Source organism: Aegilops tauschii, chromosome 3, assembly GCF_002575655.3.
Source record: "Aegilops tauschii subsp. strangulata cultivar AL8/78 chromosome 3, Aet v6.0, whole genome shotgun sequence".
Classification (NCBI taxonomy): domain Eukaryota; kingdom Viridiplantae; phylum Streptophyta; class Magnoliopsida; order Poales; family Poaceae; genus Aegilops; species Aegilops tauschii.
In genome coordinates this window covers 606338752-606627109 of record NC_053037.3, presented here as the reverse complement: position 1 = coordinate 606627109, position 288358 = coordinate 606338752, and the positions used below count along the sequence as shown (strand labels likewise).

The following is a 288358-nucleotide window of genomic DNA, read 5'->3' as shown; positions in this document are numbered from 1 at the left end:
CCGTTTGCAATAGCAAAATCCAATTACCAGGCTAATTCATCATTAGCAGGCTAATTTCCCTATTATCAATAATCCATTTTAATCTAATTGAAATTCATATTAAGCACATAATATATTTCATTTCCATATTAAGGAAGCAGAATTTAATAATTGAAATACATCAGAGTACAACATGATATAGCTTCAGCACTCAGCTACCCCATTACACAACTGCACCAGCAGCAAGTTTCACATGCAACATGTAGAACCTTTCGAAATTAGCATCATAGACGGTATATAGACAGATGCATCTCATCTGGAAAACTGCTGAAGCGGAAGGCGAATATTGAGGCTTCATTCATGTTGAAGGTCTTTGCAACTTTAGGCCAGTGCCTGTGGATGATTGACCGTCCGTCCTTCATCCTCTTCAGGAACACTTCAATATTGAACCGTGGGTGTTGTATGAAAACCTTCCTCGCCTCCTGACCATAGAGGTGGTTTGAGAGGTAATCATCAGTGAACTGCTTTGGAAAGGCCTGAAAATAAGGGTGTGCATAAATATCTTCTCTATATTGAAAATGGGGCAAAGGAATAAAAAAAGAAAAAGTATAATAGTTAGTACCATCTTGTAGTGAACTGATGTCTTCTTCATTATGCAGACAAAGATCTTGTTGTTTTTTGTCGCTAATTTCTTTATCCTGACAACCTTTCTGAGTTTCTTGATTTGATTGATATCCATGGACAACTCATTTTCCCATATGCAAAAATGGTCGAACAGTGGGTCAAAACCTCTGACAGCAGGACCTACATGTGCAAGACCAAATTGTTAAAAACCTAAATATTAGAATGGTTTCTGCAATTGCACAATAATGTGCTATTAGAGAACGGATCATGCACGTGCTAACCTTGATTGTAAACCCCAGTGCTTCCCATTGTTTCCCTGCAACACATAGACGGTAGTTAGTCATGAGGTTAAGTAAGTGTTCGCATGCTATCAGTAAAATATGTTGATGAAAAAATAAGCACATTGCAGATTCATCAGATTAATTCAAGCCATATGGAAAACTCATTTATCCAAACCAAGCATGATTAAGAACTAGGAAATATAACACTTGTATATGTTTCTCATGTATTAAGTGCAGCCAAATTCGATTTATTCCTCACATGCACAACTTACAAAATTCTACCAATGACAATTGGACATCGCATTGGAGAATTGAACCAAGCAGTTAACTAAACACCACAACAAATGAACCAAACATTAACTGAGCACCACATTGCACAATATAACATACTCCTAATAGAAGATCAGACAGTTAACCAAACAGTTAACTACAGCCAATTGTAGCAATTGTATTTGTTTCTCATGTATTTACTATAGCTAAATTCAATTTATTCCTCACATGGTATACAATAACAGAATGCACCCACAACTATTGAACATCGCATTGCAGAATTGAACCAACCATTTAACTAAACACCACAACACAAATGAACCAAACGTTAACTGAGCACCACATTGCACAATGTATAACCAAACCAAGCATGCTTGACAACTTGGAAATATAGCAATTGTTTTCGTTTCTCATGTATTTTGTAAAGATAACTTCGATTTATTTCTCACATGGAAGACAATACAAAATTGCAGCCTGAAGAATTGAACATCATATTTGCAGAATTGAACCAAACAGTTAACTGAAGACAACAACTAATTAACAAAACAGTTAATAAGTGAGCACCACACTTCACGACATATAGAACATACACTAGAGCAACAGATTGCATGGTAAAATTAGATAGCATAATTCACTAGAATTTGTGAAGAAAAGGCAGGAGCAGCACACGCAACGGGTAAACCGAGCATGCTTAACCGGCGTAGCTAGCAAATGGCAATGTGCTCCTCCAAGATCTGGGGGTCGGCACGAATGGCAGCCATCGGGACCTCATCCGCGCGTGCGGCCGCGATTTGCTTCTCCGCTGCCAAATGCTCCTTCAGATCCTGGCTATACTGCGTGCACCATGACTTAGGGCGGCGCTTATTTGGTGGAGGGGTCGGTGATTTGGGTGGAAGGTGCCGCGCTCGCGCCAACAGTCGGGGCATGTGGGATGTGGAAGGAGGAGGAGGATGGGGGTCGGGTGTGAATTACCTGCCTGGATAGACGAGGCCGAGCAGCGTGAAGGAGGGTCATCGACGAGGAGGCAGCGCTGCAAGTAAGGAGTGAAGGTTTCAACTTGCAAAGGAAGGCGGAAACAGGGGAAATGTGGCTTTTGGTAAGGGGGAGGGGCGGGGAGGTAGATATTTCCACGGAAGCCAAAAATTTGGAATCGCTTCAGCAAAAAAACTGGCGCACAAAGTGTCATCAGACACGGTCCATTATTCATAACTGTGTATGATATGTGAACATCACAAACGATTTAGATAGCTTAACCCGTGTGTGATGAGTTTGAACGTCAAAAATTTTGGTTTGAATTTCCATAGGCGTACTATACACCGACGGTGCTTCAGGATATTTTGTGTTGCATGTCACACGGTTGGTGATAATAAACTGTGTGTGATCTACTTGATTTTTCATCTTGATTTGATTTACATAATGGGATCACAGCGGCAACAGACGGTGTTTGAATTGCTAGACCTTTTATCTGGAGTGAACATGCAACTATATGTGTGTCGTAAAAGAATTGGAATTGTTCAGGGTTCGTTTGAACATTTTACACATTAAATTGGTTTTGTAGCCATTTTAGGTGCACAATTCAAAATTAAACTACATGCACATGCTCCGATGCACCAACATGGGTTGTAAAATCATATATGTGTCCATAGGTTTATGCTTATGTCCATGCAAGAAATGAGGATGAAATTCGAACACCACGGCACCGTGGCTCTCCGGCAAACGTCGACGTACTTGCTTTTTTAATTCTAGTAAATCCAAAATTCATGAAACTTGGCATGCTATCATGGAGGATATCAACATGCCGTGGTAAAAACTTTGTCTCATTTGGGGCAGGTTTGGGTATAATCTTCTCATAAACCAGAGCTTCTCACAACAAGTGTGATGGTTTCGGTAGGGAACATTTCACCTTTCTGGACGAAACGATATCCGTTGCCTCCTCTCGATTTCAAATTTTTTCCTAGTGTCAACATAGAACAACAGGAGTGTTCTGTCAATTTTTGGGAATTTCCGGGGTTCGCTTGGACATTTTTATACATTAACTGAGTTTTCTATGCATTCATGTGCATAATTCAAATTTGAACTACAAGCACATGCTCTAATGCATATAAATTAGTTAAAAATTAAAATTTGTGTCCTTGGTTGCCTGCTTAGGTCCCATGCAAGAAACGGGAATGAATGTCAACCTGCCACCGTCCCTCGGCCGCAAACATTGAGATACCTCGTTTTTAAATTTTAGTAAATCCAAAACACGTCTAAAATTCATGAAACTTGGCATGCTATCATGGAGCGACATCAACATGCCGTGGTAATTTTTTTGTCCCATTTGGGGCTGGTTTGGTTATATGCTTCTCACAAACCAGAGCTTCTCACAACAATCATGATGGTTTCGGTAGGGAACATCCCACCTTTGGGGACGAAACGATATCCATTGCCTCTTATTGCTTTCAAAATTTTTCTCGTGTCAACATAGAATAACAGGAGTGTTGTGTCAATTTTTGTGATTTTTCGGGGTTTGTTTGGAAATTTTTATGCATTAACTGAGTTTTCAATGCATTTATGTGCATAATTCAAATTTGAACTACATGCACATGCTCTAATGCATATAAATTGGTTGAAAAATCAAATCTGTGTCCTTGGGTGCATGCTTAGTTCCCATGCAAGAAATGGGAATGAATTTCAAACACCAGGGCACCGTTGATTGCCGGCAAAACGTTGAGATACTTTGTTTTTAAATTCTAGTAAATCCAAAACTCGTCTGAAATTCATGATACTTGGCATGCTATCATGGAATGGCACCTGACATGCTGTGATATTTTTCGTGTCCATTTTGAGAGAAGGTGCCATCAAATAATGACAGCCAACAAAGGCATTTTGAAAAAATAGCTGCCACTTTAATATCTCAAACGTTTGTATAATTCAAACCATGTGTGTTCTGTTAACCATTCACATGGCGTCATGTGTCTTGGTTTTAATGGCTGTAGGAGGTGACATGCGGACAGCTGCTTGACCTTGACTGAACGGGAGGCGTGAGAGCGTAGTCCGGTGTGCAGGCTGACCGAGAGGCGTGCAAGCTGTCCTCGAATGTGCAGGCTCACCGGGAAGCGTGCGAGCTGTATGCTGCGCAGGCTCACTGGGAAGCGAGCCTTTGACTTCCATGGCCGCCCGCCTTCCTCTCCGTGCGTGCGCCCCCCTCAGCGGCATGGGACGCCGCCGTCGAACGCTACCTCTCAGCGTCGCCAGCTGCCGTCCTCCCGCGCCCCGCCCGTCGACCCCGGGACGACATGATGCAAAGTGAGAGCAGGATTTATGCATCTCTCCAGCGCAGACGGTTCTTTTGGATGACCCGTATGCAACCACTTACAAACAATTTGGTGCGATTTGCATCTGTCATATTGGGTATGTTGCCATTTGTCAAACTGGAAAGATCGACATTTGTTTATCTAGTAACATTGCCATTTGTCAACCTTGTAACACTGCGTTTTGTCAAAATATGAAGCTAAAAATAACTAGCAGTATCTAATTTTTGCAACTAAAATTCAGTAATTAAGCATAGATTTCATTCATAGATTAAGCAGTCATTCTTAATTTATACAAATAGTTAAACTCGACAGCTGAACCGACCAAACTTTTCCCCAATTGTTGCCAACCACATACTGAAATGGCTAGTTCAACTATATATACTAGCTAATTTTAAGTATGTTGTACAGTTCCACCACATCTATAATCTGATGAACTGAACAAAATAGCCCCTAAATACTACTACTACTACTACGGAGGGGCTTTGTACTACTTCCGGCTGCCTCTTCTCTGCCGAGCGCGCTCAGTAAGAGGCGGAGGAGGAGCCTACCGACGAGCTGGACAACTGCAATACGGTGCCTGCCGCTGCTGTAGCTTCAGCGACGCTCACCTCGAACGCCCTCTGCCGCTCCAGACGACCCCTCTCGAAGCGGTGGTTCTTCTCGTAGATTTCCTAATTCCTCGCCTCTGAGGCGGCGTGTGCTGCAGCCATGGCGGCGGTAAGGCTCTTTGCGTGCTCGACGAGGCGCTCCTCCTCCCGCAGGAACTCGGTGTAGCGCGCAAGGTCGCTGACGCACGTGCGGGCATCCACCTCCGCCTCCCGCCTTTGGGCCGCGGTGGGCTGGCGGCCACGATGGCAGATGATGGGGTGGCGGCCACGACCACCACCTCCCGCCTTCGGGCCGCGGTGGTGGAGCGGGTGATGGCCACGGTGGCCGGTAGTGGGGTGGCGACCACGACGGCCACCTCCCGCCTTCGGGCCGCAGCGGCAGAGCGGGAGATGGCCTTGGCTTTCGACGGTGGTGTGGCGGTAACGGCGGCCGGCAACAGCTGCCGACGGGCATCGGCGGTGGAGCGTGTGGTGGGTGTTCCGCACACACCCAACAGGGACGCCAGGCGCACTACACTATGCCGGGGACTGCGCCGCCGCAGCGGTGTAGCCTCCCAGCTAGAGCTGTCTGATAACCCACAAGCATAGGGGATCGCAACAGTTTTCAAGGGTAGAGTATTCAACACAAATCTATTGATTCGACACAAGGGGAGCCAAAGAATATTCTCAAGTATTAGCAGTTGAGTTGTCAATTCAACCACACCTGGATAACTTAATATCTGCAGCAAAGTATTTAGTAGCAAAGTAATATGGAAGTAACGGTAACGGTAGCAAAAGTAATATTTTTGGGTTTTGTAGTGATTGTAACAGTAGCAACGGAAAAGTAAATAAGCGAAGAACAATATGTGAAAAGCTCGTAGGCATTGGATCGGTGATGGAGAATTATGCCGGATGCGGTTCATCATGTAACAATCATAACATAGGGTGACACAGAACTAGCTCCAATTCATCAATGTAATGTAGGCATGTATTCCGAATATAGTCATACGTGCTAATGGAAAAGAACTTGCATGACATCTTTTGTCCTACCCTCCCGTGGCAGCGGGGTCCTAATGGAAACTAAGGGATATTAAGGCCTCCTTTTAATAGAGTACCGGACCAAAGCATTAACACATAGTGAATACATGAACTCCTCAAACTACGGTCATCACCGGGAGTGGTCCCGATTATTGTCACTTCGGGGTTGCCGGATCATAACACATAGTAGGTGACTATGGACTTGCAAGATAGGATCAAGAACTCACATATATTCATGAAAACATAATAGGTTCAGATCTGAAATCATGGTACTCGGGCCCTAGTGACAAGCATTAAGCATAGCAAAGTCATAGCAACATCAATCTTAGAACATAGTGGATACTAGGGATCAAACCCTAACAAAACTAACTCGATTACATGATAGATCTCATCCAACCCATCACCGTCCAGCAAGCCTACGATGGAATTACTCACGCACGGCGGTGAGCATCATGAAATTGGTGATGGAGGATGGTTGATGATGACGACGGCGATGGATTCCCCTCTCCGGAGCCCTGAACGGACTCCAGATCAGCCCTCCCGAGAGGTTTTAGGGCTTGGCGGCGGCTCCGTATCGTAAAACGCGATGAATCCTTCTCCTTGATTTTTTCTCCCCGAAAGTGAATATATGGAGTTGGAGTTGAGGTCGGTGGAGCGTCAGGGGGCCCACGAGGTAGGGGGGCGTGCCCAGGGGGCATGCGCGACCCCATCCTCGTGGACAGGGTGTGGGCCCCTGACGTGGATTTTTCTTCCAGTATTTTTAATATTTTCAAAAAAGATGTTCCGTGGAGTTTCAGGTCATTCCGAGAACTTTTGTTTGTGCACATAAATAACACCATGGAAAGTCTGCTGAAAACAGTGTCAGTCCGGGTTAGTTCCATTCAAATCATTCAAGTTAGAGTCCAAAACAAGGGCAAAAGTGTTTGGAAAAGTAGATACGACGGAGACGTATCAACTCCCCCAAGCTTAAACCTTTGCTTGTCCTCAAGCAATTTAGTTGATAAACTGAAAGTGATAAAGAAAAACTTTTACAAACTTTGTTTGCTCTTGTTGTTGTAAATATGTAAAGCCAACATTCAAGTTTTCAGCAAAGATTATGACTAACCACATTCACAATAACCCTTAGGTCTCATGTTTACTCATATCAATGGCATAATCAACTAGCGAGCAATAATAATAAATCTCGGATGACAACACTTTCTCAAAACAATCATGATATGATATAATAGGATGGTATCTCGCTAGCCCTTTCTGAGACCGCAAAACATAAATGCAGAGCACCTTTAAAGATCAAGGACTGACTAGACATTGTAATTCATGGTAAAAGAGATCCAGTCATAGTCATACCCAATATAAATTAATAGTAATGAATGCAAATGACAGCTGCGCTCTCCAGCTAGTGCTCTTTAATAAGAGGGTAATGACTCAACATGAAAGTAAATAGATAGGCCCTTCGCAGAGGGAAGCAGGGATTTGTAGAGGTGCCAGAGCTCGATTTTAAAGCAGAGATAAATAATATTTTGCGCGGCATACTTTCACTGTCAACATAACAACCAAGAGATGGCGATATCTTCCATGCTACACACATTATAGGCGGTTCCCAAACAGAATGGTAAAGTTTATACTCCTCCTCCACCAACAAGCATCAATCCATGGCTTGCTCGAAACAACGAGTGCCTCCAACTAGCAACAGTCCTAGGGGGAGTTTTGTTTGCAATTATTTTGATTTAGTTTGCATAAAGCATGGGACTGGGCATCCCGGTGACCAGCCATTTTCTTGTGAATGAGGAACGGAGTCCACTCCTCTTGAGAATAACCCGCCTAGCATGGAAGATACGGACAATCCTAGTTGATACATGAGCTATTCGAGCAAACAAAACAGAATTTCATTTGAAAGTTTAGAGTTTGGCACATACAAATTTACTTGGAACGGTAGGTAGATACCGCATATAGGAAGGTATAGTGGACTCATATGGAATAACTTTGGGGTTTAAGGAATTGGATGCACAAGCAGTATTCCCGCTTAGTACAAGTGAAGGCTAGCAAAAGACTGGGAAGCGACCAACTAGAGAGCGACAACAGTCATGAACATGCATTAAAATTAATGAACATTGAGTACAAGCATGAGTAGGATATAATCCACCATGAACATAAATATCGTGAAGGCTATGTTGATTTGTTTCAACTACATGTGTGAACATGTGCCAAGTCGAGTCACTTAAATCATTCAAAGGAGGATACCACCCCACTATACCACATCACAACCATTTTAATAGCATGTTGGCACTCAAGGTAAACCATTATAACTCATAGCTAATCAAGCATGGTACGAGCAACTATGATCTCTAATTGTCATTGCAAACATGTTTATTCATAATAGGCTAAATCAGGAACGATGAACTAATCATATTTACAAAAACAAGAGAGGTCGAGTTCATACCAGCTTTTCTCATCTCAGTCAGTCCATCATATATTGTCATAATTGCCTTTCACTTGAACGACCGAACGATGTGAATAATAATAAGAGTGCACGTGCATTGGACTAAGCTGGAATCTGCGAGCATTCAATAAACAGGAGAAGACAAGGCAATATGGGCTCTTGGTTAAATCAACAACAAAGCATATAAGAGCCACTTCAACAATTTAACTATGGTCTTCTCCTATCGACCCCCAAAGAAAAGAACAGAAGTAAAACTATTTACACGGAAAAGCTCCCAACAAGAAAAAGAAGTACACGAAATCTTTTTGGGTTTTCTTTTTAATTATTACTACTACAGCAAGAAAGTAAACTAACTAAAAGCTATTACTATTTTTTTGGTTTTTCTTAAGGTTTATCAAACACACAAGAAAAAAGCAAGAAAAAGAAAATAAACTAGCATGGATATTACAGTGAAAAAGTATGAGCACCGACATCTAGCAATGAGTGTGTGTGAACATAAATGTAATGTCGGTGGGAAATACGTACTCCCCCAAGCTTAGGCTTTTGGCCTAAGTTGGTTTATTGCCACGGGTGGCCTGGCGGATATCCATAGTTGTAGCCGGGGTCGTACTGAGATGCAGCGGCTATCGCCTCCTGAGCTGCAGCATGGCGGCGAGCTGCCTCCACCCTCCTCTCGTACTCATCTGCCTCCTCTCTGGTAATAACATATCTTCCTTGATTCCCGCTCGATCCATAAAGTTTTCTGAAGGCCATTCACAGGGCCGCACTGGAGCATCCCTTGGTGGCTCATCGTCAGCATCACGCATTGCAAGCCTGGGTCCTTGCTTCCTTGAAGAACCACCTTGGTACATTTTCCTAAGCATATTTCTTCCTCTGAAAAATTTCTGAAATTTTTAGTAACTTCAAACAAAAGTGACCCAAGCTCAATAAAATTGATAGCAACTACTCCTACAAGTGCCTAGAGACTATATGATGCATTAGAACTACTTGGAACCATATAAATTTGACATGCAAGCTCAAGAACATGGTCACCTAGGCAGCAGAAATTTGCAATGAATAGAGCACTAGAATAAAAACTAATTGGACCAATCGAGGAGTCACATACCAAGGAACAATCCCCCAAGCAGTTTTGTGAGAGGTGCTTTAAGCAAGGAGATCGAAAATCGCAGCAAAATGAGCTAGAACTCGTGCTTGAGCTGGATGGTGATTTTTTTGGGAGGAAGAAGAAGTGTGTGGGTGCAGGAATAAGTGGAGGGGGGCCACCATGGGCCCACGAGGCAGGGGGCGCGCCCTGGACCCTCGTGGCCAGGTGTTTGCTCCCCCTGCCGTGTTCTCAGTTCCAGATGTTCTCAAATATTCCAGAAAAAATCATATTCCATTTTCAGAGCATTTGGAGAACTTTTATTTTCGGGGTATTTTTATATTGCACGGGTAAATCAGAAAACAGACAGAAAAATACTATTTTTACTTTATTTCAATTAAATAACAGAAAGTAGAGAGGGGGTACAGAAGGTTATGCTTTCTAGTTTCATCCATCTCATGCTCATCAAAAGGAATCCACTAACAAGGTTGATCAGGTCTTGTTAACAAACTCATTTCGAATAACATGGAACCGGAGAAATTTCGAATAACACTATGTTACCTCAACGGGGATATGCACATCCCCAATAATAAGAATATCATATTTCTTCTTGATAGTAGGAAGAGCAAATTCAAAACCTCCAAAAATAATCGATGGAATTTTTCCAATAGAATTGATACTGTGGACCTGAGGTTGTTTCCTCGGAAAGTGTACCGTATGCTCATTACCATTAACATGAAAAGTGACGTTGCGTTTGTTGCAATCAATAACAGCCCCTGCAGTATTCAAAAAGGGTCTTGCAAGAATAATAGACATACTATCGTCCTCGGGAATATCAAGAATAACAAAGTCCGTTAAAATAGTAACGTTTGCAGCCACAACAGGCACATCCTCACAAATACCGACAGGTATAGCAGTTGATTTATCAGCCATTTGCAAAGATATTTCTGTAGGTGTCAACTTATTCAAATCAAGTCTACGATATAAAGAGAGAGGCATAACACTAACACCGGCTCCAAGATCACATAAAGCAGTTTTAACATAGTTTCTTTTAATGGAGCATGGTATAGTGGGTACTCCTGGATCTCCAAGTTTCTTTGGTATTCCACCCTTAAAAGTATAATTAGCAAGCATGGTGGAAATTTCAGCTTCCTGTATCTTTCTTTTATTAGTAACAATATCTTTCATATACTTAGCATAAGGATTCATTTTGAGCATATCAGTTAATCGCATATGCAAAAATATAGGTCTAATCATTTCAGCAAAGCGCTCAAAATCCTCATCATCCTTTTTCTTGGATGGTTTGGGAGGAAAAGGCATGGGTTTCTGAACCCATGGTTCTCTTTCTTTACCATGTTTCCTAGCAACAAAGTCTCTCTTATCATAACGTTGATTCTTTGATTGTGGGTTATCAAGATCAACAACAGGTTCAATTTTCACATCATTATCATTACTAGGTTGAGCATCATCATGAACATCATCATTAACATTATCACTAGGTTCATGTTCATTACCAGATTGTGTTTCAGCATCAGAAATAGATATATCATTTGTATTCTCAGGTGGTTCAGCAATAGGTTCACTAGAAGCATGCAAAGTCCTATCATTTTTCTTTTTCTTCTTTTTAGAAGGACTAGGTGCATCAATATTATTTCTCTGAGAATCTTGCTCAATTCTCTTAGGGTGGCCTTCAGGATACAAAGGTTCCTGAGTCATTTTACCAGTTCTAGTAGCCACTCTAACAGCATAATCATTATTCTTACTATTCAATTTATTGAGCAAATCATTTTGAGCTTTAAGTACTTGTTCTACTTGAGTGGTAACCATAGAAGCATGTTTACTAATAAGTTTAAGTTCACCCTTAACATTAGCCATATAATCACCCAAGTGTTCAATCATATAAGCATTTTGTTTTAATTGTCTACCAAAATAAGCATTGAAATCTTCTTGCTTAACCCTAAAGTTATCAAACTCATCCAAGCATTGGCTAGCAATTTTAGTAGGAGAGATTTCAGCTTTATCATATCTATAGAGAGAATTTACCTTTACTACCTTTGTCGGGTTATCAAGACCATGAGTTTCTTCAATAGGTGATGGACTAAAATCATATGTTTCTTCAACAATCGGTAAATTTAGACCATGTATTTCTTCAATAGGAGGTAAATTCTTAACATCTTCAGCTTTTATACCTTTTTCTTTCATAGATTTCTTTGCCTCTTGCATATCTTCAGGACTGAGAAATAGAACACCCCTCTTTTTCGGAGTTGGTTTAGGAATAGGCTCAGGAGTTGGCTCAGGAACTGGCTCAGGAACTGGCTCAGGAAATGTCCAATTATTTTCATTTGTCAACATATTATTCAATAGAATTTTAGCTTCGTCTGGTGTTCTTTCCCTGAAAACAGAACCGGCACAACTATCCAGGTAATCTCTGGAAGCATCGGTTAGTCCATTATAAAAGATATCAAGTATTTCATTTTTCTTGAGAGGATGATCAGGCAAAGCATTTATTAATTGGAGAAGCCTCCCCCAAGCTTGTGGGAGACTCTCTTCTTCAATTTGCACAAAATTATATATTTCCCTTAAAGCAGCTTGTTTCTTATGAGCAGGGAAATATTTAGCAGAGAAGTAATAAATCATATCCTGGGGACTACACACACAACCAGGATCAAGAGCATTAAACCATATCTTAGCATCACCCTTTAATGAGAACGGAAATATTTTAAGGATATAAAGGTAGCGAGATTTCTCATCATTAGTGAACAGGGTGGCTATATCATTTAATTTAGTAAGATGTGCCACAACAGTTTCAGATTCATAGCCATGAAAAGGATCAGATTCAACCAAAGTAATTACATCAGGATCAATAGAGAATTCATAATCCTTATCAGTAACACAGATAGGTGAAGTAGCAAAAGCAGGGCCAGGTTTCATTCTAGCATTAAGAGATTGCTGCTTCCACTTAGCTAATAACCTCTTGAGCTCGTATCTATCTTTGCAAGCTAAAATAGCTATAGCAGCTTCTTTTTCCAAAACATAACCCTCAGGAACAACAGGCGATTCATATTTATTAGGGGGAGAGTCTTCATCATCACTTTCATCAATATTATCAGTTTCAATAATTTCATTCTCTCTAACCCTAGCAAGTTGTTCATCAAGAAATTCACCAAGTGGCACAGTAGTATCAAGCATAGAAGTAGTTTCATCATAAGTATCATGCATAGCAGAAGTGGCATCATCAATAACAGGCGACATATCAAAACGAATAGCAGAAGAAGGTTTAGGTGTCGCAAGCTTACTCAAAACAGAAGGTGAATCAAGTGCAGAGCTAGATGGCAGTTCCTTACCTCCCCTCGTAGTTGAGAGATAAATTTTTGTTTTCTCGTCTTTCAAGTTCTTCATAGTGACCAGCAGATATAAATCCCAAGTGACTCAAAGAATAGAGCTATGCTCCCCAGCAACGGCGCCAGAAAATAGTCTTGATAACCCACAAGTATAGGGGATCGCAACAGTTTTCGAGGGTAGAGTATTCAACCCAAATTTATTGATTCGACACAAGGGGAGCCAAAGAATATTCTCAAGTATTAGCAGTTGAGTTGTCAATTCAACCACACCTGGATAACTTAGTATCTGCAGCAAAGTATTTAGTAGCAAAATAATATGGAAGTAATGGTAACGGTAGAAAAAGTAATATTTTTGGGTTTTGTAGTGATTGTAACAGTAGCAACGGAAAAGTAAATAAGTGAAGAACAATATGTGAAAAGCTCGTAGGCATTGGATCGGTGATGGAGAATTATGCCGGATGCGGTTCATCATGTAACAATCATAACATAGGGTGACACAGAACTAGCTCCAATTCATCAATGTAATGTAGGCATGTATTCCGAATATAGTCATATGTGCTTATGGAAAAGAACTTGCATGACATCTTTTGTCCTACCCTCCCATGGCAGCGGGGTCCTAATGGAAACTAAGGGATATTAAGGCCTCCTTTTAATAGAGTACCGGACCAAAGCATTAACACATAGTGAATACATGAACTCCTCAAACTACGGTCATCACCGGGAGTGGTCCTGATTATTGTCACTTCGGGGTTGCCGGATCATAACACATAGTAGGTGACTATAGACTTGCAAGGTAGGATCAAGAACTCACATATATTCATGAAAACATAATAGGTTCAGATCTGAAATCATGGCACTCGGGCCCTAGTGACAAGCATTAAGCATAGCAAAGTCATAGCAACATCAATCTTAGAACATAGTGGATACTAGGGATCAAACCCTAACAAAACTAACTCGATTACATGATAGATCTCATCCAACCCATCACCGTCCAGCTAGCCTACGATGGAATTACTCACGCACGGCGGTGAGCATCATGAAATTGGTGATGGAGGATGGTTGATGATGACGACGGCGACAGATTCCCCACTCCGGAGCCCCGAACGGACTCCAGATCAGCCCTCCCGAGAGGTTTTAGGGCTTGGCGGCGGCTCCGTATCGTAAAACGCGATGAATCCTTCTCCTTGATTTCTTTCTCCCTGAAAGTGAATATATGGAGTTGGAGTTGAGGTCGGTGGAGCGTCAGGGGGCCCACGAGGTAGGGGGGCGCGCCCAGGGGGGCAGGCGCGCCTCCCACCCTCGTGGACAGGGTGTGGGCCCCCTGACATGGATTTTTCTTCCAGTATTTTTAATATTTTCCAAAAAGATGTTCCGTGGAGTTTCAGGTCATTCTGAGAACTTTTGTTTCTGCACATAAATAATACCATGGAAAGTCTGCCAAAAACAGCGTCAGTCCGGGTTAGTTCCATTCAAATCATGCAAGTTAGAGTCCAAAACAAGGGCAAAAGTGTTTGGAGAAGTAGATACGACGGAGACGTATCACTGTCCTCTGATGACGGCGGAGTGGCTGAGCGACGATGACGGACCGGTGCCATTGGCGATTGTGGGAGAAGCAGACGAGATAAGCTACATGGAGGGAGGGGAAAATGCGACGCAGGACTCGCCGGCCGTGAGGGTATTTATAGCAGGCACTACTGGAATCAGCTAATTTGCCATCTGCCAGCTCTTTGCCGTCTGCTAGCTTACGGCAAAGAAGCTCTTTGCCATCAGCTACACATAAGCAGATGGCAAAGAAAAGGCTGACGGCAAAGAAGCTCTTTGCCATCTGCCAGCTCTTTGCCGTCTGCCAGCAGACGGCAAAGAATCTTTGCCGTCCGCTGGCAGACGGCAAAGAGTGTGGTGGCCCCTACCCCCCGCTCGTTTGAACAAATCTTAACGGCCCACCTCTTTGCCGTCCGCTAGCAGACGGCAAAGAGGCAAAAAGGCGGACGGCAAAGGCTGGCTGACGGCAAAGAGGGCACTTGCCTAACGGCAGGTACCCCCCGCCCGTTACTCACTTCGTCCTCGCCCTTCTCCTCCCACCCCGCCGCCGCCGCCGCCGCCCGCCGCCCCGTCGCCCCCCGCCGCCCCGTCGCCCCGCCGCCCCGGCTCCCCGCCGCCCCACCGCCCCGTCGCCCCCCCGCCCCGGCTCCCCGCCGCCCCGCGCCCCACCGCCGCCCCGGCCCCCCGCCGCCCCGCGCCCCCCGCCGCCTCCTCCACCGCCCCGCCCCGGCCCCCCGCCGCCCGTCCCCCCCTCCACCCCGGCCCCCCGCCGCCCCGCCTCCTCCACCGCCCCGCCCCGGCCCCCCGCCGGCCGGGCCCCCGCCGCCCCGCCTCCTCCACCGCCCCGCCCCGGCCCCCCGTCGCCGGCCCCTCCCCGACCCGTCGCCGCCCCCCACAGTGAGCCCCTCCCTTTTTTTCTTCTGTTTTTTTGTTTTTTTTGTTTAAGTTTTTTCATTTTAGAATTAATTAGTTTAGGTTTAATTAGTTTAAATAGTTTAGTTTTAATTAGTTTAGGTTAAGTAGAAGGGGGAAGAAGAAGAATAAGAAGAAGAAGAGGAGGAGGAGGAGGAGGAGGAGGAGAAGAAGAAGAAGAAGAAGAAGAAGAAGAAGAAGAAGAAGAAGAAGAAGAAGAAGAAGAAGAAGAAGAAGAAGAAGAAGAAGAAGAAGAAGAGGAGGAGGAGGAGGAGGAGGAGAAAGAAGAAGAAGAAGAAGAAGAAGAAGAAGAAGAAGAAGAAGAAGAAGAGGAGGAGGAGGAGGAGGAGGAGGAGAAAGAAGAAGAAGAAGAAGACGGGGGATGAGAAGAAGTAGAAGAATGAGAAGAAGTAGAAGTAGTAGAAGAATGAGAAGACCCCCTGACCCCCTGACCCCCCAACCCCGACACCACACCCTGACACCACACCCCGACACCCGACCCCGACTCCACCCCGACACCCGACCCCCGAACCCCCTGACCCCGACACGACACCCCGACCCCCTAACCCCCTGACCCCGACACGACACCCCGACCCCCCGACCCCGAAACAGCACCCCGACCCCGACACGGCACCCCAACACCGACACGGCACCCCGACACCGACACGACACCCCGACCCCCGACACGACACCCCCGACACCCCGACCCCGAGACCCCGACCCCGACCCCGACCGCGACACCCCGACCCCGAGCCTGACCCGACACCCCGACCCCGACACCGACACGGCACCCCGACCCCGACCCGGCACCCCGACCCGACACCCCGACCCCGACACGGCACCCCGACCCCCGACACCTCCCGAAAAGGTGTTCTTTGGCCTTCCAGAAGCCGACGGGGTCATATATTTGTGAATTATTAGTTAGGTCATATATCTTTCGATTTTGTTATGAAAAACATCATATATAATTGTGTTGATCGGGTAGTTTTAAATGTGCAGTTGTTTCATCGCTGCGAGGTTTGGTGTTCGACGACCTCGCCGTGCGTTTGACGAGCTCTGCCCCTTCGTTCGTGGGTGAGCACAAATGACATGTCCTCCTCCCCCATTAATTATTTGATCTATTCCGATGAAACTTGATAGCTAGATATATATGTGTCTTGAATCATCAGTATGCGTAACCAATATGTGTCTCCCGTTCGAAAGCGTCATAGTTATAAATATGCATGCATTTGCATATTTATAACCTTGATTCTTTCGAATTGTCCAACGCTATCCATGGACAGCCCGAGTATGTTTAGATTGGGTTCGTTTTCCCATATGCTTTGCTCCGGATCCGACGCATAAATTTCGTCAGTGCCTCCCCTGTTGTTCTCCGGGTACACATCCTCTCTGTTTATTGCAGAGACGTGTATCAGGAGAACAGCGGGGAGGTGCTGCCAAAATTTTGCGTAGGATCCGGGGCATAGCATGGGAAAATGAACCCAATCTAAACATACTCGGGTGGGATTAGGACCTATCATTACCTATTAGAGTGTAGGTTGCATGGACGTAATAAAATTGACAAAGTAGATCAACTGATGAATACATACATGGTGAATTATATATATATATATTTGTTGTGTGTCTAGTAGCTCTGAAAGTCAAGATGAGTGATCGTGCGTGGATGTACACCGGTCACACTGGTCAGAACAAATGGAGCACTGAATGGTTCACAAAAACCAAGGGGTTTGTGCGAGCCGCATTTGCAAATGGCCAGAGGAAAACCTGGTGCCCCTGTTTACGGTGCGGCAATTGGGAAAAGAGGACAGAGGCTGAAATGGGCAAACACCTGCAGAAGAGTGGTTTTACGCCCGATTATACAGTGTGGACATTTCATGGTGAGTCTGCCCAACGTGACCGAGCTGAGGTGGATCGTCGTCGCACCGACGAGCATGGTACCGGGATGGAAAACATGGTGCAAGACTTTGATGATGCTCGGGATTCGGACGAGGAGATGGAGGAATCTGCAAAGGCCTTCAATGAAATGTTGGAGTCTTCAAAACGTCCGCTCCATGAGCACATTGAGCTTTGTCAGTTGGATGCCATCTCACAAGTAATGGCTCTGAAGGCTCAGTTCAACTTGGGCAGAGAATGCTACGATGCAATGATGACAGTATTTGGACGCTTTCTACCCAAAGGCCATGTAATGCCTGCAAACCTGTACCAGTCGGACAAAATCCTCCGTGCACTGAAGATGCCCTATGATAAGATACATGCCTGTGAGAAAGGATGTGTCTTGTTTAGGCTTGACTATGCGGACTTGAACTATTGTCCCATTTGCAAGTCTTCCAGGTATGTTGTGGTAGACAACGGTATGGGTGAGAAGACACAGACCAAAATCCCCGTTAGTGTTCTTCGGTATATGCCAATCGTACCAAGACTTGAACGTCTTTTCATGGTCGAAGAGACGGCCAGACAGATGACATGGCACAAAACGGGCAAAAGAACCGAACTAGATGCAGATGGGAATCTGATGATTGTACACACATCGGATGGTGTTGCGTGGAAAAAGTTTGATGAATTACATGGTGACAAAGCGGCAGATCCGAGGCATCCTCGAGTCGGCATCAGCACGGATGGGTTCAGTGTGTTTGGTATGACGGCAGCCCAATACAGTTGTTGGCCCGTATTTGTCTTTCCACTCAATCTCCCCCCCGGACAGATTATGCAAAGAAAGAACATTTTCCTGACGTTGATAATTCCAGGGCCCAACTATCCGGGGAAAATATGAATGTGTACATGCAACCGCTTAAGGACGAATTGCAAGAAGCCTGGGATAATGGGTTCAAGACATACGATGCCTATAGCAAACGGAACTTCATAATGCGTGTCTGGTACATGTACTCGACGCATGACTTGCCGGCGTATGCGCTATTCGTTGGCTGGTGTGTGCATGGAAGGTTCCCGTGCCCCACATGCAAGGGAGCTCTTGAGTTTCGTTGGCTTTAGGCCGGTCGCAAGTTTTCTTGCTTCGACATGCATAGACAGTTCCTGAATCCTCGCCATAAGTTCAGGAAAGACAAGAAGAACTTCATCGGAGGTAGAGTTGTCAAAAACTCTGCACCACATGCATTGACAGGCCAACAGACCCTGGATCAGTTAAACGCTCTCGAGCCAGATCCAGAGCGTCCAGGGTACTTCAAGGGGTATAATTCTAAGCACGCCTGGGCTCACAAAACATGCTTATGGGATCTGCCTTACTTCAAAGACCTCCTTTGCCCACACAACATCGACGTGATGCACACTGAGAAGAATATCGCCGAGGCACTTTTTGGTACATTGTTCGGCATAGATGGGAAGTCAAAGGATAATACTAAGGCTAGAGTCGATCTGGAGGCGCTATGTGATAGGCCGTTACAAAACATGAAAGAACCGAAAGGAAAGCAGAACTGGACGAAGCCAAAGGCATGGTTCAATCTTGGAAGGCCAGCTATGAGGGAAATTATCTTGTGGGTGAAAATGCAGTTGATGTTCCCCGATGGGTATGCAGCGAATCTACAAAGGGGAGCCAGTCTTGATAAATTGAAGATATTTGGTCTCAAGAGTCATGATTGGCACATATGGATTGAGCGGGTAATGCCGGTGATGTTGCGTGGCTTCATCCCTGAGGATGAATGGCTAGTACTGGCAGAACTCAGCTATTTCTTCCGTGTTCTTTGTGCGAAAGAACTATCGCCTGGCGTGCTAGAAGAAATGGAAGAGTTGGCGCCGGAGTTGATCTGCAAGTTAGAGAATATCTTTCCACCGGGCTTCTTTAATCCAATGCAACATTTGATTTTGCATCTCCCGACCGAGGCAAGATTGGGGGGGCTCGTGCAAAATTGTTGGTGCTACCCAACTGAGAGGATGCAGAAGACGCTTCGACAAAAATGTAAAAATAAACGTAGATTGAAGCATCGATGGCTGAGGCATTCATCACTGAGGAGGCGGCAAACTTCGTGACAGCACACTACGAAGCCAAAAATCGTCATTTGCATAATCCGAAGCCTCGGTACAATGCTGACGACCCTAAAAAGGGTGGATCCAACCTCAGCCTATTCAAAGGGAATCTCGCACCAGCCAGTGTTTCAAATCCAGTATCTTTGGATAACGAACAACGGCGGACCATTTCGTTGTATATCTTCAACAACCTGATAGAAGTGCGGCCGTACATCGAGTAAGTTCTCGGTACATAGTTTCGCAACTTCTATTTCCTTTGAACTGCTCTTATTCCTGGATATTTCATACAGTCGATACGTCGCCTTATTCTCGTATGGAGCGGTGATCCAAAAGGATTCTGTCGAAGAGTATGAGCTTCTCGCAAAGCAAGGAGGCGGCTATCCCGGTTTCATCTCTTGGTTCAAACAAACGGTAATTTCTATTAGACTTGTAGGCTAATTTGTAGGCGGCTATCCCGGTTTCATTCGCTAATTTGTGCGTAATGCAACAATCCTTTCATATTAAACTTGTAGGCTAATTCAGAGTCTATGGACGCCGAATTGAGACAAGTCGCTAATGGTTTTGACTATAAGGTCCGTTCATTTGACAAATACGACATCAACGGGTATCGCTTTCGTACCTATGGCAAAGAGCTATCTATGGCCGACCGAAAGTCTACAAATTGTTGTGTATCTGCTATCGACGAAGGAGGTACCGAGTATTATGGGAGAGTTGAAGCAATTTATGAACTTCTATTCTATGGTGAAAACCTACCGAATGTCGTAGTCTTCAAATGTTATTGGTTTCAGCCGAAGGAGACTAGAAGGACTCATGAACATATAGGGCTAGTTGAAATCAACCAAAGCACCCATTTAGATGTTCCTGATGTCTATATTACGGCTCAACAGGCGACCCAAGTATTCTATCTACCGTGGGCCTGCCAAACTAATCCAAATCTGAAAGGTTGGGATGTCGTTTATGAAGTGCCGCCACGTGCTAGACTATCTCCCCCAAAGGAAGAGGATTATGAACCTCACATTAACCCAGACACATATGAAGGAGAATTCTTCCAAGAGACACGTCTTTCCAAAAAGCGTTTCAAGAACCGCTATACTTCACCCCAAAACATTGAAGTAGACAGCGACAGTGAATCCGACATCACCCCAGAGGAGGAACAAGAAGAGTCGGAACAAGAAGAGGTTACTGCTGCGGATGACCTGTCATTGCTTGACCGATTACGTCAAGGTGGCCTTGCACATGTTGATGCCACTGAACCCTATGAGCCCGTCATTGATTATAGTGATGATGATGATTATGCATTTATTGATGATACTGATCGAGATTATTAGTAGTGTCAGGTATTAAATTTTTTAATGTTGTACTTGATGATGATACACTTAAGTGATACACATATTATTATTCATGTCGGTCTTTTTTTTATGTTGTACTAATTTCGTTTACAGTTTGTCATGGCAGGTGTTGAAAGATGGTGGGCGCTGGTAGGGAGCGCGCCAAAGCCCCTTCTTCGTCGGCGCGTGGTCTGAGGTCTTCGATTCCAGACGTACCTCTCCGCCGAGCGTTGCTGGACAGTATGTCCACACCGCCGGGCCCTTCTTCGTCGACCGCGGTGCCCAGCAGGGGACGAGGTAGGAAGAGAGGAGGTGGGGCACGTGGTCGCGGGAGAGGAGGTAGGGTGACTGCTAGGGCGCCTTCCTCGCCGCCACCCCCAGCTGTTTCACCCGAGCACGTGACTGCTAGGGTGGACTCGTCCGAGGAGGAGGCTACACGGACTCCGGTCCACGAGCCTCCGGTCCACGGGTCTTGGGCCCACGAGCCTCTGATCGACTGGCCTTCGGCCCACGAGAGTTCGGCCCACGAGACCCCGGAGGAGCACACGTCCGGATGGGGTACCTGGCCGGATCAGCCCGAGGAGCCGAGTGGCCATGCTAATGATGGCTGGGAGCCGACTGATCTTGAGGAGGAGGGTGGCACCGTCTACCAGCGTGGTGCTACACGGCTCCCGTCCGTGCCGGCGACCCGCGAGCAGAGGTGGTTGATCTTCCCTGATGGGGAGAGGTACGTAAGTGCATTTAATATTTTTGTACCTTCTGCATTCATGTTTCTTCAAATAACTAATGCGTTGGCCTTGTCATGCTGCAGGGGTTGGGACCACCATCATAGTGTCCGCCGGCCCAACTCCGTCCTTGGAGTTCTTTGCCGGCAAAACTTCCCGGGGTTTGTCACGTTGCCTGGTGAGGGTCGGCTTCCAGAGCTTGGGTTGAGCTGGGAGCACTACGTGGCTGCCCCGGCCCCGCCGGATGTCATTATCGACGGTGTCGTGTGCGACACGAGGGCAGGCATGGTGATCAGGACGTTCTGGGTAATTTCTCCTTTACACATTTCAAAATCTTCAACTAGCTAGTTATTAATTGTACTAATCAATATTGTCTCATTTGATTGCAGACATTCTACAGGTGTGAGGAGGGATACGAGGAGGACAGCGCAAATGTTATCCAGAACGTCTGCAAGCGCCTACTCCAGAACTTACGGCACGAGGCTCGGGTGCAGGCTGTTCGAGACTACTACGCCTTGCGTGGTATCAAGAAGACCAAGCCGGCGTGCCGCGATAAGTTCCTGAGTAAGGAGCAGTACATGAAGGTAATTCTTAAGGCCTTCTACTTAAGTTCCTTCATTTAGTAATTCTTAGCCGTAGCGCTCAAGTTTCTATTTGCTAACTTAGGCGCCTCCGAGATGGTGTGCGTTTCGGATGGATTGTTGGGAGGTGTTGGTCGATGAGTGGTGCTCACAAGAATGGCTAGCCCTCCACAACCAAGCCAAGGACAAACGTGCCCAAATGGAAGGTGTGCCACACCATCAAGGCAGCTCCAACTTATATCAGTTCGGGCGCAACTGGGTATGTGGTTTGCTTAATGATTCATGCAATTCATTCATCATGCTAGCTTGAGCCCTTTAATTACTAATTTTCATTGTTTCTCTCTTTCAGGCACGCTATAATAAGGCGGATAAGGTGCCAGAGGTGTACGACCTGTATGCCATGGCCCACACTTGCTCTTTCAAGAAAGTCAAGGCTTTCTCTCAGTCTGACCTCGATGATGCAAACAACTTCACCAACATCTCCTCCCACAACAAGCTCGTGAGATATAGAGATGAGGGGAAGGCGAGGAAAGGGGATGACTTTAACCCGAGCCAGGGTCCCATTGATCCAGAGCTGGTGATGATATCTGGTGGCGGGAGGTCCCATGGCTCCATAGCAATTGGAGATGGACTTATCCGTTGTCCTAGCACTCTCCCGGAGATCAAGGCGCGCCAGTCGAGCTCCGCTCCTGAGATAAGGCCTCGTGAACGGCCAGTGCAACTCGCCATCAAGGTTAGTGATACGTACTCAGTTATCTTTCTCCATTACATTGTGTGCGCTTCCATCAATGATTACAAATGGTCATGTGAGTGGTGTTGCAGGCTGCTATACAGACTGAGAGAGATAGAACGGAGAAACTTCTGGCGGAGGCGGCGGAGAGGCAGCGGGAGATGGAGGAGAGGACGAGAAAGATGATGGAGGAGGAGAGGGCGCGGAATGACATGCAGGCAAGGGCCATGTACGAGCTCCTTGTGGTAAGTTTCTTCTTCAGATTACTTGCTAGTCTTAACATTTGAGTCTCATTACTAACTAGTATGACTCTGTTCTGAAAACCAAATGTGCAGTCTGTGTGCGAGAAGTCCGGTCAGCCCGCTCCGCCGATGCCAGTGATTGCTCCTGGGAGCACGGTGAGTTTAGTTTGAATGGACATTACTTGGTAGTCTTAACATTTGAGTGTCGTAATGCTAACGAGACATTGGAAATGATCTTTGGTGCAGCTTAACTCCAGAAACGCATCGCACGATCCTTCTCCAGGTAGCGGCACTAGCCACCCCGCTCCTACACCTCCCTGATCACGGTAAGTTTCTCTAGTGTTTTGCTTAACAAATGCATAAAGACCTAGACTTAGCTTTATTTCCTCCAATATGCTTACCATAATGACCTAGAGTTAGCTTATTTTCCTCCAAAATGACCCATTTTACCTAGGTTAGCTTATAAATGATGCAGTTCATCCAAGTTAGCTAAAAAATGACCCATTTTACCTACATTAGCTCCTAAATGATCCTTTTTACCTACGTTAGCTTTAAAATGGCCCATTTCACCTAGGTTAACTCCAAAATGACCCATCTTACCTAGGTTATCTCATAAACGATCCATTTCAACTAATTTAGCTCATAAAACGATCCATTTGACCTAAGTGAGCTAAAAAACGATCCATTTCACCTAAATTAGCTCTTAAATGATCCATTTCACCTAAGTTAGCTCAAAAAGATCCATTTCAACTAAATTAGCTCTAAAATGACCCATTTTACGTAGATGAGCTCCTAAATGATCCATTTTACCTACGTTAGCTTTAAAATGACCCATTTCACCTAGGTTAGCTCCAAAATGACCCATTTCACCTAGGTTAGCTCCAAAATGACCCATTTCACCTTACTTAGCTCAAAAACGATGCCCTTCACCTTAGTTAGCTCATAAACGACCCATTTCAACTAAGTTAGCTCATAAATGATCCATTTCAACTAAGTTAGCTCATAAACAACCCATTTCAACTTAGTTAGCTCATATATGATCCATTTCACCTAAGTTAGCTCATAAATGACATATACTTCTTGTTCTAGTCTTCTTCTTGTTCTAGTCACCTATTTCTAACTTTCTTATTTACCATTTTGCAGATTTCATTCACTTCATGGAAGCTAGCTTGCTATGATGGAGTGCTTGCTTTTCCTTTGATGAAACTTTGCATTGTATCTAGCTTGCTATGATGGAACTTGCTATCTTCATGAAACATTGCATTGTAATATATATATGGATGGAACAATGTGTATGGATGGAACTTGCTTATGTATGAACAATGTGTATGGATGAAACTGATGTGATATGTGATATGAAACTTATGTGCTGGATATGTGCTGGATATGTGATATGAAACTTATATATTTTCTGTGCAAATTGTGGGATTTAATAAAAAACAGAAAAAACAGACAATATGCAGGCTCTTTGCCGTCTGCCACCGACGGCAAAGAGCTCTTTGCCGTCTGCCGCGGACGGCAAAGAAGCCACGTGGCAGCCAACTGTGCTTCCTGGGAGCTGACCCATTTGGTCAGTTTGCCTACAGTGGCAGACGGCAAAGACTTTGCCGTCCGTGGCAGACGGCAAAGAACCTGCACTTTGCCATCAGTGGCAGACGGCAAAGAACCTGCCATCTAGTGACGTGTAGATGACATCATAAGGCGGACGGCAAAGACCAGAGAAATTTTGCCGTCTGCGGCGGACGGCAAAGGTCTGCCGTTAGCCACTTAACGGACTGACAGCGCAATTATTGCCGCCCGCCCTCTTTGCCGTCCGCCGCAGACGGCAAAGAGCCTTTGCCGTCCGCCGCCAGGAAGCAGACGGCAAAGCAGCTGTTTACCGTAGCCTTCTTTGCCGGAGCCTTTTGCCGTCCGCGGCTGACGGCAAAGGTCTTTGCCGTCCGCCTTTCGAGCCTTTGCCGTCCGCCGTGGCAGACGGCAAAGTAGCTGTTTCCTGTAGTGAGGCCGGTAAGCATTGGGATTTTGGGGGATTTCACCGAGTCGGGCGGGAAGCTTGCGCGGGAACTTGCGATGTTGCACGGGAACGGGCTCACCGACGATTCATTGGCGCCACCGTTTGGCCAAAAGAACACCCCCGCGCGCTGCGCAAACTTGCGCTGTAAGCCGTCTGCGGCAGCGGGGTGACAAGACGTGCGAGAGAAGGACGAAAGGCCACGTACACACACGGTTAATAAAAAAACATTTGCGATTTAATTACGTACTATACCCCCGTCCTGGTTTATAAGTATGATTTCACTAATAAAAAATGAATGCATGTCGCCGAAGATTATATAGTTGGATTCGTATTTGAACACAGTTTCAAATTATATAATTTTTATAACATGCATTAACATTTTGTGGATTATATTTGAGGGCAAAGCATGGAACATAATATAAAGGGACCATTGAGTAGACGGAGGTGGTAGCACACGGCCGCTCTCTACGCAGCGACGCAACTGTCGGCCGGCTTGTAGGCGACCATTTCCTGCGTGTTCAACTGCTCTATGCGTGTGGTTGCTTGCGGTTTAGGCGGCCGCGGAGCGCTCTGCTTGCGTCCCGCCGCGCGCGCTCTGCTCTCGCGTCCCTCCGGGTGCTCTGCCCTCGTTCCTCCACGCGCGCTGCTAGTGTTTTGGGCCGGTGCACGATCACGCATGTTCGTGTGCATGCGGTTGCGCCGGGCGCGGCGCAACGATGCAGTTAGCCGCTGCAAAAACTGCATGCGGACGCGCAGAGAATTCAGGCCGCCTGGCTGCCATTTATTCCTGTGGCCATTTACCTTATATCTGTCGCGTCACACGACACAATAAGCACACCCACGACGACACATACAGAGAGGACATCCAGCGGTTCCAATGGCGCTCCCCGTGGCTCCAATGGCGCTCCCAGCGGCCGACGACGACAACGGCGGGCAGTTCACCACGCATCACGTAGTGGACACCCACGTGAGGGGGAACGCCCTCTCGGTTGTGTACACGAACGATCCGGTCTCGGTGGAGAGCTCCATCCAAACTATGGAGCAGTTCCTTGCCGAGGACAAGTACCGAGTGGTTGGGTTCGACCTCGAGTACACCATGGGTCGTGCCGAGCACGATCAGAAGGTTGTCGTCGCCCAGTTGTGCGTGCGACATGACGTCCTCGTCTACCACTACCACCTTGCCACTAGGCCTTGCGAGCGTTTCTCCAGGTTTATCAATAGCTCCGACTACAGTTTCGCTAGTGTGGACACCACCAACAATCTAAAAGCGCTCAAGGTTTCGGGCTTGAAATGCTCGAATCTTGTCAACATCCAGTACCACTACAAGGCCTGGGGAGCGACAACAATAAACTGAACTCCCTGGTTGACCTCGCCTCGGCCATCATCGACCCATACTACGCGAAGACGAAGGAAGAGAGCAAGAAGGACAAGAACGCCTGGCACAGTGTTTGCCATGAGAGACTGGATGAAGAACACGTCAAGTACGCGGCCAAGGACGCGTACACAAGCCACGAGATGTATAGGCGGATCGTTGACATGAGGAACTGTCTTCTTCCTGCCCTAGACGAGGGATCGAGCCACATAGCAGTGGCGGGAGCGTCATAAGAAGTAGATGACTAGACGATCGTTTCTCCTACTTTAGAATGCATGCAATTGTTGATTGAGGTGTGTGCGAATGATCGGTATAGTCACTTATGTAATTGAATGTTTATTTCAGTTACATATATATACATGTTATTCTACTGTTGACAGAGCAAATCACACGGCTTATTAGTAGCAATCGTTTGTATTATTATTGGTCTTCGCACACATTTCTGATTACGGACCCGTTTGCCGCGTATCACACACATCTTGTTCAGTTAAACCGTTTGCATTGTGTTGCCTAATCACGCACAGTTCATCATAGTGAACCGTATGTTGTATATCACACACGCCTTCATCTGGCTGCCCGTTTATTTTGTTCCTTCTCATCCCAAATAGTTAATTGAACTGAATCGTATGCCCTGCATCGCACACACAACTAAAATCTGAACCATCTTTGATACATCCGTCGTCGCAAACGTTTTGCACCTTTTTTGACGGTTTTTTTACACCACCGTTTGCGATTATGGCATCGCACACAGTTTCGTCGAAGGGTCTCTGATCGTAGTGCCGCGTTTGGACCATCCTGCAGTAGTGCGTACTATCTCACCGAATGCGAGATATAGTCACGACGATAAATCTCAGCCTATCCCACCTCGGACCAAATCCTAGCCTCACTTCACTCGACCACTCTACTTCTCGTCCTCTCTCCTCCCTAGCATCTTCCCTCGCAACCATGGCAGGATCAGGCAGCGGCTCCTCCTTTAAAGCTGACCCTGATGATGGGGACACCCTCAACGTGGAGTCGAACGAGGAGTTGGCCATCCATGTGGCCCTCCGCGAGTCCTGGATAGATAGGGGCGGAATCTCTAGCTACGCCCTCCCCGGTGGCCCACCGGGACTCCTCCAACTCCGTGCCTGATGGCGCCGGTTTGTCGCGGTCCACACCTGTCCCAGTTGCTCGGTGGGGCTCTTGAAGCTCCGGGATGTGACCTTCAACCCTTGCTCCTCTCGGCTGGCGTTGAGTGTTGGTCTCGGCACCTCCAAGCCCACGATTGTGACTCCCCAGATCAAAGGCGCGGGCAGATTATGCCGTGAGGTAGGCGACTCTGGTTGGATCTAGCCGCTCTATTTGCGGCTCTTGCAGATCCGCACTGGTCCCTGCGCCGTTCCTTGACCACGACCGAGATGGATGCCTGCCGCCACCGCCACAAAAATGTGAAAGCATTGGGGCTCGCCCTCCAGGAGTCTGAGTGCCTCGTGAAGGAGAAAGCGGCGGTCACTGCCAAAGGCCAAAGAAAGTTACCTCGCCAAGGAGCAGGCATGCGTCGCCTGACGTCTGGCCAAGCTCAACTCCTCACCTGGCACCTTCGCAACTTCGATGGACCTCTAGATGCCAACGCATATGGCGACTTCGACGCATACTATCGTTGCTTCGTCGACGACAAGTGGAAGAGCAAGCGAGGAAGTGGTGCAATTTATCCTTGTCTACTTGTATCTTGCATGTCCTAGTCGTAAATTATCTATGTTTTGAACTTGCTTGCTCGGTTGTATGATGAACTTGCTAAGTCCGGTCGCTATGTTATGTGAAATTTATATACGTTATGTTGATCTACGTTGCATGGGATTGTATGAAAGTTTGGGGGTCGGATATGAAAGGACAACTACGAACATGCACGAATAAGAGGCAAGCTGACGCGATATATCCATGGACGCACCTGCAAACACATAGGATGTCAGGTTTGCTCAGTCCCGTTGGAGATGCTCTACAAGCAACTCTAGGAGTCACAGTATTGACAGCCTTCATAATGTGTATGGAGCGTGTTCCATAAATATTATGGAGGCTGCCGAGGCTACGCGCAAGTACAGAATTCAATTTCCTTTGTTTGGAAGTGACCCCGCAGGAGGGGATGCTTTGGCTGCTTCCACTACTGTGATCATGCGTTACCGGATGTGTTGTGCACCCTTGATGCCGGAGAAGGCCACAACTTTGTAGCCCTCCGTGAGTGCGCCATCCTTTTTGGCCAAGGCGGTCCTCGTCATGCGGGGCAAGGTAGCAGTGCGTGATCGCTAGGCGCTCCGAGTGGACGCTAATTCATCCTTATGGATTGTGTCCTCCTCGGCCCACTTGGAGTAGCCACACGCCCTCTCCCAGAGCATTCTCTTGGTGTGGCCATCGTAGGTAACGTCGGGAAAGGGTTTGTGAGGAGGGCTAGGCTGCTGCGACATGGCCGATGAGAGGTGAGTGTGGCAGTGGCAGGGAAGGAAGAAGATAGGCGAGGAGTGGCGCCGACGAAGCGGGAAGGAATATGCGCGAGGAGTGGCTCTGTCGAGGGGGTTGGCTCGGTTTATATAATATGAATGGGCATACTCTGACGGGAAATGAGACTGGATTTTGTGCAAGCGAGTGTGAAATGGGTGTGAAACGCGGTAGGGACCATTAATGGGCGCTCTTCCCAATGGAAAACTGGTTGCGCCATTGGTAGGAGTGGAAGCGGCAGTCATATGAACGGCTGCGCCGTTGCAAGGCTAGGCATGGGAGGAAGAGACGGGCTGGAATTTCCTCCTGCACAAACGGTTGGGTTTGGAGGCCACCCCATATCAACACCCCTAGCCTCCAAACATGGAGGACCGCGAACTCGATTTGGAGTGTCCTCCAAAAATTATGCAGACCGAGGACGATATGGTGACTCTGCTAGACAACCCTTTTCTGGTCGTGATCGTCATACTCTTACGGGGACTATTATGACGATCCAGATGATATGGAGCATCTGCTAGAGTTGCTCTAAGCGTAGTGAAGAGGGATATGAGGAATAAAGTGAGTGGCTCAAGAGAGAGTGGTTGGGGTGGGACTAGAGGTGGGAAGGGGACGTGAGCAAAAACAAACCGGTAAGCTTGTTGTCCTAAACACCCTTCATTCACTTACAAGAAGAAAAAGGCAAGTTAATCAATATTTTAAAATGTTAATAGGGCATGCATAGTTGAAAAAAAATCTATTCATGTCTAAGAAAAGAAAGTCCACATTCATTATTGTCATCATTGAGTGAAGTTTTCTATTGTCTCATTTTATGCAAGGACTGGCAAAAATCTATTTTAGGCCCATAATAGCCAAGTGCCGAAGATTATGAGTACCCTATGTGTTTGTCATCCAATTTTATGGTCTTTATGAGCCTGAACATCATAGCGATGATATAAGACTGAAGATAATCAAGCACTAACACTAATTATAACCATGAGTAGGGTTTTGGTGTGTTTGTGTTTTGACAAATTTGGAAAGGATTCCTCATCAAGAAGGTCAAACAAAAAATTCAAGCATCATAGATGAAATGTGAAATGTATACACCAAAGGGCGGCAAGTTTGGCTTAGAGGCAGCTGTTTGGAAACATTCATCGAGAGGAAGAGTAACGGGAGGCATGGGGTAAGAACTAGAACACTAGTAGAAAACTGGGCTTTGGTCACAGGGCAATATTCACATTAGTCCCGGTTCAGTCACGAACCGGGACTAATGTGAGCATTGGTCCCGGTTCATGCCCAGGGGCCTGCCGGGCCTCGTGGGGGCATTGGTCCCGGTTTGTCCGGCCCCTTTGGTCCCGGTTGGTGGGACAAACCGGGACCAATGGGCCACGCTCCTGGCCCACCACCCTTTAGTCCTGGTTCGTACCACAAACCGGGACTAAAGGGCTGGTCCTAGTTGCGGCCAGTGTTTAGTCCCACCTCGCCAACCGAAGGGTGCTCACACCAGTTTATAAGCCCCTCCCTCTCTTCTTTGTTGAGCTCCTCTTAAAGTGAAAATAGATGCCCTTATACAGGAAATTTGACCTAAATTCACAGTAAATTTCATAGAAATTTATTATGAATTTAGGTTGAATTTCCTCTATAAGCGCATCTGTGTTCATTTTTTATAGTAAATAAAATAAATAAACCTTAATAAAATAAATAAAAATAAATAAACCTTAATAAATTAAATAAAAAAAGCAGCAGTAAAATAAATAAAAATAGCAGCAGTAAAGTAAATAAAAATAAAATAATTAAAGTAAAATACATAAGTAATTAGAAATAAAATAAATAAGTTTTTTGTTGTAAGTAGAAACAAAACAAAACAAATAAAGCAAAAGAGAAAACAAAAAACAGAGAAAAAAATTATGCCACCTACTGGGCCTCCACGGCGTGAATACGACTTGAAACCCGTCCGTGGGCCAGGATTCAGGCCCGCAGAAGGAGGCCCCACAGGCAAAGAGAACGGTTAGGCCCGAAAGCCTGCAGTTGAGAGGAGCTAGAGAGGGTGGGCGCAGCAGCGCTTATAAACCACTCTCGAGCCCTCTCAACTAGCGAGGTGGGACTAAACTTTTGACGCGGGGCAGCACAAGGCCTTTGGTCCCGGTTGGTGCCACCAACCGGTACTAAAGGGGCATTGGTCCCGGTTCGTGGCACCAACCGGGACCAAAGGCCTTTAGTCCCGGTTGGTGCCACGAACCGGGACCAAAGAGTTCCCTATATATACCCCATCGCCACAGCAGAGCCTCTCCACAGTGCTCTATTTTTTCTGGCCGGCGAGGGGAGGGCATTTGGGTGCTCTAGCTCACCTCCTATGCACATGAGGTGTTCGATGAAATGTCTGAGCCACACTAGTTAATCTTTCTCCTCTCGAAACTAGACCTCCGAGCTCCATTTTCCCGGAGATTTGTCTAGGTTTAGCGGTCCGTCACGTCCCGTCCCCGTCTTCACCGCCGTCGATCGCCCGCGCCGATCTCGTCGCCAGCACCACCGTGGTGAGCCTCTTGTTCTTATCTTCTTTCTGAAAGGAAAACAATTCTTACTTTAGATAGTTACTTGTCTAATTTTGTTACTTTTATTATTCCTTCTTATTACATAGTGCGATGGTTTTGGTATCTGCCCCCGTCGGCCCTCATCCTGTCTATGATTCGGATGTGGTATATATTATGTTTTTATAAATATTTGGTTCATTTATTGTTTATGACAAATATACCGACCAACGTGACATAGATTTTATTTATCTAGGAGGTGGTTGAACCGGAAATTCTAACCGACCCTATTGTCGAGAGGTTAAATTTAGTTGAAGAAGAAAACAATTACTTGAAGGAAAAAAAATTGAGGAGGAGAAGATGATATTGGAGTTGCATGTTGCGGATGTCGTCGATGATCACAAGATCAAGATGGATGCAATGCGAAAGTCAAAAGGAGAAGCTGAAGTTCGATCGCATGTTAGAGGATCACAAAAAAGGGTTGTACCCCAATTGCGAAGATGGCAACACAAAGCTCGGTACCGTACTGGAATTGCTGCAGTGGAAGGCAGAGAATGCTGTGCCTGACAAAGGATTTGAGAAGCTATTGAAAATATTGAAGAAGAAGCTTCCAAAGGATAACGAATTGCCCGACAGTACATACGCAGCAAAGAAGGTCGTATGCCCTCTAGGATTGGAGGTGCAGAAGATACATGCATGCCCTAATGACTGCATCCTCTACCGCGGTGCGTACAAGGATCTGAACGCATGCCCGGTATGCGGTGCATTGCGGTATAAGATCAGGCGAGATGACCCTGGTGATGTTGACAGCGAGCCCCCCAGGAAGAGGGTTCCTACGAAGGTGATGTGGTATGCTCCTATAATACCACGGTTGAAACATCTGTTCAGAAACGAAGAGCATGCCAAGTTGATGCGATGGCACAGTGAGGACCGTAAGAAAGACGGGAAGTTGAGAGCACCCGCTGACGGGTCGCAGTGGAGAAAAGTCGAGAGAAAGTACTGGGCTGAGTTTGCAGCTGACCCAAGGAATGTATGGTTTGGTTTAAGCGCGGATGGCATTAATCCTTTCTGGGAGCAGAGCAGCAATCACAGCACCTGGCCCGTGACTCTATGTATGTATAACCTTCCTCCTTGGATGTGCATGAAGCGGAAGTTCATTATGATGCCAGTTCACATCCAAGGCCCTAAGCAACCCGGCAACGACATTGATGTGTACCTAAGGCCATTAGTTGAAGAACTTTTATAGCTGTGGAATGGAAATGGTGTACGTACGTGGGATGAGCACAAACAGGAGGAATTTAACCTACACGCGTTGCTGTTTGTAACCATCAACGATTGGCCCGCTCTCAGTAACCTTTCAGGACAGACAAACAAGGGATACCACGCATGCACGCACTGTTTAGATGACACTGAAAGTATATACTTGGACAAATGCAGGAAGAATGTGTACCTGGGCCATCGTCGATTTCTTCCGACCAACCATCAATGTCGAAAGAAAGGCAAGCATTTCAAAGGCGAGGCAGATCACCGGAAGAAGCCCGCCATGCGTACCGGTGATCACGTACTTGCTATGGTCAATGATTTACACGTAATCTTTGGAAAGGGTCCCGGTGGACTAGCTGTTCCGAATGACGCTGAGGGACACGCACCCATGTGGAAGAAGAAATCTATATTTTGGGACCTACCCTACTGGAAAGAGCTAGAGGTCCGCTCTTCAATCGATGTGATGCACGTGACGAAGAACCTTTGCGTGAACCTGCTAGGCTTCTTGGGCGTGTATGGGAAGACAAAAGATACACCTGAGGCACGGGAGGACCTGCAACGTTTGCACGAAAAAGACGGCATGCCTCCGAAGCAGTATGAAGGTCGTGCCAGCTACGCTCTTACGGAAGAAGAGAAAGAAATCTTCTTTGAATGCCTGCTCAGTATGAAGGTCCCGACTAGCTTCTCGTCGAATATAAAGGGAATAATAAATATGCCAGAGAAAAAGTTCTAGAACCTAAAGTCTCATGACCGCCACATGATTATGACGCAACTGCTTCCGGTTGCATTGAGGGGGCTTCTACCGGAAAACGTCCGATTAGCCATTGTGAAGCTATGTGCATTCCTCAATGCAATCTCTCAAAAGGTGATCGATCCAGAAATCATACCAAGGCTAAGGAGTGATGTGGCGCAATGTCTTGTCAGTTTCGAGCTGGTGTTCCCACCATCCTTCTTCAATATCATGACGCACGTCCTAGTTCATCTAGTCGACGAGATTGTCATTCTGGGGCCCGTATTTCTACACAATATGTTCCCCTTTGAGAGGTTCATGGGAGTCCTAAAGAAATATGTCCGTAACCGCGCTAGGCCAGAAGGAAGCATCTCCATGGGCCATCAAACAGAGGATGTCATTGGGTTTTGTGTTGACTTCATTCCTGGCCTTAAGAAGATAGGTCTCCCTAAATCGCGGTATGAGGGGAGACTGACTGGAAAAGGCACGCTTGGAGGGGACTCAATAATATGCAGGGACGGATATTCTTGGTCTCAAGCACACTACACAGTTCTACAGAACTCTACCTTGGTGACCCCGTATGTCGATGAGCACAAGAACAGTCTGCGCTCCAAACACCCGGAGCAGTGTGACGACTGGATTACATGTGAACACATCAGGACTTTCAGCAGTTGGTTGGAAACACGTCTCAGATGTGACACCACTGTTTGTGATGAGTTGTACTCGTTGTCCAGGGGACCATCTTCGACTGTATTGACTTACAAAGGATACGAGATAAATGGGAATACATTTTACACGATCGCCCAAGATCAAAAGAGCACCAACCAAAACAGCGGTGTCCGCTTTGATGCAGCAACCGAGAGGGGAAAGGACACATATTATGGTTACATAATAGACATATGGAAACTTGACTACGGACATGATTTTAAGGTCCCTTTGTTTAAGTGCAAACGGGTCAATCTGTCAGGAGGTAGGGTACAGGTAGACCCACAGTACGGAATGACAACAGTGGATCTGAACAATCTTGGGTACACTGATGAACCGTTCGTCCTAGCCAATGATGTGGCACAGGTTATCTATGTGAAGGACATGTCTACCAGACCGAGAAAAAGAAAAGATAAGGAAGCGAATACATCATACGATGAGCCAAAGCGCCGCATAGTTCTTTCAGGAAAAAGGGACATTGTGGGAGTGGAGGGCAAGACAGACATGTCTGAAGATTATGAAAAGTTTCATGAAATTCCTCCCTTCAAAGTCAAGGCTGACCCAAGCATCCTGATAAACGATGAAGATTATCCATGGTTACGGCGCAATAAGCAAATGACACAAGCGAAGAAAAAGTGAAGACTTTCTCCCGCAACTATTATGATGATACCATGCCAACTTTGTAACAGACGAGTATGATACCATTGTCCGTTTTGTACATGAAGTGCATCTAGTTTTTGCCGTAACCCTCTCAACTTTCTTGCACATGCTATGTGGATGAAATGATGATACCATGCCAACTTTCAACCTTTTCAGAGTTCATTTGAAATGCTTTTCAATTTTAGGATCTTATAGCTCAAAATAATTAGTAAATGCATGAAAAATAACAGGCCAAAAATTAAAAATTATGCCACCTACTGGGCCACCACGGCCTGAATACGATTAGAAACCCATCCATGGGCCAGGATTCAGGCCTGCAGAAGGCCCAGTAGGCCCACAGGCATGTACAGAGAGGTTAGGCCCGTAAGCCTGCTTTAGAGAGGAGCTCGACAGCTCAGGCGCACCGCACCTTATAAACAGGTGCGGCTCTCTCTCAGCTAGCGAGGTGGGACTAAACTCACCACCACGCCGCTGTGCAAGGCCATTGGTCCCGGTTGGTGGCACGAACCGGGACCAATTCCACCCTTTGGTCCCGGTTGGTGCCACGAACCGGTACTAATGAGGTTGTGGCCCCACGAGCACCTTTAGTACCGGTTCGTGGCACGAACCGGTACTACAGTTTCTTACTAAGCAGTTTTTTAGTCCCACCTCGCTAGCTGAGAGGCACTAGGAGCGGTTTATAAGCCCTGAGTGCAGAGACGATGAAGAAGAGGCGCAATGCTCACGTTGCTTAGCTTCAAGCCTTGAGGAATATGGTAGACTGCATGGAGCTATGTGCAGTGCAGTCTACACTATTCCGAAAGGCTTGAAGCAAATTAACGAGCATTGCGCCTCTTTTTTATTTTTAATAACTTATTACAACTCCGGACTTCTTGTGTTCCGACAAAATAAAATAAACTTTAATAAAATTTATGAAACTAAAATTAACAAAGTATTTTCTGTTCAAAACATTATAAGAAACCTCTAGTATTATTGAAAATAAAATCATATAAAATTGGTGCAACTAAAATTATCGAAGTATTTTCTGTTCAAAATCATTAAAAGCAAAAAGAATTTTCATAAGGAACTTTTTTTGATAGAAACTTTAATAGCAAAAAGAATTATCATAAAGTAAAATAAATAAGTAATTAGAAACAAAATAAAATAAAATAAATAAGTTTTTTGTTGTAAGTAGAAACAAAACAAAATAAATAAAGCAAAAAAGAAAACAAAAAAACTAAATACAGCAAAAAGAATTTTCATAAAGAACTTTTTTTGATAGAAACTTTAATAGCAAAAAGAATTATCATAAAGTAAAATAAATAAGTAATTAGAAACAAAATAAAATAAAATAAATAAGTTTTTTGTTGTAAGTAGAAACAAAACAAAATAAATAAAGCAAAAAAGAAAACTAAAAAACTAAAAACAGCAAAAAAATTGTTGGGGCGTTGTCCGATGGGCCCTCCAACCCTCGGGTTTGCAAATACAGGCCCAGAAGGGCTAGAGGGCTCAACGTGCAGCGCGCCAAAGTTAGGCCCAGAAGCCTGCTATAGAGAGGAGTTCGAGACAGCAGCCGCAGCGGGGCTTATAAACCACTCCGAGCCCTTCTCAACTAGCGAGGTGGGACTAAACTTTTGGCCGCGACGCGGGCAGCAAGAGGCCTTTGGTCCCGGTTGGTGGCACCAACCGGGACTAAAGGGGTGCATTGGTACCGGTTCGTGGCACCAACCGGGACCAAAGGCCGCCGCTTCCCACCCTTTAGTCCCGATTGGTGCCACGAACCGGGACTAAAGTCTTTGCTATATAAGTTCACACTTAGGAAATTTTCAGAGTTACCTAGCAGTTGCCGCCCCGACGACGCCGACGCCGCCCGCCGCCCCGACGCCGCCCCCGCCGTCGCCGTCGCCGTCGCCCGTGCCCGTCGTCGCTGTCGCCATTGCCCGCGCCCTCGCCGTCAGCCGCGCCCCTGCCCTGACGCGCGCCGCCCCGGCCCGTCCCCGTCGTCGCCGTCGCCCTGCCCCGCCCTTCACCGCCGACGCCTCTGCCCCTACCCCGACCACGCCGCCGTCGCCTCTGCCCCTTCCCCGACGTGCCGCCGTCGCCTTGGTCAGGGCCGGCACTGCCCCCTAATTCCTTCATGTTTTTTCTGCACATTTATATGCTTAATTATATGTATATGTATGAGTATATGTATGTGTGTATATATGTTTATATGCCCTTTTTTTAGATCTTTTTTTTTGCATTTTCTTTGTGTATATGTATGTATATATGTTCTCTGTGTATATATATGTTCATGTATATATGCAAAAGATAGATTTTTAGAAAAGTTAGGATTTTTTTCTGTTCATAGATTTTTTTGTGATAGTAATTATTGTAGAATATGCAAATGTTTGTATATTCATATGAACAATGCATTAGGCAAAACCTTTACTTTTTTCGAAATTTCTATTTGAACATTTTTTTATGAATGAGAGGAAAAAGGAAAATAAGAAGAGGAAGAAAGGAGAAGAAGAGGAGAAATAAATAAGAAGAGGAAAAAAGAAGAAAAAGAAGAGGAGAAGAAGAAAGGAATAGAAGAGAAGAAGAAAAAATAGAAAAAAATTCTATTTTTTCTTATTCTCTCCTCTATTCCTTTCTTCTTCTCCTCTTTTTTTTTCTTCTTTTTTTTCTTCAATCTTCTCCTCTATTCCTTTTCTTCTTCTCCTCTTTTTCTTTCTTCTTCGTTTTCTTATGTTTTATCGGGTCTGTCGTCGTCGATATACCCCTCTCCCGATAACTTCAACACGAGGGGGGGTCGATATACCCCCTCCCCGATAATATTATTTTCCCGTGTACGTTCATTGTCGTTGTCGATATAACCCCCTCCTGATAACTTCAACACGTGGGGGGGGGGGTCGATATACCCCCTCCCCGATAACATTATTTTCCCATGTATGTATGTTGTCGTTGTCGATATATATAACTCCCTCCCAGATAACTTTGACATGATGGACGGTCGATATTTATACCCCCTCTCGACCGTGATAACTTATACCACGGGAGCACCCCCCCGGCCCTCTCGCTCGACCAAAACTCTCGATCACACCCAAACCGTAGAAAAAATGATGTCGGTCTCCTACCCCCTCCCGCCGCGCCCCTACCCTTGAAGCGTTGCTGAGGCCACCCCAAACCCGGAATAAGCTAGGTCTACGTTTGCACTAACCACCTGCTGTCATGTTTGTGTAATAATTGCCATGTTGTAATATTTGCAGAAACAATGGAGCACGGACGAGACGAGCAAGCAGAAGAGGTGTAGGGGGACATAATCTTAGCCGGAGGTGATATCTTGTCATATCTTAACGACAATGATGGTCTGGAAGAACATGGTGAAGAAGCAGGCTACGGTGATCGAAGAGTGGAGGAGGAAAGACATGATTATGATGGCTCCGGTGACCCAATGCTGGTGCAAGAAGGAGCCCGTGGTGACGGCTCCGGTGACCGAACAGAGTCCGGCCAGGTATATATATTAGTTAAGCCTTTGCTGACTAGCTAATTGATGCATTCATTGTTTTGGTATGTACACATATTAATTAACACTCGTCTTTCTTCCTTTTTCTAGCCCTCCGGATCGAGCACAACTGCGGTAAAGAGACGAGCCCGAAGAGAAAGTTGCGCTCGGATGAAAGGTTTGAGATCACAGCAATCGCGTGCGACGGCCAACCGATTGAACCCATCCGGACAAAGGATGCATTTGCTGCTCAGTGCGGGGTTCTAGTTAGGGACAAGATCCCGATCAGCATCCACCAATGGTATAAGCCTAAGAAGGAAGACCCTGAGGTGTCTTATGTCAATGATATGCAGAAAGATGATCTTTGGACTGAGCTGAAGTCAAATTTCACCCTACCGCCAGAGGAGGATCCGGAGAAGCCAGTTAAAGAGCAATTAATCAAGTCTCATGCTCTTAAGAAGATGGCAGACCTATTCAGGAGGTGGAGAATGAGCTGAAAACGTTTGTTGACAAAGAAGAGACACCCGAATTCATCGGCCGGTATGAGAAGATCAGAGATCACTGGCCCGCATTTGTGGCCCACAAGACATCGGAAAAGAGTAAGAAGATGTCAGCGACAAACAAGAAGAATACTGCGAAGAAGAAGCTTCACCATCGCACGGGGTCAGGTGGCTACCTCAAAGCCCGGCCTAAGTGGGCCAAGGCTGAGAATGATCTGCTTGAAAGAGGGATCGAACAATAGACAATGAACTGGACAGACCGTTGCCGGACTTGGTTCTTCGGGGCTGGCGGAACCTTGGACCCTGTATCAGGGAGGTGCGTTTGGACGAACGAGCTTTTGAGAATACCAGTCAAGAAGATTCAGCAATATATCGATGCAGCGCAGGAAGGGACGTTCGTTCCAGACACAGAGAACGACGAGCTCACAATGGCCCTCGGGAATCCTGAGCACCCTGGACGGACACGAGGCACGCCAGGCTCCGTTCCGTGGAAGACTGGTTTTCCAGACGCAGGCGGTTACAAAAGCCAGGAGAGGAGGAAAAAAATGGAGCAGACCCAAATTCAGAAGCTGCACGAAAGGGTTCAAGCGCTAGAGGAACGAGACAGCAATCGACATGCCGAAACAACCCCCGAAGCTACCCTGCCATCTCAGCGGAGAAGCAGCGTGGCTTCCACCGAGCTGCTTCAGCTGGAGCATGTCTTGACGGCTCCTGCTAGCTACCCCGTGGATGCTATCACGGAGTCTCAACATTGCCACCTTATGGCGCAATGGCAGAACTTCAAAGTCAAGGCGGCTGTTGGCTCTGTTTTACCTCCTGAACCCGGCGCAACCTACCATTGCCGGCAGATTCCAGAAGGATATGCTAGGGTGATGGTGGATGAAATAACGGAGGGATTTGAGGACCTCCAGCTTGACCACCCTACCGGTGAAGGGGAGACTCGGCTGGGTTTAGCTCTGAAGACTCCGTGCCTATGGCAGAAGGAGCTCATCAACCTTCCGAAATGGACGGCTCCGGCGAGTAAGGGCAGTCCGCCTCCTCCTCCGCCTCCTCCTCTGGCGAGTGATCAGGGCACTCAGCCTCCTTCTCCGGCGCGTGGCGGCACTCCGCCTCCTCCTCCGCCTCCTCCTCCGGCAAGTGATCAGGGCACTGAGCCTCCTTCTCCGGTGCGTGGCGGCACTCCGCCTCCTTCTCCGCCTGCGCCGGCGTGCCAGAGCAGCCAGCCTCCTCCTTCTCCGCCTCATCAGCAAGGGCGGAAGAGACCCGCCGCCGCTGCGGCTGCTCCGGCGCGTCGTAGTCCTTCTCCTCCGCCTCGTAAGCAAGGAAAGAAGACAGCCGCAGCCGCTCCGTCTGCTCTGCCGGCGTCTAGCAGTACAGCTGCCAGAGGCGGGAGGCAATACAGATTCGGTCCTTCTCTGAAGACTCCAGAGAAGTTACCATACGAGAGGACCGAGGAGGAAACCAGGAAGATCGTGCGAGCCGAAGTGACAAACTTCTTTGATGGGGTTAAAGCAAAGAAACATCCACCTCCGGAGGAGAAGGTAAATCTGGTGAAAGCAAAGCGCACTTTGGCTGCCCTGACAAAACCACCAAAGTCTCCGCCGAGAGGCAACTATGAGCGCATTCTTGCAAAGACATATGCCGAAGCAGAGCGGTCGGGAAGTACTGTCAGTGATCAAAGGATTGCCCAGCTCGGCGAACAAGCGAACCAATCGTGCCCCCCGCTCAAGGTGTCAAAAGACATCGTCGCTAATGATCCGAGGATGGTGCCCGGTTATAGCAATCTTGGAGGTTACCTGCCCGACGATGTACATTATGAAATCATGGAGGTGGACGAACACAAATACCATTACGGGAAGCCTCTCGTCAAAGATGAAAGATCTCTAACAACGATGATGCGAAGATTACATGATTGGTACATGAAAACCTGCAGAGAGTCTGATGGGACGAGTACTTTGACGCTGAGAGTTAAACCGGAGCATGACCTCGTTGGAATTGAACTGCTAAATGTTCCATTTGAGGATTTCTTCTAGTTTTACAATCAAAAGGCCCTCAATAAAACAACGATCACTTGCTACTGCCTGTAAGTAGTACTACTTCTGTCATTAAGTCTCTCTATATAGGTCAGCTCTTTCATTGCATGTATTTATAATTATCCTCACTATATTATGCAGATTGAAGATCGCCGAATTGAAGAAAAGACAAATCGGTGATATTGGGTTCATTAACACAAATCTCATAGATGCATATACGGTTGAAAAACATCCCAAAGAAGCCGAGGCCAACTTGCTACAATCGTTGGTATTAAATCAAAACAAAGATATAATACTCTTTCCTTACAACTTCGAGTGAGTGTTACTGTCTTGTGCATATTTGGTTTCCCTTATTAGTCCAGGTTATGGTAATGTAATTGATGACTTATGCATGCATGCGCAGCTTCCACTATATTCTCCTAGAGATTAAGCTTGAGCAGGGAGTAGTGACCGTCTTAGACTCGAGACGAAAAGATCCCCAGGACTATGCGAACATGACTCAAATGCTCGAGTACTAAGTTAAATCGATCATTATCCACCATATCAGCAACTTTGTTCATTTCCTGATATCAAGTAATTGTTTTCTTTGTCTGGCAGGGTTTGGAGAAAATTCACCACAAAAGCTCCGGGACTGCCGAAGAAGCTGCAATTTAAACACCCGAAAGTAAGTACTATAGTAGCATGTTCCGCGCATCTCCTAGTGATTCAAGCGCTAGTTTCATCAATACCATTTAGCATGCTTGCTTATCAGTTTGATTGACCTCTATTTCTTGTAAAGTGGTTGTGGCAGGAACCCGGGAATAATTACTGTGGATACTACGTTTGCGAGTCCATCCGCTACACGACCTGTGAGCGGGGCTACACTTAAGAACAATATGAAGTGCGTAAGCAATAATATTCACAATTTTATTTTATTACCATCATTTGTGTTGAGTTTCATTTATTCATATATATATATATATATATATATATATATATATATATATATATGTATTGACCCCCTTCTTCAAATTAGATGTTTCGGAAGCGGGATGAACTCCTAGCACCAGATCGTATGCGAGGAATTCAAGAAGAATTGGCGGCATTCTTCCTTGACCACGTGATCGCTGAAAACGGAGAATACTATGTGGACCCTGTGTTCTTACAATTTAATTAGGAGATTGTATTGTAAGAGATAATTATTGTATATATGTAGCCGATAGTGTCGGATAGATATACGAGAACTTGTTGTTCGACCAATCTCTCGGAGAAGGAGAGGTGGTCGATATCACTTCTCTCTATATGCATATGTTCATGACGATCTTCTGTTTCCTTCATTTGATTACTAGCTAGCGTGTCTAGTCCTCTCCATACATATATAGTACGTAGCGTCGACCAAGCACGGAGATAAGAGAGGACACTTCTCTCTATTAATTAGCTAGCTAACACAATATATGAAACACCTAAATTAACCCCCAACCCCCCCCCCCTTCAAAAAAAAACCCAGCCCTTAAAATGCTGACGCGTGGATGCCTATTGGTCCCGGTTGGTGACACCAACCGGGACAAAAGGCCCTGCCTATTGGTCCCGGTTGGTGGCACCAACCGGGACCAAAGGCCGCCCTGCCTGGGCTGGCAGCAGCGGCCACGTGGAGGACCTTCTGTCCCGGTTCGTGTAAGAACCGGGACTAAAGGGTTAGGGCTTTAGTAACGACCCTTTAGTCCCGGTTCGAAAAAGGGACAAAAGGCCCTTACCAACCGGGGTAAAAGCCCCTTTTTCTACTGGTGGAAGGATGAAGAGGAGGGGGGGGGGGGTTGCAGGGAGATGAAGGGTGCAAACGGGACATTGGTGAGAAGGGAAACTACCAGAAAAACAAGCCCTTGCATCACTTCCAAGATGAAAACCAAGTTAAATAAAAGTTTCATCTCAATAAAAATAAAAATAAAAGTTTCAAATACTAAGAAGAAATATAGTTGAAAAAGGTTGGACAAAGAAAGTCCATACTCATTATCCTCGTTGAGTGGAGTTTTCATACTATCTTTGCTTATGCGTGTAGTGTCATGAATGTAATTTCAAGGCTCATAATGGCAAAAAAAAAGATCATCCTAGTATGTGTTTATTGCCTTACCATTTTTATGTGTTTAAACATCACTCCATGCTCCAATACTAAATATAGTCAAGCTCTAGAATCATGGCTGAATAAAGCTTTTGATGATTATAAAGAAAAGAGACAGGTGTGCTCAACGTGTGATTTCTTTAACGAAATCAAGGCTTGGGTACACCCTCACTTAATTTTAGATATTTCTTTTGTACAAAAAATCCATTGTAACAATTAAGTTGTTTCGGCTTGCCAAGAGATAGAACATTTAGGTTCATGAAGAAATATGTATTTGTTACCATCCTAGTTTTAATGAGATTGTGTAGTTTTTGCACCACATTGAAATGATTTTCCAAGAATATTTCAAGTATAATGCCACTAAAACCATGTCCAGAAATGGCGCTTTCTGACAACTTTCCCCTGCTAAGAAAAACTATTCTGAGCATTTGACAACTTAGATATGCTGGCAAGAAGCATGCAAACTGAACGTATCCCCAATTAGTCTGACTCTGAAGAACCGACAGCAAACACTCCGTTCGGTAGACAGAGTGAAGCTGAGCCTTTGCATCGGGGACGACAACGCAGTAGTTGAGCAGCGCCTGAACCAAGCCAAACGGCCGAGCATCAAAGCCCGAGATCATCGTCTCGCCGCCGTCTCGGAGATCGTACCTCCAAGCAACATTGCCGTTCTCCGAGGCGAGGTACACGCAGTCGCCGTCGACGGAAGGAAGCTCACCGGCGTTGACAGACATGCACCTGCGGCCAAGGAAGAGCGCGCGGCGGCCGATGCTCCTCACGCGCTCCAGCGGCGCCTTCTGCTCCACGTCGACCCTGAAGACCTCCACCGCCCGCCGTCGCCGGAGGTGATACAGACGGATGAAGGTACGGCCGAGACTATGAGTTTGGCGTGGCAGTGCTGGTGGTGCTGCGCCGACGGGACGACGAACCTGACAATCAGCCCGTCGCGGTCGGCCACGTAGACCATGTTCTCTTGCTTCAAGCTGTGGAAGGGGCCGGCACCGACGTAGTATGGGAGCTGCACCGGCGAGAGTCGGGCGGCTGTCGGGTGCGCGCACGTGATAGCGTCGCTGTAGGAGTCGTGGTAGAAGGAGAAGACAAGCGAGAGGGACCGATCGTCCTCGGAGCCGGTCACCGCTGCTCGCACCCGGTTCACGCGGGGTATGGCGGCGGCGAAGCGGGCCAAGGAGCCCGTCAAAGGGTTGAGGACGCTGGCTCGGTGCGGGAACTTCTTGTCGCCGAGGACGAGGAGGCCGTCGGAGGCGGCGCCGAGGACGTGGTCCCGGAGCAGCGGGACGCGCCGGCGGAGCACGCGGCCGGTGGCCACGTTGAGGAAGAGGCGGACACCGCCCTCGTCATGGACCGGCTGCTCCACCTCGCCGTCGTCCAGCATGATCCAGTGCCGGGGACGGAAACGGAGGAGGCCAGCACCGCCGCATGGATCGGCCGTGGCCAGGCGCCAGCCGTGGCAGACGGCGCGCATGTGCATGTAGTAGTCGACGTCGCTCGCCGCGGCGAGCAGGCGGTCGGCGACGCTGCGGACGAGGTCCGACGGAAGAGCCGACCAGTCCGCCATGACCGACCAACCGTGCGTGCGCCGATGCTCGTGTGTGGCTTGTGGCGTTTGGATAAGCACTGCCCATTTTATTCGGAGCGCGCGCACGCATGCATACACGGAAGGCGAACTGCACGAGGCGCTTCGATTGCCGGTGCGTGCCCTCGTTAATGGAGACTCTCAGAAGACGAGAAGACGGCGGTCGATGGGTTGCAGCAGTTAATGGACTCGGAAGACGAGCGGCCGGGAAGGTGTAGCTAGGTCGAACGATCGGTACCGTCTCGCAGACAGCAAAAGAGGGGCCGGTCGCCGAACACGATTCCCGGCCGCATGCATGGTGTTTGGGAGTATGATCTCGGGGACGGCGGCTTGAAGATGCATGGTGTCAGTGGCAAGGCCATCTGGCGAGGTTTAGGATGACCATATGTAACCACTTTAGCTACATGTAACTCGTCTGATTTTTCAATTTGGATAAGTCCATTTTCAAACAGTTGGCTTTTTTTATCAAGATTAGTGCTTTTGACTTGCCTCTGTTTGGGGTAACTCAATTTTCTTCTTAGGCTGGATTTTTGACTTGCCCCTGTTTGGCAAGTCAACTTTTTTAGGTTGAATTTTTTTACTTGTCTTTGTTTGGGTAAGCCAATGTGTCTATTGGACTTGAAGTATGTTACACATTGCCTGTTTTTTTATGCGTTTTGCTTTTGCTTTTGCTTTTCTTTATATTTTTTGTGGGTATTTCTTTTTTACATATTTTTTCATTACTTTAGCTATATATGTAAGTTGTCTGAAATTTGATTTTGAGTCAGTCGATTTTATTCCTGTCAATTTCTGCTTTGAGATTTGTGCTCCTTTTTTTCCTGTTATGTTGTGAGGTAATTTTGGTTTTTTTACTGATCACATATTTGCTTTAGTCAATTCCTTAACAGGTAGAAACCAATTACCTGTGCGACCCAACCCTTCCCTCTATCCCTTGGTTATTTCTGTTTTTTTTCTTATATTACTCATTTTTTTTTCCTTTTGTGGATATTTTTGGATGTTGGAGAACTGAACTGGAGATGGAGGGATGGGAACAGCAGCCGGCGTGCGGTTTTGGGGTCATATGCCGCGGTGGCGGTGGCATACAGGGCAACAGAGGCGATGGTGTGGAGCCTAGAGGGATTCATTTGGGTGGAGTGCTTCGTTCGGGAACCCAAAAATCCAAAAAATCCGGAAACGAGAGGAGGTGGTATCGGTTTGGAAAAAGCCATGCATGGAGGGGTGGTGGTGGGAACCGAGGCAAAAATAAACTGTGTGTACCAGACTAGCAACTCCACTTCTCATGGAGGCACATATTTGCTTCCTCGAGAGGCACAGTTGTGCCTCTCGAAAAGAAAAAATATTGTGTTTTTTTTCTTCTATGAGAGGCACAGATTTGCTTCCGCGCCGTGTCTCACGCAAAAAGAAAAAAAATGTTTTTTTTGCTTTCATAGGAGACACAGATCTGCTTCTCATGGAGGCACATATTTACTTTCGCGAGAGGCTGTGTCTCTTTGAAAGGAAAAAAGAAAAGAAAAAAGTGCTTCCAGCTAGAGTTTTTTTCTTCTATTTTTTAAAAGAAATTTCACCAAAACCTATTAACATGGGATCTAGTTTTATAGTTCTAGCGCGAGAAATCCAATGATGAAAACAGCTCGTGATTTTGATGCTTGATTTAAGAGATAAAATATTTTTCAATAAACGAATCTATGAAAAAATGGAAATCTCGTAGGTTGCGACAAGTGACACATATACAGTGCGCCCCTTATCAACCTCTGAGAAGGTGAAAGTGATCTTTGTATGGGGTACCCCTTACTGATCTCGGACGACTCGTATACTCGCTTGTGAATTGTGATAGTGCTTAGTAGGCCCAATCTTATTTAGCGAGCTTATAGACCGCACGTGCACCCCCCGACTCCACGCACGTACATTTTTGGGCCTTCCCAACTAGGGTTTTTCTCGGAAGGTTCTGGAACCTTCCCATAGCAGTTTTCCCCCCTTTTATGTGCTTTTTGTTTCATTTTTTTTTTCATTTTTTGGTACTTTCCTTTATTTTTTAATATTCGTGTATCTTTTCTTTTTATCATGTTCTTTTTTCTTTTTCTAGACATCTTTCTTAAATTTTGTGAACATTCTTTGAAATCATGAATATTTTTCGAATTTGTGAACACTTTCTATCCAATCGTGATTTATTTAAAAATTCATGAACATTTCGTACAAAGTTGTGAACATTTTTAATTTTTTTAAAATTTATCAATTTGCCAAGGAAAACTCATAAGTATACAACTTGTCACAAATTATTGTGAACTTAAGAGTTGAACCACAATAATTTGCCAAGGAAAACTCATAAGTATACACGGGGGTAATTTGTGAAACGGGGTTTATGTTGAAACCGGAGTTTGGTCCGCCACGATGCATATCAATTCAGGTTACTCGTACCAGAAAAGCATGTACATTCCCTTTGTAACTAAATATAAGACGTTCTTGCAGTTCAATTTATATACAACTTGTGAAAAGGGTTGTCTATCTCATGCCTTGTGTTGTTGTATCAACCATCTTGTATGTACAACTCTTTTACAAGTCTTCATGAAAATGACAGGCAATTATTGTGGCTTGCTCTTTAGAATGTATCTTCTAGTCCTAAATAGCTACAACTCATTGCCTATTTTTCCTAGCCATGCAACTGCCACCTAATCAAGTCATATATGCAATTACATTTTTTGCATTATTCTATGCAGGCAAAGCTGCCACATCATCAATTCATGCATGTTAGTCATAAGTAATTTTTGCATTAGAGTTCATCCTTCACATTATGCTAGAAATGATATTCTTTTAATTGCAATTTATTTTCTCTTTTTAGACGCTTCATTTTATTTATTTATTTTTAAGCTTACATTTGCTTTCCATTAGTTTTAGATGCTTTTGTGGCAACTATTTATGCATTTTTTTACCAAGGTTCGCGTAGAAATGCACGACGCATCATCTACTTATAGTAATTTTTGGACCGCAAACACTAGGAGCTCTGTTGTTCAATTAAGTAGGGGGAACTATACATTCGACTTGTGCTTATCATCAAGGAGGATGCCAGACGAAGACTTCCCGGCTGTCAACAACAAGTTCTTGCCAACTCCGATATGGGAGCGATGATAACGACGCGTCGGTGGTTTGTTCTGGCAGTGGTAGCGTTTGTTCGGTGATTCATTGACCTCGTTGTAATTTTTTTTATGTTTGTGGTGCTTTGTACTTATGATAAATCTTTGCAAGAGATCTATGTCCTTTTCGCAAAAAAGGAGGATGTTTGGCTTTGGGCACGTGCGGGTGCTGCTGGATTAAGCCAACATTCTGCGACGGGTTAGCGTGTGGATGACTCGGTGCTAAGTATCCCCATTCTATCTCTGCTCGCGCTGTCCGCGTCTATGCGATCTTGCGGATCACTTTTCCTTGTAATGGTACTACCCTATTCCTCCTGACAGTGAAAAGCGCAAACTTTGCGTATCCACAAAATTATTTTTGTACTTCCAGCTGATAAGATTTAGTTTATAGGAAGGGATCAGAACCTATGCAAAGAACATGAAACATGTTCACACTATTTACATCACATCCTCCTGCGAAATCACAGAAAGAGGTACTCTCTCAAGGCATCTTGCTGGAGGCTTATATTACCTAGAAGTTCGCCATTGGGTTGCAGGCTTTGGTTTCCAAAGTCCTTTGATTTCATTCCTGGAAAGTTTCTTCCAGATGTACCATATTGTGTAGGAGGCAACCATCCAAGCCTCCTTTCACTCTTGCTCGGACACCATGCAGTGTATTTTTCACCACAAGCCATTGATTGCTATCACACTCATGCAGATGTTCAACAAGGTCCTTATGCTCGAGTTTGAAAATTCTTGGATTTGACGGGGAAAGCTGTTTGGTTGGATTTTTTGGGGTGCAAGTTTATTTTGGGGGTGACCTAGTTTGCTTATTCGAAAGTTGCAAACATTTTTTAGCAAACCAACCTTCAATTTGCGTAAGATAGTAGAGGCTCCGCCTAAAAGCCAGGGCAAATGGGCCGGCCCACGCCATGTTTTAATTTATTTGTGGTTTAGCTTGTTTTCTAAAAACAAATGACTGCTGTTTTTTCTGGAGCTATATATATTTAAAAACCTATTAAAAATAAGTAATAAATTTTAGAAAATTGTTTAGTGTCTTTTCTTCAAAAAGTTTATTTTATATTAAGAAAACATTCATCGTATATTTTTAAAAGTTCATCGCATATTTAAAAATGTCTGTCGTATAAAGTAAAACATTTTATCATATAAAAAAGTTTTCTATGTATATTAAAAAATTAGTGTATATTCAAAAAATATTCACTATATATTTTAAAATCACCCTACATTAAATAATTATTCACCAAGTATTAAAATGTAGTAACAAAATAAAAATAAAAAGAGCAAACCAGAAAAAAAAACCATAACTGAAAACCAACAAAAATTTGCAGCAAAATCAATGAATAGGGAAACAAGGAGAAAAGGCCTGAACTGAGCGAGAAAAGCCGTGAACAGGAAAACAACAGCAAAATCAGTGAAACAGATCCCAAAGCGAACTGTGTCTTAGTGCGATGGTATCCGCCCATTTAGTGGCAGCACGTAGCATGTAAAAATCAGGTGTTTCATGTAAAAAGCAACCATGCTAGGATCACATAGGAAGTACACACAACAAAAGATAAAATGGGCACATTTAAAGGTGATTCCCATAGTAATAAAAATATATTTTGTAGATCAAATCTTTTGTTTCATTTGCAATTTATTTTCACAGTTGGCTTAGTATTTATGTGGGCCATATAGTTTCCAGTATTTATATATCGTATCTCAGAATATTTGACCCATACAACTAATTATGTGCTGGCTCGATGATCCAGCCAAGCCATTCATCTTCCTGCAGAAATTCTCATTGATTTTTCATGACCTAAAGTAAGTACTCATGCTCTGCCATTATGCTCGGTGACTACCCTTTTGGCATTTGTGTCATGGAAATAATGAATATTTAATCGTCCTCATTAAAGATTTTTTTTGTGTGCACCTGAAATGTATTCCTAGATGTACTAAGAAGAATGGAGAACCATCCATTGAAATGGAGAGACGCCAAATGCTTGGTTGCCCCTAACCTAAGCACCCATTAATTTACAAAAGATATGTGGGCCTGCCTTTCTGGACTAGATGTCAGTTTTTAGCCCCACAAATTCCGCAACAAACTATGTGCGCCGTTTGTTTTACTGCCAAGATCACACTATAAAGGCGACCCATACCGTCCCTTACTAAGCACAACACATAGTAGTCCAAGTGCAAAGCATCTTTGTTTTTGCAATGAAGGGGGGGACGGTGCCTACATGGCTAGAGCTACTGCTCACAACACAGTTCTTTGCAATATGCACCAACCATCTCTTCTCTAATCGCAATGAGTGTAACCTGTTTTGCATAGATTGCGAGGAATCAAAGGGCGCCTTCTGCTATTATTGTCGTTCAGACCATCATTCCACCCATCGAGTAATCCAGGTATGGTGTACAACGTTATGATTTAGTAATAGAGATTATGCACAGTGGCGGAGCCAGGAATGTTGAATAAGGGGGCCAAGTGTTGTTTAGCTTTGTTGGGGAGGGCCGGCCCGTCAAATTACTCCATTTTAGCAGGAATTAAACACCTACTGACATGCATATTAGCTTGAATTCAAGGATGTTAGGGGGGGGGGGGGGGGGCAGGGCCCCTGCTGGCACCCCTGTCTCCGCCGCTGATTATGCAAGAGTATTTTTACATCATATTTATCTAACATATGTCAAAAAGTACTTAGTGTAAGTGATCATCTAAAAATCTATTTATCATCACACATGTATTATCTTTAGTGAAAGAGTGGATCGATATACCTTTGTGTCATGACCAACACAAATTAACTTATGAAATCTTGTAGATAAGGCGGTCGTCATACCATGATGTGGTCAGGGTTGCCGAGTTAAAAGATGTACTTGATATCAGTGATGTACAAACATATGTGATCAACAGTGCAACAGTTGTATTTCTTAATGAGCGCCCACAACAACGTGGTTGTGGTGTTTCTGCGGTCAAGGCATCATCATCATCATACAATTGTGAGAGTTGCAATCGTGCTCTTCTTGACCCATTCCGCTTCTGCTCCCTGGGTTGCAACGTAAGCTACTAAACTAATATGTAACTATTGAAAAGTTACCCCATGTAATTGGTTCCTTTAATGTTTACTTATTTTTGACTGGACATTTTCTTGTCAGCTTAAAGGAATCAAAGAGGATATGAGGACAAGCATTCCAACTAGAGATTTTATTGACTATACAAGAAAGGATGATGACACAGATTGCAGTAACACAAGTGGAAATACTGGAAACAATGAAGAGAGTTGCAGCGATGCGGATTATTGCAAGGAAAAACCATCTCCACCAAGGGTTATTCGTCACCGCCGAAAGGGGATCCCTCAGCGTGCACCTTTTTATTGAGAGAAAGCTGTTATGAATAATTTGCTGGCACCATAGCAAATGAATTGGAATAAATACTTTTATTGAAGATCATATATATGTAATGTGTCAAATATATTAATAAATTACAGCTTGTTATCTGCATGAGTGCTTGTTTGATGTGTCTTCATTTGTATGCATTAATTGAATTTATGGTTTGAATCTTCATTGATAAAAAGAATGCATGAACTGAAGTTTTCACAATATTAGAATTTTGTTTTGACGATATAACATCGATGCATAGTAGAGGCGATGGGCAAATTTTCTAACTCATATCATACTAGAGCACATAATGCTCGGCTATGTTGCTAGAACATACATAGAATTCTTTCAGCAACTTCATGAGGGGAGGCCCCTACCTTTTCATTACAAACGGATGGCATGCATGGAGAACCTTGTCCAACACAATTTTTTACACGCACGATGGGAAGAGTATAGAACTACAAAGACGGAGGCAGGGTAGGAGACAAAAGAATAAGAAAGAGGAAAGAAACACCAAAAGAAACTGCCCCACGAGTTCTATGCATCTATACTTGAACATTATCTGTAATTGTTTTGGCAGCCATGATAGGTGGAATAAACTTTTTCGGAGCCATAGAGTCCAGGAAATAGCTGTAGCCACCAAAGTCCAAGATCTTCGCTTCATATGTGCAAATTGCATGCCACACAAATGGAAGGCACCAACCAGCTCCCCATCGCTACTTAGCTGCTGGACGCCTAGTGAATTACAAATATCCCTCGTCCTATTGCATTGCGACACAAAGTGTGTGGCTGTTTCACTTGCAGAGCAGCCAAGAGGAGACATGTCAGGATCGATGATGTTTTGTTTCTTTAGCAGGTATCCCACTCCCTTTTATCTTTGCTTGACACTCATAGTACGCCCATCAATAGAAACTGGATGTGATTTGTAAATATTTAGCCTGGGTATCTATACATATACTACTAAGTAAGGTGTGTTTCTCTTAATTTGTGGTCCATTCACCATAGGTGGTACTAGTTTTTGTTTGTCCATCTGGCTGGGCTACATGGGCTTCTAACGGGAATTTTGTCCGTCCCACGTCGCACCACTGGGCCTCCATGTTAGGCCTGCTACACGAGCGAACAATATTACTAAAATCAACCAAATTTTTTTGCAAAACCAAGGATTCAAACTAAACAAGGTGGAGAAGAGAGACTCGAACTTAAGAAGTCCCGCGTACATTAATTGGGCATCACGATGACCAATTGAGACAGCAATTCTTGTGAACAAAAATAAGTTCTAAAATATTTCTATGTTCCGAAACGGGTAATTAAACGGTATTGGGCCTTGGCCTGCGCTCTAGTTATTGGGCCTGTTCCACCGACGTATTAGTGCCTATGGATATTTTGTGTTAAATAATCCCAGATTGCTTCCTTATACTGATTCTCACCAATTTAAAGATGTTCAACAATGTTTTTTTGTCTAATTAAAAGAGATCCTTCACATGCAAGGTGAAGGAGCTTTGCATGCTGCGAAACATGACGCTTGGATTGTGGGCTGGATATACTGCGAAGAAGCTAAGAAGTAGTGGCGCTACCTCGGAATGGAATGGAAGGGCTGTGTGATTGCATGTGTGCATGAAGAACTTGGCTCGCATTTGAATTGTGGGTTGAATATAAGCCAAAGAGGCTAAGGAGTCTTGGCGGTGCTTGGGAATGGAATGGGTGCGTAACTGGAAACAAGTTTACGAATTTTAGGAAAAAGTTCACGAATTTAAGAAAAATGTTCATGATATTTTTAGAAGTTCTTGAATTTGGGAAAAGTTCATGAATTTGTATAAAGAAAAACAAATCATCTAAATGAAAATAGAAAATGAAAAAGAAAAAGAAAAAAAAGAATACCCAAAACCATGTTAAAAACATAAGTAAAATAGATATAGGCCAGAAAAAAGAAGAGAAGAAACAGAATACCGCTACCGTGGTAAATAGGCCTGCCCGTTACTACCAAAAAAGGTTTACAATTAAAAAAATATATTCATACATTACAAAAAAAGTCGGGCAAAAACAAACATATTCATTGACTCGAAAAATTGTTCCCAAACATATTTTTTGATTAAAAAAATGTTCACTCATTAAAAAAACAACTTCCAAAAAAATGTTGTCAATGTAGAGAAAATATTCACGAATTTCAGAAAAATAGCAAATTACAAAAATTCTAACAATTTTAATTATGCTTACGACTTTACATAAAATATTCGTGAATTTCAAAAACATTCACGATTACATAGAAAATGTTCCTGATTTTTAAAAATGTCAAAAATATTAAAAAAGATCTTCAAAATAAAAAATAAAAATAAAAGATAGATGAACATGAAAAGAATGAATATGAAAAAAGAAAGGAAATAAAAAAATAAAAAAGCCGAAGAAACATAAAAAATGGTTCCATTTATTTTCAGAACATTAATGGGAATGTTCCAGAACCATCCCAAAATCGGGGAAGCCCTATTTTGGCCCTAATTGGGCGGGCCCAAAAATGTTCGTACGATGAGCGCGCCAAATAGGATTGGCCCTGATACGCACGAACATAATTCACAAGCGACTATATGAGTTGTCGGAGATCTATGATTAAGGGATACTCCTTGCCAAGGTCACTCCCGCTTTCTCATGGGTTGGCAAGTGGTGCATAGCATGTGCGCCACTTGTCATAGCCTATGAGTTTTCACATTTTTTGTAGATTCGCTTATTCAACACATTTTATTTCTTAAACCGAGCGTCCAAATTCGAACCGTTTTCACCGTTGGATTTCTCGCATCGAGATCTCGAAACTAGAGCCCCATGTTAATAGGTTTTGGTGAACTTTTTTTCACGAAAAAACTGAAGGATAAAACAATGAGCTGGAAGCACGATTCTTTCTAACTTTCTTTTCTTTTCCGAGAGGCTGCCGAATTGTACCTCCATGAGAAGTACGTTTGTGCTTCTGACGGAAGCAAAAAACATGTTTATTTTATTTTCGAGAGGCATAGTTGCGCCTCTCGCGGAAGTAAATATTTGCCTCCACGAGAAGCAAATATGCCTCCTATGAAAGCAAAAATAATAATATTTTTTCCTTTTCCGGGAGGTGTCTCTCACGTAAGCAAATCTTTGTCTTTCTGAGAGGCACTGCCAGGGGCGGACCTATGACAAAAATGTCCCCATGTCCACGTGTACACCACATACATACGGTTATCAAAGAATAATATACATAAGAATAACACACTCGACAACCAAAAATATCAAATATCAATTTTTTTGCGGGTGATTAAATATCAAATTGTACTTACCAAAATGAAACGTTTCACATGAAATACTAGTTAAATATAATAAAACTGAACAATGTAAAAAAATGATCCGCAAAACTGAAAAAACACCTCAAATTTTAGAAAATAGCATTAATCAAATTCTCAAACAGAAAATTATATTAATCTAATAATCAATTGTAACAATCTTAAAATTCAAAACCCTACTTATATAGTTTGGGAGTTTGTAATGAGGATTAGAGCAAATAGAAGCGCACACTTGGGTGAGATTAGTTAGTTGCCTTGCGTATGTTTTTCTCCAGCGATCTAGTGAGTGGGCTAAGGCGATGTCTAGCACGCAATGATGGGGAGCCCAATGTCATGTTTGGTAGCCCACATTACCTCCAACCAGGCCGAGTTGGGCCAAGAAAACCGCGTTTGATTGCAAATGGGATGGGCTGACTCGCATCAGCACGAACCTTAAAGCAGCCCAGAGCTTGACTCGCTGGAAATCCTCAAATCGGCAGTTCCAGTGAGCCACGCAGAGTGCGGTGCAAATGGTATATGCAGCTCGCATGCGATGGAGCAACGCAGGTGGAGATGGCGGGAGATGAAAATCGGGTGCGGCGGGATGGTGCCAAATCAAGCCTCATCCCCATTTATGCAATAGATAATTCTTTTTTTTCTCTAAGAAAATGCGCGTCCCATATGTACTTTTTGTTAGACTTTGGCATGTGCATCCTGGTCGTCGGATGACACCAGTCGAGTGCTGCAGTGTTGGACGTCTTTGTCGAACTGGTCAATCCTGGATCATATCAACTGATATAAGAATTGATACACTACCAGATTTTTTTTTCTCATCTCCCGTTGCGACGAACGGGCATATTTGCTAGTCTATGCTTAAAAATAGAACACACTATATTGGTCAATGCTTGCAAAGTCATCTTACCAACACATGGATGCCTCTCATTTCAAATCAGCTGCTTGAATTGATGCTCGATTGGTTCACATCTGAATATTTTCACCTAAGCAGGTGCTTTTTGTTTTGTTTTTTGTGGGTTCATTTGTTATTAGTTCATGTCAGTATATTAGCAACTACTACCTCCGTCCCGATTTATTGATCCCCATTGTATTTTGTGTCACATTTTGACCATAGATTGAACTAACAAAATGTTCATGCATGTCACAAAAAATTATATCATTGAAAATTATGTTCAAATACAAATCCAACAATATAATTTTTGTTGACATGCATTAACATTTTGTTAGTTAAATCTTTGGTCAAAATTTGACACAAACTACAAAGAAGACCTATAAACCAGGACGGAGGTAGTACTGATAATGGTCGAATGTCAGTTCTTCATTCCCATGCATTACATAATGGTGGCATAAACATGCATCGACTAAGACGTGCATAATAGGTTTTGGCTAACGAAGTGTTTAGATCCCATCTACTTCCCAGCGGCTATGGGTCTTGATCCAACCAGCGGATTCATCCCGGTGTAATTCCTTGATCGCCAATTCGGAGCATGGTTGCCTGCCCTGGGCATGCCTGCCTAGCTACACAGTCCGCCAGGATGGATATGATTTGGCAAATGCCAGAAATATGAAGCTTGCGCTATGCCTATTCGAACAGTTGTCGGGATTGAAGATTAATTTTAACAAAAGCAAATTGTTTCATTTTGGGAGAGCCAAAGATGAACAAGATGAAGGAAATATGCCCTAGAGGCAATAATAAAGTTATTATTATTTCCTCATATCATGATAAATGTTTATTATTCATGCTAGAATTGTATTAACCGGAAACATAATACATGTGTGAATACATAGACAAACATAGTGTCACTAGTATGCCTCTACTTGACAAGCTCGTTAATTAAAGATGGTTAAGTTTTCTAACCATAGATATGAGTTGTCATTTGATTAACGGGATCACATCATTAGGAGAATGATGTGATTGACTTGACCCATTCTGTTAGCTTAGCACTTGATCGTTTAGTTTACTGCTATTGCTTTCTTCATGACTTATACATGTTCCTATGACTATGAGATTATGCAACTCCCGATTACCGGAGAAACACTTTGTGTGCTACAAAACGTCACAATGTAACTGGGTGATTATAAAGGTGCTCTACAGGTGTCTCTGATGGTACTTGTTGAGTTGGCATAGATCGAGATTAGGATTTGTCACTCCGATTGTCGGAGATGTATCTCTGGGCCCTCTCGGTAATGCACATCACAATAAGCTTTGCAAGCAATGTGACTAATGAGTTAGTTGCAGGATGATGCATTACGTAACGAGTAAAGAGACTTGCCGGTAACGAGATTGAGCTAGGTATTGAGATACCGACGATTGAATCTCGGGCAAGTAACATACCGATGACAAAGGGAACAACGTATGTTGTTATGCGGTTTGACCGATAAAGATCTTCGTAGAATATGTGGGAGCCAATATGAGCATCCAGGTTCCGCTATTGGTTATTGACCGGAGACGTGCCTCGGTCATGTCTACATAGTTCTCGAACCCGTAGGGTCCGCGCGCTTAAAGTTCCGTGACGATCGGTATTATGAGTTTTTGTGTTTTGATGTACCGAAAGTAGTTCGGAGTCCCGGATATGATCACGGACATGACGAGGAGTCTCGAAATGGTCGAGACGTAAAGATTGATATATTGGACAACTATATTCGGACACTGGAAGTGTTCCGGGTGGTTTCGGAGAAAACCGAAGTGCCGCAGGGTTACCGGAACCCCCCGGGAGAAATAGTGGGCCTTATGGGACTTAGTGGAGAGAGAGAGGGCTGGCCTAGGGCAGGCCGCGCGCCCCTCCCCCTCTGGTCCGAATTGGACTAGGAGAGGGGGGGGGGGGCGCCCCCCTTTCCTTCTCCCTCTCCCCCTTCCTTTCCCCCTCCTAGTAGGAGTAGGAAAGAGGGGAGTCCTACTCATACTAGGAGGAGGACTCCTCCTCCTGGCGCGCCTACAGGGGCCGGCCGGCCTCCCCCTTGCTCCTTTATATACGGGGGCAGGGGGGCACCTCTAGACACACAAGTTGATCTGTTGATCTCTCCCATCCGTGTGCGGTGCCCCCTCCACCATAATCCACCTCGATCATATCGTAGAGGTGCTTAGGCGAAGCCCTGCGTCGGTAGCATCATCATCACCGTCATCACGCCGTCGTGCTGACGAAACTCTCCGGTGAAGCTTTGCTGGATCGGAGCTCGCGGGACGTCATCGAGCTGAACGTGTGCTGAACTCGGAGGTGCCGTGCGTTCGGTACTTGGATCGGTCAGATCATGAAGACGTACGACTACATCAACCGCGTTGTGCTAACGCTTCCGTTTTCGGTCTACGAGGGTACGTGGACACACTCTCCACTCTCGTTGCTATGCATCACCATGATCCTATGTGTGCGTAGGAAATTTTTGAAATTACTACGTTCCCCAATAGTGGCATCCGAGCCAGGTTTATGCGTAGATGTTATATGCACGAGTAGAACACAAGTGAGTTATGGGCGATACAAGTCATACTGCCTACCAGCATGTCATACTTTGGTTCAGCGATATTGTTGGATGAAGCGGCCCGGACCGACATTACGCGTACGCTTACGCGAGACTGGTTCTACCGACGTGCTTTGCATATAGGTGGCTGACGGGTGTCAGTTTCTTCAACTTCAGTTGAACCGAGTATGGCTACGCCCGGTCCTTGAGAAGATTAAAATAGTACTAACTTGACGAACTATCGTTGTGGTTTTGATGCGTAGGTAAGAACAGTTCTTGCTCAGCCCGTAACAACCACGCAAAATTTGCAACAACAAAGTAGAGGACGTCTAACTTGTTTTTGCAAGGCATGTTGTGATGTGATATGGTCAAGACATGATGCTATATTTATTGTATGAGATGATCATGTTTTGTAACGGAGTTATCGGCAACTGGCAGGAGCCATATGGTTGTCGCTTTATTGTATGCAATGCAATCGCCATGTAATTGCTTTACTGGCATGAGCCGTATGGTTATGGCACATTATACTTTTTATTTTATTTTTCTTCAACTTTGAGCGAGCTTGTTCTCGATCACAGACTTTTGGATACTTTGCTTAATAAAGGGGCTGCATGCATCACTGTGATGCAGAGGCCGGGGGTAATCCTCCTTTTCTAAAAAAAGTTCGCCAGGATGGATGGATATTCAAGGTCGTTGGCAGTGTCAAAATATTTTCTTCATCACTGTTTTCTCCTGACATGAAGGGATTGTACGCCGCGCGCGCACGCGTGCACCGGCTCCCTTCCCCACCTCCCAGAGGAGAAAAAAAAAATCAAAGAACGATTCCACCATAATGAACCTAATCATTTGATGGAGCTCAGTTCTTTGTATGGAGCAGTAGTTGAGAGAGGCCCATATTACTTTTTTTGGCCCGTTTTGATCATCCAATAGAGATCCAGTATCCCACGCGTCTTCTGCTGCTTTGAAAATTCCAGTCCACTGATGCCTACTTGCAGAAATAGCAAGATCCACGTAATCACGAGAGTATATTCTTGGCAGTGCAATACTAAAAGTTGATCCGGCCATTTTCCATCCTACCGAAATAGGAAGAGAACGTAGCACTTAGATGCTGTTTCAGAATCACCAACACATGGGAACAACGAACTTCTGGATACCGTCTCAGCTTCTTTTTGTCCTGTCTGAAATGATGCAGTACAATGCACCGAAATAGGTAGGAAGTCAAGCAATATAAAAACAGCATACTCTTCCCTATGGATCTCCATTGCCTAATCTATTCTTCTATTGTTTAGCTCTTGTCGCTATGTAGCTGCATCATATGTTAGATCAAGCTCACCAGCAATGACAGCCAGTCAGCCACGGTCGTCTCTTCCCTATGGATCTCCATTGCTTGTGCTTTATCGATTCTTGCATTGTTTAGCTCTTGTCCCCATGTAGCCGCATCATATGCCAGCCAGTCCGCCACGGTCGTCTCTTCCCTATGGACATCCATTGCTTGCACTCAATGGACTCTTGCGTTGTTTACTCCTTGTCGTCCTATATAAACGCATCTTGAATCTTCAGTTCATACGACCACGATCAAGGTAGCTCCAATGGCGGAAACCCAACACACCCAGCTCGTGTGCTACACTTTGCTCTGCATCCTTCTCGTGGCCATAGTCGTCAAGCTCAAGCTGAAGCTCAGACGCGGCGCTGGCCGGTTGAACCAGCTGCCTCCGGGGCCATGGGCGCTGCCCGTGATCGGCCACATGCACCTCCTGCTCGGCGCCATTCCACACCAGGCCATGCACAGGCTCGCCCGTCGGCACGGCCCTGTCATGCTGCTCCGCCTCGGCCACGTCCCGACGCTCGTGCTCTCCTCCGCGGAGGCGGCCAGGGAGGTCATGAAGGTCCACGACGCCGCCTTCGCGGACCGCCCCGTGTACGCCACGGCGAACATCTTCACCTACGGCGGCGAGGACATCTCCTTCGCGCGCCACGACAGCCGGCACTGGAAGGCCCTCCGGAAGCTCTGCGCCGTGGAGCTGCTGAGCCCAAGGCGCGTCCGGTCGTTCCGCCGTGTCCGGGAGGAGGAGGCGGCGAGGCTCGTGCGGTCCGTTGCTGACGCCGGCCCCGTCGTCAATGTTGGTGACATGCTAAAGGTGATGATGAACGACGTGGTCATGAGGGCGTCCGTGGGCGACAGGTGCGCCCAGCGGGACGCGTACCTGGAGGAGCTGGACAGGGTGTTGGACCTCATGTCCGGGTTTAACTTCATCGACCTGTTCCCGGCGTCGCGCCTTGCCCGGGCGATCGGTGGCCGGGCTCTCGGGGCGACGTGGGAGGTGCACCGGAGGATCCACTCCATCATGGACGCCATGATCAGCGATCACAGAACAGCTATGGAGGGCGAGGATGACAATGATGCCGGACGTGAGCAGAGGGGGGACGTACTCACCACTCTGCTCCGGTTCCAGAGGGACGGCGGGATTGGCGGCGTCGCCCTCACCAATGAAAACATCAGCGGCGTCCTCTTTGTGAGTCACCAGTCACCACTAGCCACCATGGTTTAAAATTGGACCCCCTTATCTGGCGGCCGTCCACTCGGAGGGGTGGCATTTGCAAACATTTTGATGGCAGTTTTAGTTGGTCGGGGTGGCAGAGAAGAGGATGACATTTTCTGGAGTGAAGGCTTAAACTGCTATCCTCCTAGAAAATGTCATGTTGTTCTGAAGAAACTATCACCCACCGATACAACTAAAACTGCTATCCTCCCAGAAAATGCCACGCTCTCCCGTTGAACGGTCACCCATTAGCTTTTCCGTTAAAATTTCAGTAGGAGATTTTTTTGGCAACAGTTGATATGACAAAAAAAATTGGTGCTAGATTATTTTGGATCTTACAGGAATTTCGCAAAATCTTTTGGATTTTGATGAAATATAATTGATTCAGATGAATTTGCCTAATGTAAACTTTGGCTTAAATTTTGTTTAATATTGTGCAAAATTTCAATGTTACAAATATTCCATTACCCACCATAACTACCAGAAATTTGGAAATTTTACTGAAATTTTAAATCTGCTAGCTACCACCTTTTGCTTGCTACATGATATTTTAGTCTCACATATGTTCGTGTGTGTCACCAGGATCTTTTTGCTGCGGGATCGGAGACGACAGCCACGACAACAATTTGGGCAATGTCCGAGCTGATGAGGAGCCCACACATAATGGCCGCCGAACAATCCGAAGTCCGGCAAGTCCTCCACGGCAAGACCGAGGTGACTGAGGCCGACATCGACGGCCGGCTCCACTACCTACATATGGTCATCAAGGAGACCTTCAGGTTGCATCCACCGGTGCCGTTGCTCATGCCGAGGCTTTGCACTGAGCAAACAAAGGTCATGGGCTATGATATTCCAGAGGGCACCACTGTATTCGTGAATGTGTCGGCAATCGGTAGGGATGAGAAGAGCTGGACTGACGCGAATGAGTTCACGCCCAAGAGGTTTGACGGTGAAAAGGTTGATTATGGTGGTACGGACTTTAGGTTCCTCCCAGGTGGCGCTGGACGGAGAATGTGCCCCGGTATGATGTTTGGAGTGTCAAACATTGAAATGGCTCTTGCGAGCCTTCTCCATCACTTCGACTGGAAGCTTCCCGATGGTGGGAACCCAGAGAAGCTTGATATGAGTGAAGCGTATGGGATCACAGCTCGTCGTCGGACCGAGCTTGTGTTGGAAGCTACTGTTTTTGTGCCTTAATTTGTTTGTTCTATGTGGCCATGTCAATTTAATCAATGGGTGCATCCGATAGCGGAGGTCGAGAGAGTATACTATTACATATCTTACATGTCTATATTGTAACGTGTGTTAATGCTTGATTGTCACTTTGTATTTAGCAATTAAGTTATGTTTATTATGTCCCTATACGTCCAAAGAATATCCCACGTTTATATTCATGGATCCGTTTAAGAGATACAAAATGGGTTAAAAAACAAATAAACCCACCCCCCAAAATTTGCATGCATTCCCGATTTGTTTCTATTTGAGTTTGGTATTAATTTCTCGATTGTTGAACTTAGGTAGATATGTGCAAGGGCCTTTTTTCATTCATGTCTTTTTTATGACCCATTGAACCACTTCTACTTTATCAGTGAATTAGATCATTTCACCTCGATCTCTGCATCAGTTGACCCATGTACACTATTTGTTTATTTATTATATGAAATGTTGCTCATTCACCTAGTGTGCATGGGGAGGGAACATGTCGTTGCTCGAGTACGGTAGCATGAGATGTTTCCCAGAATCACAATGGACCAAGAAAATCACGTGTCATTAGTATTGCATTGCAGATCAAGACTTCAATATTGCATACCTACATAGCTGAAGGCTTTGCACAGAGTAAACAAAAGACATGGGGTATGATGGCATGCACAAATGCGAAATGGTAGCAACCCATTCTGAAGCAATAAATTTCTCTATGCCCGGATGCTTCCTACTTCCATGATTGGATGCTCTTAGCTTAGGGAGCTAGCTTCCCCCACGATGCCAAACTACCCCGTCTGAAAAACCAAGCCCCGATATGATGTTTGGATTGTCAAACATTGAGATTGCTCTTCCGAGCTGACGGTGTCCCGGATCAGGGGTCGCTCACCATGTCCTCTCCCGACCAGGTCAGTCGGGCTGAGGACCCCCATATCGGTTCACCAGTGGACCATGTTGAGGCAGCCCATGACATATAAAAGGAAGGCTCCCAAAGACTTGACGCATACTCCAAGATATTAAAAGTAGTTGAGAACACATTCTTCTTGTACGTAACCGACTAGCTTGTAACCCTAGACCAAGCCTATATAAACCGAGGGGTAGGGCTAGTAGATGACACACAACGATCTTGTGGTAAAATCATCTATACTTTGTGCTCCATCCCAAATCAATACAAACACAAGCAAGGTGTAAGGTTTATCTCGAAGGAGAGTCCGAACCTGGGTAGAAACGCATGCCCCGATTACCATCATAAGACTTCTAGCTTGGGACCCTACTCGAGGTCTGCCGGATTCAACTCCGTCATTTGTGGCCATACAGGTCGCACTATGTAGGCGCAATGATCCGATGGAGATCAAGATCTGCAACAAATCGCCATTGACGTGACTTTCACGCGAGGCTATACATTTCTCAGGACGACCCGGCATCCCCACCTCGCAGCCGGTACTGGCGCATTGACGTGCCCTCGTCGCCGCCACCGCCTCGCCGTCAAGGAGGAGCTGACGCCCGCGATCAAGAAGGCGTGGGGTCGCCTCCTGCACTACCTCGGAGGAGGCGCTTAAGGCGGTGCCTCGGGCTCGAGGGCCGTCATATCTGTGGTGGAGCGCATGGCAAGGCAGAAGGCGAGGTACGACCAACACAATGTCGCTCGCCACTCGGCGTTCGCCAAGAGCGACATGGCGTTGGATTGAGTCCGCAACAACCCTGAACTCGCCGCCGCATGGGCGCTTGACCACTCCATGAGCACCGCGGAGACGACCGCCAGGCGCCACCACCGCCTTGATAGCGAGGAGTGGTCGCTTAATGACTGCTCCGCCAACGCCGATCATGGCAAGGCCGCTGTCAGGGCTCCGAAGGCAACGCTGGCAGTGGACGCGGCGTTACTCAACACCGTGCAGCAGGAGGTGGAGCGGCTTCTCCGCGAGCGCCAGGCAGCCATCGGACAATGCTACCGCGGCCCTTTGGCGCCACGACGACGACGACAACACCGACGGCAATGCGGCAGGGCAGGGCGGCCACGAGTACAAGGTGGTCGTCCGGTTTAGGGTTTAGGCTGTTTTCCTAATTTTTTGTTAAGCGGTCGAAATATCAACCTTTTTATGTAAATTATAACCAAACTTGAATGAATTTCGCCGGGTTTGAACGAATTTTGTCCTGCTAGTTTGAATTATTGTTGAAATGTATGCGTGCAATGTTGGATGGCGGCCTCCGGCATCAGTGTCCGCGGACTAGTCGCACCCCTCCTCCCCCCCCCCCCCCCCCCCCCCCCCCCCCCTCACCCCCGCGGACGGATTCCGGAGGAAATTTGCGGGCTGACGTTGGAGATGGCCTTAAGCCCCTGGGAAGTCAAGATTACGCGTTAGCTTTGTAAGCTCATGTTTCTCTCTTCTAGCGATTATTTCTCTTATATCGAGTGTCAAACTTCAATCAATTTTGCATCGTTGTATTCTACATGATGAACTCTATAAACAGACAGACAAACTCCTACGGGAGCATATAATTAACATCCATGTACTTGAAATATGTAGGATGATGAATAAAATACTAAGTTCTCAAAATTATTTCTTTGTTTATCATTGTATTTTGTTTTCGAAACACTGAACATCTGTGTTCGATAGAAAAAGAACAACAAGTTGTACGGATAAAGAAAATACTTGTGGCGCGTCTCACACGCTCATGGCCGCATTAACCGTAGCCTGCTGTTTAAGGATAAGTGTATGCGTCAAATTAAGAACCAGTCCATGGACATAGCCACGTATAGCGATGTAGCCACTGAGCTTACAGTTGGACTGCTGCTTCTCTATGCTGATGTTCACCAAAGCATGCTCGCCAAACACACTCCGCGTAGAGATTGGCAGCAACAAACCCACAGTCCCCATCAAGCGCAGACAACGGTGTTAGGCAGTTCATGTTTGTTGACTTGATTATAAAATTCACAAATGCCTTCTCATCCTGAAGCAAGGTATTGACCTTCATCTTAACTTTCCACGGACACTCAGCCCACATCCTCCGGAAAGCTACATCATTGCATGTAGCAGGTGTCATGTAATCCGCAATGCTAATGTTCATATCTTTTAGGATCACCTCTGAAGTCCCCATTTCATCTGAAGTCTCATAAACGATGCGAGTCATTATAATTCCAACATTTGATGAAGAAACCTTGATGTTGGCCTGGATTTGCTCGCTTGCGTTAGGAGCCACGGTGTATTTCGGAGAGCGTTCAAGTACTGCATTTTTACATGCTGTTGCAAACTCCAAACACAAGTTGTGCATTGTTCCTTGTGTCCGGTTCATCACTGTAATATCAAGTACAGTATCATAGTACTGATTAACGGTAACAAATCCTTCAGCATACAAAGGATCACTGAACCCTGTCAATTGAATAGGGCGGTTCAATTTATTTGCATCATCTGCATCCTTGAATTCACCTGTTACAGCCTTTAAATCATCTTGGAACTCATCTTCCAACTCAATAAGTTGGCCCATTCCGCTCCTGCTGACCAGGTGGTAGAAATCAATGGAATCATCAGTATGTGCATGGGCATTCTGTGCCTCGACCTTCATCTTGTCATTCTTCTTCCTGGATTGCTTCTCAGCAAGCATCTTTGTGAAGCTCTGGCGGCATGGCAGCAACCAAACCTTCCTTGCATGATCATAATCAGTGCTATAAAGCAACCTAACGCAGAAAACAATTCTGTCATATGAGTCATTGTCAATAGGGTGGGGAAGGTAAGAGGACTTCCCCAGCTGCAGCATGGACACCATGATCAGCAAAGACTCTGCTGATGCCTTGTTTGCTTCAACCTCCTCCAGCCTCAGCACAAGCTTGGTCAACGTACACGCAACAACGGCGGCCAAGTGAAAATCACCTGACATAATGAGAAATCTGAGACTATGCGTGCAATCCAACAACCCACTAGTAGGAGTGCAATCAAAAATAGATTCATCGCTTTTCTCAGAGACATCATTGAAGGGCTGATCTCCAAGTGTGCGCATAATGGTAGAGATGGCTCTCCGGACCTCAGATAGCGAAAACGAGTACTCCCCAAGGATCCAGAGAGCACATGAACAGATGAAGGAATCCTGGATAAAACTTAACAAATCAACCAGCCTCACTATCACGGACACACGCAGCAAAGGGTCGGTACCAATGACGTCACGCACAAACATAATGACATCCGAAGCTGAAGCAATGTCACCACCATACACAAGGAAATCCAAGAGGATGTGCATCACCAATCCAGCCACACTTGGGTACTCTACGGCACAGGCATGGATCGTCTCCACCAGCACCAGGTAGTATTCATAGGCCATCTCGTGCACACTGTCCATTGTCTCCGAAACCTCGTTCTTGAGGTATAAAACGGCCTTCTCCACATTCTGCGTGGTGAGCAAACCAATCACCAAATCCAGAACCTTGCTTCTGACATCCAGATCAGCATCGGCGCTGGCAAGCGAGTGCAGGATGTCCATGACAAAAGAGACCATCATATGACGTTGTGAGGCGCACAGCTCGTGCAGGCGGTCCAAGATAATGAGCCTCACCTTGTTGTCACTCTGTGAGCTGAGCAGCCGGAAGTAGGCTTCTGCAGCAGCGTGGATCAACGTCGGTTCATGGGACACGGACAAGAGCGTGCGTGCGCAATCATACACTACAACAACATCAGTTGTGGCAGTGGAGATGAGGGACATGATGATCTCAATGTACGTAAAAACTGGGCTTTGGTCACAGGGCAATATTCACGTTAGTCCCGGTTCAGTCACGAACCGGGACTAATGTGAGCAAGCATCTCGTGGGGGCATTGGTCCCGGTTCGTCCGGCCCCTTTGGTCCCAGTTGGTGGGACAAACCGGGACCAATGGGCCTCGCTTCTGGCCCACCACCATTGGTCCTGGGACCAGAGGCACACCCTTTAGTCCCGGTTCATACCACAAACCGGGACTAAAGGGTTGGTCCTAGTAGCGGTCAGAGTTTAGTCCCACCTCGCCAACCGAAGGGCGCTCACACCGGTTTATAAGCCCGTCCCTCTCTGCCTTGTTGAGCTCCTCTCAAAGTGAAAATAGATGCCCTTATACAGGGAATTTGACCTAAATTCACAGTAAATTTCTTTGAATTTCATAGAAATTTATTATGAATTTAGGTTGAATTTTCTCTATAGGCACATCTATGTTCATTTTTTTATAGTAAATAAAATAAATAAACCTTAATAAAATAAATAAAAATAAATAAATCTTAATAAAATAAAATAAAATCAACTATAGTAAATAAAATAAAAAAACCTTAATAAATTAAATAAAAATAGCAGCAGTAAAATAAATAAAAATAAAATAAATAAAGTAAAATACATAAGTAATTAGAAACAAAATGGAATAAAATAAATAAGTTTTTTGTTCTAAGTAGAAACAAAACAAAATAAATAAAGCAAAAGAGAAAACAGAAAATAGGGGAAAAAAATATGCCACCTATTAGGCCACCACGGCCTGAATACGACTTGAAACCCATCCATGGGCCAGGATTCAGGCCCGCAGAAGGCCCAGTTGGCCCCACAGACAAAGAGAACGGTTAGGCCCGAAAGCCTGCAGTTGAGAGGAGCTCGAGAGGGTGGGCACAGCAGCGCTTATAAACCACTCTCGAGCTCTCTCAACTAGCGAGGTGGGACTAAACTTTTGACGCGGGGCAGCACAAGGCCTTTAATCCTTTCGGGGAGCAGAGCAGCAATCACAGCACCTGGCCCGTGACTCTATGTATGTATAACCTTCCTCCTTGGATGTGCATGAAGCGGAAGTTCATTATGATGCCAGTTCTCATCCAAGGCCCTAAGGAACCTGGCAACGACATTGATGTGTATCTAAGGCCATTAGTTGAAGAACTTTTACAGCTGTGGAATGGAAATGGTGTACGTACGTGGGATGAGCTAGCAAAGGAAGAAGAAGAAAAAGAAGGAGAGGAAAAAGGAAAATAAGAAGAGGAAGAAAGGAGAAGAAGAGGAGAAATAAATAAGAAGAGGAAAAAAGAAGAAAAAGAAGAGGAGAAGAAGAAAGGAATAGAAGAGAAGAAGAAAAAATAGAAAAAATTCTATTTTTTCTTCTTCTCTCCTCTATTCCTTTCTTCTTCTTCTCTTTTTTCTTCTTCTTTTTTTCTTCGATCTTCTCCTCTATTCCTTTCTTCTTCTCCTCTTTTTATTTCTTCTTCGTTTTCTTATGTTTTATCGGGTCTGTCGTCGTCGATATACCCCTCTCCCCGATAATATTATTTTCCCATGTACGTATGTCGTCGTTGTCGATATAACCCCCTCCCGATAACTTCAACACGTGGGGGGGGTCGATATACCCCCTCCCCGATAACATTATTTTCCCATGTATGTATGTCGTCGTTGTCGATATATATAACTCCCTCCCAGATAACTTCGACATGATGGACGGTCGATATTTATACCCCCTGTCGACCGTGATAACTTATACCACGGGAGCACCCCCCGGCCCTGTCGCTCGACCAAAACTCTCGAGGATACCCAAACCCTAAAAAAACGATGTCGGTCTCCTACCCCCTCCCGCCGCGCCCCTACCCTTGAAGCGTTGCCGAGGCCACCCCAAACCCGAAATAAGCTAGGTCTACGTTTGCACTAATATATCCACCTGCTGTCATGTTTGTGTAATAATTGCTATGTTGTAATATTTGCAGAAACAATGGAGCACGGACGAGACGAGCAAGCAGAAGAGGTGTTGGGGGACATAATCTTAGCCAGAGGTGATATCTTGTCGTATCTTAACGACAATGATGGTCTGGAAGAACAGGGTGAAGAAGCAGGCTACGGTGATCGAAGAGTGGAGGAGGAAAGACATGATTATGATGGCTCCGGTGACCCAATGCTGGTGCAAGAAGGAGCCCGTGGTGACGGCTCCGGTGACCGAACAGAGTCCGGCCAGGTAAATATATTAGTTAAGCCTGTGCTGACTAGCTAATTGATGCATTCATTGTTTTGGTATGTACACATATTAATTAACAATCGTCTTTCTTCTTTTTTCTAGCCCTCCGGATCGAGCACAACTTCGGTAAAGAGACGAGGGCCGAAGAGAAAGTTGCGCTCGGATGAAAGGTTTGAGATCACAGCAATCACGCGCGACGGCCAACCGATTGAACCCATCCGGACAAAGGATGCATTTGCTGCTCAGTGCAGGGTTCTAATTAGGGAAAAGATCCCGATCAGCATCCAGCAATGGTATAAGCCTAAGAAGGAAGACCCTGAGGTGTGTTATGTCAATGATATGCAGAAAGATGATCTTTGGACTGAGCTGAAGGCAAATTTCACCCTACCGCCAGAGGAGGATCCGGAGAAGCCAGTTAAAGAGCAATTAATCAAGTCTCATGCTCTTAAGAAGATAGCAGACCTATTCAGGAGGTGGAAGAATGAGCTGAAAACGTTTGTCGACAAAGAAGAGACACCAGAATTCATCGGCCGGTATGAGAAGATCAGAGATCACTGGTCCGCATTTGTGGCCCACAAGACATCGGAAAAGAGTAAGAAGATGTCAGCGACAAACAAGAAGAATGCTGCGAAGAAGAAGTTTCACCATCGCACGGGGTCAGGTGGCTACCTCAAAGCCCGGCCTAAGTGGGCCAAGGCTGAGAATGATCTGCTTGAAAAAGGGATCGAAGCACAGACAATGAACTGCACAGACCGTTGCCGGACTTAGTTCTTCGGGGCTGGCGGAACCTTGGACCCTGTATCAGGGAGGTGCGTTTGGACGAACGAGCTTTTGAGAATACCATTCAAGAAGATTCAGCAATATATCGATGCAGCGCAGGAAGGGACGTTCGTACCAGACAGAGAGAACGATGAGCTCACAATGGCCCTCGGGAATCCTGAGCACCCTGGACGGACACGAGGCACGCCAGGCTCCGTTTCGTGGAAGGCTGGTTTTCCGGACGCAGGCGGTTACAAAAGCCAGGAGAGGAGGAAAAAATGGAGCAGACCCAAATTCAGAAGCTGCACGAAAGGGTTCAAGCGCTAGAGGAACGAGACGGCAATCGACATGCCGAAACTACCCCCGAAGCTACCCCGCCATCTCAGCGGAGAAGCAGCGTGGCTTCCACCGAGCTGCTTCAGCCGGAGCATGTCTTGACGGCTCCTGCTAGCTACCCCGTGGATGCTATCACGGAGTCTCAACATTGCCACCTTATGGCGGAATGACAGAACTTCAAAGTCAAGGTGGCTGTTGGCTCTGTTTTACCTCCTAAACCCGGCGCAACCTACCACTGCCGGCCGATTCCAGAAGGATATGCTAGGGTGATGGTGGATGAAATAACGGAGGGATTTGAGGACCTCCAGCTTGACACCCTACCGGTGAAGGGGAGACTCGGCTGGGTTTAGCTTTGAAGACTCCGTGCCTATGGCGGAAGGAGCTCATTAACCTTCCGAACTGGACGCCTCCGGCGAGTAAGGGCACTCCGCCGCCGCCTCCTCCGGCGAGTGATCAGGGCACTCCGCCTCCTTCTCCGGCTTGTGGCGGCACTCCGCCTCCTCCTCCGCCTCCTCCTCCGGCGAGTGATCAGGGCACTCAGCCTCCTTCTCCGGCGCGTGGCGGCACTCCGCCTCCTTCTCCGCCTGCGCCGGCGTGCCAGAGCAGCCAACCTCCTCCTTCTCCGCCTCGTCAGCAAGGGCGGAAGAGACCCGCCGCCGCTCCGGCTGCTCTGCCGGCGTCTAGCAGTACAGCTGCCAGAGGCGGGAGGCAATATAGATTCGGTCCTTCTCTGAAGACTCCAGAGAAGTTACCATACGAGAGGACCGAGGAGGAGAACGCGAAGATCGTGCGAGCCGAAGTGAAGAACTTCTTTGAAGGGGTGAAAGCAAAGAAACATCCACCTCCAGAGGAGTAGGTAGATCCGGTGAAAGCGAAGCGCACTCTGGATGCCCTGACAAAACCACCAAAGTCTCCGCCGAAAGGCAACTATGAGCGCATTATTGCAAAGACATTTGTCGAAGCGGAGCGGTCGGGAAGTATTGTCAGTGATCAAAGGTTAAAAGAACGACGACCTGGGAAAAAAATTGCCCAGCTCGGCGAACAAGCGAACCAATCGTGCCCCCCGCTCAAGGTGTCTAAAGACATCGTCGCTAATGATCCGAGGATGGTGGCCGGTTACAGCAATCTTGGAGATTACCTACCCGACGATGTACATTATGAAATCATGGAGGTGGACGAACACAAATACCATTACGGGAAGCCTCTCGTCAAAGATGAAAGATCTCTAACAACGATGATGCGAAGATTACATGATTGGTACATGAAAACCTGCAGAGAGTCTGATGGGATGAATACTTTGATGCTGAGAGTTAAACCGGAGCATGACCTCGTTGGAATTGAACCGCTGAATGTTCCATTTGAGGAGTTCTTCCAGTTTTTCAATCAAAAGGCCCTCGATAAATCAACGATCACTTGCTACTGTCTGTAAGTAGTACTACTTCTGTCATTAAGTCTCTCTATATAGGTCAGCTCTTTCATTGCATGTATTTATAATTATCCTCACTATATTATGCAGATTGAAGATCGCCGAATTGAAGAAAAGACAAATCGGTGATATTGGGTTCATTAACACAAATCTCATAGATGCATATACGGTTGAAAAACATGCCAAAGAAGCCGAGGCCAACCTGCTACGATCGTTGGTATTAAATCAAAACAAAGATATAATACTCTTTCCTTACAACTTCAAGTGAGTGTTACTGTCTTGTGCATATTCGGTTTCCCTTATTAGTCCAGGTTATGGTAATGTAATTGATGTCTTATGCATGCATGCGCAACTTTCGCTATATTCTCCTAGAGATTAAGCTTGAGCAGGGAGTAGTAACCGTCTTAGACTCGAGACGAAAAGATTCCCAGGACTATGCGGACATGACTCAAATGCTCGAGAAGTAAGTTAAATCGATCATTATCCACCATATCAGCAACTTTGTTCATTTCCTGATATCAAGTAATTGTTTTCTTTGTCTGGCAGGGTTTGGAGAAAATTCATCACAAAAGCTCCGGGACTACCGAAGAAGCTGCAATTTAGACACCCGAAAGTAAGTACTATAGTAGCATGTTCCGCACATCTCCTAGTGATTCAAGCGCTAGTTTCATCAATACCATTTAGCATGCTTGCTTATCAATTAGATTGACCTCTATTTCTTGTAAAGTGGTTGTGGCAGGAACAAGGGAATGATTTCTGTGGATACTACATTTGCGAGTCTATCCGCCACACGACCTGTGAGCGGGGCTACTCTGACGAACAATATGAAGTGCGTAAGCAATAATATTCACAATTTTATTTTATTACCATCATTTGTGTCGAGTTTCATTTATTCATATATATATATATATATATATATATATATATATATATATATATATATATATATATATATATATATATATATATATATATATATGTATTGACCCCCTTCTTCAAATTAGATGTTTCGGATGCGGGATGAACTCCTAGCAGAAGATCGTATGCGAGCAATTCAAGAGGAATTGGCGGCATTCTTCCTTGACCACGTGATCGCTGAAAACGGAGAATACTATGTGGACCCTGTGTTCTTACAATTTAATTAGGAGATTATATTGTAAGAGATAATTATTGTATATATGTAGCCGGTAGTGTCAGATAGATATACGAGAACTTGTTGTTCGACCAATCTCTCGGAGAAGGAGAGGTGGTCGATATCACTTCTCTCTGTATGCATATGTTCATGACGATCTTCTGTTTCCTTCATTTGCTTACTAGCTAGCGTGTCTAGTCCTCTCCATACGTATATAGTACGTAGCGTCGACCAAGCACGGAGATAAGAGAGGACACTTCTCTCTATTAATTAGCTAGCTAACACAATATATGAAACACCTAAATTAACCCCCAAAACCCCCCAACCCCCCCCCCCCCCCCCCCCCCCAAAAAAAACAAAAACCCCAGCCCCTGAAATGCTGACGCGTGGATGCCTATTGGTCCCAGTTGGTGACACCAATCGGGACAAAAGGCCCTGCCTATTGGTCCCGGTTGGTGGCACCAACGGGACCAAAGGCCCCCCTGCCTGGGCTGGCAGCAGCGGCCACGTGGAGGACCTTCTGTCCCGGTTCTTACACTTAGTAGGAAAAGAGGCTCCCCTTACTAAAGGGTTAGGGCTTTAGTAACGATCCTTTAGTCCCGGTTCAAAAACCGGGACAAAAGGCTCTTATCAACCGGGGTAAAAGCCCCTTTTCCCATTAATGAAACGAAATCGAGGGCGGCCATCTGGAGGGCGATGGGCCACTCGGCGACGCGGGCAGCATTGCCGAGCAGGTAAGCATTGGCATGATCCGGCGAGCAGTTGCAGAGCATGAGGAACGCGTTCCTCAGTGCGCTTGGGTCCTGCTCGATGGCGAGAGCACGCTCCACAAGGTAAGGCGCGTTTGGAATGAGCTGCTCGCCACAAGGCAGGCGGAAGATGACAGAGATTGCGGAGAGCGTGTGTCGGCGGACGAAAGGGTGCGGGTGCTTGAGATTGGCGATAATGGCGGGCACAATCGGCTGCAGCAGCTCCGGCTCGCGCAGCCGACAGAGGAACCGCAGCGTGACGCGGCGGATGTATTCGTTGGGGTGCTGGAGGTTGTTGCAGAGGTGGTGGGAGACGAGGATCATCTCCGGGATAATCTTGCCGGAGGCTTTGTCCCGTTTGTCCACGACCTCGAGGTAGACGAGGAGGAGCCTCTGGATGATGTGTTCCTTGGATTGGAGGGGAGGACGGAGCGGACGACGGTGATGAGGAGGTCGGGCACCGTGTCGCCGTTGAGGTGGAGCATGATGGCGCGCTTCAGAGCGCCGACCTTTGCGCCGACGTCGCTCCCCTCGAGGCCAGCCTTGATCTCCTCGGCCGTCCAGTGGCGGCTCTTGCCCAAGAAAGGCAGCAGGAGGGTGCACGGCGACTCCTCGCTCATGGTCGGTGGTCGCTCCGCCAGATCCCGATCTGATCTGCCGTACCCGATATCTGCGACGCTGGATCCGGCCTGTGGAGGAGGACGGCGAGGGCACGAGTGAAGAACGGATCGCTGCCGGTGTTGCGACTGAACGCCGACGAAGGTAATTAATCTGCCAGATTTTTTTGCTCATACGGACCTTGAAACGCTATCACCGGACTTGCCATCTTTCTTTCGTTTTACCATAATAATGGCCAGACTTACCATCTCTCGGGAGTCAAAACAATAGCCAGCTCCTCCATCCAGGCCGCCTACTTCGCATGCATCCTTGCCGCATGCGCCGCTGCTGGCGTAGCCGCCCTCTCCATCTCGTACTTCCTACGGTCATTGATCTTTTTTTTCTCCATAAGCCACTTCTTTGCATGCTCATTTAAGATGATTTCGTCCGCCAATCAACGTTTTGGCTATCGAATCCCAAGAAAATTCCGAGGGCGGGCGAGAAACGCGGATACCGCGGTTACCATGAAATTCCGAGAAAATACCGCTCGAATTTTTTAAATGCAATTTGAATTCAAAATTTTCTTAGCTAGGAATATATTAGTACTGAGCTCAAGTTAATCACTGAGTTGCTGTTGGTGCGGTGGTAGGTTCTCCCCGTCCCTCGTTACCGTGTACGAGGTCGTGGGATCGATTCTCCTAGTTTGCTTTTGAATTTTTATTTAAGAGTTGGTAAGCAAAAATAAACTGCAAAGATGGGAGTACCAGGACTCGACCTAGGGACATACAGGTTGCGCGGCGATTGGAGGGCTATGTTTACTACCAGACCACAGCAGCTCACATGTTTTAGAACAGTTTCTGCCACTACTAGACCAGATTATCGCAGTTGAAATTCAAAAATTTCAAAAAATTCGATTTTTTTTGCTCGGTACGCTGCTTTCTCGTGGGGTAGCGAAAAACGCGGGTACCGGGCGGTAACCGAATTTTCCGCCCGGTACCCAAAACCATGCCGCCAATATTATTTTCGCATCTTCCACATTCCGTGCGATTTGCAACTTCTTATTCTCGAGCTCAATCTCTGCAAATGTCTTAGTCTTCTCGAGCTCCCATTTGATCGCAACCTCGTGCTTCTCCAACTTGATCTTCTCCCTCTCAATTTCCAACTTCTTCTCCATCCTCTTCCGGTCCCAATCCATCATCTCCTTTCGCGCATTCAACATGAAATTGTACCTCTCCTCTTTCTTGTTCTCCCTCACCGAAAAAATGCCCATCCATGTGGAGGACATTTTTGTAGCCGTGGCGAGAGGCCCTTGCCTTCTCCATGTGGAGGACTTTTTCCAACTTGCTGCACCACCGCATCAGAAACTGTCACAGACGATCCTGAAGACTGGTCCGCTATAGGAGTTCCTAGCGATCCTGGAGCAGATTCGCTGTTGGTGGCAGGTGCGAGATCTTCTATGGCCAGGCCAAAGGCATGACGTTATGGCGGGCGGCACAGAAGATCCGGGCACTCTATCTGCTGGGCTCAGCCCACGCGCCTCCGCATACACCTGAGGATCGGCGCCCGCGCGGGATTGGTGGCTCGCGCGCCTGGTGTAGACAAGCGGGGTCGCACCAAACCGGCCGGTTGGCTTGTCCCCGCAAGGCGGCGTGTGCCTGTGGCGAGGCGGGTCCAGGCCCCAACGCGTGTTGGGCGCAGATGGAAGGAGCGGCGCTTCCGTGCTGACGCCGTCAGCGCGCGCCTGCGGCCGAGGCACTGATCCCAGGGCTGATGATGTCAAATCTGCAGCTGTCGATCCCGAGGGAGATCTAGCTGCAGGGTTGGCACGTAGTGGACACATGAAATTTAGGCCGTTTATACTGTTTTCTTCACCGTTTTTCCTCAAAAAAATCTCCTGCTTCCTGATTTGACCCTGCATCACCACAATCCTCCTTTTCATGGTTAGAAGCATTAGTCATATAATCACTACAATTGCCATCCCCATGCTTAAAACCTGTTAAATGAGAGGATAAAAGGAGGATTTATTTTCGAAGCAAGGCACCGGCATTAGGATGTAAATGAGCGAAAGGGAAAACGGTTTCATCAAAGACGACGTCACGAGAAATATATACTCGACCAGTAGGAACATCTAAGCATTTAACGCCCTTGTGTTTAGCACTATAGCTAAGAAAAACGCACTGTTTGGAACGGAACATGAGTTTGCGGTTGTTGTAGGGACGCAAGTTGGGCCAACAAGCACATCTAAACACGCGAAGAGAGTGGTAATCTGGTCGAGTATTGAGTAGTCTATGCATGGGTGTATCATTTTGAAGAACACGACTAGGAAGCATGTTAATGAGATGGACCGCAGTAACAAAGGCCTCATCCCAAAACTTGAGAGGCATGGAAGCACCAGCAAGGAGGGCTAGACCTACTTCAACTATGTGCCTATGTTTGCGCTCAGCGGAGCCATTTTGCTGATGCGCATGGGGACATGACACATTATGAGAAATACCCAAGGTTTGACAAAACAAATCTAGTTTCTCATACTCACCGCCCCAATCAGATTGGACCGCAAGAATTTTGCTATCGAATTGACGTTCAACCAGTGCTTGCAAATGTTGGAAAACTAGGAAAACGTCAAAACCTTTTTTAAGAAGATAAATCCAAGTATACTTACTAAAATCATCTACGAAGCTAACATAGTAAGTATGACGTCCAACAGACATAGGGGCAGAACCCCAAACATCAGTAAAAACAAGTTGCAAAGGCCTAGTAGAAACACTAGTAGATATTGGATACGGCAATTGATGAGATTTTGCTTTCTGACAAGAATCACATATGGTTTCAAGACTACGCTCACCAACACATGGGAGCTGATTATTTCTAAGCACTTCTTGAACAATAACAAAAGATGGATGTCCTAATCTTGCATGCCATCGCTCTGAAGAGAGTTTGACGACACCAAAAGATGGATAGAGCCCATGCACGCATCTACCTCTTTAGAGAATGTTCCTCGTGACTTGATCTTGAATCAAAAAGAAATATGGGTGAAATTCTAGAAACACTTTATTGTCAATGGCAATACGATGAACAGAAAGGAGATTTTTGGATGTTTCAGGAACATGCAAGATATTTCTAGGGTGTATATTACGACTAGTGGTTTTGACAATTGCACAACCAATATGATCAATCCTCATACCTTCACCATGTTGGAAATATGCCCTAGAGGCAATAATAAATGGTTATTATTATATTTCTTTGTTCATGATAATAGTCTATTGTTCATGCTATAATTGTGTTATCCGGAAATCGTAATAAATGTGTGAATACATAGACCACAACGTGTCCCTAGTAAGCCTCTAGTTGACTAGCTCGTTGATCAACAGATAGTCATGGTTTCCTGACTATGGACATTGGATGTCATTGATAACGGGTTCACATAATTAGGAGAATGATGTGATGGACAAGACCCAATCCTAAGCATAGCTCAAAGATCGTGTAGTTCGTTTGCTAGAGCTTTTCCAATGTCAAGTATCTTTTCCATAGACCATGAGATCGTGTAACTCCCGGATGCCGTAGGAGTGCTTTGGGTGTGCCAAACGTCACAACGTAACTGGGTGACTATAAAGGTACACTACGGGTATCTCTGAAAGTGTCTGTTGGGTTGACACGGATCGAGACTGGGATTTGTCACTCCATATGACGGAGAGGTATCTCTGGGCCCACTCGGTAATGCATCATCATATTGAGCTCAATGTGACTAAGGAGTTAGCCACGGGATCATGCATTACGGTACGAGTAAAGTGACTTGCCGGTAACGAGATTGAACAAGGTATTGGGATACCGACGATCGAATCTCGGGCAAGTAACGTACCGATTGACAAAGGGAATTGTACACGGGATTGATTGAATCCTCGACACCGTGGTTCATCCGATGAGATCATCGTGGAACATGTGGGAGCCAACATGGGTATCCAGATCCCGCTGTTGGTTATTGACCGGAGAGGCGTCTCGGTCATGTCTGCATGTCTCTCGAACCCGTAGGGTCTACACACTTAAGGTTCGATGACGCTAGGGTTGTAGAGATATTAGTATGCGGAAACCCGAAAGTTGTTCGGAGTCCCGGATAAGATTCCGGACGTCACAAGGAGTTCCAGAATGGTCCGGAGGTGACGAATTATATATAGGAAGTCCAGTTTCAGCCACCGGGAAAGTTTCGGGGGTTATCGGTAATGTACCGAGACCACCGGAAGGGTCCCGGGGGTCCACCGGGTGGGGCCACCTATCCCGGAGGGCCCCATGGGCTGAAGTGGGAAGGGAACCAGCCTTTAGTGGGCTGGGGCGCCCCCCCTTGGGCCTCCCCCTGCGCCTAGGGTTGGAAACCCTGGGGGTGGGGGGCGCCCCACTTGGCTTGGGGGGGAAGCCACCCCCTTCCCCCTTGGCCGCCGACCCCCTTGGAGATCTGATCTCCCAGGGCCGGCGCCCCCAGGGGTCCTATAAATAGTGGGGGGGGGGGAGGGAGGGCAGCAACACGACAGCCCCTGGCACCTCCCTCTCCCCCTGCAACACCTCTCCTTCCCGCTTGCGCTTGGCGAAGCCCTGCCGGGATCCCGCTACTTCCACCACCACGCCGTCGTGCTGCTGGATCTCCATCAACCTCTCCTTCCCCCTTGCTGGATCAACAAGGAGGAGACGTCGCTGCTCCGTACGTGTGTTGAACGCGGAGGTGCCGTCCGTTCGGCACTCGGTCATCGGTGATTTGGATCACGGCGAGTATGACTCCATCAACCCCGTTCATTGGAACGCTTCCGCTCGCGATCTACAAGGGTATGTAGATGCACTCCTTTCCCCTCGTTGCTAGTATACTCCATAGATGGATCTTGGTGATGCGTAGGAAATTTTAAAATTCTGCTACGATCCCCAACACACCATTGGCATTGTGACCTTGATCATGGCCATGATATTTCTCGCTCATTATCACCTTCTCGAGCTCGTTGGTGATGTGGTTGGTGTCTCCAGAGTCGACATACCAGTTTGTGTCAACTCCGTATGACGTGTCTGTGGCTGCTGCAACTTTTTTTTTCTGGAGTTGTTCTCGTCATAGCGCCAATCACAATCCTTGACGATATGGTTATTTTTCTTGCAAATTTTACACTTATTTTCATACTCCTCATACCCTTGGAAGGGACGCCCCTGTTGTTGTTGTAGTAGGGACGTCTGTTGTTGCCGCCGCCGTTCTGGTAGTGGCCGCCACCATAGCCGCCGCGGGTGTTCTGGTAGTGGCCGCTGCCACCCGCCGCCGCCAGCGTTCTGGTAGTGGCCGCCGCCACCACCGCCGCCACTGATGTAGTTTTCGTAGCCGCCACCGCCGCCACCGGCGTTGGAGTTGTTGTAGTGTCCGCTTCCGCCGCCGCTCTTGTTGCCGCCGCCATTCTGGTAGTGGCCGCCGCCACCACCGCGAGATCCACCACCACCACTCCTGTTGGAGTTTCGATAACGGCTGGAGTTGTTGTTGCCACGGCCTCGGGATGCAGCATTAGCTGAGGATTTTAAAGCACCTCCTCCTGTCCCGTGGAACATCTCAATACGCTGATCGAAATTCGCGACCATGCCAAAGATATCATCCACTGAGAGGGGTGCAGTGCGGACGTCCAGCGCCGAGATCAAGGGTTGGTAATCCAGCAGTGCAATGATGAAAGAAAGAAGATCTCCTTCCGTTATGGGACTCCCGGCGGCAGCTAGCTCATCCGAGAGCGCTCTCATCTGCCCAAAGTATGTGGAGGCGCTCAGGGAGCCTTTCTGTGCATTGGAGAGAGAGAGATGCGGTAGTTGTTCACACGAGAACGAGATCGGGAAGCGAACATGTTCGCTAGGGCTGACCATATGGCGTGCGAGGTTTCTAGTCAGGCAACTTGGATGAGAACCTCCTTCGAGAGATTGGAAGGAGAAATGCTAATCTGCTGATCTTGAATCAGCCATGGGTTATAGGTAGGGTTAGGAGCAATTTGCTCCTTTCCTCCTAAGTTCTTGGTAACTATAGTTTTGTTTGGCTCAGGTGCAGTTTGATCTATGTACCCATATAGCCCGGCACCCATGATCTGGCAGCGAGCTTGGGCTCTCCCATAGGATGTAGTTGGTCCTTGTGAGGGGCTTGGGTGTGGTGCTGGTAAGACCAATGGATGGAACTTGGTTGGAGGTAGACATGGATCAGTTTGGTGGAGAGGAATGTGGGAGCTAGGGTTTTGTGATGGGAGAAAGGTGGGTGCTAGAGTTTTGCGACGGGAGAAAGGTGGGTGCTGGATCCTAGACGTGGCGGAAGAGGGAGGCTCTGATTACCATGTGAGATTGTATCGAAGCGTCTCAATGCCCATACACAGGCACCCGCGGTATATATATTGATAGATGTCTTGGGTTACAAGCTTAGGTTGTTGGAGATCAACCGTGAGAGATTACAGGGAGGTTGAGAAAGAGATTACAGAAGCCTGACTAGGCAGGCACACCCAACCAACCTGACACAATATATTTAACAACCCCGACCAGGGGAATTAGGCAGGGTGACCCCATCTCCCCTTACCTTTTTCTTCTGGCTGGTGAAGGTCTTTCCTGTCTGCTGAAACATAGGCGAGTGAGGAACAGATCGAGGGTGTCCAGGTAGCAGCGACAGCCCCCAAGGTATACCACTTATGGTTCGCTGATGACTGCATTTTGTTCTAATGATTGCATTTTGTTCAGTAAAGCTACAGGGCAGAATGTCACAAGGCTGAATCTGATTCTGGACACTAATTGCAATGCTTCTGGCCAAAGAATCCATTTAGACAAATATTCAGTTTGCTTTGGTAGGAGATGTTCTGGGGAAACTAGAGCTTCGATTAAGGGTATTCTTCACATCCCTAATGAAACTTTGGCTGAACGTTATCTTGGCTTGCCCTCTGATGTTGGAAGATCAATCAATGGTGCTTTTAGCTATCTCAAGGATAGGGTGTGGAAAAATGTTCAGGGCTGGATGGAAAAATGTTTGGCGGGCAGCGGAAATATGGTTGGTAGTTCGTTTATTCCCCAGAAAATTCATAAAGCTCAAATAGGATCCCGGATTTCCTAGCAAGATATAGCCTCTCCGAGTGTTGCACTGCTTTGTGGATGAACAGAGGACCCCAGTGTATCGGGGATCTCTTGCCTCTGGATTGTGTAATCCTGTTATAATGGAATAAACACCTATTTGATCTGCAAAAAAGGAAGATATTTCAAAGTACACACAGGAAAAGACAAAAGGAGCACATCTAAAGACGATTCTCATAATAAAAATATATGTTTGTAGATCAAATCTTTTGTTTGATTTGCAATTTATTTTCACAATTGTCTTAGTATTGATGTGGGCCATATAATTTCCAGTATTTATATATCATATCATAGAATATTTGAGTCATAGAACTAATTATGTGTTGGCTTGGCAGTCCAGCTAAGCCATTAATCTTAATGCACACATTCTTATTGTTTTTTCATGGCCTAAGTAAGTACTCATCCTTTCCCATTATGTTTGGTGACAACCCTTTTTGGCATTTGTGTCACTAAAGAAAAAATTTTGTTCACGCGAAATGTATTCCTAGATGTACTAAGAAGAATGGATAACCATCCACTGAAAAGGAGAAATGCCAAATGCTTGGTTGTACCTAACCTAAGCACCTAATAATTACAAAAGATATGCGGGCCTGTCTTTCTCGACTACTTGTCAGTTTCAGCCCCACAAATTCCGCAACAAACTATGTGCGCCAGCTTACTGCCTAGATCACACTATAAAGGTACCGCATACCGTCCCTTACTAAACACAACACATAGTAGTACAAGTGCAAAGCATCTTTGTTTTCGCCATGAAGGGGGGGATGGTGCCTACATGGCTAGAGCTATTGCTTGCAACACAGTTCTTCGCAATTTGCACCAACCATCTCTCCTCTACTCGTAATGAGTGTAACCTATTCTGCATAGACTGCGAGGAATCAAAGGGTGCCTTCTGCTATTATTGTCGTTCGCGCCATCATTCCACCCATCAAGTAATCCAGGTATGGTGAACAACGTTATGATTTGGTACTAGAGATTATGCAAGAGAATTTTACATCATTTTATATTATCTATGAACTTGGGGATCTTGATATATAAATATGGTTGGTATTAACACCTACGTCATATTTATAGAACATGTGTCAAAAGTTACCAAATCTAATACAACCCATCATATAAGAATATCAAACATGTATTACCTTTCATGAAAAAGTGGATCGATCTACCTTTGTGTCCTGACCAACATGAATTAACTTATGGAATCTTGTAGATAAGGCGGTCATCATACCATGATGTGGTCAGGGTTGCCGAGTTAAAAGATATACTTGATATTAGTGATGTACAAACGTATGTCATCAATAGTGCAACGGTTGTATTTCTTAATGAGCGCCCACAACATCGTGGTTGTGGTGTTTCTGCGATCAAGGCATCATCATCATCATACAATTGTGAGATTTGCAATCGTGCTCTTCTTGACCCATTCCGCTTCTGCTCTCTGGGTTGCAACGTAAGCTACTAAACTATTGTGTAACTATTGAAACTTACCCCGTGTTATTAGTTCATTCAACGTTTTCATTTTTTGACTATTTTTTGGCAGCTTAAAGGAATCAAAGAGGATATGAGGACAACTGTTCCGATTGGAGATATTATTGACTATACAAGGAAGGATGATGATACAGATTCCAGTAACACAAGTGGAAATTCTGGTAACAATGAAGAGAGTTGCAGTGATGCAGATTATTGCAAGGATAATCCATCTCCACCAAGGGTTATTCGTCACCGCCGAAAGGGGATCCCTCGGCGTGCACCTTTTTTTTGAGAGAAAGCTGTTATGAATAATTTGCTGGCACAGTAGCAAATGAATTGGAATAAATAGTTTTATTGAAGGTTGTGTGTAAGGTTTTGAACAAAATAAGAAATTACAGCTTTTTTATCTGCATGTACTTCTTTGATGTGCCTTCATTGGCAATGCATTAATTGAATTTATGTTCTGAATCTTCATTGATAAAAAATATGTATAACTGAAGGTTTAACAATACTAGAATTTTGTTTTGATGATATAAAAACGACGTATAGCAGAGGTGATGGGCAAATCTTCTACTTATATCATACTAGAGCACATAATGGTAAGCTATGTTGCTAGAACATACATAGTATTCTTTCACCAACTTCACGAGGGGACGCACATTCCTTTTTATTAGAAACGGATGACATGCATGGAGAAACTTGTCCAACACATTTTTTACATGCACAATAGGAAGAGTAGAACTACAAAGACGGAGGCGAGGTAGGAGACAAAAGAAAGAAACAACAAAACAAACTGCCCCATGAGTTCTATTCGCTTATAACTTGAACGTTGTCTGCACATTTTTTGGCAGCCATCACAGGTGGAATAAAGCTTTTCGGGACCATATAGTCCAGAAAATGGCTGTAGCCACCAAAGTCGAAGATCTTGGCTTCCTTTGCCCAAATTGCGCACCACACAATCTGAAGACTCCAACCAGCTCCTCGTCACTACTTAGCTGGAGGCCAAGTAAATTCCGAATACCCGTCGTCATGTTGCATTTGCAACACAAAGCGTGTGGCTGTTTCACTTGCAGCAGATGCCAAAAGGGGACAGGTCGTGATTGATGAGGTTTTGTTTCTTTAGCAGGTATCTCACTCACTTTGATCCTTTCCCTGACCTACATAGTATGCCCATCAATAGACTGAATGTGATTCTAAAATGGTTAACCTGCTTAGTATCTGTAAAGAAAAATGGAACACATGCACTATATTGGTAAACGCTTACCAAGTCATCACACCAACACATGGAAGCCTCTCTTTCAAAACCAGCTACATCAGTTGATGCTTAGTTAGTCGATCTATCGGGTCCACATGTGAATATTTTCACTTAGCATGGTGTTTTCTTTGTTTTCCATAGGCTGATCTTTTGTTAGATGCTGTGTTCGGGTTTGAGAAGAGTTTATTTATAGACGGGCTAGCACATATGACGCTGGGGAGAGGTGAAAGAGATGATGATTGGGTAAAGGCCCATGATGTAAAATGTTGGGCCAAGATGGGATATACTCCCTTTGTAAAAAAATATAAGAGCAAAGTAGTGATCTAAACGCTCTTATATTTCTTTACAGAGTGAGTATTTTTTTACTTTCTCTGACACTCTTGTTCACTCCCTCAAACTGATCGCCAAAATGTTCGATGTGAAGCTCTTTATTCATCATTGTTTTCTCCTAGAGTCCGCTGGAGAACTGATGACCATCGTGTCATCTCCAAGGAGCCATGCAATGCAAGTTTCCAAGGTTCACGGCGAGCGGAAGTTGCTCGAGCCCGTCAAGACCATCCGCAGCCGCGCCTTTTTCTGCGGCTACGACGGTGTGGCGGTGTCAACCGGCACCACACAGCTAAGCTTACGTTTGTTCACGCTGACTGCATATATCACACATATGGTAGCTCTTGTGCAGGTATGACCTCAAAACCGGCACGGAAGAGGTTATCAGCGATTTCGAATATGTCAGTTTTTTTATGCAGCGCAAGAGATATGTTCGTCCTAGTAGCTGCTTTGTTCAGGCCCTCCTTCATTTCTGTAATGGAACTCCTATTTATCTCAATAAGTAATGTTTGTAAACGTAGAAATTGAATAAAAGGAAAAAAAGAACGCTAAAGCAAAAGTTCATGAAAGATGGGAAAAGGAACTCAAAGATTTAAGAAAAAAATGGAATAATGTTATTTAAGAATCTTTAGATTTATTGATATGCTACTTTTTGGAATGAAGATTTACTAGCAATAAATAAGAAAAATAAACCGAATGAAAAACTATCGAAGTAATATATTCCGCAAAAGTCATTCTAAAGGAAAAAATTAGGTAAACAAAAAGGTTGAACTTTCTGGAATATCCGTGACATTAATCTACATATTGAAGGGTTTATTGTCTCCAAACAGGTTTTGTCTCCACTTTATATCCGAGTGTAGCAACGAAAAGAAAAGAAAATAAGAGGTCCACTGGGGCCACAAGCCCACAACACTGACAAGCCCAAAGAAAGAAGGGGGGGGGGGGGGGGGGGGGGGGAGCGGGGACTGGGATAAACACTGAGCCGACGAGGCAATGGGCAAGTGGCTACGGAAGACGGCAGGGCCGTAACTCTACAAAAACTTTACTGAAACACTACAACTATTTATATATTTTCCCTTTTCCCCATTTGATATTCCAAATCTTTTTACTTGTTTCAAGAAATTGAGTTCATGTCTAGCAAGTTTGAAAAGAATTTCATTACAATTTCAATAAGAACTTTAGGGTTGTTGGCAAAACAGTTGGACACAACTATTAACTGCAAGTTTGGCAAAAGTGCCAGATCGACATGGCATGACGGCTGGGACGCGACCCTGCATTCTGTCGGGTTTATGATGAAGGGAAGAATACCTCAGTATTCTTGATCTTCTTGGTATGAATTAAATCAAGGGATAGATGAAGGGAAGATTACACATTTGATCTTCTTGGTACTCGGAAAGCCAATTTTAAACTAACAGAATTGTAACTTATTCGCATTGTAGATCGACCATATGGTCTACCTGAACCATCTATTTCTTTTATCATGTTTGCGATGCTAGATTTTTTTTTTGCTTGTTGTGTCTTGCCCCCCCCCCCCCCCCCCCCCCCCCCAACCTCAAATCCTGGCTCTGCCCCTGCAAAGAAGCCTACCCTCAATCGACCCATTGATTTCACCGGCAGCGACGCTCGTCCCGTGACCCATTCCGCGACCCGTTTGACCCGGATTTTTGGCAACGTGATCTGGACCTCGTGCTTCTGTACTTGGGCTGCCATTGCCATGGTCGCGTCCTGCTGCTCCGGATGCGTTGCTTTGTGCATCGTCCGCGGCCACCGCCGTCTCCGAGACCTAGGGCAGAGAAGCCAACATCTCACATCCTTTTAACACGCACGCTTTCTTGTTTTGTCCTCTCTTTTCTTGCTTTTCTCTAGAGGAATATGACTCCTTCTTTGCAGGAGTCGTCTGTTGTCTGCAGGCGACCGCTTTTGCGCCACGATGGCATCGGAGCCTAGTTGGCTTGTGGCGCAGCACCTTCGGGGCTAACCATTGCCCATGCCCTAACCGGTGCTTCATCCCGACAGTTTGTACTAATAGTGGGTTCGTACTAATAAACAGGCACTTGCAACACATCGAAAATTGTGTACACAATCTATATAATGTGCTAGAAAATTGTCTATACTATCTTTTGTAGTATTGTGTACACTATCTATTAGGGTTCGGGCCAAGTACCCTTAGCCGAGCATCTGGAAGGCGCGTGCTGGCACACGCGCCTGTGGTCGGCAGCTTCGTGGTACACGATGCGGCCGGCATCGCAGCTGTACTTCTCGAAGTCACACGTCACCGTGGCGGCTGCTGCAAAGGCATCAAGAATGGCGCAGTGGACAACCGTGAGGCCGCATGATTCTCCATGGACTCCGCGACAGGACGAGCACATCAGATGGTTGGCGACACACTGGCGGCAAGGTTCAGTTCAGGAAGCAGGATCTAGATAATGATATGCAAAGACTATTAATTGACCAAAGAAACTGTGGATCCATTTTTGATACCTTGAAGATGGGGGGTTTGAGGGGGAGGTGGCAGGTATGGCAGTCCAGCAATGCCACGGGCAGGTATGCCATGCTAACGCTGTGAGCGTGCTCCGGTCCCATCTCCGTTGCGGTGGCTACCACTGCAAGAGCTCGCTCTCCTCCTCCATGGCCCATGCTTTTTTTCTTTGACAATGGCGGCGCGGGGGAGTGGTGGTGGATGGGTAGTGGCTGATTCTAGCGCAGAAAGCATCGGCGATATATAGTGTCATACATTTTCCTCTAGGGTGGAGGTGGAGGTGGTGGCGTGGGTTGGTGGGAGGAGGTCCCGCAGAGCAGCTCTGCCTCGTCGGCGGCTAGGGTTCCCATCGATTGCCAGCACGCTCGGGAGTACGAGCAGGGGAATGGATTTGGATGGGATCATACCAAATTGGAAAGAAGTAAAATGATGGCTGAATTGGAAAGAATTACATTTCCGCGTATCTCAAAATTGAATGTCTTGCCAATTGACCAAATATTTTTTTTTGCTTCTGTCACCTCTAGAAACTCACGGGAGGCGCATTTTGTTTCTTGGCTCGCACCTGCATCGCACCCACCATGCAATTTTCTCCAGGCTACACGTGTCACTGGGACAGGCCCGGAAGATGCAAAATCGGGCTCCTAGCCAGGCTGAGCGGAAATGCAGGGATCGGCCGCTTCCACGAGCCAGGCACGCGCCTGCACCCGCTCGTGTCAGCCCGCATCTCCCCCCCCCCCCCCCCCCCCCCATCTCCCCGCCGCTCTCTCCTCTAGTGTGACGCCGCATCTCCTCATCGGTGCCATGGTAAAGCATCTATCGTATTGTTTGGCCTTATGGAGCCTACCAAACAACGTCTGAGGTGAGCGTGGCCCATATCATGCAAGTACACCAAACACACATATCAACTCCTTGCATGAGCTCAACCAGGTCAGCCCCAGCCAAGCTCCTTCATGCGATGCAGGTTGGATATGCCCATGGAACTAAACACGCCGAATATGCTTCTGGATTTCTTAATTTCGACATTTGATCATATATTGATTTTTTTTTTGTGGGTGACCGTAGACTGTTTGATACTGAACAAATATATTCTCACTGGAACTATACCACTCGCAGATATACATATATACATTCCTTTGCTAAATTTTCAGTTTAAAAAATAGGCCCTGTTATACCAATTTTAAACACAAGATAAAGAATAAATCTAACTTCTGCAACAACAAAAAAAGAGTGTGACCTGTAAATATTTACAGAAAATTTGAAAACCAAGACATGAACGAACCAGCAAGGCATGCTGCTCTTTGCTGGTGCGACCATGTCTTATCTTCTACATATTGCATAGATTCATAAAGATTTTCTTCCTTTTTTTAGTTTTTTTTAGTTATTTCATTTTTTATTTCTTGTTGAAATGTTGTTTTGTCTCCGTTCCTGAGTGGGAATGTTTGCTTATTTGTGTAATGAAATTTCCTATGCAACTTTATAAATTTTTCTAGAACACTATCTATAAATGTCAATTTTGTTTTTCTATCTTTTGTAGTACTTTGTTATCTGCATTGGGAAAACAGTGATTTGGGCGAGTTTGGCATTGCAAGATAGATAGTAATATCACAGAAAGAAGTTTGGTATTAGACGGCATCTGCTAGAAGATTTCATAACATGATGTGACACTACTAGGGAAACCTTATCCACAGAAGCTTACCAGTAGCGTTGGTTAAAAAAAAAGCGCTACTGCTACCTACGAGTAGCGCGGTGTATAAAATAATGCTACTACTATATAAGTAGCAGTAGCGCGGCCCAGGTAAAAAGCACTACTACTATAACTGCCACACCGTTGCCGGTAGGCTAGGTTTAGTAGTAGCGCCGGTCTACATTCAGCGTTACTGCTATTGGTCTTAGCAGTAGCACTCTTCGACGCCCCGCGCTATTGCTATGGGTGCCTTATCCACTCATTTTTTTCCTTCCTCGCTCGCGTCCTCACTCTCCCCCTCACACTCTCACTCGCCTCCGCCGCCGTCCCTCGCGCCGGTCCTCCCCCGCCGGCCGCCATCGTCCGCGCCGGCCCTCCTCCCCCACCGGCCATCCTCCCCCGCCAGACCCCCCCCCCCCCCCCCCCCCCCCCGCGACGGCCTTCCTCCACCGAGAGGTACTCTCCTCCTCCCTCCTTGCTCCCCCTCCCTAGTTTATTTTGAACCCTAGCTAGTTGAAAAATGTAGGTTAAATCTTAGAATAATGTACTAGGTTATGATCTTAGGTGTTTAATCTTTAGTGTTTAATCTTAGAATAATGTAGTATGAACCCTAGCTAGTTATGATCGAACCATGTTCAAAATGTATGTTTTAATTAGGTGTAGTTAATATAATTTAGGTATTTTAGGTGTTTAATCTTAGAATAATGTAGTATGAACCATAGTTATGATCGAACCATGTTCAAAATGTAGGTTTTTAATTAGGTGTAGTTAATAGAATTTAGGTATTTTAGGTGTATTTAACAGAATTCTAGGTTGATTCGTTTTAAAGTGGACATGTCATATTTTGAACATGTCACATTTGTTGTTATTTTTTTAGTTAAAGCAATTATTTCCGCATCGACGTCGACGATGCCTATCCCACATCCTCGTCGTAGACTCGGCGAAGGAGGCCTGCTTGATCAAAGCGGCCATGTCCGGGACTGGGCTCCGCCGGGCTGGTACTGGGAGGTGCTACCTTCCGGGGGGCGCAGCTTGGTGAGGAGCCAGCCCGTTGTTGACCCAAACCTTCTTTGGTGGCGGTCACGTGGGCCAGTGACGGTGCGGAGGCTTTCATCCCCGCAGAGGTGGTACGTCACTGTGTCAGTGAGGAGGACGAGCACGTCTGTCGCTACATGGTTGCGCTGGAGGGCAGATTCGACAATACCCGACAGGTTCTGGAGCTATGATCCTGTGATGGTTCCTTCTCTTTGGGTCTCCACTGCTCGCGCCGATACCCGTCGTTCGCTAGGGTTTTAGCTATATTAGTGATGTTATATGTATGATACTATTCGAGATGTATTAGTGATAATATTCGACAATGTACGGACGCAAGAGATGATTTAGTTTTGCTTATTGAATCTTATCTTATCTTATATTTACTAATTGGAGGCACCATAAGAACTCCCATGTTAATCCACAACATTAAAAATAATATTTTAGCAGTAAACTAGGGGATGCCCCGCGCGTTGCTGCGGGACAATAGCGGGACAAATAATAGAGGTTAACATTGGATAAAATATAACACCCTGGATATGCACGACAATTATACATCAACATTGTCGTAATCTCCTTGAGCTGCTGCAAGTCTCATTTTCAGCACACTAAATTGCAAACAAATAGGATGCAAGAATCGTTTTGATACACGTAAGTCTACAAATAATTGAATATTCATCATTGCAAGAATATTTTAGAAGTACATATTGTAAGGTTGTCGCCCGGCCTAGATGCTAATCTAGTGGGGCAAACAATGTGATCTTGTGGAATGTCAGGAATGAATTGGACGGAATTAGTTTATGATAAGTTAAGAGAGAGTACCTAAGAGAGCACAAGAGTTAACTCTTGAATTAAATAACTTCTTATCCAAACACATGGTCGTTTCCCATTGATCTCTTGCTAAAACAACTATGCAAAACACGACAAATGAAAAATTATGAGGTAGCATTTGAAGACACATATCACCTTTGGAGCCCGTCAAATCCACTAGACTGAATGGGACCGCAGCAGGGTGAGAATAATAAGCTAGGTAATTGACTGCAATTGCAGTACTTGATGTTCTCATTCTAGCCGCAGACGCCCACGCAGACACATGCAGCAGAGAGAGTTGGCGTCGTATGACCGTTCGATGGACGATAGCACTTCGCCGCCTCCCTTTGCTCACAAGAAAAAACCTTCGTCGCCTCCCTGGTTGTCACGCATCCCAGCAGCCCAACTTAGATGCAATAATTTCTCAAATAGAGGCGATTGGTGACATCTAAAACTTCATAAAGGAAGTAAATAGCACTCATGAATATAATTTGAACGCCGTGATTTATATACCAACAATTGCAAGATGTATATGTAAATGTAATGCTCATGGTTGGTAGTAGATGAAAAATAGTAGCCAGGCTTCAAAAAATGTCAAGAAAAAAATATGGCAAAAGTTGTACCTTGTTATTTCATTATAGATGCCGGCCAGTATCCATGGACCGAGGACTTAAGCTTGCATGCCGTACTAACTATTTTTCTAGATTATAATTTCCTAAGATATTGAAATCACCATCTGTACTAAGGAGCACATAATACATACGGAAGATACATCACACAAAACAGGTTCAGAATTAACAAATCGATTTGGTCTCTTTGGGAGAAGTGCATGGATGAACCCGGGTACATATGAACCCACTTTGGAGAACACATTTTGCAATGTCAAAAAATTCTGAAAAAATATGCGCGCGGACATCTCCATATTCTATGTGTGTGCAAAAAGTTTCACTGAAAAATAACTTTTTTTGTAGCCTGTGCAAAAAAGACAAAATTTTGTGGTGTGAAACGCTATTTATAAGCAGTAAAATTTATCTTTTTTACTGAGACAAAAAAAAAATACTTTTTTAAACAAAACTTTGTGCCGTGGACATACCTTTGCCAACATGTATGCATAATTTTTTTTTGAATTTTTTAACATTACAAAGCGCGTAAAAGTACATTTTCGAAAAGCGAGTGCAGATGCCCCCGTGTGCAGATCGTCCACTCTCCTCGATTTGGATGCTACACTGGATGGGAAAGAAATCCAAGCAAAACCACGGCATCTGCTTATACCCCAAAAGTATAATACATGACCCTGAGCCACATACCGATCGCTAGAAAAATGAGACAATAATCTGCATATATACAGTATAATACACATCAAGCCCGCACATTACATATGCATCTCTTCCACTACAAAAACACATATGCGTTGAGGGGAGCAACTCAGGCATGTGCGTGGAGATCTGGACAAATACATAACTGGAACAATCTCATCTTTCTGCTCGAACGTACCTTGTGTGACATAGGCACTATTTTGTTTGGGATCAGGCAGACTTGTCCATGCTTAGTATCGGTTTGGCCCAACAAAAAAATTCAGATGGAATTTTGTGGAGGGGAAAGGCGAGAAGCAGAATAGGGAGGTCCTCACCAGAGTTCTAGTAGTGGCCGCTTCAGCTCCTGCGAGGTCGCGACGCGAGCGGGGGCTGGGATGAGCTAAACCGAGCCAAATCCAGTGGTGGCCGAGCAGCGGCAGCCACCCGGTGGCAGGGCGCAGCTACATGTTGCGGTTTCGGCGTACATCCATATGAATATGGCGCTAGCGTGCAGGTTCTTCAGGTCCCCATGGAGCACGACCTCAAGGTCTGTGTCTGTAGGTTGCCTGTTTTGTGGAGAATGAAGATGGTCAGGCGTGGAAGGTAAACAGGGGCATCCAAAATCAATTGATGGGGAAATTAATGAGGGCAGTAGAAACGTCAAACTTAATTGGGGAAATCAATTCGTCCGTTCTCGGAAGGAAGGAACCGAGGAAGTAGGAGCCAACTGGGGGCGTGCTGTTCTTAAAAAAAAGTGGGAGCATGGAGCACGGACTGCAAATCTGAGCCACTTGTGGTCAATCAAACGGCTGACAGAATTTAAGATGACGTGGATGCATGAGAAGGCAGGAAATTCAGGTAATGGGGGGCTTCTATTTAGATATAGTAGATGGGGGGCTTCAATCTACACGTACATAATTCTATCCTGATTGCAATCTTTTTTTACGTACAGAGTCCATATCATCTTCCTCTTTCCAGCTTCAACCTACACGTACATAATTGAAGAAAAAAACACATAGAGTCCATATCATCTTCCTCTTCCGATGTCCTATGCTATTGATCAATCGATCGACTGCCTGATCCTTCGCCACAACCGTAGGAACACAAGCATCGTTTTTTTCAGGTAACTGCTCCTCTTCAGTTTGGATGTGCAGATTTGTCTTCTTTAGTGGTCTATGGACAAAATTTGGAATCAACACACATGCATGCCGCAACCCTCCTACCCTCGATTGGTCTTCTCAGCAACATATCCCAGACTCGCCGCTGTACAGTCAAGCATTGATGTGCCTATGTTGGTGTCATCTCATGTCCAGGCCGATTGTTTCCTCCTAGACTTACACTTGATCTTGGAATGATAAGCTCCATGATCTAGAACGTGTTGTGGTGATCCATGTTGCCACCAGTCCAAGGTGACATGCCGCCGCCTCAGCTTATGTTTCTGTTAGTGGACGCATTAATTTTTTTGTATTCAGATCTTCGAATATGTAATAATAATAGCATATACATCAGGTCACTGAGGTGTCTTAATTCGTTGTTTCACAGATATCCCTATTGCAGGATTGGTGGATTTCCATCTTGCAGCATTCAAGCTTTTAGATAATCTTGCATCTTTATAAGTTCTGTGTACAACATTTTGAAGATATTTTTTTTCCACAAGTTGCCCGATGAAATCCCTGCCAGAGCAAACATTTTTTTTACTACCAGAGATACGAGTTAAAGTCCAGGGTCACGATCATCAAGTCGGGAAGATTGCAATGTATATGGTACATACTGATCTACAAACAACAATAAAATACATTGACTATTTCTATGAAACATGAAAAATACTTGGGAAGGATTATAATATGTACTTACATTTCTGGGGTCATGGTTGACATTAATTTACTGTTGTTCTAATAGAGGGGTTGGTTTCAAACCACTACAGAACAGGGAGCAAATGATTGGAGGTAATGCCATATTCTTATGTATGCCTGTACGTGTTCCAACTACTTATAATTATACTTGATTAATTAGCACAACATAAAGTAAAATGCGTACTATTACCATATATTTAGGGATTCCGCCCATGTACTAGCCTGTTCTACTGCTATGGAGTACTACTACCATATATTATCTTACATTGAAAAGATGTCCTACAGGGGAAAGCATTTCTGATATGATACTGATCTGCTATATTTCTAGGCTTATGCATTTCTTGAAATTCATCTACCTAAGGTTACAATATTCTGATTTTTAACTATATATAACCAACTTTCTTCTGCGTATTTTCGTTAATATCAATAAGATTGATCACGCAAATGATGCTCGATGGATAGAGATATCCACTTTGTGCAAACGTGTGGTAATTGTTTTTTATTATTCTACTTAATAATTTGGGTCAACCTATTAGTTGTCCGTGCTTCATCTGTATAATTAATTTTGTATATCATATGATTGTCCGTGTTTTTTCACATCAAATCGAATTTGATGAAGTTCAATTTCGTTTTACTTTTTTGCCAGCAAAGTAATTTTACCAAAAATTTAGAGACTCGCATTTCTAAGATGGACATTGAAATTCTACGAAAAATACATTACACAGTATTTTGCAGTAAGTAAGAAAATCATGGACTAGCCCGTGAGAACCCACGGGTTATCGACTAGTATATCCTAATTTGAATACTAATTTATTTTATGATTCAGTTTTGCTTATTGAATGCTCAAATTGGAGAACTACTCCTATTTTGAATGCTCAAATTGGAGAGCACTATGCAAGGCGTATGCATTTGATTAGTTGATAGCTTATAGGGTTTCACTGATACCTAAGAAGAGGATAATAATGTTTTTGTTTATATTTCGTTTTTGCGGAAATCAAGGAGCCCCTCCATCATCCCCGCCGTCGTCCCCGTCACCCTCCGACCTCGAGGTGAGACCAGCTCAATTTCCATGTCAATATGAGTCCTATAAGATATTTTGAAATGTTTTTGTTCATATTTTCAACCATTGAAATGCAATGACCATCAAGTTTGAATGCTCATATGATGTAGATATAAACATGTATATCTTGTGTTGCTCAGATAGGATATGTGCTTGCCCAAGTGGCCGGCCATGTTTGCAGGTAACACCTCCGAGTGGCCTATGTTTTACCGGAGTGTTGATTAATTTCCGTTCCAGCAAATTTCAGGCGCTCGATATGTCCTTTTTTTAGCAAAGGTCATGCCGGATTTTTCCTTGAATATTGGCATGACTTGTGCTAGAATATGTAGGAAATATCGAGTGGCCTGGATTTTCTAGAAAGATAATTAAAGATATTTCGGGTTGACTTTAAGTCTGTCGAGGCTCCATACATGACCGTCAACAAATGAGTGAGGGAGAAAGTCTGCACCATATATGAGAGAAGAAGAATACCGACTGTTGTCGTGGGGGTCGTTTTTCCTTCTTCTCTTTGTCCTAGACCTTTGTTATGCACTAGGGGAAGAAGGAATAATGACCATCACCGACGGTTGAAAAATCAGTGAGGGGGTGTGTCCACCATATATGAGAGAGGATGAAGAATCCCGACTGTTGTCGTGGGGATCGTTTCTCCTTCTCCTTGTCCTAGACCTTTGTTATGCACTAGGGAAAGGAGGAGTAACGACCATCACCGACGTTCATAAATGTCAGAGAGGAATCAGTGAGGGAGAGTCTCCACCATATATGAGAGGACGAAGAATCCCGAATGTTGTCGTGGGGGTCGCTTCTCCTTCGTTCCCGTGTGCTAGACATTTTAGTGCAATGCACTTGGGAACGAAAGGAGGAGGGACCATCACCAACGATCAAATGTATACACCACGTGAGCTGAGAGTATTCAAGAAAAGACTCGACAGACCGATAGTCAAACCGTGATGAATAATAATGATCTAATTTAGTTTTTTTAGTACATATATTTAATTGTACAAGTTTAATCTTTGAATTATGGACCTACGAAATGTCGTCGTCGGACGAGGAAAGTCTCCCGGTGGAGTTCGATTGGTGCGGTGACGACCGAGGTCTATGCGACATGCCTCACCTGGTTGAAGGTCGGCGCTTCAACATTAAGCTCCAGGAGACCTTCGATGTTGAAACGATACGCAACGACAAGTGTTTTTTCATAATTAAGCACGACTTCTGCTTCTTCAACGTGTAATTTTCGTCTTTTACAATTCAACTAGCTTATCCCAAGCCATGCAAGACGCTATGTCTCGGAGAGGATGGATTTTGAAGATCATGAAAGTATGGAAACAAAGATAATTCACGTAAGGACCCATCATGGTATGGATTTTGATGTAAATCTATACAATTCTGAGAGTGTAACCCGTTTTGGTTGTATGAATTGGGAAGCACTTTGCAAGACGTATGCTTTTTATGAGGGTATGCTCACTAGTAGAAAAAGGGCCTATTGTCCCGGTTCGTAAGGCCCATTTGTCCCGGTTTTCGAACCGAGACTAAAGGGTCGTTACTAAAGCCCTAGGCCTTTAGTCCCGGTTCTTACACGAACCGGGACAGATGGGCCTCCACGTGGCCGGTGCTGCGAGCCCAGGCAGGAGGGCCTTTAGTCCCAGTTGGTGGCACCAACCGGGACCAATAGGCATCCACGCGTCAGCTGTTCAGGGGCTAGGGTTTTTGTTTTTTTTCTGAAGGGGGGGGGGGGTTGGGGGGTTTGTATGATTAATTAAGGTGTTTCATATATTGTGTTAGGTAGCTAATTAATTAATAGAGAGAAGTGTCCTCTCTTATCTCCGTGCTTGGTCGACGCTACGTACTATACGTATAGAGGCCCTCGACACGCTAGGTAGTAAGAAAATGAAGGAAACCATTAAGTACAGAAGTTCCTCATGCATACCGATAGAAGTGGTATCGACCTCTCCTTCTCCAAGAGATTGCGCGAACAACAAGTTTTCGTATATCTATCTGTCGTGGAATTGTCACGGCAGATGTCCTAGTGTGAGGACTTAGTCGCGAGGCCAGAGAGGGGTTGAGCGGAATCGAGAGACGCAACACAAGACAAGGATTTAGACAGCTTCGGGCCCCGGGAAACATCATCCGGTAACAACCCTACATGCTGTTTGAGGCTAGGTCTCATTATGATCACGGGAGAGTCACCGGGAACCGGCTCTCAGTGTCTAGCCCTAGAGATTGTTTCTTGTTCCTTCTCCCTCTTGGGGTGCCCCGCCCCTCCTTATATAAGCTGAAGGGGCGGGTTACATGTAGAGTCCAACTCGGACTTAAGATTTAACCTTATTTTGACGTCTCACCATGGGCTTCTCACCATGGGCTTCTTAACGTCTTGGGCTTCTTACAATCTAGCTTACGATCTGACTTACCATCTGGCTTACCGTCTGGCTTACGATCTGGCTTACCATCTGGCTTACCATCTGGCTTACGATCTGGCTTACCACCTGGCTTAACATGTGCCGGGTTACATGACTGTGTCTACCGGGTTACAATGCTTAACTGTTCCCGCCAGCTTAACCTGCTTAACTGTTCCCGCCGGCTTATAGTCTGTCGGGTCATCAATGAAACATCCAATCCCAGCCAGTTCATATCTCCGGCCGGGTCATACCGCGGGGTATATCCCCGACATTAGCCCCCAGTTTAATTTGGATTCATCCATGTTAAACTGATCGTGTAAAACAACACAAGAACAATTTTGACAGATTATGCTCCGGGTTAAAAAGCTCTTGTAAGCCGGCACCTGATCATCCTTAATTCCTTGGTATTCCCTTCTTCTAGAAAATCCGGGTCAATAAGCCAACTTCATAATCAATTTGCTGACGTTGGTTTCTCACAGAGAAAGACTGAAGAATAATTCATTTAACTCAGCTCCCAATGTTTTAAAAATATAGGTCTTGAAATACTCGTGTGACCTTCAACCGGCTTAAAGATGTAGAACTCCATTATATTCATATCACTTGTAGCCCCCAAGTGTCGGGTCAATATGATATAATGAGCAGGGACTTTGTAAATATGATCATGTAAACTTGAGCAGCAACGTGTAGCACCCAAGGGCCGGCTCAGTAAGATAATACTGAGCTGGGACTTTGTATATAATTCATTAATAATAACATCATATGATGTAATCTCCACCATGGGGCTTGAACCCACGTCCATAAGGTTAAGAGCTTTGTACTCTACCAACTGAGTAGTGGACCTTTCAATATAATGAACTGAGGCTTGTGTACCTTGAATTTTTGACATGAGCAACTGGTAGCCCCCAAGGGCCGTCTCATTACAATGGGATGAGTCGGGTCTTCAATAAGTTGGTCAAAAAATGACTTTACATTAGCCCCCAAGTGCCATGGTGCATGCTGGCAGTGACATGGGACTTGCATATTTGATGTGATCTCAATTTGAATAATGTAGCCCCCAAGTGCCGGGTCGTAAGCCTGCAGCGACTCGGGACTATTCCCTCCATTGTGAAAATAAATCATGTCCATTAATAAAATAATAATCATTGCACTAAAGCGACTTTGAAGACCTCCATCAAAATATTGACTATTGATAACCATAATCGAAATCCAGCCATGTTGGCTATTAAAGATTTGAATAATAGTATAATCCGGTTTGGAAAACCAGTTCCTGTGATATTGAATCATACTGCCGGTTTAAGATACCTGTGCAGTAAGGGTGATAACCCAATCCTTAGAAGCCAATGCTTCCACATAGATGATGATTGTCATAAGCCGGTGACTTATCATCCAAAATCAAGCCGGATTTAAATAGAAACCACTCATATACACTTTAGATGTGTTCAAAAGAGCTTCAAATAAAATCTCAAAAATTGTTTGCAAAAAGAGACTTCAACAATTTTGAGGCTTCTGATTCGAATACGATCAGAAAACCGTCCCAAAGGGGTTAACCTCAGATTCGAATACGATCATATAGCCCCCAGTGGCTTTGGCGTTGCCGATCAAGAGGGTACCGACAGCTATGTTCTCTTTGGTTCGAATACGACCTATGTTTGAACAGGAAGCCCCCAAATGACCTTGAGAGTTGTTTAACGACGCTGATTCGAATACGATCCACGCCGGTTCCCAAAAAGGGTTTGAGCTATGATTCGAATACGATCAAGAAGCCCCCTAGTGAGCTCGGCAGTGTGCCGATCAAGAGGGTACCGACAGCTATGTTCTCTTTGGTTCGAATACGACCTATGTTTGAACAGGAAGCCCCCAAATGACCTTGAGAGTTGTTTAACGACGCTGATTCGAATACGATCCACGTCGGTTCCCAAAAAGGGGTTGAGCTATGATTCGAATACGATCAAGAAGCCCCCTAGTGAGCTCGGCAGTGTGCCGATCAAGAGGGTACCGACAGCTATGTCCTCTTTGGTTCGAATACGACCTATGTTTGAACAGGAAGCCCCCTAGTGATCATGAGAATATTTAACGACTCTGATTCGAATACGATCAGGATCACACCCAAAGGGTTAAGCTAAATTCGAATACGATCAGCTCCCAATGGTCATTAAAGCAGGGTATCTATATTTGAGTTGTGCTTTGTAACAGACTCTCTTTGGTCCCTTTAATTTTTCCTGAGAACTCGAACTTTGCGAGAGACAACTTCTTTTTGAACCGGAAATTTGTAAACCGGATATTGAGAGCTTCAAAGCTTTGTAAGATATAAATTTACCTTGAGCCGGATGTTTGAACCGGATTTGAGAGCTTCAAAACTTTTGCGGGAGAGAGATATCTCTTGAACCGGATTTTAAACCGGAATCTTTATTTTGAACTGGCAAATTTCTGACGGCCTTTAAATTTTCATCAATATGGTAGTAGCCTCCGGAACCGGGTTATCATTCCCTCCAATGACTCGGAATTCCTGAGTCATGCCATTGTAGCCCCCGAGTCTTAAGACGACTCAAGGAGTTGGCTTAAGATTCTCCGTAGTTGACCGTGATATAGACCGGTTTGAGTCCTGCATGGGAGAACTTGCAAGCCAAAGTAATTGCTCTTTTACAGAAAATAATATACAATATAAAATACACTGGATGGATTCCACCTGATATGCCATGCTAGTGATTATCCACCGCAGAGTTGATGATCACCATGGTGAAGCTGAAATCAATCACGGGTGAGCCATCCGTGGCAGTGTGAGCCAGTGCGGACGGGCGAGTCAACCATGTCATGTTGATGTAGCTGGGGCAGCGATTTGCACACATATTCATCGAGCAGCACGGCATGGATAAATGCTAGTGCAAAGATAATGTTTGGCACACACCCCTTTGCGACTCCTTTGTAATGAATAATGGTCCTACGAGAGAAATACCACGAACCCAAAGCAATTTCTCTTCAAAGAATAAAAACATGTATTAATAAAATTCATAAGAAAAATAGCACCTGGTATTTTTTGTTGGATGACCGTGCTGGATAATGCATAACACCGCTTTGGCTTGTGATAGAAGAATTGCTCTGATGTGAGTAAAGACAGTGATTGGAGAGTGAAATCTGCCAACACGCCTCATTTGGTTCCTTGGAAACCGTGCCATGTTGAGAGGAGCAATAATATTGATTCTCCTGTCTTCAGATGCCCAGGATGATTGAGGTCTCTTTATATAGCTTCTTTTGACCGCAACTTACTTGATCGTGAAATCACAGTGGTAGGAGTGACTGATGGAACTTTGCTTCTGCCCCACTGTTGCTTTTATCCTCACGTGCATGTGTAGCAGACTTCTATTTGTTTTCCTCATCCTCAGGATATCCACGCAGATTGATAAACTAGTCTTTCCAGCATCAAGCAATATACAAGTGCCGAAAATTATGACTGAAACAAAAACCAGCGAGCTTCAGAAAACAAACGTAATGGTTTGAAACGGCGACGAGTGACATGGCAGGAGGCAGTAGCTGCTTGAGTTTATGTTGCAGACAGTCCATGGCAGTTCGACCACAGTGCAGTAACGGGCGGCTCATGGCTGTGAAGACGACGACTGTGAGGTGGCATCGGAGTTGACTTGGAAACGAGGCGGGACTGTCCGCGACCTGGATCCAGACCCGTGGCCATCTTTTCGCCGAAGGGGCCGGCGACGGCGACTCGGACGACAGCGGCTCTGCCGCGGGCGATTCGTGAGCCGGCGGCGACTCGGGCAACGGCGGCTCTGCCGCGGGTGACTCGGGCGACGGCGACGGTGACTGGATGACGGCGGCTCTGCCGCGGGCGTCTCAGGCGACGGTGACTCGGATGACGGCTGCTCTGCTGCGGGCGACTCGTGAGCCGGCAGCGACTCGAGCAACGGCGGCTCTGCCGCGGGCGACTCGGGCGACGGCGACGGTGACTCGGATGACGGCGGCTCTGCCGCGGGCGTCTCGTGAGCCGGCGGCGACTCGCAGGCGCTCAGCGACTGGCGGCTTACAGCACGGCTGCGCCCACGAGAAGTGGACCGGCGAGGCGCGGTGAGGAGAGCCGCGGCCGCTCGGTGAAACGACGGCGGAGGCGGTCCGCAAAGGAGGCCGGCCGGCTTGGTGCGGGTGGTCCGGGTCGAATCCATGGCCACAACGGCGGTGGCTGGGTAGTTGCTCGGGCTGCTCGAGACGCAGCAGCGGGGAACGAGTTGATGCCCACGATCCCATCGTCTCTGGGTCGTGGTTGTTTTCCTCTCCGGGTCATGGTCCCCTTCGCGAGGCGAAATTGTGGAACCAGCGGGCAGGTCGCAACTCGAGCGGCATGAAGCAGGGGATTAATCCGGCAGCGGCTCAGAGCAAAAAGGTGAAGCTGGCCTGGCATGGGCGGGTCGCAGCCATGCCGCGTGGTGAAGGTAGCAAGCCTCTCCTAAGTAACAGCTTGAGGAGGCCTTGGGGAAGCAGAACGAGGCGGCCACAACGGCAGCTCCGCGCAGAGGTGATCTGGCGACACAACGCAACAGAAAACGGCGCTGGCGGATCGCGCGGCACGGTAGAACCAGCCCGAGCCGGTCACGCTGAAAGGACAGAGCCGGACGGGGAATCAGCTGTGACGCGGCGGGTGACTCAAACTTCACTCCGACAGCGAGGCGGCAGGGCACGGTGGATGCAAGGCGCCCGAACACGAATCGAGGCTCGGTGACCCGATGTGGCTTGTGATGGTGAAGGCGTTTCTGAAGGACGGCGGCTTGAATAGGCCGTGTAGCTGGTGACTCGTAGCGGGGATGGGTCCACACGGCGGCTCTGGGCACGGCCGGTGGAGGCCGACGGCTTGACGCACCAGTGAGGAGAGGCCAGCCGAACGAGGCCTGTTATAGCCCGACGAACGCCAGTGGTTTGGAATAGCGCGGCGACTCTGCACGGAGTGAGGCACCGTGGTAGAGACGGCCGGGGACGGTGAACCAAGAAACAGCAGGCGGCTCTTACACATGCCCGGCGACTCATCTTGAACCCTTCCTTAGAATCCATATATATTGTTTATACTAGTGGGGAGCTCGTGAAGGAGCTACAAAACCCATCAGGCTTTTCAAACCTGTACTAGATCAATCCGAGACCTGACGAGGCCGCAAGCATCTGCTGTGCCTGACACGTGATTGTTGTCTTCAATCACATCATGCGGGTTGCCCCCTTTTTTTTTAAATCGACTCGGATGAGGATTACTCTGATACGCCTGCTTCGGTCGATGGAAACTGCTAATCCTGACAGATCACGTGAGGAGGCGCCTTGTCTTGGCGAGACTGACCTCTTGACGATCTCGGCGGCTTGGATAAGCGATTGTTCTCGGCAGGTTATAGGACGTAACGACGTATAGCCGTGGCGATGGTACAACTGAACACTTCTTTAATCTTGACTGATAACCTACTGGTATCGGCGGTTTACCGATGGAGACTTGACCCGCCGGAGCGAAATAGGCCATAGAGGACGATGGTGTTGGTCGAGTTGTGTCTTCCTTTCTTGGCGACTTGCAGCAGCAAGCAGATCACAACCTTAATTTTCTTGAACTTTAAATCTCACAGACTATGAATCCGGCCTGATGAACTCAAAGCTGACGCAGATCTTTTCCGACCGGCTCTTCTTCATCCGGCAGATTGCAAACTTCTCGACCCATGGGAGAAATCCCTCCAAGAACTCAACACCACTATGCGCTAGCCCCACGGTGGGCACCAACTGTCGTGGAATTGTCACGGCAGATGTCCTAGTGTTGAGGACTTAGTCGCGAGGCCAACGCATCTATGTGGTAGCTTGAGAGGGGTTGAGCGGAATCGAGAGACGCAACACAAGTCAAGGATTTAGATAGCTTCGGGCCCCGGGAAACATCATCCGGTAACAACCCTACATGCTGTTTGAGGCTAGGTCTCATTATGATCGCGGGAGAGTCGCCGGGAACCAGCTCTCGGTGTCTAGCCCTAGAGATTGTTTCTTGTTCCTTCTCCCTCTTGGGGTGCCCCGCCCCTCCTTATATAAGCTGAAGGGGCGGGTTACATGTAGAGTCCAACTCGGACTTAAGATTTAACCTTATTTTGACGTCTCACCATGGGCTTCTTAACGTCTTGGGCTTCTTACAATCTAGCTTACGATCTGACTTACCATCTGGCTTACCATCTGGCTTACCGTCTGGCTTACGATCTGGCTTACCATCTGGCTTACCATCTGGCTTACCGTCGGGCTTACGATCTGGCTTACCACCTGGCTTACCGTCTGGCTTAACATGTGCCGGGTTACATGACTGTGTCTGCCGGGTTACAATGCTTAACTGTTCCCGCCAGCTTAACCTGCTTAACTGTTCCCGCTGGCTTATAGTCTGTCGGGTCATCAATGAAACATCCAATCCCAGCCAGTCCATATCTCCGGCCGGGTCATACCGCGGGGTATATCCCCGACATATCCGACGCTACTGGATACATATATACAATATTAAGATCTCTTAAAATATAATCTCCCCTAATTATATATGAACTCAACATCAACATGGTATTCTCTGGCTTTATTGATGACGTGGTCAAGAAAGAATCCCGCCAATTCCTCTTGAATTGCTTTCATGAGATCTTGTGGTAGGAGTTCATTCCGCATCTGCCACGTCTAATTTGAAGAAGGGGGTTAATACATATATATGAATGAAACTCAACAGAAATGCTGGTGTAATAAAATGAAATTGTGAATATTATTGCTTACGCACTTCATATTGTCTTTTAGAGTAGCCCCGCTTATCTTTGCAAGTCGCGTTGTAGATGAACTCGCACACGTAGTATCCACAGTAATCATTCCCTTATTCCTTCCACAAGCACTTTACGAGAAATAGAGGTCAATCAAACTGATAATGAAGCATTATAAATGGCATTGATGAAAGTAGCTAGAATCAACGGGAGATGCGCGGAACTAGCTAGCTAGTAGTACTTACTTTCGGGTATGTATATCGCAGCTCCTTCGGCAGTCCCGGAGCTTCTGCAGTGAACTTTTTCTAAACCCTGCTAGACAAAGAAAATAATTATTACTTGAGATATTAGGAAATGAACAAAAAGTTGCCGATATGGTGCGATAATGATCGATTGAACTTACTTGTTCAGAATTTTAGTCATGTCCGCATAGGTCTCGGGATCTTTTCGTCTCGAGTCTAAGACGGTTACTAGTCCCTGCGCAAGCTTAATCTCCAGGAGAATATAGTGGAAGCTGCGCACGCATGCATAACTCATCAATTACATTACTATAACCTCGCTCGAGTAATAAGGGAAACCGAATATGCACAAGACAGTAACACTCACTTGAAGTTGTAAGGAAAGAGTATTTCATCTTTGTTTTGATTATTATCAATGATTTGAGCAAGTTGGCATCGGCATCATTGGTGCTATTTTTAACCTGAAATTCATCTATGAGATTTGGGTTAATGAACCCAATATCATACATTTCTGCTTTTCTACACTCGATGATCTTCAATCTGCATAATATAGTGAGGGTAATTATAAATACATGCAATGAAAGAGCTGAGCTATATATAAAGACTTAATGACAGAAGTAGTACTTACAGACAGTAGCAAGTGACCGTTAATTTATCGAGGGCCTTTTGATTGAAAAACTGAAAGGACTCCTCAAATGGAACAGACAACACATCAATTCCAACGAGGTCGTGCTCCTCTTTAACTCTCAGATAGAAAGTATTCGTCCCCCCAGACTCTCTGCAGGTTCTCATGTACCAATCATGGAATCTGCGCATCATCGTTGTTAGAGATTTTTCATCTTTGACGAGAGGCTTCCTGTAATGGTATTTGTGTTCGTCCACCTCCAAGAAATCATAATGTACATCGTCGGGCGGGTAATCTCCAAGATTGCTATAACCGGGCACCATCCTCGGATCATTAGCGACGATATCGCTAGACACCTTGAGCGGGGGGCACGATTGGTCCGCTTGTTCTCCGAGCTGGGCAATTTTTTTCCCAGCTCGTCGTTCTGCCAACCTTCGATCACTGGCAGTACTTCCTGACCGCTCCGCTTCGAGATATACCTTTTCAGTAATGCGCTCATAGTTGGTTTGCGGTGGAGACTTTGGTGGTTTTCTCAGGGCATCCAAAGTGCGCTTTGCTTTCACCGGATCTATCTTCTCCTCTGGAGGTGGATGTTTCTTTGCTTTCACCCCTTCAAAGAAGTCCTTCACTTCGGTCCGCACGATCTTCGCGTTTTCCTCCTCGGTCCTCTCGTATGGTAACTTCTTTGGAGTCTTCAGAGAAGGACCGAATCTGTATTGCCTCCCGCCTCTGGCTGTACTGCTAGACGCCGGAGTAGACGGAGCGGCTGCGGCTGTCTTCTTTCGTGCTTGCTTACAAGGCGGAGGAGAAGGACTACGACGCGCCGGAGCAGCCGGAGCGGCGGCGGGTCTCTTCCGCCCTTGCTGGTGAGGCGGAGAAGGAGGAGGCTGCTGGCTGCTCGGGCGCGCCGGCGCAGCCGGAGAAGGAGGCGGAGTGCCGCCACACGTCGGAGAAGGAGGCTGAGTGCCCTGATCACTCGCCGGAGGAGGAGGCGGAGGAGGAGGCGGAGTGCCCTGACTAGCCAGAGGAGGAGGCGGAGGCATCCAGTTCGGAAGGTTGATGAGCTCCTTCCGCCATAGGCATGGAGTCTTCAGAGAAGAACCCAGCCGAGTCTCCCTTCACCGGTAGGGTGGTCAAGCTCGAGGTCCTCAAATCCGTCCGTTATTTCATCCGCCATCACCCTAGCATATCCTTCTGGAATCGGCCGGCAGTGGTAGGTTGCGCCAGGTTCAGTAGGTAAAACAGAGCCAACAACCGCCTTGACTTTGAATTTCATCCATTGCGTCATAAGGTGGCAATGTTGAGACTCCGTGATAGCATCCACGGGGTAGCTAGCAAGAGCCGTGAAGACAGGCTCCTGCTGAAGCAGCTCGGTGGAAGCCACGCTGCTTCTCCGCTGAGATGGCGGGGTAGCTTCGGGGGAAGCTTCGACAGGTCGTTTGCTGCGATTTGCTTCTCGTTCCCCTATATCGATAGTACCCTTGCGTGCAGCGCCTGTAGTTGGGTATGCTCCACTTTCTTCCTCCTCTCCTGGCATTTGTAACCGCCTGCGTCTGGAAACCCAGCCTTCCACGGAACGGAGCCTGGCGTGCCTCGTGTCCGTCCAGGGTGCTCAGGATTCCCGAGGGCCATTGTGAGCTCGTCGTTCTCTCTGTCTGGAACGAACGTCCCTTGCTGGGCTGCATCGGTATACTCCTGAAGCCTCGTGACTGGTATTCTCATTTGCTCGTCCGTCCAAACACACTTCCCTGATATGGGCACTACTAGGAAAAGGCCTGTTAGTGGCGCACCTGTTTTGGCCATTAATGGCGCACTACAGGTGCGCCACTATCATCACGCCATTAGTAACTAATACTAATGGCGCACCCCTGGTGCGCCATTAGTACACCAGACAGTAGTGGCACACCAGGCAGTGCGCCATTAGTATGTCACTTGGTGCGCCATTAGTATGCCTCCCAGGGGGCCATATTTACCTTGTGCTCTGGGTTAGTAATTGCGCACTAACAGATAATGCGCTACTAGTATTTTTTATAGCAGTGCGCCACTAATGTGCTGTATGGTGCGCCACTAGTATGAATATTAGGAATTTTTTTTCTTTTCTGATATTTCACAGGTTACAAATTATATTACTGCACAGAATATAGACAGCAAAACATATAAACAACAGATTCATCGAATACAATAGAAGATTAGTCTCCGAATACAATTCGTCATATTAGCTAGTCTCCGACTTCAAAATACCGAACAAAGTTAGAATATTACAAGTCTCGAGACCGCGAGTAGCGAGTTTGTCTTCACATTACAAGTCGATATCGATCATCTAAACTACCATCACATAGAAGAGAGCTACGGTCATCACGATGAGCATCATCGCGATGAAACTGGTCTTCATCCGGTTCCTCCTCCGCTCCCTCCTCTCTCCCGCTAGATAGCGCGCGTATCTAGCTTCCGCCTCCGCCCTAGTGGTGTACCCTTTGTAACTGTTACCGCTGAAACGGTGAACCTGTCTCCGACACTCCTCCCAGTCGTCGTAGACTCCGGGAACCTTAACCTTGTACACGACATACGACGGCATCTCTATGCACTAGCCAAACAAAACGTTAGTAGCAATTCACAGACAATACACAAGCAATATATAAGTATGCAACAAAAGGATCGAAAGAGAAAAGCAAGACATTAATAGCACAATTCATGGTCCTACTAATAAATAGCATCGATTACATATAAGTTGAGCGACTGTCCAAACCAAAGAGACATACAAGTTCATTAAAGTTTAATTACAACATGAGCTAATCGAAATTTCAGAACTACACAACATCACTACTTTCGACTCGACTCAGGGACCGGAGCGTGGATGAAGCCGCCGTCTGTCGTGATGGTCATGAAATCGCGGGCGTTGTCAGCCTGCATTTGTAGCGTTGTTTCTATCTCACTGTTGGACGGTTGATATCTGAGGTAGAATTGCCCCGAGGTACGAAGGACATCTTGATGGATGATTTCCGCAAACTCCGACTGAATGCGAAAGAATTCTTGTCTGATGTCCGCGTCCTGGATTGCCGACAAGCTTGCGGCCCAATCTTTGAGATTATTTGGTAGCAGAAGGTGATTATGGTCCCGTACGATCGCCCGCATGTGATGGAGGGCGTAGTAGGCATCCTTCTGACCGCCAGACGACTGCTTGACACAGGGGAACGTCGTATTGTGGGTGAACACGTGCTTGCCGTACCTACGAACTGGCCTGCTGAAGGTGCCTCCAGATCTGGCGTAGCCGGGGAGAACATCACCAAGAACTTTCTTGATATTTGTGTAGTCTTTCTTCGACTGACGGTCCGAGTCGAAATACGTGCCCATGGAATATTTCGGGCTTAAGAGGATGAGTGTGCAATGTGTGTCACTGCACAAAACACGGAATGTTAGAAAAAAAGAACGATCAAAATATAAGAAATCATATGTAACGGGGCGGTGAGGGGATGACTTACTCGGGAAAGTAAGGCACGAGGAAGTTATCCTTATCTGGGTTTGCCAGAATGACGCCTTCGAGGTATGAACTCGCGACTTGCCGGTCCCCAGCGCTGCCCAAGATCTTGGCACGCATGTAGAAGGGGTCGACTATCACGATGTCCGGGGTCTTGTCTCTAATGATCCGCATCTCCATACTCAGCGAAAATAGCCGAAAGAAGGTGTAGTGCAGCGGATGAAGGTTAAACATAGCGAAGATGTCATCAAACCGCAGGACGATCGTACCCCCGATGGCGCTATCCACAAAGCCCTTGCCCTCTGGCACCTTGGCCACGAAAACCGGCTATGCCACATTATTCTCGGAGAGACGCCGCTTCTCCAAAGAAAGAACACTGTCATGCAGACTCCGCATAGCACCGGTTGCAGCATTGAGCATATTAGTCAGTAGCATCGGCCTACCCGCCACATGTACCCTCCTTGAGATATCCTTAGGTGAAGGTGGACCGTCCTGAGCACGGATCGTACTCGGTGCCGGCTGGCTCGCACCCTTGTTAGTCTTTCTTTTCCGTCCCTTCTTCTTCTGCTATAATGGGATCGAGTTCTGCTCAGAGACCACCTTTTGGAGTGTGTTGGGGCTGATAATATTTCGCACCTCGGCTATCCGAGGCTCGGAGAAGGCGGCAGCTGGAGGCGTCTCCTGAGAACTGAATGCCAGACGATGCCTGTTGCAATTGGGTTTCTCCGCGGTACCAGCTAGATCGTCTTTTGGAGGGTTGGGTTTTTGAGAAGGAGGCCCCAAGAATTCGTCACCGTACCCATTTTCGTTGAAGTACTTATCGACGTTGGTAAATGTACCGTCGTCGTCGTCGTCGTCCGGATCCTGTGCCATATGCATGTCCGACATGTCCGGTAGCGTTGCGGGGGTCTTGCCATGGCTTGGCGCCGGCACGACTGGCGGTGTTGTCTGTGGGGTGGTGTCCTCCGCCCCCAAACGAATCTGGCTCTTCGGCCAAAGCATGGGCCATCTTATGCAGGCGCTGAGGGTCATCACATCATCTTCGTCGGCCCCATCGGGTCGATACGGAGGTAACATGTCGTCGAAGCCCGGCAGCACCCGAACCAGTTGAACCCTATAAACGGTGGGTGGCATCGGATTACCGTGGAACACGCGGCTGCCCGGTTGAACGATTCTGCCCTTGGCGACATCGACCAACTCGTCGTTCATGAAGTGCAGGAGAGTGCACGGAACGTCGGCGGCGCCCTGCGAAACATGTAGGGCGTCAGGGATGCCCAGTCAAAGGCAAGGAGATGAAGTCATCGGCCGAGAGGCTTAATTAGTTACTGTGATGGAGTCGAGCTTGGCTAATGTCGAGGCACCGCCAACGGCGGGCGTGCAATTGACTGAGGGGCCGCTTGCTGCCGAGGTGCCGGCCGGCGTATTCTTCCCACACCCGGGTGCATTAAGCTGCAATGCCGGCGCCGCCGCGGGAGACACCTATGCCGCCTCCGCCGGAGACACCAATGGCGCCGCCGGCGCGTTGCGCGGGTTGCTGCCCGTGAAGCTGGGAATCGGGGGCGGCCCCTGTTGGCCGCCCGCCACCCACGCCTGCAGCCCAGAAACAAAGGTAGGTATAATGGCGGTGATCGTTGCTCCCAGTTGGTCCCGCACTTGCTCTTTGACCATCTCCGGAATCCGCGCCACTTGTGCCTTGAGTTGTTCAACCTCGCGCTGCTGGCTATCCGAGCTGGTCTTTCTCTCCTTTCGCCCGGCGGTATAGTATTCCGACCATTTCGTGGACAAGCCTTTGCCGGCCACACGACCAGCTGACGACGGCTTACTGAGCTTATCCTTGTTTTCATTATGTTCAACGCCCTATTTAAAGGGGTGTCGAAAGGGGAGCTCTGAGACGACCCCACGCTACTGCTTTCAGTTTCCTGTGGAAGGAACATGAACCATTTAGAAATTTGGCTTCATTAACTAGAATGCAACCATATGGAGCTAATTACGCGGGGGTGCATTCCTTACCAGAACATGCTCAAGCGCCTTGGTCTTTGGATCCGTGGTAAGCTCCTTGGTTACCGGGTCAATCTTGTACCGGGCCCTGACATAATTCCTGGTCTGCTTGTCACGGTATTTCTCGAAGCGGGGCGGTAGGCCTTGCTCGGCACGCTCCGCGTCCTCCTTGTCCCATATAGGTTCCGCCACTCTGTAACCGCCGGGACCGAGTTTGTGGACCCCTAAGTTCAAGTCCCGCATCTCTTTCCCCCACTGACTTGATTCCTCGGATGCACCGCTCTCGCACTTGATCTTGAACTCCCGGTAGTCAGCTTCGCTGATCGAAGGATTTTTCTCCTTGATCTTCTCATAACTATCACCTTTTTCAATCATGCTCTTCACCACGCCTCTCCAAGTAGCCAGGGCCTTGCTCATCTTCGTGAGGGCGGTACTGTTCACTTTATTCCCTGAGAGGCGTGTGTTTGCGAAGTCACCGGGGAACTTGTATCGTTCGTGCAGCTTCGTGAAGAGGAGGTTGCGCAAATTCCCTCGGTCACGATTCCTTAGGTTCTCGGTGTTGATCGAGACGGTGCTCCGGAGAATGCACCCGAGCTGTCTCGCGTACCCCGTGACTATTTCTTTGGGCGCCGTTGGATGCCCCTCCGAGGAAACTTCAGTAAATTCCTCCTTGACCGTGCCGACCACGTTCGGGCGCCGGTCCTTCCGTTGCCTCTTCGGTTGGCTGCCATCTGTGCGTGCGCCGCCATCATCAGTGGTGGCATCCTCGGCGGCACCATCAGTGGTGTCATCCCCGACGCCACTAGGGGTTGCGTAGTCAGGATCGGTGTCTTCCGCGGCGTCCTCATAGCGCTGAGGTTCTTCCTCCATCTCCTGGGACAGCTCCCAGAATGCCTTGCCACCTGAACCGCCGGCCTCATCGTTGTGGGCCATGTTTCACTCTAAATAGGAAAAAAGTTTGGTCAAAAAGTTGGTTATTGTCAAGGAACAAGATCTCATCATTTAGGGTTTGGGAGGAATTATCATGGTCTCATCATTTAGGGTTTGTCGACACCGAGGCATCCTAAAAGCTAAGCTTTTATCATTTAGGGTTTGTCGACGCCGAGGCACCCTAAAAGCCTAAGCTTTCATCATTTAGGTTTTTATCGACACCGAGGCACCCTAATAAAAGCCAAGGTTTTATCATTTAGGGTTTGTCGACGCTGAGGCACCCTAAATGCTAAGTTAAGTTTTCATCATTTAGGGTTTATCGATGCCGAGGCACCCTAGGTTGACTGATATATATGGGTACTCTAAATGGCAGATCGCATCGGCAGCACCGCCTACTCGAGTGCCTAGGAAAAGAGCGCTGGTGCTTCCGATCATGCTACCCCCTCACAGCCAGAGAAACAGAGAAGGCAACTTGCAGGTTAAACTAGCCCAAACAGAGTATTATATCATAGGCACACACATATATGGTGACAGATAGAGTAATAACTATGAGTTGATATCACACTTCTATATGTATAACACAAGAGGCAGTTGATCCTACTTAATTAAGTACTAAGATACCCCGGCCCATGCATTAGTCGCAAGTACCCCATATGTCCTATTTTTAGCAAAGTCATGCTAAAATTCACGGAAAATTTCAGCATGACCTTTGCTGAAAATAGGACATATGGAGTACCCGAATTAGCCGGAACGGAAGTTAATCGACATTCCGGCAAACTCAAGGGCCTCTCGGGGTACCTGCAAAATCATCACGACATGATGGTCGGAGACAAAACCCAGCAAACTACTTCCCTTCACTCGGGGTACAACAATATATCTTCTAGCCATGAAACCGGACCCTGATTCTCCTTTCTTCCTCTTGCCGAAGAGAAGTTGGCTGCAGAGGATGGTCCAACTCAGATCAGCCTGCAGAAGTTCATTGTATAATTCTGTTTAGTTCCAAGGATATACGAATACTCTTCAGAGTGAGCACAAAGATGGAAGCAAACTAATAGCACAAAGTGAATAGCAAATCGGCTACTGAAACTATACTGAAACCATGCTGAAACTTTACTGAAACTACTCCTTGCAACCAAACTGAAACTATTCCTTGGAAGCAAATTGTCTTGGAAGGAGTATTGTGTGCACAAATCTACTCCAGCTAGTTGCTTTCACTTAGAGATTGTGAGGTAGCCGATAGCACAAACAACATGAGTCATTCTTCAGACAGTTACAAATAGAAACAATGGCTACCAAGGTTAAAAACCAACAATCCTATATATTATTCTGAAACTCTTGCTTGGTGTTCCAAATCATTTCATTTATATTTTAAATAACAGTAGGAATTATTTCATAATAGAATTTACCCCAAAAACAAATTCATTTAATGCCATTTTCAAACTTTGAGTTGCCTCTGTTGCACAAAAACTAATTCAAATAATTTTTATAAAATTGCCACAAAATTTTTGGGAGACCCTATAATTCCTATAAATCATTTTTGAACAAAGACCCATCCTACTCTTTTGAAATTTTTGAGAGAAACACCCACTTTTCCATTCTGATCCATTTTTAGTTTAGAACTACAACCCTATTTCCCCTAGCTCCTAAAAATCTACAAAATTATCCCAACACAAGAACAGTACCTACACTCCTTTTTCCCAAACATCTCCTGATCACAAGTTCTAAATTTTCAATAGGCCACATGGATTTGCTGAATCAACATAAACCTTTCAAGTACCAAAAATGCAGCATTTTCTTGGCACAACCAAGCTACTTCACGGTAATTCATCTTTTAAGAATTCTCACATTTCATATATCATCTTTTTCAAAACAAAAAAAAGTATCTATGGGGGCTGCAGCTGCATGTTGTGTATCAATGTACCACGACCAAAACCTTGCTGGCCATGGTTATTCACTTCTGGCCTGTTGTCCTCGTCAATATGCCAGCAGCAGCAGCAGCATGCTGCACGCACAAGGGGAGGCAGTAGGCGATGGGGCAGCAGGGTGGACGGTGCGCCGGCTTGCAGAGGCGGGCGCCGGCGTGGCGCGAGGCCAGGACGCGCGGGACGCGGGCGGCTGTACGTGGACAGGCAGCAGCGTAGCAGAGCAAGCAGCGTCAGCAGTGGCGGCAAAACAACAGAGCAGCGGCAGTAGTACCATCAGCGATGGGAGCAACAAGGGGAAGGGGCGGCCGACGGGGGCGACGGGCGCACGTGACAGAGGGGGGAACGGGGGGGGGGGGGGGGGTGGAGGAGGCTCACCACGGGGAGGGCCGGAGGAGAGCTCGACGAGGCCGGGGACGGGCAAGAGCAGCGGTTGGGGCGACGAGATGTGGGCGGCCGAACGAAGAAGGCGGCGATGGCGGTGGCTACGCGAGACCCCGGCTCGAGCTGGTTCCCTAAACGGAAGAAGCCAAACGCGGCGATCCTCCTGGATGTCTTCCCGCGCGACGACGACGACGTTGGTCGCGGCAACGACGAGGGGGCCGCGGTCACCACGCGATCTGATGAGTTCAAATCGAACTAGAGGGATGCTCGGGGGTGGCGGCGACTTGCAGTGGTGAGGGGTGGAAGAGCTGCGGTGGTGATGGGTGGAGGAGCGCTGGAGGTGGGGGCGGGGCGCGCTGGAAAGGGGTCGTCGGCAGCGAGGGGGAAAGGGATCTGGCGCGGGGGGCGAGGGGGCTAGGGATTTGATCTGGCGCGGGGGGCGAGGGGGAAAGGGATAGCAATGGCGCACCACCCAGGGGTGCGCCATTAGTAACTTTTTTTTATTGATAACAATGGCGCACCCTCTCCTGGTACGCCATTAGTAACTTTTTTTATTTTTTTATTGATAAAAATTATTACACTATATAGAGGAGATGAGTAGAGGAGGGAGGGAGGGAGGGAGCATTTACATTCGTTGATGGGTGCGGGGGGTCGTGAAAAAATATTTAGTTTCATCTAAATTTTTTTTAGAAAATGACAAATCAAATTTGAAAACATTTATGAATGTGAAAAAATATCATCAAATTTCTTATTTGAAAATATTTATGAATATGAACAAATATCATCAAATTTGTTATTTGAAAATATCATCAAATTTGTTATTTGAAAATATTTGAAAAAATATCATAAAAATTTAAAAATATTCATGAGTTCACAAAATATTAACAAATTCAATACTTTTTGTGAGTTAGAAATTCAATACCATAATAAAAATAATTCAATATTCATGAGGACTAGAACAGAAGAAATATCATTTCAAAATGTCGAAATACAATTGAGAAATAAAGACTACGATTTAAATACAATCGATCTTAGCTAGCTATCTTTTCACAATCTTCTTGCCCTTCTTTTTCGCAAATGGAGTTCTTTTGTTGAACGGACGTCCTTTAGGTAGGGTGGTCCTGAAGGAAATATGCCCTAGAGGCAATAATAAAGTTATTATTTATTTCCTTATATCATGATAAATGTTTATTATTCATGCTAGAATTGTATTAATCGGAAACATAATACATGTGTGAATATATAGACAAACAGAGTGTCACTAGTATGCCTCTACTTGACTAGCTCGTTAATCAAAGATGGTTATGTTTCCTAGCCATAGACATAAGTTGTCATTTGATTAACGAGATCACCTCATTAGGAGAATGACGTGATTGACTTGACCCATTCCGTTAGCTTAGCACTCGATCGTTTAGTATGTTGCTATTGCTTTCTTCATGACTTATACATGTTCCTATGACTATGAGATTATGCAACTCCCGTTTACCGGAGGAACACTTTGTGTGCTACCAAACGTCACAACGTAAATGGGTGATTATAAAGGTGCTCTACAGGTGTCTCCAAAGGTACTTGTTGGGTTGGCGTATTTCGAGATTAGGATTTGTCACTCCAATTGTCGGAGAGGTATCTCTGGGCCCACTCGGTAATGCATATCACTATAAGCCTTGCAAGCATTGTGACTAATGAGTTAGTTGCGAGATGATGTGTTACGGAACGAGTAAAGAGACATGCCGGTAACAAGATTGAACTAGGTATCGAGATACCGACGATCAAATCTCGGGCAAGTAACATACCGGTGACAAAGGGAACAACGTATGTTGTTATGCGGTCTAACCAATAAAGATCTTCGTAGAATATGTGGGAGCCAATATGGGCATCCAGGTCCCGCTATTGGCTATTGACCGGAGACGTGTCTCGGTGATGTCTACATAGTTCTCGAACCCGTAGGGTCCGCACGCTTAACGTTACGATGACAGTTTTATTGAGTTTTGATGTACCGAAGGAGTTCGGAGTCCCGGATGAGATCGGGGATATGACGAGGAGTCTCGAAATGGTCGAGACGTAAAGATCGATATATTGGACGACTATATTCGGACTTCGGAAAGGTTCCGAGTGATTCGGGTATTTTTCGAAGTACCGGAGAGTTACGGGAATACGTATTGGGCCTTATTGGGCCATACGGGAAAGAAGGAAAAGGGCCTCAAGGGTGGCCGCACCCCTCCCCTTGGTCTGGTCCGAATTGGACTAGGGAAGGGGGGCGCCCCCTTCCTTCCTTGTCTTTTTCCCTTCCTCTTTTCCTATTCCTTATGGGAGGTGGAACCCCATGGACACAACAATTGATCCTTGAGATCTCTTAGCCGTGTGCGGTGCCCCCCTCCACCATATTACACCTCGATAATACCGTTGCGGAGCTTAGGCGAAGCCTTGCGTCGGTGGAACATCATCATCGTCACCACGCCGTCGTGCTGACGAAACTCTCCCTCAACACTCGGCTGGATTGGAGTTCGAGGGACGTCATCGAGCTGAACGTGTGCAGAACTCGGAGGTGCCGTGCGTTCGGTACTTGATCGGTCAGATCGTGAAGACGTACGACTACATCAACCGCGTTGTGATAACGCTTCCGCTATCGGTCTACGAGGGTACGTGTACAACACTCTCCCCTCTCGTTGCTATGCATAACCATGATCTTGCGTGTGCGTAGGAATTTTTTTGAAATTACTACGTTCCCCAACAGTGGCATCCGAGCCAGGTGTTATGCGTTGATGCTATGCACGAGTAGAACACAAGTGAGTTGTGGGCGATATAAGTCATACTGCTTACCAGCATGTCATACTTTGGTTCAGCGGTATTGTGAGATGAAGCGGCCCGGACCGACATTACGCGTACGCTTATGCGAGACTGGTTTCACCGTTGCGAGCACTCGTTGCTTAAAGGTGACCGGCGGGTGTCTGTCTCTCTCACTTTAGTTGAACCGAGTGTGGCTACGCCCGGTCCTTGCAAAGGTTAAAACAACACCAACTTGACAAACTATCGTTGTGGTTTTGATGCGTAGGTAAGAACGGTTCTTGCTAAGCCCGTAGCAGCCACGTAAAATATGCAACAACAAAGTAGAGGACGTCTAAGTTGTTTTTGCAGGGCATGTTGTGATGTGATATGGTCAAGACATGATGTGATATAATGTGTTGTATGAGATGATCATGTTTTGTAACCGAGTTATCAGCAACTGGCAGGAGCCATATGGTTGTCGCTTTATTGTATGAGATGCAATCGCCATGTAATAGTTTTACTTTATCACTAAGCGGTAGTGATAGTCGTAAAAGCAATAAGTTGGCGAGACGACAACGATGCTACGATGGAGATCAAGGTGTCGCACCGGTGACGATGGTGATCATGACGGTGCTTCGGAGATGGAGATCACAAGCACGGTGCTTCGGAGATGGAGATCACAAGCACAAGATGATGATGGCCATATCATATCACTTATATTGATTGCATGTGATGTTAATCCTTTATGCATCTTATCTTGCTTTGTTTGACGGTAGCATTATAAGATGATCCTTCACTAAATTATCAAAGTATAAGTGTTCTCCCTGAGTATGCACCGTTGCAAAAGTTCTTCGTGCTGAGACACCACGTGATGATCGGGTGTGATAGGCTCTACGTTCAAATACAACGGGTGCAAAACAGTTGCACATGCGGAATACTCAGGTTAAACTTGACGAGCCTAGCATATAACACATATGGCCTCGGAACACGGAGACCGAAAGGTCGAGCGTGAATCATATAGTAGATATGATCAACATAGTGATGTTCACCGTTGAAACTACTCCATCTCACGTGATGATCGGACATGGTTTAGTTGATATGGATCACGTGATCACTTAGAGGATTAGAGGGATGTCTATCTAAGTGGGAGTTCTTAAGTAATATGATTAATTGAACTTAAATTTATCATGAACTTAGTCCTGATAGTATTTTTGCAAATTATGTTGTAGATCAATAGCTCGCGTTGTTGCTTCCCTGTGTTTATTTTTGATATGTTCCTAGAGAAAATTATGTTGAAAGATGTTAGTTGCAAAGATGCGGATTGGATCCGTGATCTGAGGATTATCCTCATTGCTGCACAGAAAAATTATGTCCTTGATGCACCGCTAGGTGACAGACCTATTGCAGGAGCAGATGCAGACGTTATGAACGTTTGGCTAGCTCAATATGATGACTACTTGATAGTTTAGTGCACCATGCTTAACGGCTTAGAATCGGGACTTCAAAGACGTTTTGAACGTCATGGATCATATGAGATGTTCCAGGAGTTGAAGTTAATATTTCAAGCAAATACCCGAGTTGAGAGATATGAAATATCCAACAAGTTCTATAGCTAAAAGATGGAGGAGAATCGCTCAACTAGTGAGCATGTGCTCAGATTGTCTGGGTACTACAATCGCTTGAATCAAGTGGGAGTTTATCTTCCAGATAAAATAGTGATTGACAGAATTCTCTAGTCACCATCACCAAGTTAGTAGAACTTCGTGGTGAACTATAGTATGCAAGGGATGACAAAGTAATTCCCGAGCTCTTCGTGATGCTGAAATCGACGAAGGTAGAAATAAAGAAAAACATCAAGTGTCGATGGTTGACGAGACCACTAGTTTCAAGAAAAGGGCAAAGGGAAGAAGGGGAACTTCAAGAAGAACGGCAAGCAAGTTGCCGCTCAAGTGAAGAAGCCTAAGTCTGTACCTAAGCCTGAGACTAAGTGCTTCTACTGCAAAGGAACTGGCCACTGGAGGCGGAACTGCCCCAAGTATTTGGTGGATAAGAAGGATGGCAAAGTGAACAAAGGTATATTGGATATACATGTTATTGATGTGTACTTACTAGTGTTTATAGCAACCCCTCGGTAATTGGTACTGGTTCAGTTGCTAAGAGTAGTAACTCGAAACGGGAGTTGCAGAATAAACAGAGACTAGTAAAAGTGAACAAAGGTATATTTGATATACAGATTATTGATGTGTACTTTACTAGTGTTTATAGCAACCCCTCGGTAATTGATACTGGTTCAGTTGCTAAAGAGTAGTAACTCGAAAACGGGAGTTGCAGAATAAACAGAGACTAGTAAAAGGCGAGGTGACGATGTGTGTTGGAAGTAGTTCCAAGATTGATATGATCATCATCGCACACTCCCTGTACTTTCGGGATTAGTGTTGAAACTAAATAAGTGTTATTTGGTGTTTGCGTTGAGCATGAATATGATTTGATCATGTTTATGGCAATACGGTTATTCATTTAAGTTAGAGAACAATTGTTGTTCTGTTACATGAATAAAACCTTTATGGTCATACACACCAACGAAAAATGGTTTGTTGGATCTCGATCGTAGTGATACACATATTCATAATATTGAAGCCAAAAGATGCAAAGTTAATAATGATAGTGCAACTTATTTGTGGTACTGCCGTTTAGGTCATATTGGTGTAAAGCGCATGAAGAAACTCCATACTAATGGGATTTTGGAATCACTTGATTATGAATCACTTGATGCTTGCGAACCGTGCCTCATGGGCAAGATGACTGAAACGCCGTTCTCCGGAACTATGGAGAGAGCAACAGATTTTTTGGAAATCATACATACAGATGTATGTGGTCCGATGAATATTGAGGCTCGTAGCAGGTATCATTATTTTCTGACCTTCACAGATGATTTGAGCAGATATGGGTATATCTACTTGATGAAACACAAAGTCTGAAACATTTGAAAAGTTCAAAGAATTTCAGAGTGAAGTGGAGAATCATCGTAACAAGAAAATAAAAGTTTCTACGATATGATCGCAGAGGTAAAATATTTGAGTTACGAGTTTGGCCTTCAGTTAAAACAATGTGAATTAGTTTCACTACTCACGCCACCTGGAACACCACAGTGTAATGGTGTGTCCGAACGTCATAACCATACTTTATTGGATATAGTGCAATCTATGATGTCTCTTACCAATTTACCACTATCGTTTTGGGGTTATGCATTAGAGACAGCTACATTCACGTTAAATAGGGCACCATCAAAATCCGTTGAGACGACGCCTTATGAACTGTGGTTTGGCAAGAAACCAAAGTTGTCGTTTCTTAAAGTTTGGGGTTGCGATGCTTATGTGAAAAAGTTTCATCCTGATAAGCTCAAACCCAAATCGGAGAAATGTGTCTTCATAGGATAGCCAAAGGAGACAGTTGGGTACACCTTATATCACAGATCCGAAGGCAAGACATTCGTTGCTTAGTATGGATCCTTTCTAGAGAAGGAGTTTCTCTCGAAAGAAGTGAGTGGGAGGAAAGTAGAACTTGATGAGGTAATTGTACCTGCTCCCTCATTGGAAAGTAGTTCATCACAGAAATCTGTTCCTGTGACTCCTACACCAATTAGTGAGGAAGTTAATGATAATGATCATGTAAACTTCAGATCAAATTACTACCAAACCTCGTAGGTAAACCAGAGTGAGATCCACACCAGAGTGGTATGGTAATCCTGTTCTGGAGGTCATGTTATTTGACCATGACGAACCTACGAACTATGAAGAAGCGATGGTGAGCCCAGATTCCGCAAAATGGCTTGAGGCCATGAAATCTGAGATGAGATCCATGTATAAGAACAAAGTATGGTCTTTGATTGACTTGCCCAATGATCGGCGAGTCATTGAGAATAAATGGATCTTCAAGAGGAAGACGGACGCTGATAGTAGTGTTACTATCTACAAAGCTAGAATTGTCGCAAAAAGTTTTTTCGACAAGTTCAAGGTGTTGACTACGATGAGAGTTTCTCACTCGTATCTATGCTTAAGTCTGTCTGAATCATGTTAGCAATTGCCGCATTTTATGAAATATGGCAAATGGATAAACAAAACTACATTCCTTAATGGATTTATTAAAAGAAGAGTTGTATATGATGCAACCAGAAGGTTTTGTCAATCCTAAAGGTGCTAACAAAATATGCAAGCTCCAGCGATCCATCTATGGACTGGTGCAAGCATCTCGGAGTTGGAATATACACTTTGATAAGTTGATCAAAGAATATAGTGTTATACAGACTTGCGTGAAGCCTGTATTTACATGAAACTGAGTGGGAGCACTACAACATTTCTGATAAGTATATGTGAATGACATATTGTTGATCGGAAATAATGTAGAATTATTCTGCAAAGCATAAAGGAGTGTCTGAAAGGAGTTTTCCAAAAGAAAGACCTCGGTGAAGCTGCTTACATATTGAGCATCAAGATCTATAGAGATAGATCAAAACGCTTGATAAGTTCTTTCAATGAGGGCATACCTTAACAGGATTTTGAAGTAGTTCAAAATAGAACAGTCAAAGAAAGAGTTCTTGCCTGTGTTACAAGGTGTGAAATTGAGTAAGACTCAAAGCCCGACCACGGCAGAAGATAGAAAGAGAATGAAAGTCATTCCCTATGCCTTGGACATAGGTTCTATAAAGTATGCCATGCTGTGTACCAGATCTATTGTATACCCTACACTAATTTTGGCAAGGGAGTACAATAGTGATCTAGGAGTAGATCACTGGACAGCGGTCAAAATTATCCTTGGTGGAATAAGGATATATTTCTCGATTATGGAAGTGACAAAAAGGTTTGTCGTAAAGGGTTACGTCGATACAAGTTTTGACACTAAATCTAGATGACTCTAAGTCTCGGTCTAGATACATATTGAAAGTGGAAGCAACTAGCTAGAGTAGCGCCGTGCAGAGCATTGTAGACATAGAAATTTGTAAAATACTTACGGATCTGAATGTGGCAGACCCGTTGACTAAAATTATCTCAAAATCAAAACATGATCACACCTTAGTACTCTTTGGGTGTTAATCGCATAGCGATGTGAACTAGAATATTGACTCTAGTAAACCCTTTGAGTGTTGATCACATAGAGATGTGAACTATGGGTGTTAATCACATGGCGATGTGAACTAGATTATTGACTCTAGTGCAAGTGGGAGACTGAAGGAAATATGCCCTAGAGGCAATAATAAAGTTATTATTTATTTCCTTATATCATGATAAATGTTTATTATTCATGCTAGAATTGTATTAACCGGAAACATAATACATGTGTGAATATATAGACAAACAGAGTGTCACTAGTATGCCTCTACTTGACTAGCTCGTTAATCAAAGATGGTTATGTTTCCTAGCCATAGACATAAGTTGTCATTTGATTAACGAGATCACCTCATTAGGAGAATGACGTGATTGACTTGACCCATTCCGTTAGCTTAGCACTCGATCGTTTAGTATGTTGCTATTGCTTTCTTCATGACTTATACATGTTCCTATGACTATGAGATTATGCAACTCCCGTTTACCGGAGGAACACTTTGTGTGCTACCAAACGTCACAACGTAAATGGGTGATTATAAAGGTGCTCTACAGGTGTCTCCAAAGGTACTTGTTGGGTTGGCGTATTTCGAGATTAGGATTTGTCACTCCAATTGTCGGAGAGGTATCTCTGGGCCCACTCGGTAATGCATATCACTATAAGCCTTGCAAGCATTGTGACTAATGAGTTAGTTGCGAGATGATGTGTTACGGAACGAGTAAAGAGACATGCCGGTAACAAGATTGAACTAGGTATCGAGATACCGACGATCAAATCTCGGGCAAGTAACATACCGGTGACAAAGGGAACAACGTATGTTGTTATGCGGTCTGACCAATAAAGATCTTCGTAGAATATGTGGGAGACAATATGGGCATCCAGGTCCCGCTATTGGTTATTGACCGGAGACGTGTCTCGGTGATGTCTACATAGTTCTCGAACCCGTAGGGTCCGCACGCTTAACGTTACGATGACAGTTTTATTGAGTTTTGATGTACCGAAGGAGTTCGGAGTCCCGGATGAGATCGGGGATATGACGAGGAGTCTCGAAATGGTCGAGACGTAAAGATCGATATATTGGACGACTATATTCGGACTTCGGAAAGGTTCCGAGTGATTCGGGTATTTTTCGAAGTACCGGAGAGTTACGGGAATACGTATTGGGCCTTATTGGGCCATACGGGAAAGAAGGAAAAGGGCCTCAAGGGTGGCCGCACCCCTCCCCTTGGTCTGGTCCGAATTGGACTAGGGAAGGGGGGCGCCCCCTTCCTTCCTTCTCTTTTTCCCTTCCTCTTTTCCTATTCCTTATGGGAGGTGGAATCCTACTAGGACTAGGGAGTCCTAGTCGGACTCCACACTTGGTGCGCCCCCTCCTAGGGCCGGCCTCCTCCTCCCTTGCTCCTTTATATACGGGGGCAGAGGGCACCCCATGGACACAACAATTGATCCTTGAGATCTCTTAGCCGTGTGCGGTGCCCCCCTCCACCATATTACACCTCGATAATATCGTTGCGGAGCTTAGGCGAAGCCCTGCGTCAGTGGAACATCATCATCGTCACCACGCCATCGTGCTGACGAAACTATCCCTCAACACTCGGCTGGATCGGAGTTCGAGGGACGTCATCGAGCTGAACGTGTGCAGAACTCAGAGGTGCTGTGCGTTCGGTACTTGATCGGTCGGATCGTGAAGACGTACGACTACATCAACCGCGTTGTGATAACGCTTCCGCTATCGGTCTACGAGGGTACGTGGACAACACTCTCCCCTCTCGTTGCTATGCATCACCATGATCTTGCGTGTGCGTAGGAATTTTTTTGAAATTACTACGTTCCCCAATAGGTCCTGCTTCTTCTTGTGGTGTATGGCACTTCATCGTCGTCGTCATGTTCCATCTTCGGGTCGCCGTACTTGTCGAAGTCTTGCTCATTGGTGACTCCATCCATTCCGATGATCTTCCTTTTGCCTCTCCTCACGACAACACGACTGGGCTTTGACAGGTCGGTAATGAAGAAGCATTGGTCCACTTGGGAAGCCAGTACCCATGGCTCATTTTTCGCGGTGACGTTTGCGCCCGCGGTCTTGGATTTGGCTTCGGGTATAACCATTGTGGTGAAATACCGGTCTTCTTTTATGAAGCTCTTGGCCCATCTGACGCGGAACATCGTGACCTTCTCTCCAACGTAGCTCAGCTGCCAGATCTCCTCGATCCTTCCGTAGTATCTGTCCTTGTCGTTACCGGTGTAGGATTCCATCGTTACCCTGGAGTTCTGATAACTATCGCTCTTCATGTCCTTGTCCTCGGTATAGAATGTGTAGCCATTGATATCGTACGCCTCAAAGGTCATCAGGTTGTGCTCGGCGCCCTGTGACAAGGAGAATATGAGTTTTTCTTCCGCGGAAGAATCCTCATGCAAAGGGTACGACAGAAGCTTCTCCTTGTACCAACGCGTGAAACATGAGTTGTGCTCTTTGATTATATCTCCGTCCGTCCTCTGTTGGCCTAGGTCATTGTATGTCTTCTCAATAAAGTTTTTGTGCTCTACCACCCAAGGATCGACCACGTCTATGTGTTGTAGCGCGACTAGGTTTTCTCTTTCAAAGTCGGCGAGTCGACCCTCGAAGTCGACATGCATTTCACGGCGACCCTCGCGGTGACCCCATCCAGCGAGCCTGCCGAGGTTCCTGTTGACGGGCAGACCAACGGGGTTCTCGATGCCTAGATAATTCGTGCAGTAGGAGATGCACTCTTCGGTCAGAAAGCCCCTGGCTATGCTTCCCTCTGGACGTGACATGTTGCGAACGTATCCTTTGATGACACCATTCATCATTTCAAACGACATCATGCTGTGCAGGAACGTCGGCCCGAGTTGGATTATATCCTCCACGATATGGACCAGCAGATGCACCATAACATCAAAGAATGCGGGCAGGAAGTACATCTCAAGCTCGCATAGTATCACCACGATCTCTTCCTGTAGCCTTCAGAGTTGCCTCACGCCAACCGACTTTCGAGAGATGACGTCGAAAAAGTTGCATAGGCCGAATAGCGTTTCACGGACGTGCGCGTCCATGATCCCACGGATTGCAACTGGAAGTATCTATGTCATCAGCACGTGACAGTCGTGAGACTTCATCCCGCTGAACTTCTGCTTCGCTGAGTCTAGGTATCTGCTTATCTTCCCCGCGTAACCGTAAGGAAGTTTTACTCCAACGAGGCAGGTAGTCATTTTCGGTCTTCTTGGCCTTTTTGCCTTTGCGACGACTTTCCGTGTCCTGCTTCGCCTCATCATCATCATCATCATCATTAGCGTGAAGCTCCTCCCTGATGCCCATTGATTTCAAGTCTGCCCTTGCTTTCGGCCCATCTTTGGTCCTCTCTGGCATGTTGAGCAGGGTACCAAACAGACTCTCGCACACGTTCTTCGTGATATGCATGACATCAAGGCTGTGAGGCACACGGTGGATCTTCCAGTACGGCAAGTCCCAGAAAACAGACCTCGTTTTCCATACCTTCAGCAGCGGCTCTCGCGCCTTTCGCTTCTTTCTCGGCTCTGGCGCCTTTTGCTTCTTTCCCGACAGTGGGCAATCTTTCCAATTTTTCAACAGCTTGTCTATTTCCACGCCGCTCCTCGTACGCGGGCGTCTTCGGGGTTCGGTTTCACCATCGAACAGATCCTTGCGTTTTCTCCATGGGTCATCGTCGCAAAGCCACCTTCGATGTCCCATGAACACGGTTTTCGAAGACCCGGCATCTCTATCTAGCTGGCGAAACGTTGTGTCATCCATGCACCTGACGCATCCAGAAAATCCGTGGACCACCTGCCCCGCGAGATATCCGTAACCGAGATAGTCGTGCACCGTCGTGAGCAGTCCGGCTCTCATAGGGAAATATTCTTTCTCTGCGGCGTCCCACGTATTGGCTGGCGTTTTCCACAGCGTGTCTAGCTCCTCTTTCAGCAGCTCCAGATACAGATTGATGTCGTTCCCTGGTTGTTTCGGCCCTTCAGTTAGCATACTCATGTGAATGTACTTCCTCTTCATGCACAACCAGGGGGGAAGGTTGTACATCCAGACAAACACAGGCCAGGTGCTATGTGTGCTTCTCTGGCTGCCAAACGGATTGACTCCATCGGTGCTCGCGCCCAGCACGATGTTCCTTGGATCGTCCCCAAATTCTAGGTGTTCGAAGTTCAACGCTTGCCGCTGGCTCGCATCCTTAGGGTGACTCTGCATCTTGTCTTTTTTATTTATCTCCGGATCATTTCCGTCATCTTCTCGCTTCTTCTCCTCCCTATCCGCGTGCCAACACAGGAGCTTTGCCAGCTTAGGGTCCGCGAAATACCGCTGTAGACGAGGAGTGATTGGAAAGTACCACACCACTTTTCGAGGAGCTTTCTTCCTCTTCTTGTATCGAGTGACGCCGCACACCGGACATATGGTAGACTCCGCGTGCTCGTCCCGAAAAATGATGCAATTGTTCATGCAAACATGGTATTTCACGTGCGGTAAATCCAGAGGACACACGATTTTCTTCGCCTCCTCGAAACTGGTCGGGCACTTGTTCCCCTTGGGAAGACGTTCGTGCCAGAATGACATGTTCTCGTCGAAGCATGCATCGGTCATTTTGTATTTTACCTTCATCTCCAGAGCCATGACCGTTACTTTCAGGCGTGTATCCTCGGGCCTGCATCCTTCATACAATGGAGTAACCGCGTCTATCTCCAGTTGGTCCATCTTGGCTTTCTCTCGGGCGACAGCTCTTGCGTTATCCGTCTGCTTGAGAAGCAGCTCTTGAATATGAGGGTCCTGCACCCAGCTCATCGATGGTCCATCATCGTCTGCTCTGGCATCTTCATCTTCATGATCATGCCCTTCGTCTTGATCTTCCTCATCATCATGTCCGACATCTTCTACATGATGACTGTGTACAGCATCACCGTCGTGATCATGTCCTGGAGATTCTTCGTCTTCTCGCCCGCCCTCGCGGCGGTGGTTGTCTTGCTGCCCTTCCTCATTTCTTGCCCGGCCCCCATGGACGACTTCATAGTCATCTTCATCACCTTGCCACCGATAGCCATCCATGAAACCACGCAAGAGCAGGTGGTCCCGCACCTGCCCGGAATCCGGGTCCGCAATAAGGCTCTTCAGCTTGCATCTTCGACATGGACATCTTATCTCCGTCTCGTTCTTTTGAAGCATCTCGGCCTTCGCGGAGCTCAAAAACCTATTCACGATGCCTTCGGTCATCATGCGGTCCATGGTCACCTGCGGGGTAGAGCAAAGCGATATTTTAGAACCAAGAAAAAAATTTGGCATGACTTTGCCTAAAAATAGGACCAAAAAGAATGCATAGTGCCAAATTCTCGCCTAAACGAAAATGAATCAACATTTCGGCAAAATATTGGCAACTATCGCATTTCAAATACTGGTACCTGCAAACACAAACATATATGCAACACCACAAACATATGCAACACCACAAGCATACGTAGATCTAGCTAGGCCATAAAAAGTGCATGTGGACGTTGTTGGAGGGAGAAAAAAGTAGATCTACAACATAAAGAAAGCTTTCCCCTTACTTACCTATCAAAAAAGGTAATTTAACCACTTAATTTGGGTGAATCTATGGTGCAAATGAGGTAAGGAGGAGGAGGCAGCCGAGACAAGCTTGGAGGAGGAGGTGGAGAGAATGAAGTGGGGAAAGTGAGTGTGGTAGGTGGCTGTCCAAAATATCTAGCTGGTCTCAGGTTACTAATGGCGCACCACCTAAAACTGTGCCATTAGTAACCCTAGTTACTAATGGCGCACCTGTCAGGGGTGCGCCATTACTAGTTTTGCAAATATATATATATATATATATATATAATTGTCAGTAGTGGCGCACCGTGGGTGTGGTGCGCCATTACTAGTTTGAACTAGTAATGGCGCACTTCACCCAGGTGCGCCATTACTACTTTTGAAAAAAAAGTAAAAAAAAATTGTCAGTAGTGGCGCACCGAGCGTGTGGTGCATCATTACTAGTTAAAACTAGTAATGGCGCACTGTGCCCTGGTGCGCCATTATAGTTTTGGAAAAATAAAAAAATAAAATGTGATAGTAATGGCGCACCGTGTGTCTGGTGCGCCATTAGTAATGAGGACACTAATGGCGCACCTGTATCTGGTGCGCCACTGCTATATAGCAGTGGCGCACCACATACATGGTGCGCCATTAATGTCCATGTCAGCTATAGCCCTTTTCCTAGTAGTGAGGGTCCAAGGTTCCGCCAGCCCCGAAGAACCATGTCCGGCAACGGTCTGGCCACCTCAATATCTCTGGTTCGACCCTTTTATCAATCAGGTCATTCTCAGCCTTGGCCCACAACGACCGGGCTTTGAGGTAGCCACCTGACCCCGTGCGATGGTGAAGCTTCTTCTTCGCAGCATTCTTCTTGTTTGTCACTGACATCTTCTTACTCTTGTCCGATGTCTTGTGGGCCACAAATGTGGGCCAGTGATCTCTGATCTTCTCATATCGGCCGATGAATTCTTGTGTCTCTTCTTTGTCGACAAATTTTTTTAGCTCATTCTTCCACCTCCTGAATAGTTCTGCTATCTTCTTAAGAGCATGTGACTTGATCAATTTCTCTTTAACTGGCTTCTCCGGATCCTCCTCTGGCGGTAGGGTGAAATTTTCCTTCAACGCGGTCGAAAGATCATCTTTCTGCATATCGGAGACACAAGACACCTCAGGGTCTTCTTTTGCCGGCTTTAACCATTGGTGGATGCTGATCGGGATCTTGTCCCTAACAAGAACCCCGCACTGAGCAGCAAATGCTTCCTTTGTCTGGATGGGTTCAATCGGCATGCCATCGCGAGCGATTTCTATGATCTCAAACCTTTCATCCGAGCGCAACTTTTTCTTTGGGCCTCGTCTCTTTACCGAAGTTGTGCTCGATCTGGAGGGCTAGAAAAAAGAAAAAAGACGAGAGTTAATTAATATGTGTACATATACCAAAACAATGAATGCATCAATTAGCTAGTCAGCACAGGCTTAACTAATATATATACCTGGCCAGACTCGGTTCGGTCAACGGAGCAGTCATCACGGTGTCCTTCTTGCGCCGTCATTGGGTCACCGGACCATCATGATCATGTCCTTCCTCCTCCATTGTTCGATCACCGGAGTCTGCTTCTTCACCCTGTTCTTCCAGACCATCGGTGTCGTTGAGAAACGAGAAGACGACATCACTTCCGTGTGCGATTATGTCCCCCAACACCGCTTATGTTGCTTCGTCTCTGGGGTCCATAGTTTTTGCAAATATTTACAACATGGCAATTATTATTCAAACATGACAGATGCATATATTATTGGCAAACATTTGGGGTGGCCTCGAGAGAGTTTGTCGGGTAGGGGCGCGGCGGGAGGGGGTACGAGACCGATATTGTTTTTCTAGGGTTTGAGTGTCCTCGAGAGTTTTGGTCGAACGAGAGGGCCGGGGGGGGGGGTGCTACCGTGGTATAAGTTATCACGGTCGAGAGGGGGTTATATCGACGACGACATACCCGATAAAATATAAGAAAATGAAGAAGAAGAAGAAAAAGAAGAAAAAAAAGGAGAAGAAGAAAGGAATAGAGGAGAAGAAGAAAAAAGAATATTTTGTATTTTTTCTTCTTCTCCTCTATTCCTTTCTTCCTCTCCTCTTTTTTTTCCTTTTTTGCTCTTCTTATTTATTTCTCCTCTTCTTCATCTTTTTCTTTTCCTTCTTCCTAAACTAAAAATAAACTAAAATAATCCTAAAACTAAACGAAACTTCTCCTCCTGCCTTTTTATTTCTTCTTCTTTTTTTCATAGAATTTTTATTTCTTCTTCTTATTTTTTTTCATCCTAAAACTTTATGAACAAAATTACAACAGAAAAAAAATAAAAATTCTATGAACAAAATAAAAATTTTATGAACAAAATTACAACAGAAAAAATCCTATGAACAAAATTACAATAAAAAATCCTATGAACAAAATTACAATAAAAATTCTATGAACAAAAAATAAATAAAAATTCTATGAATAAAATAAAAATTCTGTGCATATGAACGTACAAACATTTGCATATTCTACAATATCATCATATTCTACAATAATATCACCAAAAATCCTAACTTCTGCATATGAACAGGGGGCCTGCTTCGTTGTCGGCGCCGGGGCGGGCGGCGGCGTTGGGGCGGGCACGGGGGGGGGGGGAGGGGGAGAGGAGGGTGAACGGCGCGGGCTCACACTGCAGGCGAGCGGCACCGAGGTCGGGGCAGGGCGCGTCGAGGACGGGGCAGGGTGCGGCGAGGCCGGGGCAGGGGCGACGGCGACGACGGAGACGGTTGACGGGGGCGGCAGCCTGGCGGCGTCGATGTCGTCGGCGTCGGCGGGGCGGCAACTGCGAGATGAGAAGTGACAATTTTCACAAGTCCTGCTTATATACCTAGGGCATTGGTCCCGGTTCGTAGCACCAACCGGTACCAATGCACCCTTTAGTACCGGTTGGTGCCACCAACCGTGACCAAAGGTCAGTTTTTGGCAGCCCAAAGGGCGGGAAGCGGCCTACCCCCTGGGCGCGCCCTCCACCCTCGTGGGCCCCACGTTGCTCCACCGACGTACTCCTTCCTCCTATATCTACCTACGTACCCCCAAACTACCAGATACGGAGCCAAAAACCTAATTCCACCGCCGCAACCTTCTGTACCCGTGAGATCCCATCTTGGGGCCTTTTCTGGAGATCCGCCGTAGGGGGCATCGATCACAGAGGGCTTCTACATCAACACCATGGCCTCTCCGATAATGTGTGAGTAGTTTACCTCAGACCTTCGGGTCCATAGTTATTAGCTAGATGGCTTCTTCTCTCTTTTTGGATCTCAAACAATGTTCTCCCCCTCTCTTGTGGAGATCTATTCGATGTAATCTTCTTTTGCGGTGTGTGTTGAGACCGATGAATTGTGGGTTTATGATCAAGTTTATCTATGAACAATATTTGAATCTTCTCTGAATTCTTTTATGTATGATTGGTTATCTTTGCAAGTCTCTTCGAATTATCAGTTTGGTTTGGCCTACTGGATTGATCTTTCTTGCAATGGGAGAAGTGCTTAGCTTTGGGTTCAATCTTGCGGTGTCCTTTCCCAGTGACAGTAGGGGCAGCAAGCCACATCATCAATTTTCAACACTTTCTGACTTCATTTGTTATTTTTCATGCATTTACTGATTATTTTGAGCTGTAAGACCCTGAAATTGATAAGTTACCAAATTAATAGAAGTTCATCATCACATTAAAACCAAAGTACATACATAGTTCTCATTGAACAACATATAGCTCTCTAGAGCATCAAATTAAACCATACATTGAAATTATGTGAAACATTTCAATGCAACAAGAAATGCGATCATAATCGCAACCAAGGTAACAATTGATCCAACTGCATAATGATACCAAGCCTCGGTATGAATGGCATCCATCTTGATCTTGTGATCATCGACGACATACGCAACATGCAACTCCAATATCATCTTCTCCTCCTCAATTTTTTTTATTTTTTCCTTCAAGTAATTGTTTTCTTCTTCAACTAAATTTAACCTCTCGACAATAGGGTCGGTTGGAATTTCAGGTTCAACCACCTCCTAGATAAGTATAATATATGTCACATTGGTCGGCATAATTGTCATAAACAATAAATGAACCAAATAGTTATAAAAAGATAATATATATACCACACCCGAACCATAGACAGGACGAGGGCCGACTGGGGCGGATACCAAAACCATCGCACTATATAATAACAAGGAATAATAAAAGTAAGAAAATTAGACAAGTATCTATCTGAAGTAAGAATTTTTTACTTTTAGAAAGAAGATAAGAACAAGAGGGTCACCATGGTGGTGCCGGCGAAGAGATCGGCGTGGGCGATCGACGGCGGTGAAGACGGGGACTGATACGTCTCCAACGTATCTATAATTTTTGATTGTTCCATGTTATATTATATTCTATTTTGGACATTATTGGGATTTATTATACACTTTTATATTATTTTTGGGACTAACCTATTAACCGGAGGCCCAACCCAGAATTGTTGTTTTTTTGCCTATTTCAGAGTTTCGCAGAAAAAGAATATCAAACGGAGTCCTAACGGAATGAAACCTTTGGGAACGTGATTTTCGGAACGAACGTGATCCAGAGGACTTGGACTCTACGTCAAGACATCAACCAGGAAGGCACGAGGTAGGGGGCGCGCCTACCCCCCTGGGCGCGCCCTCCACCCTCGTGGGCCCCACGTTGCTCCACCGACGTACTTCTTCCTCCTATATCTACCTACGTACCCCCAAACTACCAGATACGGAGCCAAAAACCTAATTCCACCGCCGCAACCTTCTGTACCCGTGAGATCCCATCTTGGGGCCTTTTCCGGAGCTCCGCCGTAGGGGGGATCGATCACGGAGGGCTTCTACATCAACACCATGGCCTCTCCGATGATGCGTGAGTAGTTTACCACAGACCTTCGGGTCCATAGTTATTAGCTAGATGGCTTCTTCTCTCTTTTTGGATCTCAAACAATGTTCTCCCCCTCTCTTGTGGAGATCTATTCGATGTAATCTTCTTTTGCGGTGTGTTTGTTGAGACCAATGAATTGTCGGTTTATGATCAAGTTTATCTATGAACAATATTTGAATCTTCTCTGAATTCTTTTATGTATGATTGGTTATCTTTGCAAGTCTCTTCGAATTATAATATTGGTTTTGCCTACTAGATTGATCTTTCTTGCAATGGGAGAAGTGCTTAGCTTTGGGTTCGAAGTATCAGAGTTTCATATGGAAACTCGTCTGTTACAAAGGGATTTCATTTTTTTGAACTTATTTGAATTCCAGAGTTTTTCCGTGTTCAAAATGCACCATTCAAAGCCACATCATCAATTTTCAACCCTTTCTGACTTCATTTGTTATTTTTCATGCATTTGTTGATTATTTTGAGCTGTAAGACCCTGAAATTGATAAGTTACCCAATTAATAGAAGTTCATCATCACATTAAAACCAAAGTACATACATAGTTCTCATTGAAAACCATATAGCTCTCCAGAGCATCAAATTAAACCATACATTGAAATTATGTGAAACATTTCAACGCAACAAGAAATGCGAGCATAATCGCAACCAAGGTAACAATTAATCCAAGTGCATAATGATACCAAGCCTCGGTATAAATGGCATCCATCTTGATCTTGTGATCATCGACGACATACGCATCATGCAACTCCAATATCATCTTCTCCTCCTCAATTTTTTTTAATTTTTTCCTTCAAGTAATTGTTTTCTTCTTCAACTAAATTTAACCTCTCGACAATAGGGTCGGTTGGAATTTCAGGTTCAACCACCTCCTAGATAAGTAAAATATATGTCACGTTGGTCGGCATAATTGTCATAAACAATAAATGAACCAAATAGTTATAAAAAGATAATATATATACCACACCCGAACCATAGACAGGACGAGGGCCGACTGGGGCGGATACCAAAACCATCGCACTATATAATAACAAGGAATAATAAAAGTAAGAAAATTAGACAAGTATCTATCTGAAGTAAGAATTTTTTACTTTTAGAAAGAAGATAAGAACAAGAGGGTCACCATGGTGGTGCCGGCGAAGAGATCGGCGTGGGCGATCGACGGCGGTGAAGACGGGGACTGATACGTCTCCAACGTATCTATAATTTTTGATTGTTCCATGTTATATTATATTCTATTTTGGACATTATTGGGATTTATTATACACTTTTATATTATTTTTGGGACTAACCTATTAACCGGAGGCCCAACCCAGAATTGTTGTTTTTTTGCCTATTTCAGAGTTTCGCAGAAAAAGAATATCAAACGGAGTCCTAACGGAATGAAACCTTTGGGAACGTGATTTTCGGAACGAACGTGATCCAGAGGACTTGGACTCTACGTCAAGACATCAACCAGGAAGGCACGAGGTAGGGGGCGCGCCTACCCCCCTGGGCGCGCCCTCCACCCTCGTGGGCCCCACGTTGCTCCACCGACGTACTTCTTCCTCCTATATCTACCTACGTACCCCCAAACTACCAGATACGGAGCCAAAAACCTAATTCCACCGCCGCAACCTTCTGTACCCGTGAGATCCCATCTTGGGGCCTTTTCCGGAGCTCCGCCGTAGGGGGGATCGATCACGGAGGGCTTCTACATCAACACCATGGCCTCTCCGATGATGCGTGAGTAGTTTACCACAGACCTTCGGGTCCATAGTTATTAGCTAGATGGCTTCTTCTCTCTTTTTGGATCTCAAACAATGTTCTCCCCCTCTCTTGTGGAGATCTATTCGATGTAATCTTCTTTTGCGGTGTGTTTGTTGAGACCAATGAATTGTCGGTTTATGATCAAGTTTATCTATGAACAATATTTGAATCTTCTCTGAATTCTTTTATGTATGATTGGTTATCTTTGCAAGTCTCTTCGAATTATAATATTGGTTTTGCCTACTAGATTGATCTTTCTTGCAATGGGAGAAGTGCTTAGCTTTGGGTTCGAAGTATCAGAGTTTCATATGGAAACTCGTCTGTTACAAAGGGATTTCATTTTTTTGAACTTACTTGAATTCCAGAGTTTTTCCGTGTTCAAAATGCACCATTCAAAGCCACATCATCAATTTTCAACCCTTTCTGACTTCATTTGTTATTTTTCATGCATTTGTTGATTATTTTGAGCTGTAAGACCCTGAAATTGATAAGTTACCCAATTAATAGAAGTTCATCATCACATTAAAACCAAAGTACATACATAGTTCTCATTGAAAACCATATAGCTCTCCAGAGCATCAAATTAAACCATACATTGAAATTATGTGAAACATTTCAACGCAACAAGAAATGCGATCATAATCGCAACCAAGGTAACAATTAATCCAATTGCATAATGATACCAAGCCTCGGTATAAATGGCATCCATCTTGATCTTGTGATCATCGACGACATACGCATCATGCAACTCCAATATCATCTTCTCCTCCTCAATTTTTTTTAATTTTTTCCTTCAAGTAATTGTTTTCTTCTTCAACTAAATTTAACCTCTCGACAATAGGGTCGGTTGGAATTTCCGGTTCAACAACCTCCTAGATAAATAAAATATATGTCATGTTGGTCGGCATAATTGTCATAAACAATAAATGAACCAAATATGTATAAAAAGATAATATATATACCACATCCGAATCATAGACAGGTTGAGGGCCGACTGGGGCGGATACCAAAACCATCGCACTATATAATAACAAGGAATAATAAAAGTAAGAAAATTAGACAAGTATCTATCTGAAGTAAGAATTTTTTACTTTTAGAAAGAAGATAAGAACAAGAGGGTCACCATGGTGGTGCCGGCGAAGAGATCGGCGTGGGCGATCGACGGCGGTGAAGACGGGGACTGATACGTCTCCAACGTATCTATAATTTTTGATTGTTCCATGTTATATTATATTCTATTTTGGACATTATTGGGATTTATTATACACTTTTATATTATTTTTGGGACTAACCTATTAACCGGAGGCCCAACCCAGAATTGTTGTTTTTTTGCCTATTTCAGAGTTTCGCAGAAAAAGAATATCAAACGGAGTCCTAACGGAATGAAACCTTTGGGAACGTGATTTTCGGAACGAACGTGATCCAGAGGACTTGGACTCTACGTCAAGACATCAACCAGGAAGGCACGAGGTAGGGGGCGCGCCTACCCCCCTGGGCGCGCCCTCCACCCTCGTGGGCCCCACGTTGCTCCACCGACGTACTTCTTCCTCCTATATCTACCTACGTACCCCCAAACTACCAGATACGGAGCCAAAAACCTAATTCCACCGCCGCAACCTTCTGTACCCATGAGATCCCATCTTGGGGCCTTTTCCGGAGCTCCGCCGTAGGGGGGATCGATCACGGAGGGCTTCTACATCAACACCATGGCCTCTCCGATGATGCGTGAGTAGTTTACCACAGACCTTCGGGTCCATAGTTATTAGCTAGATGGCTTCTTCTCTCTTTTTGGATCTCAAACAATGTTCTCCCCCTCTCTTGTGGAGATCTATTCGATGTAATCTTCTTTTGCGGTGTGTTTGTTGAGACCAATGAATTGTCGGTTTATGATCAAGTTTATCTATGAACAATATTTGAATCTTCTCTGAATTCTTTTATGTATGATTGGTTATCTTTGCAAGTCTCTTCGAATTATAATATTGGTTTTGCCTACTAGATCGATCTTTCTTGCAATGGGAGAAGTGCTTAGCTTTGGGTTCGAAGTATCAGAGTTTCATATGGAAACTCGTCTGTTACAAAGGGATTTCATTTTTTTGAACTTATTTGAATTCCAGAGTTTTTCCGTGTTCAAAATGCACCATTCAAAGCCACATCATCAATTTTCAACCCTTTCTGACTTCATTTGTTATTTTTCATGCATTTGTTGATTATTTTGAGCTGTAAGACCCTGAAATTGATAAGTTACCCAATTAATAGAAGTTCATCATCACATTAAAACCAAAGTACATACATAGTTCTCATTGAACAACATATAGCTCTCCAGAGCATCAAATTAAACCATACATTGAAATTATGTGAAACATTTCAACGCAACAAGAAATGCGATCATAATCGCAACCAAGGTAACAATTAATCCAATTGCATAATGATACCAAGCCTCGGTATAAATGGCATCCATCTTGATCTTGTGATCATCGACGACATACGCATCATGCAACTCCAATATCATCTTCTCCTCCTCAATTTTTTTTATTTTTTCCTTCAAGTAATTGTTTTCTTCTTCAACTAAATTTAACCTCTCGACAATAGGGTCGGTTGGAATTTCCGGTTCAACAACCTCCTAGATAAATAAAATATATGTCATGTTGGTCGGCATAATTGTCATAAACAATAAATGAACCAAATATGTATAAAAAGATAATATATATACCACATCCGAATCATAGACAGGTTGAGGGCCGACTGGGGCGGATACCAAAACCATCGCACTATATAGTAACAAGGAATAATAAAAGTAAGAAAATTAGACAAGTATCTATCTGAAGTAAGATTTTTTTTTCTTTCAGAAAGAAGATAAGAACAAGAGGCTCACCACGGTGGTCCTGGCGAAGAGATCGGTGCGGGCGATCGACGACGGTGAAGACGGGGACTGATACGTCTCCAACGTATCTATAATTTTGATTGTTCCTTGTTATATTATATTCTATTTTGGACATTATTGGGCTTTATTATACACTTTTATATTATTTTTGGGACTAACGTATTAACCGGCGGCCCAGCCCAGAATTGCTGTTTTTTTGCCTATTTCAGAGTTCCGCAGAAAAAGAATATCAAACGGAGTCCAAACGGAATGAAACCTTCGGGAACGTGATTTTCCGAACGAACGTGATCCAGAGGACTTGGACTCTACGTCAAGACATCAACCAGGAAGGCACGAGGTAGGGGGCGCGCCTACCCCCCTGGGCGCGCCCTCCACCCTCGTGGGCCCCATGTTGCTCCACCGACGTACTTCTTCCTCCAATATCTACCTACGTACCCCCAAACTACCAGATACGGAGCCAAAAACCTAATTCCACCGCCGCAACCTTCTGTACCCGTGAGATCCCATCTTGGGGCCTTTTCCAGAGCTCCGCCGTAGGGGGCCTCGATCACGGAGGGCTTCTACATCAACACCATGGCCTCTCCGATGATGTGTGAGTAGTTTACCTCAGACCTTCGGGTCCATAGTTATTAGCTAGATGGCTTCTTCTCTCTTTTTGGATCTCAAACAATGTTCTCCTCCTCTCTTGTGGAGATCTATTCAATGTAATCTTCTTTTGCGGTGTGTTTGTTGAGACCGATGAATTGTGGGTTTATGATCAAGTTTATCTACGAACAATATTTGAATCTTCTCTGAATTCTTTTATGTATGATTGGTTATCTTTGCAAGTCTCTTCGAATTATCAATTTGGTTTGGCCTACAAGATTGATCTTTCTTGCAATGGGAGAAGTGCTTAGCTTTGGGTTCAATCTTGCGGTGTCCTTTCCCAGTGACAGTAGTAGATGCAGGCAGGAGTCGCTCTACTTGTCGCAGACGTGATGCCTATGTACATGATCATACCTAGATATTCTGATAACTATTCTCAATTCTATCAATTGCTCAACAGTAATTTGTTCACCCACCGTAATACTTATGCTCTCGAGAGAAGCGACTAGTGAAACCTATGGCCCCCGGGTCTATCTTCCATCATATTAATCTTCCAACAGTTAGCTATTTTTATTGCCCTTTACTTTACTTTGCATCTTTATCATAAAAATACGAAAAATATTATCTTATCATATCTATCAGATCTCACTCTCGTAAGTGACCGTGAAGGGATTGACAACCCATTTATTGCGTTGGTTGCGAGGATTTATTTGTTTGTGTAGGTGTGAGGGACTCGTGCGTGGCCTCCTACTGGATTGATACCTTGGTTCTCAAAAACTGAGGGAAATACTTACGCTGCTTTACTGCATCACCCTTTCCTCTTCAAGGGAAAACCAACGCAGTGCTCAAGAGGTAGCAGGGACGGGACATGACGGACCGCTAAACCTGGACAAATCTCGGGGAAAATGGAGCTCGGAGGTCGAGTTTTGAGAGGAGAAAGATTAACTAGTGTGGCTTAGACATTTCATCAAACACCTCATGTGCATAGGAGGTGAGCTAGAGCACCCTAATGCCCTCCCCTCGCCGGCCAGAAAAAACAGAGCACTGTGGAGTGCTCTGCCGTGGTGATGGGTATATATAGGCAACTCATTTGTCCCAGTTCGTGACCGAAACCGGTACCAATGGTTGTGGGCCAGGAGCGAGGCACATTGGTCCCGGTTCGTATCTAGAACCGGGACAAATGGGTCCCCATGAACCGGGACCAATGCCCACGAGGCCCTGGCCGGCCCCCTGGGCTAACGAACCGGGACGAATTCCCCCATGGGTCCCGGTTCGTGACTGAACCGGGACTAATGTGCTTGCCCTGCCCGAACCATAGCCCTGTTTTCTACTAGTGGCTTGTCACCATGGATCTTGGTGATCCTAACATCACCGAAGACAATATGGACATTTTGGGTCCTTGTTGATACGCTTCCAATTCTACCGCTATGTGAGTTTCTCAAACATAGTTATTAAGTAATTTATATTATTTATTTAAAAATAGTTTACAACTTATTTCCATTGATAGATTATTTTCATTCATCAAAGAATGTGCAGAAGATGGTAGACAGAACCTACTACACCGATGGCTCATAATTAACTTATCAGGAGAAAAATCATCTGATCTCATTTATTAATGATCTTGATAATTACAAAATCTATTATCAAACTCCTCCACATTATGGTCAATACATGCCACTAGTGCACATCTTGAACTACGGTAACATCCATGGAGATGCAATGGTAAGATTTTTTACTATTACGACATCCATTAATATTTTGCATAAATTCTTCTAAAACTCAACTACATTGCTAACTATGAAGTTATTACTATGTTTTTCAACAGAAAATCCTAAAGGATTGTGTGCCTCATCTGATGTTTCCGAAAGTTCGCCTTGATGTTATGAACTTACGGCCAGGTCATCCTACGCATCACTGCAGTTCATAACGGATTTCTAAAACCGATGAAGACATGACAATCAAAGATTGGAAAAATGTATGGTCAATCATAGGGAGCTACTTGGAAGCAACATTGTGCGAAGCGCAAGAATTGGAGATAGGATAATCTCCATTCTCCATAATAGAGAGTTAGGGCCTATCTTTTTTTATGTTATTTTACCTAAGAGAGGGTAGTAGGTCCTATGAGAGATGAGTAGGTCCTAGGTACAATGTGTTATTATGTGCTACAATGTGTTAGAGTTGATGATGAGGAGGAGTTGTGATTATTACTAGTGACCAACTTGCTATATGATGTCTCATTGATGAAAATGATGATCATGAGGAGGTGTTATATGACTATAATGTATAATGATGATAAGTTGTTAATGATATGATGATGATTTATTATATCATTGGGTGAAAGAATCACGGGTTAGTTTCAAGTGGATGGATCCATTCACTTGAAACTAGTCCACAGTTCTTTCATCCAATGATGTAGTAACTCATTATGATGTAAAAACAATCTCTAAATTGCTACTGTATGAAAACTTCTATGATGGTGTATGAATACGACATAAATTAAAAAGAAATAGAATACGCAATAATAGTAGTAGCACGGGCTTAGAGGCGTGCTGTTAGTACTCACTAGTGCAGAAACGGGCTATAGTACCGGTTCGTGAGGCCCTTTAGTGCCGGTTCTAGAACCGGCACTAAAGGGTGGGGACTAAAGGCCCCCCCTTAATCCCTGTTCAACACGAACCGCCACTAAAGGGCCACCACGTGGCACGAGCCCGCGCTGGGACTGCGAGACCTTTAGTCCTGGTTGGTAGCACTAACCGGGACTAAAAGGTTTAGGGATTTTGGTTTTATGATTTATTTTTCCTTTAATTTTGTGTTTTCCCTTTAATTTTTTTCATTTGCTGGTATTTTATGATACTACATATTGTACACGTTATGCATATATATAAATAGAATTTCTCATAGAACCGTTCATATATATATATATCAAATGTCTCGCACGAACATTCACACATACACATGTATATATAGAATTGGTATGTACAATCTCTCCTACAATTTGCAGATCATTACATGGAGGTATTACTGCGGTAGCGGGTAATGTAATTATCCTTTGGGATCTATGACCTGGTCGAGCAAAAATGCCGCCATTTCCTCTTGAATTGCTTGTACGCGAGCCTCTGGTAGGAGCTGATCCCGCATCTCCTTCATCTTTAAAGAAGAGATCAAAATATGCATGTATTATTAGTTGTGTGTATATATATTAGATAATGATGTAAAAATTGTGAATAGTGTTCTGGCAAACGTACCTATTGGTCTCTATCAGTTCTGCTCCTTTCGGATGTCATCATGCGAATGTTCTTGCAAACGTAGTATGCACATAAATTAGTCCCTGGCGCCTGCTTCAGGGCCTTTGCGAGAATAGAATTCAATGAGATAATAATTAGTCAAGCATGATAATTAATGGTATTAAAACTAGAATTAAAGAGATGGTAGCTAGCTAGTACTAGATACTTTATTAATTACCTTGGGTTGGATCCATTTCAGCTCTTTTTTCCATGGGCATTGAACCTGTTTGATGAAATTTTCCCAAGCCCTGACCGCCGGCAAAGAAAATGAATAAAGGAGTTATTAATTAGTTGATATCAGGAAATGACGAACTAAAGAGGCCGACATATGGCTTGATAATGATTGAAATTACCTGTTGACCATCCCCTTCACGATTTCGTAGTCAGTAACTGGTTTAAGTAGTGAGTCCAGTACATCAACTTTTCCTTCGTCAACTTGAATGATTAACAAGATCCAGTGGAAATTGCATGCGCACACGTTTGCATGTATGAATTAAGCGGGCATGTGCATATAACTCATCAACTACCCTAAACCCTATACACTTATTAAGATCTACTCCCTCCATTCCCAAATATAAGTCTTTTTAGAGATTCCAACGAGTGACTACATACGGAGCAAAGTGAGTGAATCTACACTCTAAAATATGTCTACTTACGTCCGTATGTTGTAGTCCGTTTGAAATTTCTAAGAAGACTTATATTTAGGAACAGAGGGAGTAGCTAGTAAGCAAAAACAGAATTTGTACTACAAGATAGTGTGACTCATCTGAAGTTGTAAGGAAGTAGTATATCTCGATTGGTATTTAGGCGCTTCAAGAACTATAGCAAGCTTTTCTCTGTGTCTGCTCGATTCCATTCACGCGTCCATGTCTTTTGATTAATGGTATTTGGGTCAATGAACCCAATGTCGTAGCGTCCATCTTTTTTCATTTCATAGATCTTCATTCTTCATAATACCACAGAAAAGAATATAGTGAGGATAATTACAGGTAATGATCAATGAGCACTACAGCTAGCTAGAGACTTAATGAAATTGCAGAAAGAAATCACTTACAAACAATCACTAGTAGAAAAAGGGCCATTTGTCCCGGTTCATAAGGCCCATCTATCCCGGTTGTGGAACCGGGACTAAAGGGTCGTTACTAATGCCCTAGCCTTTAGTCCCGGTTCTTATACCAACCGGGATAGATGGGCCTCCACGTGGCCGCTCCGGCGAGCCCAGGCAGGAGGGCCTTTGGTCCCGGTTGGTAGCACCAACCGGGACGAATAAGCTTCCACGCGTCAGCATTTCAGGGGCTGGGTTTTTTTTGAAAGGAGGTGGTTTAGGAGTTTTGGGGGTTAATTTAGGTTGTTATAGGTAGCTAAGAGAGAGATGTGTCCTCTCTTATCTCCGTGCTACTGCTATACTGCTATTTCTAAACATGACTTAGATTGAAGTGAGGCAACATGTGGTGCATGTCGAAAGTAATACTAATCCTAACTTGATCAAGTTTGGATTGTACTACTTTCGACATGCAGCACATGCATGTTGGCTTCACTTCAATACAATCCATGTTCATTTCACCCACAGATATATAATAACTCTTCATGTTCGCATCATGCATCATCATAATAACAAGTCCTACTAATCATCATCATACAACTTCTACTCGTTATTAATAACAAGTCATACGATCATCATCCTGATAGTCATCGAACCAACCCTACTTAATTGTTCTTAGCACATGAATCATCAGTATTATGCAGGACCTAAATACCCTATTTAAGGTAAAATAGCATAAAAAAATATAGACCCTGACTCTCCATTATGGAGAATGGAGATCATCCTGTCTCCAATTCTTGCGAGGCGCTTCCTTTTGCTTCCAAGAACCTCCTTACGACTGTCCATACATTTTTTCCATTCTCTGATTAGCATGTCTCCACTTTTAGAAATCCGGTATGGACAGTTGAGATTCGTAGGATGACCTGGATATATGTTCAAAACGCGAAGGCTGCCATTCTGATACATCAAATGAGGCACACAATCCTCTGGGATTCTCTGTTGAAAAACATAGTAATAACTTCATAGTTAGCAATGATGTACTAGTTTTAGAAGTATGCAAAAGATGCACGGATGTTGTAATAGTAAAAAATCTTACCAGGGTATCTCCATGGTAGTTACCGTAGTTCAACACGTGCACTAGTGGCACGTATTGACCATAATGTTGTGGAGTTTGATTGTAGATATTGTAATTCTCAAGAGCAGTACAAAATCCGGCCGGATGATTTTTCTCCTGATAAGTTAACTCGGAGCCATCGGTGTAGTGGGTTTTGTCTACCATGTTCCGCACATTGTTTGAACAATCAAAATAAGCTGTCAATGGAAATAAGCTGTCAACTATTTTGAAATAAACAATATAAATTAGTTAATAATTAACTATGTTTGAGAAACTCACATAGCGCTAGAACTGGAGGCGTATCAACAAGGACCCAAATGTCCATATTGTCTTGGTCGATGTCAGGATCACCAAGATCCATGGTGACAAGCATACCCTCATCAAAACCATACATCTTGCAAAATGCTTCCCAATTTTTGCAACCAAAATGGGTTACACTCTCGGCATTATACAGATTTACTTCAAAATCCACAGATGGGTCCTTAGGTGAATTTTTTTCGGTTCAAAATTTTCATGGTCTTCAAAAATCCATCCTCTCCAAGACATAACATCTCGCATGGCATGGGATAAGCTATACTCGAATCGTAAAAGATGAAAATTACACGTTGAAATAGTTGAAGTGATGCTTAATTACACAAAAAAAACTTGTCATCGTTGCGTACCGTTTCAACATCGAAGGTCTCCTCGAGCTTAATGCTGAAGCGCCGATCATCGTCCAGGTGAGGCCTGTCGCACAAACCTCGATCGTCATGGCACCAGCCGCACTCCTCCGGGAGACTTTCGTCCTCCGATGAAGACATTTCCTATGTTCATAATTCAAAGATTAAACTTGTACAATTAAATAGATGTACTACAAAAACTAAATTAGATCATTATTATTCATCACGGGTTGACTATCGGTTTGTCGAGTCTTTTCTTGAAAACTCTCAGCTCACGTGGTGTATACATTCAACCGTTGATGATGGTCGCTCCTCCATTTGTCCCCGAGTGCATTACACCAAAATGTCTAGCACACGGGAACGAAGGAGAAGTGACCCCCACGACAACAGTCGGGATTCTTCGTCCTCTCATATATATATGGTGGAACTCTCCCTCACTGATTCCTCTCTGACATTTGCGACCGCCGGTGATGGTAGCTCCTCCTTTCGTTCCCGAGTGCATTACACCAAATTGTCTAGCACACGAGAACGAAGGAGAAGCTACCCCCACGACAACAGTCGGGATTCTTCGTCCTCTCATATATGGTGGAGACTCGACTGACTCAAAGTCAACCCGAAATATCGTTTAATTATCTTTCTAAAAGAGGATTTGGCTGGTCTCACCTCGAGGTCGGAGGGGGTCGGTGACGGGGACGACGGCGGGGATGATGGAGGGGCCAGGGGCTCCTAGATTTCTACGAAAACAAAAACCCTATAAGCTATCAACTAATCATATGCATACGCCTTGCATAGTGCTCTCCAATTTTAACATTCAAAGTAGGAGTAGTTTTCCAATTTGAGCATTCAACAAGCAAAATCAAATCGCAAAATAAAGTAGTATTCAAATTAGGATGCATTCAATTATAAGCAAAACTACATCATCTCCATGCGTCCGTACATCGTCGAATATGATCACTAATACACCTCGAATACTATCATACATATAGCATCGCCAGTACAGCTAGAACCGTAGCGCCCGACGGGTATCCGCGCAGGCGGTGGACACCCAAAGAGAAGGAACCATCATAGGATCGCTCTAGTGAGATCCCTGAAGAACCTGCCAGGTATTGTCGAACCTGCCCTCCAACGCAACCATGTAACGACGGACGTGCTCGTCCTCCTCGCTGACACGGTGACGTACCACCTCCGCAGTGTCCGGAAGCCTCGGCACCGTCACTGGCCCACGCGACCGCCACCAAACAAGGATCAGGTCAACGACGGGCTGGCTCCTCACCAATGTACGCCCCCCGGAAGGTAGCACCTCCCAAAACCAGCCCGACGGAGCCCAGTCCCGGACATGGCCCCTCTGATCAAGCCGGCCTCCTCCGCCGAGTCGACGACGAGGATGCGGGATAGGCATAGTCGACGTTGATGCGGGAATAATTGCTTTAACTAAAAAAATAAACTAGTTATATTAATTTCCTTGCTAAAAATAAACTACTTCTATAGTAAAATAAACTAGTTTTGTTAAATCAACTAGTTCAACTACTAAGAACTTACTATAAATAGAAGAAAGTGGTACTTACAAATTAAAAATAAACTAGGTTAACTAGTTCTATTATTTTTCCAAGTAATTATATTAAACACTTTCTCTTCTTATTGTATGAACAAAATTACAACAGAAAAAATCATAAAAATTCAATGAACAAAATAAAAATTCTATGAACAAAATTACAACAGAAATAAATCATAAAAATTCTATGAAAAAATTAACATATTCTTTGCATATATATGAACACACAAACAGATGCATATTCAACAATAATATCACAAAAAAATCTATGAACAGAAAAAAATTCTAACTTTTGCATATTATTCATTTATGAACAAATTACAACAACTTAATTAACTACACATCTAAACTACGCATCTAAATTAACTACAGATCTAAATTAGGAAATTCATATATGGAGCTCTCACTGCGCAACGGGGCGGCGATTGACGAGGAGGCAGAGCACAGGGGCGACGGTGAGGGGCGCGGCGACGGCGACGTTGAGGGGCACGGCGATGGCGACGGTGAGGGGCGCGGCGACGGGCGATGAGGAGGCAGGGGGCGGTGACGGCGACGGTGAGGGGCGCGGCGACGGGTGGCGAGGAGGCAGGGGGCGCGGGGCGGCGACGGCGTCTGGGCGGCGTGGGACGGCGTCAGAGGCAGGGCGACGACGGCGACGGCGAGGCGCAGAGGGGCAGCCTGGCGGCGTCGTCGGGGCGGGATCGAAGAACTGAATGAAATTTTTCACAAGTGCTGTATATATAGACGGAGCATTGGTACCGGTTCATAGCAGCAACCGGGACCAAAGGCCTCTTTTCAGCAGCCCAAAGGGCGGCGGTGGCCTTTGGTCCCGGTTGGTGGCACTAACCGGGACTAAAGGGGTGCATTGGTACCGGTTGACCAATGCGCCCCTTTAGTCCCGGTTAGTGCCACCAACCGGGACCAAAGGCCTTGTGCTGCTGCGCCCGCGTCGAAAGTTTAGTCCCACCTCGCTAGTTTAGAGGGGCGCGCAGTGGTTTATAAGCCCCACTGCCGCACCCCTCTCGAGCTCCTCTCCATTGCAGGCTTACGGGCCTAATTGAAACTGCTATGCCTGATGGGCCTACTGGGCCTTCTGCTGGCCTGAATCCTGGCCCATTGGTTGGTTTCTAGTCGTATTCAGGCAGTGGTGGCCCAGTAGGTGGCATATTTTTTTATTTTTTCCCTGTTTTTCTGTTTTCTTTTTTGCTTTATTTATTTTGTTTTGTTTCTACTTACAACAAAGAACTTATTTATTTTATTTTATTTTGTTTCTAATTACTTATTTATTTCACTTTATGATAATTCTTTTTGCTTTATGTTATTAATTTTTTTATTTTTTATTTGGTTTGTACTTATATATTTTATTAAAGTTTATCTGTTTTAAATATCTATTTTAATCAAAACAAGATTTTGTTAATTTTTTTGCTATTAAATTCTTTTTTGCTATTAATGTTTTGAACAAAAAATACTTTGTTAATATAAGTTGCATAAATTTTATTTAATTTTAGTTTCAAAAATACTAGAGGTTTATATAAGTTTTTTAGTTGATCATAACAAATATTATAGTTTTATGCATTTTATTATTTTTCATGCATTTACTGCTTTTTTTAGCTATAAGACCCGGAAATTGAAAAGCATTTCAAATGAACTCCGAAAAGGTTGAAAATTGGCATGGTATCATCATTTCACCCACATAGCATGTGCAAGAAAGTTGAGAGGGTTACGGCAAAAACTAGATGCACTTCGTGTACAAAACGGACAATCTGTTTCGAAGTATCAGGATTTCATACGGAAACTTGTCTGTTACAATAGGCATTTCAAATGAACTACGAAAAGGTTGAAAGTTGGCATGGTATCATCATAATAGTTGTGGAGAGAAATTCTTCTCTTTTTTCGCTTGTGTGCTTTGCTTATTGTGCTGTAACCATGGATAATCTTCATCGTTTATCAGGATGCTTGGGTCAGCCTTGACTTTGAAGGGAGGAATTTCATGAAACTTTTCATAATCTTCAGACATGTCTGTCTTGCCCTCCACTCCCACTATGTCCCTTTTTCCTGAAAGAACTATGTGGCGCTTTGGCTCATCATATGATGTATTCGCTTCCTTATCTTTTCTTTTTCTCGGTTTGGTAGACATGTCCTTCACATAGATAACCTGTGCCACATCATTGGCTAGGACGAACGGTTCGTCAGTGTACCCAAGATTGTTCGGATCCACTGTTGTCATTCCGTACTATGGGTATACCTGTACCCCGTCTCCTGACAGATTGACCCATTTGCACTTAAACAAAGGGACCTTAAAATCATGTCCATAGTCAAGTTCCCATATGTCCATAATGTAACCATAATATGTGTCCTTTCCCCTCTCGGTTGCTGCATCAAAGCGGACACCGCTGTTTTGGTTGGTGCTCTTTTGATCTTGGGCGATCGTGTAAAATGTATTCCCATTTATCTCGTATCCTTTGTAAGTCAATACAGTCGAAGATGGTCCCCTATACAACGAGTACAGCTCATCACAAATAGCGGTGTCACCTCTGAGACGTGTTTCCAACCAACTGCTGAAAGTCCTGATGTGTTCACATGTAATCCAGTCGTCACACTGCTCCGGGTGTTTGGAGCGCAGACTGTTCTTGTGTTCATCGACATACGGGGTCACCAAGGTAGAGTTCTGTAGAACTGTGTAGTGTGTTTGAGACCAAGAATGCCCGTCCCTGCATAATATTGAGTGCGCTCCTAGCGTGCCTTTTCCAGTCAGTCTCCCATCATACCGCGATTTAGGGAGACCTATCTCCTTAAGGCCAAGAATGAAGTCAACACGAAACCCAAATCCTCTGTTTGATGGCCCATGGAGATGCTTTCTTATGGCCTAGCACGGTTACGGACATATTTCTTTAGGACTCCCATGAACCTCTCAAAGGGGAACATATTGTGTAGAAATACGGGGCCCAGAATGACAATCTCGTCGACTAGATGAACTAGGACGTGCGTCATGATATTGAAGAAGGATGGTGGGAACACCAGCTCAAAACTGACAAGACATTGCGCCACATCACTCCTTAGCCTTGGTATGATTTCTGGATCGATCACCTTCTGAGAGATTGCATTGAGGAATGCACATAGCTTCACAATGGCTAATCGGACATTTTCCGGTAGAAGCCCCCTCAATGCAACTGGAAGCAGTTGCGTCATAATCACGTGGCAGTCATGAAACTTTAGGTTCTGGAACTTTTTCTCTGGAATATTTATTATTCCCTTTATATTCGACGAGAAGCCAGTCGGGACCTTCATACTGAGCAGGCATTCAAAAAAGATTTCCTTCTCTTCTTTGGTAAGAGCGTAGCTGGCAGGACCTTCGTATTGCTTTGGAGGCATGCCGTCTTTTTCATGCAAACGTTGCAGGTCCTCCCTTGCCTCAGGTGTATCTTTTGTCTTCCCATACACGCCCAAGAAGCCTAACAGGTCATGCAAAGGTTTTCATCACGTGCATCACGTCGATTGAAGAGCGTACCTCTAGCTCTTTCCAGTAGGGTAGGTCCCAAAATATAGATTTCTTCTTCCACATGGGTGCGCGTCCCTCAGCGTCATTCGGAACAGCTAGTCTGTCGGGACCCTTTCCAAATATTACGTGTAAATTAGAGACCATAGAAAGTACGTGATCACCGATACGCATGGCGGGCTTCTTCCGGTGATCTGCCTCGCCTTTGAAATGCTTGCCTTTCTTTCGACATTGATGGTTGGTCAGGACAAATCGACGATGGCCCAGGTACACATTCTTCCTGCATCTGTCCAGGTATATACTTTCGGTGTCAGTTAAACAGTGCGTGCATGCGTGGTATCCCTTGTTTGTCTATCCTAAAAGGTTACTAAGAGCGGGCCAATCATTGATGGTCACGAACAGCAACGCCTTTAGGTCAAATTCTTCCCCCATGTGCTCATCCGACGCACGTACATCTGTTCCATTCCACAGCTATAAGAGTTCTTCAACTAATGGCCTTAGGTACACATCAATGTCGTTGCCGGGTTGATTAGGGCCTTGGATGAGAATTGGCATCATAATGAACTTCCGCTTCATGCACATCCAAGGAGGAAGGTTATACATACATAGAGTCATGGGCCAGGTGTTGTGATTGCACTAAAAAAAAATACACTTCCGTGATGATACGTGTTTGTCACAGTAGGTCGCGTTTTTTGTCATGCATGTACATCCATGAAGATTTTATGACAAAATCAAGATAGTCATACCTGTGCTGTCGTAGAAGTGTTCCATGACATTACCAAAATTATCATCACGGAAGTGTCCACTTCCATGACGATAAATCGCGCGTCACAGAAGTGCTTTCGTCAAGGGTGACCGACACGTGGCATCCACCGTAACGGAACGCCGTTAAGCTATCGGGTCGGGTTTTGGATCCGATAACCCGTTAACAGCCTCGACCAATGGGTAATTTCCACGTGTAAAATTCTTATTGGCCGGACGAAACACGTGTCAGCTCGTCAGTGGGTTAGATAGGCGCCTATGATATGTCGACATGTGCCACGGCCCACCACTGGCCCATTTAGCTTACAAAGCCGGCCCGTTTGACTTGGTCAAAAGTTAACGGGCTAGCCCATGAAAAGCCTGTTAACGGTCTCTTCGCAAATAGCCCATTTTACGGCCCGTTAACTCACGGCCCGTTAGGCCCTAAAGGAAATCGGCCCAACAACGTCATGTGGGCCGTCGAATATAACACCAGCCCATTTCACTTTCGGCCCATGTATGGCCCACGACGTCTTTCGGCCCATATGAAGCCTTCGTATCTTTCGGCCCTTTACAGGCCCACGGTGACTCTAGCCCATAATGAACAGTAATTTTCTTTATACTCGTTAACGGCCCGTGATTTACATGGGCCGTTTCCAGCCCGTGTTAGCTTTCGGCCTATTGACGGCCCATACGTTCTTGGGCTCCACTTCGGCCCTCGATTACTTCCGGCCCGTTACTGGCCTGTTCCCCTAATGGGCCAGATTCGGCCCATGGCAAGAGTCGGCCCGTTACTGGCCTGTTCCCCTAATGGGCCAGATTCGGCCCATGTCAAGAGTCGGCCCGTTGCTGGCCTGTTACCCTAATGGGCCAAATTCGGCCCATGGCAAGAGTCGGCCCGTTTCTGGCCTGTTAACCCGTTGCACCGTTTCCAGCCCATCCTATATTCTGGCCCATTAACGACCCGTTATGCCTGTGACAGAATTAAGCCTATGCTGTCCTACGGCCTGTTAACGGCCTGTTACCGTGCTGGGCCGATACCAATTACGCCCGATTATGGCCCATGTAGACCCATTTATCCGACGACCCGAGGCCCACCGATTACAGGCCCATTTATCGACGGCCCGTAGGAGACCCATGGATCCTACGGCCTGTATATGGCCCATGGTAGTTGCGGCCACTAGCAAACTAGGGAAAAAGAAGACTAGGAAATAAATAAGACCGAAACTAACGCTAGGCTATTAAGGCGATTACACAGATTACATCCACTCGGCATCAAAGATCGCCACCAGTGCAAATATAGGGAACACCCTACACTATACAAAAATGGCTTGTTGTTTTCTTCAGCCGGTGGCTGCACGTTAAGAATAAATTTTGTATCGCACCAAAACAAATTACAACTATATAACAAAAGGAAGGTTGGCATAAAACTTAACAGTCTAGCAGATAAATGCACCACCAGAAGTTCAGAAGCTCAGTTCATTTGATCTGACTGTTACGTTTTCATGATGTATTGTCCGGTGGAGCACCATAACCCTCGCCTTCATTTCCCCTAGGCTCCTGAACAACATAGCAAATGTTTGATAGTCTGGTTTCAAAACCATGCATATCTTGACGACATTGAGCAATGTTTCTCGTTGTTTCACAAAGGGTCTCTGTTAGGGAATGGACCTGTGTCTGGAGCGCAGATACAACATTGCTTTGAGCTTGCATATCTTGATCATGAGGCAGTTTGGACGATATTGCCTTAACAACCAACCCAGTATTACGCAAGAACGTCCTTTTGGCACTGTTAGTGGACAGGTACTGACCCACTACAGCAAGAGCTGACATTGCGGTTATAGTTGCCTCACCACCTTCAGAAGGTGGCGGTTCCACCATTTTTCCATAGCTTGCTGAAAAGTTGAGGTTTTACATTAGTAGTACCAGAACAGAAGATATTAAGGAGGCAGGAAAACCAAACAAAATAGCTTTGGTCTATATACAGAACTTATTCTGGTGAACCCATGTAAAATATTAGTTGTATTTTATTGCAAAGTACATAATAAAACCAGGTTCCAAACATATGACCATGTACCATCGCTAATGTATTGTCTATTTTTTCACATTGTATTGAGGGCTAAGGATAAAGAGACGAAGTTTATAATACGGTAAGCATAGTATGACATCATTCATATCACAAAACAACTGAGAACAAACAAATAGGCAATTGTAACGTTGTGTGGGCAAGTCCAGCACGGAAGTAGATTACGGCTCAAGATCAAAGGAACACCACTCCTCTCTTTTAAACCTTGTAAGGTGCAATGATACGCTAAGACAATTGTGTATAAAATTGAAAAGAGTAATAGACATTGGCTGCAAACCATGCAGTTCAAGGCACAAGTCAGAGTAAGTAGTAGTTAAAAGGCATGAGGATTAAGGACTTACAACAGCGGCTTTGACTGGTGTAGTCATGCCCTTCTTCTTGGTGGTGTGACAGTCCTTGAAGATTTCCATAGCATTTGGTTCAAGTACTTTTTGGTCCTTGCGGGCTATCCTCTGCATTTCGAACAAGTCAATATAGATCTGATAATATGGTACAGCGAAAAGAGTGAAACAACAGCTAATTACAAGAGCCTCGCAGTGTGCAATATAGCTACGAGATCCTGTCGTCTGTTGGAATTTAACTTTCGTACGGTTGGCCTTGTTCTTTGAAGAGTTCACCTACAAGAAGATAGATTTGTGTGGCACATGCGTAAATAGGACTTCAACATGTGATCTGATCACATATATATAATGTACCTGATACTTCGGATCAGACCAGTGTTTAACAAGGCCCCTCCAGTCTTCATCCGATATATTTTCCACTGGAGATGTTTGGGAAAGTTCACTGTTAGCCTTGCCTTCAAAGTGAGTTTTCCTCCAGTTATACCGATACTGTCGCAGAGCAGACTTGAAAACATGGGTGCAAGCTTATCTGGTTGCATCATCTTGGCTATCCAACTTGAACCTCAACTGTTGAAAATTATGGGAGTCTCATTATTAGCAACCTAGAAAGTATGGGACAGAGGAAGACGATATTACTAGTTTCCATACATAACCATACTTACAGATAAATGGTCGAGGAAGGTGTTGAACTGGGTTTCGTCTTTCTCATTCCTGTACTGAATCCTTGTTGGGAGGATACGTAGATGACACCTAACGGCAACCGCTGCCTCTGATACTAACTTGGCTGACTTTGTAGCATCACGTGGCCTTTTTAAACCTGCCTCAAAACAGATCTCCATTCTTCCTCCTCTAGATTTAGTTAACCTATCGAGCATTATCCCTGATGTTTGTTTCCTCTTGCACCTAGGTGCTAGTCCAACAACGAACATAGGAAGTGTTAGTGTACATCAAACTGTGAGACTACATATAAAGAAGCATGCAACTTTAACTTGACTCCAGCAACTACCTTCTTGCTGTTGAAGCTCACAAGGTTCATATGATATTGCCAACTCGTCTTGTGTCAAGAGTGCTTGGGAAGTAGTGTTAGGTGGCAAGGGAGCTTGGGAATGTGCTGCTAGCTCAGTTGACGCACGAGTAAGTCGTGCAGCTGGTAGTACTGTGGTAGGTGTTGCAAGAACTAGGGCTGTCTCTGCTTGTTTGGTGGCAGCTATTTGTTTCTGTTTGGCTTTTTTTGCAACTCGTGTAGCATGGGATGCCGTGTTTGTAGAATTTTCCAATGGACTTTGACCTTCTATTGCACCATCAGTACCAGCAGAATCTGCAGGATTCATCCGCTTCTCATTCCCTGCCATTCTATGTTTCTTCCTCTTTCTCTGTGCCATGTTAAGTCAAGCCGACAAGAAAAACGAATAACAATTTAGTTCTTCAGAACAAATTGATGCGTGATGCAGACGAACTGACCTTTGATGTTAGACAACCACATGATAGGAGGACGTAATATGTATGAAAAACAGGACGGAAGAGATAACCAGAACTATGGTGTAAACTAAGAAGAAGACATTTCACCAAATTAGAAGCAATGCAATGGAAGGTAGACACCATATGAAAGATGCTACAAATATCGCTCTGCCAAGTTAATAGTGTCTCATCATAAATGGCGTTTAAAAAAATGTGAAGCAGTACAAGAAATAAATCATATGCAAGATGCAAACAACATCACACTACCATGTTAGAGGTCTCTCGTCATTAGTGCCATTGCATATTCACAGCATTGCATATTCACAGCTTATGATGTGTAAACTAAGGAGAAGGCATTTCAACAAATTAGAAGCAATGAAAGCTAGACACCATATGAAAGATGCAACGAATATCACTCTACCAAGTTAAAAACTGTCTCGTCATAAGTGCCATTTCAACAAATTAGTAGTACAAGCCAGAAAAGAATGTGAGATGTAACCTATATCACACTCCGAAGTCAAACGTCTCTTATGATAAGTGATTGTTGCAGCTTACACAACAGTAGTAATTTGATGTAAGAACATGGTGTGATACACAGATATTGTATGTTCTAGAAACAGGAACACGTGTCTTATTCAAGTATAATGTGTAAAGTATGCAGATGGAATTCAACAAAATTAGAAATAATACAAGCTAGACATCACACATAACATGCAACCACATATAATAGTGCCAAGTTAGAGGGAGCACCGGTAATGCTGCACTAGGGGAGACGTGCTCATCATAAACACAACTTTGTTGAGTGTCTATGCATGTGTTGTCTTGGAAATCATCTTGGGGGAGTGGAGGAGTAGAAACTGTAGAGGCCCTCCATTCGGAAGGAGCACCTTTATCTGCTGCCTTGCTAACTTCCTTCCGCTTTATTGATTTTGAATTGTCAAGTAAAACCGACAAGAAAAAGCAATAAAATTCTCTCTTCGGAACTCATGCATGATACTGACAATCACTACTTTGATGTAAGGCAAACGCATGATACCAGGATGGAATATGTACAAAAAACAGGACGGCATGGCATGTTCACAACTGTTTGTGTAAACTAAGCAGAAACCATTCCAGCAAATAAGAAGCAATGCAAGCTAGACACCACATGAAAGATGCAACCAATGTTACTCTGCCAAGTTAAAAGCGTCCCATCATAAATGGAATTTCAACAAATTAGAAGCAGCGCATGCTATAAATCATATGAAAGATGCAACTAATATCGCACTGCATATACTAAAGGTGTCTCGTCATGTTGATTGATGCGGGGTACAAAAAAAACAATAGTTTTATGTAAGGACATGCTTAATAGACAGATGTACTATGTACTAAATACAGGAAGGCATGTCACATTAATAGGTATAATGTATAAGCTAAGCAGACTAGGACATGCAGTTTAACCAGATTGGAAGAATTACAATCTAGACACCATATGCAACATGCGACCACATATCACGCTGCCAAGTTAGAGCAAGCACCTGCGATGCTAGTGTAGGGGAAATGCTGTAATCAACTATAGAGCTACGTTCACTATCTTCATCTAGCATTTCTGTTTCTTGAGAATCATGTCGGGAGGCTGACGCTGCATTCTTTAAATGAGGAGTAGTCCCCTTGCCTGCCTGCCTCGTCATAAGTGATTGATGAGGGATACACAAGACCATTAGTTTGATGTAAGAACATGGTTAATACACAGATGTACTAGTATGTACCAAAAACATAAAGGCATGTCATATTCAAAGGTATAATGTGTAAGCTAAGCAGATGCAATTTAACAAAATTGGAAGCAATACAAGCTAGACATCCGGCTGGATTGGTGAGCATGATCATCTAGGACCTGAGAGCCTGGTGGGAGGCGGGCTGCTTCGCCACCATCGCAGCTTTTTAGTTGGCTTCCAGGTGATGCCTATCTTTGCTGGGCTTGTCACTGGCTCGGCCAGTGCCCTGTCTAGCTATTTGTCTTCTGGTGCTCACGGGATGGTGGTTCATGTAAAAAAAAATCTTTCCTTATCTTACCGACTTCGGCCTTTCGAATACAAGCTAGACACCATATGGAACATGCAACCACATATGACGCCGCGAAGTTAAAGCAAGCACCTGGGATGGTGGTTCATTGCGAGCGAGGTCTCCATCTGCTGACACTGCACCCTTTATAGCGCTGTAACGTGTCTTGCCTACCCGCACACCAAGCTGGAGCGACTTCTCTCTTTTCTTTTTGGCTTCTCTCATGGCAGCAGTGTCTGAAATACCCTTGCATAAAAACACAATAGTGAGAGTAAGGGTGAAGTGTGTGCAGAACTAGCGCACTGTAAAAGTAGCAGATAGCAGGTGGCTGAAAAATAAATGGCAGGAGACATATGATAGCTCTACAACATTGCATGACAAACAAGATTAGATTCTACTCCGTATGATTTTGTAATATATGACCATAGGAAATGCAGGTACTCCTCCAGCACACCACCACATGTGGTCATATCTAGGATAACAGTCGACTGAAAATAAATAGGTCAGTCGATTTTTTTAATGAACCGTCCGATCTATAAGGAACGGGCAGATGGCCTTCGTCTACCTCCCGCCAGTCACTGTTGATGATCTTTCTCGAACCGCCAGTGACCACTGGCCCAGACCCCTGCCTCCGCCGCCCCGCCCTCCCATCGACCTCACACCACCGCCATGCTTGGCAGCGCCCCAGGCCATCCCTTTAATTCCGGCCGACCTCCAGATCGGACGCCAGTAGCTCTAGGCTGCACACGCCCCTAAGATAAACACCAAGGCACTGCTTCCCCGGCGTAATAGGCGTACTAGCACCTGTTACGCCGGGGAATGCTTCCGTTAATTGGGAATCAACCTGCCAGAAATTGAAATTCAGGGGGGCAACGGACCTCTAGCTAAGGTGAAATAGTGTATGAGGAGAAACCTTGTGCATCGCGAGTTACTAGGAACATCTAGTATCAAGAAGAAGCGGTCAACTAGTGTCTTCTGTGGGATGAATACCGTGCAAGCAGAGACGTAAGATTTGCACGAATAAGGGAAGAGGAGTACCTTTTTAGGTTGCCGGTGTGGTCACCTCCACATGTCGCGCCGATCTTCTTCTTTTTACCGGGGAAACCGATGTTCTGGAGGGTGCAGGCTTGGAAGAACCCATGGACAAATTGTTGACTGTGTTGCCGTGGCCGTATGTCGGCAGAGGGGAAGCAGATCCGAGGCGGCGAAGGACGGCGTAGCAGGAACAGCTCCGGTGCGGTGGAGGGTGGCGAAGTTGGAGCGGCAGCGGTGAGGCACAGGACGGCGTGGTTGAACTGGCTCGGGTACGGACGGCTCGGCCTCGGCTTCAACTACAAGCCGTGGAGGGCGTTGCGATTGAGGTTGCGGTGGACAAGGACATCGGGGTATCGGCTCCGGCGTGATGGAGGAGGGCGGCGGTTGATGGGTGGGATGGGTTGGCGGACGGAGGACGCCGGGGTTTCGCGGCTGGTGGAGAGGTAGTTTTGGCGCCCACGGAGTACGAATGGGGAATCAGACGGGTGGGGGGGGAACCATGTTTCGGTCTGGGACGCGCTTGTTTTTGGATTTTTTGAACAGAAGATGGGACGCGCTTGTTTGAAATTTGGGGAAAGTACAAACTTTGCCCCCTTTTAAATTTCTGACCTACTGCGGGTCGGGGGTAGGATGGTAATCCCAGGTGTCCCAAATAGTGGGCGGGAGCGATTTCGGCCGCGCGCATGTGTGCTTCGGCTGCCATTGTGTATGAATGTTTTTGGGATGCGGTTGCGTGGCGTCTAGGTGAAGCTACAAACCTACCCCGGTTTAGACCTTTGGACGTCGGGCCGGTAGGTTTCATGGGTCGGAGTTATTAGAAAAGTAATTTCCTTGTACTACCAAGCATTGGTCTCACGCGGTTTCAGGCGAGTAGAGGCTCTTTTGGCGCTTCGTTCGAAATTTTGAAACACAAGCATTCACGTTTAGAGTACTCTTGAACTATGAGGATTGACCTAAATAGACAACATTATATTTGACCTTGTATGTTTGAAAACCTCATTAAATTATCCGCTTCTTTTTGAAATTTTGACACTTGAAAATCCTATAACTACGATTATTTTGGAATGGAGGAGATAAATTTGAATCTATTTTGTACACGACTACATATGCTATTATGTACAAAATCAGAGCAAAGATTGGTGCCCCCATAATTTTGGTATGGTTTACAAATGCCATGATATCAAATTCAAATAATTGAATGGACATCATGTTTAATTCGATTTTTTTAAACCACCTTAAGTTGAATTCGAATGTATGCTAGTTCATAGGTAGCTATTTATAATGTCCATTGTGTAACTTTTGTATGTATAATGTGCTTTACACACACAACATGAACAATACTCACGTTTATATTCGATTGCTAAAGCGATGCATTGTCTGGAGTTCAAAATACTAACTATGCGGATCAATTGTGTCGAATAATAACATAGACATGCTCAAATTCGATAGAATCTAGATGTCTGATGGATCAATGACCGCTCCTTACGCGAATTGCAAATATCATGATCCCATCCTAATATTTGGATACAATTTATATCTTTAATCGATGTGTAGAGTAATCTTTTACGTGTAGTTTCACTCTCCATCGGTGGTATCTCACACATGCTCACACACTCTCTCCCGAGGTGTCTTTCTCGCACACATGCTCTAGATATAACCCTCCCTCCCTCTCGTAACCATTTACAATTGTTTTCACTAACCTTTATCACAAGCACTCTTCCTCTCACAAACATACACACGCACAATCCTCATCGACCCTTTCTATATACATGGACCTGCCTACGTGTCTCATGTACGCACATTATCTTTACGCCTGTCTCTCACGCATTGTCTCACACCTCTCTTCCTAATCGACGAGTATGATTCTAGCAGAGCATTCTGTAGGATGCCCCTTAAAGTTAGGTTGGATGAATAGTAATATCAGAGATAAAGGGGTTACCTTAGTCCGAGAACCTAGGGTTACTGTCCTAGCCGGCTTTGTCAGTGGACATAGAGTCCTTCACAATTCTGGTATCTTTGTCTTGTACGACTAGCCATCCATGGGTCTTCCTAAATGCGTGATGGGCCGACCAATGTAGCGCAGGTCGGAACCGAACGAAGCGCCTCACCTCGACCCACTGGACCTCACGCGGTGACACACCCTCTGCCCCCACGTCTCATTATCTTCTCACACCCACACATACCAACACAAACACCACACACACAGAAAATTTCTCCTGGTGCCTCTATTCCCTCCCCCCTTGCATATACACACTCAAGGGAATGGAATCTCTTGTCGCGACGTCATATTCGTCTCTCTCTCTCTCTCTAGACCACTCTCATTTCTCGTCCTATCTCTCCCACGCCCCCCCCCCGTCGGCCCCTCTATCCATGCCTCTCTCGAATACGTAATACACACACATACCTCTCTAGGCCCCGCCAAATGCATCAACTACACATTCACACATGTTACATCACGTACCCCATTGATCTAAAAAGCCCTCTCTTCACGTTTATTTCGCATACAACATTCCTTTTGAATAAATTGTGGCCAAAAAATTATTTTAGAGTTTCTACATATATACAACATTACAAAGTTATATGGAGGAGTACGAACGCTAATTTGCATTGCATGGTGCCCACAATGATATTTATTCCGCACCGTGAATTTGTATATTTTTATACTATATATATACAAAGTTAGTCATAATAAAGAGAAACGAAGAGCATCTCTCTCTTCATCGCATCCCCCCCTGTACGCCCCTTTCACGTATGCACACAAAACTATCTCCAGGTCCTCTAAAACTAAGCCCCCAGAAAATTCACGCATGTTTCATCTTTCTCTCACGATATATGCAATGACGATCATTGTATTTGAAGCGAAAGCACGATACATACATTGGACTTCAGAATCCACTCACTACGGTCACCATTTATGTTTAGTGGTTATTATACAGTCACGGGCTCACCGTACAACTCTGTATTTGCTCATGACATGACTAGTTGACCAGTTAAATGCTCCACATGGCACCTCTAGTGTTGCATCACATTATCTCACTACCATCGTGCCCACCTGTCGACTTGTATCTACTCTACATCTACACTCTTATAAAATACATAAAATACACTCTTATAAAAAACAGAGTTGGTGATGATGGTGTGCCTGCCATCCTGCAATATAGGCCGTCCGATCTATATCTGACGGATAGGAAAGAAACTATGGCAATTTTGCAAAAAGGTACCCACACACCTCTCCACATTTGCAAATAAGGCCTTCCCTAGTTCATCCTTTTCTCTCACAAGATAAACAAGTCATACAAATGCATCTTGATGTTACGTGCAACGCACGGGCATCTTGCTAGTAAGAATGAAAACAAACGACAAAAAAATATTTGGACGGTGGTTCGAAGTCATGACCGTGGGCACAACGGAGAAGGTGGCCTTGTATTGGTATGCTGAGCCGTCTGTTTTAACACACATGAGCTGTTGTGGTGATTACACACACGCACGCATGCACACGAACTGCATCCACGCAACACTCACACAAACACATGCACCCACGCACGCACGCAACACTCACACGTACACACGCAGCCACGCACGCACGCAACACTCACACGCACACACGCAACACTCACACGCACACACGCACACATGCATGCACACACCAGTACACCACACGACCAACACACACTCTCACGCTCAAGTGCTCAACCTACACGTGCATGCGCACACATCAGGCCCTGACAGACACATACACAACCAGGTGACTCCCGCGCACGGGTTGGAGCCTTGTCGCGCCTACGTAAATTTGTGTTTATCTGACCTTTTGCCTATGCGAACTGACAGGGGGCCCCACAAGGAACGTGGTCAATTTAACTAGTCAACATGGCGCCACGCAGACTATTTGGCCGGTCAACAGAGTGCAATCCGATGCTGAACTGTGAGCAAGTGACCGTATAATCACCGCAAAACGTAAATAGTGACCGTAATCAGCTTAGTCTGAAGTTCGGTGACCGTATTACGCTTTTCTCTCTGTAGGCCCTCCAAAACTACATCTCTACACGTTCTCGCATGTTACATCTAACAACTATGCAATACAGCACTACTACTACACTCTAACACAATAAATCATATGTGTTTTTGGTTTTACTAGATATCATATTGTTACTTATAATTATTCAGTTTGCATACATTAAAATTGCCTTTGAAATGTATGGCCAGTATCATCTACCGCGCGGGAAAAATCCCGCCCTTTCCTGTTTAATCGGGTTTGTATCGATGGATCGTGCGAAACAGCAAAACTATATTACTATACAGTACTACAAGTGACAGTTCACTGGGCCGTCGTGTCGTCTACTCCTCCATCGTATGAGTGGAGCGCTCGCTTTCATAAATCTTCTAGTCCCTTTCGCCGACATGTGGGACATCAAGCTACCGGGTCCACGTGCCATACCGGAATACAGTGCAGAGCAGCCGGGGTGAAGCACCCCAGTCATGGCGCCGGCGTAGTAATGAGCAATGAGGCGTCAAATCACAAGCTGCACCTTTCCCGCAGCTAAGTTGGAGGGACGAAGCAACCATCATTTCACTCGTTGCTGAATCCGCTCCTCCCTCATCTTCTTCAACTTAACCATGTGTTGCTTCTGCCGTTGTTCTGCCTCATGTGGGACGCGGATCGGCTTGGTAAAGCACTGGCACGTGGGACCGCATGTTAGCAAACCGCCAGGACAACGTGTTCCGAAAATAAGAAGCCTAATCCTAGACTGACAAAGGGCTACGTAGCTGCTACATATACTTTCCATCTAATCTATATATGCCCCCCCTGATTTTCAGGTGGGGTGGGCCTAATCCTCTCCTTTAATCCAATCAAATAGTCCCACATTACATCAGTTCGTAACTTTACGTAAACCATTACGTGGATGTAGCATTGCTCAAATAAGAAACCTCCCCCGCCATCCGCGCGGCAAAATCACCTCCTTTTTACTAATCTTGATTCTATAATTTTTTAGATCAATATAAGTGAGATTTGTATAGATAGCACACAGGACCAAAACCAAGTGGTACGGTTAAGGGCATCCACAATGTGTAGCCAAATGTCAAAATAGCTTTTGGCATCGTGGGAACCATTGTGGACGGTGTTGCCAAAGCCAAAAAGATGGAACCGAAGCTCCCTGATTGATTGATTGAAGGAATAGAAAAATGCAACGTCTCTCCTCTTTCTCCCATGCTTGGACGCATGTAGTATAGTATAGAGCACAGAGCCTACTCCCCTGTCCCTTCTATCGCAAATCACAAAGTAGTGAGGCGTCAAATCACAAAAGCACGGATGAAGCAACCATCATTTCACTCTTCGCTGACTCCGCTTCTCCATCGTCTTCTTCGAGAAACCATCTCACCGCACTAGTACTCCTAGTAGTACTAGTAAAGGACTTCCTGGATGCAAATAAGGCGGTTGTCTCGGCTTGCAGGCGGCACTTGCGAATGAATTACCGTGGTCTCCCTCAATGGTGTTCTCCGTCGAACGCACTTCGCCAAACCACCAAAAAAAACATATCGTCGACATCACCACAATGGGGAAGGAAGTCAAATATAGTTACTACCTCCATTTTTTTTACAGAAGGCCAGTATATCAAAATTACAATTTGCAAAGGGCCGCTAACACTAATCGAGGCAAAATTGATGGGGTTAGCAACCAAGGACATTAATATCCCCTGCATGCATGCGGAAGTGATAAGGTTGGTTTGCATGGCGCTGCATTAATCAAGCGATGAGGAGTGAGATGGTTAGCTCTTTGGTCTTTGGAAAAAATATATGCATTAATTGACACGTGAAACGAGGAATTGTATCGATTAAATCCCGCGAAGGAAAACCCCGCCTTTCTTTTTTAACACTAGTACTCCTAGTACGTACGTACTTATCCTGTTTGGGTCTAGGCCTTGCATTGCCAAACTTCCCCACACATTTTTGCCAAGCTTGCCTAAAGTTTTCAAAATGAGAAAAAGGTACACTTGCGCACGGCTGTCGCGGTCGCACCGCACCCTCACACGGTTGCTCCTGCACGCCGCGGTCGCACCGCACCCTCACACAGTCGCTCCTGCACGCCGCAAACCCAACCAAGGGAACGCACCCTCACTGACACGGGCTGTCGCATGTGAACAAACCAAACTCAGCCATCCAATCGCTGACACATAATTTTCGCTCATAGAGTATGTTTATCCAACCGCATGTTGGGGAGTATCCGTACGGCCCGTGCGGTGGTCTGTTGGGGAAGAAGAAGAGGCGAGGAAGAAGGAAAGAAGGGTTAGGAGACGTAGGATATTCATCCAACCGCCTGAAATTGTAGACTGACCCAAGTCAGGCGACTTGCATAACAAATATATGTTTTTACACAGCAAAAGATCCATAAAAACAACATAAAGAAAAACTATCACTGCTCGCGGAAAGAGATGGCCTCGTCGTCTTTGGCTGCCGGCGCGAACCAGCCGTCGCTGCTGACGTGTGTCTCGTGGTTGTCCTCGGCCTCCAGCTACTCGTTCAAGCGGAGCGTGCGGGCGCTCTGCACGGACGAGAGCACAGCCCGGTTCAAGTCGAGGACGCCCGGTTCCGCCTGCAGGAGGGCCTCGATGGCAGCGGCATCCGCGCGCTCCGCGTCGAGTCGAGCTTCTGCCGCGCGGTTCAAGTCCAGGACGTCCGGTTCCGCCTGCAGGAGGGCGTCGATGAGAGCGGCATCCGCGCGCTCTGCGTCGAGTCGAGCCTCTGCCGCCCGGTTCAAGTCCAGGACGTCCCGTTCCGCCTGTAGGAGGCCTCGATGGCAGCGGCATCCGCGCGCTCCGCCTCAAGTTGAGCCTCCGCCGCCCGGTTCACATCCACGACATCCGGTTTCGCCTGCAGGAGAGCCTCGATGGCAGCGGCATGCGCGCGCTCCGCGTCGAGTTGATCGTCTGCCTCCCGGTCCTCCTTTAGTATCGCCATGTTGAACCGCTGGTCCGCCTGCACCATGGGGGACTCGGACGCCGGCACGAAGTCGACGTCCATCGTCTCATACCCATCGGGGGCCTTCTGCGCCGTGACCTCCGCCATGAACATTGGATCGGCTTCCTCCTCCTCGTAGCTTGGCTCCAGAGAACTCGGGGATTGGCCCACCACAAAGCGAGCTTGGGAACGGAGGTCTGTGGCGCCGACCGCCGCCGCGATTTCTGCGCGGCGCTCCGGCGTCAGCTTCTTGTAGTAAATGATCTTGTGGCGCACCATGGCTTTCCGGCGAACTAGGGGACGCTTGATGCGGGCTAGGGGATCAAAAGCTGGGCGAATGGGCTGGAGATTTGGTGTGGTTTTAGGGCAGTGGCTGGCGTAGGCCGAGCAGCGAAGGTTCTGGTGTGAATAGTTGTTCCGGTGACGACCGGTCAATCGGTTTTGACTGTACATCGCTCTTGTCGCGTTCGCGTTGCAGCCCGGCACGTTGGACCCTCCACGTCGCTCACCGAATGGAGCGCGCTTTGTCTTGCATTTTCGCTCGCTTGTGGGACCGCAGTTGAGAGCAAACCGACGCTCCCCCTCCCCCGCCCGCGTCATTTATTATACCACCACTCCCTCCGTTTTATGCGGAGTAAATAAAAACAGAGGGAGTATACTACGGATGGGGATCCCCTGACGTGGCCGAACCCATTGAGTAACTGACATACGGGGCCTAGCAAGCATGGGGTCCGCCAGTAGGTGACCGAAAGGGAGGGTAAGGCAGGGATACCTACGTCAGAGGATCCACTTCCACTATACTACTTTGACCAAATGTTAGAGTAATAATATATGACATGCAACTTACACAAATGTTAGAGTAATAATATATGACATGCAACTTACACAAAGCATACAGGGTCTAATGCATTTTTCAAGGCTAACTTTGACCAATTGTTAGAGTAATAATATATGACATGCAACTTACACAAAGCATACGGTCAAATTCATATGTGAAAGGAGTTTCCAATGATATAATTTTCACTTTATACATTTCATGTACTATTAATCTTGTCAATAGTCAAATTGGAAACCATCTCGAGTACAAATCTAGGAGTACATATGAATCTAACAATATTGATTGGGCGTTGTTGAATGTTGATACCTTTTTGATCAAAGTAGAGATACTTTGACTACACATAAAACTTATATGTAAACTAGAAAGGACAGTGGGAGTATATTGTACGTTCAAAAACGAAATGAACATTGAATACCCTTTATATATGATTTGCGGATGCTATGATCACCGGTTCAAAATTTTGAATCCGCCTTAGGTATCACGTGCCCCCACTCGTTCCCTCTCGATTTCATCTCGGGGTCCGGAGATCTATTGAAAGAGGACTAGGGTGGGTACATGCGAATGATACTCGGCGGAATGTTCAAATGAGGCACGCGGGGGGATGGACTCGACAGGAGGGTGACATGATCGATGGAGAAGAGGGTTGGAGAGGAATGAGAAATAAGCAAACGCCACATGACTATACTTGAACGGCTCAAATAAACAATAAGTTGTCTCGCTTGGCCTACATAGTGAAAGGCCTAATGCGCAACGCGGAGCACTGACGCTCAAATATGGCCGGGAAAACAGGGAAACCGACATGTGGGGCACACCCGTCGGGACGACGTAGCGCAGACTAGTCCAATGGAGGAACTGGCCCACGACCTCCTCGCCACCGACAACCGTTCATGTGGGTCGTTGGGGCCAACAACGGGGCGCAGCTCCAGCACCGCCTCTGGACACGGTGACCGCGGTGAGCGACACACTCATATTGTCCCTAGACACGGTCGGTCTCAGTGTGCCGAGGGTGGCGTTAGTGCTGTGGCACGACCAACGGTATGTTTGGTTTGTGCCCAAGGTTGCCCCATCAAAGCATTGGGTGGCCAAAATTTTGGTTGAGGTATTGGTTGCCCATGATTTGGCCGACATTGGCAAGAAAAATGAACTAGAGTTGGCTAGAGTTCATTGGCATGCCAAAGAAATGGCAACCATCCAAACAAAGACCAATCTTTGGGTCATGACCAAAATTTTGGTTGAGGTATTGGTTGCCCATGATTTGGCCGACATTGGCAAGAAAAATGAACTAGTGTTGGCTAGAGTTCATTGGCATGCCAAAAAAATGGCAACCATCCAAACAAAGACCAATCTTTGGGTCATGACCAAAATTTTGGTAAGGTGCACTTTGGCCACAATCCAAACACACCCCAACACCCGGCTCGTCGAGGATGCACGGGGCGCCGCGACGCGTCCGCGGAGTGGTGTAGCGCGGCCAACTGCATCCTCTAGACCTGAGACCATGCCGGGTCGTCTTGCTTTTTCAATGACATGCGGGGATCGCATGTGAGCAAAGGGCATCTCCAACGTTGCCACGACCGCAGCTGACTACCCTGGCACACCAAAACCCTCGTCCCTCGCGCCGTCGCGCGGTGCGTTCCCAGCCGGCGCCAGCTGCCCGCATTCATGCCGTCCATTCACATGTCGTCGTTAAGAGGCTCGGTGCCCGAGGAACCAACTCCGACGACTTAATGACGCACCCGGATGCTTGGCCTCACCAGAATGCGCTACTTAAAGCGGCAACGCCCAGCTAACCTCCACACCATAGCGCATCATCCTCCTACCTGGCACCACATCCGCCATGACCGCAAGTGCGAACGCTCTGCGGGAGAGCTTGTATTCGGGGATGAAGCTCGAGGTCACCGCCCTCGCTGAAGTCGCCTCTCGCGACGCAATAGCGGCGTAGCCGGACGCGGACGCGACCGCACAAGCGGTGGCCACGCTGGCGGCCGACGACGGGAGCACCGTCAGCCACGCGTCCTACTTGCCGCCATCCAACGTCCGGCACCGCCGAGGTCGGGGACTCCTCCGAGGATGAGTAGGGCATGGGAGGCGGCAGGGCATGGTGTGCCAACTGGCCGATCCGTATCCCGTGTTCTACTCTTCCTCGCCGGAGACCGCACCTTCACTTCACGGGTCTTGAACCCCGCCCCCGTACATAGAGATCACAGATGGAGGACGTCGGTCGCCGCCGTAGAATAGGTTTAGGGTCGGGTTTCTTTTATTTTTCTGTCCTATAAAAGTTCGAAATGTAATGAAAATCTGCCGTGTTTGCATTAATCTCGGCCGGTGTATATGAACTTTCACAATAATATACATATTGTAGGAGTACTAGGAAGATGCCCGTGCGTTGCACGGAAGATCAAGATCTTGTGGGAGAAAAGGATGAACGAGGGAAAGCCTTATCTGCAAATGTGGAGAGGAGTGTGGGTAAATTGTCATAGTTTCCTTCCTATCCGTTAGATATAGATCGGATGGCCTATATTGCAGGATGACAAGCACACCATCATCACCAACTCTGCTTTTTATTGAACCAAGAGAAATCTAACATGCGAAGTAAAGTAAACACATAGGGTCTATACATACACAAATTATCTTAGGCACTCCAATAGTATGTCCACTACACATTCACGCATTTCACATCTTTCTACATCTACGGGAACCTACAAAAGGGTTAACGTAAATTGCCTCTCTCTCTCCTCCCCTGATTTTCATGGTGGTGGGCCCCTCCCTCCCCCAATCTATAATCAACAACTCACACGTTTCACATTACGTTAGTTACGTAACTGGGATTACGTAGGTGTAGCATTACTCGTCCTAAAAAACCCAACTAAGCCAACCTCCCAGCATATCGTGCGGGAAAAGACCCGGCCGCGCCGTTTTAGTCGGGCTTACCGGATTACTAGTAGTAGTATCGATGGATCACGCGAAGCAACACAATTTTTTTTGAGGGGGCGAAGCACCTAGTTTAAAAGGAAAAAAGGCGGTACACTCACAGCAGTCCTGTCGCGGTCACATTGCACCCCACACACGTTCGGTCCTGCACACGGCTCACGCAAACGGAACGCGCTTCGGCTTTCCTCTTCACTGACACGTGGGACTGCACTTGGAGAAACCGACCATGCGCCAAACTCCCCCTGCCCACCGCGCGAAAATCCTCCCCCCACAACCAAAAATTCCCCCCAAATCCGATTCAACCGCCCTTCGGCCAACTAGCCAATAATATTCCCCAAACCCCCCTCCCCCTTGTCCTCCTCCACTCCATTTGCTCCGCCAAAGCCGCCCTCCCCGCCGCGCCGATACGTCGGCGCCGCGGTTCGGCGATCCTCTCGCTCCCACAGTACGCTCTCGTAGACTGCCGTCCTCTAGCCGCGCCGCCACCTCTGGCTACGTTCTTGTGGAGGCGCACGGCGGTCAGCGCCGCCACCGCTGGCGACGTTCGTGTGGAGACGCACGGCGGTTAGCTTCTCCCATGGTATGCGCATTCTAGACTGAGGCCCCGTTCATGTCGGTGTAGCGCTGGATGTTAGCTGATAGACGCTGTTAATCTCACTGTTTGCCGAAGTAGTTTACTGTCAATATGCTCTGCTTAAGAAGCTTCCTTGCCCTATTCTGCACTCAATCTGCTTAGCTGAGATGGCATGCCAAGGCCGCCTAGTTGCTAAAATATCCTGCCATATATTTATTGTGACGTAGATTGCCATGGTCTAGTAGCCAACCTGTTAGGTGAAATAGCTCTACACCGTTTTATACTCGATCTTTGTTGCTGCGATGGCCTTCGATAGTTCGATGGCTGTGTGCTCGGCCTCATTGACTGCTGAAACAGCCTGCCATAATTTGGCACTCAAATCTTTTTGCTGAATTAGCTTTACATATATTTCGTTACTTAGATCTGCTCGTCCAAATATCTTGCCATAGCTTTAGACATCGACCTAGGTATTTTTTTTCTGGACTTCATAAAAAAGCATATATGTTTTTCCTGTAATATCTAGTAGAAGAACTAATTTGTATGTCTAACAGATGGACAGGACTTGGATAACTTCTGCTCGAAGATTCTCCGCTGCATATGTCGAGGGGGTTGAAAACTTCATGCACTTTATCAGAGCTGAGTACGGTGGTCCGAAATCAGATGTGCTCTGCTCGTGTAGCAGTTGTATGAATTCAGTTACAAGACCCCAGTCAACTGTGCAAAATCATCTACACTTGTATGGGATGTCGGTCACATATACTAGGTGGGTTCATCATGGTGAAGCTGTGAACGTCAATGTTATTGACTACGTGGAAGCAGCAGATCACCATCTTGATCTGCCTGATGCTCAGGTGGAAGAGGAGGAGGTGGTGGTGGTGGCAGAGTCAGTGAGTTTGACCAACATTGAAACAATGCTACGAAATGCTTGTGCATTCCGTGAACTTTCACCTGCAGAAGAAAAATGGTGGGCCCGCATGTTGGAACAATGCAACGTTGCTGTCACCCCAGGAAATAAGCTGTCAGTATTCTCAGCTATGGTCACCTTTCTTCAGGTGAAGACATCTGAGCGGATGACCAACAAATCATTCGATGCGATGTTGGCTGCTTTCCGCGAATCTTTCCCAGATGCGTGTGAGCTGCCACACACCTACAGCAAAATGAAGAATTTCCTTCGTGCAGTTGGAATTGGATATGATATGATCCATGTTTGTAAGAATAATTGTGTTCTGTTCTGGAAGGATTATGCGAACTTAAGTGAATGCCCGAAATGCAAATCATCAAGATGGAAAGATGGCGATGCTGTGAAGAGGATTCCTCATAATGTTCTGAGACATTTTCCAATTATACCAAAATTGCAGAGGTTGTTTCATGATGCTGAAACAAGACAGGATGTACTGTGGCATTCTAGGAACCAGGAGTACAGAGATCAGAATGTAATGAGCCATCCATCTCATGGTAGTGAGTGGAAAAGCTTCAATGATAAACACAAAGTGTTTGCTGCTGACCCGAGACACATTAGACTTGGCTTAGCTTCAGATGGATTTAACCCATTTGGCCACCAGAGCGCCACATATAGCATGTGGCCAGTGCTTGTTATCCCTTACAACATGCCTCCAAATGTTTGCACCAAAGAATCAAACTACATGATGGCCTTGCTCATCCCAGGTCCAAAAAGTCCTGGAAAGGATTTTGATTTGTTCATGGAGCCTCTTGTGGAGGAACTTCAACAACTATGGAAGGGTGTTCTCACTCGAGACCTATATAGCAGCCCACCAGCTGAGTTCTTTCTGCGTGCTATTATAATTTGGTGCATCCATGATTATCCGGCTTTGGGCACTATCTCAGGGTGAACGACACATGGTTACAATGCATGTGTTCGCTGTGACAGGAATCCGCTATCATACGCAATACTTAGCAAGATCTATTACATTGGACACCGCCGTTTCCTTGCCAAGGACAAGCCGCATCCTAGAAAATACCGAAGACATGTGTTCAATGCAAAGCATGAAAACCGTGATGCGCCAAAGAGGCTCACCGCCGATGAGTTGCAAGTGGAATTAGAGAAGGTCAGACATATTTCACCAGGAAACCATCCTGGTAATGGTAGCGGGAAAAGGAAGCGCGGCAGGGTAGAAGAGAGATTATTGTTTACTCGCAGGTCCACTTTGTGGGACTTGGAGTATTGGAAAGATTTGGATCTGCGGCATAATCTTGATGTGATGCACATCGAGAAAAATATATGTGACAGCATTATCGGCACACTTCTTAATATTGAAGTCAAGACGAAAGATACCTTAAAAAATCTAGGATTGATTTGACACACCTAGGTATCAGAAAGGATTTGCAGGTGCAAGATGAAGGTAAACCACGGGATATGGCACCAGCTGTGTACGTCTTGGACAAGGTAAAAAGAAAATAATTCTGCGAGGTCCTGTCACGTGTGAGATTCCCACATGGATTTGCTTCCAACCATGAAAGGAGAGTCAGTGCAGATGGAAACAAGGTACAAGGGTTGAAAACTCATGACTGCCACGTCCTACTTCAAAGGGTTTTACCTGTTATCCTTAGAGGATTGGGCCGCCCTGACTTATACAGAGCAGTTGCAGAGTTGGGACAATTCTTCAGGGAACTCTGCAGTAGGAATATCAGGATAGATGCTTTGGAGCGTCTTAGAGACAAGATACCAACTATCATATGCGACCTTGAGAAGATATATCCTCCAGCCTTCTTTGATGTGATGGTGCATTTGGCTGTTCATCTACCTGATGAGGCACTACTTAGAGGTCCAGTACAGTATGGCTGGATGTACCCTATTGAAAGGCGGCTAGGCACTTTCAAGGGCTATGATAGGAACAGAGCTAGACCCGAGGGTTCCATTGCAGAGGCCTACATTGCTACAGAAGCGTTGACATTCTGCTCAAAATACATTGAAACAGCTGATCAGCTTAGCAAAGAGGTGGGTGAAGACAATCCCGGGCTCAATGTTTTCGATTATTCTATTCGAGTTACAGGGAAGAGTCGACAAGAGGACAAACCTAACGATTTGGACAAAATGGTTTGGTATGTGTTGAATAACTGTCCTGAGATACTACCTTATATCAAGTAAGCGCAGTACTGCAGCTTATACATCGTAATCTGCTAAACTTGCAACACATTCTTATATATTTAGATGTTTGACGCGATCACTATGTTGTGCAGCATCTTCAAAGAGGAGTTACTGCCGCAAAATCCAAGAAACATTGACAAACTGGTTATGGCAGGATTTGCGAAATGGTTCAAGAACCATGTAAGCTTTTGAAGTGCACTGTCAGTTTTTTTAATATATTGAGTACATAAGATGATCAGCTTGTCTATTTTCTAACCATAGGTTAAGAAGATGCGGGAGGATGGGCAGGCAGTTGATGATGCCCTTTACTCACTAGCAATGGGTCCTCATACTCGGGTAAGACATTATGAATCTTGTGTTGTTGGAGATGTGCGCTACAACACCCTTGCACGAGACGAAGGCAGGAAGACACAAAACAGTGCCATCATGAGCACGAATACGTATGACAAAGAGACAACTGAAATGTATGCTAACATAACAGACATTGTTCAGTTGCAGTATATCTCCAGTTTCGAGGATCATCGGTGTGTGGTTCTGTTGTGCTGTCGTTGGTATAACCTATTTTCCAGGATCACAAAACCCAAAGCTGATGATTATTTCAAATCCATCAATGTCAAGGCGGCGTACCAGACCAACGAGCCTTTTATTTTGGCAAATCAAGCAACACAGATATTTGTCTTGGAAGACACATTTGCACGTAGCGATGTCTGGAGAGTATTGCAAAGGTTTGAGCAGAGGAATTTGTTTAATGAAGTTGCACAACAAGATGATGCTTACACTGCTCCTGATGTACAAGATAACACAGATGTTCCTAATATCTTTGAGAACCATCACGTCAATGATGCCGGCGAAAAGATTGCCTGTCGTGCTGTGGACATACAAGAGTTGATCAAGAAGAAGCCAACGTTCGAGGACGTTGAGGACGAAGAAGAAGATGACACCATGGGGAATTATGATTCAGACAGATACACATGGCGAAGATGTTGATGCTGCTGCTGTGGATGAGGATTACATTGCTTTTGTTGTATTTGCCTGTCAGAAGACGTTTTTTACCTACTATGTGAAATTGTGTTTGCTATGACAACTGAAACCTGATGAACATGTTGTTTAGTATTTTGCTGTGAGAACATCACTTGTTATGTATGCTGATTTGTGTTTGGTGATTGTATGAAAACTAAGACATGATGACATTGTTGTTTAGTTGTACTCATATTTGGCTGTGAAACTTGAATTTGATGACATAGTTTGTTGTTGGACTGCAATTTGCTCGACGTCTTCGAATGAGAACAAAGCTGACCCGACAGGGCCTCTGCTATTTATTTATTTATATGAGCAAAAGGGGATACCCCCTGATTTCCGTTAATAGAAATCATTAGATGTTCACAACACTACGCCCAGCCTGCTACACAGGTTTCATTCGTTACTAGTTTCGGCAAAGTGCTCATGTCGTAGCCACTGAATACATCACGAGTGCTACATACACTTCAAATAAAGAGACAATTCCTACAGAGCACATCGATTTTGCCCATTATCTTCACAAGCTCTTTCATCTCCTCATTGCTGTCAAGGCTGTTCAGCAGTTGTTGCTTGGCCATGAACAGAGGAACTGCATCTTTAACCTTCTGCTCTGCATCTTCCTCTTCTGCCGTGCCTTCAGTTACTTGTCCAACACCCCAACCTGCTGGTATTGGGATTCCTCGGCTAACCAAATAATCAGCGTAGTTGCATTCCCCCACATCAGCAACTTCCCAGAAATACAAATCACACGAATCTTCCCTTTTCTGCACGAATCAAATTGGAAGATCATCAACCAAACTATTAAAAAAATCAGCAACTGAAAGCAGCAGAAGAACACTTCAACATATTATTACCCCATGATTCGGGCAATTGTAGAAGACTCGGCCAGGGTTGCGGATTGTGGTTGAGACGCGACGGATGACTCTACGTGATTTGCAGCAGTGGCACCACAACAACGGCAGCGGGTTGCGATGAGCAATCGGCTGCGGTGCGCGTGCCGGCGGGGGTGTGATGAGACCCACAGGCGATGGTACGGGTAGTGACTTGGCGCATATCTGGTTGTTGCCTGCTGAAGAGCAGGTGGACGAGCAGCCAACGGACATGGTTGCTGCGGCCAGAGCTTCTGATGCTAGGCAGAGTAAGTAGAGAAGAGGAGAAGCGAACGTTGGATATGTCAGTTTCATTACTTACAGAGTAGCATAGCACCATATATAGTCATAGTCTAGGTTTGGATTCGAACCAGCTACAGGAGGGACCTCCTTGTTTTGTGAAAAAAATTATTTCTCCACCTGACAGCTGAGACCCACCGGCTGTATCTTCGCACGGAAGGAAGTGCCTCCTTGTTTTGCGAAAAAAATTATTCATCCCGTTGACAGCTGGGACCCGTCAGATTTGGTGACTGACTTGTGGGCCTACTAAGCGGACGTGTACGCACGGCTTTGTCAACTTAATCAACAAATGATTCTAGCAGCTGGACCGTTGGATGTTAATCCAACAGCCGTGCTCCTTCTTCAACCTCTGTTCTTGCTCCTGTCTCCCGTGGGCGGCACCGCGGCTGTGCTGGCGCGCACCCGAACCAGTGAAGTTTCCCACTCCTCTCCATCTGCGACTCCACGGCCCCGTCTTCCCCATCTCCGGGTCGTTCCAGTCTGGGTGCGCTCGGCACGGTGTGGTCAATGTGGTTAACAACCGAGAGTCATCGGAAGATGACTGTACGTGAGAGGCTGACAGTGGGGACGCACCACGCCCATGGACGCATGCATGCAACGGAACGCGGCGAGGTCAACGTGGTCAAGGAACGACTTCCATCGGAAGTATACTATACGTGGAGGGTCTCAGCTGGGTCCACGGCCGCAGCAAGTAAGTGCCTCCTTATTACGCGGAAAATAATGATTCCTCCAACTGACAGCAAGGACCCACTGGACGGGCCACCGTATTTTGCGAAAAAAAGTTTGCCCCCTGACTGCTGGGACCCACCTGACGGGCCACCTCGAACCCACCGGAAGTGCCTCCTTATTACGCACAAAAAAAATGAATACTCCCCCGGCTAGCTGGGACCCACCTTGGTGGGAGGCTGACTTGTGGGCCTACTAAGTTGACGGGGACGAAGGGCTTTGTCAACTTAGTCAATATGAACGATTCTAGCTCCAGTGACCGTACGAGATGTCCATCCAACGGCCGTAGTGCTTCTTCAACCTCTGGTCTTCTTGCTCAGGCCGCCCAAAGCAGCGCCGGTCGTGCCGCATGCTCCTGCCTCCCGTGGCCGGCTGTGCTGCCGCGGAGGCCTCACCGCCCCCTACTATTCCCACCGCTGGCCGGGCCGTGCGGCGACGGCAGCCTCACACCGCAGCCGAACCAGTGAACCCTCGTACTCCTCTCCGCGCGGGCTTCCACTGCCGCGTCTTCCACGGCTCCGCGTTGTCCCCTTCCTAGGCCTCGCCGTCGTCCACCGCCGTGGTGCTCTCTGTGCGGCGTGGTCAACGTGGTCAAGGAATGACTTCCATCGGAAGAGTACTGTATGTGGAGAGGCTGACAGCTGGGTCCACGGCCACAGCCCAGTTTTTTTGTGATTTGCCAAGTAAGTCGCTTTGTCAGGCCTGTTGGGCTGCAAATCTTTCAAGACGAGGAGAGCTTTCATTCGGCTGGCTGAGAAAATGGCCCATCAGTAATGAGAAATGGGCTGTACATTTTTAAAACACATCAAACCGGCAATTAGTTTCAAATATCTTTTTTTCCATTTCGAGATTTTAAATTACATTAATTTTTATGCGTGGAGAATTTGTTGGATTTTACATTGATATACATTTATTTTTAAAATCAGTTTGAATGTGAGTCGAAATTTCGGGATTAAAAACTGTTCGGACCGCACCGAAATATGCAAAATTTCGTATAATTTTTTAATCGTGGCCACAATATGGGCTGTAATGCTAACAAAAAGAATATGGGCTCCAAAAAAAACCTTAATAATTAGCAAATGGGGTGTAAATTATTAGAAATAATGGCAGATGGGCTGTGTACTGTTTTCCACAGATTTGAGGCTTTCCTAAAAAAAAGGTTGACGCACAAGCAGTGACTGTTGGATGGCCATCCAACGGCCGTCGTGCTTCTTCAATCTCTGCTCTTCCTCCTCCAGCCACTCAAACAAGTGCCGGCGGGACTGCCTGCTCCCTCCTCCCTGCGGCCGGCTCTGCTGCCGCGCAGGCCTCACCGCCCCACCGTACTCCCATCACTGGCCTAGCCATCCCTCTACTCACCCACACCTGCTGTTATTCTCAGGCGACGGCAGACGAACCAGTAAACCCTTGTACAGTCGTACTCCCCTCTGCGTGGGAAACAACTATCGAGTCTTCCCTGCCTCAGTGTCGTTCCCTTCCTAGGCCTCGCCGTCGTCCACTGCCCTGGTGCTCTCGGCGCGGCCTGGTCAACATGGTCGACGACCGACATGCATCTGAAGTGGACTGTACGTGGAGAGGCCGACAGCTGGGTCCACGGCCGCACGCAAGGAAATGCCTCCTTATTACGCGCAAAATAATGATTCCTCCACCTGACATTAGGGACCCACCGAAAGGGCCTCTGTATTTCGCAAAAAAAAACGTTACCGCCGCTGACAGCTCAGACCCACCAGCTATATCTTCGCACGCAAGGAAGTGCCTCCTTATTACGCACAAAAAAATGAATACTCCCCCTGTTAGCTGGGACCCAGTATGGTGGCAGGCTGACTTGTCGGCCTACTAAGTTGACGGGGATGGAGGGCTTTGTCAACTTAGTCAATATGCACGATTCTAGCTCCAGTGACTGTACGATGTCCATCCAACGGCCGTAGTGCTTCTTCAACCTCTGGTCTTCTTGCTCCAGCTACCCAAACCAGCGCCGGTCGTGCCTCGTGCTCCTGCCTCCCGTGGCCGGCTGCGATGCGGCGGAGGCCTCACCGCCCCTACTACTCCCACCGCTGGCCAGGCCATCCCTCTACTCACCCACACCCCCTGTTATTCTGCGGCGACGGCAGCCTCACACCGCACCGAACCAGTGAACCCTCGTACTCCTCTACGCATGGGCATCCACTGCCGCGTCTTCCCCGGCTCCACGTCGTCCCCTTCCTAGGCCTCGCCGTCGTCCACCGCCCTGGTGCTCTTGGCGCGGCGTGGTCAACGTGGTCAAGGAACGGCTTCCATCGGACGTGGACTGTACGTGGAGAGGCTGACAGCTGGGTCCACGGCCGCAGCAAGGAAGTGCCTCCTTATTACGTGCGAAATAATTATTCCTCCACCTGACTGCGGGGACCCACCGGACGGGCCACCGTATTTCGCGAAAAAAAAACGATTGCCCCTGCCTGCTGGGACCCACCAGCTACATCTTCGCATGCAAGGAAGTGCGTCCGGGCAAAAAAAAAAAGATTCGCCCCCCTGACTGCTGGGACCCACCAGCTACATCTTCGCAGGCAAGGAAGTGCCTGACAGTCGGGACCCACCTGGTCGAAGCGTACGTAGCGTTGTCATTCTGGTCGCAAACGTGTACGTACATATATACTGGTGGATGTAGAGGCGTGCACGTGTCGTAGTAGAGGCGCGCACGTAGCATGTACACGTACGTACAGCGGCCAGGGTGCAAGAAAGAAAATACGGCCACGTATGTGTATGTACGGGCGGGGTCTCGAACGCCTACTCGCGCATATGTACGGCCAAGGATCGTGTACATGGCTGGGTCAGAACGGAGAAACAACGTCGTCGTCGTGTTCATGGGGAGGCAACGGAATGCGTCGTGTTCATGGGGAGGCAACGAAATGCGTCGTGTTCATGGGGAGGGGTGTGGCGTACCACAAAACGGAGGAAACGGACCTCCTACGGTCGAAACGGGGGTCCTGTTGATCGGGAGGGGTGTGGCGTACCGCAAAACGGAGGAAACGGACCTCCGACGGTCGAAACGGGGGTCCTGTTGACCGGGAGGGGTGTGGCGTACCGCAAAACGGAGGAAACGGACCTGCTATGGTCGAAACGGGGGTCCTGTTGATCGGGAGGGGTGTGGCGTACCGGAAAACGGATGAAACGGACCTCCTACGGTCGAAATGGGGGTCCTATTCATCGGTAGGGGTGTGGCGTACCGCAAAACGGGACTCCACGGGATACAGTTCATCTCCACCGTCGACCTCCTCTAGCCACCACGGGCTCCTATTCATCCAGCATCCACCGCGCGCTACTCCACCGGCTACTGTTCAACCACCCCTCCACGGGCACCCCTCCACCGTCTACTCTTCATCCAACCCTCCACACCACGGGGTCCTGTTCAACCACCCCTCCACGGGCACCCCTCGACCGTCTACTGTTCATCCAGCCCTCCACCACACCACGGGGTCCTGTTCATCCAGAGGCAACGCCACCGCTCACTGTTCATCCAAACCCCCCCGCAACACTCACTGTTCCTCCCAGAGGCAGCATCGATCGGCTTCAGTTAGCAGCAGTAGCGAAGGAATCGCTCGATCGGGTTCAGTTAACAGCCATCGATCGATCGCTCGGGTTCAGTAACGCGTAGCCTGCAGTACGATCGCTCGGGTTCAGTTAGAGCCCAACGCCTCGCTCGGGTTCAGTTAGAGACAACGCCTCGCACACACGCGCGTACGTGTACGAGAGAAACGCGCATCGCTCGGCCCCCGACCTCCCACCGTAACCGGGAACTCCCCGAAATTTTCCTCGCCCTCGCTTCTACCACGGTTTTTTTCCGTCATGGACGGCCCAAAGAATGTCATGCAGCTGCGTCTCCGGCCCGCCCAGGACGAAAACCCCATTTTCTATCATGATTTTTTGTCATAGAAGTAGGAGCCCACCACATCTATGATGATACCGGATTTTGTCACAATTATCATCATAGAAGTGTCATATGTATGACAGAATTTTTTTTTCGTCCGGCCCAAAATGTCACGGATGTGTCTTGTTTTTTTGTAGTGAATTGCTGCTCTGTTCCCCGAAAGGATTAATGCCATCCGCGCTTAAAGCAAACCATACGTTCCTTGGGTCACTTGCAAACTCATCCCAGAACTTTCTCTCGATTTTTCTCCACTACGACCCGTCAGCGGGTGCTCTCAACTTCCCGTCTTTCTTACGGTCCTCACTATGCCATCGCATCAACTTGGCATGCTCTTTGTTTCTGAACAGTCGTTTCAACCGTGGTATTATAGGAGCATACCACATCACCTTCACAGGAACCCTCTTCCTGCGGGGCTCGCCCTCAACATCACCAGGGTCATCTCGTCTGATCTTATACCGGAATGCACCGCATACCGGGCATGCGTTCAAATCCTTGTACGCACCGCGGTAGAGGATGCAGTCATTAGGGCATGCATGTATCTTCTCCACCTCCAATCCTAGAGGGCATACGACCTTCTTTGCTGCATACGTACTGACGGGCAATTCGTTATCCTTTGGAAGCTTCTTCTTCAATATTTTCAGTAGCTTCTCAAATCCTTTGTCAGGCACAGCATTCTCTGCCTTCCACTGCAGCAATTCCAGTACGGTACCGAGCTTTGTGTTGCCATCTTCGCAATTGGGGTACAACCCTTTTTTGTGATCCTCTAACATGCGATCGAACTTCAGCTTCTCCTTTTCACTTTCGCACTTTTCCCTAGCATCCACAATGACCCGGCGGAGATCATCATCGGGCACATCGTCTGGTTCCTCTGGATCTTCAGCTTCCTCTTGATCTTCAGTTTCCCCCGTTGCAGCATCACCGTATTCAGGGGGCACATAGTTGTCATCGTCCTCTTCTTCTTCGCTGTCTTCCATCATAACCCCTATTTCTCCGTGCTTCGTCCAAACATTATAGTGTGGCATGAAACCCTTATAAAGTAGGTGGGTGTGAAAGATTTTCTTGTCAGAGTAAGACCTCGTATTCCCACAATTAGGGCATGGCCAACACATAAAACCATTCTGCTTGTTTGCCTCAGCCACTTTGAGAAAATTATGCATGCCCTTAATGTACTCAGAGGTGTGTTTGTCACCGTACATCCATTGTTGATTGATCTGCGTGCATTATATATAATTATGTGTGTCAAAAGTAAGAAAATTAGACAAGTATCTATCTAAAGTAATATTTTTTTCTTTCAGAAAGAAGATAAGAACAAGAGGCTGATAAGCACAAGAGGCTCACCACGGTGGTGCCGGCGATGAGATCGGCGCGGGCGATCGACGGCGGTGAAGATGAGGACGGGGCGTGACGGACCGCTAAACCTAGACAAATCTCGGAAAAAATGGAGCTCCGAGGTTGAGCTTCGAGAGGAGAAAGCTTAACTAGTGTGGCTCGGGCATTTCATCGAACACCTCACATGCATAAGAGGTGAGCTAGAGCACCCAAATGCCCTTCCTCGCCGGCCAGCAAAAAACAGAGCACTGTGGAGTGCTCTACTCGCCGGCGATGGGGTATATATAGGCAACTCATTTGTCCCGGTTCGTGGCTGGAACCGGGACTAAAGGCCATCCTTCTGTCCCGGTTCCTGCCACAAACCGGGACCAATGGTTATTGGCCAGGAGCGAGGCCCATTGGTCCCGGTTCGTGCTAAGAGCCAGGACAAATGGGCCCAGATGAACCGGGACCAATGCCCACGAGGCCCCGGCCGGCCCCCTGGGCTTACGAACCGGGACAAATGCCTCCATTGGTCCCGGTTCGTGGCAGAACCGGGACTAATGGGCTGGCCAGGCCCGAACGAAAGCCCCTTTTTCTACTAGTGAATAGAAACTGACGATAGATTTGTCGAGTGCGTCTTGATTGAAGAACTGAAAAATTTCTGTAACAGAACATACAGAGCATTTTCATGGTAGTAATGCTCAGGCCCGACTTTAATCATGAGGGACTCTCGATCGGTAATCTTGGCTTCTTTCATGTACCATTCATGCAATTCATACATTCTCGTTGAGAGCTTCTTGACCTCCTCGGGCTTGACCATAGGTTTGCGCGGGCATATTTCCGTTTTAGTTCCTCATCTTTAAACGTTTCCATGGGCTCGATCTCTAGGAGTTGTTCTCTAGTGCATCCGATCTCTGCAGCCTGCCTTATATGATCGTTGGTTATTACCAGCTGATTGGCGCCGGTACTCGCATGTGTTCGTACAATGAGCGGGGGGTCGACTGCACCGCCTGTTCTCCCAGCTGGGGAACAATTTTCCCGCTTTTTTGGCAGTTGCTTGGCTTGAGCTCGAGCTCGACTGATTCTGTTGTGGATTATATGACTTCTTGATTTGCCGCTCATAGTCTAAGTCCCTAGGCTTGGGATCTGGTGGTTGAGCCATACGAATGAAGTGGTCAAAGACATGCTCAGGCACTTTCTCCTTTGGCGGCGGTGGCGGTTTCGGTCCAAAATGGGCCTTCACTCGGGCTTGGCATTCGGCTTTGTTTTCCTCCAGAGTCAGGTCGTAAGGCCTCTTCGGAAGAGGCTTGATAGGCTTGGACCAAATTGGAATCTCTTGCCTACTGTACTTGTACCGCTAGCTGCCGGAGCTGCGGAGGCTCTCTTCCACTGTTGCTTAGGCGGCGGAGACGGCTGACGTGGTGCCTGACTTGGAGGTGGAGGATTGGGCTAACGGGGTGCCGACCTTGGAGGAGGAGGAGTGGCCTGACGCGGTGCCGGACTTGGAGGAGGAGGAGTGGCCTGATACCGTGCCGGACTTGGAGGAGGAGTGGCCTGACGTGGTGTCGGTGGCCTCGGAAAGATGATGCAATCCTTTCTCCATAGAATGATATGATGTATGGAATCTACCAGTGTGCGCTCGTCGTCACCTCCAGGAATATCAAGCTCTAGCCCTGATATTGTGCCACCACTTCATCAACCGCGACGCGAGCATAGCCAGCTGGAATCGGATTGCAATGAAAGGTTGCTTCAGGGGGATTTGTATAAGCAACACCGTCCGCCACCTTCATGGATATGTTCTTCATTTTGAAGTGTAGCTCACAATTAGTGTTATCAATGATGTCATCCACAGGGTATCTATCCAGCAGTGCCTCATCGCCCGGGGCGGAACCCACGCTGCTTCTCGGCATGGATGGGATGGTGCTATCCAATGCAGGATCTGCTAGCTGCTGCCGCTGCAGAGACCCCGTTTCCAGGCTAAGTGAGTCGATCTGCTGCTGCTGCCGCTGGAATTGGAGTGCCAACTCCGCGTGCTTTTGATTCTACTATGCGAAGGCGTTCTTCTTCCTACTTCCTCTCCTCCTCCTCCAGCTTCCTCTTCTTCTCCTCCTACATCTTCTTTCTCGCACGGCTTATGTAGTCGGAGTTCGAGTCCGCAAACCCCTAATACCACGGAACAACGCCTTTGCCTCGTGTTCTTCCCCGGTGTTCAGGATTTCCCAGGCCACGCGTAAGCTCGTCGTTCTCTTTTTTGGGTGTGAACACCCCCGTCCGAGCCTCTTCTATTGCAACAAGTAGTTTGACGTCGGCTCCTTTAAGACTTGCCCGCTCCAAAACCTGGCCTGTCTTTGGGTCCAACGTCCCCCATGCGCATAGAACCAAGTCATGGACCTGGGGGCAGCTCAATGTAACTGGAATGACCCCTGCATCCCCCATTTGTTGCTCAGCCTTATCCCACTTAGGTCGGGCCACCGCGTAGCACCTGGCCCCAGCTTATGGTAATGCTCCTTTTTCGCGGCATTGATCTTGTTTATTCTCCACCGTTCTCGAAAGCGTGCCAGTGATCTCTTTGCTTCTCCAGTGTTCCCTTGAATTCTGAAGTCTTCTTTCCTCCTTCGACGTACTTGGCCCATATACTTTTCTTGTGGTTGTTGAATGCTACTGTCATCTTCCTAAGAGCAGCGCCCTTGACTTTCTGCACATCTACATCTGTGAAATGATCTGGTAGGGTGAAATGTGACATGAGAGATTCCCAAAGCAGATCTTTGGCTCTTTGGCCGACAAAAGTAAGATCTGGACGTTACTTTGCTGGCCTTTTCCATTCTTGAATGGAGATCCGGATTTGGTCCTTCAAAAGTGACGGTGTCCTTGACTAGGGGGTACTCACCGCATCGTCTCTCGAATAGCTGGATCGGGCCGAGGACCCCCACTTCGGGCAGCCCATGCCGAATACAAGGAGGATTCCACAAGACATGGCGCACAAGACAACGACTCCTTTAAACCCTAGGCCTCCGCTGTGTTATATAAACCGAGGCCAGGCTAGTCAATAGACAATCTCACGTTCATTACTACAACCTTGTGGTAGTACATGTACTCTGTACTACACCCCATATGAATACAATCAAAAGCAGCATGTAGGGTATTATCTCTTCGAGAGAGCCGGAAGCTGGGTGAAATCCCGTATCCATGTTACCATCGCTCCAAGACGCTTAACTTAGGACCCCTACTACAAGATACGCCGGATATAGAACCGACATTGGTGCTTTCATTGAGAGCTTGCTGTGTGATCGTCACAGATCGATGGATGACCAGGTGATATTTTTTCAGTTAGATCTGTTCCACTTAAACTGTCTATCTTGCAAAACTATGGCCGCTACTTCGTGTTATTTGATCTACAGCCAGACTAAAGTCAGGAAGATTTCAATGCTCGGATCCAGAGTTTGCTGCGGCTACTAGAAGCATAATCAACTCGCGGAGACGCGCCACCCCGTGCACCGTGGAGGTTCGTGAAGAAGCGCGTATGTAGCGGCGGCCTGGAGTTGCAGGTTTGCTGCATGGGTTAACGCGAAAGCTAAAAAAGAACACAGTGTGGCCGGCGGCGATCCAGACGAGAAAACATCAAAGAGTGCACGTGGTCCGAACAGAGTTCGCCTCCGTGGAGCACGCATCAAGGGAATTATTTTTTCCTTCCTTTTTTTAATCCATCTCCTTCTCGGCTGCTGGTCCCGTGCTACTTTTTCTACTTTTTCTAAAAGGTGCATAGACCTATAGAGTACTATTAATAACCTAAATTGCCTACTAGTTTTGCAGCACGGTAATTCCATCGGCTAGCAGGCAGCATCAAGGGAGATTTGTTTCCTTTTTTAACTCGGCTCCATTGGCCGGCCCTCTCCAACCTTTTTGTGTGCAATCCGTGGACCAAAAGTAGTATACCACTCCATGTTTTGTTTTGCAGCATGATCTCCTAAATCTAGCTGACGAATACTAGTAATCCGGCTAGTACTACTATTGACGCTTTGGTAAATCCTGATGTAAAGATCGAAGCTGTCTGATTACGGGAATTAGTCAAAATACGGATCAGTTCTTATTTCTTTTTGCTTCCTTCTGCTGTGGTCGCCGCCGTCGAACAGGTTTTATTTTTCCTAAACTCTTCGTTTAGCACGTAAAATCATTATATGTAGAATATTTTCTGTTGGTTTGTACCGCACTATTTTTGCAGAGATATTCTACCTACGCTTGTGCGTGCTGTCGGTTTGGCCAGCCTTTCATCATGATCTAGGCCGGCTGACCTGTGTCGACATCGCCGTGCCACAACACCGTCACGCCATTAAGCCGACCTCGACGCTCAGGCCATATTTACCGGATTATTCGCTTGGCATAAATTAACTATATGCAGTTTTTCTTCAAAAAAAGTCTGGCTTGCACTCTTTTATATGCACAGGTAATCGACTTCATCTGGCCACGCCCTACCTCGGCCGGTCCATGTCGTCGTCCTGCTAGCGTGGATAAAACTGCTTCGTCAGCTCGGCAAGCCGCCCTAGGCCGGCATTACCACGTCGTCACTTCTTCAAGCTGACGTATACCGCAACAACCTACTCCATCACGTCGGCCACGCCGAGAAGATAGTGCCGAACAGTGTACAGGGGCCGATCACAGGGCCAGTCACACTTTAGCTCGTTGGAGCACATCAAGGAAATTCTCTCCTTTTCTTTTTTTACCTTCTATTTTTTTAGCAAGGATGTTGATGGTCATGCCATCAATTCCCGTTAAAGCATACAGTGACTTTTCGCGGCAGCAGGCGCGGGAGATGCTAAGTCACAAGAGATCTACCAAATGCTAGCACGATTGGTACTAGTACAACAGTACAATTGGCGCTTCCCACGTCAATTATATATACTAGTACTAATGATTGGTTTTGCAGCTTCTACCAGTACAAACAATTAGGTGTTACTTCTCCTGTTAAAATTGTTCATGCAGATTAGTACTATCACAGACCTTTGTACTGGTAATTTGTATAATTTTGCACGCAAGTTAATGGTGCTGCCGATTCATAATTTAATTTTTGCTTTAGCCGTTGACCTTCGACCCGCGTCTATGTCCCCGTGCTGTCGATCTTACTTCGGCATCGATGCCATATTTGTTTTATTATTTTACATAAACTTTGCATGAATTAAATATGCAAATGATTTTTTTTATTTGGCTTGCACTACTTTATGTGTGCAGGTAATCTATTTAGGCTGGACCGTGGTAACACCTCGGCGCACCGAGGCCGTCGTCCTGCCTCCGTCGACAAAATTGTGTCACCATGGCTCGCTACCTAGTGTCGCCATCCGCGCCGTCACTTTATTAAGCTAACGTCTAATACGCCGACCTGCTCTGTCACCCCGGTTAGACTCGGGGCTTCACCTCTCCGTAGCAGCCATGCTGAGTCGCCACTTTGGAGTGCCGAGCTCTTCGCTCGGCCACCCCGGGACCGTCCTGGGGGCTGGGTCCTCGTCCCTCGGCAAACTAAGACCACACCATCAACACCAAGTACATTAACCAGCTAAGTCGCTTTCATACTCAAACTTTTTAAAATTTTGTTCGGTTCGACCAAACATTATATTTATGTTAAAAACTTAGTTTGTCAACAAATATTGTTTGTTTAAAACACTTCCTTTCCCATGATTAACTGGGGGCTCTTAAATTTATATGAGCTGTTTTATAATAAGTGTTCTTCTTGTTAGTCGTTGCAAAGTCTTTTTCTATCACTCCTTTTTTCGACGCGAGTGTGTGGTCAATAGCCAGGGAGCCTAATTTCTCTCTCAAAGCCGTTTGAGTTTAGTTTGCTAAACTGGCCTAACGAGAAGTATTCCACCTTCGGGATAGGAGGTTGGAGCCGTAGGCTGACCCGCTTGCAATATTGAGATAGGATGTGTCATGTTAAAGCATGACACAATCATAGTTTTTTTCTATAAGACCAATTTTCGGATTGGCACCGAACACTTGATCTAGTTCAGACGTTAAGTTTTTACTGCAGTTTTTTTATTCTCCAAGCTTATGGCACTTTTAAACTATTTGTGTGTTTCCAGCATAAGTCTCGCAGTGCAACGCCGGACACCTTTAGAGATTCGGCAAAAACATTCTCGGATATTGCTATATATGCACCGGTTTCGAATTGTGTCTTTGGTAAATAGTTGGGTTGCCCGACTCCTGTGCTTGCCTCCTACGTTCCCTTTGTTCGGCTAGGTGTGCAAATGGAGAACCACTGCGATTGTGCTTCCAGCTCGCATGCTTAAGCACCTCAGTGGAGAAAGCCGAAAGCTGACTATCACAATAAGCGTAAACTGGTCAACGATCCGATGACTGTCTTAAAAGACGGGCCGTTCATAACATTGGCTGAAGTGTTTTCAGCTTGACCTCGGCTATCGCCGAACACTAACCTGGGGCTAGTAGCTGGCCTCCCAACTTTAAGCTCCTATGACTAAGTGAAAGTTATAAAGCCCGCATATCTAATTGCCTCGTTTCTGCTAACACAACCGCCTTCTGGCACCGAGACGTCGGCTAAGGGTTGTTTGTTATTGCGGAAACACCCTGCGTAGCATCTACAAGGGGGTGGAAGCCGACGATGGGCCACTTTCAACTGATAAACGGTCGCAACGGAGTCAAAATAAACATATCATCGGCATTTGTATTCAATATAAAAGGGTCGCCTTCCGTAATCATCATTATAAAGCCATACATATGCATCAATTTGACTTAAGATTTTGGCCAAGCTGGATTGCCCGGCTCCTGTGCTTACCCCTAAATTCCCGATTGTTCGGCTAGGCGGTAAAGGGAGCACCTCTATGATTGTTACTACCGGGTCATCTGGGTTAGTACCTCGGACTGGGTGAAGCCGAAAGCTAGCCATCTTAAAGGATATAATTGGTTGGCAACGACGGAAGTGAAAGTTCAGGTTCGCTAAAGACCACATAGTTCGGGAACTTTCGCCTAACTAAATCCTCAATATTTTGCTCCCACATTGACCGGAGCTGAGGTTTCATGATCATGCTTACCATGACAACCCAAAGAAAGGAACCGATAGCGGGACTATTTTCTTTGAAAGACATTTCTTATGTTAAACAGTAATATAACATATCTCTCTGCGCACCTTTGTTTATAAAACCGTATGGCCGGATTGCCTTGTTTGTCGTAAATCTTTGCCCTCATAAAGGCTTTATGAAGTAGGACAAACACTCCTCGGCTACTGGCCGAGGAGATGGAAGCCGATGGTCGGTCAACAATGTTTTGTACAATGCGGATCTGAGCATTAATGATGTAAAGTCCTTGGATACATAGACTCATTACACATAATTTGTGATTTTACTTCGGATATCGATCCTTAATTTAGCCACCCGTGCCCACATTAAGTTTCGGGGTCTACTGGGCTTCGGGCTTATCATTTGTTAATATTAAAGGGGCACAACGATCTCATGATCTGGTGTTGCCACCCGACTAGTGTCTCGGGGGCTATTGCATTGCCTATTCAATGCAGAAAATTCAATGGGCTCAGTGTTCGGCTTGACCGAACTATGGGCAAACGCGTCTTTGGACAGCAATAGGTACCATCTAGACCTATCCGGCATCAAGCTAATATATTACGGCAACTTCTCAAGACCCTCTCTCAAGGGCCCATTCGCCGATCACTATTTCCTCTAATATATTACACTGCGTTTCTATTCCTAAGTATGCTGCCGAGGTGGGAATTGATCCTCAGTCCGGTCTCAAGAATCGACCAGAGTCTCAGGGGCTATTGAGAAAAGCGGTTTGATTTTATCCTCCAGGTGCATCCCGGATATTAGGCCAACACGCACCTTGAGGACTACTGGCTATACATCTCGGCGGAGAATACATTGCACAAATCGGAATTAAATTCATAAAAATCAGCCCATGGCCGAGGCGGTGCACCACCTCGGATGCAGTCTGGCGTTGTTGCTCGGCTGCAAAAGATACCTTGGAAGCAGTCCGGCATAAAGCTCGGTTGCAAGTGGCTGGCTCCATAGAGGGCATCTCTGGCATTAAGCTCGGTTGAACCCTTTTAATTTTTTTCAAGACCGAGGTAATCTATGTCACCTCGGATACAGTCCGGCGCTGGAGCTCGGATGCAGTCCGGTGTTGGAGTTCGGATGTAAAAGGACTCTTCGGATACAGTCCGGCGTTGGAGCTCGGAAGCGGTCCGGCGTTGGTGCTCGGCTGCAAAACATACCTAAAATGCAGTCCGGCGTTGGAGCTCGGATGCAAGAGGACACCGTCGCACGGGAACAACTTCAAACCCAAGATGTGGCGTAAAAATAACAAGGCATTGTTAAAGGCCAAGAATTTAAAGGGGCTCCTCGGATACCCAACGTGTAAACTCTTCGGATTCACTTCGGCGATCCCTTTGTCTATCATTATGTTACTTGCCCGAGATTCGATCGTCGGTATCCCTATACCTTGTTCAATCTTGTTATCGGCAAGTCTCTTTACTCGTTCCATAACGCATGATCCCGTGACTAACTCCTTAGTCACACTGAGCTCATTATGATGATGCATTACCGAGTGGGCCCATAGATACCTCTCCGTCATACGGAGTGACAAATCCCAGTCTCGATTCGTGCCAACCAACCAGACACTTTCGGAGATACCTATAGTGCACCTTTATAGCCACCCAGTTACGTTGTGACGTTTGGTACACCCAAAGCATTCCTACGGTATCCGGGAGTTGCACAATCTCATGGTCTAAGGAAACGATACTTTGACATTAGAAAAGCTCTAGCAAAATGAACTACACCATCTTGTGCTATGCTTAGGATTGGGTCTTGTCCATCACATCATTCTCCTAATGATGTGATCCCGTTATCAATGACATCCAATGTCCATGGTCAGGAAACCATAACCATGTATTGATCAATGAGCTAGTTAACTAGAGGTTCACTAGGGACATGTTGTGGTCTATGTATTCACACATGTATTACGATTTCCAGTTAATACAATTATAGCATGAACAATAGACAATTATCATGAACAAGGAAATACAATAATAACCATTTTATTATTGGCTCTAGGGCATATTTCCAACAGTCTCCCACTTGCACTAGAGTTAATAATCTAGTTCACATCACTATGTGATTGCAATGAATCCAACTTGGTTTGTTCATATCTCACTTGTGAGAGAGGTTATTAGTCAACAGGTCTGAACCTTTCAGATCCGTGTGTTCTTTACAAATCTCTATGTCATCTTGTAGATGCAGCTACCACGCGCTACTTGGAGCTATTCCAAATAACTGCTCTACTATACGAATCCAGTTTATTACTTAGAGTCATCCGGATTAGTGTCAAAGTTTGCATCGACGTCACCCTTTACGACGAACTCTTTTACCACCTCCATAATCGAGAAAATTCCTTAGTCCACTAGTTACTAAGGATAAGTTCGACCGCTGTCATGTGATCCATTCCTGGATCACTCTTGCACCCCTTGACTAACTCATGGCAAGGCACACTTCAGGTGCGGTACACATCATAGCATACTGTAGAGCCTACGTCTAAAGCATAGGGGATGACCTTCGTCATTTCTCTCTCTTCTGCCGTGGTCAGGTCTTGAGTCTTACTCAATACTCACACCTTGTAACACAGCCAAGAACTCCTTCTTTGCTGATCTATTTTGAAATCGTTCAAAATCTTGTCACGGTATGTATTCATTTGAAAGTACTATTAAGCGTTTTTGATCTATCCTTATAGATCTTTATGCTCAATGTTCAAGTAGCTTAATCCAGGTTTTCCATTGAAAAACACTTTTCAAATAACCATGTATGCTTTCCAGAAATTCTACATCATTTCTGATCAACAATATGTTAACAACATATACTCATCAAAAATTCTATAGTGCTCCCACTCAGTTCTTTGGAAATACAAGTTTCTCATAAACTTTGTATAAACCCAAAATCTTTGATCATCTCATCAAAGCGTACATTCGAACTCCGAGATGTTTACTCCAATCCTTAGAAGGATTGCTGGAGCTTTGCATACTTGTTAGCATATTTCAGGATTGACAAAACCTTCTGGTTGTATCACATACAACCTTTCCTCAAGAAGATCGTCGAGGAAACAATGTTTTGACATCCTATCTGCAAGATTTCATAAATAATGCAGTAACTGCTAATATAATTCCAACAGACTCTTAGCATCGCTACGAGTGAGAGAGTCTCATCGTAGTCAACTCTTTGAACTTGTCGGAAAACATCTTAACGACAAGTCGAGCTTTCCTAATGATGACACTTACCATCATTGTCCGTTTTCCTTTTAAAATCCATCTGCACCCAACAGCCTTACAACCATCAAGTAGTTCTTCCAAAGTCTATACTTTGCTTTTATACATGGATCGTCTCTCGGATTTTTCTGGCCTCGAGCCATTCGTTGGAATCCGGGCCCACCATCGCTTCTTCATAGCTCGTAGGTTCATTGTTGTCTAGCAACATGACTTCCAAGACAGGATTACGTACCACTCTGAAGTATTACGCATCCTTGTCGACCTACGAGGTTTGGTAGTGAATTGATCCGAAGTTTCATGATCACTAACATAAGCTTCCACTTCAATTGGTGTAGGCGCCACAGGAACAACTTCCTGTGCCCTGCTACACACTAGTTGAAGTGATGGTTCAATAACCTCATCAAGTCTCCACCATCCTCCCACTCAATCCTTTCGAGAGAAACTTTTCCTCGAGAAAGGACCTGTTTCTAGAAACAATTACTTTTGCTTCCGGATCTGAAATAGGAGGTATACCCAACTGTTTTGGGTACCCTATGAAGATGCATTTATCCTCTTTGGGTTCGAGCTTATCAGCCTGAAACTTTTTCACATAAGCGTCGCAGCCGCAAACTTTCTAGAAATGACAGCTTAGGTTTGTCTAAACCATAGTTCATACGGTGTCGTCTCAACGGAATTGTGTGGTGCCCTATTTAAAGTGAATGCGGTTGTCTCTAATGCCTAACCCATAAACGATAGTGGTAATTCGATAAGAGACATCATGGTATGCACCATATCCAATAGGGCCATCACACTATGGTGTTCCAGGCGGTATTAGTTGTGAAACAATTTCCACAATGTCTTAATTGTGTGCCAAACTCGTAACTCAGATATTCATCTCTATGATCATATCAGAGACATTTTATCCTCTTGTCACGACAATCTTCAACTTCACTCTGAAATTACTTGAACCTTCAATAATTCAGACTTGTGTTTCACCAAGTAAATATACTCAGCATCTACTCAAATTATCTATGAAGTAAGAACACAACAATATCCACTGCGTGCCTCAGCACCAATTGGACTGCACACATCAAAATGTATTACTTCCAACTAGTTGCTTTCTTGTTCCATCTTACTGAAAACGAGGCCTTTCAGTCATCTTGCCCATGTGGTATGATTTGCATGTCTCAAGTGATTCAAAATTAAGTGAGTCCAAACGATCCATCTGTATGGACTTTCTTCATGCATATATACCAATAGACATGGTTCGCATGTATCAATCTTTTCAAAAACGAGTGAGTCCAAAGATCCATCAACATGGAGCTTCTTCATGCGTTTTATACCAATATGACTCAAATGGCAGTGCCACAAGTATGTGGTACTATCATTACTATCTTATATCTTTTAGCATGAACATGTGTATCACTACGATCGAGATTCAATAAACCATTCATTTTACGTGCAAGACCATTGAAGGTATTATTCAAATAAACAGAGTAACCATTATTCTCCTTAAATGAATAACCGTACTGCGATAAACATAATCCAATCATGTCTATGCTCAACGCAAACACCAAATAACAATCATTTAGGTTTAACACCAATCTCGATGGTAGAGGGAGTGTGCGATGTTTGATCACATCAACCTTGGAAACACTTCCAACATATCGTCATCTCACCTTTAGCTAGTCTCCGTAGCCTTTTATTTCGAGTTACTAACACTTAGCGACCGAACCGGTATTTATTACCCTGGTGCTACTAGGAGTACTAGTAAAGTACACATTAATATAACGTATATCCAAAATACTTCTGTCGACCTTGCCAGCCTTCTCATCTACCAAGTATCTAGGGTAGTTCTGCTTCAGTGACCATTCCCCTCATTACAGAAGCACTTAGTCTCGGGTTTGGGTTCAACCTTGGGTTTCTTCACTAGAGCAGCAACTTATTTGTCGTTTCATGAAGTATCCCTTCTTGAAACTTGTGGTTTTACTAACCATCAACAATTGATGCTCCTACTTGATTTCTACTTTCGCGATGTCAAACATCGCGAATTGCTCAAGGATCATCATGTCTATCCCTGATATGTTATAGTTCATCACGAAGTTCTAATAGCTTGGTGGCAGTGACTATGGACAACCATCACTATCTCATCTAGAAGATTAACTGCCACTCGATTCAAGCGATTGTAGTACTCAGACAATCTGAGCACATGCTCAACGATTGAGATTTTCTCCCTTAGTTTGCAGGCTTAAGAAACTTGTCAGAGGTCTCATACCTCTTGACGTGGGCACTAGTCTGGAATCCCAATTTCAGTCTTTGGAACATCTCATATGTTCTGCGACGTTTCAAAAACGTCTTTGGCGCCTCAATTCTAAACCGTTAGCATTACGCACTGAACTATCACGTAGTCATCAAAACGTGTATGTCAGATGTTCGCAACATCCACAGACGATGCTCGAGGTTCAGCACACCGAGCGGTGCATTAAGGACATAAGCCTTCTGCGCAACAACGAGGATAATCCTCAGTTTACGGACCCAGTCCGCATAATTTCTACTATCAACTTTCAACTAAATTTTCTCTAGGAACATATCTTAAACAGTAGAACCAAAGCGTAAGCTACGACATAATTTGCAAAGACTTTTTGACTATGTTCATGATAATTAAGTTCATCTGATTATTTAATGAACTCCCACTTAGATAGACATCCCTCTAGTCATCTAAGTGATACATGATCCGAGTCAACTAGGCCGTGTCCGATCATCACGTGAGACGGACTAGTCATCATCGGTGAACATCTTCATGTTGATCGTATCTACTATACGACTCATGTTCGACCTTTTGGTCTCTTGTGTTCCGAGGCCATGTCTGTACATGCTAGGCTAGTCAAGTCAACCTAAGTGTTTTGCATGTGTAAATCTGGCTTACGCCCGTTGTATGCGAATGTTAGAATCTATCACACACGATCATCACGTGGTGCTTCGAAACAACGAACCTTCGCAACGGTGGACAGTTAGGGGGAACACATCTCTTGAAATTTTTGTGAGGGATCATCTTATTTATGCTACCGTCGTTCTAAGCAAATAAGATGTAAACATGATAAACATCACATGCAAATAATAAAGTGACATGATATGGACAATATCATCTTGCGCCTTTGATCTCCATCTTCGAGGCGCGGCATGATCACCTTCGTCACCGGCATGACACCATGATCTCCATCATCGTGTCTTCATGAAGTTATCTCGCCAACTATTACATCTACTACTATGGCTAACGGTTAGCAATAAAATAAAGTAATTACATGGCGTTTTTCATTGACACGCAGGTCATACAATAAATTAAGACAACTCCTATGGCTCCTGCCGGTTGTCATACTCATCGACATGCAAAGTCGTGATTCCTATTACAACAACATGATCGATCTCATACATCACATATATATTTAATTCATCACATCCTTTTGGCCATATCACATCACATAGCATACCCTTCAAAAACAAGTTAGACGTCCTCTAATTGTTGTTGCATGTTTTACGTGGCTGCTATGGGTTTCTAGCAAGAACGTTTCTTACCTACGCAAAAGCCACAACAGTGATATGCCAATTGCTATTTACCCTTCATAAGGACCCTCTTTATCGAATCCGATCCGACTAAAGTGGGGGAGAAAGACACCCACTAGCCACCTTATGCATCAAGTGCATGTCAGTCGGTGGAACCTGTCTCACGTAAGTGTACGTGTAAGGTCGGTCCGGGCCGCTTCATCCCACAATGTCGCCGAATCAAGATAAGACTAGTAACGGTTAGCAAATTGAACAAGTCATCGCCCACAACTACTTTGTGTTCTACTCGTGCATAGAATCTACGCATAGACCTAGCTCAGGATGCCACTATTGGGGAACGTAGCAATAATTCAATCTAGGATATGCTAGCAACGAGAGAGAGGGAGTGCATCTTCATACCCTTGAAGATCGCTAAGCGGAAGCGTTACAAGCACGCGGTTGATGGAGTCGTACTCGCGGCGATTCAAATCGCGGAAGATCCGATCTAGCGCCGAACGGACGGCGCCTCCGCGTTCAACACACGTACAACCCGGAGACGTCTCCTCCTTCTTGATCCAGCAAGGGGAGAGGAGAAGTTGTGGGAGAACTCCAGCAGCACGACAGCGTGGTGGCGATGGCGCTCGTGGTTCTCCGACAGAGCTTCGCTAAGCACTACGGAGGAGGAGGAGGAGTTGGAGGAGGAGAGGGCTGCGCCAGGGGAAGGGTGTGGCTGCCTCTCTCCCTCACTATATATAGGGGGAAGGGGGTGGAGGAAGCGCCCTAGGGTTCCCTAGGGGAGGGGCGGCGGCCACAGGGGAAACCCTAGATGGGTTTGGGCTCCCCCACCCCTAGGAAGCTTGCCCCCCACACTACTAGGAAAAGGCTAATTAGTGGCACACCTGTTTTTACCATTAATGGCGCACTACAGGTGCGCCACTATTATCACGCCACTATTAACAAATACTAATGGCGCACTCTAGGTGCGCCATTACCTATCTGTGATAGTAATAATTTTTTTTCGCTTTTTTTTAATCTCGGGTCACTATGGCTTAATCTCGGGTCAATATGCTTAATCTCCAGTCAAATCGCACTAAGTGGTCAAACTTCCAAGAAGGTCACCCATCCTCACACTACTCCAGCCCAAGCACGCTTAACTTCGCAGTTCTATCCAACCCCAGCACCACCTCACTTAACAGGCACTTGTTGATATATCTATCATATCAATCCTATTAAACCTTGTTGATGTCTAGGACTTTGTTCATGTTCATCAGTGTGATGAAATTCTGAAAAAATATTTCAAACTTCCCGGTCATATTACGTCTCATATTTTGAAAAACATTTCCAAAAAAAAATTGAAACCAATTTTTTTCCGTTACTAGTGGCGCACGTAGCAAATGGTGCGCCCCGTATCTTTCGTTGTGTTAGGTTTATGGTGATTCTTAAAATCTTGAACGTTGTTCCCCCGGTTCAATTCGGATGTAACTTTTTGAGTAGATGATTTTTCATATAAAAAACTTTTTAATCCGAGTTCGTATGCAAAATTTATGCCCATTTTACTAAATTTTAGAGAGATTTTGCAAATAAAGTCGAAATTCATATTTGTAAATTTTCCCAACAACTAGACCACACGTGGGAAACTTATTTTATTTTATTTTTTTGACATTTCCATCATTTTCTTTTATTTTTTTATAAATGAAAAGGCGGTCAAGGGGTGCATTTGGTCAAAGCTACCAATGGCGCACCACGTAACAGGTGCGCCATTAGTAACCTGGTTACTAATGGCGCACCTGTTACGTGGTGCGCCATTACTAGTTTTGCAAAAAAAATAAAAAAAATAATTGTTAGAAGTGGCGCACCGTTGTTGTGGTGCGTCATCTATACCCTGGTGTGCCATTACTAGTTTTGAAAAAAAAGAAAAACAAATTGTTAGTAGTGGCGCACAGAGAGCGTGGTGCGCCATTACTAGTTAAAACTAGTAATGGCGCACTGTGCCCTGGTGCGCCATTAATAGTTTTGGAAAAATAAAAAAATAAAATTTGCTAGTAATGGCGCATCGTGTGTCTGGTGCGCCACTGCTATATAGCAGTGGCGCACCATGAATGTCCATATCAATGGTGCGCCATTAATGTCCATATTAGCTATAGCCCTTTTCCTAGTAGTGCCAAGCCGGGTGGGGCGGCTGCCCTAGGGGAGGCGCCCCCAGCTCTCCAGGTTACGTGAGAGGAGGTGGGAGGGGCGCACAGCCCCTTAGTGGGCTGGTGTGCCCCCTCCCCTTGGCCCATAAGGACCCCCAATGCTTGTCGGGGCCTCCGAAACACCTTTCGGTCACGCTGGTTGTCACCCAGTACTCCCAGAACAATTCCAGACTCCAATACCCTTCGTCCAATATATCGATCTTCACCTCGGGACCAGTCCGGAGTTCCTCGCCACGTCCGGGATCTCATCTGGGACTCCGAACAACCTTCGGTAACCACATACTATTTCCCATAACAACTCTAGCGTCACCGAACCTTAAGTGTGTAGACCCTACGGGTTCGGGAACCATGCAGACATGACCGAGACAACCTCCGGCAAATAACCAATAGCGGGATCTGGATACCCATATTGGCTCCCACATGTTCCACGATGATCTCATCGGATGAACCACAATGTCGGGGATTCAATCAATCCCGTATACAATTCCCTTTGTCTATCGGTATGTTACTTGCCCGAGATTCGATCGTCGGTATCCCTATACCTTGTTCAATCTCGTTATCGGCAAGTCTCTTTACTCATTCCGTAACACATGATCCCGTGACTAACTCCTTAGTCACACTGAGCTCATTATGATGATGCATTATCGAGTGGGCCCATAGATACCTCACCGTCATACGGAGTGAGAAATCCCAGTCTCGATTCGTGCCAACCAACCAGACACTTTCGGAGATACCTGTAGTGCACCTTTATAGCCACCCAGTTACGTTGTGACGTTTGGTACACCCAAAGCATTCATACGGTATCCGGGAGTTGCACAATCTCATCGTCTATGTAAACGATACTTTGACATTAGAAAAGCTCTAGCAAAATGAACTACACGATCTTGTGCTATGCTTAGGATTGGATCTTGTCCATCACATCATTATCGTAATGATGTGATCCCGTTATCAATGACATCCAATGTCCATGGTCAAGAAACCATAACCATCTATTGATCAACGAGCTAGTCAACTAGAGGCTCACTAGGGACATGTTGTGGTCTATGTATTCACACATCTATTACTGTTTCCAGTTAATACAATTATAGCATGAACAATAGACAATTATCATGAACAAGGAAATACAATAATAACCATTTTATTATTGCCTCTAGGGCATATTTCCAATAGATTCCACAAGACTTGGCGCACAAGACAACGACTCCTTTAAACCCTAGGCCTCCGGTGTGTTATATAAACCGAGGCCAGGCTAGTCAATAGACAATCTCATGTTCATTACTACAACCTCGTGGTAGATACATGTACTCTGTAATACACCCCATATGAATACAATCAAAGGCAGCATGTAGGGTATTATCTCTTCGAGAGAGCCCGAAGCTGGGTAAAATCCCGTGTCCATGTTACCATCGCTCCAAGACGCCTAGCTTAGGACCCCTACTACGAGATACGCCAGATATAGAACCGACAACAAGAACTCCACACTAACGAACGAACTTGCCCGCGTTCTTCTTAGGCTCGCCTGGTTCGCCATTAGGCTTGATGGCATCGATGTTGTACTTTACGTCGTCCTTCAACTTTTTGGCCAGGCCTCGCACTGTCCTGCTGCCTATAGAAGATTTGCTCGATCCGGAGGGCTAAAAGAAGAAAGATCGATTCGTTAATATATATACAAATCAATTAAAACATGTGATGATCACCAGATACCTGCTTATATAAATATACCTCGCCGGTCTTTGTTATTTCAAGATTTGCATTTTCTTCATCATCATAATCATAGTTCTGGACTTCATCTATTCGTTCGTCTTCATCAAATAGCATACCCTCACCGGTAGGGTTCAGATATTGCGAGCCGCCATCTTCTTCAAACTCATCTAGGCGATCGGATGAGCTTACGATGCCGAACAGGGCCTCCTCTCCTTCTCTGCCCGTATTGTCCATAGCTTTTATTTAAATAATCCAGAAGAAATATAAAACAATTTAGTATTCAAATTAGAATGCATGCATGCAATCAATAAGGAAAAACTGAATCAAAGTACATAATATGAATCATCGAATATAATCTCGAATACATCGTCTCGAATATTATTGAATAATATATATAATCTTGAATACATCGTCTCGAATATTATCGAATAATATAAATAATCTCGAATACATCATCTAGGATATTATCGAATACATCACTAGCTAGCTAATACAGTTCGAATACTATCGAATAATCTAGTTCACTAGCAGTTCCTGAGGCGCGGGCGGTGGACACCCAATGAGAAGGAACCATCACAGGATCATAGCTCGGATGAGATCCCCGAAGAACCTGCCAGGTATTGGAGGACCTGACATCCAACGCAGCCATGTAGCGACGGACGTGCTTGTCCTCCTCCCTCACATGGCGACGTACCACCTCCGGCGGGGCCGGCTCCATCCGCACCGAAAGTGGCCCACGCGAACGGCACCAAAGGAGCTTTGGGTCGACGATGGGACCCGGGGCCGGGTTCCTCACCAAGCAGCGTGCCCCTGAAGGTAGCACCTCCCAGTGCCAGCCCGGCGGAGCCCAGACCTGGACATGGCTCCTCTGATGCAGGACATCGTCGCGAACGGGTCGACGGCGAGGATGCGGGCCGGGCATCGTTGACGTCGAGAACAAATTCTATATGCAAATGTAACATTTCAAATGATTGGATTGTGATTTCTTATATACAAATTCTATATGTGAATTCTATATGCAAATTTAACATAACGGATTCTCTAAGGGATTTCACAAAATGGCCCCATTCTGGATGTGTAGCAAATGGTCCATATTTTTCCTGATCTCATCTACCCTTCTATATGTCACGTTGTCTAGTGTCAAAGGATTCAAGAAAACCCTGGCTTCATCTTTAGCCGGAAGTAACAGGCGCATAATGGTACGACGCTCCCCAAAATCGTTTTGGAACGGAGTCCCGGATAGGATAATTAGCTTTTTGGTGCAAAGTTCAGCAAAGCCTTCCGAATATCGCTATTTGGAAGGCCTTTGCTGAAATTCGTACCAAAAAGCGAATTATTCTATCTGGAACTCCGTTCCAAAACAACTTTGAAGAGCTTCGTAGCATCATACGCCTATTACTTCCGGCTAATGATGAATCCATGGATTTTTTCAATACTTTGACAGACAACGTGACATATAGAAGAATATATATACATACATACATACATACATACGTACGTACATAAACACTATTCTGATCACAGGATCAGAATATTATTCTGATCACAACATGAACTTCCTGAGTTACATGCCTAAACTTCCCTCTGCAGGAACCCGACCTTCCGGCTATCTTCGCAACCGTGTCTCCCCGCGCGAATTATTCTGGTCAGTCGTATTCTATGTGTAAGTGTAATCTAGAAACTGTTTTTAGCAACTAAATGCCCGTTTTAAATAGGAATCTCGCTCATTGGCGGATTTTCTCTAGGGTCGTGATGAACTTGCGTTTTTGGCAATTTTACTGCCTGAGTTGTTCGACCTAAACTTCCCTCAGTGCTAGGTTGAATGTAACAGCCCCAAAATTGGGTTATCAATTTTTGAGCTGTTATTTCTTCCTGGCACTCATTTTCAAAATCTTTCTCCTGAGTTTGTTGGATGACTCTGAGATTTCTTGTCATTTTCAACCTTTCCAAACCTTGCTCATGTCCTTGTCAGTGGGCAAGACCTCATTTGCATCGTCTAAAACCCTCTCAAACCCTAATTCCAAATTTTTGGAATTTGAATATGCCCTTTGTGAATACAAAGGAGTCATCATTTTCTTTGGTCTGTTGATCGTCCCATTTGTTCCCAGAGATCCTCCTATCCTTCTAAACCTTGGATATGCAAAAACCCATGCAATATTTTTGAATTATGATTTATTCCCTTGCTTGCCTTTCTGAGGAATAGAATCCAAAGGCATAGCTAGCCATCTCCTAAATTCATGAGAATTGGTGGAGTTGATATTCATGCCTAATCCAAGCTCTGGCAAACGCCATAATTAAATAAGGAAATTTGCCTTTTCCTATTTTAAGCCAATATTGCATTCCGGCCAGTTTCCAAAGGAGCTACCATTTTTATAGCAAGGAAAATTCCCAAATAATTTGTGGAGCTTGTACTTGCTATATTTTCACCATTTCCATCCAAACCCATGCTCCAAAGATCATAATTTGAGCACATGATCCAATGCAAGTTTCTGCCCTGTCTGAAATTTTTGCAAAGGAAGTGTTTGAACCCTTGGTCCATTTGAGCTCAAATTTGGCAGGGTGATAAACATTGATAAATCACCTCTGGATACCAAAAATCAGCTCAATCCATCTATCCAATTTTCCTGGGCAATTTTCTCGAGTTTCCGTTCAGATTGCTTGTCTGTGAAGGAAGTACCCGCATAGATGATCAAAATGAGCTGAACTTTTCCATCAGTCTCTAATGATCATATTATCACACTCCTCCAAGATTCATCTCATTCCATTGAACTATGTGAGCACAGGACCAATTCTTGGTTTCTGTCCAAGTTTTCAGTTTGTGAAGCAAGTGCATCTTATCTTGCTCCATTCTGGCTGAAACTTTTCTGAGGTCTTCTAATATCCATATAACCTATCTCCACAAGATTTTGGCTCATTTCATTTAGCCAATTGCCCTGAGGATTTTTCTGAAGTTTTTGGGCAGAAATAATGGCTGTGAAGGAAGTACCAATTTGGAAGCTCCAAATGGTATGAAATTTTTACAGCATCATTATATATCCAAATCATCAAGCTCTGACAAGTTTTAACCCAATCCAACACTCCTAGTGAGTGCTTGTTCATCATATAATTTCTGGACCAGATTTGGTAGTTGCACTACAACTATATTAAATCTTTGTCCTAATGATCTCATAATTACCAGGACAGTAGTCCTTGTAACCCTAAGCCTCCTAGACATCAGGTTTACCTTTTCACCTCTCTGGTTTAATCGCTAGAGCGTGGCCAAGTTTGCAACAGCAAACTTGTGGAGGTTGGTTTACTCAGCTCAAATTGTCTCTGCCCGTTTCTTTACCATACTACGCGGTAGACATGAGCTGGCATCAGTAAAAACTTCAGAGCGCGCCATGTCCGTGGTGATCACGAGTGTAGCCAGCCCAAAACGGTGGTCTAGCCACTGTTCCCGTCGGCATCGCTGCAACGACCGGCTCTGGCCTTGCCATTAGTGTCCAACAGCTCCCCCTCGTTGTCGTCTTCCCCCTGGACCTCTGGCCCCCTTCGTTTTCTTCTCCGGCGAGCCGTGCCAACGACCGAATAGTTCGCTACTGTGGCCATCGTCGCCTTCCTCGCTTCTTTCTTCTTCTCCGTTCGTCTCCGAGCACTGCTCGTCTCCGTGAGCCTCTGCCCCATGTCTGCTTCCTCCTAGTCGCCTTCCCGCCGCTTCCCGTGAGCCTTGGCCGCGCTTGCCGATGCTGCGCCCCTCGCCGGCGCGCGGACACGTTGCCTGCCGCGTGCCACCTCCTCCCCTCCTTCCCGAGCTCTCCCCACGGCTATAAATAGCGCCCCTAGCTCTCTCGCAGTCCACCATCCCTCCCCGAGCCCGGAGCCCTTCTCTGACCACCACCGTCGCCATAGCCACCGCATCGGGTCTCTCTAGATTCCGGTGATCCCGAGCTCCCCTCGCTGTTCCACCTCCACCAATGCACCCCCCATGCTCCGGTGAGCCTCCCCGTGTCCTCGGCCTCTCCTCTGCTCCACCGTAGCCCCCACTTCGCCGGCGACCGAAGCTCCTTCCCGCCGCGAGCTCAACCGCGGCCAGTTCGGTGCTCGTCGATGGCAGAGGCTACCACCCCGAGATGCGCCTCTTCATGATGAGCATCTGGGTAGGTCGCCTGTCGCGAGCGGTGGCCGGAATCGCCGGTGATCGCCGTCGGGGCGGATGCCTCCCTCGGCCTCACTCGATCCCGAGCGGGAGGTTGAAGACGCCAAGGCCAGGCCTGTTGGGCTGCAAATCTTTCAAGACGAGGAGAGCTTTCATTCGGCTGGCTGAGAAAATGGCCCATCAGTAATGAGAAATGGGCTGTACATTTTTAAAACACATCAAACCGGCAATTAGTTTCAAATATCTTTTTTTCCATTTCGAGATTTTAAATTACATTAATTTTTATGCGTGGAGAATTCGTTGGATTTTACATTGATATACATTTATTTTTAAAATCAGTTTGAATGTGAGTCGAAATTTCGGGATTAAAACAGTTCGGACCGCACCAAAATATGCAAAATTTCGTATAATTTTTTAATCGTGGCCACAATATGGGTTGTAATGCTAACAAAAAGAATATGGGCTCCAAAAAAACCTTAATAATTAGCAAATGGGGTGTAAATTATTAGAGATAATGGCAGATGGGCTGTATACTGTTTTCCACAGATTTGAGGCTTTCCTAAAAAAAGGTTGACGCACAAGCAGTGACTGTTGGATGGCCATCCAACGGCCGTCGTGCTTCTTCAATCTCTGCTCTTCCTCCTCCAGCCACTCAAACAAGCGCCGGCGGGACTGCCTGCTCCCTCCTCCCTGCGGCCGGCTCTGCTGCCGCGCAGGCCTCACCGCCCCACCGTACTCCCATCACTGGCATAGCCATCCCTCTACTCACCCACACCTGCTGTTATTCTCCGGCGACGGCAGACGAACCAGTAAACCCTCGTACAGTCGTACTCCCCTCTGCGTGGGAAACAACTATCGAGTCTTCCCTGCCTCAGTGTCGTTCCCTTCCTAGGCCTCGCCGTCGTCCACTGCCCTGGTGCTCTCGGCGCGGCCTGGTCAACGTGGTCGACGACTGACATGCATCTGAAGTGGACTGTACGTGGAGAGGCCGACAGCTGGGTCCACGGCCGCACGCAAGGAAATGCCTCCTTATTACGCGCAAAATAATGATTCCTCCACCTGACATTAGGGACCCACCGAAAGGGCCTCTGTATTTCGCGAAAAAAACGTTACCGCCGCTGACAGCTCAGACCCACCAGCTATATCTTCGCACGCAAGGAAGTGCCTCCTTATTACGCACAAAAAAATGAATACTCCCCCTGTTAGCTGGGACCCTGTATGGTGGCAGGCTGACTTGTCGGCCTACTAAGTTGACGGGGATGGAGGGCTTTGTCAACTTAGTCAATATGCATGATTCTAGCTCCAGTGACTGTACGATGTCCATCCAACGGCCGTAGTGCTTCTTCAACCTCTGGTCTTCTTGCTCCAGCTGCCCAAACCAGCGCCGGTCGTGCCTCGTGCTCCTGCCTCCCGTGGCCGGCTGCGATGCGGCGGAGACCTCACCGCCCCTACTACTCCCACCGCTGGCCAGGCCATCCCTCTACTCACCCACACCCCCTGTTATTCTGCGGCGACGACAGTCTCACAGCGCACCGAACCAGTGAACCCTCGTACTCCTCTATGCATGGGCATCCACTGCCGCGTGTTCCCCGGCTCCACGTCGTCCCCTTCCTAGGCCTCGCCGTCGTCCACCGCCCTGGTGCTCTTGGCGCGGCGTGGTCAACGTGGTCAAGGAACGGCTTCCATCGGACGTGGACTGTACGTGGAGAGGCTGACAGCTGGGTCCACGGCCGCAGCAAGGAAGTGCCTCCTTATTACGTGCAAAATAATTATTCCTCCACCTGACTGCGGGGACCCACCGGACGGGCCATCGTATTTCGCGAAAAAACGTTTGCCCCTGCCTGCTGGGACCCACCAGCTACATCTTCGCATGCAAGGAAGTGCGTCCGGGCAAAAAAAAAACGATTCGCCCCCCTGACTGCTGGGACCCACCAGCTACATCTTCGCAGGCAAGGAAGTGCCTGACAGTCGGGACCCACCTGGTCGAAGCGTACGTAGCGTTGTCATTCTGGTCGCAAACGTGTACGTACATATATACTGGTGGATGTAGAGGCGTGCACGTGTCGTAGTAGAGGCGCGCACGTAGCATGTACACGTACGTACAGCGGCCAGGGTGCAAGAAAGAAAATACGGCCACGTATGTGTATGTACGGGTGGGGTCTCGAACGCCTACTCGCGCATATGTACGGCCAAGGATCGTGTACATGGCTGGGTTAGAACGGAGAAACAACGTCGTCGTCGTGTTCATGGGGAGGCAACGGAATGCGTCGTGTTCATGGGGAGGCAACGAAATGCGTCGTGTTCATGGGGAGGGGTGTGGCATACCGCAAAACGGAGGAAACGGACCTCCTACGGTCGAAACGGGGGTCCTGTTGATCGGGAGGGGTGTGGCGTACCGCAAAACGGAGGAAACGGACCTCCGACGGTCGAAACGGGGGTCCTGTTGACCGGGAGGGGTGTGGCGTACCGCAAAACGGAGGAAACGGACCTGCTATGGTCGAAACGGGGGTCCTGTTGATCGGGAGGGGTGTGGCGTACCGCAAAACGGATGAAACGGACCTCCTACGGTCGAAATTGGGGTCCTATTCATCGGTAGGGGTGTGGCGTACCGCAAAACGGGACTCCACGGGATACAGTTCATCTCCACCGTCGACCTCCTCTAGCCACCACGGGCTCCTGTTCATCCAGCATCCACCGCGCGCTACTCCACCGGCTACTGTTCAACCACCCCTCCACGGGCACCCCTCCCCCGTCTACTGTTCATCCAACCCTCCACACCATGGGGTCCTGTTCATCCAAAGGCAACGCCACCGCTCACTGTTCATCCAAACCCCCCCGCAACACTCACTGTTCCTCCCAGAGGCAGCATCGATCGGCTTCAGTTAGCAGCAGTAGCGAAGGAATCGTTCGATCGGGTTCAGTTAACAGCCATCGATCGATCGCTCTGGTTCAGTAACGCGTAGCCTGCAGTGCAATCGCTCGGGTTCAGTTAGAGCCCAACGCCTCGCTCGGGTTCAGTTAGAGCCAACGCCTCGCACACACGCGCGTACGTGTACGAGAGAAACGCGCATCGCTCGGCCCCCGACCTCCCACCGTAACCGGGAACTCCCCGAAATTTTCCTCGCCCTCGCTTCTACCACGGTTTTTTTCCGTCATGGACGGCCCAAAGAATGTCATGCAGCTGCGTCTCCGGCCCGCCCAGGACGAAAACCCCATTTTCTATCATGATTTTTTGTCATAGAAGTAGGAGCCCACCACATCTATGATGATACCGGATTTTGTCACAATTATCATCATAGAAGTGTCATATGTATGACAGAATTTTTTTTTCGTCCGGCCCAAAATGTCACGGATGTGTCTTGTTTTTTGTAGTGAATTGCTGCTCTGTTCCCCGAAAGGATTAATGCCATCCGCGCTTAAAGCAAACCATACGTTCCTTGGGTCACTTGCAAACTCATCCCAGAACTTTCTCTCGATTTTTCTCCACTACGACCCGTCAGCGGGTGCTCTCAACTTCCCGTCTTTCTTACGGTCCTCACTATGCCATCGCATCAACTTGGCATGCTCTTTGTTTCTGAACAGTCGTTTCAACCGTGGTTATAGGAGCATACCACATCACCTTCACAGGAACCCTCTTCCTGCGGGGCTCGCCCTCAACATCACCAGGGTCATCTCGTCTGATTTTATACCGGAATGCACCGCATACCGGGCATGCGTTCAAATCCTTGTACGCACCGCGGTAGAGGATGCAGTCATTAGGGCATGCATGTATCTTCTCCACCTCCAATCCTAGAGGGCATACGACCTTCTTTGCTGCATACGTACTGACGGGCAATTCGTTATCCTTTGGAAGCTTCTTCTTCAATATTTTCAGTAGCTTCTCAAATCCTTTGTCAGGCACAGCATTCTCTGCCTTCCACTGCAGCAATTCCAGTACGGTACCGAGCTTTGTGTTGCCATCTTCGCAATTGGGGTACAACCCTTTTTTGTGATCCTCTAACATGCGATCGAACTTCAGCTTCTCCTTTTCACTTTCGCACTTTTCCCTAGCATCCACAATGACCCGGCGGAGATCATCATCGGGCACATCGTCAGGTTCCTCTGGATCTTCAGCTTCCTCTTGATCTTCAGTTTCCCCCGTTGCAGCATCACCGTATTCAGGGGGCACATAGTTGTCATCGTCCTCTTCTTCTTCGCTGTCTTCCATCATAACCCCTATTTCTCCGTGCTTCGTCCAAACATTATAGTGTGGCATGAAACCCTTATAAAGTAGGTGGGTGTGAAAGATTTTCTTGTCAGAGTAAGACCTCGTATTCCCACAATTAGGGCATGGCCAACACATAAAACCATTCTGCTTGTTTGCCTCAGCCACTTTGAGAAAATTATGCACGCCCTTAATGTACTCAGAGGTGTGTTTGTCACCGTACATCCATTGTTGATTGATCTGCGTGCATTATATATAATTATGTGTGTCAAAAGTAAGAAAATTAGACAAGTATCTATCTAAAGTAATATTTTTTTCTTTCAGAAAGAAGATAAGAACAAGAGGCTGATAAGAACAAGAGGCTCACCACGGTGGTGCCGGCGATGAGATCGGCGCGGGCGATCGACGGCGGTGAAGATGAGGACGGGGCGTGACGGACCGCTAAACCTAGACAAATCTCGGAAAAAATGGAGCTCAGAGGTCGAGCTTCGAGAGGAGAAAGCTTAACTAGTGTGGCTCGGGCATTTCATCGAACACCTCACATGCATAAGAGGTGAGCTAGAGCACCCAAATGCCCTTCCTCGCCGGCCAGCAAAAAACAGAGCACTGTGAGGTGCTCTACTCGCCGGCGATGGGGTATATATAGGCAACTCATTTGTCCCGGTTCGTGGCTGGAACCGGGACTAAAGGCCATCCTTCTGTCCCGGTTCCTGCCACAAACCGGGACCAATGGTTATTGGCTAGGAGCGAGGCCCATTGGTCCCGGTTCGTGCTAAGAGCCAGGACAAATGAGCCCAGATGAACCGGGACCAATGCCCACGAGGCCCCGGCCGGCCCCCTGGGCTTACGAACCGGGACAAATGCCTCCATTGGTCCCGGTTCGTGGCAGAACCGGGACTAATGGGCTGGCCAGGCCCGAACGAAAGCCCCTTTTTCTACTAGTGAATAGAAACTGACGATAGATTTGTCGAGTGCGTCTTGATTGAAGAACTGAAAAATTTCTGTAACAGAACATACAGAGCATTTTCATGGTAGTAATGCTCAGGCCCGACTTTAATCATGAGGGACTCTCGATCGGTAATCTTGGCTTCTTTCATGTACCATTCATGCAATTCATACATTCTCGTTGAGAGCTTCTTGACCTCCTCGGGCTTGACCATAGGTTTGCCCGGGCATATTTCCGTTTTAGTTCCTCATCTTTAAACGTTTCCATGGGCTCGATCTCTAGGAGTTGTTCTCTAGTGCATCCGATCTCTGCAGCCTGCCTTATATGATCGTTGGTTATTACCAGCTGATTGGCGCCGGTACTCGCATGTGTTGGTACAATGAGCGGGGGGTCGACTGCACCGCCTGTTCTCCCAGCTGGGGAACAATTTTCCCGCTTTTTTGGCAGTTGCTTGGCTTGAGCTCGAGCTCGACTGATTCTGTTGTGGATGATATGACTTCTTGATTTGCCGCTCATAGTCTAAGTCCCTAGGCTTGGGATCTGGTGGTTGAGCCATACGAATGAAGTGGTCAAAGACATGCTCAGGCACTTTCTCCTTTGGCGGCGGTGGCGGTTTCGGTCCAAAATGGGCCTTCACTCGGGCTTGGCATTCGGCTTTGTTTTCCTCCAGAGTCAGGTCGTAAGGCCTCTTCGGAAGAGGCTTGATAGGCTTGGACCAAATTGGAATCTCTTGCCTACTGTACTTGTACCGCTAGCTGCCGGAGCTGCGGAGGCTCTCTTCCACTGTTGCTTAGGCGGCGGAGACGGCTGACGTGGTGCCTGACTTGGAGGTGGAGGATTGGGCTAACGGGGTGCCGACCTTGGAGGAGGAGGAGTGGCCTGACGCGGTGCCGGACTTGGAGGAGGAGGAGTGGCCTGATACCGTGCCGGACTTGGAGGAGGAGTGGCCTGACGTGGTGTCGGTGGCCTCGGAAAGATGATGCAATCCTTTCTCCATAGAATGATATGATGTATGGAATCTACCAGTGTGCGCTCGTCGTCACCTCCAGGAATATCAAGCTCTAGCCCTGATATTGTGCCACCACTTCATCAACCGCGACGCGAGCATAGCCAGCTGGAATCGGATTGCAATGAAAGGTTGCTTCAGGGGGATTTGTATAAGCAACACCGTCCGCCACCTTCATGGATATGTTCTTCATTTTGAAGTGTAGCTCACAATTAGTGTTATCAATGATGTCATCCACAGGGTATCTATCCAGCAGTGCCTCATCGCCCGGGGCGGAACCCACGCTGCTTCTCGGCATGGATGGGATGGTGCTATCCAATGCTGGATCTGCTAGCTGCTGCCGCTGCAGAGACCCCGTTTCCAGGCTAAGTGAGTCGATCTGCTGCTGCTGCCGCTGGAATTGGAGTGCCAACTCCGCGTGCTTTGATTCTACTATGCGAAGGCGTTCTTCTTCCTACTTCCTCTCCTCCTCCTCCAGCTTCCTCTTCTTCTCCTCCTACATCTTCTTTCTCGCACGGCTTATGTAGTCGGAGTTCGAGTCCGCAAACCCCTAATACCACGGAACAACGCCTTTGCCTCGTGTTCTTCCCCGGTGTTCAGGATTTCCCAGGCCACGCGTAAGCTCGTCGTTCTCTTTTTTGGGTGTGAACACCCCCGTCCGAGCCTCTTCTATTGCAACAAGTAGTTTGACATCGGCTCCTTTAAGACTTGCCCGCTCCAAAACCTGGCCTGTCTTTGGGTCCAACGTCCCCCATGCGCATAGAACCAAGTCATGGACCTGGGGGCAGCTCAATGTAACTGGAATGACCCCTGCATCCCCCATCTGTTGCTCAGCCTTATCCCACTTAGGTCGGGCCACCGCGTAGCACCTGGCCCCAACTTATGGTAATGCTCCTTTTTTCGCGGCATTGATCTTGTTTATTCTCCACCGTTCTCGAAAGCGTGCCAGTGATCTCTTTGCTTCTCCAGTGTTCCCTTGAATTCTGGAGTCTTCTTTCCTCCTTCGACGTACTTGGCCCATATACTTTTCTTGTGGTTGTTGAATGCTACTGTCATCTTCCTAAGAGCAGCGCCCTTGACTTTCTGCACATCTACATCTGTGAAATGATCTGGTAGGGTGAAATGTGACATGAGAGATTCCCAAAGCAGATCTTTGGCTCTTTGGCCGACAAAAGTAAGATCTGGACGTTACTTTGCTGGCCTTTTCCATTCTTGAATGGAGATCCGGATTTGGTCCTTCAAAAGTGACGGTGTCCTGGACTAGGGGGTACTCACCGCATCGTCTCTCGAATAGCTGGATCGGGCCGAGGACCCCCCACTTCGGGCAGCCCATGCCGAATACAAGGAGGATTCCACAAGACATGGCGCACAAGACAACGACTCCTTTAAACCCTAGGCCTCCGGTGTGTTATATAAACCGAGGCCAGGCTAGTCAATTGACAATCTCACGTTCATTACTACAACCTCGTGGTAGTACATGTACTCTATACTACACCCCATATGAATACAATCAAAAGCAGCATGTAGGGTATTATCTCTTCGAGAGAGCCGGAAGCTGGGTGAAATCCCGTATCCATGTTACCATCGCTCCAAGACGCTTAACTTAGGACCCCTACTACGAGATACGCCGGATATAGAACCGACATTGGTGCTTTCATTGAGAGCTTGCTGTGTGATCATCACAGATCGATGGATGACCAGGTGATATTTTTTCAGTTATATCTGTTCCACTTAAACTGTCTATCTTGCAAAACTATGGCCGCTACTTCGTGTTATTTGATCTACAGCCAGACTAAAGTCAGGAAGATTTCAATGCTCGGATCCGGAGTTTGCTGCGGCTACTAGAAGCATAATCAACTCGCGGAGACGCGCCACCCCGTGCACCGTGGAGGTTCGTGAAGAAGCGCGTATGTAGCGGCGGCCTGGAGTTGCAGGTTTGCTGCATGGGTTAACGCGAAAGCTAAAAAAGAACACAGTCTGGCCGGCGGCGATCCAGACGAGAAAACATCAAAGAGTGCATGTGGTCCGAACAGAGTTCGCCTCCGTGGAGCACGCATCAAGGGAATTATTTTTTCCTTCCTTTTTTTAATCCATCTCCTTCTCGGCTGCTGGTCCTGTGCTACTTTTTCTACTTTTTCTAAAAGGTGCATAGACCTATAGAGTACTATTAATAACCTAAATTGCCTACTAGTTTTGCAGCACGGTAATTCCATCGGCTAGCAGGCAGCATCAAGGGAGATTTGTTTCCTTTTTTAACTCGGCTCCATTGGCCGGCCCTCTCCAACCTTTTTGTGTGCAATCCGTGGACCAAAAGTAGTATACCACTCCATGTTTTGTTTTGCAGCATGATCTCCTAAATCTAGCTGACGAATACTAGTAATCCGGCTAGTACTACTATTGACGCTTTGGTAAATCCTGATGTAAAGATCGAAGCTGTCTGATTACGGGAATTAGTCAAAATACGGATCAGTTCTTATTTCTTTTTGCTTCCTTCTGCTGTGGTCGCCGCCATCGAACAGGTTTTATTTTTCCTAAACTCTTCGTTTAGCACGTAAAATCATTATATGTAGAATATTTTCTGTTGGTTTGTACCGCACTATTTTTGCAGAGATATTCTACCTACGCTTGTGCGTGCTGTCGGTTTGGCCAGCCTTTCATCATGATCTAGGCCGGCTGACCTGTGTCGACATCGCCGTGCCACAACACCGTCACGCCATTAAGCCGACCTCGACGCTCAGGCCATATTTACCGGATTATTCGCTTGGCATTAATTAACTATATGCAGTTTTTCTTCAAAAAAAGTCTGGCTTGCACTCTTTTATATGCACAGGTAATCGACTTCATCGGGCCACGCCGCTACCTCGGCCGGTCCATGTCGTCGTCCTGCTAGCGTGGATGAAACTGCTTCGTCAGCTCGGCAAGCCGCCCTAGGCCGGCATTACCACGTCGTCACTTCTTCAAGCTGACGTATACCGCAACAACCTACTCCATCACGTCGGCCACGCCGAGAAGATAGTGCCGAACAGTGTACAGGGGCCGATCACAGGGCCAGTCACACTTTAGCTCGTTGGAGCACATCAAGGAAATTCTCTCCTTTTCTTTTTTTACCTTCTATTTTTTTAGCAAGGATGTTGATGGTCATGCCATCAATTCCCGTTAAAGCATACAGTGACTTTTCGCGGCAGCAGGCGCGGGAGATGCTAAGTCACAAGAGATCATCCAAATGCTAGCACGATTGGTACTAGTACAACAGTACAATTGGCGCTTCCCACGTCAATTATATGTACTACTACTAATGATTGGTTTTGCAGCTTCTACCAGTACAAACAATTAGGTGTTACTTCTCCTGTTAAAATTGTTCATGCAGTTTATTAAGCTAACGTCTAATACGCCGACCTGCTCTGTCACCCCGGTTAGACTCGGGGCTTCACCTCTCCGTAGCAGCCATGCTGTGTCGCCACTTTGGAGTGCCGAGCTCTTCGCTCGGCCACCCCGGGACCGTCCTGGGGGCTGGGTCCTCGTCCCTCGGCAAACTAAGACCACACCATCAACACCAAGTACATTAACCAGCTAAGTCGCTTTCATACTCAAACTTTTTAAAATTTTGTTCGGTTCGACCAAACATTATATTTATGTTAAAAACTTAGTTTGTCAACAAATATTGTTTGTTTAAAACACTTCCTTTCCCATGATTAACTGGGGGCTCTTAAATTTATATGAGCCGTTTTATAATAAGTGTTCTTCTTGTTAGTCGTTGCAAAGTCTTTTTCTATCACTCTTTTTTTCGACGCGAGTGTGTGGTCAATAGCCAGGGAGCCTAATTTCTCTCTCAAAGCCGCTTGAGTTTAGTTTGCTAAACTGGCCTAACGAGAAGTATTCCGCCTTCGGGATAGGAGGTTGGAGCCGTAGGCTGACCCGCTTGAAATATTGAGATAGGGTGTGTCATGTTAAAGCACGACATAATCATAGTTTTTTTCTATAAGACCAATTTTCGGATTGGCACCGAACACTTGATCTAGTTCGGACGTTAAGTTTTTACTGCAGTTTTTTTATTCTCCAAGCTTATGGCACTTTTAAACTATTTGTGTGTTTCCAGCATAAGTCTCGCAGTGCAACGCCGGACACCTTTAGAGATTCGGCAAAAACATTCTCGGATATTGCTATATATGCACCGGTTTCGAATTGTGTCTTTGGTAAATAGTTGGGTTGCCCGACTCCTGTGCTTGCCTCCTACGTTCCCTTTGTTCGGCTAGGTGTGCAAATGGAGAACCACTGCGATTGTGCTTCCAGCTCGCATGCTTAAGCACCTCAGTGGAGAAAGCCGAAAGCTGACTATCACAATAAGCGTAAACTGGTCAACGATCCGATGACTGTCTTAAAAGACGGGCCGTTCATAACATTGGCTGAAGTGTTTTCAGCTTGACCTCGGCTGTCGCCGAACACTAACCTGGGGCTAGTAGCTGGCCTCCCAACTTTAAGCTCCTATGACTAAGTGAAAGTTATAAAGCCCGCATATCTAATTGCCTCGTTTCTGCTAACACAACCGCCTTCTGGCACCGAGACGTCGGCTAAGGGTTGTTTGTTATTGCGGAAACACCCTGCGTAGCATCTACAAGGGGGTGGAAGCCGACGATGGGCCACTTTCAACTGATAAACGGTCGCAACGGAGTCAAAATAAACATATCATCGGCATTTGTATTCAATATAAAAGGGTCGCCTTCCGTAATCATCATTATAAAGCCATACATATGCATCAATTTGACTTAAGATTTTGGCCAAGCTGGATTGCCCGGCTCCTGTGCTTACCCCTAAATTCCCGATTGTTCGGCTAGGCGGTAAAGGGAGCACCTCTATGATTGTTACTACCGGGTCATCTGGGTTAGTACCTCGGACTGGGTGAAGCCGAAAGCTAGCCATCTTAAAGGATATAATTGGTTGGCAACGACGGAAGTGAAAGTTCAGGTTCGCTAAAGACCACATAGTTCGGGAACTTTCCCCTAACTAAATCCTCAATATTTTGCTCCCACATTGATCAGAGCTGAGGTTTCATGATCATGCTTACCATGACAACCCAAAGAAAGGAACCGATAGCGGGACTATTTTCTTTGAAAGACATTTCTTATGTTAAACAGTAATATAACATATCTCTCTGCGCACCTTTGTTTATAAAACCGTCTGGCCGGATTGCCTTGTTTGTCGTAAATCTTTGCCCTCATAAAGGCTTTATGAAGTAGGACAAACACTCCTTGGCTACTGGCCGAGGAGATGGAAGCCGATGGTCGGTCAACAAAGTTTTGTACAATGCGGATCTGAGCATTAATGATGTAAAGTACTTGGATACATAGAATCATTACACATAATTTGTGATTTTACTTCGGATATCGATCCTTAATTTAGCCACCCGTGCCCACATTAAGTTTCGGAGGCTACTGGGCTTCGGGCTTATCATTTGTTAATATTAAAGGGGCACAACGATCTCATGATCTGGTGTTGCCACCCGACTAGTGTCTCGGGGGCTATTGCATTGCCTATTCAATGCAGAAAATTCAATGGGCTCAGTGTTCGGCTTGACCGAACTATGGGCAAACGCGTCTTTGGACAGCAATAGGTACCATCTAGACCTATCCGGCATCAAGCTAATATATTACGGCAACTTCTCAAGACCCTCTCTCAAGGGCCCATTCGCCGATCACTATTTCCTCTAATATATTACACCGCGTTTCTATTCCTAAGTATGCTGCCGAGGTGGGAATTGATCCTCAGGCCGGTCTCAAGAATCGACTAGAGTCTCAGGGGCTATTGAGAAAAGCGGTTTTATTTTATCCTTCAGGTGCATCCCGGATATTAGGCCAACACGCACCTTGAGGACTACTGGCTATACATCTCGGCGGAGAATACATTGCACAAATCGGAATTAAATTCATAAAAATCAGCCCATGGCCGAGGCGGTGCACCACCTCGGATGCAGTCTGGCGTTGTTGCTCGGCTGCAAAAGATACCTTGGAAGCAGTCCAGCATAAAGCTCGGTTGCAAGTGGCTGGCTCGATAGAGGGCATCTCTGGCATTAAGCTCGGTTAAACCCTTTTAATTTTTTCAAGACCGAGGTAATCTATGTCACCTCGGATACAGTCCGGCGCTGGAGCTCGGATGCAGTCCGGTGTTGGAGTTCGGATGTAAAAGGACTCTTCGGATACAGTCCGGCGTTGGAGCTCGGAAGCGGTCCGGCGTTGGTGCTCGGCTGCAAAAGATACCTCAAATGCAGTCCGGCGTTGGAGCTCGGATGTAAGAGGACACCGTCGCACGGGAACAACTTCAAACCCAAGATGTGGCGTAAAAAATAACAAGGCATTGTTAAAGGCCAAGAATTTAAAGGGGCTCCTCGGATACCCAACGTGTAAACTCTTCGGATTCACTTCGGCGATCCCTTTGTCTATCATTATGTTACTTGCCCGAGATTCGATCGTCGGTATCCCTATACCTTGTTCAATCTTGTTATCGGGAAGTCTCTTTACTCGTGCCATAACGCATGATCCCGTGACTAACTCCTTAGTCACACTGAGCTCATTATGATGATGCATTACCGAGTGGGCCCATAGATACCTCTCCGTCATACGGAGTGACAAATCCCAGTCTCGATTCGTGCCAACCAACCAGACACTTCCGGAGATACCTATAGTGCACCTTTATAGCCACCCAGTTACGTTGTGACGTTTGGTACACCCAAAGCATTCCTACGGTATCCGGGAGTTGCACAATCTCATGGTCTAAGGAAACGATACTTTGACATTAGAAAAGCTCTAGCAAAACGAACTACACCATCTTGTGCTATGCTTAGGATTGGGTCTTGTCCATCACATCATTCTCCTAATGATGTGATCCCGTTATCAATGACATCCAATGTCCATGGTCAGGAAACCATAACCATGTATTGATCAATGAGCTAGTTAACTAGAGGTTCACTAGGAACATGTTGTGGTCTATGTATTCACACATGTATTACGGTTTCCAGTTAATACAATTATAGCATGAACAATAGACAATTATCATGAACAAGGAAATACAATAATAACCATTTTATTATTGGCTCTAGGGCATATTTCCAACAGTCTCCCACTTGCACTAGAGTTAATAATCTAGTTCACATCACTATGTGATTGCAATGAATCCAACTTGGTTTGTTCATATCTCGCTTGTGAGAGAGGTTATTAGTCAACAGGTCTAAACCTTTCAGATCCGTGTGTTCTTTACAAATCTCTATGTCATCTTGTAGATGCAGCTACCACGCGCTACTTGGAGCTATTCCAAATAACTTCTCTACTATACGAATCTAGTTTATTACTTAGAGTCATCCGGATTAGTGTCAAAGTTTGCATCGACGTCACCCTTTACGACGAACTCTTTTACCACCTCCATAATCGAGAAAATTCCTTAGTCCACTAGTTACTAAGGATAAGTTCGACCGCTGTCATGTGATCCATTCCTAGATCACTCTTGTACCCCTTGACTAACTCATGGCAAGGCACACTTCATGTGCGGTACACATCATAGCATACTGTAGAGCCTACGTCTAAAGCATAGGGGATGACCTTCGTCATTTCTCTCTCTTCTGCCGTGGTCAGGTCTTGAGTCTTACTCAATACTCACACCTTGTAACACAGCCAAGAACTCCTTCTTTGCTGATCTATTTTGAAATCGTTCAAAATCTTGTCACGGTATGTATTCATTTGAAAGTACTATTAAGCGTTTTTGATCTATCCTTATAGATCTTTATGCTCAATGTTCAAGTAGCTTAATCCAGGTTTTCCATTGAAAAACACTTTTCAAATAACCATGTATGCTTTCCAGAAATTCTACATCATTTCTGATCAACAATATGTTAACAACATATACTCATCAAAAATTCTATAGTGCTCCCACTCAGTTCTTTGGAAATACAAGTTTCTCATAAACTTTGTATAAACCCAAAATCTTTGATCATCTCATCAAAGCGTACATTCGAACTCCGAGATGTTTACTCCAGTCCTTAGAAGGATTGCTGGAGCTTTGCATACTTGTTAGCATATTTCAGGATTGACAAAACCTTCTGGTTGTATCACATACAACCTTTCCTCAAGAAGATCGTCGAGGAAACAATGTTTTGACATCCTATCTGCAAGATTTCATAAATAATGCAGTAACTGCTAATATAATTCCAACAGACTCTTAGCATCGCTACGAGTGAGAGAGTCTCATCGTAGTCAACTCTTTGAACTTGTCGGAAAACATCTTAATGACAAGTCGAGCTTTCTTAATGATGACACTTACCATCATTGTCCGTCTTCCTTTTAAAATCCATCTGCACCCAACAGCCTTACGACCATCAAGTAGTTCTTCCAAAGTCTATACTTTGCTTTTATACATGGATCGTCTCTCAGATTTTTCTGGCCTCGAGCCATTCGTTGGAATCCGGGCCCACCATCGCTTCTTCATAGCTCGTAGGTTCATTCTTGTCTAGCAACATGACTTCCAAGACAGGATTACGTACCACTCTGAAGTAGTACGCATCCTTGTCGACCTACGAGGTTTGGTAGTGACTTGATCCGAAGTTTCATGATCACTAACATAAGCTTCCACTTCAATTGGTGTAGGCGCCACAGGAACAACTTCCTGTGCCCTGCTACACACTAGTTGAAGTGACGGTTCAATAACCTCATCAAGTCTCCACCATCCTCCCACTCAATCCTTTCGAGAGAAACTTTTCCTCGATAAAGGACCTGTTTCTAGAAACAATCACTTTTGCTTCCGGATCTGAAATAGGAGGTATACCCAACTGTTTTGGGTACCCTATGAAGATGCATTTATCCGCTTTGGGTTCGAGCTTATCAGCCTGAAACTTTTTCACATAAGCGTCGCAGCCGCAAACTTTCTAGAAATGACAGCTTAGGTTTCTCTAAACCGTAGTTCATACGGTGTCGTCTCAACGAAATTGCGTGGTGCCCTATTTAAAGTGAATGCGGTTGTCTCTAATGCCTAACCCATAAACGATAGTGGTAATTCGATAAGAGACATCATGGTATGCACCATATCCAATAGGACCATCACACTATGGTGTTCCAGGCGGTATTAGTTGTGAAACAATTTCCACAATGTCTTAATTGTGTGCCAAACTCGTAACTCAGATATTCATCTCTATGATCATATCAGAGACATTTTATCCTCTTGTCACGACAATCTTCAACTTCACTCTGAAATTACTTGAACCTTCAATAATTCAGACTTGTGTTTCATCAAGTAAATATACTCAGCATCTACTCAAATTATCTGTGAAGTAAGAACACAACAATATCCACTGCGTGCCTCAGCACCAATGGACTGCACACATCAAAATGTATTACTTCCAACTAGTTGCTTTCTTGTTCCATCTTACTGAAAACGAGGCCTTTCAGTCATCTTGCCCATGTGGTATGATTTGCATGTCTCAAGTGATTCAAAATTAAGTGAGTCCAAACGATCCATCTGTATGGACTTTCTTCATGCATATATACCAATAGACATGGTTCGCATATATCAATCTTTTCAAAAACGAGTGAGTCCAAAGATCCATCAACATGGAGCTTCTTCATGCGTTTTATACCAATATGACTCAAATGGCAGTGCCACAAGTATGTGGTACTATCATTACTATCTTATATCTTTTAGCATGAACATGTGTATCACTACGATCGAGATTCAATAAACCATTCATTTTACGTGCAAGACCATTGAAGGTATTATTCAAATAAACAGAGTAACCATTATTCTCCTTAAATGAATAACCGTACTGCGATAAACATAATCCAATCATGTCTATGCTCATCGCAAACACCAAATAACAATCATTTAGGTTTAACACCAATCTCGATGGTAGAGGGAGTGTGCGATGTTTGATCACATCAACCTTGGAAACACTTCCAACATATCGTCATCTCACCTTTAGCTAGTCTCCGTAGCCTTTTATTTCGAGTTACTAACACTTAGCGACCGAACCGGTATTTATTACCCTGGTGCTACTAGGAGTACTAGTAAAGTACACATTAATATAACGTATATCCAAAATACTTCTGTCGACCTTGCCAGCCTTCTCATCTACCAAGTATCTAGGGTAGTTCTGCTTCAGTGACCATTCCCCTCATTACAGAAGCACTTAGTCTCGGGTTTGGGTTCAACCTTGGGTTTCTTCACTAGAGCAGCAACTTATTTGTCGTTTCATGAAGTATCCCTTCTTGAAACTTGTGGTTTTACTAACCATCAACAATTGATGCTCCTACTTGATTTCTACTTTCGCGATGTCAAACATCGCGAATTGCTCAAGGATCATCATGTCTATCCCTGATATGTTATAGTTCATCACGAAGCTCTAATAGCTTGGTGGCAGTGACTATGGACAACCATCACTATCTCATCTGGAAGATTAACTGCCACTCGATTCAAGCGATTGTAGTACTCAGACAATCTGAGCACATGCTCAACGATTGAGCTTTTCTCCCTTAGTTTGCAGGCTTAAGAAACTTGTCAGAGGTCTCATACCTCTTGACGTGGGCACTAGTCTGAAATCCCAATTTCAGTCTTTGGAACATCTCATATGTTCTGCGACGTTTCAAAAACGTCTTTGGCGCCTCAATTCTAAACCGTTAGCATTACGCACTGAACTATCACGTAGTCATCAAAACGTGTATGTCAGATGTTCGCAACATCCACAGACGATGCTCGAGGTTCAGCACACCGAGCGGTGCATTAAGGACATAAGCCTTCTGCGCAACAACGAGGATAATCCTCAGTTTACGGACCCAGTCCGCATAATTTCTACTATCAACTTTCAACTAAATTTTCTCTAGGAACATATCTTAAACAGTAGAACCAAAGCGTAAGCTACGACATAATTTGCAAAGACTTTTTGACTATGTTCATGATAATTAAGTTCATCTGATTATTTAATGAACTCCCACTTAGATAGACATTCCTCTAGTCATCTAAGTGATACATGATCCGAGTCAACTAGGCCTTGTCTGATCATCACGTGAGACGGACTAGTCATCATCGGTGAACATCTTCATGTTGATCGTATCTACTATACGACTCATGTTCGACCTTTTGGTCTCTTGTGTTCCGAGGCCATGTCTATACATGCTAGGCTAGTCAAGTCAACCTAAGTGTTTTGCATGTGTAAATCTGGCTTACGCCCGTTGTATGCGAATGTTTGAATCTATCACACACGATCATCACGTGGTGCTTCGAAACAACGAACCTTCGCAACGGTGGACAGTTAGGGGGAACACATCTCTTGAAATTTTTGTGAGGGATCATCTTATTTATGCTACCGTCGTTCTAAGCAAATAAGATGTAAACATGATAAACATCACATGCAAATAATAAAGTGACATGATATGGACAATATCATCTTGCGCCTTTGATCTCCATCTTCGAGGCGCGGCATGATCACCTTCGTCACCGGCATGACACGATGATCTCCATCATCGTGTCTTCATGAAGTTATCTCGCCAACTATTACTTCTACTACTATGGCTAATGGTTAGCAATAAAATAAAGTAATTACATGGCGTTTTTCATTGACACGCAGGTCATACAATAAATTAAGACAACTCCTATGGCTCCTGCCGGTTGTCATACTCATCGACATGCAAAGTCGTGATTCCTATTACAACAACATGATCGATCTCATACATCACATATATATTTAATTCATCACATCCTTTTGGCCATATCACATCACATAGCATACCCTTCAAAAACAAGTTAGACGTCCTCTAATTGTTGTTGCATGTTTTGCGTGGCTGCTATGGGTTTCTAGCAAGAACGTTTCTTACCTACGCAAAAGCCACAACAGTGATATGCCAATTGCTATTTACCCTTCATAAGGACCCTCTTTATCGAATCCGATCCGACTAAAGTGGGGGAGACAGACACCCACTAGCCACCTTATGCATCAAGTGCATGTCAGTCGGTGGAACCTGTCTCACGTAAGTGTACGTGTAAGGTCGGTCCGGGCCGCTTCATCCCACAATGTCGCCGAATCAAGATAAGACTAGTAACGGTTAGCAAATTGAACAAGTCATCGCCCACAACTACTTTGTGTTCTACTCGTGCATATAACCTACGCATAGACCTAGCTCATGATGCCACTATTGGGGAACGTAGCAATAATTCAATCTAGGATATGCTAGCAACGAGAGAGAGGGAGTGCATCTTCATACCCTTGAAGATCGCTAAGCGGAAGCGTTACAAGAACGCGGTTGATGGAGTCGTACTCGCGGCGATTCAAATCGCGGAAGATCCGATCTAGCGCCGAACGGGCGGCGCCTCCGCGTTCAACACACGTACAGCCCGGGGACGTCTCCTCCTTCTTGATCCATCAAGGGGGGAGGAGAAGATGAGGGAGAACTCCAGCAGCACGACAGCGTGGTGGCGACGGAGCTCGTGGTTCTCCGACAGAGCTTCGCTAAGCACTACGGAGGAGGAGGAGGAGTTGGAGGAGGAGAGGGCTGCGCCAGGGGAAGGGTGCGGCTGCCCTCTCTCTCCCTCACTATATATAGGGGGAAGGGGTGGAGGAAGCGCCCTAGGGTTCCCTAGGGGAAACCCTAGATGGGTTTGGGCACCCCCACCCCTAGGAAGCTTGCCCCCCACACTACTAGGAAAAGGCTAATTAGTGGCACACCTGTTTTTACCATTAATGGCGCACTACAGGTGCGCCACTATTATCACGCCACTAGTAACAAATACTAATGGCGCACTCTAGGTGCACCATTACCTATCTGTGATAGTAATAATTTTTTTCGCTTTTTTTTAATCTCGGGTCACTATGGCTTAATCTCGGGTCAATATGCTTAATCTCCAGTCAAATCGCACTAAGTGGTCAAACTTCCAAGAAGGTCACCCATCCTTACACTACTCCAGCCCAAGCACACTTAACTTCGCAGTTCTATCCAACCCCAGCACCACCTCACTTAACAGGCACTTGTTGATATATCTATCATATCAATCCTATTAAACCTTGTTGATGTCTAGGACTTTGTTCATGTTCATCAGTGTGATGAAATTCTGAAAAAATAGTTCAAACTTCCCGGTCATATTACGTCTCATATTTTGAAAAACATTTCCAAAAAAAATTTGAAACCAATTTTTTTCCGTTACTAGTGGCGCACGTAGCAAATGGTGCGCCACTAGTAAGTATGAATTATTTTCCATTTTCACCCTCTAGATCTTAAAAGCCCCGTATCTTTCGTTCTGTTAGGTTTTTGGTGATTCTTAAAATCTTGAACATTGTTCCCCCGGTTCAATTCGGATGTAACTTTTCGAGTAGATGATTTTTCATATAAAAAACTTTTTAATCCGAGTTCATATGCAAAATTTATGCCCATTTTACTAAATTTTAGAGAGATTTTGCAAATAAAGTCGAAATTCATATTTGTAAATTTTCCCAACAACTAGACCACATATCACGTGGGAAACTTATTTTCTTTTATTTTTTTGACATTTCCATCATTTTCTTTTATTTTTTTATAAATGAAAAGGCGGTCAAGGGGTGCATTTGGTCAAAGCTACCAATGGCGCACCACGTAACACGTGCGCCATTAGTAACCTGGTTACTAATGGCGCACCTGTTACGTGGTGCGCCATTACTAGTTTTGCAAAAAAAATAAAAAAAAATTGTTAGAAGTGGCGCACCGTTGTTGTGGTGCGTCATCTATACCCTGGTGTGCCATTACTAGTTTTGAAAAAAAAGAAAAACAAATTGTTAGTAGTGGCGCACAGAGAGCGTGGTGCGCCATTACTAGTTAAAACTAGTAATGGCGCACTGTGCCCTGGTGCGCCATTAATAGTTTTGGAAAAATAAAAAAATAAAATTTGCTAGTAATGGTGCACCGTGTGTCTGGTGCGCCATTAGTAATGAGGACACTAATGGCGCACCTGTATCTGGTGCGCCACTGCTATATAGCAGTGGCGCACCATGAATGTCCATATCAATGGTGCGCCATTAATGTCCATATTAGCTATAGCCCTTTTCCTAGTAGTGCCAAGCCGGGAGGGGCGGCTGCCCTAGGGGAGGCGCCCCCAGCTCTCCAGGTTACGTGAGAGGAGGTGGGAGGGGCGCACAGCCCCTTAGTGGGCTGGTGTGCCCCCTCCCCTTGGCCCATAAGGCCCCCCAATGCTTGCCGGGGCCTCCGAAACACCTTTCGGTCACGCTGGTTGTCACCCAGTACTCCCAGAACAATTCCAGACTCCAATACCCTTCGTCCAATATATCGATCTTCACCTCGGGACCAGTCCGGAGTTCCTCGCCACGTCCGGGATCTCATCTGGGACTCCGAACAACCTTCGGTAACCACATACTATTTCCCATAACAACTCTAGCATCACCGAACCTTAAGTGTGTAGACCCTACGGGTTCGGGAACCATGCAGACATGACCGAGACAACCTCCGGCAAATAACCAATAGCGGGATCTGGATACCCATATTGGCTCCCACATGTTCCACGATGATCTCATCGGATGAACCACAATGTCGGGGATTCAATCAATCCCGTATACAATTCCCTTTGTCTATCGGTATGTTACTTGCCCGAGATTCGATCGTCGGTATCCCTATACCTTGTTCAATCTCGTTATCGGCAAGTCTCTTTACTCATTCCGTAACACATGATCCCGTGACTAACTCCTTAGTCACACTGAGCTCATTATGATGATGCATTATCGAGTGGGCCCATAGATACCTCACCGTCATACGGAGTGAGAAATCCCAGTCTCGATTCGTGCCAACCAACCAGACACTTTCGGAGATACCTGTAGTGCACCTTTATAGCCACCCAGTTACGTTGTGACGTTTGGTACACCCAAAGCATTCATACGGTATCCGGGAGTTGCACAATCTCATCGTCTATGTAAATGATACTTTGACATTAGAAAAGCTCTAGCAAAATGAACTACACGATCTTGTGCTATGCTTAGGATTGGATCTTGTCCATCACATCATTATCGTAATGATGTGATCCCGTTATCAATGACATCCAATGTCCATGGTCAAGAAACCATAACCATCTATTGATCAACGAGCTAGTCAACTAGAGGCTCACTAGGGACACGTTGTGGTCTATGTATTCACACATCTATTACTGTTTCCAGTTAATACAATTATAGCATGAACAATAGACAATTATCATGAACAAGGAAATACAATAATAACCATTTTATTATTGCCTCTAGGGCATATTTCCAATAGATTCCACAAGACTTGGCGCACAAGACAACGACTCCTTTAAACCCTAGGCCTCTGGTGTGTTATATAAACCGAGGCCAGGCTAGTCAATAGACAATCTCATGTTCATTACTACAACCTCGTGGTAGATACATGTACTCTGTAATACACCCCATATGAATACAATCAAAGGCAGCATGTAGGGTATTATCTCTTCGAGAGAGCCCGAAGCTGGGTAAAATCCCGTGTCCATGTTACCATCGCTCCAAGACGCCTAGCTTAAGACCCCTACTACGAGATACGCCAGATATAGAACCGACAACAAGAACTCCACACTAACGAATGAACTTGCCCGCGTTCTTCTTAGGCTCGCTGGTTCGCCATTAGGCTTGATGGCATCGATGTTGTACTTTACGTCGTCCTTCAACTTTTTGGCCAGGCCTCGCACTGTCCTGCTGCCTGTAGAAGATTTGCTCGATCCGGAGGGCTAAAAGAAGAAAGATCGATTCGTTAATATATATACAAATCAATTAAAACATGTGATGATCACCAGATACCTGCTTATATAAATATACCTCGCCGGTCTTTATTATTTCAAGATTTGCATTTTCTTCATCATCATAATCATAGTTCTGGACTTCATCTATTCGTTCGTCATCATCAAATAGCATACCCTCACCGGTAGGGTTCAGATATTGCGAGCCGCCATCTTCTTCAAACTCATCTAGGCGATCGGATGAGCTTATGATGCCGAACAGGGCCTCCTCTCCTTCTCTGCCCGTATTGTCCATAGCTTTTATTTAACTAATCCAGAAGAAATATAAAACAATTTAGTATTCAAATTAGAATGCATGCATGCAATCAATAAGGAAAAACTGAATCAAAGTACATAATATGAATCATCGAATATAATCTCGAATACATCGTCTCGAATATTATCGAATAATATATATAATCTTGAATACATCGTCTTGAATATTATCGAATAATATAAATAATCTCGAATACATCATCTCGGATATTATCGAATACATCACTAGCTAGCTAATACAGTTCGAATACTATCGAATAATCTAGTTCACTAGCAGTTCCTGAGGCGCGGGCGGTGGACACCCAAAGAGAAGGAACCATCATAGGATCATAGCTCGGATGAGATCCCCGAAGAACCTGCCAGGTATTGGAGGACCTGACATCCAACGCAGCCATGTAGCGACGGACGTGCTTGTCCTCCTCCCTCACATGGCGACGTACCACCTCCGGCGGGGCCGGCTCCATCCGCACCGAAAGTGGCCCACGCGAACGGCACCAATGGAGCTTTGGGTCGACGATGGGACCCGGGGCCGGTTCCTCACCAAGCAGCGTGCCCCTGAAGGTAGCACCTCCCAGTGCCAGCCCGGCGGAGCCCAGACCTGGACATGGCTCCTCTGATGCAGGACATCGTCGCGAACGGGTCGACGGCGAGGATGCGGGCCGGGCATCGTTGACGTCGAGAACAAATTCTATATGCAAATGTAACATTTCAAATGATTGGATTGTGATTTCTTATATACAAATTCTATATGTGAATTCTATATGCAAATTTAACATAACGGATTCTCTAAGGGATTTCACAAAATGGCCCCATTCTGGATGTGTAGCAAATGGTCCATATTTTTCCTGATCTCATCTACCCTTCTATATGTCACGTTGTCTAGTGTCAAAGGATTCAAGAAAACCCTGGCTTCATCTTTAGCCGGAAGTAACAGGCGCATAATGGTACGACGCTCTCCAAAATCGTTTTGGAACGGAGTCCCGGATAGGATAATTAGCTTTTTGGTGCAAAGTTCAGCAAAGCCTTCCGAATATCGCTATTTGGAAGGCCTTTGCTGAAATTCGTACCAAAAAGCGAATTATTCTATCTGGAACTCCGTTCCAAAACAACTCTTAAGAGCTTCGTAGCATCATACGCCTATTACTTCCGGCTAATGATGAATCCATGGATTTTTTCAATACTTTGACAGACAACGTGACATATAGAAGAATATACATACATACATACATACATACATACATACGTACGTACATAAACACTATTCTGATCACGGGATCAGAATATTATTCTGATCACAACATGAACTTCCTGAGTTACACGCCTAAACTTCCCTCTGCAGGAACCCGACCTTCCAGCTATCTTCGCAACCGTGTCTCCTCACGCGAATTATTCTGGTCAGTCGTATTCTATGTGTAAGTGTAATCTAGAAACTGTTTTTAGCAACTAAATGCCCGTTTTAAATAGAAATCTCGCTCATTGGCGGATTTTCTATAGGGTCGTGATGAACTTGCGTTTTTGGCAATTTTACTGCCTGAGTTGTTCGACCTAAACTTCCCTCAGTGCTAGGTTGAATGTAACAGCCCCAAAATTGGGTTATCAATTTTTGAGCTGTTATTTCTTCCTGGCACTCATTTTCAAAATCTTTCTCCTGAGTTTGTTGGATGACTCTGAGATTTCTTGTCATTTTCAACCTTTCCAAACCTTGCTCATGTCCTTGTCAGTGGGCAAGACCTCATTTGCATCGTCTAAAACCCTCTCAAACCCTAATTCCAAATTTTTGGAATTTGAATATGCCCTTTGTGAATACAAAGGAGTCATCATTTTCTTTGGTCTGTTGATCGTCCCATTTGTTCCCAGAGATCCTCCTATCCTTCTAAACCTTGGATATGCAAAAACCCATGCAATATTTTTGAATTATGATTTATTCCCTTGCTTGCCTTTCTGAGGAATAGAATCCAAAGGCATAGCTAGCCATCTCCTAAATTCATGAGAATTGGTGGATTTGATATTCATGCCTAATCCAAGCTCTGGCAAACGCCATAATTAAATAAGGAAATTTGCCTTTTCCTATTTTAAGCCAATATTGCATTCCGGCCAGTTTCCAAAGGAGCTACCATTTTTATAGCAAGGAAAATTCCCAAATAATTTGTGGAGCTTGTACTTGCTATATTTTCACCATTTCCATCCAAACCCATGCTCCAAAGATCATAATTTGAGCACATGATCCAATGCAAGTTTCTGCCCTGTCCGAAATTTTTGCAAAGGAAGTGTTTGAACCCTTGGTCCATTTGAGCTCAAATTTGGCAGGGTGATAAACATTGATAAATCACCTCTGGATACCAAAAATTAGCTCAATCCATCTATCCAATTTTCCTGGGCAATTTTCTCAAGTTTCCGTTCAGATTGCTTGTCTGTGAAGGAAGTACCCGCATAGATGATCAAAATGAGCTGAACTTTTCCATCAGTCTCTAATGATCATATTATCACACTCCTCCAAGATTCATCTCATTCCATTGAACTATGTGAGCACAGGACCAATTCTTGGTTTCTGTCCAAGTTTTCAGTTTGTGAAGCAAGTGCATCTTATCTTGCTCCATTCTGGCTGAAACTTTTCGGAGGTCTTCTAATATACATATAACCTATCTCCACAAGATTTTGGCTCATTTCATTTAGCCAATTGCCCTGAGGATTTTTCTGAAGTTTTTGGGCAGAAATAATGGCTGTGAAGGAAGTACCAATTTGGAAGCTCCAAATGGTATGAAATTTTTACAGCATCATTATATATCCAAATCATCAAGCTCTGACAAGTTTTAACCCAATCCAACACTCCTAGTGAGTGCTTGTTCATCATATAATTTCTGGACCAGATTTGGTAGTTGCACTACAACTATATTAAATCTTTGTCCTAATGATCTCATAATTACCAGGACAGTAGTCCTTGTAACCCTAAGCCTCCTAGACATCAGGTTTACCTTTTCACCTCTCTGGTTTAATCGCTAGAGCGTGGCCAAGTTTGCAACAGCAAACTTGTGGAGGTTGGTTTACTCAGCTCAAATTGTCTCTGCCCGTTTCTTTACCATACTACGCGGTAGACATGAGCTGGCATCAGTAAAAACTTCAGAGCGCGCCATGTCTGTGGTGATCACGAGTGTAGCCAGCCCAAAACGGTGGTCTAGCCACTGTTCCCGTCGGCATCGCTGCAACGACCGGCTCTGGCCTTGCCATTAGTGTCCAACAGCTCCCCCTCGTTGTCGTCTTCCCCCTGGACCTCTGGCCCCCTTCGTTTTCTTCTCCGGCGAGCCGTGCCAACAACCGAATAGTTCGCTACTGTGGCCATCGTCGCCTTCCTCGCTTCTATCTTCTTCTCCGTTCGTCTCCGAGCACTGCTCGTCTCCGTGAGCCTCTGCCCCACGTCTGCTTCCTCCTAGTCGCCTTCCCGCCGCTTCCCGTGAGCCTTGGCCGCGCTTGCCAATGCTGCGCCCCTCGCCGGCGCGCGGACACATCGCCTGCCGCGTGCCACCTCCTCCCCTCCTTCCTGAGCTCTCCCCACGGCTATAAATAGCGCCCCTAGCTCTCTCGCAGTCCACCATCCCTCCCCGAGCCCGGAGCCCTTCTCTGACCACCACCGTCGCCATAGCCACCGCATCGGGTCTCTCTAGATTCCGGTGATCCCGAGCTCCCCTCGCTGTTCCACCTCCACCAATGCACCCCCCATGCTCCGGTGAGCCTCCCCGTGGCCTCGGCCTCTCGTCTCCTCCACCGTAGCCCCCACTTCGCCGGCGACCGAAGCTCCTTCCCGCCGCGAGCTCAACCGCGGCCAATTCTGTGCTCGTCGATGGCAGAGGCTACCACCCCGAGATGCGCCTCTTCATGATGAGCATCTGGGTAGGTCGCCTGTCGCGAGCGGTGGCCGGAATCGCCGGTGATCGCCGTCGGGGCGGATGCCTCCCTCGGCCTCACTCGATCCCGAGCGGGAGGTTGAAGACGCCAAGGCCAGGCCGGCCCCACCCCCGCGTGACACCACCTGCCAGGGAGAGAAGGAGGTGCCACGTCGGATAAGTGGCGGCGCCCTTCGATGAAGCCGTTTCCCCGCACCGAAAGCGTACTTCGCCGTGCCTCAGAGAGAAATGCGTTTTCGTTTTCTGAAAACGTACTTTCTATCGCCTTCGGTCAGTAATGCGCTTTCCCTTCTTTGAAAATGTATTTTCCCTCAGAGCGCTTTCTGTTTTAGCCGACAAGGTCCTGTCTGTGAATATTTATTTTACAGATTAGTCCCTGTCATTCCAACGGCCGTATCTTTGCAACCGTAACTCCGAATGAGGTGATTCTAGCGCTCACATTCTCTGTTCGTCGGGCTCTTTCCGTTGGTATCATATTCATAATGTTTGCACATTCTAAAAATGACCATTTTGTCCTTTCCCGTAAACAACCCCCTTCGAGAGAGAACTGTTTCCGGCAACTTTTTCCGCGGTCATTTCACACTTCTTCCCGGAGTATTTGTCGACCCCCAAGAAAGCCAACCTCTTATCATGAGCCCCGAACTTGCATGTTGACTTTGCTTGCACCATGTGTGTGTGTAGTTGCAATTGGTTCTTATCGTTTTCGTCTCCGTTATGCTTATCATGCATGCTTGGGTTTTCATGATATCTTTTGCCATGCTAATTAGAATGTTGTTATTGTTAATGCCATGTCACTACTCCACTTATTTTCATGTCATCGTTATAAAATGCTATGATTGTAATGCATCGTTGATATGCTAGTACTTGGTATTGTCATGTTCTTTATGCTACAGTTGTGCACTTGAGAAGTTTGGTATTTTGTCCATGCATTTGTATGCTGCGTGCTCAGTGCTGCATTCATTGTTAAATATGCTCATGATGGTGGAGAAGGTAATAAAATAACTTAATAATAACAAACCTCCTCCGTCATCGATGGGATCGAGTCATAGTCCCACCAAATCGAACTTTTTCAGTGCAGCCACATTTTGCCTTTATGGGAAGGCCTTAATGCAATCTATTGTCAATCTATTGTTATGGGCACGCGCTACCCTGATCAGGTAGGCGGACATAAGCCTTGTGTGCCCTGGTTTGGTTTTGAGCTCAGGTCCCCGTTTGGGACGTTTATGTTTGGCCATAACAGTGGTCGTTGGTGTCTTTGGTAGACACAGGGGCCACCCAGGACTAGCATAGTGGGGAGTGAGTCGGAGTGGCCGGGAGAGTGTCATGGCAGTAGGTCGGTTTCGTCGAAATGCCGTTGGTCCACCCGAATGGGATGACGAGGCCATGGGTTCCGTGGCCTGGGTACAGTGTGCTACCTCTGCGGAGTGTTTATAAAGTCTATCGATAGCACACAGTTCATAGTAGGTCACACTGTCGGGTCTTGGTCGAAATGGAGGATAAACCAGGAATAATTAAGTTAATTAATGTGGTAACAAGAAGGTGGTGACTTGGACTATGAGATAGTCTTGAGAAGTCACGGCGATGTTTTGATATGATCACGAGACGAGGTCTCGGTGAGTGTTGGAGACCAAGTGTTGGTCATGGTTGTGATCACCGGAAAGATCACCGTTCGGTTGCGAGGCAACCCGTTGGTAAGAGGGTCCGAGGGACTCGGTGCACAAGTTTGGTTGCATTGCATGAGTAATATGTTTGCATTTAAAGAACCTTGGCAGAACAAGAGATGGTTGTATAACGTTAACATGTTATGTCTGAGTTTATTTTTCAGCCTAGTTTCATGATGAATGCTATGCTATGATTGATATGTTAAATTATGCCATGCTTGATGCTAAATTTTGCCATTGCCATGTTATGAGCATGTTTTGATATGCCATGTTATTGCCATGTTAGTAGATGCTATGATGTTGTTCATGCTCAGTTGATCTATATCATGCCATGCTTAGTAATTGATATGAGGTAGGTTGTTGCATACGCTTGGTTCCTGCTTTGTCTTCTGCTTGTTTGGATGCTATGTATTTGGTTGTCTTGCAAGTACATTCAATGTACTGACCTGGCGTGTCATGCCAGTTTTGTAGGTCGTACCTGAATTGTTCGCTTGATCCGTCGTGCTAGGCCGTAACCTTGCCAGTCATGTGAGTTTTGGAGCCCAGCCAGAGTTGTTATGCTGCCAAACCAAGACTTCCGCTGCCATTTAAATAGCATTAGAGCTATGCCAGATAATTGTATTCATCAATGATGTAATCTTATGCACATGTAGTTGATGAATATTATTGTACCTGGAATACTGTATTATGGACCTGTCGTGCATTAGGTGTTATCCTGGACTGACGTGCGAAGGCCCCCTACTCCATGCGGATCGGGGTGCCACATTGAACTTCCGCCAACATTGCCCAAATGGGGCTTGTGATATACCATTGGAAAGCTATGGACACGAGTATCATGACCCAAGTTAAATTTTTGCCAAAATGTAAGCGGTTTACAAGCAGTTTTGAAAACCGTTTTTCTTCATACAAAAAATGTGAATCGTATTTTCGATCGCATTTCTAAACCGTTTACCGGAATGTGCAAATAATATAACGTTGGAAAGCTGCTGCAAAACCGCTCCTTCCACATATTGAAAGTTTTCTCTAATCCCTATGGTTAAAGAGTAATTTGGAAAATCATAAAATTTCACAAACCGAACTGACGAGTTGGTATTTTCGATGCCATTTCTAAACGGCTAATTCAATTGAGGCTTAAGATATGGCGTTGGAAATCTTATGAAAATGCGCTACTTTCCATGTTGAAAGTTTTTTCTAATTTTGAACGGTTTAAATGTAATTTAGAAAATGGTACAAGTTCCACCGAGTTCGTATTTTTGAGCTAATTTTTAAACCGTACGTCCAAATGCAGCAAATGATATGGCATTGGAAAGCTTGCGGAAATGTGAAACTTTTTAGTATATATTGTGTCTCTTAATTCTTTACGGTTTTAAGTCAATTTTGCAAATGGATAAAACGTATTTTTGTCGTAATTTCTACAAACTTTATCGCAATGGGGCAAATAATAAATCGTTGAAAAGCAACAGAAAATGCGAAACTTTTTCATGTTGATGGTTTTCTCTGATTCTAAGTCGTTTTCAAGTAATTTGAAAAACGGCGAGGACATTCGTTCTGCCTTTATCGCGAAATAGATTCTTCGAAAATGCACAGCGTGAAGAACTTGAACTTCTCGGCATATCTACTTGAACTTCACTCTATTTTCCACGTGCTTTTTTGCTCGCAGCTCTCCATCCACTCACCAGAATTGAGCAAGTGATATACCGATGGAAAGCTGCTGTAAACAGTCAATTTTCCTGTGTTGATCATATTTTCATAATCACGATGGTTTTAAAAGTTTTTCATTCGAAATTGATTCAATGCAGTAGTTGAACTTCCTGCTGTTTTCACGTTGAACTTCTGTGACGTATTTTCGTTTGTAATTCTCTTATCCATTCGTTAGTGTTACACAAATGATATTCATTTTGTACAAACCTCTCTCACAATAATTTTTTCAACTTTCTCCGACGGAGGATTTGAACTTATAACAACAACTAAATTGGACCTTACCTTTTAATTCATTTTTCTCATATTTAAACACACACCATGTAGTACATCAACCTTTTTCATTTTTGTAATTTGATTTTTTATTTTCTTTTTAAAATCAAATAGCTCCCAAATAATACCTGAACTTCTTTGTGGATTTAGAGAATTATTTTAAACGCAAAAACAATTTCTTTTTTGTGTTTTCGAACATGGAAATACTAGGTGAACCTCTCTCGCAAGAATTTTTGAACTTCACCGGACAAAGCACTTGAACTTCTTTCAACAAACCTTTTAAGCTTTTATTTTTCTATACTTTTATTTTCTCACCTGAAATGCATTCCTTTACAGTACTTGAACTTCTCGTTGTTTTTACTATGAACTTCTGTCGCATTTTTGTGTATACGTCAAATTACACGCAATTGAAAGTCGGACGTCATTTGTTCTGTCATTTTAAAACATGTGATTGGATGTTGGACGCCCAGCAATATAAATTCTGAACTATGCACGGAGGTGCACGTGAACTTCTTGCAACAAATCTGAGTTTTTTATATACTTTGAACTTCTTTGTTATTTTGAATTGAACTTCTTAGTCTTATTCTTACAAAAAATATGTTTTCAAATAAGCATCAAACATGTTTTTTTCAAATTGAACCGCAATTATTTATTTTTTCTAGAAATGGAAAGAATTTGAGTTTTCCATAAACATCAAACTACTCCTTTTATTTTAATTTGAACTTCTTTAAATTTATTCTTTAGTAACGAAGAGAACCTTGTCTTTTTTATAAATATTGAACTTCTCTATTTTTATAATTTGGATTTCTTGGTTTATTTGAAATACTTACTTTTTCCATTTGGACAACTAAATACACGGTGAACCTCTTTTAGAAGAATTTTTGAACTTTCCCAGGCCGAGCATTTGAACCATGCAGTACGTGAACTTCGGGCTGTTAACAATTTGAACTTCTTTATATTTTACTTTTAGTAAGGGAAGTTTTTTGATTTTTTTATAGATATCGGACCACTCTTACTTTTTTTTATTTGAACTTCTTTTGTGTATGTTTATAAATGTGAAAATTGGAGCTTTGTTAGAAACATCAAACTTCTTCATTATTTGGAATTGAACTTATTGGTTTTGTTCTTTAATAACCGAAAAATATGATTTTCCAAATAAATATCAAATTGCTCCACTTTTTCAAATTGAACTTCTTGGTTTTATTCTCCATTAACGAGAGAACCTGAGTTTTCTTATATACATTGTACTACTCCTTTTTTTAAATTGAACTTCTTAATGTTAATCTTTAGTATTGGGGAAAATATGAGTTTTTTATAAACATCAAACAACTTCATTTTTTAATTACGACTTCTTGGTGTTATTCATTAGTAACACGAAAAGTCCTAGTTATGTAATAAATATCGAACTGCTCACTTATTTAAAGTTGATCTTCTTGGTCTTATTTTTTAAAGAGGGAAAATATTTTGTATAAACTTTTTGAACATCTCAGTTTTTTCAATTTGACCTTCTTGGTATTGTAATAAACATTGAACTTCCCCATTATTTAAATTTGAACCTCTAGGTTTTCGGGTAGAACAGAGAAATTCCATTTTATCATAAATTTTGAGCTGCTCTATTTTTTAATTTGGCCTTCTTGCATTATTCTTTAGTAACAGAAAAAATCCTAATGTAGAAATAAGCATTGAACCGCTCCGTTATTTGTATTTGAACATCTTTGTTGATTATTTAGTAACCGGAGAAATCCGGCTTTTGTAATTAGCATCGAACCGCCCTGCTATATATTTAGATTTGAATCTTTAGGTTTTTTTAATCATGGAAAATCCATTTTGATAAAAAAAATTGAACTTCTTTGTTATTTTAATTTGACCTTCTTGTTTTTTTAAACAAAAAAATTGCCAAAAACGCGTGACTTGTTCTCGGGTCATGGTGAACTCACGATGGCCGTGAAAGTATTTAAAAAAATCGAGTTTACTTAAATATCAAACTTCTCCATGTTTTTAAATTGAACTTCTTGGTTTTATTCTTCAGTAACGAGAAAAAATGAGTTTTTAATGTACATCGAATTACTCTGCTTTTTAAAATTGAACTTCTTGGATTAATCTTCAGTATCGGGGAAAATAAAAAAATTAAAGAACGGGGAAAATATTTTTAAAACTTTTTTTGTTGTTCCCTTATTTTTAATTTGAACTTTAGTAACGAGGAAAATCGAGTTTTTTGAACTTCTTTGTTTTAAAATTTTGAACTTCTTGTTTCTATTTTTTAATAATGTGAAAAATCCAAAAAAATTATAGGCATCAAAATTCACCATTTTTTTAATTTGAACTTCTTTGTTTTATTGGTTAGTAACGGGGAAATGCCTTTTTTATATAAACAATGACACCACACTGTGATTTTTATTTGAACTTCTAGTTTTTATACAATGGGGAAAATCGGTTATTAAACAATCTTTTCGAAATGCTCCTCTTTTTAATTTGAACTTCTCTCTTTTTTTACAAACGGGGAAATCTGTTATAAAGATTTTTGAACAATTTCTTTTGAACTTCTTGCTCAAATTTTTTGAACTTCCAAATTTGTCTTTTAGATATTAATTTTTTCTTTTTTTTAACGTTGACCTGCTTCGGTTTTTAAATTTGAACTTCTTCTAGAATTTTGTCGCGACATTTTTTGCATTTTTTGCCTTTCGGTGAAATGGCCTAGGCATTACCTTTTTCTCATTTGATGATTTTTCTTCTGTATGTGATACACGTGAATTTCGGAATTTCTGAAACAAGAACTTCGCGTGCTATTAATTTCAATAGTTTTCTGTTTTCATTTTTTTTCATACTTTTTCACACGTGTTTTGGAAGAACTACCCTGCTTGTAAGAATTTTTTCGCTTTTTCTTTTAATTTGAACTTCTTTGCTTTATGTGTATTGTGTTTGTTTTGCCAAAAGCTACCTTTTTGTGCGTCATTGTTTAACAAAACGTGAGCTTCTACCGAAATTATAAGTACATTTTTTCTCCAAAGCGGATTAGAAGCGCTCAACGTAGAGGGGTTCATATAAGGAAGAGTTGCGGAAACAAACAGAACACATTGGACTTTAACACAGAATAAAGAAGATCAACACAGCCGTACTAATTACTGCTGAAAATTGTGGTCTCCATTTTTTTACGTATAGGATACTTCCAATACATGACCTTTCCACGCAATAATATATGAATTTCTCGGAACATAAATTTCATTGAGCACTTTTCTACACACAGAACATACATGAAGGAGGTTGAAGATGTGCACGTGGGATGCATCAACATGTGGGAAAGTTTAGTAGTACTAACTAGCACATGGAAATAACACCCATTGGAAAGAGTATTTTCAGCAAACTCAGAACATACTTCAAGCATTCCTAGTATGAGGTTCGAACAGGGTTACAATAGTCAGGGGCTTGGGGATTTGCATTTCCGAAGAACAAAAATAGAAATGATGTATCTAAAATACTGCAATAGGTGTTAAAAAAGTTCAACAATAATAAAGGTGAACTTCATGTTTTTTGTTTTGTTTTGAACTTGTCTTATGTTTTTTAGCACCAAAAATTGAACTCATATGATTAATCATCAATCAAATGGAAAACCTTATAAAATGAAAAGGCCAGTTCTCATGGGCGTAACAACAAACACGCGTAGTGCACTTAGCTACAACATAATATATCTAGTTTTTTACCTTCTCGCAAGGTCTGTCCTTGCATCACAGTAGAAATTATAATTGGGACAATTTGCAAAAGCTAGTAGCTGGACCATCGAAGAGGATGAGCACCTGGACTGCGGCCACCTAGAGAAGAAAACGGACAGGGAAGGGAACGTGAGGGAGGACGCAGTCGTGGATGCGTCGTTCTCGGGGATGGATGAGCTCGCCGGAGACAGCACCGCCTTCATGAGCATGAGATGTGTCCTGAAGGAGCCGTCCTGCTGCTATTGCATGAAGTGGACTGCAGCGACCCCTTGACACATGCGCGAGGATGAGTGAGCAGCAGGACGGGCCGGGGGTATTGGCTGGGAAGCGGAGGAGCATAGTCGAACGGGGGCGACGACCGGAGAAGGACGGGGACACATGCATAGCTTGAACTTCTGTCGCCACACGGACCGATGCAGCAAGAGCCAGGTCGCAGCGGCGGTGCAGAGGTAGGTCAGCGGCTATAGAAGCTGTGGGCGTTGGGAGGCGCGCGACGGGAAGGTGTTGGGCGGCCGAGTGGGGTCAGGGCGGCGGGAGGCGCGTCGGGACCCATGGGAGGTGGCATGCCAGGAGGTGGTGGGGGCGGCGGCCTCACGCCGGAGGTGTCTGGGCGACGGCGCGCAAGGAGGAGGTGGGGGCGGCGGCCTCGCGCCGGAGGTGTCGGGGAGGCGGCGCGCCTGGAGGAGGCGGGGCTGCGACGGCACGCCCGGACAGAGGCGGGGCCGCGGCGTCGTGCCCGAAAGGAGGCGGGGCGGGAGGCGCGCAGGGCGGCCGGAGATCGGGGGTGGGGGAGGTGGGCGACGAGGAGTGACGGGGGTAAGGTTCAGGGCGCTTAGGCTTTTTTCTATTAGCTCGCCCGATCTCAGTAACATCCTGTCGGGCCCTTATAGGGCCCCGTGATCCAAATAACTATTCTAATCCCAGGACTAAAATAGTGTTGTCCTATAGGGACACATTCATAATGGGGGCATTCTTGATAAATCTATGTCAAAAGTCAAATTTTGACATATGATCACATGTTGCATATGTCAAAAGTCAAATTTTGACATATGATCAAATGTTGCATATTCCAAAATTCAAACTTTGACATACGATCAAACTTTAATATATGATCAAATGTTGCATATGTCAAAATTCAAAATTTAACATCTGTCAAAATTCATCTAACTAATATTTATATATCTAAAATTCATCAAACATTCCTATAACTAAAAGTATAGAAAACTAAAACAACATTCATCTAAAAAACTCATCTAACATTTATATATATCTAAAAAAATTCATCAAACACATTCATCTAAAAAATTCATCTAACATTCATCTAAAAACTAAAAAAACATTCCGCTAAAAAAACTCTTCTAACATTTATATATATCTAACAAATTCATCTAACATATTCATCTAAAAAATTCGTCTAAAAAGTTCATCTAACATTTATATAAAACAGAAAATAACATGTGTGTGTCTGCATGTGTGTGTGCGTGCGGCCATGGCGCGTCAGGGGCTCACAACGGCGAGGCGAGGCAAAGGGGCCGGCGACGGGCCGAGGCGGCGACGGGCGGCGATGGGGACGGCAACGGGTGGCGACGGTGACGGCGACGGAGACGGGGACAGCACGCGACAGGGGCGGCGACGGCGTCGATCGGGGCAGGCGGTGCATCGACGGAGCGGAAGAAACAGAGGGAAACTGAAATTTTTTCAAGTGTAGTATATATAGGATGGACGTTTAATAGCGGTTGGAGCCGCCAACCGGTACTAAAGGTCTGTTTTGGCCAGGCCAAGCGGCGGGAAGCGCACCCCTTTAGTACCGGTTGGTGCCTCCAACAGGTACTAAAGACCCCCCTTTAGTACCGGTTGGAGGCACCAACTGGTACTAAAGGTGGTGCGCTACCACCCGCGGTGCACAAAATTTAGTCCCACCTCGCTAGTTGAGAAGAGCTCGCACCGGTTTATAAGCCCCGTCGCGGCTACCGTGTCGAGCTCCTCTCTGAGCAGGCCTTTGTGGGCCTATTGCAACCTTCTGCCCTAGGGAGCCTAGTGGGCCGTACGGGCCTCCTCCTGGCCCAACTAGAGGTTGGGTTTCTATTTTTATGCAGGTCGTGGCGGCCCAATAGGCGGGCTTTTTTTAATATATTTTTTTATTTTCTTTTATTTCTGAGTTGTTTTTTGCTTTATTTAGAGTTTCTTTGTGAATCTTTTTGCTTTAGGTAAAAAAAATATGAACTTTTTGTTAGTGCCAGTATTTTTTATATTTGGACAGTTTAAATTTAAATTATTTGAATTTTGTGTGAATCGCTAGTTTGGGAATAACTTTACTTTAAAACTAGATTTTTCAGTAATTCTTTTTTTCGCTGTTTAATATTAGTGTGTTTTATCATTTTATTCTATTTGGTAATACTTAGGTTCTTTAAAAAAATGAAATTCCTTTGTAACAGATGTGTTTTTATCTGAAACCCTGATACTTCGAAAGACATTGTCCATTTTGTACACGAAGTGCATCAAGTTTTTGCCGCAACCCTCTTAACTTTTTTGCAAATGCTATGTGGGTGAAATGATGATACCATGCCAACTTTCAACCTTTTCAGAGTTCATTCGTAGTGTTTTTCAATTTCAGGGTCATTTAGCTCAAAAAAATCAGTAAATTCATGAAAAATAGCAAATTAAGTCAGAAAGGGTTGAAAGTTGATAACATGGCTTTGAATGGTGCATACTGAAAGCACAAAAAGTCTGGATTTGAAATAATTTTAAAAAATGAAATGCCTTTGTAACATATGAGTTTTCGTCTGAAACCCTGATACTTCGAAAGAGATTGTCCATTTTGCACACGAAGTGCATCCAGTTTTTGTCGTAACCCTCTCGACTTTTTAGCACATGCCATGTGGGTGAAATGATGATACCATGCCAACTTTCAAACTTTTCAGAGTTCATTTTGTAGTGCTTTTCAATTTCAGGGTCATTTAGCTCAGAAAAATCAATAAATGAGCTGAAAAATGGCAAATGAAGTCAGAAAGGGTTGGTAATTGATGGCGTTTGTCCGAAGCACAAAAGTACACGTTTCAAATGGGGAAAAACATAAGCACCCTAACTATTACAAAGATTCCCTACGGTTTGTGCAAAGTGGGACTTTCTAGATATATAAGTCCGGAAACTCACTAGAGAAGAAAAGTGATGACAGTGAAGCCGGTCGCATCCCAGAGTGGGATCTTTGGGTGTGAAACTTCTTCTTCGCGCGTGTCCCTTTGCGCCATAACCATGAACAATCTTCATCATTTAACTGGATGCTTGGGTCAATATTCACTGTGAAGGGAGCATTTTCATGAAACTTTTCATAATCTTCTGACATTTCTGTCTTGTCATCCACTCCCACGATGTTTATTTTCCCTGAAAGAACTATGTGGCGCTTTGGCTCATCGTAAGATGTATTCGCTTCCTTATATTTTGTTTTTCTCAGCTTGGTAGACATGTCCTTCACATAGAAAACATGCGCCACACATTGGCTAGGACGAATGGTTTGTCTGCGTACGCAAGATTGTTGAGATCCACTGTTGTCATTCCATACTACGGGTCATATCCTTTACCCCGCCTCGTGTCATATTGACCCATTTGCACCGAAACAGAGGGACCTTCAAACCACGTCCATAGTGAAGTTCCCATATCTCCTCTATGTAACCATAATATGTGTCCTTTCCCCTCTTGGTTGCTGCATCAAAGCGGACACCACTGTTTTGGTTGGATCTCTTCTTATCTTTGGCGATCGTGTAAAATATATTCCCATTTATCTTGTACCCTTTGAAAGTCACTATATTCGAAGCTGGTAATTGGGACAACAAGTATAGGTCATCTTCAACAGCGTCGTCATGCATGGCATGTGTCTGCAACCAACCGGCGAAAGTCCCCATTTGTTCACGTGTAATCCAGTCGTCAGACTGCTCCAGGTGTTTGGAGTGTAGAATATTCGTGTGTTCCTCCATATACGGACCCACCAAGGCAGAATTTTGTAGAACTGTGTAGTGTGCTTGAGTGAGAGAATGCCCGTCCATACATATTATTTGTTCCGGTCCTAGCGTGCCATTTCCACCCAGTCTGCCCTTATGCCGCGATTCAGGAACACCAATCGGCTTAAGGTCGGGAATAAAGTCAATACAAAACTCAATGACCTCCTCATTTTTATGGCCCTTAGAGATGCTTCCTTCTGGCATAGCACAGCTATGAACATATTTCTTTAAGACTCCCATGAACCTCTCAAATGGGAACATATAGTGTAGAAATACAGGACCCAGAACGTTAATCTCTTCGCATAGGTGAACTAGGACGTGCATCATGATGTTGAAGAAGGATGCTGGGAACACCAACTCGAAACTAGAAAGACATTGCACCAAATCATTCTCTAAACTTGATATGATTTCTGGATCGATTACCTTATGAGAGATTGCATTGACGAATGCATATAGCTTCACAATGGCTAATCGAACGTTTTCCAGTAGAAGGCCCCTCAATGCAATCGGAAGCAGTTGCGTCATAATCACATGGCAGTCATGAGACTTTAGGTTCTGGGAATTTTTCTGTGCCATATTTATTATTCCCTTTATATTCGACTAGAAGCCAGGCGAGACATTTATACTGAGCAGGCATTCAAAGAAGGTTTCCTTCTCTTCTTCGGTAAGAGCGTAGCTGGCATGAACCTGATGTATGCCTTCTTTTCCATGCATACATTGCTGGTCCTCTCGTGCCTTCGGTGTATCTTTTGTCTTCCGATACACGCCCAAGAAGCCAAGCAGGGTCACGCAAAGATTCTTCGTCACGTGCATCACGTCGATTGCAGAGCGGACCTCTAGGTCTTTCCAATAGGGTAGGTCCAAAAATATAGATTTCTTCTTCCACATGGGTGCGCGTCCGTCAGCGTCATTTGGAACAGATTTTCAGCCAGGACCCTGTCCAAAGATTACCTTCAAATCCTTGATCATATCATGTTCATCATCACTAGTATGGTGGCGAGGCTTCGTCCGGTAATCTGCCTCACCTTTGAAATGCTTGCCTTTCTTTCTTACGGGATGCCTGCTCGGAAGAAATCGACGATGTCCCAGGTACACATTCTTCTTACAATTATCCTAATATATACTGTCGGTATCATCTAAACAGTGCGTGCATGCGTGGTATCCCTTGTTTGTCTGTCCTGAAAGGTTGCTGAGAGCAGGCCATTCATTGATGGTCACAAACAACAATGCATGTAGGTCAAATTCTTCCTGATCGAGCTCATCCCACACACGTACACCTTTTCCATTCCACAGCTGTAAGAGTTCTTCAACTAATGGCCTTAGGTACACATCAATGTCGTTGCCGGGTAGCTTATGGCCTTGGATGAGCACTGGCATCATAATGAACTTCCACTTCATGAAAAACCAAGGAGGAAGGTTATACATACATAGAGTCATAGGCCATGTTCTATGATTGCTGCTACGCTCCCCAAAGGATTAATGCCATCTGCCCTTAGACCAAACCATACGTTCCTTGCGTCACCTGCAAAGTCCCCCGACTTCCTCTCGATTTTTCTCCACTGCGACCCGTCAGCGGGTACTCTCAACTTCCCGTCTTTCTTACGGTCTTCTATGTGCCATCGCATCAACTTGGCATGCTCTTTGTTTTGGAACAAATGTTTCAACCGTGGTATTATAGGAACAGACCACATCACCTTGGCAGGAATCTTCTTCCCAGGGCGCTCACCCTCCACATCACTAGGGTCATCGCGTATGATCTTATAGCGCAATGCATCGCATACCGGGCACGCATTCAAATCATCATACTCAGCGTGGTAGAGGATGCAGTCATTAGGGCATGCATGTATCTTCTGCACCTCTAATCCTAGAGGGCAGACAACCTTCTTTGCTTCATACATACTCTCGGGCAATTCGTTGTCCTTTGGAAGCATCTTCTTTAACATTATCAGCAACATTCCAAATCCCTTGTCAGATACACCATTCTCTGCCTTCCATTGCAGCAATTCCAGTGTGGTGCCCAGCTTTTTCTTGTCAGCTTCGCAATTCGAGTACAACAATTTCTTGTGATCCTCTAACATGTGCTGCAACTTCAGCCTCTCCTTCTCACTTGCGCAGTTTCTCTTTGCATCGGCAATGGCCCGACCTAGATCATCAGCGGGCTCATCTGATGCCTCTTCTTCAGCTTCTTCCCGCATTGTCGGCTCAGCTTCTTCCCCCATTGTTGTACCATCGTATTCAGGGAACCCATGGCCAGCATAGCTGTCGTCGTCCTCTTCTTCTTCATTTTCTTCCATCATAACCTCTCTTTCTCCGTTCTTGGTCCAAACATTATAGTGGGGCATGAAACCGGACTCAAACATGTTCCAGTGAATGGTTCTTGAATTAGAGTAATTATGATTACTTTACAGCCAACACATGGACAAGACATAAAACCATCCGCCCACTTGTTTGCCTGAGCCGCAAGCAGAAAAGTATGCATGCCTTTAACGAACTAGGGAGAGCATCGATCATCGTAGATCCATTGCCGGCTCATATTCATTACACAGCACCAAATATACCAAATTAATACAAGTTCATACATAAAGTTCATACAACACTTATTCTCATAAAACAACATACAAATAACTCTCTAGCTAAATCATTTAAATGCAACAACAAATGCAATCAAGATTGCTACTAAGGTAACAATTGATCCAACAGCATAATGATACCAAGCCTCACTATTGATGGCATATTTTCTGATCTTTCTAACCTTCAAGCGCATTTTCTCCATCTTGGTCTTATGATCATCGACGACATCGGCAACATGCAACTCCAATTCCATCTTCTCCCCTTCAATTCTTTTCAATTTTTCTTTCAAATACTCGTTTTCTTTTTCAACTAAATTTAACCTCTCAACAATAGGGTCGGTTGGAATTTCCGGTTCACATACCTCCTAGATAAAAATATCTATGTCAACTTGATGGGCATAATTTGTCATAAACACGAAATGTAGCAAATAGTTTTAAAAGAGAATATACCACATCCGAATCATAAACCAGACGAGGGACGACAGAGACGGATATCAAAACCATGGCACTATGTATAACAAACAAAGTACGGGTAAGATAATTATACAAACAACTATATATCTAAATCACACAAACATGATTTTTTTATATAAAAAAGATAAGAACAAGAGGCTCACCACAAGGTGGTGCCGGCGACGGGACGGTGCGGGCAATCGATGGTGGTTAGGACGGAGAAGGGAAGGCACTAAGTAAACCACACCTACATATGTAAACTAAGAGTTATTTTGACCTCAAATTGCATATAAATCAAATAATACCACATATAATTCCTCCCAAAATAAAACCCACAAATCACTATACTTATAGAGCATTGCAAGATCTAATCTAGCAATGAGATATGAAAGGATAAAGTTTCTAACCTTTGTGATCACTTGTATGGATGGGGTGTCTTCAAATCTTTAGAAATTTTGGCAAAAATGGAGTGTGAGCTCGAGAGGAAGAGGCAGAAAACAGAGGAGAGGAAAGGGGAAGAACAGAGACCTCGGGCTCGACATAGGGTTTATATAGGATGACCTTTAGTCCTGGTTGGTTATACGAACCGGGACTAAAGGTGCATCTCTAGTCCCGGTTCGTGCCACGAACCGGGACTAAAGGTGTTGTTGGGGCCGCAACCTGACACCAGCCTGCCACCACCTCTTTAGTCCCGGTTCCTGGCACGAACCGATACTAAAGGTTCGCCACAAACGGGGACTAATGAGCGCTGCCTGCCTAGCCGTTGGAACCAGCACTAATGGCACATTAGTGCTGGTTCAATTGCAAACCGGGACTAATGAGCTGAACATTAGGCCTTTTTTCTACTAGTGACTTACTAGGAGCGCATTACAAAAAAGGCGCTACTACTAAGTACGTATAGCAGTAGCGTGTGTAGACCAACACTACTGCTAAACTTTACCTGTAGCGCCTTATCAGTAGCGCAGCACCCCGCGCTACTGCTAGGCCAAAAACCAGCGCTACTGCTAGGCTTTTCCCTAGTAGTGTGAAATGAAAATGCAAATAGATGTTGTGCATTGTACATGATGAAATCTAGCAAATAGAGCTTCAAACCACAAACTGGCATATATATTTGTGAACAGAACATGACATAAATGGGCAATATAACTTCATGACATAGTTTGGAAAGAAAATATGACAGTACATGCCATTAACATTCAAAAGAACCTTAAAGCACTTTAAAGCTCTTAATGTCGGAGATCATGGATATAGCGTCGTGCGAGCGTGTTCCCCGGCGGCCGTCGGTAGTCACAGAGTAGTGCCTCCCCCCAAGTCCACCGGGGCGGCTGGAGGCAGGTGTCGATGTCGGTGTCAAAACCGGCGGATCTCGGGTAGGGGGTCCCGAACTGTGCGTCTAAGGTCGATGGTAACAGGAGACAGGGGACACAATGTTTTACCCAGGTTCGGGCCCTCTCTATGGACGTAATACCCTACTTCCTGCTTGATTGATCTTGATGAATATGAGTGTTACAAGAGTTGATCTACCACGAGATCGTAATGGCTAAAACCCTAGAAGTCTAGCCTGTATAACTATGATTGTATATCTATCCTCTACGGACTAAGCCCTCCGGTTTATATAGACACCGGAGGGATCTAGGGTTACATAAGGTCGGTTACAGAGAAAGGAATCTTCATATTTAGTTGCCGAGCTTGCCTTCCACACCAAGGAGAGTCCCATCCGGACATGGGTAGAGTCTTCGGTCTTCGTATCTTCACAGCCCATCAGTCCGGCCCATGGCTAACAGGCCGGACACTCGAGGACCCCTTAGTCTAGGACTCCCTCAGTAGCCCCTGAACCAGGCTTCAATGACGAGGTGTTCGACGGGCAGATTGTCTTCGGCATTGCAAGGCGGGTTCCCTTTCCCGAACACTCCAAGATAGTCTTCGGACGCCACGAACGTGTCCGGATCTGCAATACTAATACCACACGCAATCGCAGAGAGTATAATATTTCACGAGTCCAATCTGCTGACAGTCTTTTTGTAATGTGACATCACGTCTGCCCGGTCATTATTTCGAATCATTTCTTGTCCTGCCGTTCCATGTTTCGAGCTGCGGGTTTTATTGGCACGTCTTGTCGAAGCAGAGATCATGTCCCCTTATTGCGGGATTCTCATCAATACGAGCGTGGGTAACCCAACCGTCCCATTGGGATGATTCCTTGGGAATAGGCAGATTTCAAGCTTAGGAGGAGGCGTTCGATATCCATTGACTTTATAAAGGAGCCAAGGGCCGTTTTATTTTACGCCAATCCTTTCCTCAGCCCTTCCAACCCTGAGCTCTAGCACCCAAGGTTCGACTTCATTGCTCCAAGCTCCCCAATCATGTCCGTACCTAGCCCACGGGGCCGATGGGTGGCTTCCTCTGTTACATAGGAGGACATTGCAAAGCTTCGTGCGGCCAGATACCTGACCGCGGAGATCCCACACAGGCTTCCTGCTCAAGGACAGGTTATTCCTACTCCCAGATCCAGTGAGAGGGTTGTATTCATCTCCCACTTCCTCCGATGGCTAGGATTCACTCTTCATCCCTTCGTCCAGGGGCTCATGTTACTACGGACTAGATTTTCACGATCTAGCCCCAGATTCTTTCCTTCACATCTCGACGTTCATTATCACGTGCGACGCCTTTCTCCGTATTCCCCCACACTTCGGCTTATGGCTCAAGACCTTTAGTGTGAAGCCGAAGGTAGTCGACGGGGAACAAGCGGAGTCCGGAGGTGCTACAGTGAGCAAGTTTACCAATGCTCTCTGGCCAAAAGGCTCCTTCACCGAAACTCCCAACCTATGGCAGCGGGAGTGGTTTTACGTCAGTGAACCCCTGCGGTACCAAGTGGGCAGCTATACCTGCGTTTCCATCTGGCCCTCCGTTACAGCTCGCATCATGGATTAATAAGGGGCTGGACTGGGGATCAATTGATGAAGTGCAGACTCTACAGAGCCGCCTCCGGAGCCTCCACCGGGCCCTGCCGTGCCAGCGATGGCCTCTCCGTATGTGGGAGTTTAATCCGGAAGGACCACAGACCCTCCAACACTTCTTCGGCACTACGCACAAAGGAATGTGGAAGATTTGGGGGAAACGAAAACAGTGGCCGGACACCAACGAGGACATCGGCCTCGACTGCAACCATTCGGATACCTCGGTAAGCGATCGACTCCCGAACAATTTTTTGCCATGTATGCCGTAATATAATACTGAGCACACTATCTTCTTCCAGGGCTGGTGATACGTCTCCATCGTATCTACTTTTCCAAACACTTTTGCCCTTGTTTTGGACTCTAACTTGCATGATTTGAATGGAACTAACCCGGACTGACGCTGTGTTCAGCAGAATTGCCATGGTGTTATTTTTTTGCAGAAACAAAAGTTCTCGGAATGACCTGAAAATCAACGGAGAATTATTTAGGAATTAATAAAAAATACTGGCGAAAGAATCAAGGCCAAGGGTCCCACACCTTGTCAACGAGGGTGGGGGCGCGCCTGCCCCCCTGGGCGCGCCCCCTGCCTCGTGGGGCCCCTGGAGCTCCACCGACCTCAACACCAACTCTATATATTCGTGTTCGGGGAGAAAAAAATCAAAGAGAAGGATTCATCGCGTTTTACGATATGGAGCCGCCGCCAAGACCTAATCTCTCTCGGGAGGGCTGATCTGGAGTCCGATCGGGGCTCCGGAGAGGGGAATCCATCACCATCGTCATCATCAACCATCCTCCATCACCAATTTCATGATGCTCACCGCCGTGCGTGAGTAATTCCATCGTAGGCTTGCTAGACGGTGATGGGTTGGATGAGATTTATCATGTAATCGAGTTAGCTTTGTTAGGGTTTGATCCCTAGTATCCACTATATGTTCTGAGATTGATGTTGCTATGACTTTGCTATGCTTAATGCTTGTCACTAGGGCCCGAGTGCCATGATTTCAGATCTGAACCTATTATGTTTTCATGAATATATGTGAGTTCTTGATCGTATCTTGCAAGTCTATAGTCACCTACTATGTGTTATGATCCGGCAACCCCGAAGTGACAATAATCGGGACCACTCCCGATGATGACCGTAGTTTGAGGTGTTCATGTATTCTCTATGTGTTAATGCTTTGGTCCGGTACTCTATTAAAAGGAGGCCTTAATATCCCTTAGTTTCCAATAGGACCCCGCTGCCATGGGAGGGTAGGACAAAAGATGTCATGCAAGTTCTTTTCCATAAGCACGTATGACTATATTCGGAATACATGCCTACCTTACATTGATGAATTGGAGCTAGTTCTGTGTCACCCTATGTTATAACTGTTGCATGAATAATCGCATCCGACATAATTCTCTATCACCGATCCAATGCCTACGAGCTTTTCACATATTGTTCTTCGCTTATTTACTTTTCCGTTGCTACTATTACAATCACTACAAAACTATCACTGTTACTTTTGCCACCGTTACCGTTACTTCCATACTACTTTGCTACTAAATACTTTGCTGCATATACTAAGTTATCCAGGTGTGGTTGAATTGACAACTCAACTGCTAATACTTGAGAATATTCTTTGGCTCCCCTTGTGTCGAATCAATAAATTTGGGTTGAATACTCTACCTTCGAAAACTGTTGCGATCCCCTATACTTGTGGGTTATCAAGACTATTTTCTGGTGCCGTTGCCGGGGAGCACAGCTCTATTTTTTGAGTCACTTGGGATTTATATCTGCTAGTCACTATGAAGAACTTGAAAGACGACAAAACTAAGATTTGTCCCTCAACTACGAGGGGAGGTAAGGAACTGCCATCTAGCTCTACACTTGATTCACCTTCTGTTTTGAGTAAGCTTGCGACACCTAAACCTGCTTCTGCTATTAATTCTGATATGTCGCATGTTATTGATGATGTCACTTCTGCTACGCATGATACTTATGATGAAACTACTTCTATGCTTGATACTACTGTGCCACTTGGTGAATTTCTTGATGAACAACTTGCTAGGGCTAGAGAGAATGAAATTATTGAAACTGATAATATCGATGAAAGTGATGATGAAGATTCTCCCCCTAGATATGAATTGCCTGTTGTGCCTGAGGGTTATGTTATGATGAAGAAACTGCTAGAGACTTTCTTTCTTGCAATGATAGGAGTGATCTTAATAAATTATTAGTTAAGCTCAAAGAAAAATCTCTGAATGCTAGAATGAAATACGACCCTGCTTATGCTACTTCACCTATCTTTGTTACTGATAAGGATTATGATTTCTCTGTTGATACTGAGATAATTACTTTGGTTGAATCTGATCCTTTCTATAGCTATGAATCTGAAACTGTTGTGGCACATCTTACTAAATTAAATGATGTAGCCACCCTGTTCACTAATGATGAGAAAACTCGCTACTATTATATCCTTAAATTATTTCCGTTCTCATTAAAGGGTGATACTAAGATATGGTTTAATTCTCTTGATCCTGGTTGTGTGCGTAGTCCCCAGGATATGATTTATTACTTCTCTGCTAAATATTACCCCGCTCATAAGAAACAAGCTGCTTTAAGGGAAATATATAATTTTGTGCAAACTGAAGAAGAGAGTCTCCCACAAGCTTGGGGGACGTTTCTCCAATTACTTAATGCTTTGCCTGATAATCCTCTCAAGAAAAATGAAATACTTGATATCTTTTATAATGGACTAACCGATGCTTCTAGAGACCACCTGGATAGTTGTGCTGCTTGTGTTTTCAGGGAAAGAATAGTTGATCAAGCTGAAATTCTATTGAATAATATGTTGACCAATGAAAACAATTGGACACTTCCTGAACCAACTCCTAAGCCAACTCTAAAGAAAAGGGGTATTCTATTTCTCAGTCCTGAAGATATGCAAGAGGCAAAGAAACCTATGAAAGAAAAAGGTATTAAAACTGAAGATGTTAAGAATTTACCTCCTATTGAAGAAATACATGGTCTTAATTTGCCGCCTACGGAAGAAATACATGGTCTTGATAACCCGACACAGGTAGTAAAGGTAAATTCCCTCTATAGATTTGATGAAGGTGATATTCCTCGTTATAAGTCTGCTAGCCAATGCTTAGATGAGTTTGATAATTTTATTGTTAAACAAGAAAACTTCAATGCTTATTTTGGTAGGGAATTAAAACACAATGCTTATATGATTGAACACTTGGGTGATTATATGTCTAGAATTAAAGGTGAACTTGAACTCATTAGTAAACATGCTTCTATGGTTACCACTCAAGTAGAACAAGTACTTAAAGCTCAGAATGATTTGCTCAATGAATTGAATAGTAAGAATAATGATAATGCTATTAGCGTTATGACTAGAGGAGGCAAAATGACTCAGGAACCTTTGTATCCTGAGGGCCATCCTAAGAGAATTGAGCAAGATTCTCAGAGAACTAATGTTGATGCACCTAGTCCTTCTAAAAAGAAGAAAATGAAAAATGATAGGACTTTGCATGCTTCTAGTGAACCTGTTGCTGACACACCTGACAATCCCAATGATATTTCTATTTTTGATGCTGAAACACAATCTGGTGATGAACATGAACCTAGTGATAATGCTAATAATGATGTTCATGTTGATGCTCAACCAAGTAATAACAATGATGTAGAGATTGAACTTGCTGTTGATCTTGATAACCCACAATCAAAGAATCAACGTTATGATAAGAGAGACTTTGTAGCTAGGAAGCACGGTAAAGAAAGAGAACCATGGGTTCAGAAACCCATGCCTTTTCCTCCCAAACCATCCAAGAAAAAGGATGACGAGGATTTTGAGCACTTTGCTGAAATGATTAGACCTATCTTCTTGCGTATGCGTTTTACTGATATGCTTAAAATGAATCCTTATGCTAAGTATATGAAAGATATTTTTACAAATAAGAGAAAGATACCGGAATCTGAAATTTCCACCATGCTTGCTAATTATACTTTTAAGGGTGGAATACCAAAGAAACTTGGAGATCCAGGAGTACCAACTATACCATGCTCCATTAAAAGAAACTATGTTAGAACTGCTTTATGTGATCTTGGAGCCGGTGTTAGTGTTATGCCTCTCTCTTTATATCATAGACTTGATTTGAATAAGTTGACACCTACTGAAATATCTTTGCAAATGGTTGATAAATCAACTGCTATACCTATCGGTATTTGTGAGGATGTGCCTGTTGTGGTTGCAAACGTTACTATTTTAACGGACTTTCTTATTCTTGATATTCCCGAGGACGATAGTATGTCGATTATCCTTGGTAGACCCTTTTTGAATACTGCAGGGGCTGTTATTAATTGCAATAAAGGCAAGGTCACTTTTCATGTTAATGGCAATGAGCATACGGTACACTTTCCGAGGAAACAACCTCAAGTCCACAGTATCAATTCTATTGGAAAAAATCCATCAATTATTATTGGAGGTTTTGAATTTCCTCTTCCTACTATCAAAAAGAGATATGATATTCTTATTATTGGGGACGTGCATATCCCCGTTGAGGTAACCTAGTGTTATTCGAAATTTCTCTGGTTCCATGTTATTAGGAATGAGTTTGTTAACAAGACTTGATCAACCTTGTTAGTGGATTCCTTTTGATGAGCATGAGATGGATGAAGTTAGAAAGCACAGCAGGGGAGCAAGCACCTGGCCACGAGGGTCCAGGGCGCGCCCCCCTACCTCGTGGGCCCATGGTGGCTCCCCTCCACTTATTCCAGCAACCACACACTCCTTCATCCACCCAAAAAAATCACCAACCAGCTCAAGCACGAGTTCTAGCTCATTTTGCTGCGATTTTCTATCTCCTTGCTCAAAGCTCCACTCACAAAACTGCTTTAGGGGACTGTTCTTCGGTATGTGACTCCTCCAATGGTCCAATTAGTTTTTCTTCTAGTGCTTTATTCATTGCAAATTTTTGTTGCCTAGGTGACCCTGTTCTTGAGCTTGCATGTCAAATTTATATGGTCCCAAGTAGTTCTAATGCATGATATAGTCTCTAGGCACTTGTGGGAGTAGTTGCTATCAATTTTGTTGAGTTTGGTTCACTTTTATTTGAAGTTACTAAAATTTTCAGAAATTTTTCAGAGAAAGAAATATGTTCAGGAAAATGTACCAAGGTGGTTCTTCAAGGAAGCAAGGACCCGGGCTCGCAATACACGATGCGGACGACGAACCACCGAGGGAAGCTCAAGTGCGGGCTTGTGAATGGCCTTCAGAGGACTTTATGGTTCGAGCAGGAATCAAGGAGGAATTTGACGCATATGTGTGTAACGCTGATCTTGGGAGCTTCGAGGCAGATAAGTGCCGCCAGTACCACTATCTCACTGATTCCTTTGTGAGAAGGTTTGAATTTTCATCATCACGCAATTCTCAAACTATCCTATTTGATCATTATGAAAATTCTTATACTATGGACTTATTGGATTTTAATACTGCTTGCAAACTTCCACAATGGGGTAGCACTAGTGAGCCCCGCAAATCTGAGTTTAGAGATTTTCTTGGTAGTATAACTGTGGGGGAGTATAAAGATATAACACAAGCTACCATAGGGAGCATTCATTTTCCTGCTATACATTATTTTGCTCTCTTCATAGGTAGGTGCATAAATGGTAAGGATGAAGCATGTCACATGTGTGTCCCTGACCTCAGTGTTCTCAGGAGTGATTAGGAGATAAACATTATAATTTGGGAGCCATTGTTGCACGTAGGTTGCATAATAATAGAATTAATGGAGATTTCTTTGGTGGCATTTATGCAGCCCGTTTAGCTAATTTTCTTGATATACCCATACGTGAGTATGATATTGAGTTGCCTCCTGTTTATTTAGATTATGAGGCTATGGTTCGTCATAAGTTTGTTGAGAGGAACGATCAGTTCCTCCAGTACCGACTAATCTTTGACAGACGACGCACCTATCACATCGCTCTCCATGCTCCTACTTTCTTTGACTTTCAGGCAAAAGGGAGACATGTTATAACCAGGGAGGAGGCGAACGAGTACGAGAGGAGGACTGAGACAGCTCGCCTTCAAGCTGCAGCCCATCATGCAATAGCCGCTGCATCTCAGTACGACCACAACTATAACTTTGGATATCCGCCAGGCCAGCCGTGGCCATAGACCAACTTAGGCCAAAAGCCTAAGCTTGGGGGAGTATGTATTTATCACCGACATTACATTCATGTTCACACACTCATGCTAGTTGTCGGTGCTCATACTTTTTCACGCTACTATCCATGCTAGTTTATTTTTCTTTTTCTCGCTTTCCTCTTGTGTCTTTGATAAATCTTAAACAAAAAAATAGTTGTAGCTTTTAACTAGTTTACTTTCCTTGTTTGTAGTAGTAATTAAAAGAAAACCCAAAAAGATTTCCTGATTCTTCTTTTGTTTGTTGGGAGGTTTCCCGTGTAAATAGTTTTATTTCTTTTCTTTTCTTTGGGATCGAGAGGAGAAGACCATAATGAAAATGTTGAAGTGTCTCTTATATACATTATTGTTGATTTAACCAAGAGCCCGTATTGCCTTGTCTTCTCCTGTTTATTGAATGCTCGCAGATTCCAGCTTAGTCCAATGCACGTGCACTATTATCATTATTCACATCGTTCGGTCGTGCAAATGAAAGGCAATAATGACGATATATGATGGACTGATTGAGATGAGAGAAGCTGGTATCAACTCGACCTCTCTTGTTTTTGTAAATATGATTAGTTCATCGTTTCTGATTCAGCCTATTATGAATAAACATGCTTGCAATGACAATTAGAGATTATAGTTGCTTATGCCATGCTTAATTAGCTAGGAGTTTATAATAGTTTACCTTGCGTGCCAACATTCTATTAAAATGGTTGTGATGTGGTATGATGGGGTGGTATCCTCCTTTGAATGATTCAAGTGACTGGACTTGGCACATGTTCACGCATGTAGTTGAAACAAAATCAACATAGCCTTCACGATATTTATGTTCATGGTGGATTATATCCTACTCATGCTTGCACTCAATGTTTATTAATTTTAATGCATGTTCATGACTGTTGTCGCTCTATAGTTGGTAGCTTCCCAGTCTTTTTCTAGCCTTCACTTGTACTAAGCGGGAATACTGCTTGTGCATCCACTTCCATGAACCCCAAAGTTATTCCATATGAGTCCACTATACCTTCCTATATGCGGTATCTACCTGCCGTTCCAAGTAAATTTGTATGTGCCAAACTCTAAACCTTCAAATGAAATTCTGTTTTGTATGCTCGAATAGCTCATGTATCAACTAGGGCTGTCTGTATCTTCCATGCTAGGCGGGTTATTCTCAAGAGGATTAGACTCCGCTCCTCACTCACGAGAAAATGGCTGGTCACCGGGATGCCCAGTCCCATGCTTTAAGCAAATCAATCAAAATAATTGCAAACAAACTCCCCCGGGACTCTTGTTAGTTGGAGGCACTCATTGTGTCGAGCAAGCCATGGATTGATGCTTGTTGGTGGAGGGGGAGTATAAACTTTACCATTCTGTTTGGGAACCGCCTATAATGTGAGTAGCATGGAAGATATCGAGATCTCTCGGTTGTTATGTTGACAATGAAAGTATGCCGCTCAAAATATTATTTATCTCTGCTTTAAAATCGAGCTCTGGCACCTCTACAAATCCCTGCTTCCCTCTGCGAAGGGCCTATCTATTTACTTTTATGTTGAGTCATTACCCTCTTATTAAAAAGCACTAGCTGGAGAGCACCGATGTCATTTGCATCCATTACTATTAATTTATGTTGAGTATAACTATGACTGGATCTCTTTTACCATGAATTACAATGTTTAGTCAGTCCTTGATCTTTAAAGGTGATCTGCATTTATGTTTTGCGGTCTCAGAAAGGGCTAGCGAGATACCATCTTGTTATATTATATTATATTATATTATGATTGTTTTGAGAAAGTGTTGTGATCCGAGATTTATTATTATTGCTCGCTAGTTGATTATGCCATTGACATGAGGAAACATGAGACCTAAGTGTTATTGTGAATATGGTTAGTTCATAATCTTTGCTGAAAACTTGAATGCTGGCTTTACATATTTACAACAACAAGAGCAAATAGAGTTTGTAAAAGTTTTTCTATATCACTTTCAGTTTATCAACTGAATTGCTTGAGGACAAGCAAAGGTTTAAGCTTGGGGGAGTTGATACATCTCCGTCCTATCTACTTTTCCAAACACTTTTGTCCTTGTTTTGGACTCTAACTTGCATGATTTGAATGGAACTAACCCGGACTGACGCTGTTTTCAGCAGAATTGCCATGGTGTTATTTTTGTGCAGAAACAAAAGTTCACGGAATGACCTGAAAATCAACGGAGAATTATTTTGGAATTAATAAAAAATACTGGCGAAAGAATCAAGGCCAGGGGGGCCACACCCTGTCCATGAGGGTTGGGGGCGCACCTGCCCCCCTGGGCGCGCCCCCTGCCTCGTGGGCCCCCTGGAGCTCCACCGACCTCAACTCCACCTCTATATATTCATGTTCGGGGAGAAAAAAATCAGAGAGAGGGATTCATCGCATTTTACGATACGGAGCCGCCGCCAAGCCCTAATCTCTCTCGGGAGGGCTGATCTGGAGTCCGATCGGGGCTCCGGACAGGGGAATCCGTCGCCATTGTCATCATCAACCATCCTCCATCACCAATTTCATGATGCTCACCATAGTGGGTGAGTAATTCCATCGTAGGCTTGCTGGACGGTGATGGGTTGGATGAGATTTATCATGTAATGGAGTTAGTTTTTTTAGGGTTTGATCCCTAGTATCCACTATCTTCTGAGATTGATGTTGCTATGACTTTGCTATGCTTAATGCTTGTCACTAGGGCCCGAGTGCCATGATTTCAGATCTGAACCTATTATGTTTTCATGAATATATGTGAGTTCTTGATCCTATCTTGCAAGTCTATAGTCACCTACTATGTGTTATGATCCGGCAACCCCGAAGTGACAATAATCGGGACCACTCCTGGTGATGCCGTAGTTTGATGAGTTCATGTATTCACTATGTGTTAATGCTTTGGTCCGGTACTCTATTAAAAGGAGGCCTTAATATCCCTTAGTTTCCAATAGGACCCCGCTGCCACAGGAGGGTAGGACAAAAGATGTCATGCAAGTTCTTTTCCATCAGCACGTATGACTATATTCGGAATACATGCCTACATTACATTGATGAATTGGAGCTAGTTCTGTGTCACCCTATGTTATAACTGTTGCATGAATAATCGCATCCGGCATAATTCTCCATCACCGATCCAATGCCTATGAGGTTTTCACATATTGTTCTTCGCTTATTTACTTTTTCGTTGTTACTGTTACAATCACTACAAAACTATCACTGTTACTTTTGCCACCGTTACCGTTACTTCCATACTACTTTGCTACTAAATACTTTGCTGCAGATACTAAGTTATCCAGGTGTGGTTGAATTGACAACTCAACTGCTAATACTTGAGAATATTCTTTGGCTCCCCTTGTGTCGAATCAATAAATTTGGGTTGAATACTCTACCCTCGAAAATTGTTGCGATCCCCTATACTTGTGGTTTATCAGCTGGATAAAGAAAGCGGAGCGAATTAGGTGTTCGGCCCCCCTCCCTGAAGGCTCAGTGGATCTCGTGCTAACAAGGATGCTGGCCCCAGCACCATACCAGATGCCTGCGAAGGAGGACAAGGCGGAGAGCGGGAGGACCAAAGGTGGCCTCCATCCCGAAGGTATATTGGACACTGTGTCCGGGGAAATCAAAATTCCATCGACCGAAGACAAGAGCGGAGGAGACGCCAACATCTCTTCTCCCCATGGTAAGAAAAGGGCCGCCTCCGATGGTTGGGAGGAAAAGGCTCCTAAGCGAGGCAAGATGCCCCTGTCTGGTGGCTCGGGCTTGGAGGACGACATCATCGCGCAGTCCCATAGTGAGGACAAGCCTTTAGCCAAATCGTAAGCGAACAAGGGTGTTTTGAACATATCCCGTTCCTTTCCTGTGACCAAGGTAACATCTAGAATATATGTTTTTGCAGCTCGGCACACAGTCTTCTTCAACAATCCTCTTCCTCGGGGGACCTTCTCCCGGAGATGATGGAAAGCGAGACGCCTCCACCGGACTCCTCACCCAATAGGGTGGACGACTTTGAGGTGTCGTCCCGGAGGGTCTCTCTTGACCAACAAGTGGTGCGAGGGATGATGAAGACACTACCCGAAGGTGATACTTCGGTAGTCTAGGGTCCGGGGGCCAACAATAAAGGCCTCGGACTGTCCGGCTTACAGCCGGAGACAACTCCAGGGACGAATAAACGGATCCCTTCAAAGGGAGGCCGTACTCCTACAGCAACTTCCGGAGATCCAGAAGCGCCAGATATATTGACAAACATGCTACGACTACATTGATGGGTACGGTGGTTCAAAAGGTCCTGTCCGCGAAAAGCGGATTGAATGAGGCCTTCACGAGCCTGCTAAGAGGTTTCGAGGTTTGTACTGTAATACTTTTTGATTGTGTTGTTCACAAAATGCACCTGTGTATAGATAGTAGCGCCTGAGACTCTTATTGGCTTCCCAAGGGAGGCGATCAGAGGATCAAAAAGATATGCCCAGGAAATAATCTGACTAATTGTAACATAGGCTGTTACCTCTATGGCTACTGCCCGAACTACAGAGATTGCAGATCTGCATCGAAAGATTGATGAGGCGGATGATGACATCACGCTTATCAACAAGCGGCTTGACGAGGCGCAAGGTATGTTTTTTGGGGCAGTCATTATATGCACGTGATTATAATATAAGCATGATGCTAAGAATAGTAGATTGAGATATGTATGACTGCAGATGGTGCCGCCGCAGTTGAGATCCTTCGGGCCGAGCTAGCCCGGGCCAAGGAGCAGGCCAGGATTAGTAATGCGGCTGCCGAAAAGGCATCTGCCGAGTTAAAGGCCGAACAGGTTGCTCGGCGCCAATACGAGGAGAAAATATCCACGATGACGCGTGAGTAGAGGATGCCGCTAGCCGCTGCGAATTTCTCAAGAAGGATAATAAAGCCAGAACTGCTGATCTTGACAAGGCCTTACGAGAGGCGTAAGAAGCATGGTCCGAGTCTAGAGCGGCCCAGGAGGAGATCCGGCAAGCTGGGGAGATCGCGGCTGGTAAGCCCTTTTTATTACAAACTAAGTTCGGCGATCTGAATTATGCCCCGCTTAATCAAGTGTGGAGTTCTCCAGACGCATTATTGGACCTGCCATAGAGTGCCTCCGATGCGACGCAGTTTCTCCAAGTGCAAAAAGGACGTGAAACCGAAAAGCTGTTCTGGTCGCAGTTTAGCATGCCGAAGCGTCCGCTGTTGCTGAATGAATAGATGGCCCAATGGGAAGAGCTTCACAAGATGTCCGGATCCGCTATGAAGGACGTCGTGGTCCGGCTATGGCCGACCGAGCCAATTCCGGATAGTTATTTCGGTTTGGTGCAACGACTTGTTGATGCGGTGCTGCGTATCGATGCCGTTAAGCGGTCAACGTGTATTGAAGGTGCACGGATGGCCTTTGCCTACATCAAGACATACTGGGCGAAGATGAAGGCCATCGACGTTGCAGCGAAGAGTCCACCCAAGGGCAAGGACCATCACGCACCAGGGCATTCTTTCGAGGACGTCTTAGAGGGTGCCCGTTCGATAGAGGGCCAGTGCTCGAAAGACATAATATTCGAATGAAATGTATTGGAATTGTAATAGACAATATTATTTTAATATTATGATAGTCGCTTAAAAGCTTTGGTTCCTCCTGTGCGGCGGTTTCTGTATAATCTGAAAGTTTCCCATCGTCGGCTTCAGCCCCCTCGTAGAAAATACGGGGGTGTTTGGAAGAGCACTCGATCACTCTTAACCCAACGTCTTGGTCCATGAAGGAGGTGTCAATGCGGCGAACTAGGCAATCGGACTATAGGGCGTTAACACTTTCACTTAGCCATAGGAGTTTTATGGTGGGTCTACGATATAGCCCCTGGTATGTATGCGGTTATCTGAATACGTTGCGTTCCATGTATGACCTTAAGAACGGCCCTTCATTTACTACGGAAAGAATCACGAAAGATTCTAGTAAGTCATCGAGTGGTTGACCAGCTCTCGCCATATCATGACAGTCAGTTTTCGGCTTTCTCTACTGAGGTGCTCATCGGGATGAACCGGGACACAATCACAGTAATTCTCCCTTTACTACCCTAGCCGATATAGCGGAATGTAAGGTAGTAAGCACAGGAGCCGGGCAACCCAACTATTGACCAAAGACATGATTCGGAGCTGGTGCATATAAGGCCAAACTCGTGACGCCAAAGTGTGCTATAAAACTGTTCGGACTTTGTTGGCAACTCAATTTGTTCCCATACCGAGCCCCTGGCGATTGTGCCGAGGTGCCTGTGTGAAACAACCGGAAAATTTAGCTCTTTAGAGAAAAGTGAATACTGGGTACGGATTATGTTCACCGGAACCTGAATGATATGTCGATCATCATTTTATAAATAATAACGCCACGACCCCGGCTATTTGACATGCCAGGGGTCGACGGCTGAGGAAAAAGGCACTTTACAGGCTCGAAAATAGAGAGTGCGGTCGACAAAAAGTTATTTTGGACCTCCTGTCGCACGTCTGCGCCGCCTTTCCTCGGTGAAGGGGCTCCTTAACGGGAGTGGCCTTTGGGTAAATGTACAAACCCGAACTCCTGATAGAGTCAGTGAGAAGACCAGCCTTTGAGCCACCTGTGATAAAGGATAAGAGAAAGCGTAGTTAGAAAAGAAAAAGGAAGGAGGTTATGGGAGTAATTGTAGGCCTGTCCGTATTGTGCTTCCTCTGATGCCCAGGGTATTTTAAGTGCATGGTGATGTATGCGCGGTACATATTTCGCAGGTATATGAGGCAGACGGCGAAAGCTGAACTACTAGTCCAGCTCCGAAATTGGTCGGTTCTGCTGAATGGAGACCGGCGGCTTAATGGCCGACGAGGTATGTGGTTTAATAAGACCACTTTGTACTTCGGCTGAAGTAGCCATAGTATGATCCTCAGTCCGGAGGGAGCATTTTTCGTGCTCCCCTGTAGAGGTGTGTGTCACGTATACCATGTTTACTGTTTTTACTTCGGGGAGAAATTGCTTCTGACCCTCGGTATTTGGTTGGTGAGTCTCTTCGTCGTCGCTATCACCGGGCAGCCTCTTCCCCTTGTGTTTGGCATTGAGCTTGCCGGCCTCTTTGAAAACCCAACAGGTTCCGTTGGTGTGATTGGCTGGTTTATCGGGGTTGCCATGAATCTGGCAGGGCCGATCCAATATCTTGTCTAAATTGGATGGTCCGTCTCTGTTTGCCTTGAATGGCTTTTTCCATTGACCGGGCTTGGGACCGCTGAATCCGGCGTTGACCGCTGTGTCGTGCGTTCTTTCCTTATCATTGTGACTTTTGTGTTTACTGTGACGTGGCTTGCCATTGCCGTCTCGGACTTCGGAAGTGCCCGGATCGCTGGCACTGTTGCTTCTATGAGCGAGCTAGCTATCTTCTCCCACGCAAAAGCGGGTCATCAGAGCGGTAAGGGCTGACATGGATTTTGTTTTTTCTTGACTGAGGTGGCGGGCGAGCCACTCGTCCCGGATGCTATGTTTGAAGGCCACTAGGGCTTCCGTGTCCGGACAGTCGATGATTTGGTTCTTTTTCACTAAGAACCTAGTCTAGAGCTTCCTGGCTGACTCTCCGGGCTGCTGGACGATTTGACTTAAGTCATCAGCATCTGGTGTCCGGACATATGTACCTTGGAAGTTTTCGCGGAAGGCATCTTCCAAATCCTCCCAACTGCCAATAGTGTTTTCGGGCAGACTGTTCAACTAGTACCGAGCTGGTGCTTTGAGTTTTAGAGGGAGATATTTGATGGCGTGGAGATCATCACCACGGGCCATATGAATATGGAGAAGAAAATCCTTGATCCATACCGTGGGGTCTGTTGTCCCATCATATGATTCAATGTTCACGGGTTTAAACCCTTTTGGGAAGTCGTGCTCCATTACTTCGTCTTTGAAGCAAAGAGGGTGTGCGGCGCTTCTATATTGGGCCACATTGTGACGTAGCTCTGATGGAGTCCGTCTGCGGTTTTCGGCCCGGGTGTGACTAGGTTTGTCACGTCCGAATAGATAGCCGTTGTCACGTGTCGGGGCACGTCCTCGCGATCTGTAGATCGATCTGGTATGTCCTACTCTATTGTCCAGGTCCTGCTGAAGGTCATATGTATAACCCCAAGTTGTTTTATCTTTGCCTTGACGGCGAGGTGGGGTGGGCTGGTGTTCGTCTTGAGTTGTCGTCTTGTCCGGACCGCGTGGTGGTCGGTTAGCCGTATTGTGCTATGATGGTATGGGCTCCGGCGCCTCATCATCGAACTGGGTAGCAATTTGCGCTTCGGGTAACTTTTGGCTAGGCGCTTGAGGCCGTATTCTTCGGCTGCTAGGACATCAGTCCATCTGTCGTTGAGCAGATCTTGGTCAGCTTGAAGCTGCTGCTTCTTCTTTTTCAGGCTCCTTGAAGTGGCTATTAACTGGCACTTAAAGCGCTCCTGCTCAAGAGGTTCCTCAGGCACGATAAAATCCTCGTTGCCGAGGCTCACCTCCTCCTCGGAGAGCAGAAAATAATTACTATCCTCCGAGTCTTTGTTTATGGCCTGTTCATTAGGGCTAACTTGCCCATCTTCCCGATCGTCCTGTTCGGCAGCTTGTTCGACGGGCTCTTCTCTGCCTTCGGCACCGTCCGGAGTGTTATCGTCTCCCGTGCCAGTGTTGCTGTCTTTGCTGCGGCATGATTTAGAGCGGCGCCGCTGACGCCGGCGCTTTGGTGGTATCTTAGGAGGGTCATCCTCAACTGGATATTCCTTGTCTTCGCCGTTATTCTCTTTTGGTGAATCCACCATGTATACGTCATACGAGGAAGTGGCCGTCCAACGTCCGGTAAACGGCGGGTTTTGGGCCTCTTCTTCTCCTGCATCGTCGTCCATATCGTCAATGTCTTCGGAGCCGTAATCGATCGTGTCGGTTAAGTCCTCGACAGTGGCTATGAAGTGGGCGGTGGGTGGGAAACGAAATTCTCCGTCATCAGCCTCCAGTTCAAACCGGATATAATTCGGCTGTGGATCCCCCGCTAGGGATAGATTTTTTAATGAGTTTAGCACATCGCCCAAGGGCGAGTGCCGGAAGAAGTCCGCGGAGCTGACTTCGACGATCGATGACCGATCAAGCTCGACGTACGCGGACGCACAAGGTTCGGAACCCGTAGCCAGAGGCGAGTCCATGGTTCCGGTGATATGGTCGTCGCCTGAAGTTAGGTCCGTGTGCGTCTCCAACGCCGCTGAGGCTGCGGCTTCCGTGGCGGGGTTGAGCTTCCCGTCCTCGGATGGCGCGATCTGCTCCGGATCTAAGGCCAGAGCAGTTACAAGTGCTATTTCCTGGGTGTGGTCCGATGACAGATTTACATCATGTTCATCGTGGTGGCGGGCAGCGGCTGCCGTGGTCTCGAATCCGTCGAAGATCAAGTCTCCGCGGATATCCGCGACGTAGTTCAAGCTCCCGAATCTGGCCTGATGGCCAGGGGCGTAGCTTTCGATCTGCTCCAGATGGCCAAGCGAGTTGGCCCGCAGTGCGAAGCCGCTGAATGTGAAGATCTGTCCGAGGATGAAGACTTCCCTTTGGACAATATCGTTATGGATGATCGAAGGAGCCATCAAAACCCTTTGACGACGACACAGTGGAACTCTCAATGAAAGCACCAATATCGGTGTCAAAACCGGCGGATCTCGGGTAGGGGGTCCCGAACTGTGCATCTAAGGTTCATGGTAACAGGAGACAGGGACACGATGTTTTACCCAGGTTCGGGCCCTCTCTATGGAGGTAATACCCTACTTCCTGCTTGATTGATCTTGATGAACATGAGTGTTACAAGAGTTGATCTACCACGAGATCGTAATGGCTAAAACCCTAGAAGTCTAGCATGTATGACTATGATTGTATATCTATCCTCTACGGACTAAGCCCTCCGGTTTATATAGACACCGGAGAGATCTAGGGTTACATAAGGTCGGTTAAAGAGAAAGGAATCTTCATATTTGGTTGCCGAGCTTGCCTTCCACACCAAGGAGAGTCCCATCTGGACACGGGTAGAGTCTTCGGTCTTCGTATCTTCACAGCTCATCAGTCCGGCCCATGGTAACAGGCCGGACGCCCGAGGACCCCTTAGTCTAGGACTCCCTAAGGCGACGCCCCTACTATGGTGGTGTTGATCCACACTTCATTGCTGATGCTAGGCTAGGGGTGAAAGGAGACCACTTTTACCCCTCCTGCGACTGGTGATGGCTTGGACATGGATGTCGGGGTGGCGGCCCCGGTTGGTGCTCCACATGGTTGGCTCTTCGGCGGGCTACCTCTTGGCAGTGGTGACTCCCTGTCTTGGTCGTGTGGGCAACAGGACGGGTGAGACGGGTGGCTCGGGCGTCTTCTCTGTTTTCTTAGTGGCGGCACTCCGATCTGGATCTAGGGACTTGACCTCGCCGTGCTAGTCCTGGGAACCTCGTGGTGACATGGGTGAGTTGCCGAGCAAAAGCTCTGCGCCTCGGCGCCGACAACGGTGATGTTTGCGAGCGCCGCTATCTTCTTGAAGACGTTGTCGTGGATCTTCTCTTTGTGTCAGGGCTCTAGGTAAAAATTCTGTTCGTTGCGGACGTGGCAGCTGTGACGCTTCGCACCGTTCTCCCTCCTAGGGTGATGTCGTGAAGCTTAGGTGTGCTAGGGCGTAGTGTGGTGTTGTGTTCAACTCTTCCGGTATTTTCTTTTGGTTTCATTACTGGTTATCTTGGGATCGGCTTTGTAAGAGGACCACCTCACCACCTTATTTCGTTCGGCATGGACCAGTTTGGTTGTGGCTTTATTTATAAAGTGGGGCGAAAGCCAGTTTCAAGAACATTCGGCAACATGCTGCTCTATTTTCCATTTCGCTCTAAATTAAGGGAACTAAACATACGTACACAAATGTATTCACATGACATGGTAGATAAGTCCTATGGAAGGAATCCTCGGAAATTATAGTGGAATCATGTTATTCTGTGTGATAATTGACTACAATAAAAAGAATTCAGCAAAGGGACAAAGGAGAAGTCCACATGGCGGTTTCGGAGAAAAAGCCACCCTAGTATAGCGCGCCCGCTCGTATGTGTGGTCGTATCAAGCGCCAACACTGCTGCCTCGTCCAGAACATCCACATGGTGAAGTCGGATCGGGGATAAGACGAGCATACACACCAGAAGCACATCCACAAGATAGAACCCTAGCCTCCGGAGTCATCCATAGGAAGGACTGCAAGGAGGAGATCATTATCTTCACCACCACGCACAAGGTGATGTCAACATCATCATCATTGTCGTCATCATCATCATCATCATCCATATCCACACCTCCATCTTGTTGTAACATCAGGAACCCTAGTGGATCGTCTTGTGTTTTCTTAGGTAAAAAAAACACACAAGACGATCGTCTTGTGTGTTACTTTCGTGATTCATTCATGTGTACCGTCACCATTCCCATGATGTTTATTATTCCTATGTGTGAGTAGAGTCCTTAGTTCTGGGGGAAATGGAAGAGCCTCGGTATGTATAGGATCTAAAATGTTATATTGGATATAAGATTCTGTGTAGACATACACCGCCTATGGGGTGGAAATGGCAAAGAGATATGCAATTGCCTTGATTTTCCACTCCACCATTGACTCGGAAAATAGCGATGCATACCGAGCTAGGTTATCTGGCAGGGAGGTATCTGCTGGAGGACAAATTCCCAGTTGCATCGTCAGAACTCGCTGGGCATGTTTGAACGAAAAATGCAGCATGGAAATAGCCATAACTAGAAGGGTTGGGCGCGCTTTGCTGCATCGTTGCTGTTGTTGGGTATCTTCAAAAAATAATCACTCTGTTTCTAAATATAAGATGTATTACTTTTTAAAAAATATCAAATTAGTATTTTAATTCATCATGAAATGAATTTCCATAGTTTTTCACTTAGTGCCGTGGATGTCGATATTTTGTTCTGAATTTGGTCAAAGTTAAAGAAGTTTGACTTCCAACAAAACTAATACCCGTTATATAATGGAACTGATGGAATGGCCCCTTTGGTTGGGCTACAGATTCCTGAGAATCGACTGCGGCTTGGATTCCTAGAATCATCTATAGTTGCAGATTATGAGAAACAGAAGTAGGCTCTTTGTTTACCCGACTTTAGAGAAATTGGAAGTGTTATATATCAAATGTCTAGAACACCCCAAATGTGTAATGGCCAATAAGAAAACTTGCAGAACATGGCAACCAGCGAGGACGATGCAGGTGGTCGGGGGGGGGGGGGGGGGGGGGGGGAGGGCATGGTGCAGGTTGACCGGAACTAGGTGGACTGCCCTGGCAGAGTATGGTGGCCGGAGCTCGGAGAGGGGCGGCATACGCGGAGATCGGAGGCAGCACGTCATAGGCAGAGCTCCTCGGCAGCGATAGTGGCGGCGCTCCATGGCCGGAATAGGGGGAGGCGAAGGTGATGGCACCGGATCCACCCGTTTTGGAGATACTACTAGTGTCGGACGCAAGTCGAGCCCTTCATCGTCTCTCTCTCTCTCTCTCTCTCTCCTCATTCAGGGGAGAGGATAACGTGTGGTGGAGACTTTGGTCAGGGGAGGACGAGTGACATTCTTGTTGTAATAACAGGGAGAACTTGGGCCAAACTTCAACTTGGGCAAGTGGCATCTTGGGAATCACCGAGAATCACCAAATTTGCAGCTTCGGCTTGGACGTGGCTGGTACTTCATTTTCTAGAAGCGATTATAGGAAGCTGGGGTGAGAATCTGTGTGTTTGTTTTGGACTCTGGTTTTGTGAGGCCTAGAATCTGGGAATCTGTAGCTGAAGCCCAAACAAACGCCACCTTAGTTTATCGTGTGGGGGAGATGATAGAGTGTGTTTTATTTTTATTTATAATTCGATGATTTGATGGCCCTTTCATGGTGTGATTTTGTGTTATCCGCTAACCAACCTATATTTATGTGGGTAAATTTCTGTATCAATCCTCACATGTACTACTATATTGGTGCTACAATATCACATGGTGGCGATTCTTTTTTCTAGGTTGTGAGAGGGTGGGCCGGATTGATATATTTTTATAAGCCGGTTGCTACTGATTGATTTGAAAAATCGTTGTGTTGGGGAACGCAGTATTTCAAAAACTTTCCTACGACAACGCAAGATCTATCTAGGAGATGCATAGCAACGAGACGGGAGAGTGTGTCCACGTACCCTCGTATACCGAAAGCGGAAGCGTTTAGTAATGCGGTTGATGTATTCGAACGACTTCACGATCCAACCGATCCAAGTACTGAACGTATGGTACCTCCGTGTTCAGCACACGTTCAGCATGATGACGTCCCTCGAGCTCTTGATCCAGTTGAGGACGAGGGAGAGTTCCGTCAGCACGACGGAGTGGCGACGGTGATGATGAAGTTACCGGCGCAGAGCTTCGCCTAAGCACTACGACGATATGACCGAGGTGTTGAACTGTGGAGGGGGGCACCGCACACGGCTAAGAGATTGTCTATTGTGCCTTTGGGTACCCCCCGCCTCCGTATATAAAGGGGGGAGGATGAGGTGGCCGGCCAAGGAGGGGCGCGCCATAGGAAGAGCGGGGGTGCTGCCCCCTCCCTAGTCCAATTTGGACTGTTATTCCCAATCCTAGTTGGACTCCCCTTCCTTTTCCAAGAGGGGGAGAGAGGGAAGGAGGAGGAGAGGGAGAAAGAAAGAGGGGGGCGCCGCCCCCTCCCTAGTCCAATTCGGACTTGCCGGGGGGGGTGGTGGTGGGGGGCACCCCTTGTGGCTCTTCTCTCCTTTCCACTAAAGCCCATGAAGGCCCAATACTTCCCCGGGGGGTTCCGGTAACCCCTCGATACCCCGATAAATATGCAAAACGTCTCGAAACCATTCCGGTGTCCGAATACCTTCGTCCAATATAGCAATATTTACCTCTCGACCATTTCGAGACTCCATGTCATGTCCGTGATCTCATCCGGGACTCCGAACAAATTTCGGTCATCAAATCACATAACTCATAATACAAATCGTCATCGAACGTTAAGCGTGCGGACCCTACAGGTTCGAGAACTATGTAGACATGACCGAGACACATCTCTGGTCGATAACCAATAGCGGAACCTGGATGCTCATATTGGCTCCTACATATTCTACGAAGATCTTTATCTGTTAAACCGCATAACAACATACGTTATTCCCTTTGTCATCGGTATGTTACTTGCCCGAGATTCGATCGTCGGTATCTTCATACCTAGTTCAATCTCGTTACCGGCAAGTCTCTTTACTCGTTCCGTAATGCATCATCCCGTAACTAACTCATTAGTCACATTGCTTGCAAGGCTTATAGTGATGTGCATTACCGAGAGGGCCCAGAGATACCTCTCCGATACACGGAGTGAAAAATCCTAATCTCAATCTATGCCAACTCAACAAACACCATCGGAGACACCTGTAGAGCATCTTTATAATCACCCAGTTACGTTGTGACGTTTGATGGCACACAAAGTGTTCCTCCGATATTCGGGAGTTGCATAATCTCATAGTCAGAGGAATATGTATAAGTCATGAAGAAAGCAAGAGCAATAAAACTAAACGATCATTATGCTAAGCTAACGGATCGGTCTTTTCCATCAGATCATTCTCTAATGATGTGATCCCATTGATCAAATGACAGCACATGTCTATGGTCAGGAAACTTAACCATCTTTGATTAACGAACTAGTCTAGTAGAAGCACACTAGGGACAATCTGTTTGTCTATGTATTCACACATGTACTAAGTTTCCGGTTAATACAAATCTAGCATGAATAGTAAAAATTTATCATGATATAATGAAATATAAATAACAACTTTATTATTGCCTCTAGGGCATATTTCCTTCACGTTGGCCCTGTCAAAATCGTAAACGAAATACAAAATTGAATAAAGAGTTTCAAAATTAGGAAACATAGTGAACTAAAAGAATTGAATGGGAGAGCTTAAGAAAGTGTTGACCCGGTCAAAATTGGTTGACCCAATTTTAAATTCAATACCTCAATTAATTGTGAGGCCTTGAAAATTAGGAAGCATAGTCTATGGTATAAAGAATTGAATAAGAGAGCTTTGAGAAATTCTTGACCTGGTCAAAATTGGGTGACCCAATTCTAATTGGAGACCTTAATTGCATGTAGGCTCTTTAAAACTGGGGAGCTTAGTGTTATAGATGATTGCCAGACGCACACTGCAGCATGGGGAGCCCATAGGGATGAAGGGGCGATTACGTCGCCTTACTTGTTGCACATTCAGAAGAGGGAGTAACAGTGTAGCAATATGGCTCCTGATATGGGATAACACTTCCTTCAGAATTGCACGATTAGCATGCACCAAGCAGCGATTGGCATGGTAATAGGTGTGGTTAAGGAATACACCAAAATTAGTGTAGAGCATGGTGGGGATAGACGAACAAGGTCACCCATGTCCATGCATGCATCCCACTAGTTGTCCCCACGCCCACCAATGGCCCATCAACTGTCGAAGGACTCGGTCCATCGCCAAATCAAATCTGATAGGGGAGCCAGAGCTGAACTCTCCTTACAATAGTACTGCATGCTCCGAGAAGCATCCTAAAATTGGAAAACGGACCCACCATAGTCGTTGTCCATCCGATGATTTGATGCCAACCATATCTACCATAGTAGATGAGGAAAATCCATATGTATGGGATAACTTGGATTCAATTTCTTTCAGTAAAATACTTTCGAATTATTTAGAAGGTTACTTTGTGAAACGGGATTCATATTGCCACCGGAGTTTGGTCTGCCCCGAGGCATATCATTCAGGTTACCTCAGAAGAATGTATTGTAATGTATGTTTGCATTTCATTCGAAAACTCTCCCATGGATTGGATTTGACAGCGAAAGCTATTTTTTGGATTTCTGTTGGGGTGTCATTTTTATTTTCGAGGGTGCCCGGTTTGCTTATTCAAATATTGCACGCACAAAAAAGGTTTAGCAAACCAATGTTCGAATTTGTGTCTCAGTGCGATAATATCCGCCCATTTGGTGGCATGTTGCGTCAAACTACCATCTCACACTCACAGACCACGTTATGTGTAAAAATCAGGTGTTGCATGTAAAAGCACCCATGCTAGGACCACATAGCAATAAATTTCTATGTACAGTCAAGAAAATACAAAATGAGCACATTTAAAGATGATTCCCACAATAAAAGAAAATATTTTGCAAATCAAATCTTTTGTTTGATTCGCCATTTGTTTTCACAGTTGGCTTAGTATTAATGTGGGCCATATAATTTCCAATATTTATATATCGTATCTTTGAATATTTGAGGCATTGAACTAATTATGTGCTTGCTCGATGGTCTAGCTGATCCATTCATCTTCCTGCACAAATCTTATTAATTTTCCATGTCAAGTAAATACTCATCCTTTGCCATTATGCTTGGTGATAACCTTTTTGGCATGTTTTACGTGGACACACTGAATAGTTTAATCATTCTCTTTATTTGAAACAAAGGAAAATCCATCACCACCAAGGGTTATTTGACACAATCGAAAGAGCATCCCTCGACGTGCACCTTTTTCTAGAGAGAATGCTATTATGAATAATTTGCTGGCACCATAGAAAATTAATTGGAATAAGTACATTTATTGAAGATCATATGTAAGGTGGCGTATAAATTAATAAATTACAGCTTTTTATTTGCATGAGGACTTACCTGATGTGCCTTCATTGGTATGCATTTAATTGAAATCTTCATAAAAAATATGTATGAATTTAATGTTTCACAATACTACAATTTTCTTTTAACAATAAACATCAATGTATAGCAGAGATGATGGGAAAATGTTCTAACTTCTATCATAGTAGAGCACGTAATGCTAAGCTATCTTTCTAGAACATACATAGAATTCTTTTGGCAACTTGACATAGGGAGCCCCTTACCTTTTCCATTAGAAATGGATGTCATGCATAGAGAAACTTGTCCAACACAAATTTTACATGCACAATGTGAAGAGCGGAATGGTACGTCTCCAACGTATCTATAATTTTTCATTGTTTCATGATATTATTACCAATCTTGGATACTTTATATGCAATTCTATAACATTTTTTGGGACTAACCTATTAACTCAGTGCGGAGTACCAGTTGTTGTTTTTTTGCTTGTTTTTGGCTATTCAGAAGATCAATACCAAATGCAGTCCAAACACGATGAAACTTTACAGTGATTTTTTCTGCACCAGAAGGGACACTAGAACGTTCGGGAGGAGGCCTGAAGATCTACGGGAGAGCGACGAGCTCACCCGGCGCACCCCCTGAGCTTGTGGGTCCCACATAGCTCTGTTTGACCTAATTCCAGCACTATAAATTCCCACATATTCCCAAACCAATAGAGAGCCACTCGAAACACTTTTTCCACCGCCAAGCTTCTGTTCTTTTGCGATCCCATCTCGAGGCCTTTTCTGGTACTCTGCCAGAGTGAAAATCGATGACGGAGGGCTTCCTCATCCTTGTGGCACCTTCAATGATGTGTGAGTAGCTTTCCACAGACCTACGGGTCCATAGCTAGTAGGTAGATGGCTTCTTCTTTCTCTCCGATCTTCAGTACAAAGTTCTCCATGGTCTCCATGGAATTCTATCTGATGTAATCTTCTTTTACGGTGTGTTTGGGATCCGATAAATTGGGGTTTTATGATGAGATTATTCATTGAAAGTAATTGAGTCTTTTCTAAACTTTATTATGCATGACTATTATAGCTTTGTATTTCTCTCTGATCTATCCATTTGGTTTGGCAAACAAGATTGATTTATCTTTAGTGGGAGAGGTGCTTTGTAATGCGTTCAATCTTGCGGTGTCCTCACCCAATGATAGAAAGGGTAGCGAGCCACGCATTTGTATTGTTGTTATTAAGGGTAAAACAATGGGGTTTAATCATATTGCTTTACTTTTTATGTCTACATCATGTTCTCATACTTCATACATTACTCTGTTTGTAATGAACTTAATACATAGAGAAGCAATTATAGAAGCGCTCTCGAAGTGGCATAATAGTAGTAGATGCAGAATCTTTTCGGTCTCCTTGTCACGGGATGTGATGCCTATATACATGATCATTGCCATGGATAATGTCATAAGTATGCGCTTTTCTATCAATTGCCAAACAATAATTTGTCTACCCACCGTATGCTATTTATTCAAGAGAGAAGCATCTAGTGAAAACTATGCCCCCCGGGTCTATCTTTATCATATTACTAAAACCACAAATACCTTGCTACAATTTATTTACTTTTCTTTTGTTTTGCAATTTATCTATGTATCACTACTCGATTTGATCCTTGCAAGTAACGAGTTCAAGGGGATTGACAACCCTCTTTCCCATGTTGGGTGCAAGCATTTGATCTTGTGTGTGTAGGTACTGTTCACAAGGATTTGTTAGGTTCTCCTATTGGGTAATAACCTTGGTTCTCACTGAGGGAAATACATGCCAATTAAAATCATTAGTGCTACCAATACTATTAAGTAAACTAGCATCCATATTTTCTCTTTTGGTTTCAAGGAAACCAACAAAATATACATGATTATTGTTCACAAAATCAGCAAGGCGCTGTAATTTACCAGGTTAAACACGCCCTCGAACATTCCAAAAAGCACTTATCATTTAACTCTAAATGGATGCAACAAGCCACAAGGCTGATTTTTAGTATGAATAGATGGACTGTGTAAATCCAGAACAACAACGCCCCATGTCCTAGAGTCTAGAACGGAATTACAATTAGAGGGAAAAACATCACTATCTAAATCAATATCAAGTGATCTAGGGAGAACAATCTCCGAATTCATATATGCAAATTGAAGGTACTTCATTTTTTCTCTATTAATCAAATCTAAGATGATATCATTACGCTCTTCCCAACTATCTCCAATGCAAATGCCCACCATGACAGATTGAGAAGCAAGATCGTCAGTATCGAGAGTAGCAAAAGATTTACCTCTAAAAGTGGTGGGTATATCCAAGTTTTTTTCTGCATATACGCATCGGCCTTATCCATGATCTTCACGTTCCCATGATTCCTAGTTCTTGGTCTGTTCACCAAGACAAGACCCCATGATGAAGTTTTTGTCCACATTAGGCTTCTTTTTTCTGTCTGGTTCAGCATTTTCCAAAGATTCCAACAAGGATCTCTTAACAGAACCAATTGCCACAACTAAATCTTCAGGTAAGCATTGCAATTCAGTCACCATAACTTCATCTTCCCCCTTGGATTCATCCATTTCAACTTTGCTAAGATGTTCATTGCAGTATTCCAGATGTAATGGCATAGGAAAAATATCCATTTCATCAAATATCACCTTGTATGAATAAGGACTGATACCTCTCCTTCCTCGACCTCATTACTGTCTTCTTTCCCGGGGGCTTGGTTCCTGATTTCCTGTACAAAGCTATCATGAACAGAGTCCATCATGTTCATTGGGTGAAATTCAGCTGCAGAAGCAGACAATGTCTTATTGGTTTTGGTTGAAGATGCATGAGTTTTTTGTTTGGTAGGGAAGTTAGCTCGTTCCAAGTCATCAATAGCTTCCTCTTCATCCTCATCCATTTGATCTTTGCCAGAAGGACCATTTCCATTGTCCTCCTCATTTCCTTCCTGATTACCGGTGTTAGGATGTTAATCCTCTCCATTAGAATCTTAACCATGCTGCTCAAACACCTCGGAAAAGAAAAGCAGGTATAGTTTCTTTTTCATCTCCACTAGCCTCTCCAGAGTAATTTTCTCAGGGTCTCTGCAAGCAACCTTAATCCTGATGATTTCAAAAAAAAAATTAAAGATACCATTCCAGTCCACATCCACGAGGATTCCAAAGCACACTGCCACTTGAGTAAAAACCTTCCATGCACACCACTTTGAGGGAATCCCCTCAATCTGCGCCCAAGCTTCTGTTAGCTCTCCGAACTCATCCAACATCCCTTTCCACTCACAAATCCTGACAGAGACCCCATCAATTGGCAGGTCAAAAGCTGGGAATTCGATCAGATCCACAACATTTTTCCATGGGGGGAATCTTAAGGAAAAAAAATTATCCTCCAATTCCTTGATTTGCCACGGCCACTCTTTGTTTTTGAAGATTATACCTTTCAACTGAACCAACAACTCTGAAGTAGAAACTTCACCTTTGACCAGTCGCAGCACCGCACAATTTTTGTAATTCAGCCAACTAGATTCAGCCACAACAGGAATGTCCACATGGTAGAAACCAAGCCCCACAGCAGCACTGCCGAAATAAGTAGCTGTAGGTTGCGGCCGAGCGCAGGCCATGCAGTAGTTTACGTTATGATTATCAGCACAGATGAAGCATTTTTTGGGCTCAATGTAATTTTTCACATAGTGTCCCAGCCAACTGCAGTTGAAGCATGTCATGTCCTTATATTTTGGGTCAAGGGGTTGTACCAAAGGGGTTGGGGTTGGAGTTGAGGCTGGGGCCGTCGGAGCAGAGGAGGCCCCTGTGCCGTAGAAGCTTGCTTCGCCACCCCTGTGGCTTCAAGGCCCCCCTATGGAGCAGGCTTGACGGGGACAACAGACGCCGACGACGAGGCCATGCCGTCCTATATGGGGTTGGTCTTCTTCATCGGCTGCGGATGCCGATGACGCTGAGCCTCCTTTCCATGGTTCTCGATACCTATCTGCACAACTTCTGCAACGATCCAAATCCAGGTCAAAAACCCTCCACCGATGGCTTAAATTTCATGGGTACAACGTCAAATATACCACGATATGGCAGTGGACAACAATCTTCTATGGTGAAATTACTTGATTGAAACATATCCTTCCTCGCCCAGAGGAGCTCTGGGATGGCATAGCTAGGGTTTGAGGGCTTGGCAAGATGTATATGAGGTTGGGGGTGGCAGCGTGGGGACGGAATCATGTAGGGGAACGCAGCAGAAAACAAAAAATTTCCGACCTACGCACCAGCCCAGGACCACTATGGAGACTGCATACATGGTTTGATCTTTTTCGTTACCGACTCGTAGCGCAGCGGGAAGTAGAGTCGATGACGATCGGCGGTGCAGATCCCCGCAGCTAGGATTTACAACCTCCCAACCGCGAGGATGTATACCCTCATCTGCTCCTCAGACAGCCCTCCGGGAGGCGGTCGAACAGCCCCCCGGACGGTGTCGCGGACAGCCCTTCGGGAGGACCTTCGAAACTCGAACGGTCACTCGGACAGCCCTTCGGGAGGACCTTCGAAACTCGGACGGTCACACGGACAGCCCTTCGGGAGGCACTCACGAACTAAGACCGAAACTACGATCTCTCTACAGAGTTGCACACATACGGTGTCAGCTATCCGGCAGGGCTTCGCCGTCCAGAACTAGTTCCTGCCGGAACCCAGACAGCCTTTCGGCTCTACGAAACTATTTCGCTGGGAGGGAGAGAAGAAGCCAGATCATTGCAATGGCATGTATGTGAGAAGGGATGATCCTTTAGGCAGCCCCCTCCACCCCTATTTATAGGCCAAGCCCAAGGGTGGCTTCTCCAAGAAGCCAAGGGGGGAAATACCAAAAAGGCCCTCAAGGTGGCTTCTCCAAGAAGCCAAGCAAAAAGCACTTTCACTATTCATGACGACATTTTTCAGCGTCCATTCGAATTGAAAATATTTATGTGGGCTCAGAACATTTCCAGTACCCACTAAAATAATTTTCAACGCGTTCCGAAACAATTTCGGTTTAGTGATTTTCATCTGCGAAAAGCAAACAAGAATGCGTTTTCACTATTCATGAAGACAATTTTTCGCGTCCACTAAATCCGAAAATATTTCTGTGGGTCTTAGAATAATTCCAGTACCCACTAAAATGATTTTGGATTCGTTCTGAAACAATTTCAGATTAGTGAATTTCATCTGCGAAAAACATCTGAAGTGGCTCTGGCAGCTCCGGAACATTTCCGGTTTTTATCTCAGAAAATTCCAAAAAGCTTCCAGAATGATTCTGGCATCCTCCAAGAATTATCAGGCATGTGCCGAAACCAATTTGACTTAATGGTGTATCCCGAAACAACTTTTCGGTATCATCGAAACTTATCCGATGACCTCTCTCTGCGGTACGATTCCGCTGTCCGAAACTTTTCGGTGTCCGAAACTTTTTCGGTGATTTTCTCTCAGACTCCCTGTCTAGTATTCAGCAGATAGATGACCCTTAAGCGTGTGACCCTATAGGTTCGGTGAAGTATAGACATGACCCGGAACCCCTTCCGATCAATGATCAACATCGGAGCCGTGGACACCCATATTGACCCCTATACCCACACGAATAAATATTCGAGTGAACCTCCAGTTGCCGTGTGCTATTCCTGTTGCTTCGCGATATGTTACAAATACCCGAGGTGAGACATGTTGGCATTCCCGTGGATCAACAACTTGTCCACTATGCTAGTTACCTCGTTACCGGTATTGTTCTCTTTTCTCGTTATCGTGTTCCGGCATCCCCGTGATCAAATCACAAAGTGTCTGGCCAGACGATGATGGATACCGTAACACCGAGAGGGCCCAGAGATATCTCTCCATCGTCGGAGGAGCAAATCCCAATCTTGAGCTATCAAGTTACTTGACACACTTTTCCATGAACCCGTAAGCCGCCGTAATAGCCACCCATTTACGGATGACGTTTAACAAACCCCAAAGTTCATGAAGCAAGCATGAAGAAACTCGATCCTCTCATGGTCTAAGGAATCATGCAAACGTTAACCATCTCTTTGTTATGTACCAATAAACTTGTGACGAATGAATCTCATAGCATAACATCATGCCGGGTCGATTCAACACAAATGTTCTCTTAACATTATGCCCTCAAGGTTGCTGACATAGACATGCCCATGATCAGGAAAACATAACCATCATGCAACACTTGAGCTAGTCTTAGAGGCCAGACTAGGAATACATTTTACCGTTTATTATTCCACACGTGCATATGAGTCTTCCTCCTAGCCTCGTGGTTATTGCAGACTCGAGAACCATAGCAGTTATAGCATGGAACATAAACATAATTATGAACTCGGAGATAAATAATATCATTTATTATTGCCTCTAGGGCATATCTCCTATAAATCACACATAACTACCCAAAGAAATCCGCCACCTCCTCATCCAACCAGTCATCCCCTAGGACACATATTTCTAAAAGCCATCTTCGGTCGGACCACACATCCTTTGATCAACACCGCTAGCATAGGCGAAGGCCCTTTCGCTGGCAGCGATTGGTTTGAAACCGAAGAACCCGCCGTCGCACAGGTGAGCTCGCCGCCGACCACGGACCTCGCCAGAATTGGCGAATTACATGAAGATCTAATATAATCTGGAGTACTCGGAACAGAACCAATCAACCTTAACCGAGGGACAACCCTCAAATTCATCTCATTATTAACTGCCCCACCATAAAAACCAACTGAATCAACATTATCAACAACACCAATCCTATGTTTCCCGATGTGGGTAAATTTTACCTTATTGTGGAGAGGTGGCACCTCCCCGAGATCTCCCGGCCACGGCAGTGGATCTAGGCTGCATCTCCGGAGCCCGCCCCTCGCACAACGCGCGTGCGGACCAGGTGGCCTTCGCAACGCACGCCCGTCGGGAGCGCTGATCTTCAGGGGACACGAGAAGGGCTGAGCCCCAGCGGCAAAAATTCCCGTGGGATGTTGTCAATTAACACCACCGACGGCGGACGGATGTTGAGCTTGGACGGGTTCCTCGTCTTGAACCTGGCCCACCTCGCTGCTTAGCCTGGATCCGACGACTCCGCCTCCTGAATTGCCCAGACCAACATGTCGTAATCCACCCTCCCCCCATCGTCGCTGACGAGCCTTACGACATCCGCACACGACACAGACCGGATGATCTCCATGCAAATGTCGGGCCACTTGGACCAGTCGGGGAAGCGCTCCCGCACCACCCGTTGGATCTCCGCCTGCGCCTCCGGAGTTGCCCGGCCCGTCGATCTCTGGCAACTGCGCCACCGGAATCGGCGGCTGTCGTGCGAGGATCAGCGGCGCCACCACCTGATGCACGGGGCGCGCCCTCCTTGCCCTCGACCTGCGACTCGAACTCCCCACCATCTCGCTCACCGATTTTGGCCGTGAGAGGAGCTTGCGGGCTGTGGATATGGGCGAGAGATGAGGAGGAGGGGTGGGGGAGGGGAGTAGATAACCCTAAGGTGGCATTAATGCTGGCCAGAAGGCCATTAATGGTGGTAGGTGCAATCGCCTCGCCCGCCCGGTAAGCTCATCGCCTCCGCCGCCATGCTATCATAATTTTGTTTAGGAGAACCAATCGAGGTGGGTAATTTTGTGGTGTTTCTGCTGATCAGGAGCCAAAAAAGAAAAAACAACTTCGTATTCTTATTATGCAGCATCTGGCCCTGAAAATTTTCTAGCAAAAAAAAAGCATATATGACCCGAAAATTTTCTCTCTGGATGCCGTGCTGCCAGTGATAGCGTACCAAATCGTGAAACCATTGTCCACAGCCATGACAATTAAGCATCCAATAAATGCGTACCGATCCTTGGAAAACTAAAATAGGAGAAACAATAAGTTGAAGCCCGGCAGTAGGCATCATCCGAGAACCGACGTGAAGACATCCAGTTCAAAACTGGAGACATCGTATCTGATCTCTGCAAGTATGGAAAGTATGAAAGAGTGACAGAAGGGATATGGACGCAGCAATTACTGCATACGAATTAAGGCCGTGATCTCGACCACATTAAACTCCAGCCTGTGATCTCGCGCAATCTTCACATTTGGCAAGTGAACTTGCATGCCAATCACATCATCTCCGCGTTTGACCCCTCCCTCACCTCCGATCCCTTGTATAAGTTGACAAGCCCAGATCCCATCCAAGAACTCAACTCCTGTGCCAAGAAACACCAAACACAGCACAACCATTAATGGGGCACAGCTCCCGAACCGCGTCCATGGAGGCGGTGAAAGGTGAGGGTGAGGAGGCGGAGGAGGTGCAGCCGGCCAATGAGGGGCTGTCGGCGCCGTCGCTGGAGCTGAACCTCGTCGGCGCTCTCGTTCTCGCGGAGAACGCCGCCGCGGAGGAGAAGGGTAAGGCCGAGTCGGTCGTGGCGGCGGGGCCGTCACTCGAGCCGAAAGCGGCGGCGGTGGTCGCCGGCGGCGAGAACCGCCGCACGTTCAAGTGCAATTACTGCCAGCGTAAGTTCTACACGTCGCAGGCGCTGGGCGGCCACCAGAACGCGCACAAGCGCGAGCGCTCCATCGCCAAGCGCGCCGCCGCCGGGCGGGGCGGCGACCCTGCGGCTGGCCTCTACGGCGCGGCGGACCACCACCTCCGCTACGCCACCGCCTGGCCCTATTCCGCTGCCGGCAGGTCATTCCTCGGCCGGGGCTCGGCCACGGCGCCGTTCTATGGGATGCAGATGCACCACCCCGGGTGGAGCGCGGCGCCCCAGCCGTACCTGGCCGGGCTCGCGCGTCTCGCCGGCGCCCACCGCCCGATGTATCGTCCGGAGGCTTACGGCTATGGCGCGTCTTCCAGGGCTCCCATATCGGCCTTCCCTGAGGCCGCGCCGGCGGTGACCGGGATCTCGCGGGCTGGTGGAAGTGGCAGCGGAAGTGGTAACGGCGGCGATCATAGCATTAATGAGTTGAAGAAAAAGGAGGAGACCACCAGCGAGATAGACCTGACTCTCAAGCTCTAGCTAGCTCCGATCTGTAGGGTCCGATCATTTCTTCGTGAGAGCCTTAAGCTCGATCTCGTTGACAAGTGTCAATGCTATCCGTCATTTAGTTGGTTGTTGTAGAAGAAGTTCATTTCCGTTCTTTCTTAATTGTGTCAGTGCATGGTAAGCTAGCTGAGATTAGGTTTCTAGCTAGTCTTTGTTGATCGATGTGATGTAGTGCAAGACTTCATCCTTCCATATATGTATGAAAAAATGGTCATATGTCGACCACTAGTTTATGTTATTTGTTCCTTTCATGGAACTAATTTATTTTGAATGAAATTGTTTCCTGCCTGTTCCAAGCAACGTCGAGTTTCACTTCTCTTTGCTTTTCCCGTGACTGTTTAGTTCAGTTTATTGGGGAGGATATCTCACCTACCGCATGTAAAATCAGGGTGTAGGGGATAAATTAGGAGGGATATCTTGCTGGGTCCCACAGTCAAATCAGAGGAAGAGTAATTAGGGATAACCAGCCTGGAGTCCAATGAGCGTTATCATTTATTTCTTTGATTTTTTTTGACTGGGAAATTTACAGGAGGTAGGAGTCGAACTCACTACCTGTTGTCCCATTATCGCTTCTCAGATCCACCTAGTCTAGTTTCAAGTAGCTCATTTATTTCTTTGATTGAAGGACCACAGTTACAAACTGCTTTGTATGAAATGACAATATAGTATGCAATTTCAAGAAAAGCAGTTTCAAGATGGTTCCTCTTACAAATTAGAAGAAATATTTACGAAAATGATAAATCCCGAACGTTTGGATTTTAAGCATGACCACCCGAACGTTTTTCATGGCAACTTTAGTTCACACGATGTTGGCAACCATGGCAACTTTCTGTCAGGAAAACGAATTGAGACAGAGTTGCCATGTTTTAACAACTAAAGTTGCCATGCAAAAACGTTCGAGATGACATGCTTAAAATCCGAACGTTCGGGATTTATCGGGGTCCTATTTAATCTGAACCGTCCATTCCATGCATAATGTTCTAAATATATAACCTACTTGTCAAAAAAGTTGTTAAAATGATTTTTTTTAACCTTCCTTTTCAATATGTTTACAGGAAATTCATGAATTTGTTTATTTTGTTCCATTTATAACATGCAAGCATGACTTCCATATATAATAATCATGCCTTATTACGAAATAACATTTTTTTACCAAATATACGCAGGTGGCTTCCATATATAATAGGCATTGCCTTATTAGTAAATAACATCTTTCCTTTCTCTATCCCAAATGATAAAAATTGAACATCTGATTTGAGTTTGAGCGAATGCGTCTTTGGCCGTTAGATCGTCGAACGTATTGCGCAGGGGAGTGGCCGGCTGCAGTGCGTCCTCGTCATAAAAAGGAGCCATTCACTCGCTGGCGTCTGGGCACGAACACACCCTCAAGGTGGATAGGAAGTAGTGGCGGATGAGGTTTTAGAGGAGGAATCGACGACGGCAAGACGAGGAGGGGGAGAAGCACCTTGAGGGGTGTGCTCGATTTGTGTCATCGTCGCAGGGCCACTGGTCCTCCAGGAGGCAGCAAGGTTGCGCGCAAAAATTGCTTCATGCGCGGCAAGGTAAATGGCAGGTCGGGTGTGGTACATGCAGCAGGTCTTGACGTAGAGGTGTATCTCATCTCCGGGGTTGTTCGCCCTCTTGCTCCATCATCAGGTGCGGTGGACACTACCACAAGCACTTTCCACAGCGAACGGCATATCCACTATTGTTCTCGGCAAGTCGGCATCGCATGTTCCTGGCCATGGCGATTAGCGCCTGCAGTTACCCGGCCCGCTCGGGGGAGAGCGCGGAAAGGGGAGCCAACGCCGGTGTGTTTGTGTGGGCGAACTAGCGTCGCATCAGCCAAACACCTACGTGTTGCGGCTTTTGTCGCCTATGCACGACCAGTGGTGGAAGACGAAAAAATTAAGGTGGGACAAACTCTTAAGCACAATAAAAGTAATTCTCTTCTTCCGCGGAATTCACTTGATTTTGATGAGTGACTTGTGTCATAGCCTACGAAGCATCGATACGTGGACACGGACACGGTGATATGGATACGAGGATACGGGATACGACAATTTCTAGAAATATCCATATGACAAATACACATAAATAATTAATAAAATGCAATGTAATAAAGACAAAGAATATTGATTCTGTGAGATGAGATCAAAATATTGGCCCATTTGGTGCCTCCATGCCTCTTTCCAAGTCCTCAATGGTCGAATGATCATCAATTTCCTCAATCCTTATGGTATGTCCACTCCCTAGCCTGAACAGCAAAATCAGCAGGTGAGCAGCAGCAGGCAACAACATTACATAGCACTAGAAGAACGCCCCGTGGGTTGCAACGGGGCTACATTAACTTTAAGAGTTCAATATTAATCATGTTAATATTACATTTAATATTCTCATACATATCAAGTGACATTGGCGACCTTTTTTACCATCAAATCGTCACACACACTGTCGGTGTACAAAAGTAGGGGCTCTCCTTTTGACCCCTTTACTTGTGCACGTGCAGTCAGAGCCACGCGCCGCGGCCACACTTAGCAAAGCAAAGGAGGGAAGCCGGAGAGAAGCCGAAGGCACAAGGTGACCGGAAGCAACGCCAAGGCCAGAAACACAAAGGACAGAGAGGCAAGGTGGACTCCCCCGGCAAGACCCTTGCCGGGGCGGCCTCCGCGGCCCCGGCAAGAGCCTTGCCGGGGCAACTTGCCCAACACCAACAGAGCGAGCCACCCTTGAGCCCAGGAGTTCCAACACCGTCAACAGCTACGTTGGAACCAGGGCTCGGGAGGCACCTCCATGATGGCATGCAGATCTTCGTCAAGATCATGAATACATGAGATCAGATGAGAACCAGAAGACGACGACCCTCGGCGGGATCCCAGCCGAGGGAATCCACAAGACCCCCGGCAAGCGCCTTGCCGGGGACGACCGCAACACCACGGCAAGACCATTGCCGGGCCCTCCGGCAAGGCCCTTGCCGAGGACACCAACGGGGCCTCAACCAGGCCCGCGTGTGCCAAGATGCCACCGCCGTCCCCAAGCAGCTGCTAGCTCAACCAACTGGGCAGGCACCTGCGTGGCGACGGGCGGCCTCTACACCGACTCAGCAAGCACCTGCGTGGTGGCATGCAGATCTTCGTGAAGGCCCTGCCACCACGCCACCTCAGCAGCCTGCCTGCCTACATGGCGTTCCACGCATCGCTGGCCCGGGCATGTGTCGAAGCGAGGCGGAGCGGCGACGGACAGGACGGGCCTCGTTCCCGCCCCCGATAAAGCTAATGGACACCTAAGTAGCGCATTTAATGCACTTTGTCCCGTAATGCGGTGCGATAAGCTCGCGCACTGTAGGCCTTTCCACCTCCTGTGTGCCACTGTGGCAACCCCTTTTTCCTATAAAAAGAGTCCCGAGGCGACCAGGAGGGCGATTCGGCTCTTTGAAACTACGCAGCCACCGTAGCTAGTTGAAGAGCTCAAGGGCACTCTGAAATACATCCACCAAAGCAGGACTAGGGTTTTACGCATCCTCGCAGCCCGAACCTGGATAAACGATCTGTGTGCTAGCTCCTAAACCTGCTCTTCTCATGACCCCGCGCCCGCCGACCGTAGAAGGGATCCCAGTGATCCCATAGGTGTCGTTCTCACTGACATCTTTGGGGCGCCAGGTAGGGGGCGCAGTTGTGATTATCTGGTTTGGCAGCCAGCTTGGCAGTTCTTCATCGGCATGGTTTCTAAAGAAGAAGACGGCCGAGAGAATGGCGCCGTGTGCAAGCGCGGAGGACGCCAGCGCGGCGACAGAAAAGCTAAGTCATGACCGAATTTTAAATATTTCCTTTTTATATAAGGTTATTCCCCTCAGAGATCTCGTTCTTTATATGGAAAAACAGCACGCAATGGGGCCGTTCCGCAATTGGCAATGCCCTTGCTCTGTTTCGAGTCCGCTCAACAGTTTAAGCGGCCGCGTCGAGAACGGCACGGTAGCCTTCCGCAACTGGCAATGCTCTCAATTCTGACTCGAGTCAAGATCGACAGTTCGAGCGGCCGCATTGAGGGAGGTAAGGTGGTTCGCCTGGCAGCAAGCATACCCGGCAGGCTATTGGGGATCCGTCCTCAAGGCGCCGTGGCCCAGGTTACGCGCCGGCAAGCCTACCCGATTAACGTAGGGTGGACATACAAAGGGGGATTGAACGGGAAAATAACGTGCATAATATCAAAAGTACTGCAGAGTTATATTACATCAATTGTTTCCGCGGTTCTAACTAAAGATAGAAATTGTCTTGGTCATGAACCTGCAGCAACGATGAGAAAACGGAGTGCCTAATCCCAGCGCTGGCCCTCCACCCTCTCGATTCCGTCGACGCAGCTCATGATGGGCTTGATACGCTCCTTGAGCGCCGCGAGGTCAGCACCCTCCGGCAAGCTCTCCAGCGTGGCGTCGAAGTTGAGGGCGGGGTTCCAGTACGCCACCATGGTGAGGACCTTGGTCATGGCACCCCGGCAAGCTTCCGGGACTCGTCGGCCAGAGAGGCCGCCCGATTGGAGTGAAGCTGCCCCAGGGCCCCGAGGACACCCTCGAAGAACACGGCCAGCTTGGCGTTGGGACTCCCGCTGTGCTCCGGGGAGTACCTAACATTTGGCATCCCCATGGTAGCCAGCTGCGTGGTGATCCTGCCGGCGACGTCCACGAGGCGGCGGATCCAGCGGTTCTCGCCCTCCACGAAGTCCTTGTGTTTGGCGGTCTCGTTCTTCCGCAACAGCTTCTCCTCCTCCAGATTCTTGGCCAGGGTCTCCTCCCGAGCCCTGACCTCCGACAGCGTCTCCTCAAGACCCTCGAGCTTCAGCTTCAGGTCCTTGATGGAGCCGTTGGCCTTGGAAAGCTCCTCAGCCTTGCCGAGGACTGCGCCCTGCGCCTCCACCAAGGCACCGTTGAGCGTGTCCTTCTCCTTGGCCAACTTCAGGGCCTGATCCTTCAGTCCATCCCGCTCCACCTCCAGCTCGTTCACCTTGCCGGCGTGAGCCAGAGCCTGGGCATCGAGTGCCTCCTTGTGCCTCTGCTCCAGCTCTTGGGTCCGCTGCACGACGAGCTTTCCCACCCCTTCATCCTTGCCGCGGAGCGTTGCGGCGAGCTTCTCCTCACGCGCGGCAAGGTCCTCCTCCTGGGAGTTCAGCGCGGCTTGGTGCTGGGTTCGAGCGGCCTCGGCTTCGGCGGCCAGGTTCTTCGCCGTCTCCTGGGCCTTCTCGATGTCGGCCCGCTTCATGGTGAGCTCCACCTCGCGCTTGGCCAGCTCGTCCTGGGCGGCCCTCAGGTCCTTGTGGGCCTGGCAGAACCAAGCCTGCGCCTCGGCAACATGCCCCTTGTGGTCTGTCTCTGCCTTGTTCGCCACCGCCATCCTGAACTTGTCCTTGTCCAGGCGAGCGCGGTGAAGCGCCTGGAGATTTTGGAAGTTGGTGCCCATGGCCTGGAGGAGCCGCTCTTCCTGGGAACCGCCGCCACCGGCGCTCGGCTCGTCAACGACCTCAAGCCCGGCGGCGGCGAGCACTTCATCATCAAACACCTCCCCTTCGACGGGCACCCCGGTGTTCGCCGCCCCTGGGAGGTGGACGAACAGGTCGTCGCTCACCCTCAGGTATCTGCAGGAGCCCGAGGCAGCGGAGGATGAAGGTTGTTCGTCAACCACCTCCTCCTCGGCAGCGGCCTTGCCGGCCTCCCCGGCAGGCCCCTTGCCGGCCTCCTCGGCAGCAGCCTTGTCGGGCTCCCCAGCAGGCCCCTTGGCGGCGTCCCCAGCGGCATCCTTGGGGGCCTCCTCGATGGCAATTTTCTCGGCCTCCGCCGCGGCATCCTTGGCGACATCCTCAATAACGGTGTCTATGTCCTCCTGGTCCGTCGAGGGAGGGTCTGGACATCGAGAAAGGGATGAGACGCAACCAAGACCAAGATCCAGAAAGAAAAGAAAAAGAACAGGGACGAAAGGCGAACAACTTACCAGTGCCGGGCTGGGAAGCAGAGGTCCCCTTCCCGCCAACATTTGGCGCCGAGGCGAAGCCACCGGCGCCCGAGTTCTCCTCCTCCTCCTCCGTGTGCATGGGCTCGGTGCTTGGCGCCCTTGCTGGGGACGCCCCTCGGGGCGGCCTGGTCGATGGGGGCGGCGTGTTGGGGGTAGCCCTCGGTGGCTCCTCCTGCTGCTGTCCTCCTCCTGCATACACGGCAAGGTCAGCACCAAAGTATCATACCCCTGACACACGTCGACGAGGGGTGAGTGATGAACTTACGCTGGGGGCTGTGTCGGGGGCTACTGTTCGGGCTGCTCAACACCACCAGCGGTGCACCTGAAGTACCTGCCGGGGGCTGGCCGCTCGCCGAAGCCCTGGCCCTCTTCACCCTCTGGGCCAGTGTCTCCGCATCCCTGCAAAGAAAAAGAACGGATCAAGACAAGCGGCACAGATTGAGGAGACAGAGATGACAAAGAGGAGCAAGATACTTACTCGTCCACCATCTCCTCCTCTGCTGCCTTCCTCTTCCTCCTTGGGCTGAGGGACCCGAAATTGAAGATGACCTCCGCGTTGGCATCTGCCGCGGAAGAGGAAGCTGATGGAGTCCGAGGACGCTTGGACGAAGAAGTGGCAGTTGCTTTCTTCTTCGTCACCGCGGCCGTCACCAACTTCTTCGCCGCCGCGGCCCTTGTCTGGCGCGCGGACCCCTCCTGGGCTTGCCGCGGTTGTACGGCCCTGCCGGGCCGGACCGGCTCGCCAGAGGTGGCCCGCCGCAGGACTCGCCCTCTCCCCGTGACCGGAGGGTCGACAGCCTCGGCCTCCTCCTCTGACGACTCGTCTACCGCACCTTTGATGAAAGGGGCCCCGGTGGCGGCGCTGCTGGCCTCCCCAGCGGACTCCGCCCACTGGGCAAGCTCCTTCTCCTCCTCGGCCGCCGCAGCCTTGTCCTCCACGCCGCCGGCGCTGCCGACCTCCTTGGCGAGCTCCGCCTCCACCGCCCTGGCGGCGATGTAGTCCAGCTCCGCCTGGGTGGTGTCTTGAACGAGCCACGGCTCGGCGCTGACATACTTCTCCTCCAAGGTGTCGAAAAACTCCTGTACCTGATCCTCCGGCGGCTCGGCCCAATTTGGGACGAGGCCGTGCGCGTTAAACTCCGGCATCATGGCGATGATGTCGCTCCGACGCGAATTGTTGCACAGCGGGACCACTCCCGCCGGCAACTTAAACAAGGGCCCCTTGGCGACCTTGCCGGCCTTCGCGGCGGCCCTCGCGGCCTTGCCGGACCACTCGACCTCGCCGTCGCGGTTCACGTCGAGCTGGAAGAGCCGCTGGCAGAAGTGGGCGTGCCCCATCAAGGTGAAGTTGTGGTCGAGGCCGGGGCGAAGCCTCATGATGTCGGAGACGTTCGTGAAGAGCCAGGCCGGCCTCCCCTTGTTGTGCAGCGGAGCAATTCAGCGGCGGATGAAATCCGCACCGATCATCTCAAGGGTGAGCCCGGCCTCGGTGAGACGAAGAATGCTGGTGGTGGCAATCGCGAGCTTCTCGTCATTGACGTCGACGTCACTCCAGTCGTTCCTACGGACCGGCGGTGCGTGGCGGACCCGGCAAAAGTTCGGCGGGTCCTTCTCTTCAATCCAGCACCACAGGCCCCGCCACTCCTCCCACCTCTCCTTATGGGCGCCGTCCGGATAGGCCCCTTTCTCCTGCATCCTTGGGATCCGGGCGACGCAACCGGAAATGGCGCCCCCCCTTTTGGATGCGAGGGAAGAAGTAGTGGCAGAAGAGCGCCGTGTTGGGATGCACCCCGGCGAAACCCTCACAGAGATGAGCGAAAAGGGCCATGCACGCCACGGCATTCTGAGTAAAATCCAGAAGGCGGAAGCCGTAGGTGTGCATGATGTCGCTGAAGAAATCAGAAAAAGGGGGACAGAGCCCGCAGGAGAAGTAATCGACGAAGAATGGGTACCGATTCGGGCCAGCTTCGGCGAAGGCGCGGGGATGATGCGCGTGGCCGGATGCCCCGTCGTCTCGCTTCTTGTCTTGCACCCCCACAGGTGCTTGAAGCAGTCCCGGAGCTCGACCGCGTCGACCGTCGACGGGAAGTAGGCGTGTTGCGTCCGCTGCACCGCCAACTCGCTCTCCGGCGCCTCCATCTCCCCGGCATCCTTAGCCACTCCCTTGCCTCTACTACTCTTGGGTGCCATGGCGGCTGCGGGAGGCGAGGAATGGAGGATGGCGAAGGCGCGGCGGCGACGGGCGAAGGCAAGAGCTCAAGAAGGAGGAAGAAGGGGACGGCGGTTCCGAGATTGGGGAGAGCACGAAGGGTGAATGAGCAGCGCGCCCGCGGTTATTCCTTTTTACGGGGAAGACGCAGGCCGCCTCTTTTCCCATTAACCATGATGTGACGCATGCGTGCGGGAACCGCCCCACGCATGACCCCCACATCACGCACGACCCTCCACGTCGCGCGTTCAACGCGGGTCGTGGGGAAGCGCAGCGGACGAACAGTTACTACGGTAAAAATCCGCTCCACCTGCCCGCGCAACGTTCTGGGCCTCGCCCAACAACGCGTCGCGCTTATGTGTGGCCCAGGCCCGGCGGCTCCTGTCGGTGTACAAAAGTAGGGGCTCTCCTTTTGACCCCTTTACTTGTGCAACGGCAGTCAGGGCCACGCGCCGCGGCCACACTTAGCAAAGCAAAGGAGGGAAGCCGGAGAGAAGCCGAAGGCACAAGGCGACCAGAAGCAACGCCAAGGCCAGAAACACAAAGGACAGAGAGGCGAGGTGGACTCCCCCGGCAAGACCCTTGCCGGGGCGGCCTCCGCGGCCCCAGCAAGAGCCTTGCCGGGGCAACTTGCCCAACACCAACAGAGCGAGCCACCCTTGATCCCAGGAGTTCCAACACCGTCAACAGCTACGTTGGAACCAGGGCTCGGGAGGCACCTCCGTGATGGCATGCAGATCTTCGTCAAGATCATGAATATATGAGATCAGATGAGAACCAGAAGACAACGACCCTCGGCGGGATCCTAGCCGAGGGAATCCACAAGACACCCGGCAAGCGCCTTGCCGGGGACGACCGCAACACCACTGAAAGACCCTTGTCGAGCCCTCCGGCAAGGCCCATGCCGAGGATACCAGCGGGACTGCAACCAGGCCCGCGTCTGCCAAGATGCCATCGCCGTCCCCAAGCAGCTGCTAGGTCAACCAGCTGGGCAGGCACCTGCGTGGCGACGGGCGACCTCTACACCGACTCAGCAAGCACCTGCGTGGTGGTATGCAGATCTTCGTGAAGGCCCTGCCACCGCGCCCCCTGAGTAGCCTGCCTGCCTACATGGCGTTGCACGCATCGCTGGCCCGGGCGCGTGTTGAAGCGAGGCGGAGCGGCGACGGACGGGACGGGCCTCGTTCACGCGCCCGATAAAGCTAATGGACACCTAAGTAGCGCATTTAATGCACTTTGTCCCGTAATGCCGTGCGATAAGATCGCGCACTGTAGGCCTTTCCACCTCCTGTGTACCACTGTGGTAACCCCTTTTTCCTATAAAAGGAGGCCCGAGGCGACCAGGAGGGGGATTCGGCTCTTTGAAACTACGCGGCCACCGTAGCTAGTTGAAGAGCTCAAGGGCACTCTGAAATACATCCACCAAAGCAGGACTAGGGTTTTACGCATCCTCGCGGCCCGAACCTGGGTAAACAATCTGTGTGCTAGCTCCTCAACCTGCTCTTCTCACGACCCCGCGCCCTCCGACCGTAGAAGGGATCCCAGTGATCCCATAGGTGTCGTTCTCACCGACACACACACCCTCTCCCTCCCTCTTCCTCACTCTCTCTCCCCTCTCCCTCTCTCTCTAACACACACACACATATCCATCTTATTGGGTACGGGACCATAATCCATCTGTTTCACACGCACACACGCTAGTGCATAACAATATGGGTTATGTGTATTATATTTGCCACCACAACCGAGGGAATTAATTTCATGTAAATTGGCCAGCCACAGCTCCATAACAAACAATACATCTAAATTCTCAGCGTTATTTTTATGTAATATGCATTATATTTATACTATTTCTTGAATGTGTTCAAACTATTACTTGAACTTGCTACCACCAAATGATATCTAAACTCTCTCTCTCTCAGACACACACACACACACTCTTATATTATAGGACCAAAAACTTTTACCAATTACCATACTGTTACTTTTGTTGTTCAAAAATGCAGTGAGGTAATTCCGAGGAAATAAAATGCAGAGTTGACCAAAACAAATTAACCACTATACTTGATGTAGAAGATGATGAAAGTATAAGCCTGCTGACAGCAGCACCAAATGAAACTTCAAGAACACCACCCGCACAAGGATTAAAATCTATAACCGTACAAACTCAACTTCAACATGACTCTCCCTCCTTAATTGCCTTCTCTAATCTTCATCTCGCGGTTGGATCGTGGATCGGGAATCGGATCAGTCAATCGTGGACAAAACAAAATCGGCGCTCAGGACGGCGTGGTGTTGTGACATGATCCCAACACCATGTCGCGTAGGTGATATGCCTAGTATGAATTTGGTATTGGCGAGAGGTAAACGACGGTGATGTAGAGGTTAATTGTTTCCTTTGTTTAGAGATTGATTACCATCCGTGAGTTAAGCTGTGTACTAAAGAAGAATCTGATTGTGATACGTGAATTGCGTGTTGCCTTGTATGTTTGGTTTTGGTATTTGATAGGTATGTGCCCGTGCGTTGCCACGGAAGCCAAAATATATATGCAATCACATTTGATCAAAAGGTTGTTCTTTTCATGAACACAAATAATATGCTTAGTTTTTTTTGCGCACGTGACAATATGTGTAGTTTCTAACCATGTCTTTATTTTCTGCTGCCGAAGCGTCTCCTTGTCCAATATGTCGGATATCGCTCATGCCACCTCCCGTGTGTCACATGCATTGTATTAAATTTAACCCGATTTACAGTCCATTGCATCCAACAAAATAAGTTAATGCGGCTAAATTACTCCCGATGTGATTTAGAACTTCCCATTTACATGGCCCATATTTCTGAAGCAGCCTAAATGAGCTAGCCGTCTACATGGTACATCACCAGTACCATATTTACATGACATATTTCCAAGAAGTCTAAGTTCTACATCATCAGTACACATAAAACAATTTACATCATAACCTATTTTGGAGCTCGATGATGACCGACAAGCACCTTGACTACTAATGGCACAAGGTAAGACGTGGCATGCCCAGAATCGATGTCGGCTCGCCATGGAAGTAGTTCCGCACACATCTTTTAAATTAAAAAAAAAGATAGATGAAGCTACATATTAAAGGTGTAAAAAAGGCATGAAGTAGCTCTGACAGATGCACATAAGATAGTGCATTACCAAAACAGAGTAGTCTATGTAGCAATTTGGTTGTCCAAAAAATTTACAAGCAAATGTATCCTTCATGAGAAATGGGAATTGTGAGGTTCTGCAGTTAAAATGTAAGAAACATAACACCCATAGGGCCACAGGTGCGTCACCCCAGCTGACGGATTCCCATTCACCTTTACTCGAATGAATGATGAACAAAGGTTTATCTATCTGAATGTTATAAGGATGAGATCAACACTTAACAGTCAGACCTTAGTTATATGAGTTAAATATATACTAAAGAACAGAAATTGGCGGAATGAGCGGAAGGAGCGGAATTAGCGGTGCCTCTGTCGGGGCAATTCCAAGGCGATCCGCCACGAATCTGGGGGATCACGATCGTGAGCAAAGAGGGTTTGATCCCAGGAGATCGATAGGATTGATAGATGGAAAGAGGAGCGGTCAGGATCGGGAGGATCCTTTTGGGCTACGAGATGCTTGGATCACAGCGAGGAATAAGATCAAGAAGTATAGCGATGAGAGAAGGGAGATCAAGAAATACCAGGATAAGATCACCAGAAATCATATGGACATGGCAAAAGTCAAGGGCAAACTTGAGCAAATGAGGAAGGATCTGACAACCAGGATGATGGATGGTAACCAAGGATCCACGGATGGGAATAGAAGGGGCCGGGAGGAAACAGATCCACCGGACAAAGGAATATGTGAGGATAGGCCGCCTGATACGGATAGAGCACAGCCTAAGGAAGAGGATCAAACCTTGCCAAATCCAACGAAGGCGATCCCAAGATTGGGAGAGCAACACGGGAATTTAAAGGTCTGCCTGAGGGAGACGGCCAACCACAACCAAACACCACAGAGCATTGAGATCGTGCGCTTCTCTGCAATGGCGAACCAAGGCGCTGGCAAGAACAAGGCCCCGATGGACAGCGGCGAGGAGGCCGACTCCAACGGATAGCCAGGCCTGGGATCGAGGGCGTTAGCTCGTGGCGGTTCATCACGGGACCGCGGGGATCTCTACCGTACCCCTGAAGGTCAAGGAGTGGGGGCCAACCAAAGTGCAAGGTATGGAGTGAATGATCATGTCGTGGCTCCTGTCTTTCCCCTCAGCATGGAGATGCAGCCGCGGAATGTGGTCCAGCTGAACCTGTCCAGAGAGAGGGCGGCCATGCGATCGAGGTGGATAGCCGTCGGGCTGTTCTTCTCGGTGCAGGTCTTCAACATCGTGGGGCTATTCCAGGAGCTCAAGTTCAAGTGGGGACTGAGGGGGCGTGTCAACTACACACCCCTCAAGAACAACCGCTTCCTCGTCGAGTTCGAGCGCCAGGGAGACCTCCGCTTCATCCTCAACAACGGCCCCTGGATTCACAAGGGGGACGCCTTCCTGATGACGGCGGTTGACGGGAGTGTCAGCCCCGGCGACGTCGACGTTGGCCATATGCCGATCTGGGTCCGCATCTACGACGCGCCACCGATCATGCTTTTTGAACAGGTGGCCATGAAGCTTGGTGCAATGCTCGGAGAGGTACTTGAAGTGGATGCGGACAGGGAAGGACGGATTTGGGGAGACTACATGCGTGTCAGGGTGAATCATGATGTTGATGAACCCCTACGTAGTGAACTAGAGTCCCATGATCTTGAAAAGAAAAGGATGTACCTTCTTAGTGTTAAGTATGAGAGATTGCCTAGGTTTTGTAGCTATTGTGGACACATGGAGCACAGCCAATGCGATTGCAAGCTGCCCGAGGACCTCCAAGAGATGAGGTTCTCGGCAGCAATGCGTGCATCGCCCTTCAAGAGGAGTAGCAGTAGGGGTGGTGTTGTGGTCCCAGAAGCTAGCAGTACTCGCCGCTTCCTCAACTTCGGCGCAGAGAAGTCTGAAGCAGCTCTGATGGCAACCCAAAAACCAGCGGCTATGAGGATTGGGGGTGTGCCAACTGAAGTCCTGGCAAACCCCCTGGTGCAAGCGGCCATCGCTGCTGTGAGTGCGATCAAGCTGGACACGGAGAGTGACAAGGCTGAGGAAAAGAAGGACGACCCCAACAAGGCGTTGAGTCCAGTGACAGCAAAAGTTGGTGAGGCTGGTACAGAAGGGATGGGGAAGGGACCCGACAACAACATCGTCCTTCCTCAGCCCGCACCAGTGGCAACCAAGGGTGTGGACGGGCATGATGGTGGAGAGGAAGAGCTGGAGTACCCACCAGGGTTTGGACCTAAGCCCGGGTTTTCCCTGAACCTGGGTGCTGCTGCTGTGACGAAGGTCGATGACGCTACTGCTAACCTGAAGATGGGAGCGACCCTGGGCTGCTCTAGCCAGCCAATATACAGTTCAGGACAGAACGGACAGGTGCAGCTCACCTACAAGGGACCAGATGGGAAGAAAGATGGAAAAATCAGCAGGACCAAGAAACAGCATGCTAGAGCGGCCTCGGTTCTAGGGAAAAGAGGGGATCGTGGGGGGAAGGAAAAGGTAAAATAGAGGAGGAAAATGCAGGGGGTTCAGCTGAGCAGAGCAAGAAGAAGAAGGGTCCAGGCAATGGGAAGGAGGACAACAGTGCT

At 46.0% G+C, this 288358-nt stretch overlaps 4 protein-coding genes and 2 pseudogenes across 4 annotated transcripts; 4 read left to right on the top strand and 2 right to left on the bottom strand.

Moving 5' to 3' along the window:
- The first annotated feature begins 49658 nt into the window (after positions 1–49658).
- Positions 49659–50979, top strand: LOC109781986 (protein RGF1 INDUCIBLE TRANSCRIPTION FACTOR 1-like). Its single transcript, XM_020340580.4, has 3 exons — positions 49659–49890; positions 50301–50537; positions 50635–50979. The coding sequence occupies exons 1-3, from the start codon at positions 49702–49704 to the stop codon at positions 50854–50856; spliced, it is 648 nt and encodes a 215-aa protein (XP_020196169.1). The 5' UTR covers positions 49659–49701; the 3' UTR covers positions 50857–50979.
- Positions 50980–57872: 6893 nt separating this feature from the next.
- On the top strand, positions 57873–61532 carry LOC109781975 (zealexin A1 synthase-like). The gene is made up of 2 exons (XM_020340569.3): positions 57873–60115; positions 60725–61532. The coding sequence occupies exons 1-2, from the start codon at positions 59192–59194 to the stop codon at positions 61337–61339; spliced, it is 1539 nt and encodes a 512-aa protein (XP_020196158.1). The 5' UTR covers positions 57873–59191; the 3' UTR covers positions 61340–61532.
- A 2473-nt stretch (positions 61533–64005) lies between these two features.
- On the bottom strand, positions 64006–73167 carry LOC109781967 (coatomer subunit beta-1-like; annotated as a pseudogene).
- A 7898-nt stretch (positions 73168–81065) lies between these two features.
- Positions 81066–82232, top strand: LOC109766529 (protein RGF1 INDUCIBLE TRANSCRIPTION FACTOR 1-like). The gene is made up of 3 exons (XM_020325311.4): positions 81066–81300; positions 81570–81806; positions 81897–82232. The coding sequence occupies exons 1-3, from the start codon at positions 81112–81114 to the stop codon at positions 82116–82118; spliced, it is 648 nt and encodes a 215-aa protein (XP_020180900.1). The 5' UTR covers positions 81066–81111; the 3' UTR covers positions 82119–82232.
- Positions 82233–111966: 29734 nt separating this feature from the next.
- On the bottom strand, positions 111967–238738 carry LOC141020824 (uncharacterized; annotated as a pseudogene).
- Positions 238739–273650: 34912 nt separating this feature from the next.
- Positions 273651–274723, top strand: LOC109766527 (uncharacterized). The gene has a single exon (XM_020325309.2). The coding sequence runs from the start codon at positions 273651–273653 to the stop codon at positions 274398–274400; it is 750 nt and encodes a 249-aa protein (XP_020180898.1). The 3' UTR covers positions 274401–274723.
- The last annotated feature ends 13635 nt before the right edge of the window (positions 274724–288358 follow it).

Coding starts and splice junctions, on each gene's coding strand:
- LOC109781986 (XM_020340580.4), top strand. CDS start 49,702: ATGAAGGGGGGGACGGTGCCTACATGGCTAGAGCTACTGCTCACAACA. Junction 49,891..50,300: donor CCACCCATCGAGTAATCCAG/GTATGGTGTACA, acceptor GAAATCTTGTAG/ATAAGGCGGTCGTCATACCA. Junction 50,538..50,634: donor TCTGCTCCCTGGGTTGCAAC/GTAAGCTACTAA, acceptor TTTTCTTGTCAG/CTTAAAGGAATCAAAGAGGA.
- LOC109781975 (XM_020340569.3), top strand. CDS start 59,192: ATGGCGGAAACCCAACACACCCAGCTCGTGTGCTACACTTTGCTCTGC. Junction 60,116..60,724: donor ACATCAGCGGCGTCCTCTTT/GTGAGTCACCAG, acceptor GTGTGTCACCAG/GATCTTTTTGCTGCGGGATC.
- LOC109766529 (XM_020325311.4), top strand. CDS start 81,112: ATGAAGGGGGGGATGGTGCCTACATGGCTAGAGCTATTGCTTGCAACA. Junction 81,301..81,569: donor CCACCCATCAAGTAATCCAG/GTATGGTGAACA, acceptor GGAATCTTGTAG/ATAAGGCGGTCATCATACCA. Junction 81,807..81,896: donor TCTGCTCTCTGGGTTGCAAC/GTAAGCTACTAA, acceptor ATTTTTTGGCAG/CTTAAAGGAATCAAAGAGGA.
- LOC109766527 (XM_020325309.2), top strand. CDS start 273,651: ATGGAGGCGGTGAAAGGTGAGGGTGAGGAGGCGGAGGAGGTGCAGCCG.